We start from the raw sequence: 243,793 nt of genomic DNA, 5'->3' as shown, positions 1-243,793 counted from the left end.
CCTGGAGGCTGGTGTTTGACCTTTGCAGGGCGGTGAGCCCTTTACCCACAAGCGTAGCCCGCAAACACTTCGGATGCATCGCTCCATCTGTTTTCCCGGAGCCCCAACGCCGCGCCAAGGAGTGACCTCCATCCTCCCCTCTGTCCCTGTCCCTCTGGAAGGACTCCGGCGTGAAATCCCCATGCCCGTACACCGAGGACCATTTGGCCTGTGACGGGTGTCGAGGAGATTTGGGTGCTGGGGCAGCTGTTGCGCTGAGCGGTGCCGCTGCCGCCGCTGAGTTGGGTAACCATAGCAACAGCATCACCGCCAGCATCCTCCTCCTCCTCACTCGGCTCTCCTCCTCCTCAGCATCGTCAGGAGCAGCAGCAGCAGCAGCAGCAGCAGCAGCCCTGGCAGGAGCCAGAGCCCGGCAGCTGAAGCTGCAGCCGGCTGCCTGCCCGTCCCCTACCTGCACCGTCACCCAGCCACAGCACCCACCCCGGCCCCGCTGCTTCCCACGGGGGGAAAAATAGGAGAGAGGGAGCTGAGGGAGGTGCGCTGCAGAGGGATCCCAGACAACCCAGGTAAGAGCTGTGGGGCTGCTCGCAAACTCCCCACGATCGATGTGGTGTGTGCCTGGCGTGTGTTTGCGTGCGAGTGTTTGTTGCTAGTTTTCTGGCTCGCTCCTTCCACCGGCGGTGTGATGACAATTCAAGGCAAGCTTGTTTTCCGGCTCATGTTTCTCATCTCTGCCATACTGTCCCTCTCCCTCTCCTCTACCCAGATACATAAGGAATAATAATATTCCGAAAGGTTGGTAGAAAATGGGGTGATTGGGGAACCCAACGTGATCGGTGTTGAACAGCTGTGCTTCCAAAATAAAAGTGGACAGCAGCAGTAGAGCAAAGGTTGACATGGTAATTAATAACCCTAAAAAAAAAAAAAAAAAAAAAAAATCATGCGACAGTGCACTTCTGTCTCAGCCCACTCCACAAATAAATCTCTCTTATCATATTCAGCAGAGAGCTGTAAACCAGAGAGGTGTATGAATAGCCAAGACTAGAAACCTCACTGTAGTCCACAACTGGCACATTTACCTTAAGTGCTTTAAAGCCAGACTAAATCATTGCAATAGCAATACAATCATGCCTGTGAATATATGTATATGTATATTTGTAGAAATAGTGCTCTTACACCTTTACACCTTCTAAGAAAAAAAAAAAAATTCTTCTTAAAAGCTGTGGGTGTGATGGCCGGGCAGTAGGAGATGCTCACTTCCTCTGTGTGTGAGAAAGCATGCACTGGGTACATTTAAAAAGGTAGGAAGAATAGCTCTAATCCAAAGGCATATGGGGACAGTCCTTGTCATTTTAAAAACAGAAGAGATCCAAAGCTGTGGAGTGTCCTTGTGCAGGCAAATATCTGTGGATGAGTGTATACTTGTCTGAGGAACATGAAGGGGGAGAAAATAAGAAGTAAGTTTAAGCCAAGCGGTAAGTGTTTGCTGTGTAATGACTGCAGAGAGCTCTTTCCACTTCCACGTAACTATTTTCATTTATTTATTTATTTATTTTGTCAGCAGTAAGGAGAAAGAGAGCTGCTGCTGCTGTCTCTATCTCCTTCTCTAAACCCCTTTTCTCCCTGTCTGGTGTCCTGATCTTCCCCTGTCCTCCCCAAATCATCCCTGTCTGTGTGGCTGGAAATGCCGCTAGCTTTAATGATGATAAACATTTTAAAAGAAGGCTTTTGAGCCTGTCCCGTAATATGATACAGCTATAATTCTGCTTCTTATTTATACTGTGGGGACAGCCTGGGTATGACCCAATACCAAGTAATATAGTAAAGGCAAAAGGCACCTGTCTTTCGTGTTAAACCTGATTTGAAAATCACAGGGCTTTTTGGTCCCAGTCCTGTGTTTTTCTACTTGTCTGCAGATCCTTGTAGAATCAGCAGGAGCTGGAAGATAATTTGACATTATAGGTATAGAACAGAAAGCAGAATTGGGCCCACCTTTTCTCTCTGATTATAAGCATCCTCCTCCTGCAAGCTACAGGAAAACAAGGAATTTGGGTAGGCAGGATCTCATGCCCAGTTCTTATGCAGAAATGTTGTAAAAAATTACCTGGGAAGTATGTCCCATGCCAAGGGAACTTAGGATGAGGAATAGAAAAAGAAAACACAGACAAGTATTTGGAATCAGTGCTTTGATTTGCAAAATAATTTCCTTAGGAACCTGACCTTATCATCACAACAGGTCTTCTCTACAAGGAGCTGTTTGATCCATGTTAATAACAGTGCTCATGGACACCAAGTTTAACTGAAGGGTATGATTTTGGATACTTATGTTAATTAAACTGAGACACTGTGGGGCTACAGTCCTCAGGACACTAGACTAGCCTGGCCGCATTACACAGTGTATTTTTGTGTAAGATTTGGTGTCTACTTCAAAACTAGAGAATATTTAAATCTTGCAACTTTTCCTTTGTAATAATAGAGATGGAAAAAAAGTGCCTTTAAAAATGCCTGTAAAAAGAGCACAAACCTGATCTTGCTTCTGACACTGAGATATCAGTAGCAGAATCAAAATCCTGTTTATACGTGTTGCAAATATGTAAATGTATAGTCAAGGGGCACCTCAGTAAGGCATGGAGCAGCGATCCTCTCAGCAGCGCCAGCAAATGACTGAAGGTCAAAGGGCTTCGGGGTTTACACATTAACACTTTGCAAATATTCTTATGTAGTCTTACATTGCTGCTAGCTGTGAGCAGATGATTATGGGGAAGTCAGAACTCATACATGGACTTTTGATTCCTGCGGGGCTGCAAAACTTCTCTTAGAAATGATTCTGGGAAAGGCAGGAAAGGTTGATGTTCTCATGAGTACTGCTTTGCCACAAAAACCCTCTGTGGAGGGCTGTTTATGGTAAGTCAGGGCACTGAGTCTGATAACAGTGTAAACAGCAAGGATGTTCCCCACCTCAGATAACCAATTTTTAATGCTCAGTGACCCCCACCCTTGCACCTCTTTCCCTAATTTAAACTGCAAAGCTTAGGAGAGTTTCTTTTCATTTTGCCTTATGGCTCGTTCTATTATATTTTATTTGTTTAGTAGTGGAAGGGAACACAGTCTTTCTTTTGCTTTGTGCATGGCTGTTAAGAGCTGGTCTCTTGATGCCCACTTAGTGTTGTTCACTAACACTGTTCTAAGGAAAAAAGCTATTTTTCTATCTAATGATATTACTAAGCATCTTTTAAAATCCATATTCTTATTTTCATTAGTCACCCACTGTGACTCTTGGAGCTCAGAACAAAGGAAGACTTATACAGTAGTTGCTCTTGAAAAGTCAGCGTTTGCCAACAGGTTGAGACAGGGATTTCTGAAATGTTGCAGCCAGGGCTTTTTTTTTTTTTTAAAATAAGGAAGCTGCCGTTTTCCAGATCCTACTCTGTAGTAACCTGAGGCAAGAGATGATTTGATGATGAATGTTGTACCTTGCATTTAGTTTAACAATGTTATTCATTTTATTCTGAGGCTATGTGTAAACTGCCGTTTATTACTCCATTCAATAATCACACTCTGTGATTTTCCCTGTTGCAATATTGTAATTTTTTCCCTTTACTCTCTATGGTGATTGGCTAGATTTACTGCTTAATGAGACAGACACGTAACCATGGAAAATAAAAGTTTTCCCAGTGAGTAGGGGGAGGTGAGATCCTGCCTTGAAACTAGTAGGAGTTGTGGCCCATTCATACCTGATAAGGAAATAACCTTTTAATGCCAGTGTTCATCTTCTTGAGGGATCAGTCTGGTGTTGGCAGGTTCTCCTCAAGTCTAAATCATACCCATGCCCACGTAATATGGACTTTTGTGTCCACCTAGCAGATACCCTCACTAGCACTTGGAAAATTTATAATTCCTTTCTAGTCCATTGGCTCAGGTAGTGGAAGCTCTTGGTCTCTCTGCTCAGCATCCCCTGGGGTCCACCAGCTTCCTTGTTCCTGGATTAAAACCTTCCCCCCGAGCTGGTGAGATAGACTGTGAGTCTGCGCTTCCCAGCAGCACAGCATTGAGAAAAGTGTGTCTCAGATCATGAATAGTGCAGGTGTCTCACGTTGTGTGTATTTCTTCTGATCTTCCCCGTACCCGGTTCCCTTCCTTGCACGCTGGCAATGGCTGACATGCTGCAAAAAATCCAGGGCCTGCGATGTAGCCCGACCTTTGCTAACACTGTTCCAGGAGGTAATGGACTGAAACTACCCAGAGCAGTTGTGGCTGCTGGGCTCATCGGAGTCCTTCTTCAGAAGGTCAGCACCATGACATGCCTGATCTCAACTTGTCGGGCGAGTGAGTCAGAAGTTGGCTTCTTCCAAATCTTCCAAATCCAAGAAGATATGATTTTATTCTCTCTCTAATCCTATTATTAGTGCCTGCAATGTTAAGGACTCTGTTATTCAGCAGTTTTACTTCTTCCCAGTTTCACTGCAGCAGACGGAGCATCCAAACAAAGTGTAAAAGGGAGAATTTCTTTCTTTTCTACACTGAAATGCTTCTGACATCCATGTGTTGTCCCAGATCAAAAGAGAATCCCTTGGAGGGTGGTGGGTGCTCCCTCTGGTCCTCCTACAATTCTGCCAGGAATCTCTTGGCATTTCTGCTTCTCTCTCAGGTTCAGACATGCCTTGGGGTGTTTTCTTTGTGTCTGGAGCCCTCACACCTCAGATGTGGCTATATTTCAGTACTGAAGTAAGCCTTTCTTATGGCTGGGTCAGGTAAAGAGTGAATCTGGTTTTGCTGACATCCACAGGGAAATCTAAGCTCATCTTCAGCTGACACAGAGGGATCCACAAAGTTTACTTCTCTTACTGCACGTGAGGCACTGTAGGTAGATGCAATATCCTGATATGTTCTTGATACCTGTTGTGTTTTCTCATCCTTAGGATCATAGGTGTAAGACAGCTTAAGCAGTAGTTTGACCTTCTGCTCGTATATATACTTACCAAATCCTTGCTTTTGTACTTTCTCATCTGTGTCTAGCAGATATATTTATCTACATTTGTTCTTATTTGTTCTTAGCTATGTGGTGTTGTCATGGATAGGTCAGACCTTATGCATCCTATTGGACTTTAAAGGTGGAATTGCAGATACTACTCATTATACGACAGATGTGTATTGATAATGCATAGCAGTGGTGCTACAATAAGTTGGAGTCTGTCTCTCTTGCATGGAAATTTCAAATTCTGACCTCCTGGTAACAGTGTGGCTTTTAAGGATTCACAGCATGCAGCACAATGACAAGAGGGACTTTCTTAATGTAATTTGGCTTGATAGGGACTACTTGTGCTATTAGGACCCCAATGCCACCATTTAGCAGCCTGGAGAGCAGCAGGCTCGCTCTTTGTCCAGCTAGTTGGGCAAACAAATCTCTCCTGTTGTGTTACTACCCAGATCTGCATGACTGGGAAGGAATCTGGCTCTCCCAGCATCTTCTACCATGTAATTTTGGTTCCTAACATGCTGCTAACATTTCATTTATTTCTGAGGCTAGAAAGCAGTGTTCCATTACTGGTTCTTGGCCCAAAAACCCATGAGTATTACATGGAGGATGTGGCTTGAGTGAAATGTTGTTTGTATCATCTCTCTCAATTTGTCAGCCCATACTGGCAAAACCACTGTGGCAGTAGGAAAAGCAATCCAGTTTTCTGAGAACGATTTCATAAAGAACAGAGCAAAAGGATCAGTATTTCCCTCCACTGAGTCCTCTACAAGTGGGGTGTTTCAGTATGAAAATTTCCATCCTTATTATATTATCTCATTTCTACCCATAGCCTCTTGTTTTTCTCAGTGGCTGTGACTTGACCTTATTGTGGGCAGATGATGCTTGTAGATGGTGTAAACCCATAGTCTAGCCAAATAGGCCCCTGACTTGTGAGTGTCAGTTTTGAGGATGTTTGCATGAAACAACTGCTGAAATTATTTTGTCTGCATGAGAAAGTCTCCCACTTGTTTTAGAGGTGGTGGGGAAGCATGGGGCAACACACGATTATGGAAAATCATGCCCTTTGTATAGCACTTTTCTGGATTTGTGTGATCTAACAAAATTTGGGTTCTTTCTTACTGGTATTTTGGCTTCTGCAGAGGACTGAGACTGAGCTACAGGTTTTGAGCCTATGATGCAGGCTTGCTAGCTGCCATTACCTGTAGCAAGTGTTCACCCTCTGTGTGATTGAGTACCTGAGTTCAGCAGGTGCTGGCTTACATCTGCACAGCTCTTCTGTACTATTAGGACCCAACTATCCCACATCTTAAGACATGGGGATCTCTGTGGGACAAGGCAGATGGAGTTCATTAGAGCTGAGCAGCATCTGCTGCTGCAAGTGACTCTTCTTACAGGCGCTTAGAGTACACTACGCTGCATAAATCTATTCTACACCGTGCAGCAGCACAGCCCTATTTATTTTCTTTGCCTGACTGTCTTAGTTTAAAATCTCAGCTGAAAACTTCTCTTTTCTGTCCATGTCTCCTCATTGTTTTCTCTCTGTTTTCCTCTCCCTTTGCAGCTGTGTCTAAGCTGAGCTGTGTGAGGGTACAGTTTGCCAGGGTGGATGTTAGAGAAAATAAAGTTGCATTGTGTTATGTTCTAGAGTGCTTTGCTCTACAGCCACCCAGCCCTTTCACCGCTGGAGGCTATAGGATGCTTGCTACTGACCTCAGAAACAGCAGGATTCAGCCCCACGCACAAAAGTCTTTTCAGAAGGAAAGATAATGCACAAGGCTGTGAAGAGATTGTTTTTGAGAAAGGCGTGGAAGCCTGAAGCCTGTTGGTGGAAAAGCTTTTGTTGGCTGCCATAGATGGATCAAAGTCACGCTACTGTTTTAGCCTGGGATGTCACAACCACCAGAACGTTCCTTGTCTTTGTGTGGGGAACCGAGCAGCAAAGTCAGGGGCATAGAGAGGCAGAAGAGTGACAAGGTAGAGAGATATTATTTCAGCGAGGCTGCTGTTTTTTGCAAGAAGTCAACAATGGCAGGTTGGCCCAAAATGGAGAGGAATAATAATTCCAGAAAGTTATGTGAAAAGCCCTTAGATATGTTCTGTCTTTTATGGTGGGAAAGGGAGGAATAGGTTTTGGATTGCATCAATTCTTTTGTCTGCAGAGGAAGAAAGATTGTTGGGGAAAAAAAAAAAAACAGCGAAAAAACTAGTGAGGAATGATCAGCAGACTCTTGCTGATTTTTGGTAGCACTGTAAATTAGGCCTTGTTTTCTTTAGGTGACTTGCGTTGGTAGTGGGTTACATTAGTGCTTTATTAAACTTGCCGTGCTGAGAAGCTCATCGGTTTAGTGTAGCTAATAATAATACCCTAATCGAGAAACAGAAGGTGGGATAACTCAGCATCAGAAATTGGAATGCAGAAATAGTCGCTGCTAGTTGAACTAAAAATACACAATAGCATAACCCGCTTGCCTACAGCAGCACATGCTGAACACACATTGGGCTCTGGTGGTGGGGGAAATGGCTTTCCTTTGTTTTCAGCAGCTGCTAGATCAGCAGTGCTCTGTGGTGACCCGCGTGTGTGACTGCCAAACTCTACCTCAGATGTGCAAGGCCCCTTGTAGCAAGTTAATTAGTACCCTTGGCAAGTTAATAATTCTCCAGAGCCATAAACAGACTGTATAGGGTGAAACAGACTATGTAGGATGTCTTGGGAAGCCAGTTTGTCCTAGGGTGGGACTATGTGATCTTGGTAGCACCTGACGAGGTGGGAGTGACCTGCAGCAGGGACAAGGATGTAACCATGGCTGCTCTGTTCCTCTGCTCCGTGCTCCTGCTTGGGGATAAACAGCAGATGTCAAGATCCCTGCTGAATTATGAGCCTTGGAGTTATCACTGTGCAAGGGATGTTTGTGCTCAAAGAGATTTATCCATTTTTCGCTACAGCCTCCCAGGGCATACCCAACCTCTCAACTTAGGCTTTACAAGGGTGAAATTTGATTTAGCCTGTATATGTTTTTTTGTGCTATGAACTTTGAAGTCTCCATGACAATAAGCTAAGAGTGGCCCAGATGTGGTGGTGATGGGGGGCCTTCAAATAGGTTAGTTAGATTAAATTAGGACACATCTAATGACAGAATCAGCAGCGCAACATGGAGTATCTGCTGCATTGTCAGATGGTAGATCAAAGATGAGGAACACACTGTAGATGAAGAAAGGTTCTCAAGGAAAAGAGGGAGTTAACTGACTGTTGGGCACAAGTGATGAGACATCGTCTCTGGATAAAGGACATAAACACAACATATTGCTAAAAGAGTGAAGACAAGAAACAAGGAAAGAATGCTCTAATTTGAAATTTCTGCATTACATGTAATAAAACCCTGGCTGCGGTGGGAATCCTTCACTGGTTTGAATACAGAGACAACTGTGGCTGGGATAGGAGTGGGCAAGGGTATGACTGTAGCTACTTTGTTCACCACACCTGCAGGCAGGAGGAATACAGGTGCCTGCATCAGCACTCCTGCCTTACTTCCCCTCCCAAAGTCAGGTGTCTGCTTACCATACAAGCACAGGTGCTTCCCTCAGAGTAGAAAATGACAGTATATTTTATGAAGAAATGTAGCTAACAGAACTGTTTTTAAAGATTTAACCTAGAGGTAAACCCTTTCCTCAATGCCCCTGAGCTTTTCTTCTGCCCTTTTTCCTTCCGTGCCATATTACAACCAATAAATTTGAGGACATCAGTCTCCCTTGTGTTGCATCTGAGACTCTTTGGAGTCATGGGGATCAGCTGTGGACAGGCCAGGCAAAGCACAGAGGTTATTTCTCTTGCAATAGGTGCCTCTTGTGTGGACTTCTCTGGGCTGAGGTTACTCTAGATAAAGGGGGCACCAGGAATGACAAGCGTGCTTTCCTGTCCTTCTTAGCCAGCCTTAGCTTCTTTCTGGGACTGCTATTCTACTTACTCTTTGATGAAGTAAACAGCAAAAAGCTGTTTTTGTTCATAGGATAGGTTCATATGATAATTCAGGTTGGAAGGGAACTCTATTCCAATCACTTGCTCAAATCAGGGTCATCTGTGGGGTTAGATGAGCTTTCTCAGGGTTTTAGCCAGACCAGCTTTTTACTCATCTATAATGAAAAGTGGGTGGCCTGTAAAAGCTTTTGAATTGTCAGGACTAGGGTCAGCAGGAGCTTCAGAAAGAGACTGTTTTGAGAGAGAGAGAAGATCTGACAGCGTGTGCAAAGAACATTTCCATAAGGACTTCTGACCGTGGAGATACCCAGAGGAAGCTGGCAGAGACTCTGAGAGGAGAGCGGCATGCAGAGCATGACAGAGGTGAAGATGAACTTATCAAAAGCATCTTTGGGCTGTCAAGGGCAGGTTTATTCCTAGGCATAAATGGCTTCCTCTGGGGACTTGGGGAATATGGGTTGCCAGGGGGAAAGTGCTGACGTTTATAGTGAAATGGGTCTGGCTTGCCCTGCTTCTGTACGTGGCAGATGACTGTTCCGGGAGATAATGCCTCAGGTCAGTGATTTAATTACGTCTAGTTTGGAGACCTTTTACCATACCTGAGATAACTCAAGGCTTAAAGGATGACTTTTGGAAGAATCCTCTGTTCAGTAGCAATAATCAACAATTACTAAGAAAAGATCACCTTACTTAGTCATTTCTCTCTTATCCCATCTTCCTACCAAAAGCTCAGTTTATAAATGCTTTGCTTTCAGGACCAGTACCACTGATAATCAGAACCCCCTCATTGTAAAAACATTTAAAAAAGAGTTTGAGGACCAATTATATAAATGTTTCCTCTTTTGTAAAACAGCTTGGGACTTGTAAACATACTGGGTCCACATCTCTCTAAATAATTCATCATGATTAATTATTTAGTAGTGTAAGCTGTGTTTTACGTAAGGAAATGCTTTTCTTAATGTGAAGGAAATGCAGATATTTTAGATAATTTTGAAAGAAGTAGCTGCCATTTCACTGTTTTGCTTCTGTCTACATTGCAATTGATTTTTGTCATTAGTGTGTTCTTCGGGACTGGCTAATACCAGGTCTGTCGCATGTCAAGGTGACTTCCTCAGCAGCAAAAATCACAAAACCTTTCAGCAGAATAAGGTTTATCAGAAGTCAAGGAGTCCACTTCCTATTGTAGATGTGCAAAGGGCAGATTTTAGAATTATTGTTTATTTTCCAGATGAAATTGGGGATGACGACTTTAATCCATGGGAGAGGAGTAAAGGTGAATGCTGTTACTGATGGAGGCTTTTGTTCAATGCTTTCATTTTTGAGCCTCATTTGTGAGATTAACTTGAATTTTGTTCTCTTTTTTAATATTTGGATAATTCTCTTGCATCTTCTTTTCTCTCCCTTTCCTTTTCCTCCCTCAACAACAGATGATTTTGAAGACAGCATGAATGAAACAAAATGTTGGCATGGTCTAGCTGGATTTCCTGACAAGATAAACATTAAGTTAAATGTGAGACATATGCCTTAGTGTGTGACTGTAATTTTATAGGTTCTTTTATATGTTATGGTTGGCAACAGAATCCCTGTAGCCTATTCTGGCTAGAAAGAAGAGTATTTCTTAGTCTTAAGACAGACACACAATCTAAAATCGGTATATACCACTAGCTATACGGTGTGAGGAGTGGAGTGAATCTTGGTTATGAGTAGTTTCCATTTCAATACATTTTATAAACAGAGATGGTTATTCAGCCATGGTGCATTTGTGATAGGGATGATGGTCTCGTTGTCAGCAGTCGTCTTTTCTGCCTTTATCCCACCTTTGGTGTTAAACTGTTTGGTGGCAATGTAGCTCCATTTACTCCTGCTGTGGAGTATAGACTTGCGTTGGGTGAGGATATTTCCTCTAATGGTTGCACAGGTATAAAATTGGAGGGATATTGGCTCCAGCTCATCCTGTGAGGCATTAGTTTGTGCAGCCAGACCACTGGAGAGAGGATGAATACCATGCCCCTCCCTGCCCACCCTTGATTTTGGGGACCAGTCACACAATCTGGGAGCGCTTTGAACTGCAATGAAGTCTGCTCAGCCCCCTTCACCTTTTTATTCAAGGATCTCCATGCAGAAATGTTGTTGCTAGTTCATGTATGGGAAGATGCAGGCCCATGAGTATTTGCATTTTATATGAGATCCTGGTCATGGGTGGAATTTAATTTGCTTTACTTTAGTGATCTGCAGTGGAGTCAACTTCATCCAAAGTAGCCACCAGCTTTCTTTTTGCAGACAGGGCAGAGAAACAGATATTTCTAAAGCACTACACAGACAACTTTTTTAAAATGCCTATTTTAGGATAGAAAGATCATGCTCAAACTTTGTTTCCACTGTCTAAACAGGAACCTGGACAAATAGTGGAGGAACAGCCATTTACGCTGTAGGTGTCTGTCATTTTACCAAGTGTATACAATCTTATTTACTGTCAAAATATGGAACAGAGCATGGACATCCTGAGCCTTATCCCTCTTCTCCAGGCACCACTGTCACTTGTTTGTAGGTTACCTGGGATGTGTGGCATAGTGATATATTTTGCATGAAGGATCATATGCAGGCCTCCTGCCTTTGTTATTCAGGTTTCAAGTCTGTTCTGATATTTGGCATGGCAAGACCACCTTTCCTCTGATCTGCCATCATGTTCCTCTGTATGGTGTCCCACTTCGGATTCCTGGCTGGTTGCTGCACTACCACAGCGAAGGAATGGTGAAGCAGCCCCTAGCATTGCTTCACATTACTTATACTGAAGGATTTTAGTCGTAAGATATAGTCAGGGAATAAATGGCATATTTGTCAAAAATGTAGTATGTTTGGAAACTGCATTTGAGCTTCGAGGATGCAAAACCCATGAGCCAGCTTGGATAACAGAGGCACTATAACTGCCTTAGCCTGGTGCCCAGCTGCACCAGGGACATCACTGGGATCCACAGCTGTTTGGTAGGGTGCTTTAGCCCAAGCAGAGCAGCATCCTTTCCTTGCCCATGAGAGAGCTTTTTCAGAGATAGCTTAAGCACACCTCTGCAGTGGTTCAGATGTGCAGTACCCTTTGTTTGGAGAATTAATTTAGTGCTTTGTGTGGGTGCATTTATGGGAACACACAGCTTCTCTTAAAGAAATACGCATGTTTCTGGTATTTGCAGATGTTACGGCTGCACATTAAGAGGAAAAAAAAAAAAAAGACATGTTGATAGAGGAAATTTCCATTATTCACCAGCAGTTCTTTGCAGAAAACACTTTTAATTGTGAATATCTTATTTGTACCTTAATAGCTTTTTCTGTGTGGGGAGAGAAGAGGGTTGGAAGTTGATTCCCAAAGGGATGAAGTATGTCTGGTAGTAAGCTAATCAACAACCTTGTGAAAAGAATTGCACCTTAAGGCCTCGTTATTACAACCGCTATTAGAGTGACAATAAGACATGCTGAGGCTTGGGCCTCATTGCCTTCGTCAGGACTCCCACCTGGACTTTGCCTTTTGTTACTCTAGAGCCTAAACTTCTAATGTGGTTGTAGATTTTTCCTGGCTCATCCACAGCAAGTCTTTCTGACTGGTTGAAGTCAAGGAGAGCAGCAGTATGATGCCAGACGAATACCTAAGGTGTGTAGAATTGAGGAAAAATTGAAAAATCCAGAGAGTAAACTAAGCCCCAGACCCATGCCTGTCTTCCCCCACCCCACGCACAGACCTGCCAACCTGGATTATGTATGTAAGATACAGTCAACGTGCCTCTGTCTCCAAGTCCCATGGTGCCCAGTGCCACAATTTGCATGCCACCATCTCTCATGGCAACTGGTCTCCAGCTGGGGGATGTGCCGTGCCAGTCCAACCCGCAGTGCCCTCACCGACTGTGGCTGGTGGCGCAGGAGGGAGGCCGAGATACTTTGCTGCTGCAGATGCTGCCATGAGTGGCTCTAGCTGCTGGCGAAAGTTGTGGCCCTTCTCCAGCCTAGGAACAGACAGTCCTGCTGCATGACTGCGCTGGTGCTGTTAGGGGATCTGATGGGACAAAGAGCACTGATCATCCAGTTCTTCCCCTCTGTAGAGCATGCTGCATTTTGGAAACTTATTCCAGAAATTGTCATTCCTGTGTCCTCTTGGACATTGCTGACAATATGTTGAGAAGGCAACTTAAATGCTTGTTTTCTTCTCTCTCCACTGTTGTGCAATGTAGTACATGATCTTGCACAACTGCTGTTCGCTTGACTTCTCTGGTTGCTCCGGTAGGATCTGCAGGTCAAGAGGATGGGTTGTCACCAGGAACCTAAACTATTAGTTTAAAAATGTTGTCTCTTCCAGTCTGGAGCAATGGAACTGCTGAGACAGACTACAATCTCCTGCCTTTTAAGAACAATATTTACCTTGTTTTGTTTATGAATCTTTGTCAAGTCTCAGCAAATCTACTGTAAGCCCCAAATCAGTGTCGAATACATAGGTTTTTTCCCAGATCATTGATTTAATGATCAACAAAGTAATAAAGATGGTAGAAAATGTAGAATTATTACACTTAGGTGAGACTTGTGGAAACTTAACAGAGCTGTATGAAGGAAGATGAAATTATCTTTTGATGAATACAAAGTAATGTACAATGGAAAGAAGTAACTTGAATGATTCATAGCCCTTGCTGAGTTCTAAATAAATTCTCACCACTTGAGGGGAGATCCTTCAGAAAACCTTTCTACATGTATGGTTATCTCGGGAAATAAAATCCTTTGTGAGTAAATAGAATATTTGGTGCATAAGAACTGGATTGAAGATTATTTCTGAATATAAGAATTAATCATGGGGTTTGGGGGGTTTTTTGTTGTTGTTTTTTTCCCTGCAGTGAAGTATTTGTCAATTAAAAAATGTTTTCACTTAAATTAACATCAACCTGTGGGAAGTATTGATCTAAAATTTGTTTTGGGAAAAAGCTGGAAATTAAGTGTTCTGTAGTCCTATTGGAAAGTTCAGGGTTTGTTTTGTTTTGAAATGCCTTTTTTTAATTTTAAATTGCAATTGTTTCAGGAAAAAAAAAGAGCTATATAGTTTTTTTAAAAGCCCAAAACCTCAAAATGAAATGTGCTGATTCACTGAAACACAGTGTTTCAGATCCATCAAAATATTTTTATTTCTGTCAGAAAATGCTATTTTGTGGGAAATGGAGAGTTTTCATTTTGAGTCTGAACACAAATACCCACCCACTCACAGCCAGGAAATTGCTTGCTATAGGTCCCATGGGCGTGCTCTCCAAAACATTACAATGTCTTACCAGAAGCATGGCATGGCATCTCCTAAAATGGTGCGTTGTAATCTGGTCATTGACTCCTATGGAGTCCACATCATAAGTAGAAGGCTTCAGAAGCAGGTGACCAGAATTATTAGTGATATGAATACTTTTCTGTGTTTTGGATTTGAGTAGAATGAATATGTTATTTCAGCTGTGAATGTAGCAAACCCCTTAGCTGAAGGGCCAGGTACTGATGTTCTCAGCTCCTATGAAGTTAATGGAAAAACTTCTCCTTGGATGGGGAAGGGTTTTCACTCCTGGTTTTAAGATCAGCAAGGTAGTTTGTGACATTTACTCAGGCTTGCAGCCTGTCACCAAAAACATTGATCACCACCCTCTGAGTGTGACCTGTTAGCCAATTTCCTACCCATCCCACAGACCACACATCCAGTCTGTATCTTGCAGTTTGTCTCACAGATACAGTTTGTCTAATTTTTCATTTCAGGATTTTTTTTTTTTTTACTTTTCATTGAAACTTCTGTCATTGGTCTTGCTATGGTCTATCTGTGTGCCATGTTTGTCTCCAGTATTCTGAAGTCAAAAGGTGAACTCCGACATCTATTTCTTGGATCATTAACTGCTGTCCATATGTAGAGATGTTTGTAGGTTGGTTTTTTTTTTTTTCAAGGCTGAAATTGTTAGGTCATAGTGCACATAACACTAGACTTTAGTACATAGAATGCTATCTGTATTTTGCTTTGTTTTTTAAATGTCACAGTGCCTTCCTTGCTAAAAGCATTCAGAAAGCCTGGTTTTGGTGCTGCATACTGTGTTATGCAAGATTTAAAAAAAAAAAAAAACCCCAAACCTGTTAATTTTTTTTTATTTTATTCTGTAAAGGTGAAAATTCCATTTGTTCAATGTATAAAAAAAAGAATAGTGAACTCTATACCAAAAATGGAGGGGAGGAAATATAAAGGCACTGCAGAATGCCGGGGCTCAGTATATACGCAGAGAAATAAGACACTTGTGACAACAGAACACAAAACTGAAAACAGTTTTTTCCTCTTCCAAGTGCATGGTGAAGTTGTCCTATAATAAATTGATTATTAGCAATCTCTTCTTCAGGGCTCAAAGGAGACCCATATGCTTTACCACAGTAGATTAAAACATTCAGTGTCTTTCTCAAGAAAAATCCCCATTGTGCCATAGTAGGATTTAATATTTGCCATTATCATGTAGCTGTGATTGTAAAAGGCAGTTGTTAAAAACCGCAGTGTTCATGATGGTGCGTATAAAACAGGAAGGCTAAAGGTAGCAAAGCTCCAGTAGGCATTTTTCTTTTTTTTTTTTTTTTTTTCCTTCTAGCTTAGAAACACCCCTTCACAGCTTGTGCCCTCTCTTTTTCCTCTTTGCCAGCATCTTCTATGACCTCCCCTAGGTGACATGTAAGATGGGGGCAGAGTTATGTTAAATAGCTCTCAATATAAAGAACCTCTCATAATGCTTGGACCCATTTTTATCTCCATGTCCTCATACCACAGATTGCTGCAGAAACAAGGGAAATCGTCTCATAACCACTTCCCTGCAATTGTGTTGTGCCGTTACTGGTTCATGCTAATCATCCCAAGCATAATTCCCTGAGTGGAAGAGGTCCTGACTTCAGTGGTACTTCAGCACATAATAGGGTTGGCCTGTTCATCTCCAGTTTCATGGACACGTGCTGACCATTGCCTCCTGCTGACTTGCCCTCAGCTCTTCTCTCCTCATGTCTGTTGTCCCTGGACGGGAACCTGCCACATTTTGGTTTCATCTCAGTGTTAAGCCCAGCAAACCACCATGCTGACTGCTAGGGCATGGCTCCCGGGTATTTGCTTTCCCTTTTGTCTTTCTCCCCATTAGCCAAGACAGAAAGCTGTGCTGACCTGTCTCTGGTTTTGGAGGGTATATCTCCTCCCTTTCCCTCAAATCTCTTTCATCTCCCCTTTTGTCCAGTTTGGGAAGGATGATCTTGAGGTGGGCCTATCCTTGTGCTTGTCTCATAAGGGATGCTCAACTCCTTCCCTCAATTGGCTTGGTGTCTCTGTCTCTGGAAGCAGAATCTAAGTTCTGCATCCTGGAAACGTGTTCAGCTCTGAGTATTGAACAGGTCCCTGAAAGCAACTGAAGTGATGTAGAAATAAATATCATATTTTTACTGATATCTGTAGCCCCTTCATCTTAGGTGGACTTGCGATTGCTGTATTTTCTGGTAAAAGAAGTTGGATCATCCATGTTCTTCCTTTCATTCACTGGCTTCCCTGTCCATACCTTCATTCCCTTTCCTTTCAACCTATAACCAATTTCTGTTTGTCCAAAATCTGAGCATCTTTCCATAGGAAGGGGGCTTTCTTTCCCATCTCTTTCTTCTCCTAAAAAGCTCTAACCATCCAGACCCCCTGTACTGGAGAGGTGACCAGCTTTCCCACGTAGGACCATGTTCTTATCTCTGCTGCCATCTATCTCCTGGAAGGACCCCATCCTCTTTTAACCCAGGGAAAGAAGAGAAAGAAAATGGCAATCTTTAAAATTATTCCCCTCTAAATGGTTGCAGCTAATTATGAAGGCTACAGCTACTGTGAGATCAGCTAATAAACTCCTCGAACGGGTCTCTGAAGTCTGTATTAGAAGTGGATGAGTCATAGTTGCACCAGCTGATTGCAAATAAGTGGGTGGGAGGGGAATAGGCCTTGTACTTTGTACTGGCAAGGTATGAATAAAGAGCTATCAGCAGGCCTGGGAAATGAGCAGGGGTGAGTTTGGACTGACAGCTCCTCAGCAGGGAGGTGGAGTCAACCAAGTGCTTGTCAAAGAAGTAAAGCCTGAGCTTTTAAGTTAAGTCACACCTTGAAAGCAACCCGTCTGAATGATGGAAGTGGGAGATCAGCAGAGGATCGGTCAGGCTGTGAGGCTATGTGTTTTAGCGCATGCAGTGTAGGATTTAGGCTTTGCTCCTTGGTCTGACTACTTGCATGTAGCTCCTTGAACACCAGCATTTGCAATAGGAATGCACTGTCATTTGAGTCAAATCAGAAAACACGTTCAAGTTTCAGTGCTTAAGATCAACGTGATGAAACTATCTGCATCCGTGGCCTGTTACAGATGGAGACTCCAGATGCAAAAGCGAGTTCTGAACCTGTGTCTGAGCCTAAGATTTAGTGAACTTATGTCAGAAAGTCCTCGCTTGCACCCAAGATCTTGCAGAGGCTCGGGTGTGCTGTGTTTGATTTGCAGCAAAACCCTACAGCTTTTTTTGAGCGAGGACAACCTAGAATGAAGGAAACTGGGAAAATGATTTTGTACACCCCACTGCAGCAAAACACCCTGCCCTTCCATGTATTGCTTCTCAGCCTAACTGCTGTTTGGCTGTTACAGCACTAGATCAGAAGAGGTTTGTCAGCCCTGGGAAGCTAAGCCTTGGCCGGTAGCTGCTTTCCGAGATGCAGAGGGAAGTACCGTCTGGGTGGACATCTTCTGCAAACACTGCCCCACTGATGGGTGAAAGTTCCTGTGGGTCATAAAAGCATGCACCAGTTTGCCGTGTTCCACTAAAAATGGCTGTTTGTGTGATTTGTATTTTTGAAAGATAAAGCAGCCAGAAGGATTTACAGGATTAGTGTTCACAGATGGTAATATTCAAGAGTGATGGGGAGGGTCGGGCATAGGGTTCAGAAGATATAGGCCTTATTCTTTGTCATTGAACGTACTCTTAAGCAAGTTAGTTCTGCTTATCTTGGCAAACTCACCTAGCCTGGACCCGCTACAGTGTTTTCTGCTCTTTCTGAGGAGATAATGCAGGAGATAACCTTTTTGGGCACATCTTGTTTGGGTTTTTGAGATGTCATCTGGCCTTTTGAGGTGTACATATTGGCTTGCTGCTTTCAGCATGTCATAGGATAAACAAAGCAGGATACAGTCCTGCAGGTGGATAGACAGCGGTGGATGGAGAATCATCAGTTAGGTTTAGCATGGGGCCAACAATGCATTTCATATGGGGAAAATAAGAAACTATGGACAACTCGTGCCTGGAGGATGAAGACAGTATGAGAATGTGGTCTCCTTTCAGTATGAAAAACCAATCCACACTGGCCGATCTAGTTAAAAAAACACCATTCCACGGCAGGTTGAAGGAATTCAGCCAGACATATCATCAATAACCGATTATTTGCAGCTAAAGTTAGACCTGGAATTGGCATTTTGTATCTTAACTAAAACAAAGCTATCTTTATCAATAAGCTATGACAACTTTGAGCAGACGTTTCCTAGTGAATGTTAATTCCTCAGTCTCTTTTGATTAGTAGATGGGATTACATTAAAATCGATCCTCCTCCCGAGGTCCATTTGTGTGCTCTCTCTCAGTATTGAATTACGTAGCTGGCCTTGTGCCAGGCACAGGTCCCCCATCGGGACAATGAAATCACAGCTGCAGTGATGCTCATTTGTGTTTTACGGTATGCCATTTATTTGTTACAAAAGGCTCAGGAGACTTAACGCCTTGGTGAGATATTATCTTAGGCTTCAGATCTCTGTCAAACCTTATTACTCTCTTTTCAGTTTGGTTTGCACATAACTGGCTTTTGAAGATAGGAGGGGAAAGGGTAAGGAAGAAAAACAATGTCATATTTAAAATCTAGCTCTAGTGAGATTTCCCTAGTTGTACAGGCTGATCCGAGGGAATTGTTGAGTTTCAGACTGGGACAAAATGTCACTGGAGGAGCTTAGAGAAACAGGCACTGTTTTGGGAGCGTGTGGATCTTGTAAAAAGATGGGTTCCTCTGGCTCATAATCGAGCTTTGAATTGCAGAGCCCTGAAAGAAGCTGTTCCAAAATTGTGCTGACCTGTTGTAATTGTTCTCTGAGGGTCCCTGTGAAGCTGGTGGAAGTCAATGACATGGTCCTTACTGACTTCAGGAGCAGAGAACTCCTCCAGTGTCTGTTTTCTGTTTCAATGTTGTGTCTTAGAAATTGAGAGTAATTAAAGCTACGAACAATTCTTCCTAGGGAAATTGAAAAAACTTCACAAAAAGTAACAGAGAAGAGCTGTTGACAGTCTGGAAAGTGTAAGAGCTGGACAGCTTTCCATTTAACTCCCTCCCACCTTTTCCATCTGTAGCTCTTGTCATCAGTCAGCAAGCCAGCCAGGAGATGGTGATAGCTAAACGGTGTGCATTCCCCTAAGGTTCGAGATTATATCTCTCCTTTCCTCTCTGATATCCTTTAATAGTTGGCTTTTATAAAGTGTGCTGTGTTCCTTGACTTGCGCAGTTGTGATCTGGAAGCTATCTTCCAACACCTGACTGGTTCACTTGGAGTTACATGAGCATCTCGTGAGAGTGTGAACTGATGTCTCAGCTGAGCTGCTAAGCATAATTTTGAGCCTGCCAAGGCTCAAATGTGAAGTGGAAACATATATATAATTTAGGCAGGAAATATAAAACATTATGGGATTCCTTACACTGTTGTAAACAATATTCTGTTTCACTTTGCTTATGTGATTTGGCATTTCTAACAGAATTAATGCTCTGTGATAGCACTAAGAAGGATGCTGCCTGAGTGGAATGGAAGTAATGTGGGATGCGAGTGACTGATGTTCCTTGAAATGAGGAATATAAGAGACTTTGGATAGCAGACTAATTATGTAGCTTGTTTATTTTTCAACGAAGTTCTTATTACTACAATTGGTGTCAAATGGAGAAGAGGAATCAGTTATTCACTGTCTTGGATCTGTTTACTCTCAGATCTGCAGGTTTGTCTTCAAATACCTAGAGATGTGGTGGTAAGAGTTTCAGAGGAAGAAAGATGGACACAATACCTTGTTATATTTTATAACAGTGAATCTCTCTGGTGAAGAGCTACCTTGAATCCATGTTCAATTTTATTTATTTATTTATTTATTGTGGCAGCAATACCCAGGGTTCGGGGTAGGTAGTTTATCATGTTTGATTGTGCTTCAGCCAATATTTCACCTGCACCTCCCTCAAGTTTTCCAAATATATTAACTGCTACACAGCATTTTATGTTTCTCAAAATTATACAAAAATTGGGAGGTAAGGCGTAGGTGCTAAATGTTTATTTTTTTACTGTGATCTTTCCACTCAGGAAAAAGCAGCCTTAATTAGACTGGTTAAGACACAGAAATGCTAACAACCTTTACCAAGTGAAGTTGATGATGATAATTCTGTCTTGGAACGACAACATGAACATGAACATATGTAGCTTTAAAACAGTCTACTGTCTTCGTAGTGCACTGAGGCAAGAAACTTCCAGTGCAAAACTGAAAAAGAAACATAGGATACCTTCAGTAGTATGAGTCTTATTAAAAAAAAAAACCCAAACCTACTGATTGGTTTCTGTACTTCAGATGTCTTTCTAAAGCTGTGGAGAACCTGCATAATCCAGTTTCTTCTGTTTTTGTTTGGGCATCTTCAATGTAAAAAATGGTTTCTTCATGCTGCTGTTTTCCTGTTGAATCAGGGCCTTTGCACTCTGTGTCTCCAAAGACGCTGTGGTGTAGGTTTGAGTTGTGTTTTCTTGAGATGCTCCCTCATCTGACTCTGTTCAGTGTAGTCCATTTTATCACAATAGCTGACCAAAAAATGAGGAATGGTGAATTTACCTCTGCATTTCAGAGTGTTTCTTCAGTCTCATGTGGCAGAATCTCTTTATGCAAAGGATTGTTTTGTTTCATTTAATTTTCCTCGATGTTAGTGGTTTTCTCCCAACACAAAGAAAGCTTGTGCTAAGCAAACTGGATCTATTTTTTGCCTACCTACCTGCATGCAAGCTGAAAGTTGCTTCTTTCTGCAGCAAGCTCCCTACTGCTGTAATGAGCTTTGGAGAGCCTTGGGTTTCTGCGTACCCAAGCTCTGTAGCTGTGCTCCACATGCTTGTATTGCCAGAAGTGACTGTTTACCCATAATGCTTCAAATGCTGTTTTTCAGCTCAATGATTTATTTTGGGGATTGGGGAGAGGCTGCAGATCTCTTTGACTGCCACAAAATCAAATAAACTAGTAGATCTGTGCACATTTTTGAAAGCAAACTGAGCTGTTGCTTAGATTTGTTTCATTTTACTAGAAATGTGAGGAAAAGCATTTTGGGAGCAATCAATCCAGTGGTGCCAACTCAGTATTTGACAGACAACATGAAGAAATATCACAAAACAAAGAAGAGTGATTTGGAGCATATCGTGGGTAGAAAGGTCTAATCCCCTGAAGATTCACTTGCGTGAGTTTAGGCAAGGGTTTGCACTATTAACCTGCAGTCTCTCTACCCTGGGTGTTGTGCCTCCAAAATCAGGCTAGACTGCAAATGGACTTGAGCTGCTATGCATCTAGGCTGACCTCAGTATCAAGTTTTGTCTGGAAAAGCAGATTTTGTTTTCTTAGGTGTTGCAAACAAGTTCACTGTACAAATGCTCCATACACAACCAGTGAGACCAGTTTTTGCACATTGTCCTGGAAGAAGACTTATAAGGCAAGTCATATTGCCTTTAATTTGGTATTTTTTCATTAGTGGAAGGATAATTTTACTTGATTTCTTGTCTAGAGAGACAACATTTTGTTTGAGCTCTCTGGTTTGATGTAAAGAATAGCTGAATTTCTTTAGGATTTCTTAACCCAGTAGACCATAGTAGATAATTCCCTTATAACTTTTTTCCAGTGTCTGAGCTACAGTAATGCTGCTCTTGCTCCATCAGTGATGCAAATCATTAATGACTCCGTGGTGAGCCAGGCTGATCCCTGCCCAAGTCATTCCTTGCTGCAGGTCACCACCCTCTGTTGACCAATGCAGAACGAGGTGGCAGCACTTCGTGGCCAATTAATTGTCAAAGTGACTTTAATGAAATTGGTGAATATGAGACAAAGTGAAGAGTTCAGAGCCTGCTTTGAAGCAAAAATGAAGTCTGATTTGCAATGAGTATATTCACTGCCACCTATGAGCATGATGAAAATTTAGAGTTTCTACTAGTTCTGGGTATTTTAAGCTATTGAAACTGATCTCCAGGCATGGAAGCAGAGAAGCTTTTTTTTCATACCTGCCTTCCCCCTGCAGTAATGCTAAAGCACATGAGATGGACACAGCCAATGATTCCAGTCAATCATTGTGTGTAGATAAGGTGGCTTCTTGAGAAATAAATCTGCATACCTAGAATGACCTGTTGGTGCCTAAACTAGAATAATATCACTATGAAAGTTAGCTTCTCAAGATAGTGACACTCTAAAGTCAGGGCAAGGTGTTTATTGGCTTAAATAAGACCAACGTTTCACCTGCTAGTTTTTCAGAATTAAGCCTTCTCAAGCTTACTGCTATGCAATCAATAGTTGCTGCAAGAACAGTATCCACAGATGCAGGGTGAATAGCTCTGTAGTAATTTCAGATATGAAATTTTGTTTTTCAGTTTATCTGCATCTAGCAATTTCTTAATTATAGTACCCAGCACTTACAGCTATTTACCTCTTCAAAGCACTGCACAGTCATTAACAAATTAATTGCTGCGTTCAGCCCTGGGGCCCCCAACATAAGAAGAACATGGACCTGTTGGAGTGAGTCCAGAGGAGGGCCACAAAGATGATCAGAGGGATGGAACACCTCTGCTATGAAGACAGGCTGAGAGAGTTGGGGTTGTTCAGCCTGGAGAAGAGAAGGCTCTGGGACAACATTCTAGCAGCCATCCAGTACCTAAAGGGGGCCTACAAGAAAGCTGGAGAGGGACTTTTTACAAGGGCATGTAGTGATAGGACAAGGGGTTATGGCTTTAAACTGAAAGAGGGTAGATTGAGACTAGATGTAAGGAAGAAGTTCTTCACTGTGAGGGTGGTGAGGCACTGGAACAGGTTGCCCAGAGAAGTTGTGGATGCCCCATCCCTGGAAGTGTTCAAGGCCAGGTTGGATGGGGCTTTGAGCAACCTGGTCTAGTGGAAGGTGTCCCTGCCCATGGCAAGGGGGATTGGAACTAGATGATCTTTAAGGTCCCTTTCAACCCAAACCATTCTATGATTCATTGCCCTGTGAAATACCCTGATAGTTATACGATTATCTGGTCCTCCAGTAAGTGAGAATAAACATACTGGTTGTAAGACTAAGCCACATATGGTAGAAAATTCAAAGAAATTTTTGTTATGTGGCAACACTGAGAGCACCCGTTATGAATGCTTGTACTGTAAACTTTATACAATGCTGCAATATAATTCCTGTATTGTGACAGATGACTTGGGAAGAACAGGAAGAGCCAAGGGAAGTTTGTCCAGTCATGGGAGCAAAGAAACTTCTTCTGTTCATATGGGAATCCACTGTGGTGGGAGTGTGGCTTAACAGGCGGAGAACTATCATCTTTGTAAGCTCCTCTTGAGAAATGGGAATGGAAATGCTATGGATGAGAGGACTAATGTCTGAAGTATTGCAATTAGAAGCACTATAAGTGAACAGACTGAACTGTCTTTTTAGGAAGGGGGAGCTTCCATTTTATTGATATTCCTTCTTTGCCTTCCACAAATTTAAGTATTTCATTCTAAAAAAATATGATCTAACATGAAGATTAATTAGACTGTTAACCACATTTATCTCCTTTACACAAAAGATCATTCCCTGGTGAGGGGGAGAAAGGGATGTTTGATAACGAGTAATGAAAATATGGCAATTTAGGGAATTAACATAGTGTAGTGGCTGACGCAAATGTTTTTCTATTTATAAGACTAAGTATGTTTGGCTGTCAGAGCCTTGAGAGTTAAATGCTAGGAATGATGGACCCCTAGTGTCAAGGCTCTAAAACAGGCAAGGGGAAGAGTTGCTTGCTGAGGGCAAAAATGAGTTCTAAATGACATGGGAATTGTTCAGTGCCTAATAAAGCTCCAATTGCTGTACACCCCTTACAAAGTCTACAAGTTTTAAAATGCAGATGTCCCTATTTAAATGTATTTATCAAATTAAGGCATCTTTAAGGCTTCCTTTGATAACTTTGCTTAGACTTTTTGGGGATTGAGGTACGGGTTTAGCCTTTGTGAGTGATAATGGGAGTATATTTAGACTGTTGGCATGAAAAGGCAGCTTCTCTGTCTAATAGCTTTCTTATGCTTCCTTCCTGTGTTGTCTAATGGGTCCATGCAGATTTAGGTTAATAAAATGGGGAGATAAGAAATCACTGCTTGCCTTGTGAAGGATGCAACCATACGTCTCTTGAAAGACAGACTTCTTTTGTGTCCATTTGACCTCTAAGGCACTAGGAGAAAGCAATACGTTCCTGTTTGAAAACTGCCATCCCTTGGTTTTGGACCATCGTCAACGTGTTTTGTGAAACACAGCTTTGAATTACGAAGGTTCCTAAGGCAAGTGGGTTTGGATGGTGCCCTGTCAACTTGAAGCTGTGCGCACAATTACATTCTTCCTGGTGATACAGTCCTGCAGCGTGATACTTTTAGACTTCAGTTTCACTTAAGTTTCCTCCATAGCTTATTTATGCTCATCTCAGGATCACATTTCAACGTTTTTAGAGCCTCAAAGAAATTGAAGGTCCAAAGATTGCAAAGGAATAAGGCATGAGCCCTCTTTCCTGACAGAAAAGTACCTGGAAGTTATGGAGGGTGGAGACCAGCAATTACCTGCTCAGTTTTCATTGCTTTTGAGATTATGGGTTCTCTGTGTGAGGCTGTGGGTCCTCCTACAGAGGACTCTTTCTCTCCTTAACCCTTCTTCTTTTGTTCATTGCTCTCACTTCTTGATTAATTTATTCCCCTTCCTTGGAACATTCACGTTGTTTTTATTTTTAAAACCAGGTTATGCATCTCTTTCCAATAGCATGTCTCTGTTCTGCAGCTTTTAGCTGGAGTTTTTTGCAAGAGAGACTGAGTCAATGATTTGGCCACTAGATGCTCTTGCCAGATTTGTTCCCTGCCATTACAGTAAGACTGACAGCATCTCTCTGGGTTTTGTTTTGTTTGGGGGTTTTTTTGTTTGTTTTTTTTTGTTTGTTTGTTTTTTGTTTTTTATTTTTTTTTTCATTTAAAGGAATGAATCTTCCTAGCTGACGAAACCCACTAGCAAAAAGGATGGTTAACCTGTGAACAATGTTTATCCATATGAAATTATCTCATTCTGAAGATGTAGTTAATATTCTGTTTTCTGGGGTTAGGAATAAAGTCCTCAGATTTTAGTTTATTCTAGCACTTTAAAATTTAGCATTTAGAACCTTCTTTTAAAAGATTAGTGCAAAGTTGTTGACTAAATGGTTCAGTACATCCTCTTTATATAACCCTTTTGCTGGGCTGGATTCCAGATTTTCTTGATTTCATATGGTTTATATCTCCTCAAGAGAGATTAATTCTATGTTAATTACCATATTAGGGTCAGCTAAGTTAACAAATATGATTTGTGATTTATATAACTTTAAAAGCACTTTACCTGCTAACTTGTTTTGGTGTGATGTTTGAATACTTTCAGGAAGGATGTTAATAATAATAATAAGCCAAATATTTTCACTTACGAATATAAAGATCCAGGCTTTAATAAGTGGCTTTGTATTCTGTCAGACTTTGTGCGAGGGGGACTACCAATCTCAATGGGAAGGAAGTACTAAGTCTTTACTGAGGCTCAGTGACTACTACTGGAATACTTTATTCTGATTTCAAATGGGTTACTAGAAAAATGAGGGTTTTAAAAAGAGTTTCAAAAATATTGAACTTCTTGGAAATAGAGAGACTGAGAAACAGTCTACTCAGTTGACCGGCTGAAATTCTGATTCTCCTATTTGAGTGCACTGGAAACTCTGCAGGATCCCCCAATTCTATTGACTGCAATAGGGAGAGTACCTGGGTGCACATGTTCACACCTAAATTCACATGTCCGAATATGGAGCTGAATCCCATATGAAAAGGTTCTTTAAATATTCTCCATCATTACATGGTAGTATGTGCTTCATAGTCAGCTCTTTCTCTTTGTCTCAATGGTGCTATTGAGTGTGTCTTCCACATTCGCTTTTAATACCTTTTTGTGGGTATTCCATGTAATCTTAATACTGTGATATGACCAATAGCCATATCATGACTACTTTGTCCCACATCGCCCTGTGTCCCATTGCATTGCTGTTTTTCAGCAGTGTTGGCAATCTCTAGTACCTATGGTTTGCATCATTTGATCCAAAGTCCAGCAACATTCCTGTGACTCTCTGTCTACTGAAGCTTCCTTGATCTGTGGCGCTTCACTCTGACGTTATAAAGACAGAAAGTTCCTGAAGTTCTCAGATGTACCCCACTGGAGACCCATAGATTTCCTGGGACAGGGACTCTGTTTTAATATAGAACCTACTCTGTTACAAGTAAAGCTCACTACAGATTCAGCACTGCACGTGCATGTTCAGGGTTGGTTGGGTTTTTTTTTGGAGAGGCTGATGCATTTTTATAGCTGAAAGCATTTAATAGGAATGCAGATTGTTACCCTTCTTTGAAACTACTGCTGCTCAAACTCATTGTGTATTGTTACCAGAGACACTGATCCTGGGGGAACCTGGCTTCTTCATAAGGCACTCTGTTCCCTATCTTTCAAAAAATCTAGTTCTGCTCTTCATCCCTTCCTACCAGAGTTGGTCAGGTTGTATGGATATAAACCAGCACAGAATTAATCCATTCTGTGCTCATCATTCTTAATTAAATTTTACCACATTTAACCTTTGAAATGATCTTCCATTCTTCTATTTAGATTTTTTTTTTTTTTGTAAAATTCCTCGCTGTTTGGCTGTGCTGTCAGCCAGAAGCTATTGAAAAACTACAATTCTAGCAGAGAATAGCATGAACATCCCAATGGAGATCTGTCTCTGAAGTGATAAACTGACCAGGTCCTAGTTCCTCCCATAAACAGTCATGCTGTGTGCAATGTTTTGTATATACTTCACCAAGGTTTAAAAAAGGATGCTTGATTGAAGTAGTAAAGATTTTGAAATACTCCCATTGTCTGCCCGTAATCAGTACTATACAAAAGAGTTTCAAAAATATTCGAGGAGAGATTTCAGGTCTAGAAAAACTAATCATGAGACTGCAGTTGGGATAAATGCAGGTTGGTAGCCACTGTCCAAGCCCTTCAGCCAGGTTTCCACTTTGCCAATTCCAAAGCTGTCTTGTTAAATATGAGCTAAAGAAAACACTTGTGGCATGAAGTAGGAATGGTTGGTGGGCATTTGTGGAAAGTGGTTCAATACCAGCAGCAAGCTGCTGGAGCACAAATTGCCTGGTGTGCTGGAGGAAGATGATGATGTTTGGAATAGCATGAGAAAAACACTAGCATTTGAAGTACTTTCCTGGGATGTGTAGCTCTCACGCCTGAGCATTTCATTGTAGCCTTTGAGCCAAGTGAGTGCTATTTATTCTGTGGGTTTGGGGTTTTTGTTTGTTTTGGTTTGTTGTTGTTTTTTTTTTTTTCTTCCATAAAGGGAGTAGAAACATAAAAGAAATGACTCATTCAAAGTCAGTTATAAACTGTGTCACAACACAAACAAGTTCAGATTTCTTGTATCACAAGGTTGCACAGTGTTCATTGAATCATTCTTCCACCCTGAGGTGAGAGCAGGGTGCCAGGCTGTTCTGTAATGAACAAATACCTATGCAAGAGTGGGACTGTGAAATGAAGTTTTGGAAAGGATACAGGGACCACAGTAAGCACAGATTTGAAGAGCTGATCATGTTTGCTGTGGATCCAGCCAAGAAACAAATGGTGGAGAGATCCAAGAGCTAACTAGATCAGGTAATTTCATGAAAATGGTTAGTGAATAGAACATTCACTAATGTTTAGTGAATAAAAATTATGCTTATAATGACTCTCTGTCTCTTGACCAGGTACAATGGCTGAAGTGACTATGAGGAAAACAGAGGCAAAACTCATAGACAGAGGAAAATTCTTTTAGACTTCATAGGACTTTTAAGCCTTTATGTAGTTTCCTTTTGTTGGAAATTTGGCTATTTAATTCCTTCTAAGCTCTTAGCAACATCCAAGAGTGCCAGCAGTTACCCCTGGCTATATATGAAAATCCACTCCATACTGGCAGGCAATGGACAGTTAATAATTTCATTTCTTCTCAGCTGAGTTATGAAAACGTGATATTTCTGTACATAAACCTTAGAAAGTCCAGATTATACAGAATAGTGAAACGTATCTTCAGAGACATCAGGCAACCAACCCCATGCATCTATATTTTATCTTCTGTTCAAGAATAGCTGAAACATTTTAGTCTTCAATAGCATCAGACAACTACACGACACCTTGGAGATCATCTAATGATGATGAAAAACGTAGTTTGTTAGACAGCTCTTCTGATCTGTTTGAACTCCATGAAATAAAAGCTCTTATGTGTGTAAGAGAGGAATTTTTCAGTGGAAAACCACAAAGTGACCTTCCAGAAGCAGCAAAGGGCTGACATAAGTCTCACTGTTCTGTCTGTAGGAAGTATTTTCTTTTAATGTTCTTTAATTCAGATAGTGACATGAATGCCTATTAACAGCAACTAAATGGAAAAATTAAAAAAAAAAGAAAAGTCCAAAGCCAGAAAACTCCTCTGTGATTCTGGAAGAGTAATCACAATTGTGCGATCGCTGCTGGTTTTGAGCAATTCTTGTAAGAGAAAGGCAGTGAAACCAGTTCTGACTAGGCTTGCTGCAGAAGCCTAGGCTTTAGTAGAGATGTGTTTTGATTTCTTACTGGTTTTGCTTCTGTAACTTGTTTCAACATTGTTCATATTTGTCAGGATCATTAAACTTGAGGGTGCCCTTTTTGATTTTGGATTTGAGCCAGCAGTTTAAAAGGGTGCTCCCTCAGCAGCAAGTACTAAATCTCAGTGAAGTGAAAGATGAGACAACAGCATAGTGACTGGCTGCAATTTGAAGCATTTTCAGCACAAATGACAAAAAACACTCTTAAAACTTCACGGTCTGCTTTTCAGTGTTGACGTGCACTTGGCATGTTTGTACAAGTCTTCACTCACGTTCTCTTTATTCTTCGAATAAGCACTTGGGGTATTTTCAGACACTCTGTGTCAAAGGATGTGCTCAGATATGGAACAAAACCCTACTATTATCAGGCCTGATGCGGGGATTGCTAGCCATGTTCACAAACAAGAGGAAAGTGGTCTTCTAGACATTTAGATTTTCCCATTAGATATCATCATCCAAGCAACAAGCATAGAACTGATATAAAGAATTGTCCTGCAGTCACATTATATAACTCGACATGTGTGTATAATTTTGTGCATGTGTCCCTGTGTATGCATGCACGTGTGTCAGTAAGCAGATGTCTTCTTTCAGTTTGTAATAAACATATTTTGAATTAGCATCAGCCCCGCGTTTGGGATTTCTAGTCTTCCAGTGTCTGTGGTCTGTTGACTAAGGAAATCCTTCAATGGTAATATATCTTCATATCTTTCTTGCAATCTTTAGATACCCACGGATTCCCTCTCCCTCCTGAGGAAAAAGAAAATACTGTTTCTTATTAAAACATTTAGCCACCTTTTTGTAGTGACAAAACATTCTGGGCTGTTGACTGGCAAAGAGGAATGAAGACAGACTTCACAAAGCACAGCATTGTAGATACCTCCCTTGTACACTTCTTGCTGCAGTAAAGTGTAGTAATCCGCTCACTCCACTCAGCTGGAATTTTATATGTTTCAAAGTATAAGAACTTAATATATTTTAGTGTGAAAATCCCTGGAAAGGAGGGATGGGACCTGCTTCATTGCTTTCAGCTGTTGACTGGGTATAGCAAGATTAAGAATTTAATCATGAATTTACCTAAAACTGAATTACATTGGGTACTTCAGATTCAAGACTGCTCCCTGGTATTTCAGCTCTCATCTTTGCTGGTTAAATGTCTAGACGTATATCACTGTATTTGTATGCCAGGTTGACACAGTACCTAGTGTCTGGGCTAAACCTGAGCTTTCTTTACTGAAGTCCTGATTGAAGCATCAATAGTGGATTATTGGGTTTGAGGTTGCTAGATCAGATGCAGTCTATGGCTGAATATTGATTTCTCACATCCAAAATAATGCACTGGAAAGGAAGAATTCACCTTAATTTTTTTTTTTTTGTCTTTTCTGACTCATCAAACCAAGAAGCAGCATTTCCTCAGGGTGGAGGGAGGGTTTTAGCATGGGGAAAGAGGGAAACAACAACTGGTTTCTCATCCTGTAAAGAATCCCATTCACCCAGGTTGTGCCATATGTATGCTGGCCAACAAAATACAGCTCCTAAGGTCAATTTTCATGTGTACCAGCATTGAAGGAAGATGATATCTTTCATATCTTGTTCCTGCACCTCAGGCTGGGCCAATATTCACATTTCCTGTAGTTTACCGTCTTGGCTTGTTGGTCTTGGGATTTTGAAGTAGACAATTAGCAGTGTTTCTGTAATTTAAAAAAGGGAAGAAAAATCAATTTCTTAAAGTTTGATCACATTATGTGGGGGTTTTTTACATATTTTTTTTAGTATTTTGGGTTTCTATTCAGTGTAGTGGTTGCTTATTTCAATCTTTCATGCAGCAACAGGAAAAAATGAACTAGGACTTAAAAATTAGAATGCTTTTATTACGAACCCTCCAAAATTAACAATGTTTTTCCCAGGTGTGGTGTTGACCATGGAAATACTTTCTTTTCTTTCCTTTTTTAAAGTTTTTTGTTTGTTTGTTTCCCATTAAACCAAATGTCTGGTTATTAAATCTTCAGATGGCAATTAAACAATAAAGAAAAAACAACAACAGCAGACCCAGCACAGACCAAAGAAACAAAAAGATGCTCCTATGATCCTCTTTGTAGTCATTTTCTTATAAGATTTTTAGAGACTTTGTCCATTCCCAGCTTCATATCCTACTCAGCCTTGCATTGCTCCCACTTGAGCTCAGTGGTAATATTGTTGAATAGGTGGCTGCAGATTATAGAGCTAAGTTCACAGGTGGGGGAATCATCCACATGTCATATGACACCTTGTGCATTTTCAGTTTTTCCTTTATCCTCCTCTACTTTTAATAAAAGAAAGAAATTTCTCTTTGACCTTTTTATCTTCTCAAAAATTTCCCTATTTTTAAATAAATGCTGCCTAACTAGGGTGCAATGTAAGTACTTTATTAAGCAGAAAGTTTTTATATCATAGATCATGACTATATTAAGAGAACCTTTCACATATGAGTGAGCCACATGATGTTTGCTTTGTGCAAGAAAAGGCAAATTCAACACTTTGCTCTGCAGTCTACAGCTCTTAGCACTTTAATGTCCAGTGGTTAGTGTTGATAGGAAAGCACCAGTATGCTTAAAAATTCTGGGGGAAAGTTATTGCCTCCTGACCACACCACAGATGCTTTCAACTCAGGTAAATAAATAAATGCTTTACTGTACAAATCTGAAGTTGCAGAGTGTTCTCCTTAAAGCAGTATCAAAATGCATTGCTGAACAACCTTGGCAGCTGGGGATACATACAAAGAGTAAATTTACATGATGAAATTTTGAAAATTTGTCATGTGCAGGTACACACTAGTTGGAATGGAAATTTATACACCATACTGTTCCTCTGCACACATAGTAGTCTTGCGTATGTTAGAGTTTATGTGATCACACATTTGTTAGGCAGGTAGCTACATGCCTGTTATAATGAACATGAGTGGTTGTGTTCTGTTTTGAAAATCACATTTTATTTCCTAACTGAGACTAATGGCGATATATTGACTGCACAAAAACAGCTCATTGGTGGATGTGTTTAGAAGAAATGTCAGTTCAGCTGACTAAATGACTTTGAATTACTAATGGGAGATTTTTACAATAAAAGAAAATAGCTTCTATTGTTCCCTCGATTTAGATTATGAAGCTACAAAAATCCATTGAAATGTTAATCTCTACCATGACTGCTGCTGGCTAACAGTTGTGTTGATGTCCTCTTAGCAACAGTGAATAGCTCCTAAAACGGATATTTTGGTATTTCAATCTCTTCCTGGCACAAAAATTATACAGAGGGATAGGAACGAGTTCTGAATTGGTGGGTTGTTTCAAAAAAAGTATGTACCACAATATAATTTGTTTAATAGCTATTTGAAAAAGCAGATGTGCAGATAGTGTATTGAGCTAAATGAGGTGTTGAAGGGGTTAGGCATTTGCTTGCTTGGCACATGCATACTTCAGTAATAGAAGACTTTCAGGCAGGCTGTATACAGTTCGTTTTCAGTAATTATTAGTTACTTAGATTATTGGTGACTTGCTGATGTTAAAGTACCAGTGTGCTTCATTTTAATGTACTTTGTGGTGTGGACATAGAGGCTAATTTCCAGACTAGCTGGGCTTCCACAAATTGCAGTTACTGTAAGCTGCAGGTGTTCAGAAGCTCTTGAAAGGAGAGGTGAGCAAAGAGACTTCAGAAAAACTCTGGTTTGCCTGCAGTGCTGTTGCAGCTGCAGCCCCTGCACCTCCCCTCACATTTAGAGTTAAGTAACATCAAAGCTCAAGTACCATCCATGAGATTTTAGGAATTTTAAATTCTCTATTTGGGTGGTTTGATCACTAGAGAAGACTACCCGAAGCAGAAATTGATCTCCCATTTCCCAGGAGAGAGGTTTGCCAGTGTTGTAGAGGGTTTTCAGTTTTAGAATGCATCTTTCTTGATTTATTTAAATCGTCATATTTTGTATGAAAAAAATTAAACATTAATGACAGTGCAGTTGGAGCCAATGTCTCTTGCACCCTCTCCAAATTCTTTAGCCCCCACTTGAAGGCAAATTTTCTCTGACTAATCAAGTTTTTAATTATTTGTATGCTTTGGAACACAGCCACCGGGCAAAAGCGGGGATGAATCATCTTAGAATTTCCCCCTGATTACAGGACTGTGAGGACGGTGAGTACTGGGCTCCCCGTTCTGGTTTGGGAAGATGGAGGATATAAAGGTGAGCACTCTGCCTCTCAGCAGTGACCTAGCCACTGGGATGAGAAATGACACTGATCTAACTTTCTTCTCTCCTCTTTTTTATGAAATAAGGCTCTTGCCTTTAATAAAACTGCCCTGGAGAAGAGAAAAAAAGTTTCACCTAGTATTTTTAAAATACTGATATATGTTTTATATTTATTCCTATATGCATTTAAAGTGGGGAAGGATAGCGTGACAAGAGGAACAACATTTTCATTTAGGTTGATCTTTATATTACCCAGCCAGTAAACTTACATCCTCTTCCAGTCTTCCCATTCATCCTTCTTTAGAATCTTTCTGCTTGTTCACCTCTTTCACAACACAAATATTAGGGAGACCCCAGGAAAAAGGTGTTCATCTTTCTGTTGCAAAGGCCAGCCTATGGATGGTAGCAGTGGAGAAAACAGTAAATTTACAATTAACACATTTACTCTTTGTTTTGATTTCAGAGTTAACGCTCTCCTACAGTTTTAAAACCAAGTTCTGCTGAGTAAGGAGATGACAGCTACTAGTCAGTATTTTCAGGTTTCACCTCTCAATATTCTTTAAATTAGACTAAAATGTAAATGCAGAAAGTGATTTAATACTATGGAGAAACTTTGCAGAAAGGGCTGACCCTGACTATTAATTGCTCCACATATTGCTGCGGTGTATGAGCACAGGTATGTATTTAAGTTTGCAACCCTGACAGTCTTTTTCTCTAGTCTGCCTCATACCAATGTCATCAGGTCTTTCGGTCTCATTTCTTCTACTCCTGCTTTTACACTTAACTTTGTAACATGGTGGACGTGGGCAATATGAGGCAAGGAATGACAAGGGTACATCGGCTTGGGCATCCTCAAATCCATCACCTTTATATCTTGACCCCTGGACCTCCCAGACCAAAGACTCCAGTGCTTGTTGTACCACCAGCCTACAGTGCTCGTCTCCATCCTGGGCTCCCCTCGTCTCTTCCCTCTGCTCTCCACACGTGGACTGCTTCATTTACCCTTCTGCACCCAGGCCTGCAGGATTGAGAAGCTTGGAGTGGTTCGGGTGGGTCGGTAAAAGCTGTGAGTCTCACAGTCGTGAGCAACTCTGTGTAGGTGTTTGTCAGGGGCCTGCTATGAAAGCTCAGAGAGCTGCAGAGCTTCCACCTACTTCCCTCTTGAGATAGTACCTACAGCCCATCTTGTTTGTCTGATTGTTCTCATGCTGTAATCTCAACATTGCAGAGTGCTGGGGTATAAGAAAAGGACAACAAGGAGGTGGACCTGACAGCCTTTGTATAACACTTGAGGATTTTTTTTCTTACAGTTATGACTGATGAGTTATGCATTGAATTTTTGCTCTGAAATATTCTTGCCCCTGAAGAAAAAGCCACAATAGCTCTGTTAATGACTTTCTCTACAGTTGATGACTTTCTCTACAGTTGATGACATTTCTCTACATATGCCAGCAAATATGGCACTTCATGGTACCCTTTCCCCTTTTATCTTTCCTGTTGTAACAACACAGATGTGTAGTCTTAAATGCCCTGATTTAGCTATGCCTCTCAGGAAGGGATCATCCTTATGCTGTAGATTTATAGTCAGTTTAAATAGGCATCATGATTAGATTAAACCGTCTGCAGCATGGCTGCAAAGGACTGCAAAACTCGGTCATATAATTAACGACTAAGTTGCGTTGGAAGGGACCTCTGGAGATGATCCGGTCCAACCCCTGCCCAAAGCAGGGGTGCCTCTGAAGGTATACCAGGTTGCACAGGGCCATGTCCTGTTGAGTTTTAAATATCTCCAGGGGTGGATATTCCACCACCTCTCTGGGCAAGTTCCCAGTGTACAACCACCCGCAGAGTGAAAAATATTTCTCTTCCCTCTGATCATAATTTCCTTTGCTGCAACTTATGCCCATTAACATCTAAGCTAAATATTTTGGCTGATGTAATCAACTCTGTCTCATATATAAGGTGATCCTTGGATATTTATGCAGATTTTTCTGTAGACAGAGAATATTATTGTAGAGAAGTTCCTTATTGCAGAAAAAGAGGACAGAACTTGGATGTCAAAGATTTCACCTGCCTTTTGTGTAAATCCTGGGTACTCTGAGTGACACCTTTGTTAAGCTAATATTCTACTGGACCCATAGCTTCCAGCAGCAGGTGCAGGTCCTTGGCTTTGCACATATCAATCAGGATAACACAGAGGTTAGCACCATTCAACTTCAACTGTTGAATGCTCAATCCTACCAGACCCACCTAATTTCTCATCTGTGAACCAAGAAAGCCCAAAATATTAGCTTGAGGATGTTGATGTTAAAAGAGCATATGAACAGAAATACTTAGATAAGCAGAGAAGGAAATAAGTGAGGTATGACTCTGCAGAGCTGAGTAAGAAGATGAGAAGTCTTTCCTGTGAACAGTCAAGATGGACGTACTTTAATAGATAAAAGTGACTGGTTTGGAGGTGTCGCTACAAATCTGGTACATTACTTTGCAGGTTTGGCCCTTCAAATGTGTAACTGAGCATAGCTCTATTGACTTCCCTACATCTCCACTGCTTCAGGCTAGATGAGCATTTTGTCCTTAGTTTATTTTCATTTTTATTTAGTGCCCATGGCACAGTGATATCACAGTTACTGTGCAGGGAATAGAATGTTGTGTTGGGTTTGCATGGCAAGGTTTTGGTAGTGGGGGGCTAGAGGGGTGGCTTCTCTGAGAAGCTGCTAGAAGCTTCCCCCATCTCCGACAGAGCTAATGCCAGCCAGCTCCAAGACAGACCTGCTGCTGGCCAAGGCCAAGCCCATCAGCAGTGGTGGTAGCACCTCTGGGATAACAGATTTAAGAAGGGGAAAAAACTACTGTTCAACAGCAGCCGGAAGAGAGGAGTGAGAGTATGTGAAACGGCCCTGCAGACCCCCAGGTCAGTGCAGAAGGAGGGGGAGGAGGTGCCTCAGGCACCAGAGCAGAGATTCCCCTGCAGCCCGTGGGGAAGATCACGGTGAGGCAGGCTGTCCCCCTGCAGCCCAGGGAGGTCCACAGTGGAGCGGAGGTCCACGGTGGAGCTGATCTCCACCTGCAGCCCGGGGAGGACCCCACGCTGGAGCAGGGGAATGCCCGAAGGAGGCTGTGACCCCGTGGGAAGCCTGTGCTGGAGCAGGCTCCTGGCAGGACCTGTGGCCCCGTGGAGAGAGGAGCCCACGCTGGAGCAGTCTGCGCCTGAAGGACTGCACCTCGTAGAAGGGACCCACGCTGGAGCAGTTCATGAAGAACTGTAGCCTGTGGGAAGGACTCACATTGGAGAAGTTTGTGAAGGACTGTCTCCTGTGGGAGGGACCCCACGGTGGAGCAGGGGACGAGTGAGGAGTCCTCCCCCTGAGGAGGAAGGAGCAGCAGAGACAAGGTGTGAGGAAATGACCCCAATGCCCATTCCCCAACCCCCTGTACCACTCGGGGGGAGAAGGTAGACAAAATCAGGAGTAAAGTTAAGCCTGGGAAGAAGGGAGGGGTGGGGGGAAGGCGTTTTAAGATTTAGTTTTTATTTTCTCATTATTCTACTCTGATTTGGTTGCTAAAAATTAGATTAACTTTCCCCAAGTCAATTCTGTTTTGTCTGTGACAGTAATTGGTTGAGTGATCTCCCCCTGTCCTTATCCTGACCCACAAGCTTTCCATCTTATTTTCTCCCCCTCCCCAACCAGCTGAGGAGGGGGTGTGATAGAGCAGCTTTGGTGGACACCTGGCATCCAGACAAGGTCAACCCACCACAAATGTGCTGAACAAATACCACAGATCAAGCTGGAGGAAAAAATTGTGATGAAATATTTTCCTATCGGAAAATGCTGCTTTTATCAAAAAAAAGGTAGCAATTTTACAAGAAGGTGTTGATTGTGATGAAATTTTGCTTTGAGGGGGAAGAATAAACAACAGAGCCGAAACATACTGAAACACATCAGCAATGCCAAAATCACCTGTTTCAAAAAAAAAAAAAGGTACTAGAGTCTTCCTTTCACTCTAAAGCAACAACAACAACTACTCTGTGCCTCTCAAAGAAGAAGAAGAAAAAAACCTCTCCCAAGTTTGTTCCACTGAAAGTCTTTCATAGGAAACCAAAATTCAGCATTGGTTCTGATTGAAAATCCAACCTTTATCTCTGAGGAATGACTTAATATTGCTTTGTTTGGATCTAGCCTATGAACAATGTGATCAGGAGGACTGCTCAGGGTCCCCATTCAGCCATGTACTTGCATCTGTTGCTTTCTCAGCTTGCATCTGTAAATATACAGAGAAGTTCGGGCCTGCAGGAGGGATTGACCAAATGGGTCTCCCTCCTGAAGATTTACTCCATGCTTTGTAATTTCACTGAAGGTCCTCCAAAATAATTTATCATTTATATACATAGAATCATAGCCTGATTTAAGATGACTTCTATAAGTCACCTAGACAAAACCTGTGCTTAAAGTAGAGCCACCTTCAAAGTTAGGTCAGGTTGCTCAGTACCTTGTCCAGGTGAACTTTGGGTATCTCCACGGATGGAGATCCCACAGCCTCCCTGGGCACCTGTTCAAATGTTTGATTGAAGTATATACATATAAGTATATAAACATTTCTGTTATTTGTCAACCTGTTTTTGAACTTCAGAATTAAATAATTCTGTGGTTTTCATAATTTTCCTTTAAAAATTTGAAAACTAATTTTTTTTTTTTTCCTGTCTTGCCTTTGTGTAACAGGAGATGAACATTCCTGTATCCAGTTGCATCTGAGATCTGGAATTTCAAGAAAAGAGCCAAATATTTGGAAAAATAATGACATTTTCACCATTTCCTCTTTTATGTCTTTGTCCTCTCCCTTCTCTTAATCCAGGGTGTGGAATTTTTCACTGAAAGAATTAAGTCTTTTGCAGTAAATGTCTCCAGGTTAAGTGTGTAAATAAAATAAATAGAAAAAAACACATCACAAATTTTTCAGGTTGGAGAGTTATTAGAAAATAAGACATGTTAATATTTCCCTTTAAGTTTTAGAGCTTGGCTGAACGATAAAACAAGCAGAACTTTGCTAAAAACAGTGGAGCACTTCCTATTGATAAGAAGGGTCTTGGCATCTCTTGGCATCTCATCGCAGGTTCTTAACAACTTTGGTAAATATTTAAAGCGTACTGTTTAAAAATTAATACAGCAGCCGTCCCTGGTGAAATGAAATAATTGAGCCTCTAGGCACCACCATCATAATACAGCTAATTAGAATAATATCAGAGAAATGCAGACCAAAGAATAAACTTCTAATACTGGTTCCATAGGACATTATAATCCATTGGTCTATTTGGGGTCCTTTGATCTTTCCTCAGCTGCTGGAGGTACCCGAGCACCAAAGGAGACACTGAAAACCGCAAGACTGACGTTTTACACTACAATCATCTTCCGTGTATTTTTTTCCCCTTTCCTGAGTCTTATCTGCTTTCTGTTGTAAATTTCAAGTTCTTTTTTATTGCCTTTGGAATTTGTTCCATTTCACTTCCTTATACAAAAAATAAAACCTCTCCAGATGTGGAGGATGCTACAGCTCTGGGTGCTGCCTGGATGGGTGCCACGGGTATCACTTAGTGTCGTTGGGAGATGACTTGGGACAGGTTTGCCTCATAATCACCACCTGCATGCAGAGACACTCTGGGAGGAGGGGAGGTTGTGCCTTGCCATGCAGATGGCACATACACCTGGTGATCACAAATACCTGGCGCTTGGAGTGGGTTGCAATGTGTGAGGTACCCAACCTCACTGAAGTTGGATCTGTCCTCTGATGGCAATATTTTCCCCATGGTTCTCAAGTGAGCATCAGGATATCTTTCCATCTCTTCTCCAAAATGCCCTCAACATTGTAGTATGTATTTTGTATTGCTGGCTGGGGACAAGTTTGCCTTGGTGACCCACGGGGAGGAGGAGAACCCTGTCCCACTCCACCACGGCAGTGCTCCCCATAGCCCTGTGCCTCCAAGCAATTAATTCATCACAGCAGAGAGATCTCAAACTGGTGGCAGTGTCAGCCTGCATTAACTAAAGGGAGGATGCGTAGCAAGCTGCTGCAAGAGTTCTGTTTATCCTTTTGGCTGTAAAAATCCCACTGCTGTGGAGGCTTACAATCCACTCCGATCCTGGATTTCCCCCCTCTTAATTCTTAGCCCTGCTGCCTAAGATCACCTTGCCTAAGCAAGAACTGGCTTGCAGTAAATAAGGCAATAAATACTTCATTTCAACAGGCCAAGTGACTTGACCCACGATGATTTCTTCTGGCTGCCCTATGGTATTTTGTGGAGATGTGGGTCTCTGCTCTTCCTATAGCTGGGAAAGAGTGAGGAAAAACTCCCATCAGCAGAAAGGACCCTCTGCTTTCCCAAGCCTGTTGAAGCAGGATTTCTGCTTGAATTAAACAGCTTTTCTTATGTAAGATGGGTGCAGTTCTCCAGAAAGCTGTTGTCTTTTCCACCACCTGAACTTCCAGTCTCATCTCCTGGCTTTTTTCTACTGTGGCAACATTCCCCCTATACAGTCTGTTAAATATAGGCTGGGTAGTTGAAAGATAACTGAACGTTTGTTATAGCAAATGAGGCAATAAATGTCTGAGGTTATGATGGGCAGAAAAGTCAAGTTATTTATCAAATTGCCATAGGAAATAGCTTTGCCAAGCGTTACGTAATAAACTTTCAATTATCATTTTTATACTCCTACTGCAGAATGCTTCTCAGATCAGATTTGCTTTTGTTGGTTAAAATAGGGTGAGAGGTGAGTTGTTTTGCTCTGTGAGCAGAGAGGAGATACGTGTCCCTGTGTGTGCTTATGTACTCTCAGCTGTGCCTCTACAGTTCTCTGTTGCTCTCTTTTTTTCCTCTTTTTTTTGATGTTCTTTTTCTTTTTCTGCCTGGGGACTTCCCCCAGCCCTGGATTAACTCACCTACATGCTGATATTGAGGATTTTAGGATAATCCACTAAATGGCTCTTAGAAAGGTACTTACCTTTAGATTCAAAAAGATGATTATACTTAGTTATTGTTGTTGTTATCTTTGTAGTATCATCTTTTGCCTGATATGAACTTCCCAGCTGTATATTGGCTTCTCTGTCATCTTCCTTGTGGTATAAGAGAGAAGGATTTTCCCTTCTGCTGACACCTGGTTTGACATGCTAACCAACAAAACACAAGCTGTGTTTAACATTCAACCTGTCCTTGATTTCACTGAAAGTCAAGTCAAGCCTAGATGAACTTTCCTGTAGAAGCAGAATTTCTGTGTCAGTTGATGAGGAAAAATACTCAAGGAAGAAAATCCTCAGTAGTTAAATGAAACTAAAGCTCTAAAGTAGTTGCTTAGAGCACAAAGAGATATTGGAAAGCAGTGAAAAATTCTTGCAAGCAGCTTACTACTGAGCAAACAAGAAGGCAAATCAGAGGTAGGAAATAGTAGGAAATCAGTAGTGAACAAGCTCAGAAATTCGTTATGCCATTGTATGGTATGCCATCAACAGTGAGTATGCACTTTAAATAGTTTATATTTCTGTCTGTTTAAATGGTTTATATTTCTGTCTTTGTTTCTGAAAATGTAGAGAGTGGAGCACAAGTCATCACAAACACAGAATAGTTTCTGTAATGAAAGAGGCAAATAGACTGGTGTATTCAGCTTGGGGAGGAACCGTCTGGGAGCCAGAGCATTACTGCAGAGGGCTGGAAGGATCTGTAAGGAGGATGGCTCCTTGCTTTTTCGGACTCTCTTGGTCTCTAAAAATATGTTGCAGGCCTAGAGGGACCTTTAGTTTGATCATTTATGAATGTGCTTATGGCATCCTTTGTTCAGCACTTTTCTCCTGATCTGCTCTTAGCAAACATTTCACTGCCTACACGTAGTTATAGAATAAGGATGATAATGTAAGTTTACTTCCCAGGGGAATATGGAGATGAAGCACTGCCGAAGTTCCCATATGATGGGTTTTGTAGAACCACTAAATTTTGCCACTGATATATTTTCCTACTCTTAGGAACAGTAATGAAATACAGTGTTTTATACCAGAGTACTTATGCATAAATGTTCATGTTTGCTCAGAAGAGGCCACACATGGTCAGTCGCTACTGACATACCCCAGAATACTTTTAGCCAAGCCCAAAAATTTTCTGAAGGGTGGAAACAAATTTTTCTCCTCTTCAGAGTTTATACTCTTCTCATTTTATTTTTATACAGTGCTGTTGTAATTTTTAAGATCTGCTATATCTGGAATCAGCTCCAGCACCTGGCTGCTTAGCCAGCAGTTCACAAGCTAGCCTTGTAAAAGCAGTCTCTTCGAAAACCTGCTTGTTAAAAAGCAAGCTTCCTCACAAGCTTTCTAGGGTAGTGAATTCCCACTGAAATCCAATAAGTTCTTTTATAACTCCGAAATAGCTAGTGATTTCAGAGGGAGTCTGTGATGTGCTGGTTCTGTAGAATTACAACCTTAACAGCTGTAACATCACTAAAAGGCTTATTCCGGAGAAAGACCATGTCGTAAATGAGGTGTTCAAAGCCTGAAAGTTCCAGCTGCAGCTTGCTAACTGTGCCTGCTGCCAAAAATGATACTCCCCAGGAAAGTCCTACTCTCTCCACATTTATGGTTCTTCTTTTAAAATACTCAAATTTTAGAAAGCTTGAAAATAAAGGGCACCAGTAAGGATTTTTGTTGGTTTCTAAAGTGACGGAGTTTCAGATTATGAGGTCCCTGACAGATGAATTACTATAGTTAGATCTCTGAAGGTTAAGGGCATTGTCATACTTATGCCTCCTCTGTCTCCTCATGGGAAATTTTTGCCACACTAGCAAAGGAGAGTAAGGGTGGGAGGTATCTGAGGTTCATTTCAGAGTTCAGCTTATTAGATGAAATATTGATGAAAGTGGTATCTTACTAAGGAAGTGTGTTGGAAACTCAACAGCACACGTATCTTCTTCAGCCTGTGCTCTAGCAGACAAACTTCTGGTGGAAGACTGAGAGTGACAGATAAGGACTGCTTAGAACATCAAGACTAAAATTCTCAAAGCCAAAGCCAGGAATTTAAATGTAGGAGTAGCCAGGCAGGGCATAAGGTGGGGACATTTGGTAGTAAATGAGTGTTGACAATGTTTAAGCCATGTATCTCCACTCTGATCCTTAGGGTGCTTCCATCAGTCCCCAAACCCTTTCCCTTTACAGCCTTTGCAACCAGCATTTTGGGTTTTGGGTGAAAGCATTCCTAGACACTGTATTTGCAGTGCAGTTTGCTCTTTACCATATGCTTTAAGCATGTCCAGAAGATGCTTTCTGAACTGGGCCACTCAAGGGACCTCATCAAAAAGATGTATGTTTTGAAGCTGTCCCATTCAGCTGGGAAATGGGAACAAAGCTGCTCAGCCCTGCCAAAATTATGTCAGTTGGGCCTTATACAGAAGTGGAGGTACCAAGAGAGCTCTGCCAGTAAAAACTCAGATAAGACACTGCATGGGGTGGAAGAAGAGCAGTGAGAAGACTGGTTCCTGACCTTAATTTTGGCACAGTAGGGCTATAAACACCTGAGCCATTTTGTGCTTCTGGATTTTAAATATTTGAGAAATTTGGGCATTTTGTTATGCCTAAAAACCCCCATAAAAAACAAATTGGAGTTTATTTTTTGTGCAGAAGATTCTATGGGCACAGCAATCTGGATGGAAGAGAAGTTGAAGCATGTTGATTTTTCTTCAAAAGGGGTTGCTTCAGATTTAAAGCAGTGTTTTGCCAAGTTCCAAGAGTTAGTTACATATTGTTACTCTGCCTCTATAGGGCTGATTAAAATGGGTCTCCTCTCTCAGCCTGGTGCTCTCAGGACACAAGTTACCATCGTATCAGAGAAATACAAACCAGAAGGAAGAAAATGCAAGATTTACAAGTTCTTATCCAAAACAGATTCTTGACCTTTTTTTCATCTATATGTCTAATGATGGGTCCATAAAATACTTTAAAAACCAAGTTAATTTTGGAATTGTTTTATCTTTTTCTTAATGCTGTTATATAGGTTTGACTAAGAAAAGTATATTGTTTGTTTCAGAGCACAATTTCAAATTTGCGTTTTGCTGAAAGGATCAATAATAAATTCCAGCTCAAACTGTGAATCTTCTGATGCTTTTCTAAATGAAATCCAGTGTTGTGTCAGGGATATTTTTATCCCTCTGACACAGAAATCATGTTTTTCAGAAGCCTCGGCTGCAGAAATATTGGCTTAATATACAAGAACAGAAAAGGACAAGATATTTTAAACATATAGTGGGAAATATCCTCCCATGATATAAGTAGGCAAAAAAACCCCTTGATCTCAAACTAGTGATATTCGCTAGCTGAGCACCTGACTATGACGAGAAATATTCCAGATATCATGTTGTTCAGATTCCCTGCTGTTTGATAATTAATGTTCTTTATACAGTATCAGCCCACAAACCCATTCATCTTGACAGATTCGTGAGAACACTTTCTGTAATTTTCAGAGTCGTTTGTATCTCCTGATCTTAGTAGTGACATGTAGTCATATGAAAAAATTTTGAAAATAGCCATTTTACTGCTTTGGATGGGAGTGGGACCTTTTCTGGAGGAAGTTTTATTGATGGCCAAATTTGGAATGTTTCATAAATGAGACGCAGAATTTAAGTAAATTTTTACTTCTACAGACAGAGACATTTTTTTCTAGCTTAGCATGTGCATGAAATAAGATTATGTGCAATGAGTAGATTTCAGTAGAATTGCATTTTATGGCTTAGTATATCCTTACTTTGACCACGCAAGTAGAAACAAGCTTCTTCCACTATCCTGAAAAACAAAAAAAAGCAATTTCCACACAAGTTATTGCAAGTTGTTCTATCTAAAGGAGAGACATCTGCAAAGAGGGGTAAATGTCAAAGTCTACACTGTGCTAGAAGGGTGTACAATGTTAAATGTGTTATTTAGCCTGCAACGATTTTACTTCTACAGTACTGAAGCTGCTTTTGAATTTAACAGATATGGTATCAAAGTTCACTTGATGTTTTAGATGCTCAACATCAAATTTGTGTGAGAATCTAGATCGCTAAAATAATAGTCTTCTGTGCTTTCTAGTGCACATAGTGTTGCTATAGATAAAGTCTTAACAGTGACCTCAGATGCAACTTTGGAGTAAGAAGACAGATACAGTGGTTTCTATTTTTTCATTTTTCTGCTATCCCCAAATAGGTGTTTAGCACTCTTAGGCAGAGTACAAAGCTATTCTGTTGACGCCAGCATGACCAGAATTTTATCCAACATCATTACTCTTATTGCAATCAGTATATTCCAGGAATCACTGGGCTATTACTCAGTGTGTGATGTTGTCTTTGCTGCCAAGATTTTATCTCGAAAGACACACAGATGGCATATTTCTGCATATAAACACAAAGTAAAAAATGCTGGAAGAGCCTAAAACATGTTCATCCTGCGAGAGTTAGGTCCTGCAAACAGGACTCCGACTCAGCCAGCACTGATTCTCCTTTGCAGGATCAGGATGAGATTCTAGACCACGTGAAATGTATGTCCTGGCCCACATTTGATTTTATTACCTAGTAAGTAGCCTGTGTGTTGCTCAGCTGCTGTAAAGCATGAAACGCACACTCAGGAAATGCTCTGCCATCTTCTGTCTCTGCTATGAGGACATTATGGAAACACGACTGCATTTCCCTTATGACAGAAGTTGTAAATAGCTTGGGTTGTCTGTCTTCATCTGCTTCACGGTGATATTTATTCAAATGCAGAAGAACAGAACATTTCACAACTTGCTATTTATGGCCTGATGAAATCATGTGCCTGCCATACTCGTATGTTCTGCCTGTTTTCCTAATTTTCAGGGCTGCGTGAGAATTACATTTCATGCATGTCTGGCTGTTAATTGGAGGATGAAATCAGAAATCCAAGATAATGTTTATCCAATACAACAAGTTCAAGATTGTGATTAAAACTACGAAGACTTGTTGAGACTTCGCCTCTTGATATCACACTTTTTTTCAGATTTTAAGCTTTTTTTTAAGAGAGGGATCTTGTGAGACACGGAAAACTGATGTTGATGATGATAACACGAGTTGGAGAAAATAAGCCTCTATATTTTCTTGCCCAGAATGACAGGCCATCACTCTTGGGGAAGAAGTGGTTTGCTGCTTTGTTACTTTGTTCTAACAATAATTCACATTTCTTTAACCCAGAGGAGCACGAAAGTGCTCTCCAGCATACATATATTTCATTTCTTTCTATGAGCTGAAGAAAGCAGCTATTTTATAGCATCAAAACTGGAAATTGGTTTGAAACAGATAATATGGCAGTGGAAAATTTATTAGCCAGAAAATGTAATTCCTTATTTTGGGAGTTAGGTGAAGGGCAATGGAACTTCTACGTGTGAGTGGACAGGACTTAGTTTCATAGTATAATTCCTGTTACATCTAGGATCTTTTTTGCTGTTATTGAATCTTACCTTTCCTTTCCATGGAATTATTAGAAATTAGAAAAATATAAAGAAGATAAAAAAAAATTTCCATTTAAAATTACTGAGTGTGATTAGTCTGATGTTCATACACTAAGTCCCTACATTGAAGATTTGGATCCATTTTTAAATCTTGCGATTTATTTTTCTGTTGAGATATACAGTCTGTAGGTCAAAGTTGCATTTAGATGCCTAGCAATAGTTTTTTTGTCTGATAAGTATATAACTGAAAATTCTGTTTTCTTTAAGGGGATTGTTTTGAGTTGTGTTTTGGAGAGCAGTGAAATCTAGCAATTGAAAATTTAGAGTTTCAAATGCATCTTATGTGTCTAAAGATATGTGTGGATGTCTAGTGGTATTTCTAAGAAGCAGGTATCTAGTTCTCGATCAATACCCACTTTTCCAGAAGTGGGATTTCTCATCTGTCTTTAAGAAGTCTACATCAGAGATAAGCACTGAGATTCCCCTACTAATCTATGGAGGGAAAGGGTGTGACTTGTTTCAGTGTAAAATGGATGTAGAAAAATGGGCCAGAGGAATCTCTTTCTAAAGTTGTTTATTTTTTTTCTCTTTGCTAGACAAGCAGCCCATATGTAGAGATAGACAATGTATGTACCTAAAATAGGTGAGATGAATTTCAGAGTGGAATGCATTGCCACATTGAGACACCTTCATTTAGTTGTTAATGCACACAGCGTATGTAGAGATCCAAGTGTCTAAGCTTCCATTACAGCCAAAAGAGGTGCAGTCACTAGAGGCTGAATTAGTTCAGCTGGGTGACTGTTTCGGGTTAAGTTCAATCACTTTCTAGGCTTTATTTGTTTGTAGACTTTAGAGGAAAGACTCAGTTGCCTAACCATAAGTGTGTGATGCTATTTGAGAGGCTTTAGGATGCCTCATCTGGTATTTAGCTGCTGCTTCAAAAGGAAACGGGACTCCCCTACATTGTGGGTAAACTGCTAGTTGTGAATAGATGTCTTATTTTATACCTTAGGGGGTATAAAATGGCACTAGATGTCTATGTTTAGGCATTCGAATTTCTCCCTAGGTGTCTAATTGCTACTGAAAATAGAGTTTTAATAATTTCACATATAGTGTTATGGGTGAAAATAGTAGTGGTTTGACATTCTGGCTATGCATTTGAGTCTGCGAGATGTCTGAAATTACCCTTTTCCTGAAGTATCTGACATAGAGATAAACATTCACAGGGGTCAAAATGAGAGACAAAAATGCCATTGCTTCTAAGAAGGCAACAAAAAGACCTTGGAGGCCCTGTGTTTATTGCATCTTGTTGATTTTCAGATTAAATCTGAAATGTTTGCTTGCACAGCAAGCTAGTGTCTAAAATTCAGAGTGAGATGCAAACGTGAAGCTAGTTTCAGCCCTGCAGGCCCATCATCACTTCTATTGTAAGTTCTGGAAATAAAATTACACTTCTGACAAAAACCACACAGAATTTTTAAATCAGCTAAACCCTTTACAACAGAGGTAAAATGAGGTCATAAGAAATCCAAGAAATTTGCTGGGTTTTGTTCACGTTTTGTTAAGCTGCACGTAGCACTGAGTGCGCTGTAAGTTCTCCTGATGTTCTACATATTGATTGTATTTCTAATACAAAAATCAAAACCAATGAGGGTTAAGCATTTGATTGTAGGACACCAGGAATGATTAATCTGTTACCAAAAATTAGGCTATGAAAACCCCTCAGGAACAGAGCAGACATTTGTGCTAAATATACCTGCTCTGAACAGGGATGTTCACGGGACAGGGACTTTTATTTAGATGTTGATGTACCTAATTTTCTTATAGCTTTATGGTTAACTACATTCTTTTGACTTCAATTTCATGCGCACCTCACTTTCTTATTTAGAGACTGAGGAAAAGTCCTCTGCTTGTTTTAATATAAATGCTTGATCTGTGCCTGACAATCATGTCACGTCGTGCTTTAGAAGCTGTTAGTGCTTCTCCTAAGCTGAGTCTTCATTCTTAAGAGATCTTGAATGTTCCATGTGAGGTATGTAAATACAAGGAGCTCAAAAATTTAGCAGGGTCAGGATTTGGAGGCTTGGCCTCTATAGAGAGTTCAGTTACTTAGCAAATGCTGTCAATAATTTTTGAGATGACACTTTATTTCAAAGTAGTAAGAAGCAAATGATCTGATGAGTTCCAATGTTCCAGGGGAAATCTGAATAGTATTGTCTTTCAGGTTGGCATAAAAGTAAAAACCTGGGCTGTGTCTCATCCTTGTTTACTAAAGATTCCTGCTTTGAATAAGTGTTTAATCCAAAATGCTGTCCCAGTTTCTGCTTGGGTGATGAAATTTCCTCTGCTCGTAGATAACCTCTCTGCTTCTGACTAGGTGTTTTATTCTTAATGAATTCCTGGCCTGGAGTACCTGAAGTTGGTTTGGTTTGGTTTTTAGCTCAGCAGCTTCGTGTGTGATTGTGCAATTGCAGTGTTGTAGAAGATATTTGTGGTGATATATATTTTCATCAAGATATTCTTGTTCCTGGAATTGCATTGTATTAGTGAAATGCAAGCCAAATAATCAAAATTACACCTTTGCTGGCTGCAAATTGGTCACGGGGAGTACACAGTGTTGGGTGCATCACTTCATTTTGCTGACATTATTCCACACAATATGAAAAGATCTAGCAGGAAACATTTCATTTTTTTCAGGTGGAGTTATACCTTTCCATCTGCTTTTTTAATGAAACTTCATGAAAATATCCAGCTGGACCAATGGATACCAAGTAGTATCTTCATACAGTGTATTTTTATTGGATGCATATTTAATGTTCTAAAGACATGAGAAAGAGTGGTAGTAAACTTTCTGTCCCTACTGAAATGACAAAGCAGGACTTCAGGGTGGAAAAGCCATGTATCTGGGAGAATTCCTCCATAATTTCCAAATTTGCAATATTTTGTACTGGGAAGAGTTCCCTTGTGATGGTTTCCTAGAATCTTTTCCCATGTTATGTCTATTTGAGTATAAATATTTGTATGGGAAGTGTTGGAGTTTCTACAAAGTTACAGTATTTAGTGTGTTCACAGTCTGGTTCTGGCTGCCAATTGAAATTGCGTGTCTGCATTATCTAAAACAACAAAAAAGTAAATAGAGCTCTGAGATAACTAGCTGTAAGCCATGGCAAACTAGTAAAAGCAGTCATCACTACTATATTGTAAATAGTCCAGTACCCAAAACACACTTACTACTGCTATATGGCAGTGATCAAGAACAACAATGAAACATTCCTTAGTTTTTGTAAGTATTTCTGCAGTACGGCATACAGTGTCTCTGTGGACACAGAGCTTTGACAAAGGAGGTTAAAAAAAACAAACAACAAAAAAACAGGCAAAAAAGTTACCCCTCCTTTATTTTGCTTGTCAGGAACTATAGTCTGACAATGAATTAGGAAGGATGGTTGAGTGGATATAAGAGGGAGAACTTCATCACAGTGTTTTGAAGATGTGATGTCTGTACAGCTTTGTCCTCACAAAGTCTCCAGATTTCTGTACCTGATGGGGTTTCTCACATGAATGACCATATGAAATTTGTTCTACCAACTACATTCTTTCCCCAACTTTCTTCTGTGACTTGCTAGAGATGGGATACTGAGTGAAGAGGAACCAAGTATGGTTTTGCTATGTATGTTTCTGTATTGCCTTCATTCTCCAATGACTGTTACTGGAACTACTGCCCATAATTTGTATATTTTTCAATAGTGTTGCTGTTGTAATGAAAAGATTATAAAGTGTTTGATGTCATTCCTCTCTGCCTCAGCTTTTGGAGTGATCATGAGGATAAAACTCTGCTGCTTCCAGCTTCCAGCTTTGCTAATGGCATCTTCTGACAGGATTGTCCTATGCATAGTCTTGTCTGTGAAAGAGGAGTTAGGAGAGAGGTTAGACACTTACCTAGACCAAGAAAATCCTGAAGAAGCCTTCAACACTTTGCTTATAAGGCACTTAGTTATTGACAGAAGGACATAACGGGCCTTTCCGTTAGTTGTAAAGATGATCAACTCCCACAAAAGGCCCCAATGGATCCAAAATCAAATTCCTTCCATCACTTCATTATTAACCCCACTGAAGACCCTGAAGGAAGACACTGCTCATAAGGTTCCAGGACTTGGTCTGTGCTTACAATGGCAGAATAACAGCTCTGGTCTCTGGGACTAGCCAGCCACAAGTGCAGTTAAACTCCTTTAGAAACCAGCGTGGCCTCAGAAGCCCCATTTGAAAGGGCAAAGTTTCTCTGTTGCCAGCGCTTCAGCAGGTGATTCTCTCCTGGGTGTAGAGCTATTATGAACACAGTTCTGTCTGGTTGTAGCAAGAAGCATCTCCTGCTGCCATCTGCTTAGACCTTACAAACTGAGGGCTATGTCTAAATAGCGGTCTCTATAACTTCAGGCTATGGCTACCCTGCTTGCCTTAAACCAGCCTGTTTGGGCTCTGGTGCCGGTGTAAATTGTGGCAGTAAGTAGTTCATTACAGGCTGCAAAAAGACTGCGGAAAGAGGGTGTTTTCCTGCTGTGCATACTGTGCTGCTACCACCAGACTGTTGTCTGCATCAGAAATGTGCTGTTTATTGCTGGTTTATGTACATCTGCAGCATGCCATGGACATCGAGTCTGCTCACGCTTAATCATTGCTCGGAAAGCAGAATTTCAAGGGACAAGGAGGTGGTGTGGTAGGATGGTGGTACTGGTGCCTCAGAAGCTGCCTTTCTAGAAAGCTCCCTGTCTGTGTTGCCCAATTTTGCTTGGCTGGAAGTATTTGGGCACAAGCAAAGAGGATTTCATAGCCTCAAGCTGGTTATCTTTATCTTGTCAGCATATCTCTTTCCTCTTCAGGCACTGTTTGCTTTGCAACTCAAGTAAATGCATTAAGGACAACAACCCATTAAAGTGCATTAAGGAAACAACTCAAGTAAGTGTGTTAAGGACAACACCAAAGCCAACACTTAGATGCTATGGAGAATCAGTAATTTGCACCATGTAATGGGTTACCAGTCCCCCAGCTCTCTGGAGGGATATCCAACTCCCTGTCCAAGTGAACCTCAAGGCTCAACATCCATCCCACAAGCCCTTACTCATTTGTGAAGGGTCGTTATCTCCATGAGATGACCAAGCAGCATGCTCACAGCGTGACAGGTTTGTCAGGCAAAGCTTGAGGGACAGCTGTTCTGAGGCTGGAATAAGAGCCAAGGCCTCCAGGAAAAATTACAGCCCTTCTGTGAGGCAAACTTTCTAGCTGTGCAAAGCAATCCTTCTCGTGAAGTTTACGAAGATGCTGGCCTGAATTTGTGAAAGAACTGTTTTTCCTGTTGCTTTGATAGACTCTGCTAGCCTCGTTTTATTCAGCAGCTGTACCTCAGGCCCTGTTCTGTTGGCTCCATGTCTAGCAGTGGCTCACTTGGCCCTTTTTTTTTTTGTCACAAATCAAGCAATGCCATGACAAATAAATCAGCCTTTTCCTCTGTTTGTAAACCACTTAGTTTAGCTCTTGCTCTACAGCAAAACCTGGTGCAGTTATTTATATCAACATGGCCCCAAGCACTTAAAACAAGTCAACATTCTGATTATGGCTCTGCATATTTTATTGCCTATATTTAAATCATGCTGCTCTAAACCGGCACCTGTTCCTCCATTACCGCATTCCAGTTTAATAGTTACTGGCTGTCCAAAGAGCCATCATGATGGAAAATGGTCTACAGATTCTTTACTTTCTGTACTAGTCAATGCCCCTTGAAATAAACATTTGTTTCAAAGTTTGTGTGCAATTTGTTAAATATTTTACTGCTGAGGATGGTTTTAAAAAATGGGGGTTTTAATTGTTTATTTTTTGGGGGGGGGGAGCCTGAAAGTAAAATGCCATGTTATATTAATTTCAGTATTGCAGATATTCCCTCTTCCAGTAGTACCAAGACCCTAGTTCTGCTGATGCTGCTCTGACCATCTCTCTCTGTCAAGTTGTCTCGCCAACATCCTTATCTTCTTCCCGCACTGTCCCAGCCTGTATTTTTGGTGATAATAATCGAACCCACAACTGCTTGCCAAGCTTTCAATGCTCTGAGCTCTCATCTTGCCCAGTGTGTGAGAGTATGATGCTGCTTGCTGTGCTGTTCTCTTTTGGCCCAGCACTGCAAACACACAATTCAACACCTCCTTACCAGCATCAATAGCTTCGCTGATTCCACATGAAACCTTAACGCAGCTGCTGATTATGTTTACTTTGTTAGCAATTTCAGAGAATTTTATTAAATAAAAAAGGCTGTGTTAAGAGCTTTTAGCTTGCTCAAAACTTGGATCAAGCAATCAAGACATCAGAGAACCTGACTTGCTAAATATGCACATATTTTCTTGAATCAGCAGAGTCCTCTCTTTTTTCTTAGGATCCCTTGTCTCCCTTATAACACAGCTTCTTAAATCTGAAAAAGGGAAGAAACTCTTCTAAAAAGTCCAGATTCATTCCCAGAACTTGTCTGTCCTCAACACTGCAAGAGACAGACGTGGTTTTGTAAATCAGTGTCTGATCATAACATGACACACGTGCATTAAGTAAGGAGAGAATGCAGACTCCACAGCCAACCTTAACTTTGGCATTTCCTATCTTCTAAGTGCTGAACGCCTTTCAATCCAGTGATACTCTGACTGTTGATTCCAGCTAGATGTCTACATCTGTATCATGAAAGGCAAAATATTTTAGGGCAAAAAAAAGGCAAAATGTTGTATCGTTGAGTATTTGCTTGTTTCTTTCCTTTAGCCTTTTTAAACACATATAAGGCAATAGTATCTATTGAGACACACACATTCTGCCTCTCCCACCCCTTTCATGTGTGATTCTGAAGACACACTCAAAATCCTGTTTAAATGTGCAATTTTGCTATGAATGACATTCATCTAACTAGATGTGGACTTGGCTCATATGTCTACACCTGAGCAAGTTGCCTTCAGATCCCTTGGTAGTCAGCACAAAAGTGGGTGTCAATGGTCACAGGAATCTTCATTACAGTGTGACTCTAAACACCTCACACATATGAAGGCATTTCTAGTTAGTGAGATGAATCTCATGGGCAAGTGTCTGTGCTTCAAATTTTTCACAAATAAGGATAATCAGTGCGATTAATATAAACTATATGCTTACTTAGAGTATCCTGAGAACATCTGAAGGAGACTATAACTTGTCCAAGTGAAACTCTGTAGTGAGTTTGATCAGGCAAAATGCAATCTAAGCATTTAAAATCTGAGAAGGACAGCTGAGTTTACAGCACAGTTAGACAGTACCATGAAATTTTTCATGACCAGAAATGGAAATACAGTCAGAACAATGCCAAAAAACATATAAACCATTAGCCTTTCACTGTCTTAGCTGTCACTAGTTAGTAGCATCATGGTGACGTTCAAGTCCCTCTGTTATATACTTGGATTCTTTGGTGATGTCTCTATTGATGTGACAGTTTGTCTTCAAAAGCAGATAGCTCCTTTACTTGTGCATCAGGCAGCCACATGGCTCTTGCAAGAGGATGCATCCCATCCATCTTCTTATATGTCCTCTCCAGCCCTACAGCACCTGATGCTGGAACTTTTCCAAGGAGGATCTCGTCAACTTGCTGTCACGTCCAGATGTGGCCTATTCAGAAGACAGATAGAATTGATCTTTAGGTGTTGCTAAAGATTTGAATGAGGTCAAACATCCTGATATACTCCCAAGGACTTAGTATAGACATATGTCCATGGAGTTTGGAGATCAGTCAGGTATGAACTTGAGTAGAACGTAAAAAAAAAAAAAATATTGTGGGGCTTTTTTATGAGTACAGGAAAATAATATATGGTCCGTGTCCTAAAGGGCTCTAATTTCCTGTACAAAACCAACAAAAAAGCCCAGATTGAGAAGAATATAGCTCCTTTTTTTGGTGAGGGGAGCACAGTCACATGTGAGAACGATAGATAATTCTGTCTGAGTGTCCTAAATAGACTTCAGATGACTGTAGCAGGGAACCATCTGGAGACGTGAGCCGAGTAACAACCGGACACCGATACGGTTAAAGTTGTTCTCCCTTTATTGCCCAAATAGCGTGCTTATATACCTTGTCAAGCTAAACATCAGCTGTCCACGCGCCAAAAGCTAAAATATAATTGGTTATACTATCTCCGTCCACGCGCATAAACATAGGACACAATTGGTTATACTAACTCTGTACACACGCCTAAACATAGGACACAATTGGTTATACTACCTAAAACATGCGAAACTTGTCTCAGCCTAATTGGTTAAGATAAACTGCCGAATTGAGGTTCTTCGTGCCAAGTTCCCTTTATCTTGGAATGTGCACCTGTGTTCTTCTAATTGGCATCTTTCTATTTTTTGTCTTCTTGTTTATTCTGTTCAAGGCCTTCTAAAGGCGTCTGGAATGCTTTTGCGACCGTTAGCTAAATATGTGTCCGCAAGAGATGACTTGCTGCTTTTTGATGCAATTTGTGTTTCTAAGACTGACAGTGGGAATATCAGAAAAAAAGATTCAGGTGAACCGTGGGAATAAGACACAAAAACTGCTGAAGACTGAAGATGATGGTGTTCTCAGGAGTCTGGAGTTTTAGCTCACAGTTGTGCATAAAATTTTAAAACTTCTTTTTCTTTGCAAGGTCATAAAGAATAAATAAAAGTTGGGGAAGGAAGAAGTAGGGAAGGTGTGAAGAAGAGAGGATTATGTAGCAGTGGGAAGCTAGTCCACGTGAAAGTCTGTATTATCTCCTTTTTCCTTCTGTTTTGCTCTCCCTCCTCTTCTGTCTGAATTTTCCCTGCTGTTACATTTTGTGCACAATACCAACAACAGGTTATTATTAACTGGTGTAAGCAGATAGTGATGTGTGCTGAGCTGAACTCAGAACTGGTGTCCTGACAGGCACGTGCTAACAGAGGACAAATCGAGGTTGCTCTTCATTTTTTTTTTTTTTTGAGTGATCTGACCTAAATTTGCACAGCTGTGTTCACATTTAATCCTGCCTAATAGCTCAAAGGCTTTATATCTCATAAGAGCAGCCTACTGGCACCTGACATTTATTCTGGCCCTCGTTCAGTTCTTCCCTACAAATCCTCTGACACAACCTGGTATATTTGTTTTTTTCCCTAGTAGATTTATTCCTCCATCTAAATACCCTTGAAATGACCAGTCTATGAAGGGCATAATCTAGACCATTGCTTCTCAGCCTTCTTGGATTTGGTGACCTCTGCAAATTCTCCAGTGTGGATTGGTCCCACAAACAGAATGTGAGAGGAATTGAAGTTGTTGATTTGTTTTCCTAAGTGAATTTCTTCGGATCCAATAGGTACACTGCTTTCACCCATGACTATGTGTACCATATATTTGAAGCTATTACCTAGAGTGAAGGTTCTCAACTGTGAGGTGTAAGTGGTTTTACTCATAATGCTAATTTTGTTGCTGGAGGTTGAATGGGTATCTACCCCTAGTGAACTAGGTATCACTGGTACTTTGTGAATTCCAGTTGTGCTGGCAAAAGAGAAAGCACAGTGGAGTTTGTAAGTGTAAAAAAAATTACATAAAATAAACCAAGTCCTTTCTTATTTGCTCCACTCTGAATACTCTTTGAGTTATGAGTAATTTTTTAAAGGATCATTTATTATTTGTCTTCTGTTTCTCTAACTCATAACATTTTGGCGGTAGCAATCAAGGAACCTTGGGAAAAAGTGATTCATGGTGTTGTACTCTTTATGAACATATGTCTAATGCATTTGACAATTTTGTGGATATTGATTTTCTTGGGAATATTAAACAGCAAACCTTTTTTTTTTAATATTGGAAGATTATTATCAGGGCTTGAATCCAAATTGAGTTAGCTCATTAGACTATAATAAACAAATTAGTCTTTAACCTTTTGAACTAGGCTAAATGCTTATGCAGTGGAAAAACCCCACGTTTAATAGATATGATTGAATAAGACTAAGTGTCTTGCATTTTTTTTTACCTGTATCACAAGTCTTTACTTTGGCTTGCATATTGAAGAAAAAATTCAAAGGATTACAACAGACTGGAAATGTAAAAACCTTAGGAAAAATAGCTGCACGGGATTATTGCTATCTTGTGCTGTGATACTAGCTCATTCTGTGAACTGTACTGGGTAATGTCAGGTGGTTGTAAAGATTGGAGATCTTACAAAGTAATCCCTGATACTTCCATGACTAGACAGAGCATTAGAAGGTTTCTCACAGCTAAGAATAACACGATTTCTGAAGAAGACCTGAGACTGAAGTCTTAAATGGTAATACATATTAAAACAGAAAAATCACAAACAAGAAGTGACCTGAAAGCTGTGGATTTTGTAAGTGCATTTAGGAAATAAACTAACAAGCCTTCTGGCTGACTTCTAAATCATAGAATCATTTAGGTTAGAAAAGACCTTTAAGATCATCAAGTCCAACCATAATTGTGTATGTGCATCTTTTATGCAAATTTTATTGCATATATTTCTTGCTTTCAACTTCATTACATACTGTTGAGCGAGGCCAAATATTGAGTGAGATGATATCTGTTTTCCCCTGAGTGCAGACATTTTGATTTATCAATCTGTTGAAATTCTTGTACTTGAATATGAGAAACTGGATACTAGGCAGAGCTTTTCGTTACTGTTAAAGCCATGGCAAAAGGTGAGTCTTGAGGGATCGCATACTTCCGTGGTTTTCCATGACTCAGGATAAATGTTCTAGCTTGTTGACTGTGTTATAATAAGACGAAAGCTCTAATTAAACAAGTCAAAGGGACATAAACCCATACTTGAATCATTTTGCTGAAGTAAACCCATAATCTTTGGTGGTTTCCTCAGGGTTGACACGTCTCAGGAAAAAGGAAGTTTCTTAATAATTCAAGTAAGAAGTTTCTTAATAATTCAGGTAAGAAGTCTCTTAATAATTCAAGTAAAAAGTTTATATTCCACTAATTCTTTAGCCTCAGCAGTGCTGGGAAAAAAAAACAAAACTCGTTTAGGAAAAGAAGAGGTATTCTGAATAAAATTCAATGCCACCTCTACCCTAGAATAGTCTAAAAATATATTACTCATGGGAGATTCAGGTTCTAGGCCCTGTTATGTCAACAATTTGTACTGAGAATGGCTAAAATATAAAATATTGTAACTACTTATTTAATAGTTTTGCTAAAGAAGCCTTGTCATTTCTGTGTATCTTTAATGTTGTATTTAGATTGGCTCCTTTTAAAAGTGTAAAGGAGATTTCTTGCCATCACCCAAAAATCTTAGAAGAGAATTACTGGCTTGATTAGTTTTAACAAAATGAGGTGTTAACTTTTGAAATCATTGTTTTGTTGAAGACCTCACCTCTCCCATTCTACTGATGTGCTGGCAGAAAAAAATGGCAGGTTCTTTAAATTGGAGAACGGTTAATGACAGTGTTGTAGTGAAACGACTTACTGACATCTGTGACTGCTTTGACTCAAGCAATTAATATATGCTCAGAAAAGGCTATTGAGATGCAATCACCGCCATAAGAACTGGAATCCAATTCAGCTGCATGAAGGTGAACATTGGAGCAATTTAATAATAAAGAAAAACAAACAAACAAAAAAGAGACTTGGTATAATCAGTGCAGTTCTCTTAATTCTTTAGTCTCAGAGCATTTTTGTGTGTGTGTTTATCATCCTCCTTCTACTGTGTTCCTCTGTTCCTTACTTAGAATTTTACAGTGGGTGAAGGCATTTGTGGAGAGAAGAATAAGGTTATCTCACTGTGACTTTATTCTAGACACTTAATCAAGAAATTCTTAATGAATAAAGAAATAAACAAATAAAAATGCCCAGCTTGCAACAAACTCCAGCTTCTGAAGAAATTCACAAGAAAATAAAAGATGCTTTAAAGCAGTGAGGACAGTGGTGCTGTACTGGAGATAGTACATGCTGTGTTTCCTGAGAGGAAGCTTTATTCTCCTACATGAGTGTTTCTAGGTTTATGAGTCATTGCCCTTTATCACACGGTTTTGTCCTTTTGTCCTTGGTGTTTTGTGGTTTAGGTTTTTTTTCCTGGCGTCTATGATGGAGATGGACAAGAATGGTGAAAGCACTAAAAAAATGTCTTGGTTTATTTTTCACTCAGATATAATTGCACAAATGATAGAAAGTTCATGGACTGTCTGAGTATGCAGTGTCCTCTCCTTATTTCCACCTTGCTCTGTCCCCATCTCACTTTCCTCTACTCCCTTTGGTTGGGTTGATGCTGATTGCTATCTCAGCAGGGAATTGTCAGACTTGTTTTTAGCTTCAGGGTGTTTAACAGTTGTGTGTGTGGTACCTAACCAACTAATCACCTGCTGTCAGAGGGCTCAGTCAGTTGACTGTATCTCTAAAATGTCATTAGCACAAAAACTGTGAGTTGAAAAGATTGCAGAGAGCAATGGAAGATAAAGATGAATAAAGTTATCTCGGTTTGACCAGTATCATATGTTGAACAGTCTCCAAACCAGAAGGTATCTCCACTGACAACAATGGAGACGTGGGGAGTAAAATCAAGCCTTCCTTTAAAAATGCAAGTGAGATAGTCTCCAATCTTTAAACATATATATTTTCATAGAGCTTTATTTGTATGAAGGATTCTGATTTTCAGTTAGTGTCTCTTTGCTACAAGTAGAATGACAATTGAAAGTGACTGTCTCTTGTGAGGACACCAACTCTGGTTGGAAGGACAAACTGTCAAAGTGGTGACCTGACTGATAACAGCGGTGCATGCAGGACAGCACGGAACAACCAGCGGCAATGGCAGCACCTTATGAAGCAATCATAAGTGCTTTGGAGTGATGAGAATGACCATGGGGACTGCTTTTACAGAAGCATATGACCAAAACAGTTCCCATGTTGCTTTAGTAGCTTTACATTGATATTTACTAGTGCTGTCTTCAGTTGTCTTCTGGAAAATACCAAGAGTTTGACTTAAACCCAGACATTTTAGAAAAAACAATGTGCTAAAGCCCTCCCAAGAATCACCTCTCTATTTTTCTTTAAACTGCTTATTAGATAAATTGATGATACTTCAGTGCTGGCAATATTCCCTACTGTGTTTACAATGCTGATGTAATGGCATCCTTCACTTCAGTATTATTTTTACCGACTACACCTCTATTTATAAACTAAGGTTGTCCCACATAGTGATCAGTGAATAAGGGGTGGTCAGAGGTCCTTTACAAGCCCTGGTTCCTTTAAGCAGGCACCTGGTACAGCAGAGAAAACTTAGTGCATCATTTTAAGCACCTGTGTTTTCTTGATCCAGGGGTGCCCACAGCTGTTTTGTCAAATTTCATAGCTTCTTTCATTAAAGCATGATGCCCATGTGTTATGGGTTTGTGTGGTGGGGTTTTTTGGTAGCAGGGGAGGGGCCGCAGGGGTGGCTCCTGTGAGAAGCTGCTAGAAGCTTCCCCAGCTCCAAGTCAGACCCACCTCTGGCCAAGGTTGAGCCCATCAGTGATGGTGGTAACACCTGTGGGAGAACAGATTTAAGAGGGGAAACCTGCAGGAGGGGAGGAGACTGGAATGTGAGAGAAACCTCTCTGCAAATACTGAGGTCAGTGAGGGAGGAAGGAGAGGAGGAGATGCCCCCACAGCCCGTGGGGAGATGGCAGGCTGTCCCCCCCCAGCCCATGGAGGGGAGCGGGGGAGCAGATGCCCACCTGCAGCCCGGGGAGAGAGGAGCCCACGCCGGAGCAGGGGGATGGATGCCCCCCAAGATGGCCGCCGCTCCCTGGGGAAGCCCGCCCTGGAGCAGGCTGTGACTGAAGGACTGCAGCCCATGGGAAGGACTCATGTTGGAGAATTTCATGGAGGACTGTCTCCTGTGGGAGGGACCCCATGCTGGAGCAGGGGACGAGTGAGGAGTCCTCCCCCTGAGGAGGAAGGAGTGGCAGAGACAACGTGTGAGAAACTGACTGCAACCCCCATCTCCCGTCCCCCTGTGCCACCGGGTGGAGGAGGGAGAGAGAACCAGGAGTGGAGTTGAGCCGGGAAGGAGGGAGGGGTGCGGGGGAAGGTGTTCTAATGTTTGGTTTTACTTCCTAATATCCTTGGTTTGATTTGATTGGTAGTAAATTAAATTGATTTTGTGTTTTCCCCAAGTTGAGTCTTTTTTTTTGCCTGTGACCATAAGTGGTGAGTGATCCCTCCCTGTCCTTGTCTTGACCCACAAGACTTTCTTTATATTTTTTCCTCATCCCACCATGGCCAGGGGGGTGGGGAGTGAGTGAGTGGCTATGTGGTGCTTTGTTACCAGCTGGGCTTAAACCATGACACCATGTCTCTGAGCAGGTTTTCTTTGAACCTTACTAATTGCCATGATGATGAAGTGCACCAGAGGCCACTTTTAGTACTTGCCAGGTGTTCCCTGAAATACCAGGCCCTGCTGCTGGGGCTTAGTCCGTATAGCCATCTGATGTAGATTTATGTGCTCTGATCCTCTGGTGTGCCAGTAGGGTGGGTAGAAGTCCAACCTGGTATAGTAGCTATTTACTCTTTCATTCTGGTGATCAGTGAGGGAAATACAGTTACAGAAACAGGTATAAAGCATGCAAAATAAAATGTAAATACAGTGAAGACCTGTGTGTGTATTTCCAAGTATTTAATTTTTCATTTACCCTAGCTAACCTTAGCTTCATGTAATTCTTTCTGTCTTTGACAATATTGGCGCTGGTCTGGACTGGCTGGCCATCCATTCACACCTCTCCTCTTGAAACTGGTGTCTTCAAAAGCATGGAGTTTTCTTTGATCCTGAGCTTTTTGTCTAGGGAAATATGCCTCAGCACAACATGCAGATTTATCCAGAGGCAGTTCTTCCAATTAGCACTCTCCTCAAGGCTAAATACCTTGTCAGAGTATTGCTTTGTGGTATTGTGTGGTTTTCTCTTGGCTTCCCACACAGAGTCTGCTTTGCTTTGATACTGTACACTCAGACAAGACTATCAAACATATAACTAGGTGGATGTGTGATATACACACCTTATAAACAGTATACAACTCCTTAGGCTGTGCAGAAAGGCAAAAGGAGAAAGGATTAGTCCCATTCCTGTTGAAATGGTGGGGAAAGAAAAAAAAGAATAGTAGTTTGTCAAGTAATAGCGTTTGAGTTTAGCACCACTGCTCCTAAGTCATGGCCTGACATGACCTAATGTAGAGTTCCTTACCTTGGAAGTATATCAGCTGGGTAGCTTAGCAATTGTCCTTCTTTTCTTTCTCACAGTTGTATGTGATATATGTAATATATGTCTATATCTTATGTCCTATTCTTGTCATTCCAAAGTCAACATCTGAAATGTTAGTTTTTGAGAAGGGTGAATGAAAAATCAACAACCTTTTAACTCTGGAAAGAGCTTTTTGAAAAATGGTAGTGCTTGAGAGGATAGCCAGAAAGAAAACATAGTTTAAAATGATCAGTGTAATAAGCCAGTCAGTTGGAAAATTACTAATAAGGAGTGAGCACTAACACTTATCAGAAAGCTACAGCCTAATGTTTATCTGAGGACTTCATGTATCAAACTGCTCTTCATTCCTGCCTCCCTGGAGGAAATGGTCAAATCTTTGAGTGCCATGGAAATTACTGGTTAGCACATATGGAGAAATTCTTCACTTTGCAGTCTGAGTTAGGTGTGCCCTTAAAGACCCATTATGTCTCAGGGGAATTATTAATAGCCTTGACATGGGTCTTCCTCATAGATTGTACTTAGCTACTGTCAAATAGCTACCAAAATGATGCTTATGAATGTGTTAAATCTGATCTCTAGCTTCGCAATGAAGTTATAGACAGTTTCCAGACAGCTTGCAGATTGCCAGAAATAGACTTGCGAGGAGAAAAGGGTAAATAGAAAATTCAGAATCTGTCCTAAAGCTGTAAAAGCCCTTGGCTTGCCTCTGCTACAATTAGGGAAATGTTAAGGGTTTACACTGGTGTATTAAATAGAGCTGGTTTGGAAACTTAATTTCTCAAAGCTTCCTTGAGTAAGGTATGACCTCCTGAGGTCCCTTCCAACCTGAATTATTCTACGATTCATTGAATGTGTGAGATATTATCTGTAAATGTCTGTAATGCTTCCAAATCTTTATCTGGCTGTTGTGGTCTATTAGGTGCTTTGATTGTCAGCATTTTCCTTAGAAGAATCTCTTCCGTGATTAATCTTTAAATTATTCATATTCCCTCAGAAGCTTCCCTTCCAGCTTTAGTTAAGTCATAGGAGGGGTCAAAAGCAAGAGAATTCTGAATTCTGCTCTCGTCTGTCTAGGGTTTTTGTCTTTTTGGCCTGTGCTTTTACAGAAATGAACTGTGCTGACCCTGGATATCTGCCATTTGGTAAAACAGGAAGAAAAAAATCGATTTCCCATACAAGAGTAGCAAGAGAGTTAATTAAAATTTGCTTTGAGATTCTTGCACATAATATGTTATTTACTTTTTGCTTCTTATACTTTCCATAATATTATCATTCTGTCCTCAGGCTTAATTAGACTTTTTACCTCTCTTAATTAATGCTTTGATCTGGCTTTTAGTGCGTCTTCCTGAAGATGGAGCCCAATGATGTTACTGGAAAGATTCCAGCTGATTTCAGTCAATTTCAACTTTGCATGAACCCCAAGATGCTGAATAAAATATAGTAATCCATTCATGGATTTGTTAAGTAAAATACTTCAAATGTTTATAATGCCTGTGTATATGTGTTGTTTAGGTGATGACCTGAAAAAATCATGTCTGAGGTCCAGGGAACGGTCGAGTTTTCTGTGGAGCTACACAAATTCCATAATGTGGACCTCTTCCAGAGAGGGTGAGTTGATGTTTCCATTAATTTGCAGCTGGTAACAGAGGAGTAGTTTACAGAAAAGAGTTAAACTGCAAAACAGGTTCTTTTCTGCCAAATGCAGTTATATTTCATGCAATCTCCAGGGCAGGGAAGGATGTCATTGGGCTTTCATTGCTGTCAAGGAAGATCAATGTACATTACTTTCACTATAAAGTCAGACAGACTGACTTGTTTTTGTAATACAATGTTGTAATGCTCCAAATTATTTTAAGCATCTGTTCAGATATAAGTACAATAGCTGCTTTAAATGCTTCTGGACTGGTTTTTAGCCTCTGTGCTAAATGATAGCTGCATTGAACTATAATGAAAACATGTTCATTTTAGGGTCATAAATCTAACGACTGTATTCTTTTAATGAAATTTAGCTGAATCTCACCATTTCAGAAGGGAAAATGAATATTCATGTTTGTCTAAAGCTCTAGTTCTGGTGGCCGTATTGTTTTTTCATGTCCCTGTAAGTTAAAAAAACATGTACAACTTCTAGTTTACTTGAACTTTTGCCCCTATTCTTTTGTAACACTTCTCCTGATAATTTTTATAACAAACTGGTGGCTGGGATTGGAGAAGCCTGACCAAGTGTGAGTTGTTACTGCTTGCGTGTTGGACCCCACAGGTGTTTTTCAGTGTGGAAAAGATAAAATAAAGAAACACTTTCTAAGGAGACAAGAAGACGCAGATAGGTTAAAAGAATGTACTTCATGGACAACAGTCGGTCTAGCAGAATATTATTTTCTTTCTTCTATGAAGACTGATGTATACAGAAAACTAGATATTCTCTTTCAAGCCTTAGCTTGGCACAGGGGTGGTTCACAGCTGATTTGTCCATCTTGAGCACCAGTTCCTGCAAGAAAACCATGGAATTGTTGCAGGTATTGGGATAGATTAGGTAGAGCTGTTTCCAGCTGTATACAGGCTTTTTGTTATTTGTTTTTACTGTGATGAACTATGTGGAAAAGATGCTGTGAACGAGAATGAAGGAAACATAGCTCTATTTTGTTTTAACAGCTGGCATCTGTCATTCTGTTCATGTCTCCAAGCGAATATCCACCAACTTCATGTTAGAAAGCATTCTGACTATACCAAGTACTTGTGTTATATCAAAAAGAAAAATCCTCTGTGCTTGACGTGTTTGGTTTATCCGAGTTGTGAAAAAAGTCTCCTGTGTATTCTGGTCCTTATGACCTTAGAAGACAGTCCTAGCTATAGATTTTTTTCTTGGCTTCTGGTGATCAGTGACTTTGATTTTCCTCACATTTGAAAATCCACACCCATCTGTGGGTTCAGTGACTTTTTTGGACCTAGACAGTAAGATGTTCAGAGGTTAGCCAGGAATCTTCCCACTCCTCATGTTACTGTGTGACAAGCTGCCTGTTTTTGTCATATTCGTCTGCTTTTGCATTCAATAATTTCCGTAAAATGCTTTCTTTGGCTTTGACAGCCAGATCAAATCCCTGGTGTGGGGGTAAACCTAGCACTAACACAGATAATATATTCTGCTGTCACACTAATGAGTTCCTAATTACCCTTGCTTTTTTCCCCACTGGTGCTTACCTTGCTTTACTGATTAATATTCCAAACACATGGTACTATAGGTTATACTGCATTAATTTGTTTACAGTAATTTTTCTTTCTATGTATCCTGCATAGTATTACATTTGCTTTCCTTCCATAGTTTTAACCTTTGCATTTCCAACAAAATCCTGTATTGTGTTTCTCATTTGCCAATCAGTATCCTCTGGCTGGCTTTATATAGTCAGCCACTCCTATCACTGTAGCATGACAGTGTGAAGAAAAAGAGTGGATGAGCTTGCCAAATTTCATTTTAACTTGGGCACACTTTTTATTTTTTTCCCCTACTGCCATTGTTGATATTTACTATAGACACCTGGGATATCTTGGATTGACATACGGTCTCTCAGATGAGAGGGTGGTAGAAGTAATAATGATGGGAATTTCCTATTTAACTAGTGTTTTTCTTCTTTGAGTGCCTTGTAAATTGAGTCAATATCATTCTGTCTTGCTGAAGGCCAGAATGGTGATTTATGAAACGCTGTCCATCAGGATAGCAGCAGAGCTGAAATGAATCTTAATTTCTGTGGGAACCCAACATACTGTGTTTTTTAACAAAAGCAAGAACAACAATGAAAAGTATTAGTAATAATTTGTCACCTACTTTTAATACTTTGGTACAAAACCAAAATAAAAAACCATAGTCAAAAACCTGATTATGCATCTCCACAGACACATAACAGTCCTGCTACTGTATGCCTAACTGACATAAGGTTGAAATTCCTGGGTTGGAACCGTGTAACTGTGCATAAATAAGGATGGTATTTGCTAAAACACTTAGTCTTGGCTAACTGTCCTTCTAAACACAGTACCTTTAGGGAGAGTGTGGCTGGGCCAACAGTGAGCCCTTTGGAGAAGAGCACTCCATGCATAAAGGAATGAATAAATCAACAAGATTTAGCAAGAGAATCCAGAGAGAATCAGCCCTTCTGGAGCCGTTAGGTGATGGTTAATAATCAAACTTGATTAAGGACATGATCTGCTGGCCATAAGCCACAGAGTCAAAGTGCTTTAAGATGTTAGGCCTTCAGTAATGGTCCTGTTCTATTTTTGATTGCACTGGAAGCTATATTGAATTCTGTATGCACACACAGCCAGTTGCCACCTCTCTCTCTCCACAAGAAATGGAAGCTCCTTAATCTATATCTGAATTACACCTTGTGATATTTGAATCATGTTTCTTAACCTGTATGAATGGTTAATATTGAAAAGAGTCTCTGATACAAAAGTAATGAGGTTTTTTTTTTTCTTTGCAAATATTTGTTATGGTTATATGTTTCTGGCATATATAACAGAACAGTCATCAGTAAATTATGTGTTGCAGGTAGTTTACTTTGGTCAGCTGGTGTTAAATTTATCTTCTTCTGAAGCACAAACATAACAGTGTCAGTATTTATAGACATCAAAGGTTAAAGGTTGTAGGTGCTGCTATAGGGGAAGAAAGAACCTTTTCTTTGGTCAAACCAAAGGATTTGCAATGCTGTTTGATGCCAGAGTTCTAAAGGTTAGGTAATAAGTAATGAAATTTCTGGATGAAAAAAACATTTTTAATTTTTCCATCCTTAATTCTTTCCATCATGTGCTGCTTAATAACTGGTGACAGATATTTTCTCTAGTGAAATTAGCTAACTCATTCTGATTTTTCCTTAATAGAGTAGGAAATAAAATTATCCCTGACTGCCAGAGATCAATTAATTGATTTGTCTGTTTCTGTCAGAAGCAATCCTTCTACACCTTTTTTTCTTAAAGCTTTTCAAAAATCTATTTGACAGAAAAAAACCCAACCCCAAAACTACTGTGTTCACAGGGTAAGTAACTTTTTGAATCTGTGAGGGAATAGAGGGCAAAAAGAAGGTGAAATAGTGACTTAATTATGCTAGGATTCTGGTGATGATGTATTATAAAACTAGGATCAAGGTAAGTCATTAGTTACCAATCACAGGACTGAACGAACTCCTTATCAGTCTTTTCGCTCCTCAAATTCCAGGCTGCAATTTGTAAGTGTTTAACACTTACACTGGTGGTTTATGTGTGTAAGGGGTGGTGATGATTAAAAATAAGTACAAAAATGAAGTCCAGCTTCTTCTAAAATGAGTGCAACTTTGCCCTGGAGAAAGATCAGAAAAGATCAGTGGTCTCAGAATTTGCAAAACCCTACAGGTATTAGACCAAGTATCAGCAGTATTCAGAGCTGCTGAAAACAGGATCTTCTGCCTTAACAGACTAAGCCTTTATGTGGCAAAACATCCCTGTTGCCTACCAGATGGACAACAGTATTTCAGTGTACTTAGTCATGAAATCATCCCTTCAGAGAGAAAATGCAACAGCTCCTTTCCTCAGCAAACTGAGGTTCGGCAGTCAACCATGTCACTCTTGTCAGGGTGCATACCTGGAAAATACACATCATATTCAGAGGTTCAAACCTTATTTCCCAGAGTCTTTGAGGTACAGTGTCAGGCTGTGCAAAAAAACCCAACCCCATCATTTGAAAGTCTAGGACAGAGGCGAATCTTGTTACTTTGTTCATAATGACATACATTTCTTCAGACTTCCCATGTGTAATGAAATACAAATCACTTTTAGACTGTAAATCTGTGTCATTTTGAAAATAGTTACCTGGTTCATTTATGATGCATGGATTCTTTTTAATATGAATGACCCCCCCCCCAAAAAAAAAAGAAAGAAAAACAAAAAAGAAGAGGGCTAGTAGGCATGCTGAAGTGATGCATTTCTGAGTGCTGTCCCTTGGAACAGATGTATTGACAGAACTGACTTTTTTTCTTGGCATGAAGACATATTATTTCTGTGACTCTTGAACAGACCTTCACTTTAAGGCAGCATCAGATCCGCCCCCCCCCCCCCCCAAAAAAAAAAAATCTCAGGAGTAAGAAGGCAATGACTGTCTATGTGGTCATATGGTGACAGTCAAGAACCTGCTGCATTGAACTGACAGGATTGAAAGCAGCGTAGCGCAAACTCATACTCATGAACGTAGCTGGTGTTCAGTAAGCTAAACATCAATGTCCCAAAGTGTAGCAACTGTCCAGGAGAATCATGTATGATGAGTTATTTTCATGACAGTTGGTGAAGACAATTTTCTCATTTGGTTGGTTAGTGTAGCCATCTTTAATTTTCAGGCACCCTGTGTCTACCAAAGAGGTGGGATCTTCAGTGCCAGTGGTAGGGGTTAAAGATTGAAACTAAATAGACTGGAGCCTAAGATATGAGACACTTCTGCAGGTGAAGAACAGCATTTCAACAAATTCCATAGACAGATGATCAAAAAAGTGGAAAGTAGGATACCTTTGTATCTGGAAATTATCTTTCTGCTTCAGATAAGCAATACTCTGAGTTATCTTACCCTAAATACATTAGGAAACTGTTCTGTGTCACTTTACTTACAGAGAACTGAGCTAAAGGCCAACTCCAACTCATGTGATAGGTTGGCTAACCAAAGAAATATCACAGAATTAGTACAATCTAGATTCAGAAATAAGGGGCCTGGATAGATAGTACTCGGGAACCTGAGACAATGTTTCACATGCTAGATGTGGCAGAGAACCTTAGTGTGTCCTATCTGAAATGCAGCCAGTGTACAGTGATGAAAACTGTGCCTTGCCTGCTGGAGTTCCTTCTTCTGTGACCTACTGTGGCCAGTTCCCTTTGTGTCTTTTCTGCCACTTTTGTGTAATAATTGATGATTGTACGATTAACCAGAGGTTGTAAAATCAAGTGACATTATGCAGAGAATATGCATATCCATCTGTTGCACATAAGTGTGTCACACTACAATGGTTCAGTGAGTAGGAGAGAAAGGAGAGGTGAACCTAAGCAAGACACAAGTTAGCAATTAGACAACAGCTTCTTGTAGAGTATGGTTCACTATCCTTTGATGAAAGATATACATATATAAATATATTTATACATACATAACTGGTCTGTCTAGCCCACAGCTTGGGACTGTCCCTAGGCTGCTTGCTGATAATAACCATAACAGATACGACTGATATGCCTACTATCTCTCTTTTTATAGGATATACTCTCTTGCTCTGTTGTCCTGATGTCAATTTTTCTGAGCTGCAGAAATGTCACCATGAGGGAGTTGCTACAAAATGCTGCACACTGTCTCCTCAGCCCCACAGGCTACTGTGAGCACATTGGACACCAGATCATATAGGTAGCTGATGTAGAAATTGGAGGATAACTTAATTTCTGTCTTCAGAGTACTTTGCAGCCTGTGGCCAGATTCTAGACAAGGGGTCTTAAGCTCAGGATTAAACATGGTGATCAGAAATTAATTTTTTTTTTTTTTCAAAGTAGAACATTGTGTCAGAAATGGAAAATGCACCTTCATGAAGGATCATCCCTTCTCTGGGACCTGACTGGAGCAGTACAGTGAACCCTAGAGGACAGGGGATAATCTCCAAGGGTCAGGCGCCTTAGAACTGACCTGGCATTTCTGACAGGAGCACACAACAATGTGTTTGCATGTGCAAAGAGTATAAAGTTAAAATAAAAAACACTCTACTGCTCAAGTTTCTACCCAAGGGAAGAGAATAAAAGTTATATGAAAGTTATATGAAAGTTACATGAAAGACATTGGTCTCTGTGGAAGTACTAGTGAGGGTTGCTCAGATATTAGTGATGAGTATCATATAAAAATCTCATACAGAATGGGATTAAAAAAGAAAAAGCTTGTCAGCTGGTGTGTTTATGTAAATGTTTGTAACTAAAGAAGGCTATAAGATTTTGGATGTTCAGACAAAATGCATGCCATAGAAGAATGGACACTTTGAAATGATCTTGTCAGCAATGGGTTGTTATAGCAGAATAAAATAATACAAACATCTACATCTCGGACAATACAGGGGTTTCACTGGTCTTCCAGCCTCAGTTTTCAAGACTGCTAAGCACTCAGGAAATCAATTCAAACAATGTGCCATTTTATGTTAATCAGGCTTCTATGGACTTCAAATCTCCTGACATTAATGGAAGTCTCACCATTGGCTTGTTGGATTGTGTCTTCTCTGATTTAGAGGCTGGCAAGCAATGTACCTCTGTAACTCATGCCTCTAAAAAGCTTCTTTGTGATACTTAATATTAATCAATGACATTTCTAGTGAGATTTCTATGCCAGAGTTTGTAGCTAAGCCTTTGGCGATGTCTATGCTTTTGATGCAGGTCCTACCCCTTTTTTTTAAAAGCCGTGTTTCCTGGAGTCAGGCATTAGACAAGAAACTCTTGTACTATTTAAAATTAACATTTTAATGCTCATGATTGCTATGAAAACCATGGAAGGTTGTATCCCAAAGCTTTAAAAATAATTTCATATTTATTAGTTTTAAAATACATATTTAAAATATTAACTCCAGGTTACATTCACTTGTTAAACAATCCCTTGTTGCTAATCAGTGCAAAGAGTGGAAAGGAAGTGTGTTCCTTGCAAGCCTTTTATTAAAAAAAAAAACCCCAAACCAACAAAAAACCAAACCCCAAACTTGGCTAACTGTTGTATTTGGCTGACCAAAAAATAAACCTTTGTCCCTTAACATCTGGATACTAACTCCTTTAGGGAAAGCAAATATCACCCCAATCCAAGTGACATTTACATTGCTACTTTGATGACTTTCTGAGAGAATTATGTCAGAAAGTAGCTTAAATTTCACCTACCATGATCTACATTTACATGGAGCTATGCTTCAAATGTTGACTGCAGTTCCTAATTCATAGAGTTACAGATGGACCTGTGTCTACTGCTGAGAATCTCTCAGCTCTGAGCATGTGTGTATGTGTAGGGGAAGAGAGTCTAAGCCCTCAGGCTTGTGAAAGGGTGTGTATGTGCTGCAACATTTTTTTACTTAAGAACAAGTGAAGTGACACGTTTTTTAAAGCACTGAACTTAACTAGAACAAGCCAGAAACATGACACTAGCATAGATTGTGTCGGTGCAATTATTCTAAACAAGAGAGGGTGCCAGAAATTACTGAACGAGCATCTCTGGTAATAAAATAACTATGAGGTGCTTCAAAACCCCACTGTGTTCATTGTGTGCAATTTTTTGGGAATGGGAAGTTATTCCCCAAGTTTTCATGTGAGGGTGATTGTGGGGCTTTGCAGTTCTTCTGGCTCTTTTCCTCTCTAAAGCACTTTGCAAACAGCAACTAATTGAGGCAGATGAAGTTATCTGTGTTCAGAATGTGTTCTCATGTTGTTACACACTGTGCATATCCCTAGAGGAAGCATGGCATAATCACCAGCAGCAAATCTTGTCTTTAAATATAGGACAAGATGTTGAGAGAACAGCTAGACCTGGTCCCTTCCTACAGTTCCTGTTGCAAGAGGGGAAAAAAAGTATCCTATGAGGGTAGTCAACCTCTGGAATTTGCTGTCCAGAGAGTCTGGGATATCTCCATCCTTGCAAGTTTTCAAGACTTGACTGGATATGGCCCTGAGAAATTTGGTCCAAATTCAATAATTGGTTCTGCTTTGAACAGGCATTGGGCTGGAGACTGCCCAAGTTCCCTTCCAGCCTGAATGACTCCCTGACTCTAGGATGAGTGTGACCATAGCCTTCCTTGGCATCGAAACAACCCTGTGCAGCTTCCATCTGCATCACTCAGTTTCAGCGCATGCAGTAGACACTATGTTTCAGTGATTTATTTTCAGCATCATGGTCTCCATTAATTCGTCTAGCTGTTTAGCTTACAGCACAAAATAGGTTTATTTGATTAACATTAAAAAGTTATTTTTGCTGAGAAATGCAGCTTACAAATAAAATTAAGTTCTGCTTCTCATCTATATGCAATGCTCCACACCTTAAGTCTTGATGTTATTGTGTCCAGTTCCTCAACAAATGTGTCACATCCTGAAGGACCCCAATTTTCAATGCTGCACTTAATGCCACCTGATTCTAAGAATTTATGGGGTTTGTGTCATCAATTCTCCGTGATATCATTAAGCACAAATACTCAGAGGGTAAAACAGTTAGACCTGAGTGCATCAATGAAGATCACAGCTGTCTCTAGGAGACCCAGGAATGAAAAGCAGCCACTTACTGTACAAAGTCTATTGGTTCAATTAGAAATTCACCTCAAAGACATGGTTTTAGCCCATTAATTGAAAACCTTTGCTTTGCTGAACTTAAAACTTAATTAATGTTCTTAAGGGTGATCAAAGCCACTCTGTGATACTCCAGAGGATAATACTTTAAATTTAAGATCTCTTCTTGTAAAAATATTTCTATTTTATGAATTGGATTCATAAAAATGGGCAAAGCACTGCTCAATTGCACACCAAGAACTTTGAAGAAAATCTTAAGATGGTCAATTTTTAATGTTATAGATGATAGAATGAGCTGTCTTCCAGGTTAATGACTGATGAGCATTAAAAGCTGGCTAAATCCCAAAAGTTTCATTTTAGTTTCTTCTTCTCTTTTTAACTATATTTTTTTACCCAAGATTTTAATCTAACATCACACCTTGCATTTTATTTCCTGAGAGAGTGGATCCCATCTGTTTGCGTGACATTCCTTTTGGCTAGCACTGTCTGTATGATATATTTTAATGTTTGTCTTCCAGGAGCAAGCAGAATGCCTTCTCTGTCTGTGTCCTTACTTCTTGACTTCTGAATTTTCCTGATGTGTTCAAAGCTTTCCACCTGGGTAGCCAGAGTATCTATACCAAACTGTGCTCTGCATAAGTATCAACGCCTTTTATCTTTGGATCAGAAATCACTTTACAACCTTTACTGATCCTTCAAAATGTCTTTCTTAAGTCCTAGTTGTTTATAGTCTACAGATGGGAAAAAACTGAGACAACTCTAACAAGACTAGGATTAGAAAGAAAGCTAGGAAGTGAATGTATTGATTCACTAGATTATAGCTAAACTTTTTTTCCCCTAATACCTATGACTAAACAGCGGCCAATTTGCTGAATGTTGTACAATGTGTACTTTTAAATAAGTTGTTTTAATGACTTGATATCATTGTAGTGTTCATGACCAAGAAAAATCAGCTGCCATCCCATGTGTGAAAGGTGACTGAAGTAAAGTGAGCATACTCTTTCTCGACATATGACTCAGCCAGTTCTTGTTGTGCTACATGGGTACCAAATGGAAGCAGAACAAGTGGTGAACAAGTGGCCCATATGGGCTGAGAAGTGATAAGATGATATTTGGAGTTCTCATAAGCTCTCAAATTAATATAACATTTCTGGGCTTTCCAACATGTGTTTGTTTCAAATATCCACATTGTCCAGAATTTTCCCTCTGATATTGCACATGCCTGGTTTCAACTCTGTATTGATGATTGCTGGGAATTATATGTGAAAAATTTCACACTGCCATGCAAATTAGGGTTGAAGAGAAAAAACACACTAGTAATTTCTCTCACTGTTATGTCCCTAATTTAGTGCCCCATGCCCATCATTTTCGGAGAGGAAGCACTGCCTAGTGGTGAGGAGATGTGGTTCAGCTCTATTGCCCTGCCCTATATTTGAAGAAATCCTGTCTCTTGTCAACACTGTCCACACACTTCAGCACAGCTTTGTAAGGTGCATTTTAATGTAACTGTTCCAAACTCAAATGATCTATGACTGTTATTATTTGTTGGAGTAAGTAATGAGTTTGGGAAATTTCCTGAGGTGGGCTTGAACAGCCTTTTAGCTCATCAGCTATTATCTACAAACATTGGAGTAGTAATAATATCTCAGAATATCGTTCTTAACAGGGTACAATCACAAATTCTCAGATGCTGTGATAGTAGAAAACATCGTTGTGCATGGGAAAATTTTGTTCTAGAGTATCTCTGACTTTTGTTTTCCAGATACTTTTGTATTCAGCTTAAAACATCCCAAAGTCTCATTTTCAGAATGGAAAACTGTACACGATCTCCGGATAGATCCTTTTAAGATGGCTTATGTTGGGAACCCAAAATCATTACTCTTTTTTGACACTTCATCCTTCAGAGTTGCCTTGAGATAATAACTGTTTGTGTAACTGGATAGTTTAATTCTATGGGTGCAATCAAACTATATGGTGTGTATACTGCAGACAAGGTGCACTTGAGATGCAATGGAAAAAACAGTTGGCCTTTGTCCTTGCATTAATGGAGTTCAGTATATTGTGTGTCTGGATGGGAAGATCTTTTTTAGCACTTTAATTACTTACTGTGCTTGCTGCAGCAAAAGTACATTAACAAATGCAGATCAATTTCTTCCATCAGTCTATGTCCACTTTGTTACTTCAGAAAATTCACTCATTTGTGGGGGTAACATCTGCCAAGAAAAGGTTTCACAAATAAAATGTAGCTGCAAAATTAACTGTTCTTCAGTAATCTCTTGTTTCTGTTTGGCTATGCGTGATAAATCTTTATAATGATGTCCTGCAACAAATGAGAAGTCAGCTTATAATGTGAATGTTTGGAGTGATGTCTGCAACCAGCCAACACCAAAAATGCTGAGGAAGCCGTGGATTTTTAATTTATTTTGTGGTTTTTTTGCTGACCAGTTTAACGTATTCTCCTTGGTTTAGTTATGGCCAGGACTCACATGTCCTCCTCACAAGATAAAGTATGCGAAGCAAAGGAAAGAAATAAGTTGATGTAATAGACCTACTAGAGCTTAAGGAAAGTGACTGGGTGTGAAGATTCTCAGATAAGAGCAGCCCTGGTTTGTTCAACCACTGCATAATGAAAGAAGGCTAAATCCCTTAACGGAAGACATACTGCACTAAAGTTCTTACTTTTGGCAATGGGCACAATACTTAAATATTCAGATTTTAGTAAATAGATAATTTCATTTAAGCCAGTAGGTCAAATTACCCGTTTGGGGTGAATAAACCTATTTAGGGCTTGCCCTAACTGTGTTCAGATAAAGAAAATACACCTCTGCTCCCCTACCTTATGGAGTTATTGAAAGGCTAAATACATTGGCAGTTTTTGGACAATAAACCAGTAGGAAATATTTCAGAGAATGAAGTGGATAGGAGGTCTGTAAGCATTGAAAGCTAAGAATTTTTTTTTATCTAACCTGAGCTTCTAACAATTTTTGTTCCCTTACTTAAAGCTGTCACACCCATTTCTACACAGGGTTTCTCTGAAAATCCTTGGTCTCTGATACACGCTACAGCTCAAAATTGAATTAAAATTGCATTATGAGTCACAACAGGCAACCAGCTTTCCCATTAGTTTGTGACTTGGTGTTTGCAAAAGGGTACAGATATGTGTGATCTTCTAGCAGATCTCACCAATAGTACTGTGCCTTCTGATAACAAGAAAAAGCTGTCTTTCATTGATGTGGTAGCACTTTGGATCCAATATTTTGCTTTAAGAACTTTTTTCCACGTAGAAAAGAGCTATTGGAAAAAGTTGAACGTTGGTATTGTCTTCCTTCACTTGCCCTGTCTGTGATGATGTGGCATCCCAGTAAGATGGAAAACAATCAAGAGTACTAGTAGTCTGTGATTCAAAATATGTTGTATGCTATTTCAGATAACATGCAAATGATGTAAGTTTCTGGAAATCACTGCTCCATGGCTTAATTGAGTTCCTGTAGCAGTGCTGTCTCTTTTAACTTCCATGACTTTTCACAAATTCTATAGTCAATAAGATAATCTGTCCTTATGGCACTGATTTGAATAATATCCAGCCTCTTTTGGCTCTAGGAACAGTTGAATTCTCATCTTAAAGTTGTATTGAACTATTCTTGTAATTACCATTTGAGCTTTTTTTCTGGGGGGAAAAAAAAAAAAACCCAACTTTTTTCTGAAGTGTTTTCTACCTCCACTGTGCTCTGTGATGTAGAACTCAGTGTTTCCCTGTGAGGACCCACTGGGACAGTGCCCAATTTTACTGTGTTACATGTTCTAACTGATGAGAATGGCACCTATCTAAACCCATATCGGTCTATTTGTTGAGTTGGTGAGATCTCTCGAAGGATGTAACATTCATGCCTTTTGGACATCTGTCTTTGTTCTCTGTATTTCACAAGAGAATATTGTATTTCAGTGTGAAAATAGTTTCCTCTTGCAAGGTTTGTTGTCTACAGCCCTATATGCATCATCATATCAAAAGTTTTATGTCCTACATGCTAACTCTGCTTTCCTGTGTTAACATTGTCATAATTTTTGATGAACAATGGAAGAAATTCTGTTATCTCGCTCAAACTTTTGTAGCACCTACATTACTTCCATGGTCTTTCAGCTGATGGCTGAAATTTTACCTTTCTATTATATCTTCTTTCCAGTAAGAAGTCATTAACATTTTCCCCTGTTGTCAGCTTCTAATGCTTCTCTCCTTGAAAGCAATGCTGGGTTATTCTTGACCTATTGCACTGCTTCTCGACTTTGCAGAACTTAGTTGATGGTCAAGCCTTTTTGCTATCTGCCGATAGACACTGTTCTTTTAGGATGGTCCAATCCAAAGATTAGCCTGGTATCAGATGGCATCCTATATTTTACAAGATTCTCTCCTAGCTCTGTACCAGCAAGGTACACAATACACTGAAAGTCCTGGCAAAGATTAATGATAGTAGGGAAACAGTTAAAGGGAGCAAGTGAGGCTTCAATTCTCTAAGGTAGGTGGCCAATTGATTTGGTTGGAGAGAGAAAGAATAAACAGATTAGGATTACTTCATCAATGTCTATCCATACTCTTGTGATGCTCCTGATGTGAAGAGAATATTCTTAAGATTAGGCTGCTGCCAGTATTATTATCTGGTTGAAATGAACATGTATTCCACTATAACGAAACACCAAGTTTACAGATTCAGGCACCATCTGAGATTCTTTTTAGACTTGCCTGTGATAGGGGTTTGAGGAGTCCTGGCTCCCTTTGCAGGATCTCATATGTTTGATAAAAGATTTCACATATGTGTCATTAGTATCTTAAATGCTGGCATGAAGATCCAGATCCAGAGAGGCTTGATTCTGATGGTGTTATCAGACCGAATGTTTACGTGCTTTACTTTCCAGAGTGGAATTTACAAATCTGATACATAGTGAATGGACAGAACAAGATAGGTGAGTCACTGTATTCTGAAACAGGTTAAAGGGTTAGAGAAATAAGAATGTGTAGCTCCATCACAGTGAATTCACTTATGTCAGAGGAGTCTTCAGTTTTTATTCTTGCTTCTGCTACTGCCTAATATACAATGCTGATTTGAGATCCAATTGATATTTTTATTCGATGAAAACAGGAACAGCCTCAGCAGGAATGAAAACAATACCATATGGATAAGCACAGAAGAGATAAAAGATGCAGATGATCTCAGACATGGGAGGGAACTGGACCTAGCTATGGTTTGACTTAGGTTACAGAAAAACTGCAGAAAAATACAGCAGCACTCTCTCCTCTGGAAGGAGTCTGCACAGACCTTGACTGAGCAGATGTGATACTGAACTTCAGCAAAGTGTTCAACACTGTTTCCCACAGCCTCCGCCTAGACAAACTGGCAAGATAGAGACTGGATGGGTGGTCTGCAAGGTGGGTAGGAAATTGGATAACAGGCAGCACTCAGAGGGTGGTGATCAATGGTTTTTACTCAGGCTGGCATCCTGTCACAAGTGGGGTCCCCCAGGGATTCATACTGGGCCCCACACTTATTCAACTTCTTCATAAATCATCAGATTGACAGCACCCTCACCAAATTTGCTAATGACACCAACCTGGGTGGGGAGGTGGACACGTCAGAAGGGAAAGCCATCTTACAGAGACCTGGACAGCCTGGAACAGTGGGCAAGCAACAACTGTATGAGGTTTAACAAAGACAAGTGCAAAGTCCTGCACCTGGGGTGACCTAACCAAAGAGCCCAGTACAGGCTAGGACCTGTGTGGCTGGGGAACAGCCTTGCTGAAAGGGACCTGGGAGTGCTGGTGGACGACCAGCTAAACGGGAGTCAGCAGTGTGCCACTGCAGCAGCAAAGGCAAAGTGGGTCTTGGGATGCATCCATTGGGACATTACTGGCAGAGATAGAGAAGTGACCCACCCGCCCTGCTCAGCACTTGTCAGGCCACAGCTGGAGTACTGTGTCCAGTTCTGATCCCCACAATTCAAGAAAGACATGGACAGACTGGAGAGGGTCCAAAGGACAGCCTTGAAGGTGATCAAAGCAGGGCTGGAGAACCTGACCTATGAGGAACAACTGAAGGAGTTAGGTCTTCTCTCCCTGGAGAAGAGCAGGCTCAGGGGAGACCTCATCACAGTATTCCAGTACTTAAAGGGCTGCTACAAGGAGGACAGAGGCTCTCTCTTCACGAGGAGCTGTATGGAGAAAACAACAAGCAATGGGTACAATTTACACCAGAAAAGGTTTCATCCCTGTATAAGAAAGAACATTTTTACAGTGAGAACAATCATTCACTGGAACAACTTCCACAGGGACATGGTAGAGTCCCCATTGCTGGAGGGGTTTAAGATGTGATTGGACAGGCTGCTAGATAATTTCATTCAGGCTCCCTTTCCCATGAAAGGCTGAGCTGGGTGATCTTTTGAGGTGCCTTCCATCCTAGGCTATTCTATGATTCTTTGACTCTATGAAAAGTATTTGATCTGTGGATCCTGATGGAAGATAAGTGTGGGTTTCACTTCTAGCTGTTTCAGAAATAAGTCCTCCTCATACCAAGAGCAGATTAGCAACCAACTTGGAGACTTTACTGGTGTAAGGCTAAGTGGCTACAAACTCTTGGCACTTCCAGGATTTGGTGGCAGCTTAGGTGGACACATCAGTTGTCTCTACTGCTGTGTTATTCAGAACTGCTCTGGTTCTATTTTGTGTTCTGTGAAAAATTTCTCCTGGCAGAAAATTTCTGAAACACAAGTTTTTGTAATTCCTTACATGATTAATATTAATATTTTTAGGATTAGCTCAAAAATGAATCAGAGCTTTAGTAGAGGGTACAGATTCATGATGCAGTTAGGAATGAAAACTCTTTTCACCTGCCTGTACAGATTTTCTGTAAAGGAGAGAGGACTCATATTGACAAAAACATTGTGAATAGAGGTTGCGATGCAGTTCTTGGTGCTGAATCCATTCTGCAGAAAATGGGATTTCCGTCTCTAGACCTGTCAGGCTTGTGCCAGCACCGAGTGTACTTTTAGAAGAGAGTATTCATCCTTTTTGGAAGAGAGGGAAATGTCCCTTGAGTGCTGCTGAGAGTTCAGTGAGAAAAATAGGTAAATGTGGGTAAGATCCCACATTTAGCAATTAGTTTTATTTTTGTGGAGTGAGTAGGTAGAAATACAGATGACCCATTTCCTGAGAAAGATTAGGAAAGAAAATCTGATGCAGAAAGTAAAAATGAGGAAAATAAGGAGAAAGGGAGGAGGAGAAGGATGATTTCCTTGGGGTGCACTGATTTGGTCACACCCAGTCCTTGTGTGGCAGAAATGCACCTGTGCCTGAAAGTCTGGAGTCTCTTCATCTATTCATTCAAGGGGTGAGTTTCTTGATTTATCTCTTGAAACAGTGTTTGTAGGAAAAGGAAAGCTGAAGAGTCACTGTTACCCAGTGTATCAGGTGCCCGTGCCCAGGCGCCGGCAGCGGGGCTGCAGGGCGGCCTGTGTGAGGAGAGGCCGGGGCTGCCCCGTGCCGGACACAGCCGGTTCCAGCCGGTCCCAGCCGGCTCCAACGGCCCCACCGCAGGACACAGCTGAGCCCCTCAGCCAAGCTGGGGGAAAACAGGTTCCAGAAAGGGCTGAAGGCGGCACAGGCAGAGGAGGAGGAGGAGGAAGCCGAGGAGGCAGCAGCAGCAGAGGGACCCCCAGGAGGAGGAGGAGGAGGAGGAGGGCGGGAGGTGGTGCAGGCCCGCAGCAGGGATCCCCTGCAGCCCCGGAGAGACCCCGCTGGAGCAGAGACCCACCCTGCAGCCCGGGGAGGGCCCCACGCCGCAGCAGGGGGATATTTCCTGCAGGAGCTGCGGCCGTGGAGAGCCCGGGCGGGAGCAGGTTGTCCCTGAAGGACTGCAGCCCGGGGAAGGGCCCGCGCTGGAGCAGGGAGACGTGTGAGGAGGGAGGAGCGGCCCAGAGGGGCTGGGGGGGACGGACCGCAACCCCCGGCCCCCCCCCCCCCCCGTGCCACTTGGCAGGGGCAAGGAGGTAGAGGAGCTTGGAATGAAGGAATAAGTTTGAGATTGGGAAAAAGGCAGGGAGAGGAGTCAGGAGTGAAAGAGTATGGCTGGCTGTGCCTTGGAAAAAGGAGTTGGTGGGGGGAAGGTAGTTTAGTTTTTGTTTCTTAGCATCCTACTCCATTTTTAAATATCAGTAAATTAATTTTCTCTAAATCAAGTCTATTTTGCCTGTGGTAATAACTGGTAAGTGATCTCCCCGTCTTTCTCTTAACACAAGAGCTTTTTTGTCTTATTTTCTCCCCCTGTCCTGTTGAGGCAGGGGAGTGAGAGAGAGGCTGGTTGGGATCTAGCAGCTGGCCCAGGTCAGCCCACAACACCCAGGTCCACCTTCAGGTGTGCATTCTCTGACTGAAGCTCAGTGATGCTGGAAGTCCTATGGTTTTCCTGCATCTCTAACTGCAAGTTCAGCTGTGATATCTCCTAATTTTTACTGATCAAATTATCTTTATATTGTTCTATTTGGTCTAATAAGGCTGCAATCTCTTTCTTTTGTCACAAGTGCTTCCTGTTCTGCCTCTAACTGTTCCTTTAGCACTTGATCAGAACTGCCTTCTGTAGGTATGCCATGCCTTGTATCATCCAATTTAAACTGTAGAGCAGACATCTGAATCGGGTTATTGTACTGGTGCTGTGGTAATCTTTCTTCATTTTTTTAAATTCTGTTTCCATTTTCTTAATTTTTTGTAGTTGTTTTTCCAACTAGCTTACAGTCTTCAAGACTTCAGTACCTCTGTTCTCAGTTCTTGTAATGTGTGCCACCAGTTTCTCTATTTCTTTGTCACAAGCTGTAAATTCTTGATGGTTTTGCTCCTTTTCTAATAAAAACTTACTGTATTCATCCATCTTCTGCTTTATTTCTGCTTGCAAAAATTCTACCTTGTATTCTCTAAGCATTCCAGAAGTCTGTGATGTTACTTTAAGGTTTAAATGTTCTTCAAGCTCCTTAATTTCTTGCATTCCATTAATTTTCCTTTCTATAGCTTACTTATGCATGAATTGCCACTGGTTTTCAAGCTGTTTTTCAAGGACTGGAATTTGCTTGCTTAGATATACAGGCTCCAATTATTACTTAGCCAGGTCCTGATTACTATGCAGTTGGTCTTCATGTTCTACATCCTATTTTTTCATTTGAAAGGGCAAGCTTGAGTGGTCCTTTCCTGCCAGACACTGAAGCTCTAATTTGCCCTTTGCTAAAAGTTCCACTTCCAGTCCTAGAAAGTATTTATAACATGAGCCAAGGGGTTGCATTATTTCTTTTACATTTTAGTGACATATCACTTTCTTTTTATTGTCTTATGGAGTTGTACAGAATATGTGAAACATCAAAAAACTAATGCTCTGTACAAAAACTGTACAGCTTTGGCTCCATGCCCTAATCATGAAACACTGAAAAGTGCCCACGTTTCATAGCTAGTGTTTGTTTCTGATTCTGTACTGAGATCTTTAGTCTTTTAGAATAGGAAATGCTGCTTTTTTTTTTTTTAATTTCATTATTTGTTACATGTATGACAGAGTCATGTCTTAATCTGTATTTACATCTCATAGGAGGTACCCTCATAAATAAGGCTGTCTCTCTGAATTAAGAACCTCATTTTGAGAAGAGCTGAACCATTGCAACCCCATTCTCTTTAACAGGAGAAAATAGAGTTGTAATGAGTTCTAGGATTCAGGCTCCAAAAGAGAACAGGATGAAATTCCTCTCTCAAACCCACCTGAGACGTCTTAGGAAATGGCTGTCAGAGTTCAAGGAGTGTCTGGACAATGCTTTTAGTCATATGATTTAGTTTTAGGTAGTTCTGCAAGGAGCAGGGAGTTGGACTCAATGGTCCTTATGGGTTCCTTCCAACTTGAGGTATACTATGATTCTGTGAATTGAATGCAAAAAATATACTCCCCTTAAAAATATCCAACATGAACAAATAAAGCTTAATTTCAGCAGAAACCACTGAAACAGTGTCTTTGTACTTCTGTGATAAATTTCTGTTTTCTGACAAGTACCTTAGGAATTCAGCTGGACCCAGATAGAAATGCTGAATTCTCAGAATTTATGATGCGTGGCTGTTTTGAATTCCTCTTTGCTCTGGTACTGATCTGCCATCGCTGGGCTGTTTTATGCAGCTCTACATTGCCCTTGGGAAGTGCATTGTGTGCTATTGCCAGACGCTTCAACCTTGCATCTGCTGATGCACGTGAGCAGAGCGGAGACCTGATGGGTTGGGTCAGTGATGTGAAGCGGGGACAGTAACACTAAATTGCTATGGGGAAAAGAGGCAGCAGTGGGTGCGGATTCCTTTTGGGCTCCTGTAAATGTCAGCCCTTGGTGGGAGGCACTGTCGAATTGCAGTATGGTAACACGTATTCTCTCCTTTCCTTGTTCTGCCAGCCAGCCAGCAATGACTGAAACTGAGTCCTGTGATGGTAGATCAGTACCAGAGCAATGGTTGGCTGGGATCATGGACCCGGAGACTGTACTGAAGTTGCGAGAGATACAGGCATAGCCATGGGACAAATCAAGTCTTTTGCTGAGACCATGCAACTTGACCTATCTGCATGACTTTCTTCCATCATAGGAAGTGTGCAACTTGTATGAGACTTCCAAACATTTGAGCTGACCAATTCAGTGACAGCAGAATTTAGGGATCTGCTGGGTGGACTAAGTGTCACAATTTGTCCCAGGATCATGATTCACTATGTGTCAGATCACGCTGCATCTTCACTTTGCTTATGTCCCCAAACTTCCTTCTTTTGGAAGCTAGTTCAGAGTCAATGGCTAGAAGATACTCAGGTTTTGTGTTCATTTGGGATTAGACAACTACCAGGCTGTGAATGAATTGAAAATCTCTCCTTGGTCTGCTGGGGTACACATACCCATTATGTCCCCACTCAGTTTGCATCTCTGTTTCAAGGTCACTTTGGCTTTCAATCTTCTGGGAAATTCTGAGATATGAAAAAATCTGTATAATTTTTAAAGCAGTGGCCTCCAAGAAGCCATTTCCTGGCTATCATTTTCTGTTGTCTCCTGTTTCCAGGAGTGAGATACAAAACTTAAAAAAATTTAGTGTAAATAACCACATCTCCAAACCTGTTTATCCATTTCAGTCTACAAGCATTACAGAAACACTTTAGAACTCTCATGAGACACCATATTTGTCTTATTCTGGTAAAAAAGATATAATATAAAAGCTTGAAACAAGAAAGAAAAACAATGACTTTCAGGAATACTCAGCTCATTTTATATCTATAAAATGATTGCTACAGAGTGCCTCTTGTTTCACCTAGGTCAGTTAAGGGTTACTTATCTCTCTGAGATTATCACAGTGTAAGGTTCTCCAGGTGCTTCAGTTAGAAGAGCACAAAATTTCTTGATCTCTAGCTGTTCACATAATGTAAGAGCAAATTGAAAAAGGTTACTACTTGACTGTGAGACTAAATTAAGCTATGTTTTCAAGGTTTCTTATTGCCTTTGAGACAAGGATATAAGTACTCATATCCTTATTGGGGTCCTAATTTTTCTGCCCTTTCCATCTCTCTTTTCCAACAATAAAGCACATTTCTTTCATTTTACTCTGCTGTTCACTATTCTACTGCCCACCCTTTTCACCCCTACTTTACTACGCTCTCTGAAAGGGAAGTAAAGGGCAAATTGCTTTAAGAGTATGGGTATGGGACCAATTGAAAGGCAGCATTGCTATCTTGATGAGCATAAAAGGGCAAGAGCCCCTGAGGTGAGCATAAAAGGAGATGTAAAGAGCGGTGGTTGGTATAATTGTCAGAGAGCTGCAGGGATGCAAGGGCTCGAGCTTTTATGGCCTGTAGGACTGCAAGTTTCTGCAGAGGAGAGATGTTCTGATGAAGTCTACATGAAGCTAGAAGTATAAAAATGATCAAGGTTGCAACTTACCTGGATCCAAATGAAAGCGTTGCCTCAAAAGCATCAAGTGCCAAGTGTAGGCTCTGATTCAGTAATGCACTGAAATGTGGGAGCTCTCCTGTTAACACTAGTGCTCATTTGCCAAAAGTTGTTTATATCTTTTCCACATTGTACCCAGAGCACTCAGCTCTTGAGAGCGTCCAGCCCTAAATCCTGGACTGTAGACATATCTATGTTTGATTCTGGGACATGCTGAGCACTTTAAGAAGATGCTGAGAACTCTTGCATACCATTTGCTTGGGTGAGAATGAATCACACCAAGTACCTCTCAGGTCTGCAGAACTGCACAGCATTTGTTGTTAAAACAGGATTTTCTGTCAGAATAAAAAATAAAAAGGAGGGCTGCCATACATTTAGAATTTAATTATTTCCTCTTATTGAATGAACAACTCCCTTTGTCATGCTTCCTTGTGTCTGCATGCTACCATCTCCTTGTAGGTGAGAAGTTTGCTTTCATTAGACCCACTATGCCTTCTAGCTAGAGACAAGGGCTACTTACTGTACTGCAAGGAGGGTATGGATTGCCTTCTTATTACACTATTAATTTTAGATCTACCTTCATCAAAAGTTAAAGAGCTTGAGAATAAAACTGGGGTGAGAATTGTAGAAACTTCATGTGATAAATGGCTGTGGCGTCTGGATTGGAGTGCTGCAGTTGTGTTTGACTACCTTGCTGTCATGCCCTGGCAGAGCAGCGGTGGGTATCGTGGAGGATGCTGCCAGCCAGACCTGTCACCTTGTTCAATGTTTGTGTAAGACTGAGCTTTGAGGGCTGAGGAAAGCCTTCCTCTTGCCACCTCCAATGACTTCCAAAGTGAGGGTAAGGTTCCCTGGGCTGTTAGAGGTGTTTCTCCTACTGCCAAAAAGGTGAGAAGGAAATGCTGATGGTGGGAATGGTGATGGCTGCTGTGAACAACCACCTACCAGCTACTGGTAGCTCCTGTGCCACACACTCTCACTCTTTTTTTCTGGGGCTCTTCCATACACTGCCGGGAGCCTGTGGTAAAGCTAAGTCAGAAAGGCTTCTTGAAATAGCACTTAACTGAGAAAATGTCTGTATTGGTGTTTGTAGATGTGTGCAGGTTCTCAGGAAACATCACACAAGTGAAATGTTTTGCAATAAACTTGCAATTTAGGTTCAAAGTTTACATTTGAGTTGTATGGGTTTTTTGATCACTTTAGAATGCAACAGAATACGAATGATTTTCCATTTTTTAATTTAATGGTATGTTTAAAATAATTAAGAGCTTTATGATAATCCACCTTGTATTCTTTTCTGAGTCAGTTTACTTCCAGCTCCTGTAACAATGCATTTAGAGATCAAAATGTCCCTGTTTGTATGTGATTCTTCATGGCGTAGTGAAAAACTCTTTGGCAGCAAAATGAAATATTCTTCCCTTGTATGTAAAGAAAAATATTTTTGTAATTGCGAACGTTGTGTATCTGTGGTGGGTTAACCTTGGCTAAGGGCCAAACTCCCACCCAGCTGTTCACTCACTCCTCCTCGTCAACAGGACAGGGGGATAAAATAGGATGAAAAAACTCATAGGTTGAGATAAGGACAGGAAGATCACTTACCAGTTACCGTCATGGGCAAAACAGACTCAATTTGGGGAAAATTAATTTAATTTATTGCCAATTAAAATACATTTCAGTAGTAAGAAAAAAAGACAAACATTAAAACATTACCTGCTCCCTGCCCTTTTCCTAGGCCTTTGGCTTGACCCTGAGGGAAAGGAGGAGCAATAAAGAAGGGTGTCTCCCTTCCCATCCACTTTTCCCATTCCCACCTTCACCCCTTCCCTCCCGACTCGTGTCCCCCCGAGGGGCGGCGCAGGGGCTGGGGCCGGGGGTTGCGGTCCGTCCCCCCCAGCCCCTCTCGGCCGCTCCTCCCTCCTCACACGTCTCCCTGCTCCAGCGCGGGCCCTTCCCCGGGCTGCAGTCCTTCAGGGACAACCTGCTCCCGCCCGGGCTCTCCACGGCCGCAGCTCCTGCAGGAAATATCCCCCTGCTGCGGCGTGGGGCCCTCCCCGGGCTGCAGGGTGGGTCTCTGCTCCAGCGGGGTCTCTCCGGGGCTGCAGGGGATCCCTGCTGCGGGCCTGCACCACCTCCCGCCCTCCTCCTCCTCCTCCTCCCTCCTCGGCTTCCTCCTCCTCCTCCTCTGCCTGTGCCGCCTTCGGCCCTTTCTGGAACCTGTTTTCCCCCAGCTTGGCTGAGGGGCTCAGCTGTGTCCTGCGGTGGGGCCGTTGGAGCCGGCTGGGACTGGCTGGAACCGGCTGTGTCTGGCACGGGGCAGCCCCGGCCTCTCCTCACACAGGCCGCCCTGCAGCCCCGCTGCCGGCGCCTGGGCATGGGCACACAATACATCGTAAAAGCTTATAAATGGACTGTATCAGTGATCAATATATGTTTTATAAGCATTGTTCTGTACTGATATGTGTTTTCCCAGTCAGCACCATCTACAGCCGCTATGAGCACTGTGCTGTTACAGTTTGGTGGGTGCTCATGAAGGGAAAATTTGCAGACAGACTGCTTGTGTGTAGATGTTTGTGAAGCATTGACACTGGCTGTTCTTTAGCAGAAAGGGATCAGACAGTTTGTCTGAAACATTTGTGGTTGTATTGTAGGGCTTCCTCATGCACATGGGTATTGCACACTGTACTTGCTTATACAGTAATGTGATCATTTTTCCGATATGCTCCATAGGCTAATTTATCTGTCTGTCTTCAATCTGAGGTGTAAAATTATCACCTTTTCCCATGTTCTCCTGTTTGAATAGCCAAAGAACGCACCAAAAAAGTTATATACAAAACAGCCAGTAAAGGAACAGGGGATGGATTCATACAGTGCACTGCTGTTTGAGTCGTGCACTTTATAGACCTGTGAAATATTATTGACTCTGTTAGATATGTAACCTAAGGCAATATCACCACAAACAAGGAAAATCCTCTGTTGTTTGATGCAAAGTCACAGAATTTTTTATGGTTATGCCTCTGATTTTTTTCACTGAAGTGAAAGCAGAAATAGTGGTCTGGTTGCCTCTTTTACCCAGGCTTTCTCCCTATACCTTCAAGACAGGTATTGCTTTTCACTTTTCACTTTTTCAGCATGAAGCTAACTGGATAGGAGGCTTTTTTTTTTAGGTTTCAGCCCGCAATGTCTGTATAGGAAATGATAGTGTGTTTGACTGAATATTGATTACTGTGTTTTTCTGGGAATCAGCCTGGATGATCGCAGATGTTTCCTCTGTCCTGCATAAACTTCTGGAATATGTAGCAGGCAGCTCTCAGATGGTAACATGCTTGGGAATCCTCTTCTGGGGATCATCAGCGCGGGACAGAAAGGTCTGTTAATGTTTCCAGAGAGGGAAGGCTGTTTTTTTCCAGCTGAAAACCCTTTCTTATGGCCAATGAAGTTACGTCTTGCATAGAGATTTGAGGTCTCTTCTCATACTGTTTTCATGAAGAAATCTGCCTTTTTCCTTGCCTCTAAAGCTTTTCCTCACTGACTTCCAGAACAGTGTGCTGCCTCAGCTCACCGGCAGCAGTAGTTCAACAGAGAAGTTTTGCTGACAGGGGCTGCCGGAGGGCAACTCCAGCAGTGGTCTGTGGAGCAACAGAAACTCCAGGCTGACTGTTCAGGCTCAGCATACAGCTAGTTTGTTTGCAGTGTGTATTAGCTTAAGGGTTGTTTATTAAAATATAGCCTAACTTGAGATGAAAGCCTTGGAGCTGTTCAGGTATAATTCAAAGCAGGTGGAAGCTATGGAGTTTTGAACTTGTCTGGCTCCTACGACAGTGTTACTGAGCCAATCTTTTTGATTTTCATGCTGCAGAAATGATCAGGGAGGAGAAGTCTGGTCTGTCTTGGTGGGAGTGATCTGGTTTGGTAGCGTGATGGATCAATATTATCCAACAAATTGCTTCTCTCAAACTACTCATCCCTTCTTAACCTGGGCTTTACAATGCCATTACCAGTCAATGGCAGGGGAAGACAAGTAGGCAGCAACTTGTAGGACTAGATGAGAGCTGAGATGCTCTGGCATTGATCTGAGAGGAGGAAGAAAGGGAAGGATGGAGTCCAAAGTGTCAGTAACAGGGCTGGTACCAGCCTGATCCCTTGACTTGTCTCTGTTGGTTTTGATGTAAATCCTTTGGGGTTAGGTATTGCCCTGTGGTATGGTGAGATCACTAGAGAAGGCACAATAAATTATCTGAAGCTAAAACATTTTATTCTCCTAAAATCAATTATTTCTCCTGTGCATTTGAGTGCAATGTAATAATTAACAAAGACAGCAAAAAACCGCCAACCCTCTGCACCCTGCCTGATCATTAAGTGAGCACTTAACATCTGAGAGTGATTTAGGTGCTCCTGAGAGGAGGTCTGACCACCACAGTGCCAAGAGACTGAAAGGTGTCAGTAGCTTTGTCTCTTGAAGGGGGAGGCAAGGGGAGACAGTGCCACCCAACACATCTGTTTCTGGAGTCAGGCTCCTGAGGGACGCTTTAACGTCAGCATGCTAGGTGAGTCAGTACAGGTCATCAGGGATTAATATGTGTCCGGGCACAGGAAAACAAAGTGAGTATTCAAATTATCTATTTAATTGTAAAGATGAGCAATTCACAAATGGCCAGTGAAGGTGGTGATGGCAAATTCATTGCTACTAGGGTGCCCCATGCAGTCTGTCTCGCAAGAGTGGAGGGGCTTGGAGTGGTATGCACTGCCTGCATAAGTAACATTGGTCCTGCAAATAAGAAGGATACATGTCATATAAATCATCTGGAAATTTACTGAGCTTCCTCTAAAAGCAAATTGGCTTTTTCATTCCTGCTTCTGTTATGAGGTTGTTTCACAGTCTTAATCCTTTGCCAGCTACAACTTCTTATGTCTAAATTGCATTTATTCATGGGCAGTTTATATGTGGTTGTTCTTGTGCCAATGTTGTACTTTCTTGTACCTCACTCTTCTTCTTCCTTCCTGATGTTTTTCCTCCCAATGTATTTATAGATGGAGAGGGGATCTGATTGCTCTGTGTTTTGCTGAGTTAAGTGTGCCAAGTTCCTTTAGTTCTTTTCTTAAAATCAGCTTGCTGTTTCCTGATCTTCCCTTACACAGCGTCTATTCCACATTAGCTGGAGATTTTCCGTCGTCTCCCTACTTTACTGAAGTCTAAATAATCTTTTCTGTACTGCTCTTGTCTTGAAAAAAAAAACAACCCACAACCAGCTGTTTACTCAAAGAGAGGTACTACCTAGCCTAACTCTAATGAGCCAGACCTAACCTAATTGTAGTAAACCAGGAATTGTATTGCAATTTCTCATTTATTTCCTAATTATTCTTTCCTTCAAAATCTGCTGTAAAGCCTTATGTATTTCTGGGGCCACTCTCAGGGACCCGTAGTGATGTCCAGTTCAGCCCTGTGAGAGACTGAAAGAGTTAATGTCTCAAACACTGTGGTGGGGCAAGTTCTGCTTAAAGATGAACTCTTCATAACAAGGAACTCTGCCTAGCAAGGAACCACAGGTGAAGAGAAGCGGATCAGCACCCATCAGCAACAGGAGGGGGAGGGCGTTTGGAAGGGTGCACAGCTCACTGGTCTGATAATGCTGAGCAGGGCAGCTCACCATGCGTGGCCAAAAATCACGTCTGCAGGGAAAGGGAAGTTACTCCCCAAACGACCCCCCAAGCCCAAAGACTCACAAACTGATCGTGACACCTAATTAGCCTAATGAGTTTGAGCGCCTGCCCGAAGGAGGAGCAAGGACGATAAAAGGGCACGAACTGAAGCCCCAGGTGCGCCCCCCCTCTGGAACTGGACCCCTCAGCTGACTGGACCGACACTGGACCCAGGACCGGTGAAATATTTCTTTTTTTCTCTCTCTTTCTTGTTCCTTTTCCATAATCCCCACATCCCATCCCTTTAAGACACAAAACCGTTGACCAATTCTGGGACTAGGAGTGGATCCAGCCACCCCTGGTCCCTTCTCTCAGGAGGAGTCTAGAAAGCAAGGGGGTCTGCTCTGAACCTCCTGACCCAACGGGAGGGATCTCTTCATTCCCTGAATTGATGTATATGGTTACCACGGGTTACACCATTTACTGAGGTAGTCTCATGCCAATTCCTGTTGTGAGAGACCCTGCCACCTGCTGTTACACCTCCCAAGTTCAGTTTGCTCCTGTCATGAGTAAAATGTTCAACTGATAGTTTGGTGTCGTTTCACCTTAATTTAGCCTGAGGGAATTCTGAATTAAACACAACTCCCTGGTCTGTCCAGCCTGTGTGATGACAAGCCCCTTTGCAAAATTACTGTTTAGCTTCTGCTCATCACCAGCCCTTCTGTACCATTATGGATTCCTTGTATCTGCTGTAAACCTGTATTACCAAGTGTCCAGTTCACGTGCCACTTCTGCCAAGGTTCTCCAGGTTCATCTTCACTAAGCATGTTGACTTCTTTGATTTTGGCACCTTGGCTGTGATCTATTTCAAAGCTTTGTAGTCATTCCCTTTAGTCTTCCTATCTGTGCTCTTCCTAAAAAAAAAAAAAAAAAAAGTAATCAGGAGGAAAAAATAACTTGTTATTTTTGGAGGCAATATGATTTATCATTACTGTCAGACCCATGTCACTATCAGGCAGTCCTTTCCTGCACATATGTGGTGGAGGACCTCCTGTAACCATTTTGGTGGCTTTTGCAGTGTTTACCTCAGCCTGATTTTCCAGGTTTAGGTATAGATTTTGACCTCCAGGTCCTGTTCCTATTCTTTGTAGTTTTTCTGTTCATGGCTCATATCATTTTGGAGAGGTTCACTCAGCCGGGTAGAAATAAAGCCCTTGTCTGTAGGATTTTTTCCCAAGCCTTAGATGGAGGCAGCAGCTACTTGCACAAAGAGAGCGAAGCCATGTCTGTGCAATTGCCTCCACCCAGATAGCAACCAACCCTCAAGGCTCTGCTGCTGCAGTGTCCACACAGCGAATGTTCCACTCAGCTGAGAACAGGTCATGTAGACTCTAGGAGAGCTCAGGCCACTAAACTGATCCCTCTTTTGCTTTGGTGGATTGGAAGAGGCTGGTAGGATGACCAGCCTATGAGGCCACTTCCCGATGCAACTATTAGAGCCAGCTGGAGATGGTGTGCTTCATTCTGAGGAAAACCAGAAACAGTGTATGGTCAGTTGTACCTGTTGCTTCTCAGCATGATTTATGCTGTTTCTAGTTTAGACAGTACCTCACTGTAACAGAATGAGTGGTCTTAGTATGTCAAAACCATTTTTCATCTACCACCCTGTTAGCAGAGACTGAGCACAGTATTCAGTCATACAACAGTGTGGATTTTTGTAGAGGTACTGACAAAAAGAGTGTTTTACTTGTTATTTGTGGTCACATTAACGTGGTTCTGTTTTACATCTTGGTCTCACTATTACTTGTACTGGCATAACCAAGAGGTGTGTAGGTCAGTGGGGTGGGGAGGCAGAGATATTTATCTGTGTTTGCTGCTGAAGAAAATGTATGAGACTTTGCATCTTGCAGTAGCCTGTATTTTGATCAGGAAAACCCTCCTCACAATACACAAACTATTATGAAGTAGCATCCATCTTCACAGTGTGGGAGCAGGAACCTTCATTTTTATGTTTTTGCTTAGGCATAAAGTCCCTGTTTGGCAATTCCTCCCTGCCTGCAAAGACTCAGAGGAAGCTCTGATAAGGAATGGATAGTATTTGCCTGTCTTATGATTTAAATATTGATATGTGGCTTAAAAATAGAAAAAAAAAAAACAGGTAATGGGTTTTATTCAGTTTCCTGTATGGAGGTTGTTTATTTTAACTGGACAAGAGGTCTGGTGAAACTCAAATGAGATGTCTTTAGCTTTTTCTGGCCACCTGAGGTGAAGCTGTTCTTTGCTCATATTCTGCTTATATTTATAACCTCCTTTGGAGCTGTTTTAACATTTTGCCTGAAACTTTCATTGAAAAATGACTTGTTCTCAAAGATTTTCAGGAAAACTATTCCATTTTAAAAGGAATAAACTGATAAATTGTGAGCATTTCTATTTCTATTTAATTTTTAATTTAATCTTTGGGTTTGAGCCTTTAACACTTTCACTGCCCTGTGAGTTAATTTCCATGAATGTCACTGGGGTATTGGGGGACTTCGATCTCAGGTCCTCTGTCACGTCCCAGTTTCTCAGGATGATGACTCAGGTTCGCTGACTCCCAGGTCAGGATTAAGGTGAAATGACACCAGGGTTCCTTTAACACACAAAACTCAACTTTTTTTTGCTCACAACAAGAATTCGCATGAAACTATGTCAGTAAACCATATAACATGTGCTAACCATATACATCACCAAACATATACTACAAGCCTTGCTTATTTGGGGATCGCTTCAGGGAAGAAAATAAGGAGAGCTCTCCCATTGTGTCACAAGGTCCAGAGTGGACCCCCTTGATTTCTAGACTTCTTCTCAGTCAGGAGCCTGGGGGCAGCTAGATCCACTCCTAGTCCCAGACTTGGTCAACGGTTTTATGTCTTAAAGGGATGAGGTGTAGGGATTATGAAGAGAGAAGGAAAGAGAGAGAGAGAAGAGGAAGATTTCACCAGTCCTGGGTCTAGCGTTAGTCCTGCCAGTTTAGAGATTCAGTTCTGGAGGGTGTGTACATGTGGGGCTTCAATTCATGTCCTTTTATAATGTCCTTGCACTTCCTTCAGGTGGGCACTCAAACTCCTTAGGCTAATTAGGTGTCACCTGCAGTTTGTGCTTTCAGAACCTTTGGGAAATGGGTCAGTGGGCTTGGGGGTCATTTAAGGAGTAACTTCTCCCTCCCTGCAGGTATGACTGTTGTTCGATCTTTGGCCATCTATGGTGAGCTGCCCTGCTCAGCGTATCAGAACAGGAATTGTGCATCCTCCAGCAGGCCCTCCGTGTCCTGCTGTCCTGCAGTTCATTGTTATGCAGAACTTTCCCCACCACAATGTTTGAGACATTAACTCTTTCAGTCTCTCACAGTCCTCTACATTGCTGTCCTTCTCTGCCATTAACCTAATTGACCATTGAAATGCATAAATATGCACAATTGCACAGAGCTGGAAACAACAGGATCTTCAGAAACCTTTTGTGTCTTCTGGGCATAGGACCATTCCCTAAAGTCTTTCTTTAGGAAGAATGTATCTAGTTCCATGATGGTTTATACCGGAATTGCTTTATGCCATTGCATTACTGAGGCCAGACCTTTTGGCATCAGGTGCCAATCAATCTGCAATAAATCATTTATTAGTAACTGATTAGTATCATACTTTTTATTAAGAATGAGAACATGTTTGGTCACCTATAAAATGAGTGGCATTTTTGGCTGCATTCCTTAATATTGCAGACCTTACTAGTCTCCAGCTTTGCTTTACGTCTGGACATTTAACCTTAGAGTTTAACCTTAATCTGAGAGTTCCTTAGGTTTCTATGACTTTTCTATGCAGTTTTTGTTTTCAGCAGTTGAACTTGGTGGGTACGTGGGAAGATGTCTATTTATGACTTCTAGAGTATCTCTGACATTCAAATTAATTTGCCAAAATTAAGGGGATGAACAGGGAAAGGCTAAAATATGATGAAGACCTAGCTCTTTTATGTTGTTACACCTTGTCCATTTTGCAAAGGAAATAATAAAGGGTGGAAATAAGCTTGTTATGAAGTCACCAGTACTGACATATTTTCACGTGGTTTTGATATCCAAGGCTATATAGTAGTCAGCAGTTCTAGTCCAGATGATGAGTGAAGCCAAGGTCTGCCCAGCATCCTCTCTTAGGAGCTGAATGTCCCTAAGTCTACTGAGAGTTTTGACTACATGGCTGTTGAAACTGGCACCTCAGGCACCTACGTATAGTCTCCTCAGCTTCAGGTGACTTAATCTGGAGCACCAGCCAAGTCACTGGAAAACAGTTTTCTAATGAAAGTATTTAGGGCTGCTTGAGATGCTTCTGAACATGAGACACATGATGAGGGAAGGCAGATGTTACCATAGCGTGGCAGTAGGCAGCCAGTTGGATATTTCCTGAAGGAACTGCAGCCTGTGGAAGGGTCCACAGTGGAGCAGCGAATGTGTGAAGAGGATGGAGCAGCAGAGAGGGGCTTTTATGGACTGGCTGTAACTCCCATCCCCATCCCCCTGAGCTGCTTGGGAGGAGAGGAGTCAGAAAGAGTGAAGCTGAGCCTGGGGTAGGGTGGGGGGAGGTGTTGTTTTAATGTTTGGTTTTATTTCTTACTACCCAATTGTGAATAAATTAAATTAATTTTCCCTCAGTTTAGTCTGTTTTGTCTGTAACAGTAACTGGTTAGTGATGTCCCTGTCTTTATCTTATCTTATTTTTCCTCCTACTTTCTCCCGCTGTCCTGTTGATGAGGGGGAGTGAGAGAGCATCTGGGTGGGAATTTGGCCCGTAGCCAAAGATAACCCACCACAATCTTAAACAGCACAAATCTAAAAGAGGTAGCCAAATAGTTATACGATGCTATTCTTAGAAATAACTCTAATGGAATGGACACGTAGTAAAACATTAATATCTGCACACTGAGGAGCATCCCGTTACTCTACTGTGGTAATCCTCCTTTAATACCACATTGCTGTTATTTGGAAATGATTAGACTGTATGAGTAGTCCAAATAGGGTATTTTTGTAACTTAAAAGATTGTATTGCATGTAATTTTAATGAAAATACAAAGTGACTTAAGGCATAATTCTTGCACTTGCTCTGGAAGAAATCAGGAGCAATAGCATTAATTAAAAACTCCTACCATAGCACAAGGACAGTGTAAGGGAGAGAAAGATCAGGCAATTTAGATTTGGTTGTTGTTATTTTTAACTAGATACTGTGTGTATTTAGAATCTGAGCTTCTTTTATTTTCTTTTCTGAAAACTCAAATGTAAGTGGAGAATTTTCATGCCCAATTTCTTGCCTAAAACAGATACCTAAAATTTTCAAAGGTTGTGCTGGAACCATATCCAAGTTGGCAAGCATCTGCGAGTTGGAACAGGTAGGGTAATGTGAGCTTTCAGCTGTGAAGGACCATGACACAATTGCCTCTGAAGTGGTTTTTTTTTTTCTCCCAGTCAAGATCAGACAGATCTGGTTTATCTACTATTACACCCCTAGCAAAGATTTTATTGGTAAGTGTAACCTGTATGTGCTGGTTTTTATACAGCAGTTCACAGAAAACTAGGTGTTTTAACTGCTCATTTCCAGATACGGTTATATTCTTCTGAGGAAATAATTCTGCTAAGTGTCATAATGTCTTTAGGGGCTGGGTAGACCTTTACAGTTATAATTTAACCTTTATATCTGTATTTAGGGTCTTAGACAAAAATAATGCTGAAAATATCTGCAAGTACTTGCGAGATATGAGGAATTTGTAAACAAATAGACCAAACAAAGGATAGGAGGGAAAATACAGAGAAAGGGGGTGTTACAGCAGGTCAGTGGGAGATCTGCAAACAGGTGGAGGTATCCTGAGCTACAACGAAGTGGATTAGGTACTGTACCGTACACTGACTTTTATTCCTCGTTCATGAAAGTGGTGATGAGGGAAGACTGGGATGAAGTTTTTTTTCTCTGTTTAGACTGAGCTCATATTTGCAAACTTTCTAAAGTAACCTGCACCATGTGTAACTTAAGCCAGTGAAATTGCTGATGGTTTTTTTTTCTGTCTTCCTTCATCTAACAGAGTGATCACCTACGGGATAGCAAATAACTAGAATACAGCTGGTTTAGATATGATTAACGCTAACATTTTCATGATACCGTAGCCTCAACATGGAGCAGCAGAATGATAATCACTACGTATAAATTTAATTTTCCTAGATGTGAGATTAACAGATTTGTTGTCTTCCCATAGAAGTTTCCTGTTTCTGTTTTGTATTAAATTTTTGTCACTCCTTGTCTGATCTCACTGCCTTTTAGCATAGATATTTCTCTACGTCTCTTTTCCCTAAAAGAAGCCAAGAGCTCTTCACAATCTTTCCTCATTTGTCACACATCAGGCCATTGTGTCCACTCTGCCTGCTGTAAAATAGGAGGGGCCTGATTAAAATCAGTATAAACCCACTTTAGTTACAACTGAAAAACAGAAGAAAAGACTCAGTGCTTCTGAGCATGCCTGTTCTCTTGAGCACTTCTGTTTGAGTGTGGATGCCCAGGATGTGTTCTTACAGAATTTTAGGCTGGATCAAGTGGTCACCTATCTAACATTATGTCATTTTTAATTCTTTCTCCCCAGGTATTACCAGATAAGAGTGGGACTGAAGATCCCATCCAGGATTCCCCACAGGCTGTTCGCTACGATTGCAGGACAGACAGGTAAGCACGTCCCAGAGGGATGTGACATGACTGGAGGTGGGGCAGCATGGAGGAGGAGAGTGTGTGTGGGAAACGCGTGAGCGTGGATTTGAATCCAAACCTGAATTACCCTAATGATCAGTGGCTGTTCAGCTCTCTGTTGTGGTATGGGTTTGGGCTGAGTTGAATTTGAGTTTTGGTGCTTGTGTCTGTCAGAAAAGCAGAGGAAATTCTCACCATCTTATCTGCAAGCAGTCTCTCTTATATGTGGCTTTCCTTGCTGACAATGGAAAGAGTTGGTGTACTAGAGGCGATTTCTGGATTAAAATTGTTTCAGTGTGTAGTGGGTTGACCCTGGCTGGACACCAGGTGCCCATCAAGCTGCTTTATCACTCCCTCTCCTCAGCTGGACAGGGGAAAGAAAATATAATGAAAGGCTCGTGGGTCAAGATAAGGACAGGGAGATCACTCAGCAATTGCCATCACGGGCAAAACAGACTCAGCTTGGGGAAATTATTTTAATTTAATACCAATCAAATGAGAGTAGGATAATAAGAAATAAAAGCAATTCTTAAAACACCTTTCCCCAGCCTATCCCTTCTTCACTGACCCAACTTCACTCCCGACTTCTTTACCTCCTCCCCCCTGAGCATGGCAGTGGGATGGGGAATGGGCGTTGCAGTTAGTTCATCACAAGTTGTGTCTCCTGCTCCATCCTCTTCAGGGGCAGGACTCCTCACGCTCTTCCTCTGCTGCAGCATGGGGTCCCTCCCATGGGAGACAGTCCTCCATGAACTTCTCCAATGGGAGTCATTCCCATGGGCTACAGTTCTTCAAGAGCTGCTCCAGTGTGGGTCCTTTCCATGGGGTACAGTCCTTCAGGCACAGACTGCTCCAAAGTGGGTCCCCCACAGGGTCACAAGTCCTGCCAGCAAACCAGCTCCAGAGTGGGCTTCTCTCTCCACAGGGCCACAGGTCCTGCCAGGAGCCTGCTACAGCGCGGGCTTCCCACCAGGTCACAGCCTCCTGCGGACACATCCACCTGCTCCGGCGTGGGGTTCTCCCCGGGCTGCAGGTGGAGATCTGGTCCACCGTGGACCTCCCTGGGCTGCAGGGGGACAGCCTGCCTCACCGTGGTCTTCCCCACGGGCTGCAGGGGAATCTCTGCTCCGGCGCCTGGAGCACCTCCTCCCCCTCCTTCTGCACTGACCTGGGGGTCTGCAGGGTTGTTCCTCTCACATATTCTCACTCCTCTCTCCCGCTGCTCTTCCACAGCAGTTTTTCTTCCCCCTTCTCAAATCTGTTCTCCCAGAGGCACTGCCACCGTTGCTGATGGGCTTGGCCTTGGCCAGCGGCCTGTCCATCTTGGAGCCGGCTGGCATTGGCTCTGCAGGACATAGGGGAAGCTTCTAGCACCTTCTAGTCACCCCTGTGGCCCCCCCACTACCAAAACCTTGCCACGCAAAGCCAATACACAAAAGCTGTTGTGTTAACAATAGCTTTTAGAGAATAACTTATAGAGTCCTTTTGACATGATGTCATGCAGAGAGGAATAAAAAGATGTGAGTGCAGGATTATTGAGTTCCTGAGCTTGGATATCACATTCTGGCTTTTTTACTTTTTATATTTGAAAATATTCCAGTTATTCTTTTGTGGATTAAAAGTTTTCTTTTCTCTAAGTAAAAAAGTATTTTTCGGTTTGGAAGTCTGGTTCAATTAACTAAGATACATTAAAATTCAAAATTATTAGGCAAATTATATTTGTATAAAATGAAAATAGTTGTGCAAAAATATGAAGAAATCACCTGAAAAACAATTCTGAAACTCAAAATCTGAATAAAGGAATTTATTTGGGAAATAAATAAATAAATAAATGTTTGGAAAACCTCTTAGTGTGAAAAATCTCCAAGGAAGAAAGAGAATTATTTTTCATCATGTTCCAGTGTAATTTGCCCTTGGCATATCCAGAATCCCCCGGACTTCCTTTGCTCTCTGAAAATGTCCTCAAATTACAGTAGTTTCTGGCATAAGTAATCTTGAACTAATGAAATACTCTTAGTATGAAGATCGCTAGAATTTTGCTTTCTAAGGGCAAAACACCCTCAACAACAAACAAAACCCCAAACTACTTCTGTTCTGCATTGAACCAGCAATGGCTATATTATTTAAGGAAGAAACTGAACTATTTTCTACATTTACTTTTTATTCAGATTACTATTTTCTTCTGCGTGATACATCTTCAGTGTCCCATCTTTTTTCACCTCTGCTAGAAACAATTCATGTAAAAGCATGGCCAGGAGAGAGGCGAGGCAGGCAGTGTGGTTACAGGATTAGCAGCTGGCTTCCATAGTGCTAATGCAATCCAGACTGGAGTCTAATAGCTTTATAGGGCTAACATCAAGACAGGGGGTATTTAAGCTGTTAAGGCTTTAGACAGTTTTTCCTTGGCTATCTTTGCAAGTACTTCCTAATTGATTTCCTAGGTCTGCAAGAGAGCATCGTTTAATGGTACTGAACTTAAAGGCAAACAGGCCATAATGTTCTTTTTGTTCTCATGCCTCTGATCTCTCTCAGTGTGGGGATAGCTGCGATTGGACTAATTAAATTGCTGTGCATGTTTCAATAAGACACTCCTATTAAAGTAGTATTATAACAAAACAAGTTTGTTATAAAATAGTGAATAAACTCCTACCTCACCAAGAATGAATGCAAAATAGGTGGGATGATACATGAGTTTCATTTAAAGGAAATATTTTTAATCTTTTCCTTATCAGGTTCGTAGGATCTATGAGAACTGAGAATATATTTTGAAAACAATTATGTAAATTTATAAAGTAAAATCTGTGAATATATGCAATAATAAAATATATAAAATATGTAAATATATAAGATAAATTAGAGGTAGTATTCATCTTCCAGTGCATGTGGCCTTTTATTTTTATTAAATTTTGCAGGATTTACAATCAAACCATGGGAACTCACAGCATTGATTGTTTGCTTCCCACTAGATGTTTTCAGCAACAGAGGCCAAAAAATAAGTAGTTTTCAAGAATTCAGCAGAGGGGAAGCTTAAGCCTGTATTGGGCATTCCTTTGGTGGTTGCCAGCCAAATCTGAACAGCAAGGACACCATCCATGGCACAGGGCTGACAGGTTGTACAGGAAGCCTTGATGACCTACTACATGGTCCACGTGTTGGCCGCATCCTGTCTACATTGTGGGAGGAGAATGGGCTATGTGCCCCAGTTGAAGCAAAGAGGAGCTGTGCTGGAGCACAGTAGCTCCTGTGGTTGGGTCACTTAGGTCATCAAAGTAGCACATTAGTTTGTATTGAGTCAGGCTGTATGAACATAAATATGCCATGTAGCATATATATATATGCACATATATATATTCATAAAAATACATACATTTCATTCATACTCCCAAGCATTTTTAGCAAGGTTGGTTTCCTTAGAGACAAGAGAAGACTGGTGGCTGGTGACTTTTTCAGCAATGAAAAGGAGAGAGGGAACAAGGCTTGTTGTGCACAGTCTTTAGTTGCTCTCATGCAGGTTTTCAACCCCTGTGAAATTTAGCTTCCTGTCCCTGAACAGATATCATGACTGATGCAGCCTGCTTCTGGCTTATAAAGAACAAATTATGCTCTCTGCTTTTTCTTGTGCAGCTCATAACAGCACATACTTCATTGGCCTCAGCATCAGTTCTGCAGGGCTGAGCAAATGCAGACATATCTTAAAGCTAAACTCTAGAAATGCCTTTCTGAGTGGATTTATGGGGCTTTTGCTTCTGGTGCTCTTCAGTAGCATGGCTTGTTAAAGTTGCCATGTGTTGGTGTCCACCTGTACCACACAGTGGGCTGAATCTGCATGACTCAAGAACGAACAGCTAAAGGAATGGGGAAAGTGAATATGCCATCTCACAGTAGCACATTTGTATAATTAGCTCCTTGGCTGAGTTGTTTTATGATCCACTAAGTGTATTCTATAATTTTTTAGGCTACTGTATAAATTCTGGGACAAGGATACATAGAAGTTAGGAATGCGCATTCAGTGATTTCCAGGCTATATACATACAAGATGAAAAACTGCAGGAGCTTACCTAAAAACCATATCTTTAAAACATTTGTATTGTAAAGTTTACCCATAAGCACACAAGATCATTGGTCAAAACACTGGGAGAAATAACACTGGTCAGAAACAGTTAGGATTAGCTGTTTTATCTTGATTTCCTGTTCTACCTGAAAGCGTGGAGAATGGTGGAGGCCAGAAAAACAGTATAGGTAAGGATTATTTAAGGAAGGTGGTATGCATGGGGTAAATCTTAGCAGCATTATTGCCTATGAAGAATATGTGGGTGAATTACATTGTTGAAGATACCAGTTAAGCCAAATCTCAGGAAAAGTATAAATTTTAATTTCATCTGCACTGTTTTGCAGTAGTCTACACACCACCTGGATGCATTATTGTTTTGAGAGAGAATTATTCTTTATCAGTGAAAGTTGTAGTCAGGTTTTTTAATAAGTTCTGTTCTTAGACCCACTATGCCTCATTCTTATACACTGCAACCATGGATAGCTGCTTGCCTACCAGCTTGTCTAGCTGTTTACCTTACTGGCCAAGGAAATATTTTTGGTGGGTGAACATTAAGAAAAAAATTATTTTGTATAGCATATAACTAAAGAAATTACTTAGGACTTTGATTTGTGTCCAGATTTCCTTTGTTTGTCCCATCCAGAAGTACTACATTGCCAATTTTCAAAACTTTTCAAATAGACAATTATTTTTGAAAACTTGGCCTGAAAATCTAATTGCAAATAATATAAAGTATTTAAGAAAAATTATTACCTGCTAGGCTAATATTTATTAGATGGTAGCAGTGTTCCACCTAATTTTAGTCAGTTAAATTAGGTTATTGTCTAAGCATGCAGAAAGCCAAAGACAGCCAAGGAATGTGGTTCTTTCTTCATCTATCTCATATAAGGCAGGGGAGATAAAATGCAATATTTGTTCCAGACAAGTCGAGAAAAAGTAGCTGTCACTGCCATTACACATTAACTCTTTTGATTGGTGTTGTAGAGATGTTTCATGTATACACAGTTTGATGCTTTCTCATAAAGTGGAATAACTGACTTTAGGTGACAAGAAAAAATTAGCATGAATTAAGTTGTGATATGCAAAAAGGAAAGTAGGAGAGAGCATCAGAAAACGAAGAGCATCACTGTAACTTCTGTCTGCATTGTGCAATACAAGTTCATGAACACCCACATTGAATGCCCTTTCCTATAAATTAAATGTTGATCTGTGACTACCTTGCACCTAAGACCTAATTTGAAGGGTTATTTATGTTTCTGATATGCTCCTTAATGAACTGTTTGTGCCCATTTATAATAAACAATTAGTGATTCTAATCTCTTTATTAGTATTTGATATCTCAAAGAAGTTCCTGGTGAAGGAATTCTACTTTGATTATTAAAGAAAAACCTTTTCTTGTAAATGGCTTCTTAATGCAGTCAAAACAAGTATTTGCAGTTAGTTGTTCATTAGAGCAAGAAGAAACAACACCACGACTTGTGGAACAGTATGAAATTGCAGTCATTAGTTTCAGTAACTTTTTGAAAGGTAATTTCTACCTCCGTTAAGTGAAGATAAGCTTACTGCTTTTGAAGCATGAGAAAAGGGGGGAGAGATTCATGCTTTTACAAACACATGGTTTTGTTTTCAAAGCTTATTAAATTAATCTGAAAATAAATATGCATTTTATATATAAACTAAAGCATAGCTGACAAATACAAATTATATCTAGAGGGGAGCTTACTGTGAGAGAAGTTATTTTGGGGATGAGTTGTCTTAAAGAACCTCATTAGCTGAGGGATTATAAGAGATGATCAGACATTTTAGGAACTGTTAATCCACAATCTCAACAGACCTAATTCCATGATATTCCAAGAGAAAAGAAGAAAGAAACAGAAAAAAAGATGAAAAGGAGTAAACCAAAGAGATCTCTGACTGATGCACTACTTCTGTGTGTATGTCTCAATCCTCTTCCAGTCAAGGCCTTTCATAAATGGCTCAAAGGACAGAAGGTGAAAAGATGTATTTGTGGCTGGGAGATTTTCCATTGCAGACCCTGAACTATGCAGGACAGCCTCCCTTTCCCCTGCCAGAAGCTGGGGCAGATCATGTAGATGGCAGTGGCTTAGGCCACAGTCTTGGAGATGCTGAAGAGCATCCCAACCCAAAATTGAGACCTCGACAGTGGAGAAAGTCAGAACTAGGAAGGGCCTGTAAGCACCAACACATGCTACAAGTCTCTTCCCCAGGCAGTGAGTGTGAGACACAAAACTTCATCATCAGTAGCTACCTGGAGGTCTGGCAGAAACAGAATCCAGTTGTTCAGATTGAGAGAGCCAACACAGTATTTCTGCTGCTTGAGACCAAGAATGAACTTCAGCTCTGCTGTTAAATAGGCCATACAGCTTTTTCAGACCTACTACTGGTGTGAATTGGACCTTCACAGAGCTCTCTTCCCTTCCAAGTTTACTTACGTGTCTCTGATTTCCCCACACAGCGATCCTTGCTGCCTTCAGTCTAATGTAAGGTTCAGTCTTGCAAGTTCTTTAAAATCCACCACAGCTCTAAACATTGAATAGTCATTTACACTAGTTCAGTAGGTAAATTGCATCTATACAACTGTTTCCTGCTGCTCTGCACTGATGAAAAACTTATGTGGTGCCCTATTCTGATGTCCCGTACTTTACTCAGGGAATTTTCTCATCTGAATTAATATTTAGAATAAATACATGGAGTGTCAGCTACACAGGTGACAGAACAAAAGAATATTTGCTCACCTAAGTTTCTGAAGCACAGAATTATTTTCAGATGTGAATTCTCTAACTGAACAAGGCTCTTGGGGAACTGGCAATGAGTTTAGAAACAGAAATAAACATTACAAAAAGCATAGATTCTGTTTGTTTTAACAAACCATTAAGTATTTAAGAAAGCAAAGACAAAACTTTCTGCTGATCCTAAGTGGGTCAGCTATTCTATCATCTCACATTTGGGCATGTCTGAGAAATGAACTTCAGTTTATAGAGCAATACAGTGATAAGAGACTGCATTTATGTTAGGATCTTTCATACAAGGAAATTGATAGGACATCTTGCTTTTTATCATCACTGAATCTATGTATGGGTAGAAAGGTAGTTTTATGTAATTCTTTCCAGGAGACTAATTCAAAATGTCAAAAGGCAAGGTTAAGATAAAGGATTCATCTCAGAAATGTGCAGCTTTAATCAAAGTCATGCTGAGGGAGAAAACATTCTGAACTTTTTGATCAAGCAACTTAAAAATAATGGTGTCTCCTTTAGATATTATTTATCCTAAATATAACATCTGCATTTATTCCAAATATAAATATGCTAAACATAATATTTCAAAACTAAAACAGGTCTCTTCAAACATTTAAATAGGAAAATGATGATGCATTAAAAGCGTTTGTGTCTGGAAAGTGTTGTCTTTGCACTTTTAAAGTAGGCTTATTTTAGCTCAGTTGTAAAAATGGAGGGTCTGCACGACTATTACTCTGCTAAAGAATGTGTATTTTCAAGCTTCAGCAACTGAGTTTTCGAGCCTTCTGAAAAGCAGATATGCAGCTCAGTACATGCAGATAAATGTGGCAGGTGCAACTGTTTTTTTGCCTTTAGAGCTGAAATTTTCAGAAGTCACTGGTTATTTGTATTGCTTCAGTCTTCTCTTTTTTTTTTTTCTTCAGCCTGAAACACTGAAGTTTCAGTAGAAAGGTACTTCTGAAACTGGGATGTCAAAATGGGCTAACTAAATAACCTACAACAGCTTAAAATCTGTGCTATGATCTAGTATTTCCTGTTCACTGAGTGCCAAAAAGGTGAATTTGCATTAAAAAATGGATAGCTTGTGACAAATTATGAAAGTCTTGACAATTGACTGCTGCAAACCAGCATATAACAATTTTATATAGATCACAGGAGAAAAAAAACACAAAATGTACCCAGAATTCTATGCAGGAGACAACCCTGTTTTACCAGCAAAGCTCTTCAAGTCTGTCGTCAGAGCCAAAACCAGACTGGGTTTGCCTTAGCAGTTCATGGCAGCTATAAATTCCCATGAGCTCCAAGTACCTGAAAGGATGGTAGAGCAGAGTTGGTGCCAAGATTGTATAACAGGTGCGTTGTCTTTCTACAGATGTGAGAGGTAAAACTGAAAGTTTGTCCCTCATCTCTTGAATTCAGTGTGAGCTTGGGGCAATATCATGTGTGACAGACAGCTGTAATAACCTCGTAGTAATAACCTCATGTTCCTTTTAGGTAAGATATATCAGAGGGAATACAACATACCGAATAGAGGTCTGTAAAGATACTAGAAAATTCTGCTGAAGATGCTACTGTGCTGGATCTGTATTAGCTATGAAATAGGCAGACATCACAACTGAGTGTATTCATAGAATCATAGCGTCATAGAATCATTTCGGTCGGAAAAGACCTTTAAGATCATCGAGTCCAACCGTTAACTTAACACTGCCAAGTCCACCACTAAACCATGGCCCTCAGCACCACATCTACACGTCTTTTAAATACCTCCAGAGATGGTCACTCGACCACTTCCCTGGGAAGCCTGTTCCAGTGCTTAAAAACCCTTCTGGTGAAGAAATTTTTCCTAATATCCAATCTAAACCTTGCCTGGCAGAACTTGAGGCTATTTCCTCTCATCTTATCACTTGTTACTTGGGAAAAGAGACCGACCTCCACCTCACTACAACCTCCTTTCAGGTAGTTGCAGAGAGCGATAAGGTCTCCCCTCAGCCTCCTTTTCTCCAGATGAAACAACCCCAGTTCCCTCAGCCGCTCCTCATCAGACTTGTGCTCTAGACCCTTCACCAGCTTCGTTGCCCTTCTCTGGACACACTCCAGCACCTCAATGAGTTTCTTGTAGTGAGGGGCCCAAAACTGAACATAGTATTCGAGGTGTGGTCTCATCAGTGCCAAGTACAGGGGGACAATCACTTCCCTAGTCCTGCTGGCCACACTATTTCTGATACAGGCCAGGATGCCGTTGGCCTTCTTGGCCACCTGGGCACACTGCTGGCTCATATTCAGCCGGCTGTGGACCAGCACCCCCAGGTCCTTTTCTGCCGGGCAGCTTTCCAGCCACTCTTCCCCAAGTCTGTAACATTGCATGAGGTTGTTGTGACCGAAGTGCAGGACCCGGCACTTGGCCTTGTTGAACATCATACAGCTGGCCTCAGCCCATCGATCCAGCCTGTCCAGAGCCAGGCTCTGTAGAGCCTTCCTACCCTCAAGCAGATCAACACTCCTGACCAACTTGGTGTCATCTGCTGTTTTCTGCTCTTGTCCTTCTGTTTTTCTAAAAACTGTTTTCTACAGTTCTTAATATATTTCAACTTGTAAAAGAAAGCGTGTAGACACCTTTGCTGAAGGCTATAAATCACCAGTTAAGGGAAGATCTTCTATGCATCTAAAATGCAGAAAGGAGTGAGGGATTATATGAAGGAACATGCAGCATGTGTTAGAGGGGTTCCTCAGTAAGGAGCTTGCTTAGCATGATTACAGTCTTGGTCACCTCAGCCTCTTCATAAGTTTTACCTTCAGATTTAGCAGGAAATTCTGGGTTGAAAATTTTGCTGCCAACCAAGGTGATAAATATGAAGTCTCACCAGTCATCTGAGCTGAAAGACTTTGGGGTCTAAATTAGTAGGAACTAAATAACTACAATTTCAGGAGGGTGCAACTGTATTTTTGTATGGAGACCACAAGTATTTCTAAGCCTTTCTTTAAAAATATTTACGGATGGTGGATTATGTCCCAGTGTTCTGCTTGGCAAATCATTACAGACATGCCACAGGGATTGATGGCTTCTTGAGAGTATAGGTTGTTAAGATGTCCTAGTGACTATGGGATGTAGAAGATCATCAAAAATTATGATTTAAATATCCTGAGTTCTATAGATGACAGTTGCTATGTAAGAAGTAGATATTCATTGGTTAAAACATATGTATATACAGTTACAGTTAATAGTGGTTCTTCCTTGGGGAGAGTATCTTACATGATTTATATATAAGCTCTCTAACAAACCTTATTTCACTAAGTTTTCTGTACGAACAGGAAATAGTTGTCTTGTAATGATGTGTTAGGTTGTATTCTAAGGGCAGGCAACAAATCATCTGTAACCTGAGTTATGGCTGTGAGATGGAAGAAGCCCTGGGAACCTGTGACTAAGGGTAAAAATCATATTATCTAACTGCGGATATCTATGCTGTGAGTGTCTCCACCTAAGCTAATCAACCAGTCTCCCTTTAAATTCAGAGGAGAGAAACAGGTAATTTGAGGGAGTAATTTAACGTATCTATTTTAAGATGAGTTGAATCACACCTATTTCTGTCCATTTACTATAAAAGAAGTTGCAGAAACTTCTGCAGAGAGACATTTCCATTGTGTTTGTAAAAGACCTGGCACAAAAAGGCTGTGATTGCAGTTTGTGCCTTCATGTATGTATGCATACAAATTAGGCAAGTAATAATAAAAAGTAGGAAAGGTGACACAATATACAGAGAGCGCAAATGGTACCCTTGTCTTTCCTAGCAAAGAATCAGAGATGATAGCTTGATTCAGGATTTTGCATAATGCTTCCAAATGGTTTTTCAGGGTAAAATATAAGAGAAAGGAGAAGACACCAGTGTGATTACAACTTTCTTATTCTTTTCTTTGGACCTCATTCTGCCACTAACAGGAAAAAAAAGCTAAATTATCTAAAACATGGATTCACATTTTCCTTCTGGAATGGCACAGTGATTTATTAATTGAAAATGAAATTGTGGAAGTTGCATTTGTTTATTTATATTTTGTAAGACTAAAACTATGATTATATTTTCACCATAAATTTCATAAATGGACTAAGAAGATACTAGGAAATAGAAGCCAGGCTTGAATATCGATGAACCAGGAATTGAATTTGAGGTTCAGCAAAGCATTCTGTTCTATTAACTGTTCTCTAGGACGTTATTCTGTGGTCGGTAGCATTGAAGCTTAACATTATGTATTAGATATGACCATAAATTAGAAAAATGAGAGAAATTTCTGTGCATTCAAGTGTACATGTGAGCCTTTCAGAAGTATTTGCTTAATTTACTATTCCAGCCAAGGAATGTTGGTTGGTTTAACTTCCCGTCAGTAATGCTGACAGGGACTGCTCTGAAAAATCTTCTGGCCTACAGATTAGAACAGGGAACGTAGACAGCAGGACAAACTGTGTGTCCTTGTCTCTGTCTTATCTGTAAAATAAGATGCTTTACCGCATACCGCTTTAAAGATGCAAATATATATATAACTTAGCAACTTTCCAAATGTGTAAGATAAACAACAGGAATCTAAATAGCTAGAGACATATACCCTGTAGCACGTGATTCAAAATCTTCCATCAGCAGAAAAGCTATGTCCAGGTAGGATAATGATGTCACAATGAGAGGGAAAAGTTCTGAAGGATTTGTTCATGGATTCTTTTATGTCCAGAAAGGACTATTTTTATAGCTAATCTGATAGCCTCTGAACCTAAGCCATAAAATTTCAACCAGAGTTTTGTGCACAAAGCACAGCTCTGGTGTTTGAACTGGGGTGTATCTTTGCAGAAGGATATTCAATGCTAACTTTTAAGAGAGGGGTGTTTCTGGAGTGTTGTTTTGGGGTTTGGTTTGTTGGGTTTTTTTCATTTCCACTGGAGAGAAAGGATTGGCCTGCTTTCTATGAATCACTTTTTATAATAGAAACAAGTGGAACACCCATTGCCTTTCTAGCAACTATAATCAGAAAGATATAATGTCTCCTTCTTTTGTGGTTTTAGTTAGTCTTCATCTTTTTTGTGTTCTCTGTATTGTTGAAAGAAGCCAAAAAAAAAAATCAGATACAATCTATTGGATTGGTCTTTGAGCAACCTAATCTAGTGAAAAATGTCCTTGTCCATGCTAGGGGGGTTGGAACTAGGTAAACTTTAAACATCTCTTGCAACCCCAACCATTCTATGATTCTGTGATTCTAAGTATGAATGCAATGCAATAATGTGGTTGGTTGATTCTGGCTGGACACCAGGTGCCCACCAAAGCCGCTCAATCACTCCCCTCCTCAGCTGGACAGGGAAGAGAAAATATAACGAAAGGCTCGTGGGTCGAGATAAGTACAGGGAGAGATCACTCACCAATTACTGTCATGGGAAAAACAGACTTGACTTGGGAAAATAATTAATTTAATTTAATTTAATACCAATCAAATCAGAGTAGGATAATGAGAAATAAACCCAAATCTTAAAACACAGTCTCCCCCCCCCCCCTTCTTCCTGGGATTAACCTTACTCCCTATTTTCTTTACCTCCCGCCTGCCAACGGCACAGGGGGATGGGGAATGAGGGTTGCTGTCAGTTCATCACTCATTCATTGTCTTTGCTGCTCCTTACTCCTCAGGGGCAGGGCTCCTCACTCTTCCTTTGCTCCAGCGTGCGGTCCCTCCCACAGGAGACAGTCCTCCATGAACTTCTCTGCGCAGAGGCTCACAAAATCAAACAGGTGTTAAACTCAATCAAATTTATTCTTCAATCAGAATTATTTAGAACACTGACAACGTTAGTAAAACACAGGTTCAATGATGTAAGGGGAAAAATTACACAACCAACTTTTAAGAATTCTTAAGCTTTAGAAAAGATGACCCAAAATGCGCATATTACTCACCTAAAAGATGCAGGCTCTCACCTTGCAGGAGTTACCTTGGGTGGTATCACGACCCAAGGGGAAAGCTGACTGCAGACCCACTGCTCTGAGGAGAACCGACTCAATTTGCCCTCCAGCAGGGCTCCATTTATAGCCTAGTTGAAGCTGATCTGTGGTTGAATAAGGTCATGTTAGTCCTCATTGGCTGAGGGCCAACTCTTCCTTATTCCTGACCAAGGTGTGTACCTGGCGGTTTTAACTCAACCCCACCGTGCGGGGTTGACCTCAACCTTGACTTCTAGCGTTTTTTTTCTCTTTTCCATGGCTGAGAAATTTCGCTCTCTATCAGGGCGGGTGTACCTGCCGCATTCTTCAACGTGGGTTCTTCCCACGGGCTGCGGTTCTTCATGAACTGCTCCAGCATGGGTCCCTTCCACAGGGTACAGTCCTTCAGGAGCACACTGCTCCAAAGTGGGTCCCCCGCAGGGTCACAAGTCCTGCCAGAAAACCTGCTCCAGTGTGGGCTTCTCTCTCCACGGGGGCACAGGTCCTGCCAGGAGCCTGCTCCAGGGTGGGCTTCCCTTTGGGCATCCCCCTGCTCCAGTGTGGGGTCCTCCCCGGGCTGCAGGTGGAGATCTGCTCCTCCGTGGACCTCCCTGGGCTGCAGGGGGACAGCCTGCCTCACCATGGTCTTCCCCACGGGCTGCAGGGGAATCTCTGCTCCGGCGCCTGGAGCACCTCCTCCCCCTCCTTCTGCACTGACCTGGGGGTCTGCAGGGTTGTTCCTCTCACGTATTCTCACTCCTCTCTTCTGGCTGCTGTTGCACAGCAGTTTTTCCCCCTTCTCAAATCTGTTGTCCCAGAGATGCTACCACTGTGGCTGATGGGCTCTGCCTTGGCCAGCAGCGGGTCTGTCTTGGAGCCGGCTGGCATTAGCTCTGTTGGACATAGGGGAAGCTTCTGGCACCTTCTAACAGAACCCACCCCTGTGGCCCCCCCACTACCAAAGCCTTTCCATGCAAACCCAGTACAACATGACCAGCATGAACAAAGTGTATGAGTTTGAATGCGGTAATTTTAATTTTCTTTTTACAGTTGCCTTATATACCCGTTAAGTGTGAGAAGAAATGAGTAAATAAATTGTACTTACATTTCATTTTGATGTTTAAGTTGCACAGACGGTGTGTGCGTAATGGTCTAAAACTGCCTAGAGTCAAATCGCTTTCTCACTGATGATGTGTGTACTGCCCTTAAAGTAACACCTCATTGTGTAGGTGCTCTCATATCTTTCAATATCCCATTTGTAGCTGGACTTTTGAGACATGCTGTAGGCAGCCCGTCCAGCAGTGCCTAGCAACCTACTACAGCAATGCTGATGATGCACTGATCAGTCCTGGCACTGGACCATATATCCCAGTGGAAAAACACCAGTTTTGCTTTAAACTTTGCTTGCCAGCATCTGTTTGCATGGAAAGTGAATCTGGTTTAACGGCAGCCTTGAACCATTTGCTGCCTACAAGGCCTGATCTTGCTCGCTCTCTGACAAAAAAACTTGAGAGGGAGTCATTAGGAAGTCAAGGGAACTGCAGCAAACTGTGGTGGAAGGTAGAGGTCTAAGGAGAATGAGACCTCAGGTTTGTATAACATACTGAAGTATAAAACAATTCAAACCTTCTTCTTCCTTCTTTAGACTTGCATTCCCTGCTGGTGTGACAGCACAGAGCCTGTAGTTAATGCTGGAACTCAGCACCTCATTTCCTACAGATTTCTGCATGCAAAAGTAATGTTGTGTATATATTTATACATTTACTTAAATACCCTTTTTGTCTTGGATTTCATGCAAAACTTTTACTCCTTTGCAGAAGATTAAAGCAATGGGTGTCCTGAACAGGGAATAACTTGCATTGTCTTTGCACCTGCACGAATGATTAGGAAGCACTTGAAGCAGGATAACAAACCAAACGGTTCAAAGAGGTGCAAGTTATGTGGGAAAACCCCACGCTTTGTTTTTCTCCTTTTCTATATCTAGGTTCATGCAAATTTGGGTCCTCTTTCATGTTCCATGAACAAATAACTTCCTCTACACTACATGGAGCCTCTCTGAATATGGCCTGATCTGTCAGAAGCAGACACTTTCTCTGGTAGCTGCTGTAAAATTCTGTGTAGTAAAATGCTGATTTGTGACTTGAAGCTTGAAAACAATCCTGTTGGCTTAAATAGATGCTTCTCATTTATTAGATAAGCACTTGCTTAAAGGTTTGATAGATTGGGGATGAATGTTAGGAAAGCTCCTGATTTTACCTTGATTTTAAATTATATAGCTGGTGGCATAAAAATATATGGTGCAATAGCATGCATTTTATAGAAACTAAGAAAGTTCCAAAATGGCAGACTTGGCTTTTACAGACAGGTGGTAAAATCTCACCTTCTACTGTAGATACAGTCTAACTTAGTCTTCCCCTTGCATGCGTGTGGAGGAAGTCATAATGCATATTAAAAATTTGTTACCACAACACCCTCCACTGGTAAGATCATAAACTCCCTGAAATTGCACTGTGTCCATTTAAGTGTGCCTCTGAGGACTGCATGTAAAGTGGGTAGATCAGTAGAGTAGTCGACTCACTACATCTTTCTTTGTCAAAGTAGAAAGTGATAAAGTTGGTCTCCAGCCACTATGGGACATAATTTTTTGCTCTAGTACTGCAGACTACAACTTTGAGAGATCTGTTTCACAAGAGTATTTTATAAATGCTGTGAATGATATTTGAGAAGCAAAAGAAAATGTATTATGAAAAAAAGCATATAACTGACAGATGGTACTCTGCCTTCTTTTTTTTCTTCTTAAAGAAATTATATTGCACGTTACCTAATAAGCATCAGATGTAGTATCAAAACCTGATATTTCAACAAAAGAAACCCAACCCAAAAATAAATTAGAAAAAAAAAATCTAGGAAATAAACACAGTATCCCTTAAGAGTAAGAATAAAGCTTTCTCATTATGTTGGAAGAAACAGTCACAAAAATGTGTTACTCATATTTAGTTCAGAGAAACTTATTTCAGCATTTGTTGCTTTTACAAAAGAAACTCAATTGATAGTATAGTGTGGAGAAAATCCTTGTGTTACTGACATTTCACCTGGTAAACAAAGAACACAAAAATGAAACTATGGCCAGTAACCAATGTATATACCCAATACCCCGTGTCCAATGTACTCGCTCAAGCCAGTGAATACCAGAAGCAAAACCTCAGACAGAGCTTAACAAAACCAAAAAACCCTGTATGTTTGTAGCACTGAACAATTTTGAAGTTATAAATGTGCCTGTGTGGCATGAGAGAGCTGGAGGATTTGAGGACCCAGAAGGATTTACTAGTCCTTAATTCCTATGATTGCTGGGCTCTTTTTCCCAGCTCTGATCTTGAGCTATCAGCCTTCCTCTGTTTTAGTTTCCCCATACGGGTAATAGGGTTAATTGTATCTGTATCATAAGGGTATTGTGAAACTTAATTACTTAATATAAAGAGCTTTGATATTGTTGCATATGTGACAGTGTAGGAGACCAGAGAATTATTTATGGTCTTGAAACTTTTTATGGTCGGTTCACACTTTAGAGAGCAATACAGTGGATCCAAAGAGGGAAATGTTTGACCTACTATTTCTACCATGCACTGTGTAATGAGTTGCAATAAGAACAGTAATCTGGGAGTCTGTTAATGTAATTAAAACTGCTGACTTTCCTTCTAGGTGGGAGGTTTTTGAATATGGCTTATGTCCTAAATGGAAGCATGCTGCAGTATCATCATAGCTGATGTACAACATCCAAAATCAGGAGGCTCATGAAAATAGTTCTCCCCCACCTCTACACATTAGCCTGCCAGAAATAACTAATATGCATTTGGAAAACCTGCAGCAGTGGACCAGCTTCTGCTTTTCACAATCTGAATACAGCCAGTGGCTCTGCGGTGACATCAGTCCTGTAGTGCTTCACGGCAAGAAACAAGGGGTTAGTTTGGTAGAAGGTGTTGGCCCTAAGCACTCCAGTCTAGGTGGAATAGTGGTGGAGTGCAGGGGTGTCTAAGACCTTCTTCTTTTATTATGTGCAAGGAAAAATATAAAACTACTTCTTTTATATACTCATCAAAACTATTGTCAATATACCACAACTCCAATATGGGAGACTCCTCTCAGAGTGTCTGGTGCCTTGTTGTGCCTGATGGGCACCTCTGGATCCAGGTCCAGGAGGTGAATCAGCTGAGCGCAGAGCTGAATGCAGAGCTTTCTTGGAGGTCGGGCTGCCACCCCATCGCAGGAGACTGCACTACTTCACTTGCTCCATGACCCTCTGTGCCCATCAGAGCTGGGAGCCAGAGGGACACTGGATGCACAATTTGTCATGAATATGAAACAGAGACCAGCTGAGATGAGTGTGCAGTTAAGGGCTATCCAGAGGGAAGGAGATTTAAGCCTCAAATAGCAAAAATCACCCCCCCCACACCAGCTTAGCTACATCCCTTCCGCACAGTGCCTGGGTAGCATAATATATGCAACCAGATATTGCCTCGGTGGAAATTTTCTCTGTAACAGCTTCTTCACCTTAGGGCTGCTCTTAGGCAGATGACATTTTTCTGTTTGCTGGGCGATGTTCTTTCACTTTCTGGGAAACTTAAGCTTAATGCCTGCCATGTATATGGAGGAAGGTGCATATTTATGTCTTCAGAAGCAACAGAGCAAACAAATTAAAAATGTGGGGAAAAAGAACTATTTCATTTTAAACAGCTCATATATATTGATTAATGATTTTTGGTATTTGCTCATTAACAGCTACTAGGTCTTGCCACTTCTGTGTAGCACTTTCCATCTGCACCTCTCAGCATGCCTTATTACTGTGAGTTAACTCAGCTTTAAGGCCAAGTTCTTGTGAGGTAAACAAGAGCTTATGTCTGTACTGTAAAGCACAAAACCATATTGAAGATCTTTAGCCTAGCTTTGACCTGGTACATTCTGTGACTTAATACAATACCTTCTCTAAACCAACTTACCTCTTGAGAGCATTGTACTTGTGCTGAATGTTTCTTCATCAGCGCATTGTATATTATTCATCCTGCCTCTTGATGTGATAGGAGTTTGCTGGCTCTTATCTTAGGTGTATTTGCACCATGCTCTGTTGTGCAGTTGTTGGTATCATGCCAAATTTTTTCCCACAATTTTGACCACCAAAACCCACCCAAAGCGCTGCTCAGATATAGGCCAAAAATTTTGTGTTTTGTCCGCAAGCTGTTCCAGGAGCTGGAAAAAGTATAACCGGAGGACAAGTTTTATCCATGGAAATAATGGAAAGTACTGAGTGTGGTTCTTTAATGGAACTCTCCCTGAACCTCCTCTCTTTCCACTGAATAGTAGGAGATTTTCCAACAGTAATGGTGCTTTGGTGAAGGTGAGGGCCTCGTGCAAGTCCAGTCTACTGTTGTGCTGAGAGTACTTCCAGTCATGGTGACTAATATTGCCTCATAATTTCCTGGATTTGTCTGTTTATGCCTATCCATCTTTTATCTCTCATCTTACACTTCACCTAGAAACTGTTTACAAAAGTGAATATCGCTATGATTTGGATTTGAGTTTTGCATATGTCTATAGTTTCTACCATACTCCTGACAGGGTTGAATCGTCTCTTGCATATCTGTCTGCCGGTCTTGGCATTGGACTTCAACTCACAGTCTCAGGAGGAGGAAAAGGAATGTCTCACATGATCTGAGCAATAATTACATACTTGAGTAATCTTACAGTCAGATTGAGTAGCCTAAGACTATAGTGCAAGTTTCCTCCATAAGTAACACTGGAAGGACTTCATTCCACATATCTGAAGGATGAATTTTAGGTTACAGTGATTTTCTCCTATTAGGTCTTGATTTCTCTCCACTGATCATAAAAAAAAAAAAAAATCAACTTATTTAAGTTGCCTGCCTTTTCTGTGACTAAAATGAGACATGACAAATCCTGTGCTAAAAATTTTATTCAAGGCTAGTGGGTGCAACTGAGTGGTAGTACTGGTATGATGTGGATCTGGGGACCCTCATCGGTAGGCTCTGTTCTAAGAAGTATGTGGAAGTTAGGATTTGAGTTTTCACCATATGACCTACTCAGAAATAGCAAGGTTTAATTCACTCCCTTTTAAGTAGTGGGAAGTAGTGTAATAACTCCATTCAACCACTAATAAAGTAGGTAGTATATTTGTGGGAGATGACAAATCTCTTGTACATATAACACAATAAGGATCTCTGTGTTACTAGACATAATAATATTTGATTGAAAATACACTCACCAGAGCTCAGAGTCTCAAGATTTAGATTAGAAGAGACTACAAAGGACCTCTGACAGAATACAAGGAATTACCATGTGCTTTCATTCTAGTGTTGCACACAGGAAGCAAAAGCAGAGTTTTAGACTTCTATAATAAATTCTGCTTGTTTGTGGATTATAATAGGAAGGCTGTTGGGTTTTTTTGTTGTTGAATTGGGTTTTAGATTTTAATGAAACCAAATTAAACTGCAAATGGTTGTGTCTTTTGATTTCCAGTAATATAAGTTTCTACAATATCAGGAGAGAAAAGGACAACAGGGAGTCTAGACTGTTGCTGAACTGTGAGATCTGGCTTCAATTTCTTACTCTCCAAAAGGCTTTCTCTCCAGTGTTAGGCAAGAGACAGATTCAGATCTTCAAAGTCCCTTGAAGGTCTAATTTACATTGGCTTATATTGAATACTCCTGAGGAGAGAGGCCCAAGTCATGCTCTGCCTCAGGTTCCCACCTGTAAAGGGGGCACGAACAATATCTACAATCAGCATTGTGAGGGATAAAGAAGGAGGTGGAGAACTCACACTGTAAGGATGTGGTGGAGGCTATAAAAGTGTTCATGTGATGGATCGCCTCTAAGCTGTTCAAAGAATTTGCAGGCTTTCATGTCATATCAAATAGATTTAATCTAGAATGTTGATCACTGTTTACATTGCACAGCACCTGGTTTTGGCAGCAGTTAACTGCAACAGGAAATTGAGTGACTACACACAATGAAGCAAACTCTTTGAACAGTATCATCTGGAGGTGGGTTTTCATCCATTTATTGTTGTCCTTTTGGGATAAAAATGAAAGCCCATTTTAAAACATCTTTTTTTAAAAAAAATATTTTTATTTTTTAGTTTAAGTAGTCAGCTCTTTCCCTAGACTGAAATGAAAGTTATTTAATGTTTTTCATCTTTTTAATCGTGAGCTGAGAGGAGCCAATGGAAGTTATCAGGAACTTCACCTTCATTTACATAATTGCTATGTGGAATGGGAAATTGGCTTATGCAAGGAAAGAATCTGAGGCTCATTAGTGACAAGCATCTTCAGAAGCGAGAGTGCTCCCTGACATAGTGTTCAGTTGCAGGATGTGGGTGGTCTTAGGGGATACAGTTCACGTTAGCCAGCCAATTAGTGAAAACACAAGTGAATTGAACTGACTTTAGTGCTTGCCTGTGTCTGTGAGGTTGCTTGCCTGATGATTGCAAAGAAAAGCCTGATGACTATACTCATACAGCAAAACAAGATGGTGAATACAAACTTGGGGATGTATGGGAAGAGGTACTTCTATTTCATACAGTGTGACCACGATAGACTGAATACGTGCTTTGTAGTCTGAGATGTGATGTAGAATATAATAATGGATAAAAAGGATAAAACCCCCTCCTTGTTCTTTAAGCCTTTATGTCTATCAGCAGCCTGGGGAAAAGGGGGATACAGACACCTGAGGTAACCAGTCTATTCCTGCACATAAGTTTGATTGCATTCACTTATGCTTCTTGATTCAAATGGCTGATCCACCACTAGGGAAAGGGTAAACAGTATGCTGGTGGTGTTTTTGTATAAACAAGAAATTATGAAATTCCATCCTATTTCCCTAAAAGAATTCAAGAAGGAGCAATACTTCCATGGGGATTAGTCATAAGGCTCACATACTTTATAGTCCACTGAAAAGCTTATTCTCTTCTGACCCAAACCTCACATTGAAGGCACCTGATTTTTATGTCACTCCTATCTCTGCAAATATAGTTCAACATAGGCCAGAGAAACCTCAGCAGTATCCTTGATTTAAAAGATCATAAGGTGGAATTAAACAAGTGAAAAGCTAAAGGATGAGTAGCAGATGTGACTGGATGAGTTGATCATAGTGTCTCCTTTTTTTCACCAGATGATCAGAGACTCCTTGTTGTTGCAAGTTTTGTGACAATCTGAGTACAAGGTAGACTTTAGCATACAACCACTGCTGAAAGAGAACAGCATGAAGGGAAAAGCCATCCTCAGCTTGGAAGAGTTAGTTCAACCTTATGAAACATCTTAGTGATTGTAACAGAAAAGAAACAAAAACACTCCGGTAGGGATTACCCTTTAAAGCCTGCAGGCTTGAGTTGAAAACCATCTCTTTTTCATATATTTTGAGAGAGTTCCCAGAAATGACCCAATTGTAAATGATTCGACAATGTTCTTAAGCAGGAAAAGCACAGCTGGACTGAAGAAAGAGCTGGTGTTCCAACATGACCTCTCTTCAGAGGTGCTGATCCAGCTTTAGTTGAAATTGTGCTTGAAAATGGTGCACTTATATTTCTTTTCCTGAGAGAGTACTTTCTCAAAAAAAATCAAAGTTCATATTAAAAGTATGAAGGAAAACTAGTTGAATTTGAGTAATTTGAGTAATTTTAGCCAGAGAAAAGTAGAAGTTAGTAAAATGGTAACAAGATACTAAAGAAACATTTACCAGGTGTTGATGTTAGTGTGCTTTAAATTATTCATTTTGTTGTAGAAATTAAGATTCAGTCAGCTGCTCAGCCCTAATTCTGGCTGATTTAGACACAGTGTCTGCAGGATTCAATCCTGCAAAGAGCCTTCTTGCCTTTATCCTCTGCAGAACTTCATCTGTAACTAAGAAAAACAGAGAAAGAATGTTTTTCTTTTCAAAGAAAAACAAAGCCTAATTGTTTTCTTTTGGTGCTAGTTTACTGAACTGACGACTTTTCCAAAAGTCCTGAGCTTCTAACAACCATCTTGGGCTCCAGAAAGGTCTGCATGTTTCAGAGAACCAGGATACTTTGCTTTTGCCCAGATTTGGTTATAGAAGAGTACAGGGTGAGGGTATTGGGTGAGGACGTGTGTATTAATGATCCAGCTTTAAGAATATGGAGCCAGGATTTTAATCCAGTCACATGTAATTTACTTAGTGCCACAGACCAGTGTCTGATAAAGCTGGAACAGGAGTTCGTAGTTTCAAGTTCAGTGCCGAGGTTATTGGAACAGGATTAGCATTTGTGCCATGTTTTTTTGTCCTTCTCAACTCTGTATTTTTTGTAATAAATAAGGGAGGAGCACAAACTCTTCACAAATCACCAGTTAAATACCTACCTGACTGTGCATGTCATCTATTTCAAGCTTATTTTGTTAAGAGGTTTCACAATAACTCCCACTGTTGCCTTCCAAAGATAAGATTATTCCAGCTCTGACCATCATTGCAAGGTTGCGTCACAAATTGATAGGCAATGTGATGGAAGTTCTTGAAGAGCTATCTGCAAAAAGTTACATCTACTGTTTTTGATTGACATGTTAAGCCTCTGCTGCTGTTTACTTACTCAAGGCTAGCTGTCCAGATAGAAGCGTGATTTAAAATATATAAAATATAAAGTAGACATGTGGTAGGCAGTGCAAGGACAAAATACCTGGCTTCAGTGCACAGAAGAAAACATGAGTAGTAATACAGGAAGAGCAGTGTGATAGAAAACTACTGAATATCAGTTGTAGTTTTTAAAATGCCTATCCAGAAAGTCTGTAACAGCTAAATATTAACTACTGCATGGAAATGGTTGTCATGCTGTATGGATAAACTCTGCAGTTCTGCTATGTCTCTAGCTGCTAAGCTCCTTCAATTCATGACTTGTTGTCTGCACCTCTCCTATAAACAATATAAATTCTAAGTCTGACTTCTGAATTTGACCCTTCAGACAGAAAGAGAACAAAGGAGTATCCAGGATGCTGAAATACCACAAGCTTAAACATCACCAAAGGAAATTTTTTGCAAGAAAATAAGCCTCTGAAACCCACTGATGCCAAATACCGTTGAATTTGGTAACAGTGGACAAAGATGCTAAGAATATCCAGATATCTCAATAGGGATGTAAAGTGAACTGATGGGATGCATATGGATCCCTCAAGAAATTTGTCTGTTTGTGGAACACTAAGGAAGCAACTAGATGTCCAGTACACTATTCCATATCTTTACCCGCAAACCAGGGAAGTTTGAACAGCTCATGTAGTAAGGTGTTTGTTATGCAATAGTGATGATTTAGTCCTGAGAAAACCTATAATCTTCTTTCCTTCCTTTCCTCTTTTTTTTTTCCCCCTTTTTAATTCTCCTTATAATTTATGAAGGTTTTCTACCATTTCTCCTAAAGTTCTTGCCAAGCCTATTCTGGATGCTTTCCAATTTCCCCACAGTTTTTAATTCTTTTTGCCTGCGTGAAAAGTTCCCATCAAGTCTTTAAATTCCCTCTATTAATTTTAAATAAGAACAAGCTAACTCTTAGTCTTTTCCCCATGATTCATATCCACAGGCTCTTATACGATTTCCCATAGCTGTCATTTTCAAGGACAGCCATCCTTACAAGGACGTGGGCATGTGGAAAAGCCTTATGCAAAATGCACTGTAATTTTTTTCTCCTTCTTAGTATCTGTAGGACAATCTTAACCTAAATCACCATTCCCTGGGTAATGGAAAACAACATCTCCCTGGTTTCCAGCATTTGTAAAGGCACTGAAAACAGAAGGGAGTTTGTTTCTACTAGTTTTGAGTGTTCTTACCCTACTTTATAGGTACTTTTCTGACTAATCTAGTGCAGTATTTGCTAGTTGAGATCTCCAATATTTGTTCCTCTCTTAGACTTTCCTAACACCGAAATCCAGAGGAACAATGCACTTATGTGTTCCTTCTCTTAATTCAAATGTAGCAGCAGAAATGATGGGTTGTTTCCAACATCATGTCACTTGAATATAAACTATTCATTTTCTTATTCTTTGGGAAAGAGTTTAAAAGCTAGGAAAGGAGCTGAAAGCAGCTGCAACACAGACCTGATCTGTTGTCTCACAGACCTGATCTGTTGTCTTCTGCAAACTTTGTAAGAAGTTATACCTCCAGGAAATGACCCCATGGACTTCAATACAAATCTTGCAAATCACGTGTCCTGAATATTGTCAGCTTACATCAGGGAGGTGTATTTGTTGCCATGGGCTGCACTTGGGATTGTTACTTCCAAAATTATTAGGAATGTTGATGGATAAGTTTAGAGGATGAAGCAAAAGAGCCAAGATTTTATTAAATCTTTAGAAAAACTTGTGAATATGATTGTCACCAGGCAAAAAATATCTAGAGAAATATCTGCACAATTTATCTACAGTGGAAGCCACTAAAGACTTGCATCCCCGGTTCAGCAGTACTTCTCAGCCAAGTTAGATATAACAGCTGAGGGCAGTGTGGTAAATATTGTAATAAAACTCAGAGCTCAAAATGGCAGCCGCAGACTGGTTAAATGAGAGACAAAGCGAAGGAGAAGTTAATATGTGGGAAACTGAGGGACAGAGATGCCTCATGATTTGCCTAATGTCTCTCAAGAAGATAGTGATAGCACAGGAATCCAGATCTCTTGAGTGCTGCCTAAATAGCGTTACTGTAGCCACATACTCCTACAACATGATGTCTAATTCAACGGCAGTGTGTATGTCTGTTTGGTAGTAAATACCGGATTTTCTTCATACTAGGTGTGAGTTCATTCCCAGCTTTGTCATTGATTCTCAGGACTACCTTGAGCGATCTACCATAACTTTGTGCAAGTTTACTCTCTATAGTGTGGTGGCAATAAGAGTTTATTGGCACCTTTATTTGTCTTGGAGAGGTAAAGGCATTTAAAATTCTGAGTATAGGGGAGTTTATATGAGATTTTTTGGATAGACAGGATTTGGCCCATTTAAGTTTCAAAGTCTTAGATGAGTTTTGTTGAGGAAGGTAGGTAGGATTAGATTCAGGACCCTTTGTCTTATATTGCTTAGTCCACTTAAGAGCTTAGTGCAGGACCATGATATATATGCAAAGTTTATGCCAAATAAAAAGACAGACTGTTCAGAAAATGATAACAGATCCTTTTCTTGAACGACCCTTAACTCAGACTGAAGACGATGAATAGCCTTACCAGAAAACAGCCCAGAGAAAGAGAATGGCTGATGATACTCTTGGCACATCACAGACAGAGGGAACATTAATGCAGTTTAATGAAATCCCAGACAGAAAGCCAAATGGCTTTTGCCGGACATGCATTGACAAAGTATGATTGGTCTCTTGTTGATATATGTGCATGTGTGGTCCAGATGAAACTACAGGATTTCAATTGAGATAATGTGCATAATTAAAAAGCAAAAAAAAAAAGTACCGATGCAGTGGTAAAGGTTGATGGAATCTAATTGGAGAAGCAAATGAATAAGAAAAAATAATTCTATTGCATTTTTGTGCTGAGCTGTATAGACAGTTCAGCAATGAATTCACTAAACGGACAAGAGCTGGCTGACCTAGGAAAGGAGCAATCTCATGTCTCAGCTGGATGGGAAATTTTAAAATACTTCCTCAAAGGAATGTTTAAAAGATATAAAACATACAGAAGAATATTTTGGGTTTCAATTAAGCTTATGGCTTATATGGAAACAGTTCCTATTACAGATTAGCAATATAGTTTGCTTATTTGGAAGCTACTTTATAATGTTATTGTTTTTATTTTAAGCAGAAACTGTTTTTCAGCAAATGGAACTGCGATCTATTTTTGTGTGCATGTGTGTTAATATTTAGGTGAAATTTTTATTCCTTTAGCCTCCCTAATAAGTGGACAAAATTGTCTTTGTACAATTTTGCTTGAGTATCTAAGTGCCACCTGCCTGCTTCAAGGGTTATGTTGAAAATATGAGGCCTTGACATAACTTACCTGTGGTCTGATTCTGCCAATCTCCATCACATTGACTGTCTTTCTGGAGGCTGGTTTGTATTTTTTCACCTTGGGAAACCAGCGCTGTACATCTGTACCTGTGAAATGTCTCCAGAACAAAGACTGTGTAGTAATTTGTTGAAAGAATTGGGGTCAGAAGAGGAACATCTGATTTATAGCTGATATATCTTGCCCTGGGAACTCAGCAAGTTTTTCCATCCATTTTATGGGCAGGAAAGGAGGTATATGTGTTTCTACCCTTTCTCCCACTGTATACAAATACCAAATCTAGTGGTCAGAATCACAGACCACCTGGGAACTAGGATCAGGTCTCTCCTGAATGAGCAAGGGATCTGGTCAGGTCCACTTGAACGTGGAGGAAGAACATAATGTGGAGGGCTCACCTTGCAAATGTGGATGTGACAAACCCACCTTGAACATCACACTAGAAATTGAACCTGCAGCCTGTACAATGAAAGATCCTCAGCTGCAGCTGAGGAATCAGGTCTCTTGTATCTAACTTAACTCTGAAGATTGATCATAGAAAGGATATGAAAGACGTCCTGACTGGTATTGCACACAAAGAGGAAAAAAACTGTAGGACCTTGAAGCCTTTTTTGTGTGTTAAATTTTGTGATCCAGAGTGGGGTTCAGAAACCTGTATTTAAATACCTAGATAACTTGCCTGGCTTTTCAGAAACACTAACCAGCAGTGGTGGCTTCATCCAGTGGGAGTCTGAGGTCCTTCACTCTGAATCCTCAGGTTTTTTATTTTACGGTGGAATCTTAGGGACTACCTCTTACATCTGACAAATTAGATTTATTGTCAGATTTTTTGTTAGACTGTCACAAAATGTTTTACTTATTTAGTTCACAGTAAATTACGCTCTGAGTAAAGTGCAACTGGCCGTAATGCTGAAGATAAAAGTTTGGTAAATGTACGACCTCCATCCATCACCTTCTTGAACACAGCAGGCATTGCAATAGTACATTAGGAGAGCATTTAGTTCCCAATCCATACCATTGATCAGAGGACTTGAAAGAGTTACAGGCCCATCTGGGAAATCTTTAATTTCCAGTTTGACTTGAAGTCTGTGATTTCAGCTCAGGACTTTCCTGATTCAGTTGCTGTTGTGTTGATGAGATGATGCCAGGTATGCCATGCAGCACTGAGGGAATAACAGGTCCTAATCTTATATCCATGCTTCAAGTGTCTGTAAAGTACATATATTCACATTTTTATATGTATTTCAACTCCTACATATCTGGATCTTCAAACATTTGTGGTGATCCAGCTGTCAAAACATGTGAGCAGTGGTGAGAAAAGTGGAAGGAAATCTTACCATTGGTAGCCAGAGGAAAAGACTAGCTGAAATGAAATGCTGGAAGTGTTCTCTTTCTTCTATATGCACCACTCATTTACAAAGAGTTTGCGGAAGTTATAATGGGCAACAACTACCTGATGGCTGGAATGAATTAACTTAAAACATACTATTTTCCATGTTCCTTCTTTTTTTTAAAAAAAAAACCAAAAACCAAACTGATTTCTGCCAGAACAGTTGTAAACTTCCTGGAAGGTCAGTATGACAGTCTGAAATTGCCAGTCTTGTGATGCTGAAAGAGCTGTTTAGTGTTTGGGGTTTTTAAAAGGCACTTCAACTCTTCATTTGCCATATTTAGGACTGAATTATTTTTATCATTCAGTCCTTTCACATTACACAGCAATGCAGAGTGACATTGACACTGGAGGCAGTTATAAAACATTTCCCTGAATGGTGTAAATTGACGTTCATACAAATGGACATTTATACAAATGTCCATTGGACATGAAAGTGAAATCTTGGGTTTTTTTGATCTCATTAGGAGTTTTATTGTTCTCTAAATGGGCTGGAATCTCTCTTCCAAAATTTAATTTTAGTATTGAATCCTTCTTTGCTCCAGTTCTTCAGTGCTAAAAGCCAGATAATTTTGTGACAAGGTTGTTTCTTTTCTCTCTTTCACTCAGTACAACAGCATAGGGGCAGTGAAGGAAAACTCAAAACACTAAGAGCTCTGCTACAGTACATGTCAGTGGATATTTATTAGACACAGTCCCTTTCTTTCCGAAAGTCACCCTTCCTAATGTACTTGGTGGGAACTGTACTTTGGCTCTTATTATTTCTCCAGCTTGTTATGAATTTCTCCCATATGTTAACACAGACGTGTGTGCATCAACTGTAACTACTATGTACCCAAGTCCAGAAAACCAGAGAAAGGCAACCATCTCAGTGGCTGGTTTGGGGCGGAATTGTTATAAAGAAGAAATGAAATTTCCAGCTGAAGTTTGCAACAGTTACCACTACTTGATTAGTTGTGGTGGAGACCTATAATTAACTCTTATTTAAGAAGGCATATGGCTCCAACAGATGGTAAAGGAAAAAAAGCAAGTTAGATAAACAGGGTTATTTGCACAAGCTTTCTGGTCTCCTTTGGTTATATTTTGCAGTACGGTGCTTAGGTTCTAGCAAGATGGCACACTGTTCATTCGAGGAATGCCCACATGTCTTAATTATTTCTAAAAAATAGCAAAATTAGTATGACCTGCAAGTATTTAAGAATTTTGGCAATAGTAGAAGAAATTAGAAGACAAGGAAACTTAGAAATTAGAAAATCCATACCTATTTTGTAGGGACTCTGAACAAGAACCAACTCTCCTTGTGATGCTAGTGGGAATTTCAAATGCTGAAGACCAAGAGACAGGACAGCCCGAAATGCGTGTCTGGATGGGTGAGGGAGGTAGTCCTCCACTAGACAGATTTGGGTTATGTTTATGACAGTACCAACCAGGACAATGTGTGCTGTAGAGATCACTCATATTACAAGTAGATGGGCTACAGCTAGTCCAGACTGAGATTTTGAAGGCAATACTATCTATACCCATTTATTATCGCCCTCCCTGTTCACCTATGTTAATAGACTATGTGATTGCTTCCAATTTGCTTCAGGGCAAGGACATCTAGCTCAGTTTAAAATGCCTTCTGCTGTGATTTACCAACAGTTGACTTTCCACTGAAGCAGATTAGGAAAGATCACATGAACCGCTGACACAACATGTCTGTGTGGGTAGTAACATAAGGTTTGTGGGTAGGAAGGTTTCAAAACGCTCACATCTCTTTCTCAAGTGAATGTGTTGCAATGCCCTTCATCCGTCTGTGCACGAGTGACCTGGGAGAATGAATCTGTCTGCGTTTAAAGGTATCATAAGTCTCTGAGATTTTCTTGTGTGGGAACCCAATATAGAGCCTATGATATGCTTCTTGTGGCTCTGAATTAATCTGAAATACAAATGTTTAAGTGTGCACTGTTATTCATAAAGAAATATTTACAGTAAAGCTCTGTTTACAACTGCATCATCTTGATTTTCCCACATTATTGAAGAGCATCTCTTTCATTAAAGCAAAACTTAGCAGAACCCTGCTTTTCTATTTATCTGAACTGCAGCATAATAATACTGCTTTTCTCAGACAGCAAGATTCAAGAAGTTGCCAGCAATTGAGTAATTATCTTGTTTCCAGTGCTATGGTCATAAAGGCATTAAAGAGGCTAGATGTGAAGTTAGATCTGTTTTCCATATGGATTTTTTCCTGACTGTATAATGACTCCCCATTCATTTTAGACCTCTCATACAATGCTCAATAAACCATGGAGAAAGAATTCTGGAGAAAGCAGGATGTAAACCTGAAGTCATCTTTCTAAAAGGCTGTATTCCCTGGAGTTGTGATTTTATATTTAGAATTAAAAAATATGGCTTGCTTTGTTCTCTGCCTCTCGTGGGGGATAGGAAACGATGTAATCTCTCCAGCACCAGACTGTCAGGACTGAGTCGTCACATTTCCTCCTTCCTTATTTTGAAAGAGTAGTAATTAATCTTACTTCTCTGGGCTACTGAATAGAGGACAGAGTCAGGGTAAACTCTATCTCTGCTCTTTCTTTGTCAAACCCCAAAGTTGAACTATACTAAAAGCAGAGGTAATGAAGGGATATAAATATGATGTTTTCCCCCATAATTCTCAGCAAAGCTGTAGTGAAGCCCTACAAGTTTAACAGAAAAGTTGTATAGGAGAAAATTTGCTGTGAAGGAGGTTTTAACATGTTTCCTCTGGAGAACACAGTTTTTCACGTTTCATTTCAGTCTCATGCTCCCTGTTATGTACAGAAATCTAACATTATTTAAAGTTATTCTTAGCAAGGTAATAAATTTTAAAATAAACGAAGGACCTAATTCAAAGGCTTTCTTCATGCTTCTGGTACCTGTTGGAAACAGAGTTAAAAAGTAATGCAAAGTGATGTTATGATGATCACACTTGCTGTGCATGGTCTCTGTAGTACTACAACTGAGAACCTCTTCCTTTCTAACTGTTGTTTTTTCTTCAGAAACTCCCTAAAACTTACTGCCTTTCACTCATAGCTTTGAAGGTACTCTCCTATCATAGGAACATTACCTCAAGTAAGAATTCTGAGTTACAGGCTGTACAATTAGGCATTTACAGATTTTAAAGCCCTGAAAAAATAAATATGAGCAAACTCCAGCATTTCTCAAAGGTCAGGTTATACTAATATTTTGGGGCAAATCTGGGTCTTAGAATGGGATGCTTACCATCCTTGAAAAGGTTTGTTGGTTAACATTTATTCCAGTTTTCTTTGGCAGTTGCAGACATCGGGAGGAAGAATAATCACAAGGAAAATCATATAAGCATAATATGGAAAGCATCTAGTTGTCAAGATTGGAGCATGCTAATCACTTGCATGCCAAACAGATTGCAGAGGGCATAAAAACCGGCCAATCCTATTGCTTTGCAAACAGCAAGGGTTCATATGACTTAGGTGGCTCTGGGAAAATCATTCATCATCAAGTCTTAGCCACACCAAGACACTGTCATTTCAAAGTCTCTCCTTGACAGAAATCAGAGTTTGAGATATGCGCATGTCATTGTCAGCTGATTCTGCCAAGGTGAGTTCATTGTTTGTTTGCTCCGTGGAAAAGTTATTGACACAGAACAACCATGAAACATCTCAAACTATTTTTATAAAGGTTAAAAAAAAAAAGTGAGTAAAGGATGGTTCAAATAAAGGAGATTTAAAGGGAAGAGGGGACATAATTTAGGCATGGTGAAAGCAGAAGAAGGATGCTATAAGAGCTCAGAGTTGAAAAAATTAAGAAAGTGGGATATCTGGAGAGGACAATTGGGATAATTGGCCAGTGGAGTTTGGGAGAAGGAGTGCTAATCTATCTGGTGTGTGTATTAGGATCATAGAAAGGTCAGGGGAACAGTTCTGACCTGCAGAATATTATCAACATCTTTGATTATTTTCCTCTAGAAACGTCTTCCTCTCGTCACATGAACAGTAGTGGTGTGAGGATGCTGCCGGGGGAAATAACACAAATGAGAACATTTGAAAACCAGGAAAATTTAGGTACCTGTCACAGCTTTGAACCAGCTGAGGGATGCTGCCAGTCTGGCCAGGCAATACTTTCAGTTAATGTACGAGTGAGTCCTTCAAGTAGAAGGGCAAGCTATTCTGGCATATCACACCCCTTCAAAACACAAATAGAGTAGCACATTAGTCAACTAAAGTTGATTTCATTATCAACTTTATCAAATTATACCTACTACAAACAGCAAAGCTATGGTTAAGTGAGTTTGACCAGATGTCACATGTCTCTGTAGGGGACTATGGTTTCTGGTGGTGTCCTTCAGATTCCAGTGCTTTTTCTTGAAGAGGTTAACCCAGGTTTTCTTATCCACTGCTTACTTCTTCTTACTTTCCTACCCCAACTCTCATTATATGCTCTGAGGCATTATGCAAAGCTATTCTATTCTCTTCTGTTACATTCTGTTACACTCTGTTACACTCTATCCTATTCTTTTCTATTCTATTCTATTCCATCTAATTTTTCTATTCTTTTTTATTCCATTCTTCAGGGACTTTTGCACATCTGCCACAGACACTCATCACCAGCACCCCCAGTGCCATCCTACTGGCAGTGGTTGTCAGAACAATATAGTTTCTTTTCTCACTTAATTAGGCTGAAGATAAGTAACAAATTTGTTTACAGATCACCTAACCATCAGTTCTTTCCTTATAAGATTACCTGGACAGATGTTTTCAGGGGCCTCCAGCATCTAAATAACAAAGCCTCTCCCTGATTCTTTAAAGGGATGAAAAATTTCTGTATGATATACTGCAATAACATTTAGAAATCTCCATCTATAGAAACTTCCAGATGGGAAGATTAGGTAGCCTAGAGTGTATCTGGGGGAGCTTTGTAAATTGGATATGGAGACAGTGGGAAAGCAGGACATGATATACTGACTGGTCTGTACAGGTAGCCTATGTTATGTGTATGAAAGTGCGCACAACCGCAAAGAGCCTTTTTTCCCTTCCTTTTTTAAAAATGCCATTAATCAATAGTCTGTAAAGGGATTGCTGGGGTGGTGGTGTGGTAACAGTGTATTTCCTGTGGAAAGAATAGAAAGAGAGAGATGCGTCAACAGGCTTTTCTCATTCTCTTAAGTGAATGGTTGTTGAGCACAACTGTCCTGTTCATGTTCATGATGGTTCTTACAGCCCTGGGAGCTCTTTTACTTTCCAGATAATTTGAAGACCTATTCAACTCAAGGAAGATAAGCAGTAAATGGAATAGTTACTTAGGAAAAGGAAACAGGAAAATAGGATTCCTTCTAGCTTAAGGAACACTGCAAGTGTCACAAAAAAATCTCCTAACAAGGAAATTTACTGAGCAAAAGCTCATTACCACAAAATTAGTCTTTCCTTGTTGAGTTCACCAAAGCTCAAGCCTTTGAAACTATGGAATAAAGAGCTACATGCAGGTCAATACAGTCTTAGCTCCAGCTCACCAGGGAGTGAGAGCTCCCAGCAGTTTCCACACACTGTGTCTGTCTTCCTTGGACTGCATGTGGCTTGTGAGCAGTGCAGCCATAGCTCAGAGCTATTTGCATAACTGAGGTTATGCTAGAAAGAGATTTGCGAAAACCCATAGTTTCAAGCTTCTCTCTCACACCATCTTGTGTTTTGTGCCAAAGGACAGAGGTGCTTGTGTGAATACGGGGTGCATCTGCTATGTCTCCTGCCAGCAACCGTCTCTGAACAATGTCAGCCGTGGCAAATGCCAACCGTATTGCCACCGTCTGTTAGCAGACAAGTCTGTTGGTTTAGAGACGTGAGTGTCAGAAGGTATCCCAGGCACAAGGGGAAGTTTGTAAAAGTTACTGGGATGATGATGTTTTCATGGAGCAGACTAAGAAAGAGTATGTTTGGTGCAGGTACCAATTCTTGTTAGTGAAAGAAGCTCGAGTACAGTCATACAGCCTGGTCCCTGTCTGTACCTCAAAGCACAGAATACATCAGTTAGTGCTGCTGCCCGAAGGGCAATATCTATGGAGATATTGTCGATCCCCTTTGCTTTGAGAGGCAGGATGCCTGCATTGCTGTCAGCATTACTAAGACATCTTCATGCTGCCAAGTGCTCCTCTGAGAAAACTCCTGCCACAGCCTTATGTCATACTTTAAGACGAAAAGAAGCAGGCTTTGGCCATTAAAATAGGCGGGGATGTGTTGTGTTTAGGAGATGATTAGGCACTCATCTGCTGTAGTTCTTTGTCAGATCTCTGCAAAGGTAAATCTCTGCTTAAAACTGAGCAATTTTTGTCCCTGTAGTATCATATTCACTCACACGGATTTGAGACAACCCTAAGCATTGTAGCATGTCTTTGACTTCGACCTTTCCAACAAGAGCAATGACTTTTTATGTCACCTTGCAAATCCAGCTCCTAAAGCAATTACACAGTAGGAGTGGTCTGTGCAGGAGTGTGTTTGAAAAGAAAATAACATTAAACTTTCCATTCTAGAAGAGTACCAGTATATCAATATCCAAATCAAATAACATAAAGCTTCCTTTGTCTGCCAACTAGGAATAAGAATGCATTATAGCTCTAATATGATTTTTGCAGTGTCTCTAATATGATGAGGTTTAAATTAAAATAAATACGACTGCATGCTTTTGAAGAGCTAATCAGGCTGAAACATTCTAGCCTAACTGGTGTAGCACAAGAAATAAATGTGTATTTATCTAGGCTGCCTGGACTTACGCGTAACTATTGTGCAGGACATGTGATGGGAAGACAATAGCAGGGTGAAGCACTTAGGCTGTTCCTGGGTGTGCTTGGTAAAAGTCAGTAATAGGAAAATGGTTTGAATATAGTCTGGATGACAGCACTATGGTCCTGCTAATTAATTAGCTCAAGTCTTATTTGTCATATTGGTATTTAATCAATTCTTCCCCCTGCCCCTTTTTTTTTTTTTTTTTTTGAGAAGCTACTTCTTTGTCTGCACTATTCCAGTTCCAGCAGACTGGCACCACAAAACCTAATCATTATAATGACAAAACTCCATTCACTTGTCTATGGGGGCCTTTAGTACTTTTTTTTTTTTGTATTGGGTTTGCGTGGCAAGGTTTTGGTAGCAGGGGGGCTACAGGGGTGTCTTCTCTGAGAAGCTACTAGAAGCTTCCCCCATCTTCGACAGAGCCAATGCCAGCCAGTTCCAAGATGGACCTGCCGCTGGCCAAGGCTGAGCCCATCAGCGATGGTGGCAGTGCCTCTGGGATAACAGATTTGAGAAGGGGGAAAAAAAGTTGCTGGGGCAGAAAAACTGCAGTGGGAGAGAGGAGTGAGAACATGTGAGAGAAACAGCCCTGCAGACCCCCAGGTCAGTAAAGAAGCAGGGGAGGAGGTGCTCCAGGCACCAGAGCAGAGATTCCCCTGCAGCCCATGGGAAGACCATGGTGAGGCAGGCTGTCCCCCTGCAGCCCAGGGAGGTCCACGGTGGAGCAGATCTCCACCTGCAGCCTGAGGAGGACCCCACACCAGAGCAGGGGGATGCCCAAAGGAGGCTGTGACCCTGTGGGAAGCCCATGCTGGAGCAGGTTTTCTGGCAGGACTTGTGACCCCATGGGGGACCCATGCTGGAGCAGTGTGCTTCTGAAGGACTGCACCCTGTGGAAAGGACCCACACTGGAGCAGTTTGTGAAGAACTGCAGCCCATGGGAAGGACCCATGTTGGAGAAGTTTGTGAAGGACTGTCTCCCGTGGGAGGGACCCCATGCTGGAGCAGAAGAAGAGTGAGGATTCCTCCTCCTGAAGAGGATGGAGCAGCAGAGACAACGTGCGATGAACTGACTGTACCCCCATTCACCGTCCCCCTGTGCCACTGGTGGGGAGAAGGTAGAGAATTTAGGAGTGAAGCTGTGCCTGGGAAGAAGGGAGGGGTGGGGGGAAGGTGTTTTAAAATTTGGCTTTATTTCTCATTACCCTACTCTGGTTTGATTGGCAATAAATTAAGTTAATTTTCCCCAAGCTGAGTCTGTTTTGCCCGTGATGGTAATTGGTTGAGTGATCTCTCCCTGTCCTTACCTCGACCCATGAGATATTTTCTCTCCCCTGTCCACCTGAGGAGGGGGAGTGATAAAGCATCTTTGGTGGGCACCTGGCTTCCAGCCAGGGTCAACCCACCACATTTTTTTAAAAAGTCTTTTATCTTCTTTTTTTTTTTTTTTTTTTCCCCTAACCAACCTTTACCTCAGGAAATCTTTAGTCCTCTGTCAGTCTTCACTCACTGACTTCTGATTGCAAATTATGTATGATTCTTGCACTAAAAAGCAAAGCAGCAGCTTTAGCACAGCAGAATAGACTGGTCCTGATTTGAAACTCTTGACAAACCAGCAGTCCCTAAGACTTTCTGACCTGGACTTTTATCTTGCCACAGCTCATGGACTCAAAACAATTCTGCAAAGGCCCAAATTCCCAGAAGTACCTTCTGAAAAACTATTCTTTGTAAAAAGCACGTGCCTGCTGGCTTCCTGATGATCACAGATCTGTCTCTCTTTGAAGGACTGATACTGATACACCTTTTTTAAGCACACCTTGTCAGGAGAGTTCCAAAATGCCATCTGCTAACGGACTGTATTTCAAAAGTTCAGATTCCTACAGCACTGAGTGCTGGAAAGGGACAAAGTTAGCTCTGAGTACATATTTCGGGAAGTTGTTGCTCAGGGGCTACAGCAGCAGAATTAACAGGGGATTCTGATTAACAGCCAAAACACAACTTGAAAGTACCTAACTCTGACTCCCAGTTGTTCATTAAACAGTCACATGGTCATCACAGGCTCCTCTGGAAGGAATTCACTGTAGGAAATGTTGTTGCATCCAATGTGAGTTTGTACAGAAAAGCAAGTCACACTGTTCTATTGTTAGTGAAAGAATTACTCAATAAGCAGTGGACTTAAAGCAAAAATTTGCCTCAGTCTAAAGCATGAACTTCTTTTTTTCTCAGATGAATGATGTCTTAAGTTCCATAGGCTCCATAGTAACCAAAACAAAATACACTGGAGGCACCTAAAAGTTAGGAAGGACAAATCCCACCTGAGTTTATGTGAAATTCATTTGTGATGATGTAATATATCAGCACACAGATGAAGCTATTGACTGAATTCAATGTGGAGAAACTTAGAGTTTTGGTTCTTGAGTTCCTGAGATTAATCCCAGTTGTATGGGCCAAATTCACAGCTCTCACATGGGTCAAGGACCTGAAGGATTACACAGGACTTTTAGCATCTTGAAAAAATGGCTGCTTTTTTTCTTTTTCTGTATTTTTACTTAAGATGCCTCTGCACTTCCAGGCTCTACATTTGAGATCTGCTATTGGCTATTGTCCCCCCTCCCAGATAGTAACTTCTGAGAGCACCAGAGGTGGCAAGAAAACTCCCTTTCTGAAAGATGCCCATTGCAGACAAAAGATGAAATTTCATAGGAGAACACCCACAGTCCTCATGGTGCTGAGTAGCAAACCTCTCCAGGAGACATTTGATGCCTTAGCTTTCATTAGAAATAAAATTAATAGGGTAAGTGCTGTCACAGGGTCAGCTATTCTCATTTTGAAATCCAGCCTGCCTACAGTTTAAAATTTATTTTCTTTAAATACCATGTTTGGGAACCTGCAACCCACAATAACCATCTGCTCCATTACCATTAATTATTGAGAATCCAAGTGGTTAATTACAAGTACTAATACAACTGGCCTAGATAATCCTGAAGTAAAAACGTAGGACAAAAAATAACCTCCCTGCAGAAATCACACCAGGAGTCTGTCTGTGTTTTGTGCAGGTGATTCCAGCCTTTGCTCAGCCTGTGTTCATGAAAACAACGTTTACAGCAGAATATTTCAGATTTTGTACAGAAATGAAGAGATCATTCTTAACGAATCAATGAACTTCAGAGTGCACCTGCTTCTGGATGGCGAAAGGGTGAGTTGTCTTGGGATGCGCATAAAAACCAGGAGGGCTGGGATTCCTCTTTACCTAACTTTAAGTGTCCATTGCAGAAATATCTCCTTTTGGGAAGTTGTTATGGGGTCCCTGTGCTGTCACAGGTCTCATCAATGTAACTGCTGGAGGTAAAGTCATGATTTATCTGACCAAATACCAGCATCTGCATTAGAAGGAGATTGCCTGTTCTGTACCTATCATTACCTGTACTGACAAGGGTGCCTGGGGTGATTTATTTATTTGTAAATGCTGACACTATAAACATCTGCATTAGGTCAGATAGACCCTCTGCACTGTGCCTGTTAAGATGAGTAGTCTACACCCTGGCATTCCAGTGTTGACATATACTGGTAAATCAGTATATCAGAAACTCAAGTGTATTGACCTTAATTTGTCATTTGTGTACTAGATCACTCATTCTACTACATATCTGTGTAGATCAACCTCATCTGAGAAAACTGGGAATCTTTGGCATCTTTCTAGGACCAGCTTCTACTCCTACCATCCGTTACTGCTATCTTCTCCTCCTCCTCTCTCCTTGTAACTGGTTTTTGCTACAGCAATGACAATACTGTGACCAAGCTACCCAGTCCCTTTCCACCACTCAGAGGTCTCCTCACCTTTCTCCTTAGTGCTTCTGACTGCAGGAGTGTATGGCAGAGTTGCTGGAGCTTACCCTTCCTATAGTCCACATACAACTCCTTTGCTTTCCGTTACGCCTCCTCTAGAATAGGTTCATATTGGGATCCTTCTCCCCATTTGTCATGCACTCTTTCAAACACAACGAGCATCTGCACAAGGGAAGTACATGATCTGAACCACCCATCTTGTAAGACACCTTTGGCTTCCTCTTACTGATGTGAAACTAATGTCTTCCAGTGATAACTCCTGTGCCTAGGAGCTACAAGAGAGGAGCAATCTTAGAGTATGGAGAGTACTGTTTTACTGGACTCTTAAACAGAAAGGGGAGAAAGTGTCACAGTAGAATGGCACTGAGATCTGGCCCAATGTGTCATCGCTGTGCTTTGCCAGCACAAGGCCTGGTACAAAATATATGGCATTAGTACTTGCTTTCAGTCATAATGAGAGACACATGGCATCAGCTGTTTTTGCTAAATCAACATGCCATCAAAAATAGGTCCTACAGGTTATGCAGCCAGTGTGAATTAAATGCTGTGTGTTGAACTTGGGGCCAGAGGTGCTCACCCGTCCTTCCTTGTATAACTTTGTATTTGAACATGAAGAGATTTAAAATTTGTTTTGTCCTATTTCAACACATATATCCAGGGGTTATGTAGAGCTCTAAATTAAAACAGCTGGAGAACCTAAGTTAAGCTTATTTCACATACTTCCCTTTCCCTCCCACTTTCTTCTTGGTGTTTTATTTTGTTGTTGTTTTGGTTTGTTTTTTTTTAACATAGTGTCATCAATTTATTCCTCCCTCGAACTGTTGTTTTGTGTTATGTGAAAAATTACTAAGTGCAAGTTTATCAATATTCCTTAGGAAAATGTTCCAACATGCTTAATTGAATATTAATTTTATCCTTCCTCACTGGAACATCTCTGATTGAAAGTCCCTCCCCTCAAATTACAGCAGTTTCTGCTGTGTTGAGCAGGGATGATTTCTGATGATTTTTGCATTAATATTCAGGAAAGTTGTGCACCTCACAAAATGAAAAAAAAAAAAAAAAAAAGAAATCCCACAAGATTCCTCACAGCTAAAACTCATTCTGACTCTTGATGTGCTGTGTGCATCACACTTGTCTTTTCATAGGAGGTCCCTTGGGAAAAAGGCAGCTGCTCAGTTCTATACTTACAGAATGGTTTTGCACAGAGAAAACTCCATTATCTCTGTATGATGAAGTTGCTTTGGGTTTTCACAGGTGTAGAATAAGAGGATAAACAGGTCTGTTGGTCCCAGATGAGCTGCTGAAGACACTTTAAAGAATCAAATGCAAAAAATAAAGGTCTGCAAAACTTTTTGCGTGTTGAGCAGATTAACAGAATTCACTTCTGCTTAATGCTTCCAGGCCTCTTTTTTCTGCTTTGATGTCTTGTCCTCCAAAACTTTGCCAATTTGATCTAAATATGGGAGAGACCAAAGTGTGCTACTCCACTGGGCACCATGCTCAGAAGAAACCTACTATATCCACAACTACTGTTCAAAGACAGTTTTGCATCTCTGTCACATAATCTCACATGTTGGATGCAATCCTTGCAATGTGGCATTGGCAAAACACCTAGAGATTTGTAAAGGGTTTTAAATATTATCTCTGTTCATAACTTCTTAACTTATTTAACACACAACAGATGTGAGTCCTTTTTGTGCCAATTGTGTGCTATGGTGAGTTTTTTTGGTTGAGGGTGAAGGATCTGTTCGCTGCTTTTTCTGTAAATGGAAGTTATGATAAATAGACAAGCAAGTTAGACTGGGTAATGGAAGTATTGAGTTCATATGCTCCATGTGGTTTCTGCTGCCAGAACTGGAATTATCAAATATTATAAAAAGGGAGCAGTGTGCTTTCTCCTCATGGTGCTAGGGTAGTTTTGTTGATGAGACAAGTTGCTGAGATAGGCTCTGTACAAAAAAAACCAAACAATAAAACCTAATGTCCATTTGCTACTGGTTTGGTTTGGTTTGGTTTGGCTTTTTCCCCCTCCTCTTGCATAACCCTAGATAAGTTTAAGTATAGATATACATCTTTTTTGTCTGGCATTAAATGGAAGAAGCCTCAATTATCCACCTAGAAGTGGCACTGAGCATACCTTTCACCATATAAATGGTGCTTTAAAACTCTCTGGTTTATTAGATGCCTTTTTCTATATTATCCCAGAATGCAGCATTCTTTGAATTCATAGGAAACAATATTGCAGGCTGAGGCAGCCTTCAGTGTTACAAAGAAGTCTAATTTATTTTCATAAGCTTTAGCTTTCATTCTTATTAAAGCAGGAGCTCTGCCTCTTTCATCAAGCAATAAAACAGGTAACTTGTCTGTCTCCTTGCTTGCTGGCTCCATTCAGGGACAATTCTGTAGCAGGGAGAGGATAGAGCGAAGCAAGCTGGGATATCACAGTATATTAGATTTTGTACTTTCCAGAGAAATTTAAGTGAGATGGGACATCCAGATCATTCAGTCTGACATTTTGGCTAAATGGTTACATATTATGGAAGTACGTAACAAGAATGCTGGAAACTTCAGCTCTAAGTATTTTCACAGCTCTTAAAAGCTAAGCTAAAGATGTAAATGTAAACCTGAAAAATTAGAATTCAAAATTGAAACAATGCACTTGATTCCAGGCTGGTTCAACAGAAATTGGAGTGCTTTGTATATGCTTTTTATTGTATAAAAAACTTCTGCTTTTCATATACAAATACTTTCTATTGAACAGATTCCAAACAGTGTTTAATAAAATGCATTTCCCTACCAGTACAGTCCTTTGGCAAGAGAGGTAGAGGTTAGAAAACAGCTGGAACTCTGGACAGCACCTTCTGGAAAATTGTGTGTGCTCACAGATGAATAGGGGATCTTTTTGCACAAGCTATGAGGCCCAAGGTGGGAGCACTAGGGGGAATGTAGGCACACCCCAGCAACAGAGACCAGGATACTGAATGTGCAGACTTTCCACAAGACACAAGATGATGTTGCAAGAAAATGCAAAGTAATATTAAGCTGATGCAAACAATGAAAAATTAATCAAATGAGAAATGACAAAATTAATTTCAGTCTTGTTTGATTTTAGAGGAAAAAAAGAAAGAATGGAATGCATGTACTATTTCAAAGAAAGCTTTCAAAATTTCTGTTCAGAACTGTCTGTCTTTATTTTTGACTGGAGACAAGATCAGCATGTGAAATGCAATAATATTGCCCAGAGGTCAGATGTTCTGAATTTGCCTTACTTTTATTTGGGTGTATGGAATATTACAGAACAGAATGACATTCCTTGTTTAGTATGAATATATTTCCACAAACACAGATCTTTATTTTCTCTTTCACAAGTTGTGATTTTAATCATTAACAGAGCTGAGAGGTCAAAGAACTTTGTAAAAAACACTGCAAGACCCTTTACAGAATACCTGGGAGGAAACTGCTTGGCTTAGCCAGTCAAACACTAATTATATTCCAGAGAAATTTTTCAGGCTGATTTCTTAAGTAGTTTGGTGTGAAAATTTAAAACTTTTCTTCATGAGAAAAAAACATAATTAAAAAAAAAAATCTGATAGTGTATCAAACTTTTGGAAAATTATACAGTCTGTATATGATAACTGTGAAAAACATCCATACAGTCCCAGTATTGCTAAAATAAGCAACCCATATTTCATTTAAGGACAATATTATTTCATACAGGAGACTGAGGAATGATAGAATTTTCAATGACTCTTCTGTATAAGCTATGGAAAAGCCATTTTGTTTTTTCCCATGTAAAGGATCTTATGCACCTGTGGTTCTAGTAAGTGAAAAAAAGTAAAACACAGGAAAGTCCAGCAGGTCTCAAAGCTGTATAGTAACTTGTGTCATGTAATTACCGTACGTAATTCTGTTGTGTCTCAATCTGTGCATAAGCCTTTTAATGATATTTTCTCATGAAGAGTCCAGTGATTTTTGAACAACTGACCAATTTTCACTTATCTTAATATTTACACTTCCAATAAACAAAGGAAAATATGTAATCTCTGTAGTGAGATTTGATTTTATGTGGGTTTTTGCACTATTCAAAGCAGTCTGATTTCAATACAGTTTTGGGATTAAAAATATCCTATACTTGCACATTAATGCATGACGCCATGCAGTGATGAACATCTCGAAGTCTCTCAGACATCTGCTCATTGCCTCAAGGTGTTTTGAGCTAGTGTCACTAGCTATTGAACTTGTTTTAAACACAGACTCAGATTTCAGTGACAGTTGCTCAGCAGTATTAGGCACAGACCCAAAATTTCATCCCCTCTGTTGGAGGATGAGGTGTGCTTTGTCTGAAGCACTATACTTGAGTTGCATTCCTATTTTAAATTCAGTCTGTAACTTCAGTAATGATTATTTCCTTTGCAACTGCCAGCAACTGTGATTTTTAGTGACAACAATTCATTAAAAAGGAAAAAGTCTTTTTTTTTCTGAAAGACATACTTCCAGGTGTTTTGAGACAAACACAAAAGGGAAAGCACATTTTTAGTGAACAGAAGCTGGAATTTTCTCCTCACATCTCTGTGCCTGTGGTCATGCTAGAAGAAATACCATATTACTTCAGAAGGGTTTAAATTTTACATCTTTGATAATTTTGTCAAAGTACAATCAATCCTTGATTCTCAATTTTCTTGCTTCAACAGAAAAAGGTACACTGTAGATGGAGCTTCACCTTTGGAAAACCTAACTAAATGTTTTGGGTTTGTGTGGCGGGGATTTTGGTAGCAGGGGAGGGGGCCACAGGGGTGGCTCCTGTGAGAAGCTGCTGGAAGCTTCCCCGGCTCCAAGTGGGAGCCGCCTCTGGCCAAGGCCGACATCATCAAGTCAGTGATGGCAGTAGCGCCTCTGGGAGAACAGATTTAAGAAGGGGAACCTGCAGTGAGTGAGGGGATTGGAATGTGAGAGGAACCCCTCTGCGGATACCGAGGTCAGTGAGGAAGGCAGGGAGGAGGGGATGCCCCCGCAGCCCGTGGGGAGACAGCAGGCTGTCCCCCCCCAGCCCATGGAGGGGAGCGGGGGAGCAGATGCCCACCTGCAGCCCGGGGAGAGAGGAGCCCACGCCGGAGCAGGGGGATGGATGCCCCCCAAGATGGCCGCCGCTCCCTGGGGAAGCCCGCGCTGGAGCAGCCTGGGACTGAAGGACTGCAGCCCACAGAAAGGACCCAGGCCAGGGAAGTTTGTGAGGAACAGCAGCCTGTGGGAAGGACTCATGTTGGAGACGTTCATGGAGGACTGTCTCCCATGGGAGGGACCCCACGGTGGAGCAGGGGACGAGTGAGGAGTCCTCCCCCTGAGGAGGAAGGAGCGGCAGAGACAAGGTGTGATGAACTGACCTCAACCCCCATTCCCTGTCCCCCTGCGCTGCTGGGGGAGGAGGTGGAGAAAGCTGGGAAGGAAGAAGTGGTGGGGGGAAGGTGTTTTAAGATTTGGGGTTTACTTCTCATTATCCTTGTTTTGATTTATAGTAAATTAAGTTGATTTTTTTTCTTCCTCAAGTTGAGCCTGTGTTTTGCCCATGACCATAACTGGTGAGTGACTCCTCCCAGTCTTTGTCTCAACCCACGAGCTTTTCTTTATATTTTCTCCTCATCCCCCTGGGGCCGTGGGGGAGGAGTGAGCAAGCAGCCTCGTGGTGCTCTGTTAAAGGCTAGGCTTAAAACATGACGCTAAACATGTTTTATGTTATATATGTTATAGATCCTACCTGTCAGAGCAGACTGGATGCCTCTCATATTGCCTTCAGTGCATTTTTGGTATCATCTGTTCTTAAGAACGTGCTAATGAGCTCAAGAAAGTAGAATTCATGTTGCCTAATTTGAGCCATCTAAAATTGAAGTGTATCTAGACCAAGATATTTCTCTAGGCTCTATCTATTGTCAATGGAAAGAGGCAGCACAAACAGAAATCAATTGTCCTTTTCTGATATATACCTCAGGATGGGTCAGCTCACTGTATACATCTGCTTGTTGCTTTCCACTGACAAAAGACAGAACCTAGATGTCTTACCTCACCATTTTGTGGCAAAAATTGGGTAAAAAGAAGTTTTATTTATAATACCCTATCCCCAGTGAACAACTCTACTTTTCTACCTGCATTCCTTTGCATCTTCTGTTGTACTCTGGAATACAATAAAGGATGCTTACATTCACAGAAAGACTTATTTTGGTAATAAAATGAATAATTTTTTGTTCATATTTCCATTTAAGTTGATAGAAATAAAAACTTTTTTTACTACATTGCTGGGGAAGAAAAGACACTTCAAAGGAGTAAAGGAGAAAGTGCAGGGCAGTTTAATCCTTCTTCCATTCTAATTTATTTATTTCCATTGATAATAGTTACTTGAACTGTGCCAAGCTGGGATGTTGTCCAACGTAGTCCTTTCCAGGTGAAGCTAAGAAACTGACAGCTCCCTTCATGTACTGTTTCATAAAACCCAATTAAAGTATTTTATTGACAATAAAAGAGGGGTAATCTTGCTGGTGGGACCTATTAGATGAAGGTACTAGTGAGTCAGCTTATGATCACACATGATATGTTCAGTGGTTTTGGCAAGTTGAATCCTACCATGTATAAACATGTTCAGCACCCTGCAACAAAGTGAACAGTTAAACTTCTGTTAATTGAAGCTTTAAAACCAGTAAAAGCCTTTGAATTTTGCAAAGAAAATGGTCTAGATGAGAATCCTTGATAAACTTCCTCCATGAATCTATCAAGGACCAGAAGGAGTGACTGGGAGGCAGGAAAGCCTCAGTTTGCTGAGAAACAAGCTAAAAGGCTAATGATGAGAGAGCAGAAATTGTCAGAATTATTTGAGCCATTTCTGATTGTTTTAAACAGTAAACTTTGAATCTTGCATTAGTTACAGGTAGGTAACCGAAGGATTCATGGCTATTTCTCAACCAAGAAAATCTAGTCCTTGTTCTCATTCAGCTGACAAGACAACCCAAGTGAATACTCGTTCAATGAGGGAGCACAGCTTTAGAAATACTCCGCCGTCTCTCAGTGTGCAAAGAGCAAACATCCGACAAATGCAGTGCTCTACACGCTCTGGTTACTCTTGTCTGGAGTGATTTTTTTGACATGACAGGACACCCGTGAGCAGATAACACCTCTGACTGCTCTGGTTCCCTCTGACTCCTTCAGCAGTTACCTTGACTTGCTGTCACATTTGCTCCTTTCTGCCACTGTGGTGGAGTGCTGCTGTTGCTGCCTATTTTTGCCTTTGCTCTTATCAGACAAACCCATCTACTTTTGCCTTCAGTGTTGTAGGTGCCAACTTACAAAGGTAACCTTACCTTTCTCTTTTTGTAGGTGGAAGATGCATTGAGTGAGGCAGATTTTCAGCTTAAGTTGGACCTGCACTTTACTGATAGCGAACAACAGTAAGTGCTGTTTTCAACCTCAATTAGTAATGCAGGGGTTTGTTCAACTGGGAAATTGCTTTGATGAAGTGAGAGTCCTTTAGAAAAATGGATAGCTTTGATAAGTCTTTCCTTTGCCTCAGTGTTGAAGTCTTTCTGTTTCTCCTCTCTGTATTTGAAGAGTGTATCTCATACTCCTCTTTAAAGCAACATTTTTTCTTCTTTACGTGTGAAGTTTTCAAAGGTGTTAAGTGTTGCTCTATGTCTGCTGCTATTAAAGTCAAAGGGAATATCATCACTCACCTCCATGTAAGCAGGGGCTGTGGTTCAGGAATTCATTTATCTCAGGAGAGAACAAAGTATTTTCTGGCTCAAGATGGGTATATGAACATGCTAAGCGCTTTTCTTGTATTAAGAACTAAAGGCGTCTCTATATTTTAGAAGGAAAGACTCTTCCCATTGAGTTTGACTTCTTCCAACTGCATTGGATTCCATAGTCTTAGGTGAAGTGGAAGTTGCATCCCTTCCTGAGACATAGCAGAAAGTGTGATCCCAGACATTATTCAGCCTCACTGAAGCACAGAAAAGGCTTCCAATGACTTCAGCAGCATTTTATGGGGGTGGAGGGGGTGCAGAGAAATCATTTGAGCTGTGTTTCATGCTAAGATTGTCCGCATGTGATTTTATTCATATCCATAGGGCACATAAACAAATTTCAAGAACAAGTTTCCTTTACCTTCAAGATACAAAAAGTGAAAACTTGTTCTCCCAGGCAGGTGGGACCGGACCATCACTCATTAGCTGTGATGCTGATGGGTCTAGAAAAGAGAAAAAACAACCATTAAGTGATAGCCAAAAATAAAAAGGACTGAAACATTCAAGTTATGAAATTGTGCTCTAACACATCCATTTAATTTCTGTTATCATCTGAATTATTAATCCAATTTACCATTAAAAAAAGCAGTGATTTTTAGAAAAGGATATACTGCAAATCTCATTGAAACACTTCTTGGCACTAACCATGCACCATACTCAACCATCTCATCATAGGTTTTCTCAGCTCTGGGAAGCAATTGGCTTCAGAAGGGTCTTTAATACTGTAAAACAATTCTTTAGAAGTGAGTTTCACTTGCATTGGGAGGATGTGGTTAGGCATGCTCCAGGTTTACATCTGAGGCTCCTGCCCCATAAGTGACTCAGATGTCATGTGGTTGACTGCACACTAGGAAAGTTATTCTGGAACAGTTATAATCAAACCTTAAATTAAAGTCTTCATTTTTATTTAATGAAAAAAGGAGAAGCCAGTCCAACTTGTATTGTTTCTCTGCAGTTACTTCACCTACTCTTTTTTTTTGGCCTCTTGCAAAAAGTTTTTCATAAGATCAGCTATCTGGAAAGGTACCCTGAATATTTTCATCTCTTTCTGATGCGGGACTGCTTCTAACTCTCATAGATTGCCTGAGTTGATTGTTCTTACACTGAAAATCACAAGTAGTGAGCTGTCCTGGCTATGAACACTCAAATAAGCTAAGCAGTTTGCTAAATGCATTTCCTTCTGCCCCTTAGTTCTTAATGTCCCCAGAACAATTGCATAGGTAGACATCAAGAAAAATCACCAGGGGAAATCAGAATTACATCACATCTGTTCTTCTTTTATACAGTATATTTATATCTACATCTGTTATTTATTTTTGGACTTATATGTGTATGTATATGTATATTTATATTTATTTATATTTATGCTAGGCACAAGTACAACACAAGACATCAGTTATGTAAACCCCTATGAAGCTGGGAAGTAATAAAAATTCACCTCAAGCCATTTCCCAGTCTGCTGCCTGTAGCATGTCACAGGCTGTGACAACTCAAGCTCTCCCCAACCTTTGTAAACCTCTTTCTCTTCCAGGCTGAGAGATGTTCCAGTGATCCCCATGATCAGCAGCCGTACACTGTGTCTTCACTTCCACCCCCGGAGAGGTCTGCACCACCATGTTCCTGTCATGTTTGACTATTTCCACCTGTCAGTGATATCTGTCACGGTGCATGCGTCACTGGTAGCATTACACCAGCCTCTGATCAGGTAAAGGACACAGAAATGTCTGTTGAAAGGCAGAGGAGATTCCTTTTCTGAGTTCATTTGCTTACTATATAGAAGAAGCAGAGAGAATAATTTAATTTGAAGTTTTTTTGGTCCTGGGTTAGGATTCTGGAGATTGGGGTTTAGAGCCAGCCTCTGACACAGGTTCCTTCCCTTGATAAAACACTAGGGATATGATCAAAAACTAGCAAAATCTTTGGGAAGAGGTTCAGAAATTTTGATTAGTCTCGATCTCTCTATTCCCCATCTGTAACATGAAGAAAGTGAAAATTCTCTTCTTGGCTGTTTTTCCTCTTTAGTCTAAAAGCAACTAAGAGCATTTACATTTTTTTCCCCTGCTGTTTTCTAAAGCATTTAGGACAGTTGGACTCTAATCTCATCTGTGGCCTCTGTGCATTAGCATAATTCATAATATGGCTGGAAGGAGGCATGCATGAGTCAGTACTGGATAAGGCTCCGTTGAATTTTTTCTTTGCAGCATCATCTGATTTAACCATGCAGCAGTATAATACTAGCTGCCATGGGGTCTAGGTGTGATTTATGTTATCTGATTTGTAATGACAAGAAAATAATTCAGAACTCCTTCAAATAAAACAGGGCTGGAGGTCAATATCCTCTAATACTTAGAGCAGGCGAGGGGAAGCAAAGGTCTTTCTGGCAATTTACTTTGTGTCCAATCTTGTCATTGCGTGAGATAAAGAGTGCTAAGAGGGAGGGAACTCCTTTGGTCCTGAAGCAAAATGCAGTGTTGTCGTGGTTTAACCCAGCAGGCAGCTAAACACCACAGTGTTTTATCAGCACCACAGTGTTATTAACATTATTCTCATCCTAAATCCAAATCACAACACTATACCAGATATTGGGAAGAAAATTAACTCTATCCCAGCTGAAACCAGGACAAGCGTTCAGTGTAGTTCAGCTTCCCTTACTCCAGCAAGGCCTTGCTGTTTACCAAATGACCAGGAGACACTTAAGTTTGTCAAATGTTGTGCAAAGAGCAAATAGCACTGTGTCACAAAGAAAAGATGAACCTGCAGATTCTTTTTTTCTCAGGTTTTGTGTTTTGACTTAATACATCTTTGCTTCAGTTCACCATTTATATAAAGGCATTGCTTGTACACAACGCCATAGAATGAATTAAGATTCTAAGAGGCTGAGTTGTGACAGTGATGCTAGTCATATTAGTAGATCAGACTGACATATCTGTCTTTCCTTCTGTTGCTGAGTTACAGGTAACTGCCATATCTCTCTTCTGTTATGTGTTGACTTTTTAAATAGTGAATTAGATTGTAACAGACTACTTCTAACCAGATAATTTTGCTCAGATAATTTGCCCATTGTTCTACTCTATAAAAGGATGAAAGAAAAAAAGTTATCAGGCTTAATGACTGTTTTCAGTGCTCTGTTATCCTCTAATGAATGGAGCTGCAGAGACTTGTTACTGTTATTAGGCATAAATCTCGTGATGAGCAACTGTTCCATAGTCAGATTAGTACAGCTTTTAAAATATTATTTTGTGGATATTTATGAAGTATACAATATTTTTACTTAATGCAGTGGAATGAAGATTTTTGACAACACAATATAGAGTCTCATTTGCGTAAGGCAGTAAAATAATTTTAAAGTGTGATACTGAAGATTTATCTTCTTCTTGATAAATATTCAAAACCCAAAGAGTTTTTATATCATGTGTTCTCTAAATATAAATCAGGGTAAAGACACCAGTGTAAAAGAAATGCCAGTTCCAAGCGTTCTGAAACAAAACCAGCCAACTAAAACTTACTTGTTTTTGTCACAGCTCAGAGCTTTTCTGCTTACCACTTATCATTGGAGTTTACTTGGAACATAGAAAAAAAGGTTTAATTGCAAAATCAGATCTTTATTTTTGTAACACAATAGAACTTGAATGACTGGAAAGTCTTTTTTGTCATATTATAGAAATATAAACACCAGAGAGTTGCATTGTCTGGGAAAAAATATCTATGCAGTATTTCACTGTGTTTTGATTTGCTACCTTGAGCTGTCCCATCATAGTATGTACTTTACATGTATATACATATTATTTCTACACATATGTATACACTTAAATGTAAAACAACAACAGTTCTAGACTTACCCTGAAAATAAAGATCACACATTATGTAAAATAGAAATTCACTGCTGTCCTGAAGTTATCCTGGAAAACAACTTTGCCTGAAGCACAGCTATCTGCTCACATAAGCCCTGTGGACTCAGCTTTTCATATTTTGTTGTCTCTGTTGGCAAATCGGATACTCTTCCCCAAAGTTCTTCCCTGTCGTCTGTATTGAAACAGTGAAAACAGTAGGGAAACCAGCAAGACCGATTCAGGCCTTTCCCTGCAGGGTAATGTACACCCACAAATAGCTGCTGTTGGGCAAACCTTGCCAGGGTGCCTCCATTACCTCCTGTTTTTTGACAAGTGAACATTTTGATATCGATGTTTGTCCTGGTTAATAATTCTTATATAATAAATATACATTAGGTTTGATACTTCTAAGCCCTCACCTCTTACCAAACTGCGAATGAGTGAAAATCATGTTTCTGGGACCTTTTGCAGGATTCTGGATGGAAATTTTGTGATTCAGCTTTTCTAAAGAGTATTACCCTCAGCTTTTTAATGGGGTCCCAATTCATGCCAACTGCTAATGGCTTTATGCATTTACTAAGGAGGTGAGAGGCTGGGTGGTAAGGTGATGAGGCAGACCTGCAGTCAACTTACCTCCAGCTCTGTTATCTCTACAGCAATCACATTTGGTCTAGATGTGGGATGACCAGGAGCATGGAGGGATGCTTTGGGGCTTGCATCACCTCTTCTCTTGGCTCCTTGGGCAGGTGCATCCCTCTGAAATGTTGCTGCAGAGCAGACTCTGAGCAGCAGCGAAAGGGTTGGGTGGCTTTGACTTGTCCTTACAGAGCACTGAGCCAGAGCTTGGTTAAAAATTCTAACTTTTTGACCTTTAGAGTTGTTTGACTTCTCTAAAAAGGCCCCCAGAAGTGGCTGGGGAAGCTGGACAGCTTGGGGCCAAGTCCAAAACTTTGGTTTTCCAGGCAGGAGTCCAATAATAGGAGAGAACAAGGATGTAGGGTGCAGTGGTTGCGATAGATATTGTCTCGACCCAAAACACTGCTCCCCTCACCTGCATCTTGCCCTACATCCAAACCCTTCCACCAGGCACAGCAGGACATTGTCACACCACTGCTTGCAAAACACAGGGCTCAAACTGTGCTGCTGCAGACCCCAAGCCCCTTGCTCTCCCACAGCAACAGCTGCTGTGCAGGGCGGTGGTGTCTGCACCGAATGCTTTTGGCAGCTGCAGATCACAGAGCAGTATTTTCAGACTTTGGGGATGTGGGAGAAATAGACAAGAATATAGAGCAGGCGTTGGCTGGCACGTCTCTCCTAACATCACAGAAATGACAGTTCTCTTCGGAAAGTAAAGGGTGACCTCATTTTACCCAGGATGACAGAAGATGATCTTAACAAGTCTGTCAAAAGATAAACAGAAAAAGTAAATGACGTTCAGGCTTGAGAGTACTCCTCTGCTGAATGCACTGGCCTCTACAAACTGCTCAAATATATTTTTTATTCTCTTACCTAAGCTCCAGAGGTTAAATGTGAGTAGGCGGTTGCAGGAGGAAGGTGAGGAGGAGTTAGAGCTTTTGGACTCTGGTTTTCTGTTTTGTATGGATCAGTTTGGTTTCTGGCCTGAGGCATTGACTTCTCCCTTAGCTCCTTGTCACTGGCTTTGCAACTGGTCCAGTCTATAAGTAGAACCAGCCATTATTAGCCCAGCATCAGCTGTTAGAAAAGGCACTTTGCTCCAGCATAGTTCAGACTTCAAGAAATACTTTTGCTTTTCCCAAAGGAATACATCTATGTCTATGGTGTACAGGTCTACTTAGTCTCAGGCATGCTGTGATCTCAGTGCCTTCTTTATATTGGACTCATTTAGAAAGCAAACAGCAAGAAACATGGTTATCTGCTGCATTAATTCCATAGACTTCTGCACCACTCCTTCCCGAGAGGAGTTAGCATGTGCTACTGTTTATAAGTAAAAATAAAGCTTGTAAATAATCTCTGAAACAAGTACCCCAATACATAGTTTGACACACACGCACATTGTTTCCTGCACCAAAACCAATGCCCTTTATGTTGTATTTCCTGTTAAGCAGCATGGACAACAGGATCTGGTTGGCATGTCTTCTACTGAAAATTTATCAGTGACTTCAGATGATTTATACTTTCTTCCCCTGAAAGCTTTCTGGAAATGAGAGAGCTGTGTTTCAGCACCAGACTGCTACTATCTGTACAGAATGGTCTACCCAAAGCTATGCTTTATCTAAGGACTGTGCAGAATCCAGCTCTCTCGATGAAGCATCTGCAGTCTTACTTTGGCTCTTGGGCTTCAGCTGAAAACATTTTCAATCTATCTGAAAAAAAACCAAACCAACCAAACAAAAAAAAACACCAAGGGAAAAAAACCAGCAAGACTTGAAATTGCTGCAGATAAGCGAGATCCTTCATCAGGCACCTGGCAAACTTTTTTTCTCCTGTTTACACAAGAAAGGGGTTTCATTTCCTTAGCTTTCTGTATTTTCCTCAACTTTCTATTCTCTTCCCCACTTTCACACATATGTCTATGTGAAAAACAAAGTCGCCTTTCAGGATTTTACTTGTTAACATCGAATTCTTCATTGCCCACATCCAAATCACTGTATGAGAAACAAGAAATCTTGGTGGCAACTGAGATGGGGAAATAATATAACACAAATTTTGCAGGTGGAGAAACTAAGACACAGATACTGAATTTTTCAGTGCCTTAAGCTTGTTCTGCTCTGGGAAGAGGGAACAGAATCAAAGGGACACAGGGTATTTAAAGGTTTCAGGCATGACCTAGTTCTGCTCTGCTCCACTGCATTGATGAATCAGGACAACCCTGGCCATCCTTGAGCAATTTTCTCTTGCCTAAATTCTTTTATTCCCAGGCATTCTTCTATTCCTCAAAAGCATGACTGATATAGATATATGTGATACACACATTGTACTACCCTGTGCACCTTGAATCTGGGTGCAGATCATGCAGGTCAATTTTTCTACAATTGTAAGTGTAGCTGGCACCTACTAATGGGCAGCTTATATCTGAAACTGCCACAGATGTAATCCTGGGTAGTAAAGTTCATGACTTATTTTCCCTCTCCATCCTATTTGCAAATAAATTAATCTGTAGAAAGAAAATGGAATATTTATGCAGTAAAGAGCTATTGCTTCCATAATATGTTTATTAAAAGAATACTGGTTTATATTTTTTTTCCTCTAGGAACTCTTGCATAATAACTGGATGATTTTTCCTTTGAATTTTCTTTTCTTTATTACTGTTTGTTATGTATCTGCAAAGATAAACCTCCATTTTGACATGCCATTCTCCTGAGCTACCAGCTGAGAAGTCACATAAGAAAAACCTGACTATTTCTGAGTCAAAAAAAAAAAAACAACCAAAGCCAACCACCCCCCAAAAATCCCACCCAAAACTAAATAAATATCACCACATGACTTACCTATTTCAGGTTTTATAGCAACTAAGGTTAAGTTCAGGACAAATGAACCAGCATTTTCCAGCAATCAAAATCACTAGAAATTTCAAAACAGATTCCCCCTCTGACTCTGGGATCTAGGGAGAGATATCTGTTTCCATTACAAATTTTATTTTAATAAATCTTATCAGTTTTACCCAAGATGCTCAGAACATTTTACAGTCACTGATTATAACATTAGTGAAACTCTTTGTGTAAGAGAGAAACATGTCTAGAGGAGCACAGTCCATAAAAATCCATATATTATTCTCAAAAATAAATAGCAGATCATTCATGTACCCTATAGCCACATGCCAGTAGTAATTTGCCAAAAGCTATATTAAAATTTTGAGTTAAACACTGAGGGAAATCAGTGTTGTGCATTACATCTTTCCTGATCTGTGGGAGTTAGAAGGAAGTTCCTGGTGAAATGCAAACAGTGCAGTCAGTGGAGAATGTGACAGTTTGATTCTGAGGTGTATTATTTCTATGGGTCTTACTTATATTTTTCATTTTTTTAAATCAGTAATATTTTATGCATAAGGGACTGAGGAAAAAAGAAGTGATTTCTCCATAGGATCCAGCCTCAATGGGATGCAAGTTCATTTCCTGAACTGCCACTCCTGGTTCAGTCACAAGATTATAATTTCTTGTCATTAGAAATGAGGTGATGATGTGTTTTGTTTGGTTGGTTGTTTTTTCACAGTTTGACCATTTCATATAGTGCAAGATAGGTTTTCTTCCCCGAGCAAGATTCAGGTCCCAATCTGTTAATTTTTTTGCCCCATTCTGCTGAAAACTACAATTTGTGAAGAAATTAAGTTTTGCTTACTAAAAACCCCAAAAGGTCTTCATTTTGAAAAAAGTGAATGAAAAATTAAAAAAACGTTATTTCATTTTGGGGCAATTTAATCTCAAAGGGAATATTATGTTTTATTAAACTTGCCTAAAGCATTTATTCTGAATTACTTCAATAACACATTTGAATTAACATTTATCAAGGCCAATGCATTTCTTATGCTAGGGAACTGTCATCTTGTTTATATGTTAGAGAATTGTCCAAAGAAGATAAAAAACAGGGAATGATTGTTTAACAATTTGTGCCATACAAGAACTAAGAGGTGCCACATTCAATTCTCCAATAGCAGGGTCAAAACAACCAGAAAGTGCAGCACATATTACAACGTGCAATTCATTCCAAAAGATGTTACAGAGGCCAAAAGTATAAATCAGAAAGGCATGGACACAGATTCATAGAGGATAACCATGACTGCTGGAAATAATTGCCTGAATATAACCTCTGAGTCAGAAAGTTCTTAATTTTTTATTGATGGTATCTTGCAGGCTATACCACAGGAAACAACTGGACTTTTCAAGGCAGCTTACTATAGTATGTGTCCATAGATGGCTGCTGTAAGAATTGTGAGACTCCTCTGAAGGATAAAGACATCTCATGGAGGGGCCTTGAGCACAAGTCTTATGAGGAGCGGCTGAGGGATCTGGGGCTGTTCAGTCTAGAAAAGAGGAGGCTGAGGGGAGACCTTATCGCTCTCTACAACTACCTGAAAGGGGGTTGTAGTGAGGAGGGTGTTGGTCTCTTCTGTCAGGTGTCTGGAGATAGGACAAGAGGAAATGGCCTCAAGTTGAGGCAAGGGAGATTTAGGTTAGATATTAGGAAAAATTTTTTTACTGAGAGGGTTGTCAAACATTGGAATGGGCTGCCCAGGGAAGTGGTTGAGTCACCATCCCTGGAGGTATTCAAAAAGCAAGTGGACAGGGTACTCCAGGGCATGGTTTAGGGGGCATGGTTAATGGTTGGACTTGATGATCTTGAAGGTCTTTTCCAACCGAAATGATTCTATGATTCTATGATTCTATGATAAGGTCATCAAAAGAACAGCTCTAAAAAAAAAAAAATAGGCAAAAAAAATTGTTTCTTTCACAGAAAATATTAATAATTCTGCACACATGTTCATTCTCTCAGACACATTACCTCTTTTAACTTTTTTATCCTGACTCCAAATAAAAGTTAAGGTTAACATACAGGATGATGATCTAAATGTTGATATTAAATCAATGCTATTAAGTAGATAGTCCAAATGGACATGTAAATAGCCAAGGTTCAAGATTCATACAAATAAGTATGGTTGCAGGAATAATTGGTAAAAATAAATACAGAAAAAGAATTGATGTAGCTAATTAACCTGTTATTGCTAATAAAAATTGTCTGCAAGTATTACGTACTTCAGAAAGCGTTAAAGGAACCTCAACAGTTTGTAAGCCTTCCAGTTAAACTTTGCCTCAACAGACAGATGACATTTTGGCAGGTTTCCCAAAAAAGGTTTTTGTTTTACAGTGCTATGTGAAATCAATTTCCATAAAACCAAAAGATTAAAATCCCTTCTCTGCTGTAAAAGCAAAAGATAAATAAATAAAAAACGCATTAAAAAGTGCTTTTCTCGGCCTTAAAACCTTTGAAAGCTTTGCTAATATTCAAATGAGGAGTTTTTTGTGTGCAGGCAACATTTGTTTAAGCTTCTCTCTCTGATACCCACGCAATCATCTTTTATTTCTGTTTCTTGAGCCTTTCCAGCAGACCAGGGCAGAAAACATCATCCAATAACAGCTGAAATTATTCAGAGCAGTGTTTCTCCCTTGGCTGTTTGAAATTACTTTCATTTATTTATTTATTTTTATCTTGGATATTGCATGTAGGAAATACATGGAAAGACTTCATGCTGCTTAGCCAGCTGGAAATTCCTTGGATCACATAAATTAATGCATACATAAGCAAGGCCAGATATGTGCTAAGGTCTTCTACAGCACCCTACCCCTTACAGGATGTCTGGATGTCTTTTTTGTCAGTATATGAATGCTAAGTGATATATAGCAAACAGCAGTTTTGACTTAGGGGCGAGGCAGGGATTTGTGATTAACCTTCTGAAACTGGTCCAGTTCCTAATTTTGCTTGAGATTCTTTTTCTGATGTTGCACACATCAATGAGTTTCCCTGCACATCAGAACCTCACCTGTTATTCGGGTGATAACAAGTATTGCTGCACATCTCTTTTGTCTTGGATCCTTAGCATAAGCATCCTTTCTTTTGTCGTATGTTTTTGTACAGCAGCCAGGACTCTTACCTGTCCTTAAAAATGAATCAGGTGTAGATATCCATGAATTAAGACTGATCTGAGCTGTTGTGGCCCTGTGCATCTACATAGAGGAATAGCCTCAGATTGGAAAGTTTTGGCAAAATGAATGACACTGCCCTGTGGCTTTTAGTTCTGGCACATCATGATTTTAAAATGTTTTTTGTGCTTCTTGGAAGTTTTTGTTCATTCAAGGAGACCAGGTCTCCTGGGTATGATGTAATTTGGGATGCCTGGATGGGTATCAGGTGCCTCTGGATGGTGATCCCAGTCTGGAAGCTGTAGCATGAACTCGGTGGCATTACCTCTGCATTGAGCACAAACAGCAAATGTGTTTTTCTTGTCTCTGAAGTTCATTATTTCAATTCCACCTTTGCCTACATGCTTTTTAGGAACACTTATGGTTACTTGCATCACCATTTAGACTCAGTAATTTGGCTCATTATATTCACCACAAGTAGCCTGATTTCTCTCTTGAAATCTTGATGTAGTTTATGTACAGCACATGTTATCACAGGGACTAACAGTGGGGTTTATCTCACCTAACTTCAGTTGTTTATGAGGCAGTCATCCTAGCCTCTCTTTATAGTCCACAATAAGAAATAAGCAATTTGAGGGTGAAATTTGTCTGACCTATTTGATATCACTACTTCAGAAAGAGATGACTCATACCACGGAAATGCCAATTCCTCTCCAGCAAATATAAAGGCAGCCTACATCATTAGCTGGGATGTAGACATTTGCTCAGATTAATCCAGAGTAAGAGCCTTAGCTATGCATCAGGACTCTGGTGAGCTCGATGCTGAGTAAACACCAAACAAGATGTTCCACTCTTAATGGGTTCATGCTATAAGATAGGAGACGTACAGATACAGTCAGAAGAGAACACTGTGACCACACTAGTCAGCACTGAGAGGTAATGACCTCAGCACTAAAACAAATTAAATTCTGCCTGGTTTTTGAGGAAGAATTTGGATAACAGAGAATTCGTGTTGCACATGGGTATGGGAGAACGCATCCCAAATAAATGGACTGCAGCCAGCAAAATGAAATGCAATTTTTGGACTGAAGTCTTCTCATTTTAGTACTGGAAGGTTATGTAATGAGACAGTGAGAAGTGGGAACTAAACTTCCAACCTGTAGTAAAAGATTGCGATGAGCTATAAAGGATATGGATAGTGAAGAGAGGTCGTGCACAGTTCAAAGAGGAAGGCTAATATGGTTAAAGCCAGAGAGAAAGATGTTGCATCAATCAAGATGCAAGGTGATGAGAAGTTGGATAAGAGTATTATCTATGTGGGTAGACAGAAAGGTTCTATTGTTGAGATGTTATGCTGGAAAAACATCTGTAAGACAGCAGAGAAAGGACTCAGTGAAGGATAACACTCAAGCCACTGGACTGAATGCCAGGAAAGCAAACTCCATTCACATCATTTGAGCTAGTGCATACTGGACAATGTTCATTCTGAAAGGGAAACGTGGACTTACACTGTTAGCTTGAAATAAAGAAAAGCAAAAACCACCACCACCAAAACCAAAACTGCAAACATTTTCTAAGAAAGGAAATAGCACTGGGACAACAATGACTTTTCTCTAACAATGCTGCTCTGATTATTTTTCTTCTCTATTTTTCTTCTTTTAGTTTTGCTCGTCCAGGGAAAGGTTCATGGCTTGGTAAAGGCAACCTGGAGGCGGGACCAGACCAGTCCAGTATGTCATTAGAAAATCTGGTGTTTGGAGCTGGCTACTGCAAACCCACTTCTTCAGAGGTAAGGAGGATGAACAATGATGTCTTACTTCCATTTGGTCACACAGAGTGTCCACATTATCTGTGAAGAACGTGCCCTGGTTTATATTGCTAGTAGGGGGATTTTGTTGGAAGAAGAACCCTTCAAACATTTCTGCATGAGCCACCTGGCACTTGGATACACTGTTCCTTGGTGTTCAGTCCCCACCTATATGAACCATTTCAGAAAAGTTCAAGATGCATGGATATACCCCTGAAAGCCAATGATACTTTTAAGGCAGGATTCACCTGACCAGGTGTCTCCTGTAAGGTGAAATTAATTATTCAGTAAAAGATCCTTGCTTTCAGGTCTCATGTTAGACAGCCAGAGGACTTGAGTCATTATTACGGATGTTGTGAAGGAAGGGTTGGTGTCTGGAGTATTGAGTATTGTGTGTGTTGGTGACGGGGTGTTACGCACATTGCCTTACTCAAGGCAGATCCCACAGTTAGTGTATGCCTTCGATCTTATTACTTACCGCAGGTGACGAGGAGAGCTTGTTGTGCAATTTTTAGTACAAAGTTGTTTGTTTGGAAAATAATGATTAATTGTTTTAATTTGTTTGTTTGTTTACGTGCTAGCTTTGAGGTGGTTTTTTTGTCAGAAATGCTTCCTCAGATCTAGAAACTCAACCCAGAATATTGGAATCATTAACTTGTTAGGAAACCCTGATTTAAGGGTTCTGATTAACATGCTGCCCTCAGCTTCCCTCAACCTTTCCTGTCAAAGCTGTTCTCTTCTGTATAAATATTAAAAATATGCTAGCCTACAGCTGCTAGTGCAGAAGAACTACAAGGGAATTAACTCAGGCTGAGAGAATGTTTGGCCTGAGGCTGCTATCCGAACCATTGGGTCATTGTATGCTTTTGGTAAACAAACTGACCTCAACCTCTGCCTCTCTGGTAGACAGTCACATCATATAAATTTAAATAACTGATTCAAGTGTTTGTCTTTGTAGACTAATCTCTGTGCATCTCTGTACATCACACGAGAGAGGCTTCTTTGGAAAGTGGTTCCTACTTTTCATTATCCTCTGGACAAATCTCTATTGTAAGAAGCTAAATGGAAAGGTTAACTCTCCACTCCCATTTTTTCTTTTACTTTCCATCGAAAAATCTTAGTCTGCTGTGAGTAGGAAACCTTATTTCCTTCCCAAATGTTTTCCTTAGCTGCAAACTCTATTTTCTACCTATTTCTGTTGACTAATCTTCTTTGATTACAGGACTTTTTTTTCTTCTTTTCTTTTTTTTTAAATGACAGCATAATTGTGGTGGGTTGACCTTGGCTGGATGCCAGGTGCCCACCAAGCTGCTCTACCACTCCCCTCCTCAGCTAGGCAGGGGGGAGAAAATAAGAAGGAAAAACTCATGGGTCAAGATAAAGGCAGTTTAATAAAGCAAAACTTTTATTCTCTACTTCCCTTCAGCAGGTGATGTCCAGCCGCTTCCCAGGAAGTGGGGCTACAGTACACATAGCAATTGCTCCAGAAGACAAACATAGTAACGAATGCTCTCCCTCCTCCTCCTTTCTCTTAGCTTTTATTGCTGAGCAGACATCATACAGTATGGAATATCCCTTTGGTCAGTTTGGGTCAGCTGTCCTGGCTATGTCCCCTCCCAAGATCTTGCCCACCCCCAGCCTACTGGTGATGGGAGATGTTGAAGAGACAGCCTTGATGCTGTGCAAGCACTGCTCAGCAGTAGCCAAAACACTGGTGTGTTATCAACACCTTTCTAGCTACCAATACAGAGCACAGCACTACGAGTGCTGCTATGGCGAAAATTAACTCCATCTCAGCCAGACCCAACACAATAATTACTATCCTAGCAGGTGACCTGTTAAATACCAAAATGAAAGCAGTCTGTCATGAACTGGCTTTAGCACTCTGCTACCCTGCAAGTCATCAGAACATCATACACCAAGCAATCATAAATATAATGCGACACATTCCACCTCCACATGGTCAGATGTGCATTTTCTTACCTTCAGAGACCTCTGTAAGTCATGAGATCTGTTCTTGATCTGAGCATTTTAATTTAATAGACTGTGATGGCCTTTTTGCATATGCTATCCATGATGTATGATAATGAGCAAAGACTATTTCTCTTGGTTTCATGTAAAAAATAAAAATTCAGAGCTAGAAAAGAAACTGCTGTGGGGATAAACCTAACTCCAAGTGAGGGCCTTGTGACTGACTGCTGGTTTATGTGTGAGTTCATATCAAGCCATAAGGGATTGAAGGAAGAGAAGTAGTATTTCTTACAGTGCTGCAATGCTTTGCACTGGTCAAGTTTACTTCCCTTTACAAATTTGTAAATTCCATTCCAGGATGTTTGAATGTGTTTGTTAAATGTAACTTCAGTTGGACTATAGACCTGTCCAGGTTTGGGGAATTTTGCAATCGCTTTCGGTGGGCATGAGAATAGATCCTACCCTTTTCATTAGGTGAAAACTGCAGACCTCTCTACTCACTTTATATATATTTTTGGTTGGACCTTGCCCACTGCATGTCTAAATTAGTAACTGTTGAATACCTAAACTCAAGATATACCACACGTTTTTTTTGTTTGTAAGCTACTCTGATTTGATGCAACTGGCTAAATCTAGGCTAGAACAATTAATATATCATGTCTTGCAAGGCAGACAAAGCTTCACTGGGCAGCAGGACATGGGAAAATGAATTTTAAAGAGATGTTGGTTAGTTCCTTTTTATGTCGTAAAATGCAGTGAAACAGTTAATATTGGTCTATCCTGTTTTTTCTTTTTTGTTTTGTTTTCATCTCTGCAAAGCTGAGTTTGGATCCTTCTAATTTCATGTACATTTCTGTGTTTTCTTTGATTGAGAAGTCTCCATGCTTAAGCTCTTAAGATGCATCTCCAGGGCAAGTGTCTTCTGTCTGATGTCTTTTCTAGGGAACAGAATCCAATTGTTCAGTTCTCTGTAATACTGCTAACAGTTGAGACTTTCCTTATTTGAGATTTGCCTGTTGTGAGTAAACCAAAAAGAGCTTTTTTTCCCCCACAGTTGCAGCCAGATTGTTTTTCCAGAATACTTCCATTTAAGCGGAAGCTTGTAATGGGTAGGAACTCTAAATCATTCCTATTGCACCCTCTTCCTCAAGTCCAGGAGATGCATGGCTTAAAACCTCAGTGAATTGGTGGTTCACTGGGTCTGAGGTACTTACAAACTCTGCAATTTATTCAATTTCATAGGTTTGGCACAAATTCTACAAAGTCATGAAGCAGACTGGCTTACAGAAGTAAACTTTGCCCTCACTAGTGTCATCACAGTCAGTAGATGTGCTAGTAGCGTGGTGTATTTGGTTTATGTGGCAAGGTTTTGGTAGCAGAGGGAGATGGGAGCAAGGGTGACTTCTGTGAGAAGACACCAGAAGCTGCCCCTGTGTTAAACAGAGCCAGCTCCAGATGGCTCCAAGATGGACCTACTGCTGGCCAAAGCTGAGCTCATCAGTGGTGTTGGTAGCATCTATGTGATAACATAGTTAAGAATGAGGAAAAAATGCTGTGCAGCAGCTGTGAGAAAGAAGAGTGAGAAAATGTGAGAGAAACAGCCCTGCAGACCCCCAGGTCAGTGCAGAAGGAGGGGAGGAGGTGCTCCAGGCACCGGAGCAGAGATTCCCCTGCAGCCCGTGGGGAAGACCATGGTGAGGCAGGCTGTCCCCCTGCAGCCCATGAAGAACCCCATGACAGAGCAGGTGGCTGTGCCCTTAAGGAAGGTGGTTTTAGATTTGTTCTTATTTCTCATTCTACTCTGTTTAATTGGTAATAAATTAAATTAATTTCCCCAAGTAGACTCTGTTTTGGCTGTGACGATAATTGGTAAGTGATCTCCCTGTCCTTACCTTGACCCATGAGCTTTTTGTTGTATTTTTGTCCCTCTGTCCTGTTGAGAAAGGGGAGTGATAGAGCGGCTTGGTGGGCACATGGCAGCCAGCCAAGGTCAACCTACCACACATGGTTCAGACAAGATTTGAACACATAGCTTCAGTAGAGTAGTGGCCGGATTTACAGTAGTGCTAAGCCTTCAGAAAAGCCAGAATTGTGCTGAAATCTGATGTTAATACTACTAAGTCATGTTTTCCAGACATCTCTTGAATACAAAGTAGAGGACTCATATCTTGACATAACTCTAGGTCATACATCCCATTTTACCTCTTTCTTCCTCATAAAACACGGGTGCATTAGAAAGCTAATTGTCTTTTTAGGCCCATAGATTGACTGTGGAAGTAGTTGATTTGCTTTTTCCTTGCTGACAATGCAAGTGACTACCTTGATTTCTAAAGAAAGTCCGTTATCAATCATCAGCTCCTCTTGCCAATTCCTGAGCTGATCTTCTGTGTTTGGGCTGCAGAGGTGCTACTGCTTAATGATAGATCCTGAATGCTCCTCATTCTGCACTTCTGACTTCTCAGTGTGGAGACTAATTAAATGCCAGTGGCTTTGGACTGTACATGTGCATTTTCCCTAGCTCTCCCCAAGTGGCTTCTGAACACCGCTGACAGTTTCCTCATGTCCTGGCTTAGCAGAGTAGTTATAATAATTAATCCTATTTAAGTTTTGTTGTTTTTTTTTTTAAGTTTTCCTCTCTCCTCCCAGTCATCTACCCAGCAAACAAGGATCTTCCCTTTCTCCATTCCTCCTTCCTTCCCTCTCTAGTATTTTCTTTCTATCTATACTATACTTTGCCTTTCAAGCACAATTAAGACAACAAAGATATTTCTTAATTAAATATTTTTTTGTTGTCAGATTAATATGAAGGAAGATGCTTTTGTGGTCAAAAAACTAGTAGAGAACAATCTACAGAATAAGAAAACGTGCTAGTACTTTCCCAAGCCCTCTTCAGCCCATAACCTATACTCACAGGGAATATATATCACCGTAGATTAACAGTATGTTCAAAATAGGATCATATCTACCGCAGGCTTGGGAGACCTAGTGGGATGAAACAGACTCATGAGCTGTGTGTGACTGGCTTCCCTCAGGGACATCTGAATTCCCCTTTGGGTCTGCTAAATTGCTTTTCCTTGTGAGGAAGTTCAAGGGGTTGTTTCGGATGTTACAAGGTCTGTATATGAACCTCACACTGACTCATGCTTTCAGGTGATCTCAGCAGCTGTAAGAGTCGGACACCGAAAAATACAGATCCTACATCTACAATAAAATAAAAAGAAAATGTTCCTTGCGGAATTGAAAATTGAATGGTCACTTACACTTCAGGAGTTTTATGCCTTACCCTGTGCCACATACCTCTTCTGTACCCACTGTTGTCAGGCTGTTTTAATGTCTTTGAAATATTGTGCATTACGTGCCTGCTGTGTTATAATCAAGTTGTGTCAGTGACATACTGGGTGTTATTAATAAACCATACTCACAATAATCTTATTTTCACCTGGATAGCAGTTGCACTGCAGATTAATTGACTTCTAAGTAATCAGATTTATTAATCATATAACTTCCCATTAATAAGGCACTGGTGTTTGATAAGAGGTGTTCTTCTTCCATCTAGCATTGACGTAGCTATCCCAAAAGACATAAAGTTTATGCCTGGCATAATACAAGAACTAGGAGTGTCATTCAAATAAAATTGTGTTGATGATAAGAGTTCTTTTCCACAGACAGTTTGCTAATATTTTCTTCTTTTCAGCAACATATGAAAACCTAGGCTGTTTCAGCCTAACACCAAAGCATTCTTCAAACCCACATTTTTATATCACATGGGAGTCATTTGTGTTTTATTCTTCCTTTCTTCTGTATAGTTATAGCTCTTTGGCCACAATACTTCACTTTTTCAGGTCTTGAAAAAGGAAGGTTCTGCATCAGAGAATAGCCCATGTAGGATCCATTATGGGGATTGTAGTATGCCCTGAAATCCCAGTTTAGCTGGGAGAAGAGGAATACATAGCTGCAAACTTCATTCCTCTTCAGATATAGGAACCTTAATGTAGAGATTCCTGTTATCCTTTTTCGTATTTATTGGCACCGCAGACGTCTTTCTAACTTAATTCCATTGTTCCTTTTTTTTCCTAGGGCTCCTGCTGTGTCCTGACCCCAAAACAAAATTGTTTGAGAAAGAAGGGGGGCAGGGGGGAGGAAGAGAGAGGGAGAGAGGGGGAAAGGGGAAGGCTGAGGGAGAGGGGTACGGGTGAGGGAAGGCAAGGCAAGGCACAGAATAAAACGATGTTAGCTTTGCAAAAGCATTAAAACTTTGCAAAAGACTAAAACTCTGCTGCTTCATTTTAAAGGAAGGGGAATGTGTATTTTTCTGTTTGAAACTATCAGACGTTCTCTACTTCCTGCTAGAAAAAAAGGCACCTGATGTTTAGAGGGCTGTGAAGTTGCCAAGCCTTTTTTTAATTTCTTTTTTTTCTTTTTCTTAACTACATACCAAGGGGGATGTTTTACAAACAATGCCTGATTATTTACAAACCTGAGGCATAGTTAAGATTCTGATTTTACCTATTTAGAACTTGAGTATGTAAGATAGCTGGCATATATTATTCAACATTTAAAAAAAGATCAAATTTTAAAAAACTCCAGTATTCAAAATAGCTTTTACTTATAATTACTCCATATAACTAATCGAGACTGCAGAAGTGTAGTTTACATCAGAATTTCATCTGGAATTGTTAATTTTACAAGGAAAAGGGGTTTTTTTTGGTCTTAGACTTCTCTGCTTTGGTGTGAGTGTGATATGGAAAGCACGTTTCATGTGTTAGCATGTGTGATTTTAAAGGAACAGGATTCTTTCAGTGTCTTGCTTATGCAAATGGTGATTAGTTGTGATTGGGACTTCAGCACAAGTCCAACGCATAATTATTCTGAAATAGTAAGAGAGCTGATATACTGTTCTTTATAAGGTATAATGACAAGTACCTTTAATCAGTGTGTTCAGGGCACCATTTGTGATAATTACTGATGAAGTCTTTAATCTCCAGTTGCCTGAAGATAAATGGCTGATCTTTAGAAAGAACTAAATGATTTCCTAGCTGTAGCAGAAAACATGGTAACTAATAATGTGACAGTAACTGGTTTCTTTAATCATTGGCATATTTCTTTTCTGTGGCTCTTACTTTTTGATCTGGCATATGCAGGGTACAGCAAGGCAATGATCTGCATTATGATAGAGTTCAAAACTGAGATTAATTTGGGATTAGGCCTAAAACATGATGTTGAAAAGCTTTGCAATCTTTTCATTGTGGGTGTTTGATGAAAATATCATGAAATCATCTGGAGATTCTTGTGAAACTCCAGACGGGACGGTGACAGAGCCTCCTTCTGGAGCAAATCCTCAGGAATTGCTCATATTGGACTGATAATCGGTTCCTTTTGAAAATCAATAGAATTTGCATAGGAAGTTCCACTTTTCATATCTATTTTTTTGCTATTTTTCTGCAATGCTTATGTATTGGAAAGAATCAGATTCCTGCATTCTCTTTACAAATCTCCCTGTTTCTCTGCATACCACTGTGAAAAAGTCAGTCACACCTAGACTTGTATTACTGAAAAGTAGTTTTTTTATGGCTAATTTAGACTAGTTGTGCATGGTAAAATGCAGACTGAGCATGGAGAATTTATTTCTCCTTCACAGCTACTATTAGAGTTACATACTGAAGAACTTATTTGGCTCCCATCACCATAATTTCTCACTTTAGGCCTGAAATCCACTGATATGGTTTGTACAGTCATTCACTTGACCAACATTCTTTCAGTTAAAGTTTTCCCTTTCTACAGATTTCAACATTGATTTTTGAGGAATTTTGTAGGAGGGGGCTTGGGACAGATGTTTCTTTCTTTCTTCCCTGAAATGGAGTGCATGAGCATAAGGAACAGCCTTTCTACTCTTCACTTTAGGAAGTGGACTTGGCTGCTCTCTACCTTTTGATAGAGTGCTTTATGATTCAGTTTTTCTTTCTTCTCAGTATTTTTTTCCATGTGGTACTTTGTTGAAAAATTATCTTTATATGCCCTAAAGAACACTACAATAATTCCCACTGACTGATGATGAAAGAGTTCTTGAAAGGAGACCTAATCAACTCTCATAGCTTCCAAGCTGATGGCCTTTCCAACAGGAGCACAGAAGCCAACAACACCACAGTCAAGATCCATCATCTGGAAGCTAACCCTTTGCTATTGGCAGGTGTCCCAGACAGCAGCTCAGGGACTGGGGAATGAGAAAAGAGATTCCCTCTTTTCCAACCACTTTGTCTTGTTTTGTGGAAACAAATCTTCAAGTGACAGCAAGAGCCTGTACCTCTGTTCAAAGTCATCACGCCAGTCATAATGACCCAAGAATCAGTTTCACAGTTAATATGAATTGTAAGTTTTGGTGCAGTCCTTGGGAGGAACACTTAGAAGCGCAGTGCCTGCAACATCAGCTTGTGCACAAATGATTGCCCCTCCTCCAGTGATCTCACGAAGTTCTCTGAGGAACACATTTCAGCAGTCTGACAAACAGAAAAAGATGGGCTAAGAGAATAGAGATGGGTCAGTGTGTTATGAGTCTCAGAAGTATTGCCAGAGAGAGGTGAATAACATTAGACAAAAGTTTAGCCAATATAGATAAAGCATTTTTTGAAGCTTCATGGCAAGATAAGAATAATTTTAGAAGCTCTTCAGTACAAGAATAACTTCTCCCAAAGTTGATTTGACTTAATCACATGTTCAGAGTCCATGCTGGGATGTTTTGATGAGTGGCAAAACCAAAATAAAATTGGGGGGGCAGAATTGGGTAATACTTCAAGGAAGCTTTTGGCATAACTGAGAAAGGTGTGGGGGTATTCAGGCAGTTAGACATGAGTATTTGGGTGAGAATCTGGGTCTATAGATTTATTTAGGGTAAGCTAGACACAGCCAGATGCATATGAGCTTACACTACTTCATTGACTGGCACAAACCTTGAAAACCAAGCTTCCAGTCAGTCTGGTTTTACAATAGTATTTACCTCTGCTGTTCCCAGTTTCATAGTGTGGTATTTGAGTAGGGTCTGGTGCATTGATTCTGTCTGTGCACTCTGTCACTATATTATCCCAGGATAGTTGGATGTGTCATGAAGTGTGAAGGAGCTGCAGTATCATTCATCTGTAGCCTCTGGTTTCTAGTAAGTCAGATAAGGTCAACAGCCTGTTCCCATCCTTTTCCTCCTTGTCATGTTCATAGAATCATAGAATAGTTTAGGTTGGAAGTGACCTTTAAGGATCAGCTAGTCCAACCCCCCTGCAGTGAGCAGGGACATCTTCAACTAGATCAGGTTCCTCAGACCCCATCCAACCTGACCTTGAATGTTTCCAGGGATGGGGTACCTACCACGTCTCTGGGCAACCTGTTCCAGTGCTTCACCACCCTCATTGTAAAAACTTTCTTCCTTATATCTAGTCTAAATCTACCCGCTTTCAGTGTAAAGCCATTACCCCTCCCCTTGTCCTCTCACTACAAGCCCTATTAAAAAGTCTGTCCCCATGTTTCTTATAAGCCCCCTTTAAGTATTGAAAGGCTGCAGTAAGGTCTCCCAAGATGTTCCAGAGAAAGCCATAAAGTCAGTTGAAGGCACTATATGTCTGCCCTTTGATGACCCAAACCAAAAGTAATTGTCATCTCACAAGTTTTTGTTAGGTCGTGAAGCAATCTGCAACATCTCTGTTGGAATTAGGTCTACCTGGCATTAGTAGACAAAATTGGCTGATGAGAAGCAAGGGAGAAAGCCTGAACAGGACAGAGGAGTACCTCCAAAGCAGTGTTAAATCATGTTCCTGGTGGTGGTAAAGCACTGTTTCTGCTCTACATATTGTGTTTCTTTTATAAACAAATACAGTTTGACTCTCCAGAGCTGTCAGTCAAACCTTCTTTCTCCTCTACTGAACTTACTAGAAGTATTTTATTTAAAAAGATAAAATGATGGCCTGCAGAATAAATGGTAAGCTACTCATGGCTCATGAAATTTGACTGTCTTTGAGTGTAAATTACTTGAGGGCTGGTATATGTACTGTGCATAATACAGGACGTGTCGACTGGGCTAGGAAAATGAACCTGTGAAAATGTAATAATTCTGCAAATTTATACAGCTCCAGCTATTCAAAAGTTCCCCATTTTGTTACAGTAAATTATAGCAAATTAATATAATTGCCTTAAAGTAACATACCCAGGAAAGTTTCTGATTAGCCATTACTTCTGTTTCAGTGTTAAAATAGCAATTGTAGATTTTTGAAGTGATAAAAAGGTCTGTATATTGTTTTATAATTGGCTTTGCAATTTGATGTATGTTTGCATGCACGTCAAAGGGCTATAAATGATTCATTGCCTGGGAGTGTCATAATTGAAGACTTCAGGAATGCAGCATAATGACAGCATTAGACGTTGAGCTGTTTCCTGGCAGCAAAAGGCACAGAAACCACATTCCCCAACATCAGAAAAAAAGACAAGCTTTATAGCACCTAGGCCAAAGCTGAGCAGTTCTTATGCAGACTGATTGTTTGCAAGAAGGAAGGTGCCTGTAAGCAGAGCTGTAATGATTATTTTGGGGTGTGATTGGTTGAAATAAAGTAATACTCCAGAAAAAAACAGGTTGTGAAACACTGCTAAGAGAAAAGTCCAATGGATTTTATTTGATCACTTTGAAAACTTGAATTATCTGAGTGATGGAACTCTCTTAGCCACAGAATTATCTTCAGCAAAATAACTGGGGAAGGAATGGAAGTTGATTGGTCTTACTTGGTTTTACAACAAACCTTGGAGTAGGATCTTGCAAGAGATCTTCTGTTGATTATTTTTCACAATACAATAATGGACAAAAATTCAGGTAACCTGAAAAATAGCATATTTAGAACCAATAAAAAGATTCTTTTTTTCTCCATTTTCATAGACCATAACATAGCTGGTATAAAACATTGCCAGAAGGTGCTTCTGTGATCTTTGTAGGATTTGCCACAATTCTGCAAAATGACAGCACTGACAGTTCCTACAGTTCTTGTTCAGAAAGGATGGGAACTGTGAGGGCTGTGGCATAAACCAATATTTGGGCAATTTGAGGAAGACTTTGCCTGAAAGCATGCAATTTCTGAAGTTGTCAGGGCTTAAGTTTGGATTTTCTTTTCTTTGTTTACCTCTGTCTCCTCAGTGAGTATTTGATACTTAACTATGATTGGTTGCAAAACACAAGACTCGTTGGACTTGTGATCCAGTTTGACAAAGCCTATATAAATCAGCATATTTGCTCACATCTTCGGGAAAAATGAGTAGTCAATCATAAACCAAGTAGAAAGAGGGGGATATGAGAGAACATTTGCAAATAATAATAAAAAATAATACTGCTATCAATAGAGACATGATTTCTTCCCACCTGCATATGACTCATAGGAACCTACTTGGTAACACTGTGGCTGTGTAACAGACTGAAAGAAACAATAAAATAAAAAATCTCCCTTAGTAACAAAATGTCAAACTGCTTAAAAAAATGAACCCATAAAGGCTGAAGTAATTTGTCACTGCCAAAAGACAACTAAATAACTAAATATTTCCTCTTTAGCCATTGTTTGACAGTGTTACTAATGTTTAAATTTACCAAGCTGAGGAAGAGATCAGAAATAGTGTTGTAATTTTTATCTCAATTTGTGAAGACAGAGCTAATTAACCGGCATGCAGCAGCTACTCTGATTATAGACACCTCCACGCTGAATTCTGGGCAAAGCTCTCAAATACATAGATTTGGGTGGGCATGGCTGGTGCCATGTCCCTTCTCTCCTGTGACTGTGTGATAAAGAATTAAAATGACCCACTAGGAAACTATTTTCATATAATACCTATTGTAAAAGTCATTTCAGAAGCTAAGCCAGTGGGAATGGAATGACAGGATTCGAAGTGATCTTGGCCACCTGCAGAAGAAGTCTGAAAAGAAAACAGTATAATTCATAAACATCCAGTTCATAGGCAGGAATGACAACATATCACAAATCCCAAGAGGCTCATGTCTCTGCACACTTTCTATTAAAATAATTCTCAAGCCTTCTCAGTTTCTTGATGTCACCATGCTATTTTGCAAGAAAGTAGATATGTGTTCCCCACAGCTAATACCAGTGGGTCTTGATTAGAGCAAAGGCCTAGGCCGTTAGATTGATAGGGAATATAGACAAATGCTGTAATGCACAGACATCCTGTTTCGTCTTTTTTTTTTTTTTTTTGGTCCACTGTCTTTGAATTCTAGGTTCCCCAAGAAAAGGAAATATATCTTATTTTATATTGCATGATGCTTGAATAATGGTCCTCAGATTTTGCTTGTGGCAGCATTAAACTCGTAAACGTCTTTTCTGCAAAATATGAATTGGAAATGAGGAAATTAATCACCTCATTTAAGTGGGGCTTGCTTTTTGATAGTCTTTTTAGTATCCTTTCTGCACTTTTGTACTGCCTGGTTCTTTATATATTCCTTTCTTTGGACAGGAGGATCCCTTTCTTTGCCTTTGAATCTTTCCTTCTGTGCAAATGTCAAACACACTTATCTCAATATCCGAGAAGCAAATTCTATTTCTACTTGTAAGTCTTAGAACAGTCATGAAAGAAGAGATACAGAAACAGAATACTACTTGGAGTAACCAGCAATCCATCTCCACACTTTTCTTATTGCACATCTTCTAAAGTGAGACTCCAGCCTTATGTCTTCATCTAATTTCCCCTTCTCCTTCCCCATAGACCAGGATCCATGTCCATTTTGTCACCAAATTCCCCACTTGCTAGCTGTGGGCTCTTTTTGCCTCTGCTCAGCTTATAGGTAATGTTGATACATAGTCAATAGGCTGCATCAATGAACTCACCCTTCAATTCAAATACATTTTTCTAACTCAGGTTACTGATGTGTATAACTTGGGCGTGATTTCTGTATCACCAGCATCATAAGTACCAGAACTTTCTCACTGGTATCTTTTACTCAACCTCCAGATTTGGAACATAGTCTTCAAAATAAACAATTTTTTCAGGCTGCAGTAACACTAAAAATCCATCCCTTATCTTATGACAAGTTGTTGGTCCAGTGTTTGAAGTAATTAACTCTTTCTTCATATATGGACATATTTGTAGCTGAGTATAATTTCATTTTAAGAGAGCAGCAGGATGCAAAGTGGTTGTGCTTTTTTGGCAGCTTCATGTGCTGCTGTTGCAAGGTCTTCACACAACTCAAACACAGTTTTTTGGGAAATTTCACTAGGCTCAAGCTAAGTTTTCATTGTCATGTTCTGCTGCATAAACGGACCGAGATTGGTTGTTATAGGTAGATTTCTTTAATGACACTGCTGAGTTGATCCTGTGCTTAGTGGCAAGATATCAGTCAGGACACTCTTCCTCTGATTCCAGTGATAATACTCCACCTTAAGAACAGGACTTATCAAATGTTTGATCACTGTGATATTGAATTTTGAGGCAATTTCTGTGAACATTTTGGAAGGGCAAAAAAGGAACCAAATTTCAGAAAGCCCAAATGGAGTAGCAGTGGGACAATTACAGTGCAACTTGTGTTATTTCTCAAAAGGGGATGATGTGCAGAGGATGCAGTGTCAGCCTAATTCTCTTCTATGTTGTAGCCCATTGGTATGCTATTTTGCTAATGGGCAGGAGAGCCCAAATTCTGTGGTCAGAGATAGGAATGGGTGATGCGACCGCTGAGTTCAGTCCACCACCTTTGTGGGAAACTGTAAAATAGGCATGTATTATAGTAGGTTGGAATATAATTTCCATATGAACATCCTCTCTGCATCCTACTATTTACTGTTCCCGAGCTTAAAAAATTGTTATGGCATCCTGTGCTATGTTATATGATTCAGCACATGGCAATTTATCTAGCTTCAAAATGTACAGATAAGTTTAAGGTATGTTTTAATTTGTATCTGTAGCGCATTAAGAGGGTGTGCGAGGTCTGTCATGGTGCTTAAGTGACAAGTCTTGAAATGTAAAGCCACAATAATCAGATAACTTGCAATCAGTATTAAAAATGTCTTTAAAAAAAAAGAAAAAAAGAGGGGTGATTCATTTCACTCTGAACAAGGAAATACTTTCTTTCTAAGTTGACCCAACGTGTTCTTTTTTTCCCCATTTGGGCATCGAACTGTAAAATCAATTATTTCTGTAGCTCTAGTCATACGTGAACAGATCAAAGCCTGAAGTCACTTTCTCTCCAGCAGTGACTGGCAGTATTTAATAGGAGCCTGGCATTTCTAAATAGGAAGCTGTGGTCCTTGCTGTTGCTTTTATTAAATAAAGAGCATTTCAGAGTGACCATTTGCTCTGGGTCTCTGCATCAGAAAGCAACACTGAGCCAAGCAGTTCGGTGCATGCAGTATGATAGAAGTTCACTGTGATTAGTAGTATATTGTGACAAACACTATGAGAGAAATGGCATCTGCAAGAGATCTGGTTTTAACTAATTTGTTTGTCAGGTCCAAACCAGCCCACATGCTGTGGCAAAGTATCTTCAGTTGGCTCTTGTATTATCCATGGCCATACCCTCCTGCAGGGAACACTGTGGGGACAACACAAGATGGGACCTTCACTCCCTGCTCACCTCTTCACTTCCATCCCAGGTCCCCCCCCCAGTTCCTGCTTTTTCTCTAAGTTGGAGGATTTCCAAGCTCACACTAGACCCAGACAAATACATGCTCTGGGACTGGTTGTCAGCTCATTGGAGCCAGCAGTTACTGCTGGGTGAAGAATCCAAATCATTATGTCTGAAACTTTTGTACTGTTTGAGGGAAGAAAATATCTATTCAAATTCAGGATGCCCTGCAGTTCTCAGCCTCTGCCTGCACCTGGGAAGACTTGCTCATATGATCTTTCTGAGCATTAGTTTTCTCATATGTAAAACACAGAAAATGGTACTGACTTATTTATGATGTTCAGATTTTATAAATGATAACCACTATATAAAAACAGAGCCTGTTAATCTTTGTGTATTGTTTTTATTGCCATTGATATTTCAGTATTTCCAGGCTAGCATAAACATAACCCCCCAATTAAATCCTGATTCTTGCTCCAAAACCTGGAGAATTAAAAAAGTAAATTAAATTAGAAGCTCTGTTACCTCTAAGCCCTAAAATGTCACAGTTCACTAGGAAAGGACAGTTCAAAACTGTATGAATTACTTTCATTATTTTTTTTTTTAGTAAGCGATGGGGTGGAACTTCTCTGTCCATCTCTGAATTGTCTGCATCCGAGCTTCTAGTTCAATTTTCCTTCATGCACAGTCTGTGGATAGCAAGGAGCATTTCTAAGGGATAATGCATTATAACATCAACATTTGAGATAGAGGGGATGAACTGTGCTCCAAAAATGCCTGTTTCTCTCTATGTGTTATGAAGGGAATCAAGGGTGATAAGCTGAGCTGGACATGTTTACAGTCCAGATATAAAAGTTTTGCTAGATACTAAACTCACCAGTCCTACGTGAGCAAACTGGGACATGTGTTAGAGCTTTGATCATTGCCTATATAATTATTTGCAAACTTTTTAAAACAAAACTATTAGAATGTTATAAAATCCTAGGAAGCACACATTTATTTATTTATTCATGTATTTAGTATCAGACAGTACATAGCACTGATGCAAAGAGAAAAATTCCTCTGCCAGCTGCTAAACTGCATGATTACACAGTATAAAGCCATCTACACCCCAGCCAGAGCATCAGCTGAACATATCCTTCCCTGTTGCTATGTATAAAAGTTGAATCAAACCATTTTTGGTATTTTCTGTTATCCTGAATGCCAATTCTAATGGCACAATTGCATTATGCCACTGAAGAGGATCTCCTTCTGTATGTGTGAGTGTGTACATGCAGGTGGGAAAGACAAAAAAATGTTAACAAGTGTCCTTTTAAAACTTGACTGGTTTTATGCGTGTTGCCTGCAGCGATGTGTAATAACAAGGCAGTTCTTCAACTCAGGGGTCCTTGTTTGATCACAGCAACAGGAGTGGATTTACTTTCCTTATCTGTAAGCAAGCAGCATGGACTCTCTTTAATCAGAAAGGACAATTTACTAAGGCCCTTTTTGATGTCTCCACTGTATCATTTTGTTTAGGAGGTCAGAATTTACACCATATGTGTATGTGTGTATTTATAAATATTAAATGTAAAATTGCATAGAAAGACCGTCTTTATATACATATATGTATGTCTGTCTATCTGTCTATGCATCTAAGCTCGTCCCTTTTCTGCATAAACAATTATTTTCAAACAGTGTAAAAATCAGCCATTTTTTCCATTAAAATAATTATTCAGTATTGCTGTATCAACTCTTAGCCAAAGGATACTTCAGTGTGCTTTGTGAATGTTCCCTACACAGACTCTTAATAATAAGAAGATGAAGATATGGACTAATATGTGTCATTTTCATACATATATCCAGAGGGAAAGGAAAGCATATGACTTTTCTTGTGCCAGATCATTCAGTGCTCTTCCTGGAAGAAGTATGCCTCCTGTCAGACACCTGCTCTAACTTTCATGAGATGTCTTCCCCAGTGCTTAATTTACTGCTAAAGAAATGTTTTTATGGCTTTAATTTTCTCTGTGGTGATGTATAACCCTAGAGATCAGGTGGAGGAAATGAAATTTTTTCCCTTATTCATCATCATCAGAATTGTTTAAAGACTTCTGTAGAATACCCTATGTGTGCTTTTACATGAAGACCCATCATGACTGTAGACACTTGTGATGATATATAGAATGTAACTTGACCTCCAGACACTAGGTTCAGTTTTCAAAACGATGTGGGAAATAGACTTCAGACAAGCTGAGGAGATTTCAGAATTTGGCTTCATTTCTAATGAATAGAAATTAAAATTTTTTAAATGTCCCCTAAAAGAAAAATGTGGAAAAAACCCACAACAAACCAAAACAACTGTGCATGGAAGAGAGCTTTTTGTTTTGTTTTGGACCTTTAAACTGTACAATATACTGCTATCTGAACATCATCTTGATAAAAAAGAAAATGAAAAAAAAAAATAAGCCAGAAGTTTTATGTGAAATGAAAAATCAGAGTGTTTTGTTCTAAGAGTGTCAAGACATTTGGGACTTTGCCAGCATTTTACCAGATTTTTCTCCTAAAAGAACTTTAAGGGAAATCAGTGTGACCTGTGAAGCATTTTCATTTTACTAGAATGGTATTTTTAGATGGAAATTTTCCTATCAAATACTTTTTTGACCACTTCTTTCTCAGCCACTTGTAATTAAGAAGCCTACAGCTTGTGTTCTGAACAGTAACTTGTAATATTGAAACCCTGAGACACAACCATTAGAGCTGACCAGGATAATTCTCTTCTACTTGTTCAGAGGATGGCTCTTTTTCAAGTCTGATGGTTTCTGTTTTTCAAGGGTCTCAAGTCAAATACTTTCTTCCTGCTAATTTTGTACAAAGTGTAAATTATCACTAAATCTGACTCCAATCTCCATTATTTTCTCTACTGCATTATCATCCCACTGGTTTTGACAAAGTAACTCTAACTTTAAGTGTTAATATAAATGTCAAATTGTTTCTTGTATTTATGAAATACCAACCTACATTTTCTTACATAACAGATTTAGTGAGAGGCAAAGCATAAATTTTTCCATATATTGTCAATGTCTTTCTAACCATTGTTCTTTATTGACACTTTTGGTTAGTGTTACTAGTATCGTATCAATCAAAGGTAAATATAATACATTGATTTTATTTTTCTTTTATTTTAGAGCTTTGGGTAATGAAACATCATATCATATAGCAGACTAGTAAATCAATATAAGCAAGGCAATTTATTAAGTTGATAGAATATGCATATTCAGGTGCATCCTAGTCCAATACATCTGTTTATCTACATGTTTGGTTCTAGGTTTCACTTTGTTTGATGGAAGGTACTTAAATTTCCCAATTTTCCATAACTTTCTCCCATAAGCACATTGTCTTCCTGTTAGTGCATATTAAAAGAATGAGGTTTATGGGAACTGGCTTATGTGGTTGTCACCCATCCCTCAAGAAAGTTCTGTGTTCACAGTTCTGCTGCTGACAGACGGAGAACACAGAGATGTATTGTTTTTCTGCCAGGTAGGATCAAGGTTTACCAGTTTCAGTAAATGGGGTAAGAACTTCCCTTCTCCCACCACTGGTGCCCTCTGCTCAAGCTGTAGATTTTACATTTTACATTCACAACACTGATTTGATTAACAGGGATATATCATATCTCCCTCAACATGCATAGTCATGTGTATCCCTTCAAGTGAAAAAGGAACATCTGTGGGTCTACTATTGGTTTCTCAGAAATAAAAAACAGGGTTAAAGGAGGGAGAGAAATGAAGGTCAGGAGAAATGAAAAACTAAAATAATTTTAGCCATTTCGTAAATCTATGTTTGCTTTCTGTCTGCTTGGAGGGCTAGATATAGCACACCTGTTCTTATTGGGGTCTGTGTCTTAACTGCAATATAAGTAATATGAAACTTTTGGAAATTATGCTTCTGAAATCATTTGTCAGCTTCTGTAAAATAAAGCATTTTATCATCAGTGACAAGAGCTACAAATTTAAGTGATAAGTGTGCTATGAAGTTTAAGTTCATTGTATAGTTGTAGTTATGGGATAGTAGGGTGTCAGGGTTGTGACTGTGTGGACACTCAGTACACTTAGGCGTTAATTCACTGGTGGTCCAGCAACCCCTCAATTTGTCACCTATATGGATGAGATAATGGATCAGCCTGAGAGAAGGTGGCAACAATTAGAAGCAGCATTAACTCATTGCTGTAGAATCTTTCTGGGTGGGAATTTTGATCGCACACAGCGATTCCACCAAGCAGCTCCTAGAAAAGCTGACCAGTACAACTTGTGTGCTTTGGTATAGTGACAAATATTCTGAGTGGTCAATCTGACTGCTCCAGAGATTCTGATGGGAGGTTCCTGGTGCAGAAGTGACCAAACTGAACACAGATAAGACTCTTGTGGGTGGGCAATAGGAGGTACTTCTGCAGAGGTCTTTCTAGAACAGTCTTTCATAATCTGTTGAGATATTAATGAGATGTTTCATATGTAGTTTAAGATACTCAATAACAATGGATGATGCATGTGCTGGAGTGGTCACACACCGCAGCCCAGCTCGTATAGGAATTCAGCAGAACAACAGTTGTGGGAATCTCACCTGATCCAGCTGAAGATCACTGTAAGGACCCCTGTGATGGAGACTTACATGATCCTCTGGAGAGCAGCCAACTGGCCTATTCAGGAGATTGGATTCCCATACAAGTGTTACCTGATGCAAAGATCCCAATGAATTAGGGTTTGGTTGGTTGGTTGGGGGTTTTTAACAAACACTTTGAGGATATAAATGTTTGTGAAATAATTAACAAGCACAAGATAATGGGCATAATATAAGCTGCATGATATAACTCCTGATCCCTTCCTGTTTTGCTTTTTTTTTCTTTAATTATAAAATACAAATCTCTCTCTTTGTCATTTGTGTTCCTACACGTGAGAGTATTCTTCTGTTCGTATGCTTCAGTCATATCCCTAATTACCAGAAATTGTTATCTTTTAATCCTCTTTCTTTTTTTCAAAAAATGATAATGAGGTGTAAACACTGATGTATTAGCTCAAGCCATAACTATAATTGCATTTCCAACTACCAAATAACAGGAAATCTCCTATCTTAGAAAACAATCTCCAAAGTAGCAATGAAGAATCTCCTTGGTCAGTGAGTTTGAAGCTGGAATAAAATTTATATGTTAGGTGACCAATATGGGCATGCAGACGAATGGGCAGACACTGTGCTCTCAGAAACTGCATTCATCTTGGGATGCTGAGATTTATTCCTCTATTTCAAGCAGTCCTCTAGATCTTTGATGGAAGTAGGCAAGGTAGGCTAGTTCTGTCTACTAATGAAATACTGCTGGAGACTGCAAAACTTGTCTGTTTACTCTGGAATGGCTTTTTAGTATCTTAAAATTCTTGACAAGCAATTTGAATTTGATTCTGAATTGTGAAATGCTGTTTCAAATTAGGTTAAACGTAAAGGGTCTAATTTACCAACTGTTAGTGCTATTGTTGAACATTGCACATAGTTAACAAGCTTGTGAAATTACCTTAATACAAAACAAATACAAGCAACTTACTGTATATTAAAAAGCGTAAAATTCAATTGGTGCCTTTTGATATTAGATGGATTTAGTACACTGGAAGTGGATATTCACAAACTGTTCTCTGCATTTGAATAATGAATTGGCATGAACCTTATTTAATTACAGTGTTTGCTTTTCTCAAGTAATTTTCCTTTCTTTTGTTATAAAGGAAAAGTACATTTATAAAGTAATACACTTTAATTATAGGAGAAATCTGTTGACTGAAAAAAGCATTACACAGGAAACCTATTCATTTAAAAGGCTGATTTATTTAAATGTATTCAGCAGGGATATTGTCAAGAATGTTTAGTTTGTTTGGGGTTGTTGAGTTTGTAGGCTATTATACTTGGCTGGGTAAATCTAGAAGAACATCTTAGAGGACAGATGGACAAGGGACAGTGAAGGTCCAGTGTTGGGATCTAGCTTTGCAGAACATGATCAAATTGAACTGAAGCCTTTACATTTCCAAAACACTAGGCAGTTGTTTTTATCTGGCATTTGACTAGGTTTTTCTTTGTCATCACTTCTCCGTAAACTGAGAAGCGGAGAAATTAAGGCTACCTGTACGTGATACTTCACGAAATCCTGCAAACATACCTTAAGTGATATATGCTTTTTGATATAATATGTACACTTAGGTGCTCACCTGACACTTAGGAAAATTAGTTTCTCTATTTTGACACTGGGAAGCAAGAAACTATGAAGTATTTTACATTTACTCAGTCACTGAGGTGAGCAGCTCCAGTGCTGGCATGATTGGAAGCAGAGAGCTCTAGTGCAGTGCACAGCGGGGTTTCCTGAACCGAGTAAACCTCAGGGGGGATGAATGTCCCACCAGGAGCCGGCAGCTCACGCAACAGCGGCTGACGAGACCTATTGCCAAAGCGAGCAGCTCCAGTTTGCACAGCAGGGCATGAAGGAAGGGCACTGTAACTCTGAGAGCTCAAGCAGGGAGCAATGGTATCTACCCAGCAGCAGGCCTTGTCCTCTCTAAACTCTGCACCCGCCGCCACTGACGCAGCTTCCCAGGCAGAGCTCCGATGGAAGATGCTGCCGTCCGGGTGTCCGTCTGCAGGCCGTGCCCTGCTCTTACACCAGTGCAGGACGGCAGCAGTGAGCCCACCTGCGGGAGGTGTGCCCAGGGAGAGGAACTCCTCCGCTCAGTGACAGAGCTCGGGGAGGGGGTGAGGAGGGTGAGGAGTGTCAGGGAGTCGGGGAGGGAGACGGACTACTGGAACTGCACCCTGCCTTCCCTGGGACAGACCTGTCGGGCACACAGGACACAAGGTATGGAGGATTCCCTATCCTCTCCCCAGGCGGCAGAAGGTGGTGACTGAAGGGACAGGGGGCAATGGCGACAAGGTCCTGCCTGGTGCAGCAGGCGCGTCTCCTCCATGACCCCCCCACCTTCCCAGGTGCCCTTGCATTATAGGTACGAGGCTTTGCAAGTGGAACTGAACAATGATGAGAATGATGGTTCCTCTAGGTTGGAGGTGTCGCCAAGGTTAAGTCGGCCTATGCCCTGTGTCAAAACTGCTTCCATAAAGAAAAAAGGATGGGTCATTGTCATAGGAGACTCTCTTCTGAGGGAAACAGAAGGCCCAAAATGCCAACCAGACCCACTTCTTAGGGAAGTCTGCTGCCTCCCTGGGGACTGGGTTAAAGATGTGATGAGAAAACGTCCTACCCTGGTATGGCCCTCAGATTGTTATCCATTATTGCCTTTTTATGTAGGCAGTGATGAAGCTGCAATAAGAAGTCCAAGGGTAATCAAGAGAGTCTTCAGGGCCTTGGGACCACTGGTTAAGGGATGAGGAGCACAAGTAGCGTTCTCCTCTCTCCTTCCAGTTCCAGGGGATGATGAGGAAAGAAACAGGAAGACCCAGCAGATCAATACCTGGCTCTGTGACTGGTGTTACTGTCAGAATTTTGGGTTTTTTGATCACAGGTCAGTCTACATGACACCAGGCCTGCTGGAGACAGACGGAGTACACCTCTCTCAAAGGGAGAAAGGGTCTTTGCACAGGAGTTAGCAGGGCTCATTGAAAGTGCTTTAAACTAGATCTTGAAGGGGGAAAGGGATAAAACCAGGCTCGCTAGAGATAAGCCTGGGGGCAGCATGTCAAGTTTTGAGGGACAGTGTGCTAGCGAGGACCTTCAGTCTGCTCCATGATGTGCTGAGTACACTACAACACATTTGAAATGTCCCTGTACTAGTGCACGCAGCACCTTAGCCATCTCGGTTGAGGTAGGGGATGGAGATCCACGCAACAGCAAAGATCTAAGGGTTGTCAATGCATTAGAAACCACAGAAGCACCTAAGAACAGTCCCATAGGAATTAGGGCTTGTCCCCCAGAAAAGGTGGCAGGATCAATAGCCCAATTGAAGTGCACCTACACCAATGCATGCAGCATGGGCAACAAACAGGAGGAGCTGGAAGCCACTATGCAGCTGGAAAACTATGATATAGTTGCCATCAAAGAAGCATGGTGGGATGACTTGCACAACTGGAGTGCTGCAATGGATGGCTATAAGCTCTTCAGAAGGGATAGGCAAGGAAGGAGAGGCAGTGGGGTAGCCCTGTGTGTTAGGGAGTGTTTTGACTGTCTAGAGCTTGATGATGGTGATGAAAGGGTTGAGTCTTTATGGGTAAGAATCAGGGGAGAAGCAAACAAGACAGATATCATGGTGGGAGTCTGTTACAGACCACCCAACCAGGATGAAGAGACAGATGAAGTATTCTGTTAGCAGCTGGGAGAAGTCTCACAGTCACTAGCCCTTGTTCTCATGGGGGACTTCAACTTACCAGATGTCTGCTGGAATTAAAATACAGCAGAGAGGAAACAGCCTAGGAGGTTCCTGGAGTGTGTGGAAGATAGCTTCCTGACACAGTGGGTGAGTGAGCCAAATAGGGAAGGCACCCCACTGGACCTGTTGCTTGTGAACAGAGAAGGACTTCTGGGTGATGTGATGGTTTGAGGATGTCTTGGGCACAGCGATCATGAAATTGTAGTTTTCGATTCTCACAGAAATAAGGAATGGGATTAGCAGAACTGCTACCTTAGACTTGGTTGACAGAGTCCCTTGGGAGGCAGTCCTGAAGGACAAAGGAGTCCAGGAAGGCTGAACATTTTTTAAGAAGGAAATCTTAAAAGTGCAGGAGCAGGCCATCCCTATGTGCTGAAAGATGAGCTAGTGGGGAAGAAGACCGGCCTAGCTGAACATAGAGCTTTGGCTGGAATTCAGGAAAAAAAAAGGAGAGTTTATGACCCTTGGAAGCAGGGGTAGGTAACTCAGGAGGACTACAAGGATATTGTGAAGCTAACCAGGGAGAAAATTAGAAGGGCCAAAGCCCAACTAGAACTTAATCTGCCTGCTGCTCTAAAAGACAATTAAAAAATGTTTCAGTCTTTAATAGTAAGACCAACTGTTCTCAGGGTACCCAGCCCGCTGAGCTGGAAGACAGAGATGAGGAGCAGAATAAAGCCCCCATAATCCAAGGGGAAATGGTTAGTGACCTGCTACTCCACTTAGACACACACTTCTATGGGGCCGTTGGGATCCATCCAAGGGTACTGAGGGAGCTGGCAGAAGTGCTCACCAAACCACGTTCAATCATGTATCAGCAGTCCTGGCTAACCAGGGAGGTCCCAGTTGACTGGAAGTTAGCAAATGTGATGCCCAGCTACAAGAAGGGCCAGAAGGAGGATCTGGGGAACTACAGACCTGTCAGTCTGACCTTGGTGCCAGGGAAGGCTATGGAGCAGATCATGCTGAGTGCCATCACATGGCACGTATAGGACAACCAGGTGATCAGGCCCACATCATGGGTTTATGAAAGGCAGGTCCTGCTTGACTAACCTGATCTCCTTCTATGACAAGGTGATCTGCTTAGTGGGTGAGGGAAAGGCTGTGGATGTTGTCTACCTGGACTTTAGTAAAGCCTTTGACACTGTTTCCCACAGCATTCTTCTGGAGAAACTGGCTGCTCATAGCTTGGACAGGTGTACTCTTCACTGGGTAAAAAACTGGCTGGATGGCTGGGCCCAAAGAGTTGTGGTGAATGGGGTTAAACCCAGTTGGCGGTGGGTCACAAGTGGTGTTCCCCAGGGCTCAGTCTTGGGGCCAGTTCTGTTTAATATCTTTATCAATAATCTAGATGAGGGCATTGAGTGTACCCTCAGTAAGTTTGCAGATGACAGCAAGTTGGGCAGGAGTGTTGATCTGCTTGAGGGTAGGAAGGCTCTACAGAGGGATCTGGACAGGCTGGATCGATGGGCCGAGGCCAATTGTATGAGGTTTAACAAGGCCAAGTGTTGGGTCCTGCACTTGGGTCACAACAACCCCATGCAATGTTACAGGCTTGGGGAAGAGTGGCTGGAAAGCTGCCCGGCAGAGAAAGACCTGGGGGTGCTGGTGGACAGCCGGCTGAATATGAGCCAGCAGCGTGCCCAGGTGGCCAAGAAGGCCAATGGCATCCTCGCTTGTATCAGAAATAGTGTCGCCAGCAGGAACAGGGGAGTGATCATCCCCTTGTACTCGGCACTGGTGAGGCCGCACCTCGAATACTGTGTTCAGTTTTGGGCCCCTTGCTACAAGAAAGTCATTGAGGTGCTGGAGCGTGTCCAGAGAAGGGCAACGAAGCTGGTGAAGGGTCTAGAGCAGAAGTCTTATGAGGAGCGGCTGAGGGAACTGGGGTTGTTTCATCTGGAGAAAAGGAGGCTGAGGGGAGACCTTATCGCTCTCTGCAACCACCTGAAAGGGGGTTGTAGTGAGGTGGGTGTTGGTCTCTTTTGTCAGGTAGCAAGTGATAAGATGAGGAAATAGCCTCAAGTTGTGGCAGGGGAGGTTTAGTTTGTGTATTAGGAAAAATTTCTTCACCAAAAGGGTTGTCAAGCATTGGAACAGGCTTCCCAGGGAAGTGGTCGAGTGACCACCTCTGGAGGTATTTAAAAGACATGTAGATGTGGTGCTGAGGGCCGTGGTTTAGTGGTGGACTTGGCAGTGTTAAGTTAACGGTTGGACTTGATGATCTTAAAGGTCTTTTCCAAACTAAACAATTCTATGATTCTACTTTCAGTATTATACATTGTTTGATGCCTCACTTCTAGTTTGGGGAGCACAACAAAAGAACGTATTCTATAGGAGATTAGACAAGGTACAACCTTATTAACCTCCCTGTCTCCAGTGTTTCAAATCTAGCACTTACAGGACTAGTTTAGTGTCCAAAGTTGGTAAAACTTTTCCTTCTCTTTTTTTTTTTTTTTCCTTTTCTTTCATCTGGGATCAATACAGCTGATGTTATTTCAAATATCACAAGAAAAAAACAATTCTTAAAGCAAATCATTGCAGAGTCTGCAATTATCAGCATTATTTGCAGTTGTTTACTTGTTTCCCTGACTGTCTCTTTTTCCATCATGTCTCGGCTTTCTTGATCTATTTTGCCTCTGAGATGTTGGCACAATGGAAGTCATACTTTTCTCTGGTGGCAGTACTATTAGCTTCTGTGTTGTCATCCATCTTTGCTATCAGAGTACCTTTAGGTGGTAAGTATTGAATTGAACATTTATCAGGTATTCATTTGCTCCCAAAATTTTCAGCATTAGAAAAGGGCAAACGCCAGAGATACAGTCTACTGTTACAGACAGAGAGGGTCTTGAAAAAGGAAATCAGTGCATGTGTTTTACAAGTAGCATAGAAAAATCTGTCTGCCTACAAACTAATGAGATTAAAATAACAGTAGACCAAACTAATTAACTCAAAATGTCATGAGAATCTTTACAAAAGGAACTAATGTATACTTTTACAATGGATATTACAAGCCCGGGGCAGCCATCATGCTTTGTGCAAGCTGGGTTTGTCAGCTTCAGTATGAACTTTTGTTTTAATAGTTTTGTTTTAACCAGAAGTAAACTGTTATCTGTCCTCCTGATGCAAGAAACCCAGAGACCTGAGCTGTTTAATGGGTCATAGCCACTGGTTTTCTTGACTGCTAGTTTTATGGCAGTGTTTTTCCATAGAATAGCATGTACCATGTTTGTTACTGAACTTCATTTGTTAGTATTGTAGTCTGAATACCTGTTTCGGGCTATAACCTAGGAAATAGGGGACCACCTAAATAAATGCACAGAAGAAGAGGCAATTAAAAGAGCGAATGTGGAAGGTTTGCAATCTTCAGGCCATCCCAAAGGAAGACATTTCTTGACATTTCTCAGCTTACTGAACAGTGATGGATAAGCTGATTTAGCTGAAGCAGTTTATAATGGCATTATCTGACAGATGCCTGCCCTGCTGGGGTCCCTGCAGACGTGGATGAACAGACCTTAGTTCATATTAGCTTAAACTATCCCTGAGGTGGGCTTAATAATTGCTGTTACGTCTTGTTCTGCATGGTGTATGTGTGTGACAACTTTCAGAAGAAACAGTCCTGTGAGAGCAGTAATGTCTTTAAGTCACTGAATGATAGAATAGAATCATAGAATTGTTTAGGTTGGAAAAGACCCTTAAGATCATTGAGTGTAACTGTTAACCTAACACTGCCAAGTCCACCACTAAAACATGTCACTAAGTGCTGTGTCTACACATCTTTTAAATACCTCCTGGTATGGTCACTCAACCACTTCCCTGGGAAGCCTGTTCCAATTCCAGTACTGCACCATTTGCTAGTCAAACTTCTACCATCTTAAAGCATCTCCTTTTCCAAAATGAGGATCCAGGCTGAATTGTATAGAGTATGGCTGAAATGGTGGCAAAGGCTCTGCTCTTTCTGTTGATTCCAGAGGACCCTAGAGCTCTGAAACAATTAATCAGGAGGTGACTTGTGTCTGTTGATAAAGAAATAACCTAGTTCCCCATACATACACTCTTGCTATTCATGCATAAAAAAACCCCCACAGTGACATCAATCCTAGAGTTGTTTTTAGAGTAAATAAACAAATTCATGTTGGCATTTAAAATCTTCAGGTGACAGATTAGTAGGGCAATGACTCCAGGTGCCTGTTGCTTTTGCATGGCAGTGTCTCTGAAACTAATTGGTTTGGGACTTAATGTTAAAGAATCTTCAGAAATAGCTGACCTTTTTTGGATTCATACATACGTAATTTATTTCCTGAAAGCCTGAGTAAATCTGTAGGATTAATTGACAGAAATGTTTGAAAGAGGACGCAAAGCAGGTAAATTCTTCTCATTCCTGTGTCTACAAAAGAGAAAGTAAAATGGAGGTCCTTCTCAACAAAAGCAGATGCATTTCAAGCTCTCTGTTATAGGTAACAGTGCTGTCAAAAAAAAAAAAAAGAGAAGTCATGGCAGCATCCCTGAGAACATTGTCAGCAGTTTGAGGGAGGTGATCATTCCCCTCTCCTCAGCACTGGTGAGACACATCTGGAGTACTGTGTCCAGTTCTGTGCTCCCCTGTACAAGAGATGTATGGACTTACTGGAGCCAGTCCAGTAAAAGGCACCAACATACTCAGGGGCTAGAGCACATGATGCACAAGGAGAGCCCAAGAAAACTGGTCTTGTTCAGTCCAGAGAAGAGAATATTCAGGGGGAATCCAGTACCTAAAGGGGGCCTACAAGAAAGCTGGAGAGGGACTTTTTACAAGGGCATGTAGTGGTAGGACAAGGGGTAATGGCTTTAAACTGAAAGAGGGTAGATTTGGATTAGATGTAAGAAAGAAGTTCTTCACTGTGAGGGTGGTGAGGCACTGGAACAGATTGCCCAGAGAGGTTGTGGATGCCCCCTCCCTGGAAGTGCTCAAGATCAGGTTGGATGGGGCTTTGAGCAACCTGGTCTAGTGGAAGGTGTCCCTGCCCATGGCAGGGGGGTTGGACTAGATGACCTTCAAAGGTCCCTTCCAACCCAAACCATTCTACATGATTCTACAATTCTATGAATGTGACTGTCATTTACAACTATCCGATTAAAGAACAAAGAGAAGATGAAGCCATATTCTTCTTGATGGTGCATGGCAATAGGATGAGAGGCAACACAGACAAATTGAAACCTGGGAAATTCTGACTTTGATACAAGGAAAAAAAAATTACTATGAAGGTGGTAATGGAGCATGTTGCCCAGAGAGGTGGTGGAATCTACCTCTTCAGAGATGTTTAAGACTCAGCAGGACACAACACTGAGGAACTTGATCTGATTAAACCTGTTTTAAGCAGGCAGTTGGACTAGATGATCTCCAGAGGTCCCTTCCAGCCTAAATCATTCTAAATTTCTACAACAATGACCAAGTTATGCTGCTAACATACAATGCTCAATGAAGTCTTTTTTTTTTTTTTTTTTTTTTTAAATAATGGTTCTTTCCCCATTCTATTTTTTGCCACCATGTAAATCTTTCCAAAGTGTACTCTCCTAAACCCTGTGCTTCAGTAAGTTGAACTATCTGGTCTCTAAGAATTTTTATTAATTCAGCTGAGGTCAAATTTGAAAAAGCACCATAAGAGAAGTGGGCAAACACTAAAGAATTTTAAACAGAGCTAACTGATAAAGACTTTAAACATATTTAATTCACATATTTTTTGAGCCCACCTGCAATTTAATTTTCTTATTACTTTTTATTTTTAGTTTTAAACAATAATCTATGCCAAGAGAGGCTGAAAATAAACCCATTAAAGTGTAGTCTTGCACAACAATACCATGTTATAGTATTGATATGAACTATGAAATTATCTCACATTTTTCCTTCTGCTTGTCAGTGTAGCATTTAAATGCAGGAGTAATTTTTGCTTAAAAAAATCAGCAATGGATTATAAAAGAGGACATTTTTTCATGACATTCTATATCAATCCACTTCCAATTTTCTGTTGTTTCCAGCAGCATTTCTTTATGCTCCCTTTTTCTATATTCCATGGTGAGAGTAAAATAGATTCATGCTGAGGCTGGAGGTTTTGAAACCTTCCAAGAACAACCAACTCCGTCAGTTATCATCAACCATTTCTCTGTGGGTCCAGATGAGCAGTCCCCTTTGTGTCTACCATATAATGCTAGCTAATATCTTGAAGATTTGCATGAGAAAGCTGAGGGAAAAATTTGAGCTTAAGCTAAGAGGCATGAAATACAGGCTTTAGGGAAACAAAGGGAGAAAAAAACAAAAGATGCACTGGTGTGTGGTTGGTGAATCTTCACTGTTGCTCCTGGAGATTCATAGTTATTGGGTTTGTCAGTGTCTGAAAAGGCAATCAGTACCTAGTTGGCATGTAGGCATTGTATTCTTATCTCATCAATGATAAGCAGTGGACTAAGTTGCAAGTTGTTCATGTTTCTCCATAGCCATGCAACAGTGAGAGTCCTATCCTGGTGTCTTTGTGCAGCCTGTATGCTGTAAAAAGCACACCTAGATGTATTCTCAATTTACCTAGTGTTTCATAGAGTTCAAGGAGCACCTACGTGGCTTTCTGACTGCTCTGTTTTCATAACCCTTTCTTCTCCTGCAATACAGATAACTTAATCCTGTTTGGGGGAACAGCAACTAGATACAATCATTGATTGCAAGTGCTCACACACCTTTCTACTGCAACATTGGATAAAAACTGTAAAATGCATACAGAGACCTCAGAAATATGAGCTGTTACTGATAGTTGTCATACTACTTCTTCCAACTATCCATGAAATCCTGGACACAAACCCACAGTTTAATAAATAGTTTTAATTTAAATCTGAGCAGTGCAAATTTCAAATACGAGTAATTTATACAAGCAGTGGTTTTTGACAGAAGTGAAAACTTTTGATTTATGGCACCCTAATGCAAACTCAGCTTATGTTCTAAGTGTAAATGTGTTGTTTGGGAAATTTCTGTATTAAACATGCTGTGATCTCTCCAATTACATCTCCTCCCACAAGAGATATACTAATCCAGACATTGATCCTGGAGTACAGAGTGGCTCATATTTGTTGATAGCATAGCAATGCCATCTGTATTTTTTTCCCTAATACACATAACAAAGCATACCACAATACCATCGAGCTACAACTTTTGCACAAGGGGATAACAGGATACAAGGAAAAAGGAAAGTGAATGTAGCCATCTTTATAGTCCTTTGCATTCCTCCTCCTATAGCAGAGAGGGTGTGTTTTGCACAGCACTATCTACATTATGGGGAGACTTTGGCTTCACAGTGGGACATGTGTGAAGGACAGAGACAGACTGCTCTGTTGGAGTGTTTGGACTGAAGGTCCTTGTACCCGTGACAGCATTGCTGGGACCTAATGGTTTTGGTATGATTTGGGCAAAATGTACATGTAGAATGAGATACTATTATGATTACACATCTAGCTAGTTAGGTGGCTAGGAAGTAGGGACGGTTAAAATCTCTCTTTAGTGCCAGCTGCTTGATTAGAAATGAAAGGCTGCCCACAACTGGATTTTTGTGGAAACCTCTAGGACAAATGGAGACCATGAATTTTAATCTCTGCTTTTTATTTTCTTGATACTTTTGTTACACAGGGAAGCTTTTATGTCCCATCTGAAAACTGCATGCAGCATGCATACAAATGGCATAAGGACCTCTGTCTTCTGCTCTTGAATGCTCAAAGAGGACTTCATATGTACTACACCCTCATAATGAAGGAGATTCCTGATTTACCACAGCTGAAGCTGGGTAAGTGAACAGACATTTAAAATCACTGATTATTTTACAGTGCTACATTTTCAATACACATTTTAGTCCCAAAACTCCTGGGCTGTTTAGAGATTTTGGAGGATTTTTGTTGTGTTTTCTGCTTAATGTTTGTTCTGGCACGCTGTAAAGGTGACTGCCTTCTCATCTTATGCAAATCCTTTTATAGAATGTGGCCTGATGTGTAGATGGATAAAATGTTTTGACAAATTTCTCAAAATACTTGCCTTTCATTGATTTTTGGCCTCAGTTGCTTTTTGAAGACTTGAACTTCCAGTTCTGACTTGCCATGAAATCTGGGGAAGACTAGCATATTTTTTTTTCTCTTGAACAAATTTTTTTAAAAAATGAAAAGAAAAATCTGAAAGGTGATATGAGTGTTTTTGAAACATACTCCCTCATTTACAATTTGCAATGTATTTCTTCCCTGCCAATTACATAATTACAACTTGTTCTTTAAAATGATACTGCTTTTCTTCCTAATTCAATTGTTTAATAGATTTTCTGGGTTTGGTGGAGACTTTTTTTGGCTGGTCAGGCCTGCTAGGTCCAATGTGCAAGCAACTGGCTGGCTGGATTTGCGGGATGGAGCTCTGTAATTTGTGTTTAGTCATTTTTGTAATGGGAGCATGAACTCCTGTGAAAATGAGGTGCATCCCTGACTAATTCCAGCTCTCCCACCTGTTTCTTGGAATTCAGGGAATGTGGCTCATGATGTCACATCTATGTGTTTGTGTCTTTGTATTTCTGTATACGGGTTTTGAAGTTACCAGTTTGTTATGTTGCTGAGATAATTATATTAGGAGAGTTGATTGCATTGGCCAGCAGATTTAAAAAGGGAGCAAAAAACATTTTCCAGTTTCACTGTGTAGTGCTTGTATACAAGAACTATCAAACGTAATACATGATGCTTTACAGACTTATGGGCTTGATAGTTCCTGTTTTCTACTTCATGTCTTGTTCCCCAACATATATTTCCCTTCAAGATAGCCTAAAACTCATAGGGTGGGAAGAGCACATACTGTGTTATTCAATCCAGCTATGAGAAAAAAAAAATACAGCATTTTTACTTGCAACTTCTGAGCTCTCAGACAGAATCCAACATGCAACAAAACTCATGCTTCAGGCACCTTGGTTGTCAGGCACATGATACATGATTCGTCTCTCACCTGGACAGGCTTATAGGTTGGGAGAAGGCAGAGTTATGTATGGTTGGTTGACCAGAACTCAAGACCTACCCCAGAGCACATATTGGATTTCTAAATACAATTAGCTTGGTTTTCAAATGACTACTGGTACTGAAGCAGGCACTTAATTTGCAAATGTACTTGTTGTAATGCATGCAAATTTGCTAAATGCAAATACCCTTTTTAGTCTCTTGAGCAGAGTGCTATTTGCATCATTTTATTCAGTCTGAAAATCTACTGAAGATTTGGTTTTAAGGCTTATCTTCTGACGCCTGTTGCAAAACTCAGCAAAATCATGGGGCATAAGATTCACCCAGTATCATGCATATGAAGCAAATTTTTATATCTTTCTCCTTACAGTCATTGGGGAGAAAAAGGCCCATTTAGGACAATAAAATATGTTATCTGACAAGCAGTGCTTTCTACCTTGGCGTGGCATGAACTGCACCTTGTACTTGCTCATTTTTCTCCACTGACCAGGGGGAGAATGTAAATGACTTATTCAGCTGTAAACATCTATATTGATCAGATTAATCTCATCAATTTTCTAAAGACAGTTAAGATAAATCCAGGCTATAAATCTCTGCAGGCTTTCTTAATTCTTTTTTTCTAGCTCCTTGATTAGTATATTAAAAAAAAAAATAGCTTAGTTTAGACATTAAAAGTGGGAATGATTGTTTCCCACATTTTACCAGCTGAGGATGGGTCTTCTTAAGGCTGTCCTTTCCTGTTTCTTAGTACTATTTGAGAAGAGTCATTTGGGTATTGGAGAGGGGATTGTTGGTTGCTCTGCTTTGTTTCTTTAAGGATACTATTAGAAAGTTCCGCATTGCAAAATCAAGCTGCCAAAGTTGGAGAGTTGATTTATGTCCTCCTTTGCCTTATAGTCTGTGGTGCATTTAAAGTGGAGTGTCCCTGTGCTGCATTCTCTCAGGACTAGATCAAAGTCCTGCTGCTTGCTGTATGAGTGGAAAGGTACTTCACACTCCACAAGGCAGTACAGAGATGCCCAATCTTTCTTTTACTAGTCAGATATCTGGTATCACTTACACAGTCCTGCGTAGCACAATAGGGAGGACCATTCCTTGCACAACATTTTCTCAGACTTTGCAACAGTGAGACTTTGCATTCAGTTCTGGAGTTGGCCATAAATACCAAAGGCTAACAAGAAAACTTCTAGTAAAAGAGAAGGTAGACAACGAAAAACCATATTCTGTTGTCTTTGCCCTGACAACAACATTCCAGAACTTCTACAAGTTTAGTCGTCCAGCTTACAAGAGCAGAAGTTGTGCCTGCACCTGTACCAGTACAAGGTGGGTTGTGGAGTGCACACATCCAAACAGAAACTTGTCTGTCAGGGAAGAATATCAAATGACCTATTTATTTCTCACATGAATAAACAGCAGAGCATTAACATTTCACATCTACTGTTCTCAAACCTGATCTCTTTCTTTGTGTTTTTTCCCTAGAGGAGCTATCTGTGGAAGAGACGTTATCTCAGCTTTGTATGGAGCTGCAGGTATTTTCTTCAACAGAATCTGCCCATACGTTTTTCAAGTCCATTTTTCAAGTGCACTGAGACAGTCCAGTCACGTATCAGAGCGGGGAGAAAAGGAATTTGGTGCCATCAGAAAGTTTGTTGAATGTTTCTCTTCCACCAACAATTTCACATAATTTTGATTAGTCACTTACAAGATGCTTGTGTCACTTTTAACAAGTCACCAGCTGGATTGCTTTAACATCCTTCAGTGAACCTAGCCCTGAGTATCAGAGTATGCAGAAAAAAATTATTTGGGGGTAGGTTGCAATTACAGCTTTTATGCTGACAGGATAAAAGATACTTTGGCAGGTTGTACAACCATATCTTTTCAAATAAAAATGCCTAAATGTGTAGGGAGGCTCATGGGAGGAAAAAAGTGATTTTGGCATAGAAGTGACTGAACTGCTCTCTTGAACTTCCTTCTGCCACGTTTATTTCAAGTGAGACACAGACAAGTCATCAAGGGTGCCAGGAAGAAATGCAAGCATCAGCTGATTACTGGGGAAAATGCTTTATAATCAGAGACTTAATAGATTTGATTTGCTCAGTTTATTAGCAGGAGGGACAGCATAGGGAAGAATGACAAAATAACAATTAAGAGAGGGAAGCTGAAGCCAAACCAAGCTGGAAGTACATTCACACTCCAGTTACAAATGGTGGGCTAATGTTTGTCAGCCATGGGTGAAAAATGTTTGAAATGGCAAATTTCTTAATTTTAAGTCACGACTTGGATACTTCGCAAGAAATCTGATTTCATATAAATTTGATTTAGAGAAACAAAAGTTATTGGGCTCAGCTCTACTAGATTTAGACACTAAGTGTATAGAAGGTCAGACAACACAATCTAGAGTGTCTTTTGGACTTATTTTCTCTGAGTCTGGAAAAGTCCAAATTGGCTTGGCATACATCAGAAAATGCCAGCATTAATTCCTCTATGTTTTCTAATTCTTGTCCAATTCTTGTTCTCCCAAAAAGCTTATTGACTTGTTTTGCATGGCAATATTAATAAAGCCACACTGCTTTGACTGTTTGAAAGCTGCTGGGAACAGTGTAGCAACAGATAGGTGAACACAACAGCTAGAACAGCTGGTTCTCTGGGGCGTTATAAAAACTTTGGTTTTCCTGTATGCTGTGAAAATGTTTTGCCTTAGCATCCTGGGATGATAGCTCTCTATCCATCTATGCATAAATTGATGATAAAGACAATGAATTTGCAGAGACTCTCAAGACATAAAAGTTGATATCTTGTACAATATTGACAGGACATAGGTGCAGCTGCAGTGTAAGTGGTGAAGTCGTATGTACCTCTGTATGGTATACAGATTAGTATTGGCAATACTTTCCCAGTATTTTGCCTCGAGGAGTATGTGAACTGAAACCATTTCTTTTCAGCAGAACATAAGAAAACCAGTCATTTATAAAGCAAGAAAATGCTATTAAAAACCACACAGACAGAAGCCTGTAGGGTTAGTCTCACATTACCACTGTGTTACCAGAGCCAGGTCAATTTTTAAAATTAAATACAAACAAAAGAAGAAAAAAAGTGAGTTTAACCTGCCATAGCTTTGTATTCAATCCAAGAATACAGCAGATACTCAATGCAGAAGAAAGTGGAAGGGATTTTTTTCTTTTTTAATTGCGTGATTGATTGATTTGTAAATAGACAAGCAAAAATAACTCCTCAGAAAACCCTCTCAATTTGTTTTGCGTGACAGTATTGTTAAAGCCAGACTACCCTGAGTGGGGCTTGAAAGGTGCAGTCACAGGGAACAGCCCAGCAGCAGGGATGTGAATGGAGTAGCCAGAATCACATTTGGTGATCATTTTAGTTGCTGGGTTTTGCTCTGAGGAACTGAGTCTCTGGGATTTGACCTGTGTCACTAGCGCTGCTAAGCTCTTGTCCTGTGTGTGGCAGTGCAGTAAGACTCTCACAATTAGAAGTAGGCATCGTCTTTTCCTTCTTTCCTTCCTTCTTTCCTTCCTTCCTTCTTTCCTCTCGAATATGTTCAAAAGGTTAAGAACCAATAAACTAGAAAAATAGCCATCATACACCTATTCCTAGTATGGCTTGCATTAATAATGCATCTTCTTTGAAGACTGTGCTTTCAGTTTATGATCTAAGAGGCAGCTCATTGACTAACTAAAAAAAAAAAAAAAAGACATACAGCATATAAAATTGAGTGCAGTAAATAAAGTAGTGCCCTGACTCTGCAAAGAGAAATGTTTGGGCAGGATCTTTTGTCTACCAGTATGCCCCCGATTTTTCCAGTACCAGCATGGGTAGTGGAGCTTGCGCCATTTTGGACAAGTCATTAAAACAGAATAGCACCCAAACAATGCAAACTCAGTGACAATATCTGTGTTATCCACACATATATTTTCTCTGTTTCTCTCTCTCTCACACAGACAATTTGTTTTTAATCATGGCTTAGTTTGCAGTGTCACCAATCTGGAAACTACCTGCATAATAAAATGTGAAAAATAAGCAGGCTTTCAGCTAGACTGCAGTCCTAACCAAAGAAAGACCTGGCCAAGAACTGATAAGCAATTCCTCTGGTATTAGTTCTGGAATATTTCTGGTAGTATTACTGGTTTCATGGAAGCAGGTAGGGACCCTAGGAACAGATGAAGGCTCAGTTCTGTACTCTTTGTGCCAAAACATGGAGGTAAAATACAATGTCTGTCTCTTGTTGAAGAAGTTGTGAAACGAGGGAGATTGATATGCAAAGACTTTGCTGCTGAAATGCACTTCCTGGGCTGCAGAGCTTTAGCACAGAATTGCAGCCTAGAGCTGGAGGGCACGGAAAGCCCCAGCATGTCCTAGTGTGGGAGAGAAGCAACAGCAGACTCTGGGATGTCTGTTTTCATCATGTGTTGAGGACACAGTGTTTTGGTTTGGGGTTTGTTGTTTGTTCCCCCCCTCAATCACCCATCTGGTGTCCTAGTGTGACATAGCTGAGAAGGCTTCTTTTGCTATCAGAAAGGAGATTACGGGCCATGGTTTATTATTTCAGAGCATCCAGCACCATCTGGTGGATAATTTGGAACCCACTTTCTTTGATTTTTTTTTTCCCAATTACTACATCTGCAGTAACGTGTCCACAAAAATTAAGGCTGTTCCCTCAAGCCAAATATGTGGCTTTTAAAGAGTAAAAGCAAAAGTCTCACCAGCTTTATATGGGGTAAAATAACTAAAAATAGTAGCTTTAATAATAATTCTAAATCAAGAGGAACTTTTGTTGTTGTATTTCTTAAAAGGACTTAATCTAACATATAAACTGATTTTCCTTCATGACACCGTCTTGATCTCAAAACGTCTTTTCTCTCCTCCAGCTGCTGAGCAATCCAGAGAAGATAGCAGAACAGATAAGCAAGGACCTCGCCTGGCTTTGCTCCCACCTCCTGGCCCTGTGGACCCAATTCCTGGAGGTGGCAACGCTCCATCCAGAAGTTACAGCTTATCTGACTCAGGAACATCACATGCTGAGGGTAATGTTAAGAAGTTAAAAGCTAGTTCAGTAATGGTAACCTCCTTAAGACATTAAATTATTTATCTGGATATATATTTCCAATACTATTCTGCCCCTATGACTATTTACTTGAAATGGGGCGAGCAGGACAAGAGGCAAAGAAGAGTTGAAACCCAGGATTTGAAATTACAGATTTCAATTTCTGTATTGAAGGCTGTTGCTTTTATGGGACCCAAGATCCTGCGTAAAATGAGAGCACTTTGAACACCAGAATCAGACATGGAACAGGAGGTGGGTAGGAAGAGGTAGATATCATCTGTACTTGCTAGATAGCCATAAATCATAAACATTTGTTTTGAAAAACACAAGCATCACAATGACAAATAACCAAAGAAGATTGTTTTATCTGAACTTCTTTCACAAAACTACCATGAGGAATATAGATCTGTTCTCTTCACTATGTCACATACATATATATATATATATAGCTAGTTCTTGCCTTTCTCCTAGTGAGGTGCACCCCACAAAATGTTAATATTGTTCATGTGGAAATTGCTTCTTGTACTTGATAATAAAGAATGCACAAAAGCACTTTTTTTTGAGCTAACTTTGTCAGATCTGCTTATCTGATTATTTCAGCAAGTATTGTGTCTTCCATTAGGACATTTTTTGTTATTGACCAGACATCAGTTCAGCACATCACCTGAGCAGAATTCATAGTCTGATCTAATCATTAGAATAGGGACATAGAGAAAAGGGTAGGATTCACCTTGCTTAGCTTTAGGAGTCTACAGTGTAGGTATTGACATGTTAGCTTACGTTCTGTTTCCCGTCAAAGTCAGTGGAGGTCTGGTTACTCTCCAGAGTGACCAGAACAACTCTCCGGTTGCTCTCCCCAAGAGCACAGTTGAGCTTGCAAAAAGAAGGTATAAAATGCAGGAAGAGGTGACTGAGTGACAGATGCTGAGACTCCCCTGGTTAATTTGACTAGGTCTCCCTTGACTGTCAGAGGACCTGGGTGGCTGTCAGCCAAAGGACCCAACTCTGTGTGCTCCCAGCTCCAGCAAGGTGAATCCCACCCTGTGGTTTGTTCCAGCTTTGACTGATGCCAACTGCCTGCTTGACCTTTGGCAAATTACATATCTCTGTGTGCTTCAGTTCCTCCCCATATAAACTCTGTGTAATGATACTTTCCCAACTCTGGAAAACAGTTTGACAGCCCCAGATGAAAAGTCATACTGTTAAGATACAATCTTTTTGAAGAGATGCTAGTCTTTTTTTGTAGAAAGGCTGTTTGTTAAAGCATAGCTGGAATTTAGGGAGATGCCGAGATGCTATGACATATGCTTGTCGCTGCCATTTTCTGACACTGTAACAGAGGTCACTTTTACAAATATTATTAGTAATGTATGGGCTGCAGTTTAACAGCTTAGTACATTTGATTGCATATTATGCTTGATTCATTTAAACTCAACGCTTATTCCAGGGCAGATAGCAGCACTGAATTTTTTATAGCTTATTTCACACTCTGTGCTCTGCCAGCCACTTCAAATTTGTGGTTCTTTTGTAATTGATTATCCAACACTGAACAGACCTAATGTCCATGAAGAGATTTGAATAGCTCTCATTTGTAAGTATCATGACATAGGCAGATGTGTTTCTACCATGATAGGGCTTATTATCCTCTGGGCTGATATATAAGACTTCCTTTACTCTCTTGGCAGTCACTGTGGATGTTCCCATAGAATAGATGATCAATTATGAATTGTTCTAATTTAGTAACTCACTCCGCTGCTGCTATACGGTTTGCATGGTGGGAAAGGAAGAAATTTTCCCCACTTTAAGAATACAGGGGAAAGTGGTAAATTTGACAGCTTTTAGAAAAGTAATCAGAAGATACACGTAAGCAAATCTTGATTTACTGTCAAGGGACACTTCTTACCTCCCAGTAAAATAAGCAACTACACCAGCTGCTTTGTGCTGGAGTGGGAAAGTGAAGCAGAACTGAGCTCTTTGGTTTCTTCTGTTACCAGTGTGGTGCAATGCAGATGAAGCATACTAAGGAATCTGGTCCTGACAATCACTGCTCTGTTATTAGCCTGATTGTACTTGGCACCTTTCAGCAGATCTTAGGTTTAACTTGTGTGTTTCTCTCCCAGGTGAGGAGATTCTCAGAAGCCTTCTTCTATACCGAGCACGAAAAACTCACTGTGCTCACGTTCCAGGAAGGCCTGTAAGTAACCCATTAACCCTCCCCCATCACTGGAATGACTGCAAATGTAGTTTAAAACATTTTGCAATCAAGACTCGGGTCTTTTTCTGCTGGATGTGGAGGAGTTTGGTTTGAGAGAAGTCACTGGGTCTGTTGGAGCTCCATAATGTAAAACCATTGAAATCAGTGTCAAAAGTAAGTGACTCCAATCAGGCCCCAGAAATTATTAATTTCAAGATTCCTATATTCTAGAGATATGATGCAGGACATCCTCTTTCCCCACCTCTCTTCTCAGAGGCAGTTGGGTGATTTCTATTCAGAGTGTATCTCCACCAACACCACCAGCCTCAGGACAGGCAGAAATACTTTTTTATACCTTTCTTCAGTTAACTTCCTAAACCTACTACACCAGATCCAGTACTGGGACTTTTAATGGGAAATAACTGCTGACAAGCAACAAAAGCTTAACATTTAAAAATTTGCTTTTTACCATCCCTAATATACATTTTTGGGGTAGGCAGTCATGGATTTCTTTTGGTGTTTAGTCCAGCCCTACTTTCTATAGCAGAATGGACCTTTAAATGGAGACAGGAGCATTAAACAGCCAATGCAAAGCTGTGAATGTTCACTAGATGCAGCAGTGGAGGACAGGAATGTGGAATACCACCACATTAGCTGGAGTAACTGTAGGATTGATGTGAGCTCAGGGCTGATAATTAATAGACTGAGAATCAACAGTGCAAAACAGTCCAGGAAAACAAACGTTGCACTGGGCAGCATTCATAAAAATATGCTATAAAACATTGGCAAAGTAAGTATTTCATTCTGCTTGACACTTCTTGCTTAGAACCAAGCTGGGCAGTATGAAGAGCCAGTTTTAAAGCTACACCAGGGCAAATCCTGCCTTCAGTTTTAGCCAATGATCCCAAGTGGAGCACATGGACCTGATCCCTGAAGAGTTCAAAGAAAGATGCTCACATTTGAATTTCTGAGTAATGAGGGATGTCCAGACTATTTGTCCACTGAAACAGCCTGTTACCATGGGGGGACCACAGCATTACCAGTGTGGAAACCCATCTTTTGGAAGGGGCTTAAAGGTGGTGACATCAGGTCCTGTCATGGTGATGAGGCTTAAGTGAGACATCTGCTTCTGACCTAGTGCAAAGAAGAAAATCACTTTCTCAGAGCTGTCACTAGGGACATTAGGGTTGATTCAGTGTTGATGGAAAGGGCCATGACTTCATTAGTGGATGGGTTGTACAAGGCTACCTTGTTCTGCCAAATTAGAGCAGCACCATGGCTGCAGGGACCCAGCTGTGCTCACTTAGCCCTCCCATGTCAGGTTTTAAGTGAGCTACGTACAAGGAAAACCCCATGTCAAGATCCTGGGGTGAGGGCACAGACACTCATGGCCCCATTCAAGTAAACATGACCCCGCACACAGGGAAGTCTAATTGCAAGAAGTGCTTTTATTTCTCCAGGCAGAAACAGAACTAGCCCATTTCCTGCAGATAAACATATTTTTTCCTCAGTAATTATCAAGGGGACTGAGTAAAAAAAAGTAAAATAGTTTACAAACTTTAAAAGTTGGTCTATGTGGTAATTCAATCTATACAGGCCTCATGGCAGAGTCATGTTTTCTTTTTGATTTTGCTAGATGATTGTCGTGGTTTAAACCCAGCTGGTAACAAAGCACCACACAGCCCCTCACTCACTCCTCCTGCCCCGGGCCTGGTGAGATGAGGAGAAAATATAAAGAAAAGCTCGTGGGTTGAGACAAGGACAGGGAGGGATCACTCACCACTTATGGTCACGGGCAAAAGACAGGCTCAACTTGAGGAAGAAAAAAAATCGATTTAATTTACTACAAATCAAATCAAAACAAGGATATTAGGAAGTAAAACCAAGCCTTATAACACCTTCCCCCCACCCCTCCCTCCTTCCCGGCTCAACCCCACTCCCGGTTCTCTCTCCCTCCTCCCCCCAGCGGCGCAGGGGGACGGGGAATGGGGGTTGGGGTCAGATCGTCACACGTTGTCTCTGCCGCTCCTTCCTCCTCAGGGGGAGGACTCCTCACTCGTCCCCTGCTCCACTGTGGGGTCCCTCCCACAGGAGCCAGTTCTCCATGAACTTCTCCAAGGTGAGTCTTTCCCACAGGCTGTAGTTCTTCACGAACTGCTCTGGCCTGGGTCCTTTCCGTGGGCTGCAGTCCTTCAGTCACAGCCTGCTCCAGCGCGGGATTCCCCAGGGAGCGGCAGCCATCTTGGGGGGCATCCATCCCCCTGCTCTGGCGTGGGCTCCTCTCTCCCCGGGCTGCAGGTGGGCATCTGCTCCCCCGCTCCCCTCCGTGGGCTGGGGGGGGACAGCCTGCCATCTCCCCACGGGCTGCAGGGGCATCCCCTCCTCCCTGCCTTCCTCACTGACCTCAGTATCTGCAGAGGGGTTCCTCTCACATTCCAATCTCCTCCCCTGCTGCAGGTTTCCCTTCTTAAATCTGTTCTCCCAGAGGTGCTACCACCATCACTGATGGGCTCGACTTTGGCCAGAGGTGGCTCCGACTTGGAGCCAGGGAAGCTTCTAGCAGCTTCTCACAGGAGCCACCCCTGCAGCCCCTCCCCTGGTACCAAAACCCCTCCACACAAACCCAAAACAATGATGTAGTTGGAAAAACAGGGTCTTGTCTGCCAGAATATTATTAATGTTGGGGGTGGCAGTAAGGAGTATTAATTGGGTCCACAGAGTCTCCAGGTGAGATCAGCTGTCAGCATGCCAGGTGCTGTACAACCACCTCAAACAGTGACAGTTTTTTCCCCCAGTTCTTTCTTCCTTCTTACCAGCCAAGAGCTTTTTTTTGCCTCCCATACTGTTACTGTGTGATCTGTGTGAGGCCATGCACCTCCGTGCCTGGCAGAATTTGACTGCTTAGACAAAAGAGGACACCCCATTTTCAATAGGTTGGGTATCACACAGGGTGGGAGCCTCTAGCAGGTGACATATCCTCCCAATATTTTACAGAAAAAAAAAAAATTTCTCACACCTTTCAATAGCAGTGATTCATCTTTTGTTGCAAGGATTGGTCTCAAAGCAAGTTTAGTTTATTATTTTTACATGTGGTCTTTAGTAAAATGCTGATGCTATTAATTAATATGTCAGTGAGAACTTTATTATGGTGCTGAGAGTTAACTCTAAACACCCAGGTGTTGCTGCAGGCAAAAATGAGTAGTTAGCTGTTTTTGATTCCTGTCTGAGTCATATTTTAGCAACCAATGACTTGTTAATCTTTGAGGAAAAAATAACTGGCCTTCAGGTAAGAGCAAATGATCGACAGCAACAATTATGTTCTGAAGTTGAAGCTGATATGCTGATCTGAACAAGTTATTTGTGTCTGGACATAGGAATCTTCCATGCTGGCATGAATGACAAATCTGCTGTTTGAGTTTTGCTTCATAATGTGTGAAGTGTGTTTTTTCCAGTTAACTGCCACATGATGATTACCTGCCTTTTGCCAATGATAATGTGAAATATTGCCATTGTGCTGTGTATGGGATCTGTGCAGAACTGCTTTCAGCTGACCATCTATGAAAAGCTTGTTGCCTTCCTCTTTATTCCTTAGGATAAGCAGACTAATTCATGAAAGAGTCAATACAAATGAACAAACTTTGTATTTGATGTTTTTTCCATTTTTTGAGGGAGATGCTTACATAGGAAAGCTCATCAGAACTAAAAATTATTGTACTTATTACAGCTGAACCCACATCAGTGTGCCAGTTTAATGTCACATTCACTGATGAAAGCCAGGTCGCGTTTTACAGGGCCCAAAAGATGGAAACATGTTGACGCGGAAGTCACGGACACTGCACACAATCAATATGATCAAGCAGATGCCACTTTATTGCCAAGATAGCTCGGTTTATATGTTCATTCTAGTTACTGTTCACGCATAAGCAAATTAGAGATTGGTTAGCATGAGCTGTCCACGCGCCTAGTTACACCTAGTGATTGGTTATAACAACACTGTACACGCGCATAAACATAAGGCATAATTGGTTGTATTAACTAAAACATGCAAAACTTGTCTCAGTCTAATTGGTCAAGATAAGCTGTGGAATTGAGGTTCTTTGCCAAGTTCCCTTTATCGTGGAATGCGCACCTGTGTTCTTCTAATTGACATCTTTCTTTTTTTGTCTTCTTGTTTATTCTGTTCAAGGCCTTCTAAAGGCATCTGGAATGCTCTTACTACCGTTAGCTAAATATGTGTCCACAAGCAAAGCATCCTTGAAGTCTGCTGCCTACAAAACATCCTTGGCTCACAAATTGATCAATTCTATCGAGTCTGGATTGTTCACTGTGTGCCCATTACTTTCCAAGTATCCCACAGAAACAGACAGTTATTCTAGGTTTGCCAGCAGGCAGTGGCTGAATTGATATGTCTTAGCTCTTCCAGATGTATACGTATGTGAGATATCACAGTGCTCTGAGGACTGGTGTAAGTGAGATAGAGGGCCTGCCATGCATCCTTCTCAGCTTTGTTCCTCTCTGTACTGCTCAACCAAATTTTTGATTATTGCTTCCTGCATCTGGGTTTTGAAACCCTTGCCACAGCCAGAGTAACAGACCTCTTTTCCTGACCAGAAAGCCAGCTGAGGGATCCAGTCTGAGCCAGCTGCAGTGACCCCTGGGACGACAGCGATGCATTATGGTAGCTAACAGGAGCCTGTGGCACAGGCAGCTGGAAGAATTTCAGAAAGACAGAGGTTTTTGCAGTGAGCGAGTGTGCAAGTTGTAGGTATCTCTAATTGAGAGATAGAAATCAACTCACGGGAAAACTCCCAGGAGCCTGGGTACCCCCTTATCATGCAGTAGTGCCTCCTCTCTTTTTAAGCACATTGCCTCTGTCCTCTGCTTACACATCCAGCTTGGCTGCTGGGCTTGCAGGTGTGATGGAGAAACAGCACAATAACTACTCATACGCTCAATTTCTTTTGTACTTTGCTGCCAGGATCCAAAGTCATGGGCAGATTTCTACAGAAATTCGTAATTCGGAGTACTTCACCAGCATGCCCCCGCTTCCGGCAGAATGCCTCGACATAGATGGGGACTGGAACACGCTCCCAGTTATCTTTGAGGATAGGTACATGGATATGCCTTGCAAAGGTGAGTGAAACACCACAAGGTACAGCTTCATGCGACAGCTGGAGCTGAGGGAGGTTCACTTCCCCAGCCCAAGGTAAGCAATCTCACACCCCTTGGACTGACTCTGGCTTGGATCAGAGCGTGATCCACTATGTAATACAACTGAATTCTTGTTTTCTCTAGTAGCAAACTAGAGTATTTCCTGTAGCTTCATATTTTTTATCTTCAAAGTAAGCTGTTTAGTTACAAGAGCTGGACGCAAAATCTAGAAAGAAAACAAAATCTTTCAGATTTTTGTTACAGTACAAATTTAAAGGAAATATAGCACTATGAATTTCATCACCAGTGTGACATCTAGTGGTAAGGAAACTCAGAACAAAACCCCACAATATCAGCATAAAGCCCAACACTGTCCCTGAAAGGCAGCATTGCTTTCCAAAAAAATATTTTCCCCTTGAGTACCCAAACCGAATTTTTAATTAAGAAATTATTTAGTTCCACAGATTTGTAGTAAAACCTCATAACCCTTGGTTCCCTTTTCTTTTTACACATTGATTAAGATTAGCAAGGAAGCAATATGTATTAGTGTTATAGGTGACCATAGTCTAGTAAATATGACCTGTGGTCCAAAATTACTCCTCTTCCAGAGTTACCCAACTGCCTAAATTTTGACAATGCTTATTACAGATATTTAAACTATTAAACTGAGTATTAAACTGACTCACAAGCAAGAGCTATACTATGAACAATGTCATATGACAGCAGGAATACAAAGAAGTGTCAGCTTTTTTTGCTTACCTATGCTGTAAAAACTAGCTGTTTAGATACAATTATACTGAGGAAACTATATTTTATTGATATCGTCTTCTTTGGCCTAACTGTAACTGTTTAGTGAGTATAATTCTAGTTAAATGCACTCCGGCATTTGCATTTGTAATATGCCTATAATGTATGTATATATTATATAATATAAATATACATACTTTTTTAGGCCTTACCATCACTTTTTAAAGTCCCACATCACCTTGGGGTAATTTGTTGTGTTCTTGAAGGTACTACTTCTTTTTTTCTTTCTTTCTTTCAGATCAGAATTTGGAAGTTTTCCCTGATTTTGAGGTTCCTGCAAATACTCAAATGGATGTAATAGATGACAACGAAGATTTTGCATCAAATGATACCACAGCAGTAATGAAAGGAGACTTTGGGAAAGGTACTCTGCTAATACACACAGATAGGATAAACAGGAATCCCTCCTGCATATACAGTGCTACTGAAGGTGCTGCTTATACAGCTAAGAGTTTAAACCAGCACTCCACATCTCAGGTATGTACAGCAAACAAAGAAGGCCAAAGGAAATCTGAAAATATTTTTGTTTCAAGTAAGGAAACTACTTCTGACTCAGAGCCAGGCAATACAGAATGCATATCAGAAGACTTTAAAACACCCGAGGAAGTTTTATTAAAAGACAATAGGTTTGTGGCAGATGTTACCTATGGAGATATGAAACCTAGCAATAAGGATTCCCACAAAAGTGAGCCCGTGTTAATTGTCAGTGCTCAGTATGAGTGTGGAGCATGTGGAACTGATGGCTTGGAAGACAGGACTGAAATACATAAAATAGATGAATCTAGTCATCCCGAGAATAATTTCACTTTGTCTGAGCTTGCACTGAATGAATTAACTAGTCTTGAAAAAACAGGAGATCCAGACACCAAGGCCCTGCTCCCTGTTTTGAAAGCTTTGCCCACACACAGCTTTGAAGTGAAATTGTTTACAAAGGAACAACGAGGTGAGGAGTGTGAAGAATTTACCCTGATGTCAGGGGTCATAAAAAGATCCTCCTCTATAATATCTGATTCAGGCATTGAAAGCGAACCAAGTTCGGTGGCGTGGTCTGATGCTCGTAGCCGGGCACTAGAGCTGCCCAGCGATCGAGAGATCCTGCACCACTTGGTACGAAGGCACGCCATCCACCGAAATTCCCTGGAGGGTGGCCACACAGAAAGCAATACCAGCTTGCCCAGTGGGATCCAAGCGTCGCTCACATCCATCAGCTCTTTGCCCTTTGAAGAAGAAGAGAGGGAAGTGGAGCTTACCAAACTGACAAAATCTGTCTCAGCTCCTCAGATCAGTAGCCCAGAAGAGCCTGCAGAAGAGGTAGATATATCCAAACACAGTGAAGCAACTTCAGGAGATTCAGGAGGAAACTTAAAAAGTTGCATGGAAACAGAGGGTGGGGGTGGAAAATTAATTGTGGACTTTTCTGAGTGTCAAATCACTACTGAAAGTGGACAGCTAGAACCAAGAGGACATACCAAACCCTCCATCAAACACAGCAGCAGTAACACTGAGTTACAAGGGGAGGAGGAGAAGGAAGGTCTTCCAGAGACTTACTGTAGTTTGGAAAATGCCAGACCACCCATTTGTCCAAAGCAGCTCCGAGATAACGTCTCTGAGTGCCAGTCACTGGAGAGCAATGGTGAGTGCAGCTTAAAACCACCAAGGGCTTGTAAATACTTGGACAAAAATATAGATAAGTTTGATACGTGCATTGAGGATCCAAAGGATAAACTTCAGCTGGACACTTTAAAAATACAACAAGGCTTTTACTCCAATAGCAGAATTTCAGGAGAGGAGAGTTTCTCACAAAGCATAAAGCTGGTACCAGATTTTTGCTATCCGGTTCCAGCTCCTTCAGAAACCTCAACTGAATTTGGCTCAATGCAAGGAGAGTGTGGTAGCTCTCTTGCTGATGAGGGCCCAGCAGCGTATGCAGAAATGCAGGGGTTACAAGAAATTGAGCTCAATGACTCACCTGCCTCAGCCGACCCTGCTGCAAGATCTTGCCAGGCTGAATATCCTCAGGAACCCAACAGCCAAGAGCATAAACATGTAGCTAATGGCACCGGGTTTCATTTGGCAACGACGGAGGGAGTAGCCCTGGAAAGCAGAAAAGCTGTTGATGTGGTTAACCTCTCCGTCTCTTGCACAGCCACGTGTCTTCCCTTTTCTTCTGTGCTCAAAGAGACCCCTGCTATGGTCGGCTTCTCTGCAAAGCAAGCCGCGTTCCCCATCACACGCCAGCCTCTGGGCTCTTTCGGAGTTGTCTCTTCTAATTCAAATGAGATGGATGAAGAGACCAATGAAAGAATGCTGAAGTAAGAATGTCTAATTACTTTCTTCATTAATGTTACTGTAATGCCAAGAGACCCTGACGAAGTTCAGGGCCCTAATACAGTAAGCATACTGTAAGTTTGTATTCAGAGACAGTTGCTGCCTGAGGAATTACAGTATAAATAATCCAAATAGACAAATGGTTTATATAGGACAAATAATCTAAATAGACAGGAAGGTTGAAAACACAGAGAGACTGAGAATGCCAAAGACATTAGGTCCTTAATCCTCATGAAAAACAGTGGGATTTAGGTGTCTAAATAATCTTTATGATCTGGCCCTCCTTCATGAAGTCAAGGTTACCCAGCCTTGAGTATTGATCCCAGATAGTCGGTTCACTATGGCAGTTCCATAGCTTCTTTTTCTCTTCTGCTTAAATAATTGCACTTATTAGCTAAACTATGAAACAGGAGCACAGATTGGCTGCTAGGATCTCAGCTTCAGCTTCTCAAACTGGAAAAATGGGAGAACTGGCATCCTGGGTAACTGGAAAAGAGGCTTTTATTTTTTTTTCTTGCTTCATTGCCCATCGCAAAAGTGCCACATTGTGGCCTTGATGTTACAGTGGCCCATTTCACAAACTGAGATGCTAGCATTTGTATACTTCTGTTATATTTTGGTGTTTCTGCTGTGCTGAGGGAAAACAGTAGCATGGGAATTTCTCAACCCATTCAGCTACACACAGTGTTGGCTGTCTGCATGTGCATTCATTTGTGACCCAAGGCTTTATTTTTATTTTTTTTGAGAGCATCTTGAGGTGTGTCCTGCTGTAAGTTCTGCTCAATCTAAGCACAACATTTGTTCCTTCTTTGTGAAGCAAAATATTTAAGCATGTATTCATGCACATGAATCCAGGTCGTCCAGGTCCATGGCCTGAATGCTAGATTTTTCATTCTTGTGGCTCTTTAAAGTCAGTTGCGCTGATGTAAGTAATTGCTCACCATCATGTCAAGTGACCCTAAGCTATTCCCAAGCTTTAAAGGTTTCTATTTTCTAACCTGGTCCATCCCAGTTTTCTACATAATTCTACACTTATGTTGTGATTATTAATTCCTAGAAGCTCTGGATAAGTTTTGCTACTTCAAAAAGCCACTGCAGAATTTGGCATCTTCAGCCAGCAGAATGCTTCAGGATAAATTCATGTGTCAAATTTTAGGCCTTGAGTAGGAAAGGGGTTAGCTTAATTCTTTCAGCACTGAGCTACTCTTCCTCTTAACTACTAAATGTTTACAAAAGAACCTGAAATCAAACCACACCAAAAATATCTACCGTATGAGGTGTATCCTTTAACTCCACAGTCTGAGGAATGGGTAGAACACCTTCTACTTGCCTATAAATGCATCTGATGCTAGCAAAATGATACATTTTGCATTTCAGTATCTGTAAGTCCCATGACATTGTTAAGATGCAAAATTGCTAATTCTGTATCTTAGTCTCATTGTTATGGGCCACCAGAAAATTATTTTTTGTAAATCCTTCATTCCTCTGGCAGGTGTGAGGTGCTAATGGGCTTTAGCTATTCCATGTATGTAGCCAAATCACTCAGAAATAAATTTTCTTCCCTGCATCCCGATTTCTCTCAATCAGAATAGATAAGAAATAGTATCCAGGTCTGTACTTGAAAGTTGCAAACATAATTTCTGGCAAATTGCAAACATAACTTCTTGCAAATACCAGCCTCCTCATTTCTAGTTTGAAGGTTTGTTGTTGAACACCCAGTTCTATTGTGATTAATTAATGTATTCTCCAGTTTTTATCAGGCCAAAGAAAAATTTAAAAAAGAAATGAAGATTGAAGGATTTCTGTACAGTGACTTATCTGTACTAGCTTCTGACATACCATATTTTCCACCAGAGGAAGAGGAAGAAAATTTGGAAGATGGAATTCACCTGGTTGTCTGTGTCCATGGATTGGATGGTAAGGCCAAGAGAATTGCTGTTTGCAAGTCATTTTGGTGTAAACAAAAAAAAGAGCAGATGTTCAGGAAGTATGAAAGAATGGGGAGTCTTATCTTAGCTAAGTATTTAGTCCTTATTATGTTATTCAGTCCATTGTAATAAAGGATCTAGGAAAATATTAAATATTTGCTCTAAGTAATGGGCGCTGCAACTTCTTTTGTTGTTGTTTAAACAGAATTCTACACCAAAGTACATCAGTCCTTCTGTGTACAGGAGGAGTGCATTACAGTAACTCTTCTTGTCTTTCCACAGATGCTTGGTTGTTTTGCAGTATGTCACCAGGATGAAAACATTATTTAAATCCCCCCAACACTGTTACAGTGTAGATAGCGTCCGGCTTTAGAAAGTGAGAGAATAAAAATCATTATTCACTGCAGAGGAAGCATGGCCTGGAATTTTTACATATATGCTTTCTATCAGAAAACACGTATGTTAAACTTGAAACTTCTCTTGACAAATTCTTGGTATCAATGGGAAAGGTGTAGACGTGAACCTTGAAACTACAGAGAAGGAGGGATAGAGACTGAAATCTCAGGCATTCTCAGAGAGGTGGAAAACAAACACTTGCTGGCTTGAACAAGGACCGTTTGCCATTCAATATCTCAGTGGCAGTAATGTCCATCTCATGAGGTGGAGGTACCTCCTTTTCCAACAAAACATTTCAGAAGACTTCGGAATTTTCTAGTATGGAATGGGGCATCTCCCAAATATTAGGAGGCTTCTGACAGTATTTCAGCACCATTTCTAATTGTGAATACACAGAGGCAGGCTATTTTATGTCTGAAGGTACAGCCCTATACCCCAGCACATGTGCCAAGGTCCCTGGCAGGGCTGCAGTGTCCCCTGGGAGCCTCACCAGCTGTGAAGCTGAAAGGACAGACAGTTTTTTGTGTTTTTGTCTTACCTCTGCTGTTCAGCAAATAGGGGACAGAGTTATTCTGGGTCTGATCTTTGCCCTTTCTTCCCCACCATTTATACAGTCCCCAGCAGCAGGAGGTGAGGTGCAGCCCCACCTTGTGCAGGCTGTGGGTGTTCTTGCTCTCCCGCTGTTTCAATTCATGATCCTGTGGTGTGGTGAGCTGACTTAGCAGCACTTAGCAAGAGCTCCCTGGTGTCAAGGTTTATAGGAAGATGAATGTATTAAATTGACTCTATATTACTTATTTTTCTGTTGAATTACATCTTACAAAGTACCATTTATTTCTAGGTAACAGTGCAGATCTGCGGCTTGTAAAGACTTTTATAGAACTAGGACTCCCTGGTGGAAAACTGGACTTCCTAATGTCTGAAAGAAATCAGGTAGTACAGAGCTAATTTCTGTCTTCCTTTAGATCAGCTACAAACTGTTGACATTGCTGAAACAGGGCCTTCAGCAAAGCCTTTTCATGAGCTGAATGAAGCAAAAGCACCGGGGAATTCAGGGAATTTTCTGTAGTATTTAGTGCAAAGGCCTTGTCCTGTTCCTGTCTGATTTGATAGGGTGTTCAAACCCATCAGAAAATATTCCTAGCATTAAAGTCAAAGGAAATTACGTTAGCAGTTGTAGGACTTGACCTTAGAAGAAGAAAATGGATTTATCTTGTCAGTTTGCAAACAAATTATTGGTATCAATGGGAAAGGTGTAGATGTTAACCTTGAAACTACAGAGAAGGAGGGGTAGAGACTCTGAAATCTCAGGCATTCTCAGAAAGGTGGAAGTTGCACAGCCTGGTGCCTCTGCCTGTTGGACGCCAGACAAAGCAGCACCGACAGAAAGCAGCAAGTTTATTGATGCTAAATTCTCCGGAGGGTGTGGAATATCCAGCAGGTGTTGTCAGCTCCCTTTGCTGCATCAGCCATTGTTTCTGCTGTTGCAATGGTTGCGAGATTTATTTCCTGAATGATAAAGAAACGCCTTCCAGAAAAATTCATTGCCAGTCTAGGCAGAGAAACAGAAATGAATTCTGTGCTTTGCTCTGCAATGAACCCATATTTATGACACAGATGCCTAACTTTATGCACAAGATAAAGATTTCTAGTGCCCAGTCAGAAACATTATTCTGATTTACAAGTAGCTGAGAAACTTGAGTCAAAACTTTCCAACCTTCTTTGTTCAACAGCTTTTATATTTTGAAGTGGCCAGTTGGTGTTAATCATTCAACTTGCCACATTCCAGTGTACATCTCTGTCACTAGCAGACCTGCACAGTGAAAGTAAGCAAGATGAAAATAATGAGGAGACCACTTCAGACTTGCATCAAAGCCTATTCTTATGTTTTCAGAGAATGGAACATCTTACAACATTTCTATTTAACATTATCTAGAGCCCATAATGGGAACTTTTAGTGCTCTCACAGTCTGGGAAGGTGGGGAAGTTCCCATGGCACTGGAAATAGAACCCATGTGGTCTGATGATTATTTGGATGCTGTAAAGAATCCTGTCACCCTTTTTTCCTTGCTCTGAGAATCACACTGATAATGACCCAAGAAATCAGTCATTTAGCTTAATTTTGCCTTATGGAAGAAAATGCAAATCCCTTTTTTTAGGCATTCATTTGTGATACATTTGACAAGCTCAGTCAGGCTGAGATGATACTAAAGGATGGAGATATAACTAGTTGAAATATGAAGCTTGATGTGTTTTGTTTATGATTAATGTTCAGGCTGATACTCTTCCACTTTTAAACAACCTGAAATATTTGGGATAATCAGCCTAGGAGGAAATAATTAATTATCAATGCAGACAAAACAAACAGGCAGAAGGTTAGTGGACTGTTTGTAGTTTGTGAGAACATTTATTTTAAGGCCGTATTGCAAAGTGAATATGCTCATGTTTTCCTTTGCAAAAGCTGCAATTAGCAAGATGAGTTGTGTCACAAAAGCATTAATTACTGATATGTTTGCTCTGAATAGCTCTTCCAGCATTTGATGATTGTTTTTGTGGCATCTCATTAGTTACAAATTTGATTTAGAATCCTGTTGGATTGCCAAATGACACAGCTCTGAATAAGATCTGCCTGCAATTCTATAGACTGGACAACATATTATTTGTTTTATTGTATCACAACCGGCAGTACTGTTGCAAGCAACAAATTGTTTGTCTCTCTCTAGCACTCATTCTCTTACTGATAACTGTTGAATAACAAACACACAGCATTTCATTAAGATGGCCAAATAATTTTGTGATTACGTCCTTAGCATCAGCATAACCTGCATGTCAGTGTAAAATGCTGTAAACTAGTTTATCGTAGTAATCTGTTAAATCCTAAATGCCTAAAGCTTTTCTTTCATGTGCAGAATATGGTATCCAAAGCAGCTAAGCATTAGTAGTTCTCACCAGTGTCAAGTCAGGCTGCTTTAAGATCATACTTATGACTCTGGAATCACTCAGCCTAATATTGTTAATCTTACTATTAATAAATTGTAGGTCCGGGTTTATCCCATCATGACACATGCCAAAGTTAGAGGCACAGTCAGTAGAGAAAGAGAAGCAATCACAGGAGGTAATTTAATCCCCTTAAAATATGAACTGTCTTCTAGAGATCCCTATTTCCATGCCTTACAAAGTGTAGGGTTACTCTAGTCCTAACTTGAATTCTCAGGTTGTGTTCTTGAAGCTAAAATGCACAATATAGAGTCAAAGAGACTCTATGATAGAAAATTTTGCCTTACCTTACCTACAAGCTCACTGAGGACAGTGAATTTCCACACGGGCTTTAACGTTAGCTATCTGACCCACACTGACCTATGGTACTGTTGTTACTGTTGACACTAAGTGAGAAAGAAAATACTTGTCTTGAGTAAGTTCGGAATATTAGTTGGAAGCTATTTGCTAATAAACTGAAAATGAAACTTAATGACTCTGTTTTCAAAGGAGAACTTCAGTTTTTAGAGGACCTGGAGACTGAGAAAAATCCCCCCTTCCCCCTTGAGCATGTATAAAGAAAATTTGGACTGGTTATTTTGTTTCTGCTTGCATTTTACTTTGAAAATAACATCAGTCTGCGATAAGTGCAATTTATTTTAATTCACTGACTCATTCCATTTTTCACCAGACTGATACTTTTGCTGATTTTGATACAATGACTGACCGATTATTGGATGAAATTATTCAGCATATCCAGTTGTACAACCTCTCCATATCCCGAATAAGGTAAGCATTCTGATAGTTAATAGTCTGTAACTGTTTGAGTTACATGAGCAGCATTCAGTGAAATTAGCTTTTCCAAAAGTGCCCTGTGTCAAAAGCCAGTGAATCAGTGAGATGAATTTTTACATTGTTATAGATAGAAAAGTGTCTACTAGGCTAAAAAAAAGTGAAATGGTAAATAAAGGATGTTACTGAAAGCCCCGATAGAGTCCCCTCAAGAGCAATTTATGCCACCCTTGTGTTCAATTTAAATAAAATACAGATGGGTTTTGTGTTAATGTAATTCTTTCTTTCCTAACAGTTTTATTGGACATTCCCTTGGTAACGTCATCATTCGATCTGTACTAACTCGCCCCAGGTTTCGCTATTACCTCAACAAGTTACACACCTTCCTGTCCCTCTCTGGGCCTCACCTGGGAACACTTTACAACAACAGTACTTTGGTTAGTACAGGTAAGAGTTGATGGAAAGCTATGACTGGCTGCAGTCCATGGCAAAGTGCATGAGAGAGCAACACATGGAGGTAGCAATAAATCATAATAACATGACTTGTACACTGAAGTTGTGGAAATTATTTGCTGAAGACTGAACCCACACAGAAAAAATGACAATGAGAGGGGCTTTCAATATCTACTACAAGGTCCAGCACAGTGGTCCCTGGAAAACCCAAGGGTGTGCAGCAGTGAGAGTTGTCCTTGTTTCCACTGTATTCTTCCACTTTTCTGTATACTGCCAATAAAAAGCGGCATCTCCAAGGCTGAAGAAGACACTTAGAGTGCTATGGGAATGGAATGTCCCACAGTTCAGCCTTCCTGAGTGTTTATGCTACCATGACATGGATAATCATAGAATCATGAATCATAGAACAGTTTGGGTTGGAAGGGACCTTTAAAGGTCATCTTATCCAAACCCCTCCCTGCAATGAGCAGGGAAATCTTCAACTAGATAAGGTTGCTCAAAGCCCCGTCCAACCTGACCTTGAATGTTTCCAGGGATGGGGCATCTACCACCTCTCTGGGCAACCTGTTCCAGTGTTTCACCACCCTCATTGTAAAAACTTTCTTCCTTATATCTAGTCTAAATCTACCCTCTTTCAGTGTAAAGCCATTACCCCTATCCAGTGAGACCCTTAGACTTTTCTCCCTGTTGATTAGTAATACAAGAGGAAACAGGCTTACACTGAGTTACAGTGCTACCCTTACTGTAGGCACGTCTTTAATCCCCTTGGTTGATAATTAGCAAACAGGATAAAAATATGCACCGATTTTCATTCCAGGTCTGTGGCTCATGCAGAAGTTGAAAAAGTCAGGGTCACTTTTGCAACTGACCTTCAGGGACAATGCAGATCTGCGCAAGTGTTTCCTCTATCAGCTCAGCCAAAAAACGGGTGAGTAGGGCTTGATGTGGCTGTGTAACTATCAAGGGCTACTCCAAAGGATTGTGCTGGATTGCCATGTCCTCCAGGGAGTAAAGGAAATCTGCATTTTGTTAGTGATCTTTCTTTAAACACACTTGCTTTCGAGAAGGGCTGCTCTGTCTAAAATCTAATATGTATTTTATCTGCATTTTTTCTGTGCCAGTTATCAGTGAATATATTTGCCAGACTGTTACCACCAAATAAGACCTCCATGATATAGTAAACATGCACCTAAGTTTATATTCTGCAAGCAAGAAATATCATGCTTGACAAGCCACCATTGCTTAATTTATGTTACTAGATGAAAACCATTTTTCCTTTTTTATTTTTTTTTAACATCTCTTGTCCCTAGGAAATATGACTGTGTGAGATGAAGAGCAAATTTTATTCATGTCTGTTGTGACACCTTTGTACTACTGAGAGAGAGATGTATGGCCTCACACTGGAAAAATGATGTCTAAATAGAGATCTTTTTACCCTTTCCTTGGTCTGTCATGAATAAATGAAATAAATCAGGCTTTTCTTAAGAAAAGAAAGGAAGCATGATCCTTCTGTTCAAGCAAATGTTTTCTTTTAAGAGTTATTTTGAATATTGTGTGTGAGCAAACTACTGCTAAGTATATAATCACAAGGTCACTACTTGATATTTAATTTTTTTCTCATACTTTGGTACATTGCTAATAGGAAACAAAGACTATGTTAAGATGAATATAACTTCTTAATTCTTAGTTTGACAGACATAAAGCTGTTTCATAATTTTATGAACAAACTACATGACATAATCAATGACAGGTATCTTGGCATTATTTGAATTTCCTTATTTGAATTTTCCCTTTGATTCCCTGGCTCTCATTTCTGTGGAGTATAGTTGATGTCTGCTTTACTATGTCATGTTCAAATAAAATTGGGTCTACACAGGAAGCTCACATTGTAAGTTCCCAAGCAAAGAATCCTCAAGAATGTGTTGTGGGTCAAACCGATTCATTGTTTGTTAGCTTGGTAGACTGGAGATCTAACAGGCTATAAATGAAGGTGTTGTCCTTGTAAAAGCAGAAAGCAGAAACTTACTATGAAGAGGGATGTCTGTAAAGTCAGAACCATCCAGGTAGATGCTTAGGCAAAAAATCTGAAGAAGTAGGCAGGTCCATATGTGAACATATGAGCTGGCATATTTAGTCAAAATAGAGGTGCTCCTACTCTAGCACCCTGCTCCCAAAAGTAGTTGAGAGAACCTACAGAGGGAGAAATATCAGAAGCAGTGTTGTGCCTACTTTCCTGGATAACTTTTTAAGCCTCCAGCAATTTCTGACTTTCTTCTTAAAGTAGAAGTCCCTGCTACTTCTCAATCTCTTTAAATGTTCCTTATTCTTGTCTTGAAATCAAAAATAAACATTATTCCCTATTGAACCTCTTCACATAAGATTTTAGATATGGTTACACTCACTGTTGCTTCTCCTACCTTTTACCTCAGACTGAAGTCACAAACTCAGTTGGTATGATTGCACAAGAAGAAAATGATAAACAGCTTCAGCCAGGCTTAGTAAAGGCAGCCAACAGGACTCTTCTTTGTGGTAGTGATGGTCAACTTTTCTATTAAAATCTAGAAAACAATGGACTTGCTTCTGTGCCCCTTTCACATAAGGGGGAGGGAAAGATGAAGGTCAAACCCACAGCTCTTCTGTGTTCAGGATACTCTCTGGACTAGTAGACTAGATCATCTGTGTCCATTTTCCTACTTTTCTGCTGAATGTGGGTGATGGAGGGCTCAAGAGACCACAGACAGGGCAAACAGCAGGAGCCTGTTTCCACAGTCCATCAGTGGCCCCATTGCCTCCAGGGAAGAGGGAGGATTCCTGGTTTCCAGTCCATGTACCAGCAGTGTGTATTTATCAAGGGACTGCTGAATGCAGGGACTGGATCCCAAGGCTCCCTCAACACTGATGTAATAGTATGACATCATACCAGTACAGCTGGTTCCTCTTCTCCTCCCTCTCTCTATTTTGTTTGAAAATTGTACTAATTTGTTGTGTTATTTTTCTAATGTGATCCCCATTCCTGTGAACACTTATTTATCCAAAACCACTCATTGACCGTAGTGGGTCTGTACACATGTTTCCAGTGTTTAGAGGCATAAATATTTGCAAAATTAAGGTTTTAATCAAACACTTTTTTCAAACAGAGACAGTTCTTACTTTTTGTGTTGACATATAATTAACCTGTATGAGTGTTGATAAGTAACACATAGTTTGCAGAAGCAGCAGAAATGGGTTTAAGCAATTATGAGTCTTTTTAAGCTTGTGTTGCATGTTTTAATTATCATCTATTTTGCACTGTAGATTTTCAAATGTGTTTGAACATGAAGTAGTCATGCTGACACTGTATATATTTTGATCGCTGTGCATCATTGTGATAAATGTATTTAATGCATTTGCCACAGGTCTTCAGTACTTTAAAAATGTTGTGTTAGTGGCCTCACCCCAAGACAGATATGTACCCTTTCATTCAGCAAGAATAGAAATGTGCAAAAATGCACTTAAGGACAGACACACAGGTATGTTTAAGATCCTTTCTATATTTAAAAAGCTGTTGAGAAATTGTGTTTTTGTGTAACTGAGGTCATTGCATTAGAACAGTTTTTCATCAGCATGATGAAAACTCAAAGTTTATTTGATGAGGAAGAAAGTGTTCTCTTCCCACAAGAAATTACTGAAATCAATAAAAGAAACCTTTTAAGTAGCTCTTTGTCTGATGAAAACAAATTTAAATCAGGTCATAATCAAAGGTTTCTTACTGCTTCTTCCCCTTCCCTCTAATTTATTTTTTTAAAAGTGATGATCATAGAACTAGCTCTTGCTAATGTTTTTTCTGTAGTCTACTGATTTACTAGTATTGTCTCACCTTTGTTTCACGTAATGAAATCTCTCTCAGCACATCCATAGTCAGGGGGGTTACCCTTTGTCTTCAATAGCATTTGGATGATTGCCGGGTAATTTAAGGGATAGATCTAAAATCATATTGGTTTGTAATAAAATCTGTAAAGCACATCAGGACTCATGCCATCAGAGGCCTAGCCCTACTGTGAGCTCAGGCTGTGTCTTGCGCCAAGTATTGTCTTTGTTATTAGCAGTCTCCCTCATTTATAAAATGTTTCATGGCTCACTTTGGTACCACTTCCAGAAATAATGTTCAGTGTAATTTCATACCCGTTTCACATATGTGATTACCTAGAAAATGAGGTACTCTTTGGAAGTAGAAAGAGACACCCAGACCCAATAACCAACATGGTTGCCTTCAAACATCTTATTTAAATTACAGCTCTTTCTATCCTACTTCAGATATGAATTAAAAGATAATTTTCTAACTCTCACTTCCAGTGGTTGTTTCTCAGGGAGATGTTTGACCTAGCAGGAGCCAGATCTACATTCAATGTAGATCATTTATGAGTACAAGTTTCCCGAGCCATTGATTTTGCCCTATAAATTCCTCAACTATCTGCATGGTGTCCTTCCTGCATTAGATTCCCCAGAGAAACCCTAATGGACCTCTATGTCTTGCCAGACCCTTTTGCATTTGAATTCACAGGCAGTGTGAGTCCAACCCTCTTCCCCTGAAGGAAACAAGAGCATTTCCTTCCACCACAGAGGAAATGAGACTAAATGCTGAGGAGCGTCCCACTCTTCATGCTAGCAGCTTTAGCAGACTTCTTCAGATGGTCAAAGCCTCCAGTAGATTAACAGCATCCCAGCACTTGGCAAATCTTTGAAATGGACTGCTATCTCTTGCATTTTGGCCTTGCTTCCATCTTCCGTCTTGTTGCAACTCTCATTAAATGATACTGGAAGGAAAGAAGGGATCTGGCAGCTTTGGCATGTAGGTGTGACATCTAAACTCTTTTACAGGTCCTGTTTATGCAGAAATGATTAACAACCTGCTCCAGCCTTTGATTGGGGCGAAGGACTGCACTTTGATCAGACACAACGTGTTCCATGCTCTGCCCAACACCGCCAACACATTGATAGGCCGGGCTGCCCACATTGCTGTGCTGGACTCTGAACTTTTCCTGGAGAAGTTTTTCCTCGTGGCAGGACTCAACTACTTCAAATAGTGCCTGAAGTATGGGGTAACAGAGGCAAACCTTTTCACTGAGTGGAGGAGAATCCCTTAGCCAAAAGATTACAGTGTTAGAAATGAGATCAGGTGGGACTTTCAAGCTCTCCATTTCCATTTCCGTTTCAGAAAATAAAGTGCTATGGCTTTAAGGCATTCAAGCTTCCAAATACTGGTGCTTTTGGAAGAAATAAATATTCCTCTTCAGTTTCTATGTTCTTTGTCCACATAAAGACATGAGCCACTTCTGAAGTACAGAATCAGAATAAAAAGGCTAATTCTTTAAATGTGATTGGACCAATATGATTCCCGTTTCTCCTGAATATTAACCCAGGAACTTGGCTGTCCTTGATTTAATGATTTATTGACGTATTAACAAAGCTATACATTTCTAGTACTTTTGGGGTAGTTAACACAAGAGGAAAAAAGCATATATGAACTTAGGTTAAAACCTCCTTTGTGATGAACTGAGAAGCCTGAAAAACATTTATGAAAGTTTCAATGTTTCCATTTGTTGAAAGAAAATATTTGGATGGTTCCATTACTGGTTAATTGTAACATACATACATTCAAATAATGGAAAGGAGTGAAATTTTTGATATAGAATGAAGAAATCTTGATATTTGTCTTCTAAAAAAGCCCAAAACACTTAAAGTTGGAATAATTTTGTTCAAGTTAGAAGCTGCCAAACCAAGAGGAGTCTATTGGATTACTTGTAAAATATCAGTGGCATCTATTAACATTTCTTCTGTTTACATTTATAGAGGATCATTATTGTGCTTGTTATATCCTTAGAGGTACAATTTTTACTTTTACATTTGTATCTAAGTACATTTAGCCCAACAAATTTTTATTTTTTTTAAATTTATTGCTCTGATACGAAATTCAAAAGCTAGCCAGTAATAACCTTAAAAAACCCAATCAGATAAAAATAGGCTGGAGACAAAGTGGTAAGGATTGTGGAAAGCTTAAAAAATATAAGGATGTCTTCTTAGGCTTCTCTGCAATGTTTTACTAATATCCATTTGCAGTGCTATATACAGTCCTAATTCTTATATGGTTACAGCTGGTTGAAACGTTTAAAACTTCAGTCATACAAAAATATTCAATTAGTTTTTAAGGTTTTGGAAAAGAACCCATTTTTTCACTTTTTTAGTTTTTTTTCAATTTTCATTAAAATTTTTATCAAAAAATTTATCAGATTTAAAGTGACAAATTTCAATAACTTTCTATACATTTTCATAACATTTTGATAAATTTTCAATGTCACAGCAGTTTTTTCAAAAAAGAGTGAATAGTTCTTCATAATTATTTTTGTTTGGAAGGCAGGCAATTTTCTAATGCAAATATAATCTGTTTAAAAACATAAAGTGACCATCCTTCTATATCTTATGACAAAAGCTATAAAAAAATGACAAAGGTGGTTTCAGGTGTCAAGACTCTCATCAGTAAACTAAGATCAAGATAGTGGAGATTTCTGAAATAAGAGAGTTAAAAAATTAAAAAAACAAAAACTTGCAACTACAGGGAAATATTTGTACATGCAAAAAGTAAAAATAGTTTTTTCCAAAAGAAGAAAAGTGGAAAACTTACACAGAATTAGTTCAAGAAAAGAGTTGCTAGCAGACTGGTAAAGGCTGCTAAAGAACAAGGCTGGTTTGATAATGTAGGCATGTTTTTAAAATAGGAAGGAGAAAGGGTGAGAATAAGATCACCTGAAAATAGGAAGCTATATTGCACATAAAAATCATCTTCCCCTCAAAGGGACAGAAATTATATAGAAACCGTTACATGGTGTGTTTCAATATTGACAATTTTTTTACACATTAAATATTACCTCAGTACTTGAATTAAATAAGTAGATACTATTTTATGTTTTTTTCCCTTTTATAAATTGACAGTTTAAAGCTAAAAGCCAGATTTACCCAGTTAACAAATAAATTCTGTCAGGAATCAAGAACTTCTGGTTCCCGCTTCTTGTTTGGGAAGTCTTTATCACTTTTCGACCTCAACATTTTAGTGCCAGCTACACTTATATATCACAGCTTACTTCCTTCTTGGTAAATTGTTTACAGAATTTTAAATATAATGGGACATGTAGGTTAAGCTGTTATGCAGTGCAGTGGCTTTAAGCCACAGACGTGGACTTCTAAGGAGTATGTGAAAAACAAGAAAGAAAAAAAATCTCCAACCATCAGCAAGCTTCAGTGTGCTGTATGAGGGTCTGCTCCTCTTTTAGAAAATCTTCAAGAGTCTGCCAACAGAAAGTTTTGAAAAACATTGAGAGGTTAGTTTACACATATATACATGCCTAATGTATGTATGTGCATATATGTATGCAGTCTGTACAAAGAAGTGTGCTTATTTCAAGGTCTCACACGAGCTTTTTCAATCCTGAGTATACTGAGTCTGACAACATACCAATGTAGCTGTTCTTACATTCAGATTGGTGGTTTCTTGCCTTGCCTTGTCCATTAGACAGCATTCCCAGCCTTCTGTTTGTTTGCCTGATTATGAGAGAAGGGAAATGTGAAAAGGTCTCTTTTGCATTGCTGCAGAAGTTGGTGGGCCTTTCAGTATGTTCACTTTCACATTCTATGCTGCTGCCAGCACTCTGACTGATGGATAAACATACCAAAAGGTTTTCATTTTCCTATACATATAATATTCTTCCATGGCTCAGAGTCTGATTTCAGAATTGGAGTTGGATTGTACATGGAGTTGGATTAGGTCCATACAACTTGCTCCTTGTGGAGTATGCAGAGAGCTTCTATGAAGCCTCAGAAAAATCTGGGAGATGTCATTCCTGTGAAACGAGGAGACACAGATTTTATCTTCCTTATTCTGGCAGAACATTTTGGGAAATATTGGCAGTAATGGTCTAGCTGAGCATTCATTTTAAGGTTCTTAGAATAGCCTCCCCCGCTTTTTCTTCTTTTATTCTTTTTAATGGGATGTTGCCTTGATAATGACTCTCAATATTGTAAATCCACTCTAATCGTGTAGACTATATTGCAAAGAAATCTTCATCATCATTATAATATAAATAACATCTAAGCAGTTGGACTTCATCAAACTATAGCAATCAACATGGACTTATTGTCAGATTGTTTTGATTTATATAGAGAGAAATATATATTAAGAATTACCTTCATAACAAATAGCAAAATAACTGCACAGTTAGCATCTTTGTTTCTGTCTTGACCTTTGGAATTTTAATGTATTGCCCTTTAACATAAAGCCTTTTTAAATACATTTAAGTACACTAGGAGTATTGCTGCAAGGATTTCCCTTCAAACTGCACAAGCTCCTCTTGGCTTGATATATCTATGGGGGCAGTGCTTAAATTCTTAAGTGAAGCTCTCACATTCACAGAGGATAAGACAGTTTTTCAAGAACTTGGACAGAGGAAGGACAACCATGAAATTTTTGTAGCTTGTCAATGCCCAGAGCCAGCTCTGGGCTTAATGTTAGCTATATTTGAAGTGAAACTCCCTTCACTTCTATAGGATTCCTTAGTTAAGAAAAAAACAAAGCCAGCAATGCAGGGTTGTTTCTTTAGCATCTCGAAGTCTTAAAACCAGCATGGAGGATCTCCTGGCTCCAACAGGTAAAGTGCATTTGGCTATTGAGGTTTTCCAGTGTTAAAGATGAAGCATGGGCTATAGCCCATAAGTAATTTCTCTGAAGGAAAGGTGATAGCCCACATGTGGGAAAAGAGTAGCAAAGAAAGAGGATCTCAGAACTTTGAAAGACAGGGGCAAAGATGGGAGGAAGGCAGGCAGATAGGAAGCTGCACCAGCAAGGGTGAATTTCATAGAATCACAGAATGGTTTGTGTTGGAAGGGACCTTTAAAAATCATCTAGTCCAAATCCCCTGCCATGACCAACCATCAGGTTAATCAAAACCCCATCCAAGCTGACCTTGAGCACTTCCAATGATGGGGCATCCATAACTTCTCTGGGCAACCTGTTGCAGTGTCTCACCACCCTCATTGTAAAAAAATTCCTTACAAAGAATTGAAAAACTCAACACAGAGTAGTATCATCTCACTTAACTAGGCAATTGCATTGTAGATGTCTGTTTGTGGCCTAATAGGGAGAGTTTAACTACTTTTATGATCAGTGAAAGGAAAGATGCACTTTTAGAGTGTGATTTATCAGACATATTTTACTTTTTTGGTCTAATTTTCTCTAGGCCTGTTGTTTTCCACTGACTGTGCATGATATCAGAGTTAGCTTTCTTGTTACTTGACACCTACACTTGATCAGATGAATCTCACACAGTGCTGGAACTCTTACTGGACTTTATCCCCACCCCAAAGGCCCAAAGAAGGGATATTGTGCTTTGAAATAGCACCTGGCCCTTGAAGCCATTTCCTTTTCAGTGACAGTTATCTAGCTTGGAATGGCACAGTAATTCTGGAAGAAAGAAGAACAAAAACTTATCCAGTTTTATTGACAAGTTCATGGAAGGACATGCTGAAAAGACACAAAGATGCCTTGACTTGTATTCAATCTCTATTTCATCTTTAAATAAAAATTATATATAAGCAGTCTACAGCATTTAAAAGGATTGGCATTAACCATTTTAAAAAATTCAAAGCACTTGAAAACAGTGCAGTTCTAACAATTTAATGGATATCATGCCTTTATTAATAGCTGGATTAAATTTTTCCACTGTTTTGGGGCTCCTAGAGCCCATTGAGCTCCGCTTTTGAAAGAACTTAATCTCTTCAGAAATGCAAGATTTGTTTCTTGAATATGGATGGAAAGAAATTGCAGTAGTGACTAAGTGTGAGTAGATGAGGGACAGAAGAGCTAGTTCTCTCTGCAGCTGGGCTGAGGATTTTCAAGGGGGTGGTTTTCAATCTCCTGGTAATAGTTGCATGCTGACCTACATAAAACCTGGAGAAACCTCTGGAGATGTTTCTACTTCAAGGATAGAACTTAGCCTAATTTCATCACCTAATTTGTGCTTAAAAATTAGTTGCAAAATGAATTTGTTCTACTAAAATAAAAGTCTTAATTTCTCTATGTTGTCAATGAAGAGATGTAGGTACTACTGAAAGTCTGCAGGAGTGATCCTGTTTTCTGCCTTGGTGGCATTCAGGGTTATTACCTCTCTTCCCTGACGAGGGAACTTATTATAAGACTCACTTTTGGGGTGTCGAAGATGTAGACAAAAAGTAGAAGCCTAGCATTCATGGACTGGATGACATCCATAATTATTAGCTCTTCAGTTTTTAATACTTAGGTGCAAGTTTTGACTGTACACTTTGATCAAAAGCAGACGCTGAAGAGATGAATCAAGCTTCTTTAAAATTTGGCAGGAAATGTGTCGTTTCCCAGCCTCCAATGGATGCCCATTTCCTCTTTAATGAAATTGTTAATTTGTTTTCAAAATCAGGTTTGTCCACTGACAATAGAGGAAATTGAAATTGCTTAGCTTTAAAGGATTGTATTCTGCAGGCTTGAAACCTTAGCACAGAGTTTTGGAAATTACTAACAGGAATACTGAGCACTATTTTACTTCAAAGCAATTAATAAATATCCACTGACCAATCCTCTTCACTGTTGCCTTGCCAGAGAAAAGCCACACTTGAGAGAGAAAGCTATCACAAGACGATGTGAAAACTGGGAATTCAAGCCAAAGCTTTCATTAGAATTTGTACATTCATCTGGTGCTTTCTGCATGTTAAAAAAAGATCTCTTCCTTTCTGCCTCTGCATTTGAAATAGCTAAGTGGTGATGCAGAAGAAAGGTGAGATCTCCTATTAACAGGCTTAGACCCTTGTGAAGGTTTATGCAAATATCTCATGAAACTTTATATATAATGAATAGTCATGGGGCACTTCTGCAGCAGTCTCAGCACGCCAATATGTGTCAGCCTAGCTAAATGATTATTTTCCTTGTGGACTTAAATTTCCATTTAAAAATTATCATCAGAACAGCCTAACATATTTCACTCCAGCTGGTCATTTAGATGCTAAAGGTCATGTCCGTGGAGTAGTCTTGTAGAGTGTTTTATTTCAATACATGCGCTCAGCAATTTTGATGTTGAATGTTGTTGAGTAATTGACAATTTCTAGCTCAATCTTTAGTATTTATTTACCCCCTCCCCCAGATTTCCAGTGTGTATTTAATCATTCAATTGTTTTCAGGTATAAATCAGTATAAATCCAGGTCTGTTGGAGTCAGAGTTCAGCTTACCCATTCTTACTCTTTCATGCAGGTGCTTCATGGCAAGCTATAGTACCAGAGTCTCAGGAACTTCATAAAATATAGTACAACTATGCGCGCAGATAATCACTGAAGTAAAAATTAGTCTATTAATGCCATTAATATTTGGAGTCATAAAATACTTTGTCTGGGACTTGTTTAGCTACAGCTGACTCTTCTCTGGTTTGGTTTTGCCTTTTAGATCAAACGCAACAACAGCAAGATTGTGCCTCTTGCTCTGTTTGTTCATGGTTCCCCTAATTTGCTGTCCTTTAAGTAGCCTAAATTGCCTTAAGCTACTATTCTGCTTTGCCCAGACATTCCCAAGTTTGCATGGTCACCTTTCCATGATCTGACTACATCTCCTGCTTTTATTTTGCCTATATCTTCTATGAGTTCCTCTTTTCTTTATTCCTCTGCTCTTGCCATCATGCAAAGCTACAAAATTTTCTAACTATCCAAACAAGGCAGTTACTTTCTACCATCCTCTGAAGTACTGTCAGTAGTTTCAGATTTTATACTGATTTTGACTGGGATGCAGTTAAATTTCTTCATAGTGGCTTGTATGGGCCTATGTTTTCCATTTGTGCTGAAAACAGTGTTGATAATTCAGGGATATTTTCCTTATTGCTGAGCAGTGCTTACACAGAGTCAAGGCCTTTTCTGCTTCTCACCCCGCTCCACCAGTGAGTAGGCTGGGGGTGCACAAGCAGTTGGGAGGGGACACAGCTGGGACAGCTGACCCCAACTGACCAAAGGGATGTTCCAGGCCATAGGACTCCATGCTCAGCAATAAACTTGGGGCGAGGGTGTGGATGTTGGCCAGGGCTGGCATTGCTCAGGGACCAGCTGGGCATCAGTCGGCTGGTGATGAGCAGTTGGGTTTTTTTGCATGTCTTGTTTTTCTTGTTGTTTTCTGGGGGTTTTTTTCTTTCCTCTCTTTGTTGTTTTTTAACAAAGTTTTTTAATTATTAAACTGTCTTTATCTCAACACACAAGTTTTCACACTTTTACCTGTTGTCTCCCCTATCCCACTGAGAGGGGGTGTGAGCGAGCAGCTGTGTGGTGCTTAGCTGCCTACCAGGGTTAATCCATGACAGATTTCTACAAACCCAGTCCTTTAAGCTGCATTTTATGTGTGTGATGTGAGGTTTTGATTAAGTGATCCAACAGAACTTTTCCAAGAATTCAAGCTTATTCTTCATGAATCCTTAGTGGGAAGGTGAAATACAGATCCCCTGGTTAATTTGGGCTTTATGGTGGACGGAAGATATTTTGCTGATTCGAGATAGGTGGTGTACTCAATTCACACTGGTTTACTCCAATCTGCTTTGCACAGACTTTCAACATTCTTTCCCTCCATCATTGTCATATGCTGCCAGATGTGACCTCCTTCCTTCCTTCCTCCCTTCCTTCCATCTGTGACATTCATGGTTGCTTAGAATAGATTGCTATAAATTAAAGAAAAAAACTGTCATACAGGTTATTAGCATCTCTTTAAAATGATAGTACTAAGTGAGGGATATGGCCTTTTAAAGAAAAAATAAAGAGATAATTATTTGTACTTAAAATGTTCTATAGGCCTGGTCCAGCTCATTCTGAATTAAATTAAAAGCTCTCAATACCTTTAAGAGTGCCATGTATAGCCATACACAGAGCTTCTTGCCACAGTGAATATTCAGTTGGTAGTGTTTGCTTCAGAGGCTGTGAGTCGGTGGAGATACGCATTCACAAATGTATTCACCACTGCCATTGCATTTATCCAGGAGTGGCACATAGTGCTCACACATTCATTCCAATCAGTTTTCTCAGCCTTTTATATGAGAACTGTTATCCACCTACCCAAACATGTTACAGATGACAAGAATATTTTGTTTCAGAAGGAACAGCTGCAAGTCTCCCAGTCTAATTGCTGTTCAAAGCAGGATTATCATGATCATCACGGTAAGGTCAGCCATGTCTTTGTCTTGCTGAGTTTTGAAAACATCTGGTGATGGATATACTACATCTCCTCTGGATTACCTCTTCAACTAGTGTACATCACTCCTAAGGAAAAAGATAAAATAAAATAAAGTAAAATAAAATAAAATAAAATAAAATAAAATAAGAACAAAAATCCAGTTTGAACTTTCCAAGCTGCAACTTCTCGCTGTTACCTTTTATTATACCACCTTTTTATTCCATGGGGAAGGTCTTGTTTCTGATGTACTTGTGAGTCCCTTTTCAATACCTGCAGACAGCTCCTAGATTGTCACTTGGTCTCCTCTTCGCCAGACTAAACAAGCTTAATTCTCAACCCTCTCCTCAGAAGCCATGTGCTTCGACCCCTCACCATCTTGGTAGCCCAATCCTAGGCCCTTTCCAGTTTCTCAAACTTGAACTGTGTTTCGGAGGCCCCAGATACTGGCAAACTTCCTTGGATGCTAGCTCTGGTGCAGATGGGTGCCTGTTTCCAGTGCAGGAGGGGCTCACGGGCTGGTTGCTCTCATCACATTCTCTTCCTAACTCAGGTTCTAATCTGAAGAGCTGGAGCTGTTCTCCAGTTGCCACAATTTGCAAGCTTCCAGCTTGCATCCCCCTATGAGTTCATCTTTACTGCTGCTCTTGTGTTGTCTTGGTTAAGGTAATCGCACTAGCAAGGGCAAAGAGTTGTGACCCATGGCATCTCACCACCATTTATGGGCTTCTTTTTCAGCACACAATACCTTTGCCCCCCCCCCGTTGCACCCTTGGCAAGCTCACTGCCATTCTAATCGTTTCCCTCCTGGTTTTGTACATCTTATTTGAGGTGATCCTGGTCATTGGTAAGCTTTAGGCACAGACAGGGAGGAAGCCTGATGTGAGTCTTCTCCACCCTTGCATGACAGAGATGATCACTTACCTTGTGGTCATCAGGTCCACGGCGTGCTGCTTCCTGACAGTCTCTGGTCTGAAAGAGCTGCTGCTGCTGTTTCTTCTCTATTTTAATAAGACTATATAATACATATGCACTTCCCTAAAAGAAATCCATGAACTGAATAGAAATGCTTATGAAAACAGTTTAATCAGTGTAGAGCTGCTTTAAATGCAGATGAGTCAGGCCTTCCCTGCATAGGATAAAAGCAAAAAGAATAAATTTGTATAAACTCTTCTTATGCAAAAGGTCAGACTAAATTAACTTCTATTACAACCTTGAAACTTGATTTCCCTGCTTTTGAAAATTTAACTCTCTACTTTCACCCAAAGTGCTGCAAGATCCTATTATCTGTGTAGCAAACTAACCACATCTGCCTGAAACTGATTTGCACACATATATATATGTGCCAGAAGTCCATTGCCTATATGCACGGAGCTGCACATCTTCAAGTAGCTTCTGCCTCCAAAAATATGAAACTGTGACACTGTGAATAGGACTACTCTTATTGCAATCCAGCATGCCTTTCAGTCTTTGAAAGCTATTAGCTACAAACAGTTTATCCAAAGGAACAAAAAAACCTCCTTTACATAAAAGTTCAGTCTCAAACAACTCTTTTTTTTTTGAGTGGGTGGTCAAACCAAAAATGCAATGATCTCACATATTCTATACTTCCCATAAATGGGGTTACTCTAATAAGTATAACAGCTTCTGGTGCTGAAAGCCCCAGTATTTCCATTTTCATGGCAGTTTCTAGCAACTAATTTAAGAAGTTTTTCATTCCTTACTGAAAGCATAAGTGCTAGTAGAAATCTACCTGTCCCAATCCAGGAGAAATGCTCACTTATTCTTTGCTATTTTTATATGGATAAGACTATCTGCATCATTCCCAACTGTGGAAAGATGTCAAAGCATTTATGATAGACTATCATATATGGAGCTATATGCATGGGAAAGGTTGAAGAAGAGACTATGGGAACCTTTTTGATGTAAGGTGCATCATCACTTTCAGTAAAAATGATAATACAAAATGTAGTTCTTGTATACCATGTGTGTGGTATACCCTACATACATATGTATTCAGAAGATGTCTTTTCCCTTATGTAATGTATTTAATGTTCCCATATGTAATGAACATATGTTCCCATACGCAGTGTATGTATGCCATACAATATTAGAAGCTGGTGGTGATTGTTGAGTCTAACAGGTTTCTGTTACTTTTGGGGGCAGTTTACTTTGGTTGTCCTCCAGAGCTCCTGTGAAGGAGCAGTTTGCTGGCTTCATCCACCTCATTGGAGGAGAGAGATTGTTTTGTAGAGTGATTTGTCAACCTCTTGGCACACCATTAGTTGACTAATCTTAGCTAAGCAGTCTTGAATTTGATGTGTGTTATCTACCACCTCCATGGTTTCCATGGTCAATGCAACATGTCAAACCAAGCTGCCCTATCTCCTGAGACAGTAAGCTTGTCACCATTTTTTAATTTTCCTTGACATACATCCTCTTCAACCAAGCATTCATTTTTAAGCTGATAGACCAATGATTTATCAGCTTTGCCACTCTTCTTACTAATTTTATTCTTGTATGTATTTGACCATGCATCCAGTTTGGGAAATTAGCTATTTCTTTTTTCTGCCATTAAATCTTCTTATGAAGTATGAGGGACATCAGTCTAGACAAGCCATGGTACTCCTTTGTTACTGCATGTCTGCAAAAAACCCCACCAAAACCCCAGTAGTAATCTGTAGTGTTTCCTAGGTTTATTTTCCACTGTGTTTGTTTTGCCAAGAAAGAAGATGCACTGGTGTTTTGTCCCATGCCTTTTACGGTCTCCAGGTGAGTAAGAGTCCAGATATAGCTCTGATTGATAGATTAAGGATGGGAGAAGGCAAAGATGCAGGATAAACTCTCCTTCTGTCTATGATGTAACAGGAATATACACCCACCAAGATAGCAGTAATGATGGAGAAAGCAAAAAGAACAGTTTCCCAAACTCTGTCCACTTCACCAAAATAAATAATTCCAGAATATTATTGTATGCTTAGGAAAAGTATCAGGTCAAAATCAAAACACAGATCAGTATATTATAAAACACAAAGTTCAGAAATAAATAGAAATTTAAGTCTATGTTTTGTTACTTGGATTTGTCTCTAATAGTAAGCTTTCTTAAATGCTGCCAGTTTAAATCAGGACTGGATTTCTTGGACTTAAACAACGAATCCCTTTATTATTGAGTGTTTTTTTAACCACAGTCTTAGACTAAGGCCTCAATCATCTTCATAAATCCCTTAATACATACTCAAGTCCTTTTAAAAAAAAAAAAAAATCTGACCTTAAATCTCCATCTTTCCACTTATGCTTAGACAATTAGCCACAGCATCTGAGAAGATATCAGAAAATTAAACTTTCTCTGTATGCAGAATTACCTTCAACAAACAGTACAGGCCTCAACTGGGAAGATTTGCCTGCTGGGGGACCTTCTTTCTTGTTTAGAGGGAACTTATGGTAATGAGTCTAAATTTAGGCAAATCAAGAAAATAAGTGAATCCTGTCCTCTCTTACCCCTCTGTTCCACACTGCAAATTCACATTCAGGCACTTAAAATTAGAAAATTCTGGTTTATATTCCAAACAAAACACATCTGTGAGGCAGGTGTTAATCGATGTCATATCTTTCCCTATATGCAATGTACAAACACAATTACTCTGGTTTTGATGCTGGAACCATTATCTTGGTTTGAGAGTCTTGGAAACCTTAATGAAACATTCTTTAAAGTGTATTAAAATTCTAACCCTCAAAATCAGGCTCTAACTTATTAATAGTTAAAGTTAGCAATGTCATCAGAAATTACTTCTCAGTCGTACAGTATCTATTCAAATGGAACACCTTACGCTGCAGGATTAATTCTCAGCTCAGTGGTAACACCTAAAATTGGACCTTCACTGTTCCTCAACTGACATGTGGAATAGAATTCTGTGGAGAGAAGCATAGTTCTGTGAAGATCCTTATCCTGTGTTTCAAAGAGTTATGTTTTACTTATTTTATTAAATGATAAGAAAATACCCCTTGGAATTAAAACCTACTATTTCCTGTAAGTAATTAGCTCTGAAAGTGGTTTTCTTTAAGCACACTTTTACAGTTTTTAGTTAACAAGAGCAACGCTAGAAAAGTTTTAAAAGGAAATAATATTTTTTTTCAGATAAGCAATGGACTAATACTATTGGGCTGAGTTTCAAGTGATTAATTTCAACTTTAAGCAGTTCAATTTTTTTTTTTTTATAAAAAACTATAAAAAATCAAGAGGCTGACCACTGGACATACTAACCGTTTGTACCCATGCATAGTGGATGTAAAATACCAGCATTGGTATACATGCCCATGTTTGTGCACGCAGGCTGCAAAGCAATGCGTCAGAGATATATTGTTCTCCAAGTACTTCCTTTGAGGCTGATTGTTCAGGGCAAGCAATATGCATGATATAACTGGTGCATGTAACAGTAAGTACAACCTTCTGCAAATCTGGATTTAAAGATAGTAACTTGATACTGAGGCTGAACTTTGCAGATGAGTAGTCTATGGTATTTTTAATTATAACCATTTCTGTGGTCTGAATATGAGTACAACTGATTCTGTCATGTGGCACTAGAGGTTGTACTTTTAAATGAGACATTACATTTGATTGAGGCAGTTATGTTTCTCGCAAATTATATTTCAAATCAGACAGAAGAGGCAATAATTAGGCGCTTTGAGCTTGAAAATCTGTACTATTTATTTATTTATTTTTAAGATACCAAGATTTACAACACATGCTCTATCTGCCTCTCTCTAATTTACTTCCCTTTCCCTAATGAACATTTCTCAACTGCCATACACTTCAATTTTCTTTAACTATGTCTGTCAAGATTTAAGTGAGACTTATATTGAAAAAACAAAACTGAATCTCACAAAGTGGAAACAAATGAAGTTGAGTCAATTCCATGACATTTTAGGGAAAATGGAGATGTAAATCAATTTTCTTGAAATGTAGGTTCTGACTCAACAGCATTCAAAAGGTCTTGACTAAAGGTCTGATCCTGAGAAATGCTGCTTGAATGCACTCTTGGTATAATGGGCCAGATTCCCAAGCAGATTAACCTGATAAAGCGGTTTATACAACCTAAGGATCCTGCCGAATGGCAGCCAGTAGCATTCACAGCATCTCACAGTCGGACCACCAGAAGATAGCAAATGTCCTGGGTTCTTTTTAAGGCCAATTTTCCAGTTGGTCAATTGTGTTTTAAAAGTAATGTCTTTTTAGACAAATGCAGACCTCTCCAAGGGATCAAGTCAATGGATTAATGTGGACAGATCCTTATAGGTTAAGGGAAAGGGCTTTTAATTTTTAAATCTACTACTTTGAATCATGATCATACAAAAAAGCTGAAGAAATCTGACATGGTCCTTTGTATAAACAAGATCATGAATGTAAAGCTTATAATGCCACTGTGAAATTTTAATGCTTATTTATTATGGTTATGATGAAACCTGTATAATAAGATGATGATAATAATAATTATAATAATGAATAGTCATCAGTGCCAATATGATTCTACTATTTTTCTACATATGCTTTATCGTGGCATTTTGTGTAGCTTGTGTTCTGTGTAAAGAAAAGAAATGTCAATAAAAACTTTGCTTCCTTTTGTCCGTACTTTGTGTGGTTCTTGATACTTAGACAGGAAGTTCCCCAACTCCTTTTGTCCCTATAGCATGGGGCAAACATGGCAGTGATAGAGAGAAGTAGAATAAAATATTCTCAAGTATGAAGGAACAGAATAGATGAGCTATATAAAGGACTGTGGTGGATTCAGACTATCCTTCTGTTTGAAGAATGCAAAACAGCTCTGACTTACTGAATCAATAATTATTAAATAAACTAATCATGGCCTGAAAAAAGCCCTTTAACATGGAGCTCTTTTTGACCGATTAAATGAATGAGACCTTGAAGCAGCAAAAACTTGAAGGTAGCAAATTAGGAAATGCTTGAACACTTTTTTGGTAGGTCTTTCTGTATTTAGTGCCTAAGAACTCATTTCAGGAATGTAACTCATAAGTAGACTTGAGTTCCTCTGACCCCATATATTGAAACTGCGAACTTCCTTACACCCAGCTGCACACTGTCATCAGGAGGTTACAGAAAGTGGTGGGGTGGGGTTGGAGGGATTTGCTGTTTCTTCATGCCCCTATGGTGCTGTCTATACCAGATAATAGAAAAACGAAAGGACATTTATGCTTTTTGTCCAGTCAAATGAACAGGGACTACAGCCATAAGTTCTGGTCTTACTCCACAAATTTCCATCAAAATACATCTGTACTGAATATAGTCACAGCTGTATATCAGAAACACAAGCATCTGTTTATCCTTAACTACTAGCAATGATATATCCCTCTCTGTCTATTTGTTTAATTTTACCCCGGAGATATTTACAGACTGCTGATGACATCAGTGGTATAGTGTGGTATGATGGGATCCATCACTGGGTACCTGTCTTGGGAAATGGAAAGGATGGAAGTGAAGCAGAGCACAGTCCCAGAAGAAATTTCCTGGCCCTGTGTATCTTTACGCTATTGCAGACAATTCTTCTGGAAAAAGAGGTGTTCAAAGGTGTCTTCCACAGAGACTCCAAAAGACAGCAAATACATGGAAATGTGACGGAAGCCCAGACACAAGCAGGGAGGGAGTGTAAAATTTAAGGGATTGCTGCCTTCGTGTTGTAAACTGATTAGTAGCCAACAAAGGGCTGTGTTGTTGTGCCTGACTGTATAGATAGGTTTTTTTCTGACTCACTTCTCAATCATATCAAATGGTAAAGCGACCAGCAGCAGGGAGGGGATAATTAGTGCATTGTTTAAATGCATTTCCCTTTTGATTATAATTACATTCCACTCTTATAGGCAGAAAATGAATTGGCCTCACCTTAATCCCAACAAGTCATTTGTCCATCCTCAAAATGTTATAGGAGTCGGTATATTTTCTGGGATTTGGCAGAATGCACCTCAAAGCAATCAGGATAAGTAGATAGGCAGATACTCTCATCAATGTCAGGAGAGACTTGTTGGCACAACTGTGCTGGAAAGCCAAACCAATGCCAGTTTTATGATGTCTGGCCCAAATTCATATTTTCAGTCCATTATTTAGAAAAATGCTAAATACACCTTATTATTCTTGTAAGTCAAATTGTGATACCATATGGTAAACCATATCCTCATCAGATTCTAGTGTTGTGTTGGGGAGTCCTAGTGAAGAAACACCATGACTTACTGTCATGACTGTCCAGGATGAAGCAGGTATTTTCCAAAAAGATCTATGGCACAGTCCACACCCTGGTTAGATTTTAGTCTACATTTCGGAGCCACACAGGTTTCCTAGACCAATAAAGTAAGATAAGAGCAATACTTTGAAAGACAGGTTTCTGTTTTCTAAAAGGCAATAGACAGATGCCTGTAAGGGGGAAAAGGCTCCCTTTGGGCCTTTGGATACCTTCTTAGGCGACAGTAACAGCAAGGGGCATGTATACCCTTGAGACATAGGGTGAATCACAGCTCCATGGCAGGCATGAGTGATGTGAAGCAGAGAACAGGTCACGGGAGCTTTTCTTATCTTTTCAAGACTAGGCCCAGTCAGTGCTTTTTTTCCTTTATGTTTGAAGAGCTAAAATCAAGTAGGCAGCCTGGTAAAACGTTGCTCTATATAGCCCAAAGTGAATCTGGTCTAAAGCCTCTGAAACACCTGGAAGCACAGTGCATTCTGCATGCCACTAGCCTGTGTATGGCTGGGCTTTGGTCCTGGGCTCCCAGACGTAACTTATACCTGTAGCTGTAACCTGTGTCCTTTCCTATAATCTTTATAGCCCGATTTCTCTCTCCTTTTTGTCTAACCTGTGCCCCCAACACAAACACATCCTTCTTCCCTGCCCATTACCAAAGATAGTACATAGCATGATGGACAATTGACTGTGAAAGTCAGGAGGCAAATTTAAAACTAGAGACGGAATTAGTGCAGACCCAAACACCTGTTGACATAATTAAGACTGTAATTAGCAAACAAATAAGCCAAAACTGGTCTGCTGGACTTTGAGTTCATTACTGTGCTGGAATTGAGGCCTAATTACTCAAGAAAAGAATAAGACTGTGGGCTTTCTGCGTTTCATCCTTCCGGGTGTCGTTGATCACTGATATGTCCAGAGGGGTCATATTAGCAACCTGTTCCTCAGCTTGGATGGTTCCTGAGAGCTCATGCTGGCCTGATCAGGTTTTCATTACCATGCCCCAAAGAGATTTCCTCTCAAATTTGAATCAGAGAAGGAGCGAGACATATATTCACACATGCTCTCACATACACACACACGCACAGAGATAACATTAGCATCTACTTTACTTACAATTAATTCTGCTGTAGGCCTTTGTCCAAATAGGCCACTGATAGCTTCATATTCATACAAAATTGCACATATTTGGAGAGACAGATGAAACTTGGTCTGCTTTTCTTCCTTGAGCCATGAAATTGCAAATAAGAATCAACACCCAAATTGGAAATGCTATCATTCATCATTGCTTGCCTTTTCTCCCTCTCATTGCACGTCTACTGCATTTTGTATTCAAACTCAGCCTTTAATTAATGATTACTAGCAATTGTTGCTCTTGCATCTAGACTAGGTTCATCCCATAAGCAGTGTGAGGTTTCAAATGAATGTTCATTGCAGGGACTGCAGAGAGTGATGGTGTTACTCTATAGAAATACAGGAAGTCTGCTTTTCACTGTGCAGTAGGAATATGCTCCATCAATTTGTTTAGATAGCTCTGGTGATTCCTCTACCAATTTTCCAATTATTTTGGTGGACTTGGACATCAAAATCATGGAATCGTCTCGCTTTAAATTGTACAACCTCTTGCCACAAGCATGCATCTTGCCTGCTTGTATAATCCAAAGCTGCGACAAGCTTTTTAGCTGCAGAGTTATTTATGGATTACCCTGATCTTTAATGTGGAACATACACAGCAATATCTGTCTAGTGCCGCACACTACTGTGCTAACTGTAAAGAAGCAGCAGGCAGCTCAGAAAGAACATCCTTAAGAAGCTTTGATAAATCATAAAAGCAATCTTTACATGGCAGCGAGACACAGCTAGTCAAAATGAAAGCTATTTTAAATCACCAGTAATAGTAACTGGAGACTCTCCATGTCTGGGCTAGTTGTGAACTTTCCCAAGAGCATTTTGTGCTACATGGAGTTGTGACTGTGAAACTGGCATGCTGCCTTGTCTCCTTGTGACTGTCTTTGACAAGCAATGCCTTTGGCAGGGCTAAGCAGGCAGCAAATCTTTGCTTCTAGTCTCAACAGTAAGCTTTTAAACCAACCTAGTACCTGCATGGCCATGTCATTTCCTCCATAGCTGAAATGCCACTGACTAAACTGGTGAAACAGTGGGGTGTCATTACCAGCCCCGAATAACCTACAAAACCATTTTGTACATAATGCGAAGGATGGCCCTCGCCACTGGCAAATTTCAGAAGGAAAACAGGAGGAAAGACTCAGATTTTGTTATTTGCCAAGCTGCAAATCACTAACAGATGCTTTTAAATATCACAGGGATTGTTAGTCCTACAGTCAGTGGACAGTCCCAAGCGAAGTCTGAGGAAGAGGTCTTCTCCCCTTGCCAGGCAGCCACAAGATGTCAGTGTTGGTTCATACAAATACAACGAGTTGTGCATTTCCTTGACTCTCATGGTGCACCCCGGCAGGACTATGACAGGCCAAGGAGATGATGTTAGAAGCAACTCCAGGTAGGTGGCAAACCATGCCCAAGCATAGAACCAGGCGCACAATGGGATGGAGATAAAGGCAAAACTGTGTGTTCTTCTGATGCAAAATTTTGCCTCTGGTAAATAATTTCTCTTTTCTAGACTATCATCATGTATCCCGAGGGTATATGAATCACTGTTTCCTTATGTTTTTCCAATTGCAGATGACATAAATTGGAGATTCAGGCCCAGCACATGGCTTAGTGCCCATAGGCTTGCTTTGTGTTTTGCCTCATGACTTTTTTAGAAGTTGTCCACTGAGTTCTTACAAATCTGATTCTTTTACAGGCTGTTCAGGACTCGCTGCTTCTTATTAACAAAATTGTGAGCACAGATTAGGCTATTGTACTATCAAAAAACATGAAGGCACAGACCCTGCTGGAATTTAACAGGAAGATTTCAATGGATCAAGCTCGTAACACAGCAATTGCCATGATGCATTAGTCAAACACCACCTTTGCGCTTCTTACAGGCTTTCATTTAAATGGCCAGTGAATCTTTGATATCGACAAGATCATGGAGCACGATCATGGAGCAGATCCTCCTGGAAACTACGCTAGAGCACATGGAAAATAAGGAGGTGACTGGTGACAGCCAACATGGTTTCACTAAGGGCAAATCATGCCTGACAAATTTAGTGGCCTTCTACAGCGGGGTTATAGCATTGGTGGCTAAGGGAAGAGCAACGGATGTCATCTACCTAAATTTGTGCAAAGCATTTGACACTGTCCTGCATGACATCCTTGTCTCTAAATTGGAGAGACATGGATTTGATGAATGGACCACTTGGTGGATAAGGCACTGGCTGGATGGTTGCACTCAAAGATTTGCAGACAATGGTTCAATGTCCAAGTGGAGACCAGTGACGAGTGGCGTTCCTCAGGGGTCTGTATTGGGACTGGCTCTGTTTAACATCTTTGTTGGCAACATGGACAGAGGGATTGAGTGCACCCTCAGCAAGGTTGCTGATGACACCAAGCTGTGTGGTGCGGTTGACATGCTGGAGGGAAGGGATGTCATCCAGAGAGACCTTGACAGGCTTAAGAGTTGGGCCTGTGTGAACTTCATGAAGTTCAACAAGGCCAAGGGCAAGGTCCTGCATGTGGGTCGGGGCAATCCCAAGCACAAATACAGGCTGGGCAATGAGTGGATTGAGAGCAGCCCTGTGGAGAAGGACTTGGGGGTATTTATTAGTGTATGAAAAACTGAATATGACCTGGCAATGTGTGCTTGCAGCCCAGAAAGCCAATCACATTTTAGGCTGCATCGAAAGAAGTGTGACCAACAGGTCGAAGGAGGTGATTCTCCCCCTCTGCTCCGCTTTCATGAGACCCCACCTGGAGTACTGTGTTCAGCTTTGGGGCCCCCAGTGTAAGAAAGACATAGACCTGCTCGAGCAGCTCCAGAGGAGGGGCACCAAGATGATCAGGGGGCTGGAGCACCTCTCCTGTGAAGACAGGCTGAGAGAGTTGAGGTTGCTCAGCCTGGAGAAGAGAAGGCTCTGGGGAGACTTTCCAGCAGCCTTCCAGTACTTAAAGGGGGCCTACAGGAAAGATGGGGAGGGATTTTTTACCACAGAGTGTAGTGATAGGACAAGGGGTAATGGCTTTAAACTGAAAGAGGCTAGATTTAGATTAGATATTAGGAAGAAATTCTTTACTGTGAGGGTGGTGAAGCACTGGAACAGGTTGCCCAGAGAAGTTGTGGATGCCCCCATCCCTGGAAGTGTTCAAGGCCAGGTTGGATGGGGCTTTGAGCAACCTGGTCTAGTGGAAGGTGTCCCTGCCCATGGCAGGGGGGGGTTGGAACTAGGTGACCTTTAAAGGTCCTTTCCAATCCAAACCATTCTATGATCCTGTGATTATGTCCTCCAGCAGAAGGGAATACTTCTGTGACATGAAGTTTACATGGAAGCTTGGATGTATTTTTCCATTGGAGAACATGCAAATACTGAACTGGAAATGGAACAGCTCTGTTATTTGTCTACTCTATTCCTGGATTTCTCTTCAGAGTTGAACATTCTTAACCTTTTTAAGGAATGATGCCGGAGAGCTTATATTGAAAAGCTTAATCCATTCTACTGGTACCATGTCAAAGCTCAGCTGAAAGCATATGCTGGATACAATCTGTAAACTTTCTTAGGTTTCTGGTGTTCTACACTTCCTTTTCTATAAGATGATTCATACACAGAGAAAGATTAGCACTACATTAGAACAACTCTGTTGTTAATCTTATATAAATTCATCTTTTCTCTGTTGCCATATTTTTTACAGTATAAACACAAACAAAAGCAATGAAAAGCCAAATCATAGTTAAGTACTGAAATCCTCTTAAACCCCTTTAGTAGGCAGACAGCTGTTGGAGTTGTTATAGTTAAGGAACAATTTTCTATTTTAGATTAATATTAGGGGTTTTTTGCATCATATTTGTTTAAAAGTCTTCCAGTGTGGTACTCTCCGGAAAAACAGATGCAGCAATTGGGCCAGTTTTTGAATGGTCCTCTGCTGCCATCAGCCACCACCTTGGCTGTTCTCTAAGGATATCACAACAGCTATCTATATGTCTCCTTCTCTTTTGTTAAAATGGATGGAAATTAATGGCTGTTAGAAACACTGAGGTCTTTCCAAGCTAGAGTTCTCTTGAAGCATTCTGGAAAAGCCTTGATATTACTGACTCTTCTGCTTGAGATGGAACAAGTCCCTTTGCATAATTTCCTTAGCTCAGGTCAGATTCAAGCATCACAGTAAACAGCTCTGCTCCAGAAAGGAAATCTGAGGTGAAAATGTGTCAGAGCTAAAGTGAAAGTACTTCAGCCCTTCCTGCTTCCTTGGCAAATGTCAGGATCACACTATACCACTCTTCTTCCTCTTCCATTCCCTCATACTCAAAGGGAGGGAGGTAGGATTCAGGGCACAGACACTACTTTCTGCATTACCCTGGGATCTAACAGGTAGAGTGGAATTACTTCTCTGAGGGACAAGTGAAAGGACTTCTTTCAGCTGATCTTGTTTTCAACCAACCTAAAATATTGAATGCCACAGCCTCTCTATAAAAGGCTTTCATATGGGCTTTTTTTCATAAACAAATGAAAAAGGAAGTTCAAGCATGAAAAATACTTCCAAGCACACAATTCTTCTACCTTCCTTTGAACCATAGTGCAATACCCTTCAGTTTGTCTTGGAAGAAAGTTTCCACCACATAATAAAGGTCCCATTATGCAGACCCAAACACCGTAACATACCTCTAACTCTGTCTCCCTCTTTAGGACTGCACTCACCAGCAGCATGTGCTGAATGCCCTCCTGTCCAGTGCACTTCCCATAGGAGTGCAAATTACTCATTAATATTAATTCTCCAGAGGGGAACTGAGTATGTTGAATAGAACATTTTTTACTATCAGTTGGTTTATCAGTTTTATTCCCATCCTGTACCACAGGTTTCTTGGAAGAAGCAGATCCCAGGAGTACAAATTCTGTATGGTGGTCCTCGGCTCTTAGAAGAGTTTGTGGTGTACAACTTTAGATGTGTACTGAGAAAGCTCTGTTTCCCTTAACTTGTATTTGATAGGATATTTTTGTAGGTCCAAAGTGAAATGTCCTCGAGGGTCAGGTGCACTATCATCCTTGTTCCGATGCAAATGGCTAAAATGAGGTATTAGAGGCCAGACCAAGTACAATCCTAAGGTAGAATGAAATACATGGAGTAGGGGAAATTAATAAGGAAGACTCATGTAAAAAAAAAAAAAAAAAAAAAGAAAAAAAGTCCTTTTTTAGAGACCACTCAGTCAAGACTCTGTCAGAGGTTTTTAAAGCTTCAGACACATTAATCAAAACTTTTTCAGATATCTCTGTAGTGCTCACCCTTCACAGAGGAAAGAAACGCATTGTTAGGCTGAAGTGCTAAAAGACACAAGTAAAGTAGGAACAAAAAAAGACAGTTGAGAGACCCTAAAAACACTCATATCAGTCACAAAGTTTTAACCATCTGATTAATCTTCACTGGGGCAATTTTGAAGCAATACTCCTATTAGACAAGAGTGCTTATATGTTTTGGAGTGCTTATATGTTTTGTAGTTTAAAGGCTTTTAACAGAAATTCTTCGATGGTTCCCCAATCAGTGCAAATATTGACCCCTCCTTTGAACAAGACAAAATAGAAAAGTGAAATCAATTGAACACATCCTCAGATTGCCAATGTACACAGGAGAGGTTTGCAATCAATCCTAAAGCAGTAGTGTGGTGGTGAAGAAGTATCAATGCTCCACTTGTTCTCTCAGGGTAAAAGTGTTTCAATATTCCCTCAGCTATTTTGTAGACTATCTTCTTGAGGAAGTGAGGCTTATACAGTCCTGCTAAACATTTCAGCTGGAGTCCAATTTCATAAAAATTTGATGGGGGGATAGAATTCACTAAGGTATTAAGTTCTCACTCCTTCTGTAAGCAGGAGAACCCATCAGGAAAAAAAAACAAAACAACCCTGAAGTGCAAACTTGGTTTTTATTAGATATGTTAATCTGCCCATTTTCTTTTTAGCAGCAGAGTAACTCACCATTAGTATAGACTTATGTTTAAAATGATTATTTATGCTTTTGAAATTAATGCATAATATTAAGATATCTAAAGTTACTGAGTAGTTCCTGGGGTTCTTAAGTGATGAAATGAACTGTGATCTCTCCATTTTCTCTCATTTTTCCCCTTAAATTTTAAAAACACAGCTACCCTGCTTTGCTAGTAACCAGGCAATATTTTTTTAGCTCTGAAAGGAGTTAGCATTAATAACTGAGTTGCCATTGTGCTCTTCTGAACACTAAACCAGCCTTAAGCTACACTATAAATACTGAGGGGATTAAAATCTCATGATGTGACAAAGTTAAGATTTATACGTCTTGAGGAAAGATAGAAGAGGTAAAAGGTATAGGGAAAAGACCAGGTCCAAAATTTCTCTCAGTTTGATGTCCTGTATTGCTGCATTCAATCTGGGCTCACGGCTGGCTGGTTCTTACTCTGCGCTAAAGAAAAAGGCTACAAAATTCACCAAAGGTCTTGTTCACCCACTCCATCTTCATCAGTGGCAGAGGTGGATAATGTCCTCACTGATCAGCGTGTCACATGCCCTTTGTGGGGTTATAAACAACTACACCAAATGCAAAAAGGAGAAAAATGATTTCCAAGGTACCTGTCCCTTCAGGGTACCTACTCTCTTCACTGCAGTAGCTGTGTGGTTTTGACTAAAAACGTTTACTTTGGGTTGGAAAGGCTGATGGAAACCAAAACCTCATCTCACACCTCCTGCTGTCACCACAGGCAGGGCAGTACTGTCAGCCACATATTTACGTTTCTTAGCCTGACCCACCGTCCCTTCCCACCAGACTGAGAAGGTTTTGTCCTCGAGCCAAACCAGAGCTAAGTGACAAAACCCACTCTTGCTTTGTTATTTGGTTGCCGTCAAACTGTAACTGATGGCTTTTGACAACGTGCCTGTGTCTGTTAAAGCTCTCAGATGCAGAAGACTCCCGATAAGCTCATAGCATGGGCACCGTGGTGTTTGTATAATGGGCAGTTAGTTCAGCTTTCCTGGCCGTTACTTTCTACAATCCTGTGGCATGATGAACAGCAAATTGTCCGTGTTATCTTTTCTCTTCTGAGGCTTTTTTATGCTTAGCAATAACTATGCTTTCTGACAGAGCTAGCTGGGACTCCTCTCAGATGAAATATGATTTGGGGCAGGATCGTAAGTTGTTCAGTGCTAGATCTAAATTATACAGCATGCTTGCTTCAGCAGAGCAGAATACGACTCTACCTGGTCTGTGCCTGTTCCTCTGACCAAGAAGCAGAGTTATTTTGTCCTGCCCCTGCTGTTACAAGGGCCGTGTAATGATTATAGCATCTAGTCTGTTCGACAGTCCCAGCTGGCCCTGGTCCTCACGCTGTGAGGCTTCCTGCAGACTTACCTTTGAATACAATGGGAAGTTCGTAAGTCAGGCAGTGTCTGAGGACACATAAGAGGTGACTGGGAAGCCAACCAGACCCCTGACATCTGGCTGATTCTGCATTTCCTCTCATTGTGAGGATTCATATATTACAGGCAGTTGATCAAAACCTCGTGGGTTTTCATGGTTCATGCACGGTTAAAAGAACTATTGAGATGATTCTGGCAGGAGAAAAAGGGATCATGGAAGGAAGGAAGGAAGGGAGGGAGAGGAAGAGAGGAAGGAAAGGAGGAAAGGTGAGCTGATAAAGGATGACAGCAGATAACCAAGGAAGATAGCTTCTACGCTGTGGAGACTACCATATAAATAAAGCCCAGGAAGATGTATGTCTAAAATATTCTCTTTTGAATACTCAGGCTGGAGGAAGAAGAGCAGGTTTTGTAGCAGCATTATGATCTCCTTTTCCTGTGGGAACAGAAAGGCAGTGGGTGGGAAGCACCTGGCCCTTCTCCCATGTAGCATTTTCTGGCATGTTCCAGAGCAGCAGATATGAGCTGCTCACAGAGTGCTATGCTGTACATCCTCGATGCATGTCTTCACAGGACAGAAGTGAGTCTGGAGGCAAAGAAGTTACTCTGAATAGATACAGATCCATTTGTTGCATCTGATTACCATGCAATGTTTGAAGGATTAAGAATAAAGATAGGGGAGACTGCAAATCTGAGAAAAAAAATCAACAGAAGTCAACAAAAAGCCAAGGCAAAATAACACAGCAATTAATTTAAAAGACAGAGAAAAGGCCATAGATCTTATGTGCCATAAAAGGTACTAGTGAAATTGCATCTGAAACTGAATGTACAGCGCTGGTCATTTCCATCCAATCAATGTTCAAAAATGATTAATTGAAATAAGGAGATGAAGGAATGTATAAATAGACTAATATGAAAACAGAGGAGGAGGAAAACCTTTCAAGACCTACAGAGCCTGGACTTCACCTAAAAAAAAAAAATTATGGTAAAAGGGGCAGGAACACTGCCTGTAAACATTAAGGAGGTAACACTAAGGGAGGAAAATAGCTATATTTGTTGAAGGAAAAATGATAGAACAGAAAAAAGAAACTCTGATAAAATAACTATGAATGTAATTTGGCTGAATATAAAAGGCTTCCAGCTACCAAGCACTATGGTCTAAAACAGTCTTCCAGTGAGAGTAAAGGGAAGTGGAAGATGAGCTAGCCTCAAGTTGTTGGTCAGTGATTTTATAACTGAGGTTCTAGAACACTATTTTCTGCAATAACAGTGAGCTGAGCTCTGCAAGCTAAGAAATCCCTTTCAATCAAAGATCATACTCCTAAACAGACCTGTGTATCCAGATGGTAATTTGATTTTCATTGTGTCTCAGAGCAGTGAACTTTTCTCCGTTCAGCAAATCTTTTTCAGATGTTAAGAGAAAGGTCAAGAATAGGGAAAAAGAATGAGAGTGAAAGCTAATATTTACTATTTACAAAAATGGTCATGGTCAGCTATGAGTGAAGAAAGAATAGAACCATTCACAGCTGGCAAATAAGAAATTTCACAAGTAAGTTGAAATGTGAGATTTGCTTCAAGAGAAAAGTAGGATTTTTTTCTGGAAAGATATTCATAGCTTAAGTTTGCAAATTATATGAATGATTTAGCTTAAAACCTGTCTTCAAGTAATTATTTGAAAATCAAAGTTCCATTTGCCTTCAAAAAGATCCAGAAACCTACGTCATTCAAATACCTTAAAAAGAAATAATTTCTCATTTATGCTGCTGTCTTTCAGAGCACCTTGTATCAGGGCAGAAAAGCTGAGAATATGAAATGTTGACTTGAAATATTCCTAATCCTTTGCCGCTAAGAAAAATTTCTATTTACACTCATTTCAACCCGTACTAGTGCAGTACAATATGCAAAGAAGAAAATGACTATGCTTGCTAAAAACATCTACATACCTGCGTGGTACCGTGGTTATTAATCTGTCACTTAACGTGGACACCCGGGACTTTCAAGTTTCCATCTTTATCTCATGATCTGAAAGACTATCTTCCCTTTTGAATCAATCATCAGTGAGGATATGTAATTTACTTGCCAGTCATGCATGTTATACCATTAAAATCAGCCTCAATGAGATGAGTTTTGGACTCATTGACAAAACCACTGAGACTCTACGGTGAATATTCTACCAACAGAATTTCACCTGCTGCTGAAATGCATTATGTCCTAATTTCATCCACCCTTGAACCACATTGTGTTAAGCACTGCAACTTAACAAAGTTACAAAGAATAATTGGCAGTTTCTGCCCTCAGTCCCTGCAATTTCAAAGTATGACCAAAAGGTAACTGGGAACTTCCAGAAATGGAACAATCTACACAGGAGAAAACTGTCAGCTTTCATGTGCTAGACATGCAATTGAATTACCTTCTTGAGTTTGATTTCACTTCACTGGGACCAAAACAGGATGCAATCTGTAGTCGTTGAGAGAAAAGCCTCATCAGCACAATGAAATGGGAAAATAACCCTGAAAATAGTGCTGAGGTAAAAGCCCTTCCACTCCTGCTTATCTTTCCAAATGGCTGGGGGTGAGAAAGAACATGTTGCTAACTGTGTAATGAGGCACAGATTGAAAATTGCTTAAAAGCCTGTGCACAGTAACGGGGAGGATTTTACCCAGTGGCACTCTGAGAAAATTATTGTAATTGCACTTTTTAGTTATTATCAACTTGGTCTCCAGGACCTCGGTAAGTGCCATTAGACATCTGCTGTGGGACTATTCTCAGCAAGCAAAGAAGCCGCCAAGTCCTTTAAGAAATATAAATAAGCGGGGCGCACACATCGTGGTTTTTTCCTGTAGATGTGCGTCACAAATAACATTATGGAGATTTATTTTTTCTGTAAACTTAATTATTATTATTACTGGGGTAGGTTGGCATATGCTATTTGCTGTAATGAGTGCTTTCCAGGTGAGTTGGATAGTATTTTTTCTACTTATTTTAATACTTATAATAGATGAACATCTGATTTAGGTGAAATTTCTAAACAATCCAAGAAAGGTACGTTATAAGTTGAAAGAAGTTGACTATCTAGGCTCCTCGCTTTCAGAATTTCATAACTCGTATTTGCTTTACTTCTACCACAGCTCTGCAGGGTTACTCTTGTATAAAGAAGGGGAAATAGAGAGAAAAGGGATTGAATCTGGAAAAGAATGCATTGATTTAAAGAAAAAGTCATTATCTGTTCCAACAGTTAGGAATTAGGTGCCCAGCTCCAGGTGTGGCGTTCACAGCCCTGAGCCTGCAGTAGGATTTCAGGTGCTGATTTCACCTGTGTTTTGTAAAATCATTGTGGGTTATCCCCAGTGGGCAGCTAAGCACCACACAGCCGCTCACTCACTTCCCCCCTCCAACCTGCAATAGGACAAGGGAATAGAAAAGGAAGAGTAAAAGCAAGAGCAGTTGTGGGTCAAGATAAAAATTGTTTAATAAGCAAAGGAGAAGCGGAAGAAGAGAAAAAGGAAACAAAATGAAACAAGCGACGCAAAGGCAATCACTCACCACCTCCCATGGGCAGACTGATGCCCAACTGGTTCCCGAGCAAGAGATAGCCAACCTCCCTGAACCTCCCTTTTTATTGCTGAGCATGATGTTATATGCCATGGATTATCTCTTTGGTCAGTTCTAGTGATCTGCCTGGTTGTGTCCCTCCCAAACTTTTGCATACCTTCAATGTATTCACTGTGAGGGCAGAGGAAGAAACAGGGAAGGCCTTGATGCTGTGCAAACACTGTTCAGCAATAGATAACGTGAGTGTGTTACCAGCATTGTTTTGGTCACAAATGGAAAACAGTGCCATACGAGCTGCTCTGAAGAAAATAAACTCTATCCCAACCAGACCCTGTACAACAATATTCACAAGGGAGAGCTCAGAGGGGCAAGACCTGAGTCCTAGGCTCCCTTTCACTGGAGATCTCCCATATCCCAAAAGAGAATCCCAAAGCTATCCCAGAGTCTTGGCAGAGCTTGGGTAGAGATGCCACCATCCTTCCTGTGGAGGAATCTGGGCTACTGCAGACATGGGAATGCAAAGTGTATCGCTGCAGAGGAAAACGGTCATGAAAGAGCACAAACTCATAGTAAGGATAATCAGCTGGGATGGGAGCATCCAGTTTTCATCCCTGCTCTTGCATTATTTCAGTTTGGTAGCCAATGCTTATTTAGCAGAAATAAGTGAAGGCTACATGTACACTATTAAATCAAATGCGCTGGGACTTTCCTCTGACACTGATACTACTGGCATGGAGTGGTCAATATCTATACTATTTAACTCTATTGCCTTCCAAAACAGGATGGCTGCATCTAATATGCTGCTTGGAAATGGTCCGTGGCCCACATTGGCTGGTTAAGTGCCTGGGAATTGTCTGGAGAGTGCTGGTTGGTCCTCACCAAACCTGTGCCAGACACTAGTTTAACAAATCAACAGTATAATACAGCGAGTTGCTGTCATTAAGTAGAATATTGACATTGTCAAATGACCCAACAAGCAGATGTATATTTGCCCACTGGTGGCCCGATTCTCTGCTGTAGCTCTTTAGGATTGCCAAGTATCTAGGGCAACCAGAAGTTATCCTGCTTTAAATGGACCCACCTCAGTGGAGGTGGCTCTTAAATGGACCCAACTTCAACAGCCCTTATTCTTCAAATCAGACCAACATTGAGCAAAATGCAGGAAACTTCCTTTGCAGATGGAGTCCTCCCCTTGCAATAGCCACACTGCAGAAAATGCAGAGCTGGAATGGCAGGAGAACAGGGAGGGATTCATCCTTCAAAAGAGTCTTGTTCCCTCCCCATGTACGCTCCATTGTTTGCCCAGGCAAGGAGACCAGGCAGGGCAACAACAAATAATTGCACAATGATTCTTAGGGGAAATCTTGCTTTGCTCCCTTCTGCTCTATATTGGGCCTGTTTTCATGTCTTGTTAAAACTAGGACACTACATATAAACAAAGAAGCTAACTCAAACACTCTCACAGAATTATCCTGCTTATTCCTTGCCTTTTTTTTTTTCTTTTTTTTTTTTTCTTTTTTTTTTTTTTTTTCCAGAAGGCCTTACCTGGGAATCAAATGCAAAGCTGCTCTTCTCCATCCTTTGAATCTTGGTAAGAAAAAAGGGAGAGCCTTGAAAGCAAAGGTAACTGCAGAAGAGCAGGCAGCTATTCACTTGTAAAGCAACCCCCTTGGGCTGATTCCTGCACTTTTTCTTCTCAGTTTCCCCCTGATCAAAAAGCAGTCTCCACAATCTGCATAATACATGAAGCCGAGATAGCTAGTCGAGGCTAGGCGAGCTCCTGAGTGTGTAGGGAGACTTTGATGTCTGCATGCTCTGAGTGGTCCTAATGGCTGCTCTTCCCCTCTTTGCCCCTGCATCCCTCAAACCCCTGCTCAGGAACAGAACTGAAGAATGACAGTTTCCTTCCTTCTTTCACTAGCATGGTCTCTTTATTTTTCCCCTGAAAGAAACCACCCCGACTGGTGCTGATGCCTTATGAAGCAAGCAGAGGACAAGATTCCTATCAAGGTGGTAAGGGATGAGAGGAGGAAGAAAACTTGTTTAGTGACACTGGCGGAGATGGATAAATACAGGGTAGTATCTCAGAGTGGAGCAAAAACCATCCCCTACCACTGCACGAAGGGAAGGGATTAGCTCTCAGCACCGAAGCCATGCTTTATGGTAGGCTTCTACATGCTTTGAAGCACAAGCCCGAGAAATTGAAAAGGAAACAATCCTTAATCCTGCTTTTTTACGATTTAGTGATAAAGTCAAATCCACTTTGCTGTAAGTAGCTCAGCTGAGTTTTAGAAGCCAGGCTATTTCCTGAGATACAAGGCTTTGCTTATATAAAGAGATTGACATTGTTTATTGGGGCGAGGGGAGGTGTAGGCAGTGGTGTGTGGGAGAAGTTTGGATGGTCTTTGTAGAGAGCTGCCTTTTTTTATTTCGTTATTGGTATTGTTAATATTTATTTGCTGTATGATTCAGGGAGTGGGGGATAGAAAAGGAAGAAGAAATATGAGGACGGAAAAGTGTTTTGTCCATTTTTACCAAGACAGCCCGCAAGTCCACTCAACAGGTGCATTTTTTACTTCCAATTACATGAACATTTCTCTCAGAAAAAAAAAATAATAATCTGCTGTTCTCATCCTGTCTAATGCGAATGATGTAGTCTTAATTACATATGTCCCATCCTGCTAAAAAAGCCCATCTACTTATTCTCTGCATGGCTGCTGATCACACAGAAGACCTTAAAAGCATCATGCCAGTGCATTTCAAGGCCTAGCCCAATGAAAAAAGCTAACTGCAAAAGAATAGATAACTATAAAGCAATTAAAATTGTGTATAAACACCATTAACTATAATTGATATTTTAAATCAGAAAGCTTTTACTGATCCACCTTGACATCGGCGGTTTAGATACAGGAAAAAATAGCTTGCAACAAATGTGAAAGGAAAAGCCACTAGAGTAGATGCATCCCATGGCCAGTCCACTCATAAATCTGCAGTCCTACTGATGGCACTAGGCTTGTATTATTCATTCTAGAGAGGGATATTGAAGATGACTAATTAAAAATTAAGTTTGTATTGGTTAAATTATACCACCTGTGTTAGTAATATCTGTCAAAATTTTTAAATACAGACTGAAAAGGGAGGAATTAAATACATGGTATTTTGCCTGCCTGAGAGCGGTCTACATTCAGAAATAAAATAAAAGGTTGAGCTATAAACCATAAATATGAACATCCTTCATTTTCATATTTTGGCAAATTATCTTTATTTTTTAAAAAAGAACACAATTATCTGCTTGTTTTCATTTTATAATTTTCAAGGACCTTGGATGAAGATTTCTTTCATAAGCAGGAAGCAAAGCATTTCAAATTTTCCAAAAAGTACTGAGTATCCAATAACCCATCTCAATGTAATATACAATTTCTGGAGTCACCAAACAGCCCAAAATGAAGTGAAGCAGTAACTTTTTACACAGCTTCACATGTTCGTGTTTATTGCTATCAGGAAACTGTAGTCCAGTCTCTTTACAGGTTTATGATACTGCAAATATCAATTCAATAGCCTTCTCCATAGCCCCTCTCAGTTTCCATCCCTCATGTCACCCTGTCAATACACTCCTAATTTCTCCCTTCCCCCCTGCCCCTGCCCTTGTACCTCATCTCTAGCTACGTGTGAACTCAGGGAACCCAAAAGGTCAGGTGGGGCATCTCATACTCCGGAGAGCTATAGCTCAGAGTTAACCCTTTCGCTGTTCTTTGCATCCCGTATGCCCAAGACAACCATTTTGCTTTGCAAAGTAGAGGCAACAGGTGACTGCTTACCTGTGTCCTCTACGGCAGACAGCTGGACAATGCACTTTTCTCTCTTTCATTACTTCCTCGGTCCTGTATACCTTTCTCCCAACATTGCTTCTGTCCTGGAAGTCTCTCTAAGATGGTGTCTTACTTTTCTACGTACTGCTTTGAGGCAACCTGCCTATCTTTTATGGGAACTGTTCCTTACCATTTGCTAAGTCACAT

The 243,793-nt window shown here is 40.5% G+C and overlaps 1 protein-coding gene across 1 annotated transcript; it reads left to right on the top strand.

Moving 5' to 3' along the window:
* The first annotated feature begins 343 nt into the window (after window positions 1–343).
* FAM135B (family with sequence similarity 135 member B) lies at window positions 344–212,605 on the top strand. The gene is made up of 20 exons (XM_052788410.1): window positions 344–566; window positions 62,336–62,431; window positions 95,348–95,427; window positions 132,414–132,553; window positions 140,563–140,633; window positions 142,519–142,692; window positions 153,094–153,220; window positions 183,816–183,969; window positions 186,644–186,693; window positions 190,048–190,203; window positions 192,344–192,417; window positions 197,396–197,550; window positions 198,614–200,687; window positions 202,454–202,620; window positions 203,869–203,960; window positions 206,695–206,792; window positions 207,091–207,242; window positions 208,066–208,176; window positions 210,644–210,757; window positions 212,106–212,605. Exons 2-20 carry the CDS (start codon window positions 62,355–62,357, stop codon window positions 212,309–212,311), a joined length of 4,272 nt encoding a protein of 1,423 aa, XP_052644370.1. The 5' UTR covers window positions 344–566; window positions 62,336–62,354; the 3' UTR covers window positions 212,312–212,605.
* The last annotated feature ends 31,188 nt before the right edge of the window (window positions 212,606–243,793 follow it).

Source organism: Harpia harpyja, chromosome 5 (genome assembly GCF_026419915.1).
Source record: "Harpia harpyja isolate bHarHar1 chromosome 5, bHarHar1 primary haplotype, whole genome shotgun sequence".
Classification (NCBI taxonomy): domain Eukaryota; kingdom Metazoa; phylum Chordata; class Aves; order Accipitriformes; family Accipitridae; genus Harpia; species Harpia harpyja.
Note: the sequence above shows the minus strand (reverse complement) of the source record. Positions and strands in the feature narration are given on the sequence as shown.

What these genes read in the sequence shown, in the direction of transcription:
- FAM135B (XM_052788410.1), top strand. Translation starts at nt 62,355, where the DNA reads ATGTCTGAGGTCCAGGGAACGGTCGAGTTTTCTGTGGAGCTACACAAA. An exon ending in AGCTTTGTATGGAGCTGCAG is followed by an intron (nt 186,694 to 190,047) that starts GTATTTTCTTCA and finishes TCTCTCCTCCAG; the next exon opens with CTGCTGAGCAATCCAGAGAA. An exon ending in CTGTGTCCATGGATTGGATG is followed by an intron (nt 202,621 to 203,868) that starts GTAAGGCCAAGA and finishes ATTTATTTCTAG; the next exon opens with GTAACAGTGCAGATCTGCGG.